Source organism: Plectropomus leopardus, chromosome 19, assembly GCF_008729295.1.
Source record: "Plectropomus leopardus isolate mb chromosome 19, YSFRI_Pleo_2.0, whole genome shotgun sequence".
Lineage (NCBI taxonomy): Eukaryota > Metazoa > Chordata > Actinopteri > Perciformes > Serranidae > Plectropomus > Plectropomus leopardus.
The window spans coordinates 21,447,116-21,735,473 of NC_056481.1; the positions used below are offsets into that span (position 1 = coordinate 21,447,116).

The 288,358-nt window shown below is 38.7% G+C and overlaps 14 protein-coding genes across 18 annotated transcripts; 6 read left to right on the top strand and 8 right to left on the bottom strand.

Annotated features, from left to right (window-relative positions):
- Positions 1–2,150: 2,150 nt before the first annotated feature.
- On the top strand, positions 2,151–4,916 carry LOC121959107 (retinol-binding protein 3-like). The gene has a single exon (XM_042508289.1). It carries the CDS (start codon positions 2,151–2,153, stop codon positions 4,914–4,916), a length of 2,766 nt encoding a protein of 921 aa, XP_042364223.1.
- A 2,181-nt stretch (positions 4,917–7,097) lies between these two features.
- rbp3 (retinol binding protein 3) lies at positions 7,098–11,332 on the top strand. Its single transcript, XM_042508566.1, has 4 exons — positions 7,098–8,310; positions 8,767–8,957; positions 9,229–9,371; positions 10,978–11,332. The coding sequence occupies exons 1-4, from the start codon at positions 7,117–7,119 to the stop codon at positions 11,301–11,303; spliced, it is 1,854 nt and encodes a 617-aa protein (XP_042364500.1). The 5' UTR covers positions 7,098–7,116; the 3' UTR covers positions 11,304–11,332.
- Positions 11,333–15,141: 3,809 nt separating this feature from the next.
- On the top strand, positions 15,142–64,275 carry antxr1c (ANTXR cell adhesion molecule 1c). The gene is given in 20 exon segments (XM_042507652.1): positions 15,142–15,755; positions 31,346–31,417; positions 34,386–34,457; positions 35,301–35,382; positions 35,506–35,536; positions 35,630–35,703; positions 35,801–35,869; positions 36,850–36,930; positions 37,499–37,559; positions 39,105–39,203; positions 39,547–39,616; positions 45,814–45,892; positions 49,894–49,989; positions 50,177–50,215; positions 50,357–50,458; positions 50,555–50,722; positions 53,387–53,467; positions 61,694–61,814; positions 61,817–62,100; positions 62,102–64,275. Coding segments are annotated over 20 exon segments (1,902 nt in total). The 5' UTR covers positions 15,142–15,597; the 3' UTR covers positions 62,165–64,275.
- Positions 64,276–89,972: 25,697 nt separating this feature from the next.
- Positions 89,973–104,322, bottom strand: ubtd1b (ubiquitin domain containing 1b). The gene is made up of 4 exons (XM_042507459.1): positions 103,649–104,322; positions 92,275–92,502; positions 92,024–92,181; positions 89,973–91,508 (listed from the first exon to the last, which is right to left on the bottom strand). Exons 1-4 carry the CDS (start codon positions 103,728–103,730, stop codon positions 91,239–91,241), a joined length of 738 nt encoding a protein of 245 aa, XP_042363393.1. The 5' UTR covers positions 103,731–104,322; the 3' UTR covers positions 89,973–91,238.
- Positions 104,323–105,455: 1,133 nt separating this feature from the next.
- Positions 105,456–127,117, top strand: mms19 (MMS19 homolog, cytosolic iron-sulfur assembly component). Its single transcript, XM_042507458.1, has 31 exons — positions 105,456–105,578; positions 106,069–106,117; positions 106,919–107,019; positions 107,755–107,840; positions 108,030–108,104; positions 108,599–108,668; positions 110,555–110,683; positions 110,815–110,876; positions 112,005–112,091; positions 112,205–112,279; positions 112,437–112,514; positions 113,516–113,654; positions 114,537–114,691; positions 115,358–115,436; positions 116,331–116,456; positions 116,539–116,620; positions 116,804–116,901; positions 117,646–117,807; positions 118,286–118,441; positions 118,934–119,033; positions 119,413–119,515; positions 119,808–119,885; positions 119,978–120,104; positions 120,197–120,303; positions 121,460–121,516; positions 121,649–121,835; positions 122,152–122,234; positions 122,382–122,546; positions 122,650–122,709; positions 123,542–123,642; positions 124,666–127,117. Exons 1-31 carry the CDS (start codon positions 105,464–105,466, stop codon positions 124,694–124,696), a joined length of 3,123 nt encoding a protein of 1,040 aa, XP_042363392.1. The 5' UTR covers positions 105,456–105,463; the 3' UTR covers positions 124,697–127,117.
- A 76-nt stretch (positions 127,118–127,193) lies between these two features.
- Positions 127,194–136,490, bottom strand: zdhhc16b (zinc finger DHHC-type palmitoyltransferase 16b). Of its 2 annotated transcripts, none has more exons than XM_042508474.1 (10): positions 136,383–136,490; positions 133,316–133,619; positions 133,036–133,230; positions 132,193–132,281; positions 132,071–132,099; positions 131,468–131,601; positions 130,127–130,212; positions 129,899–130,022; positions 129,725–129,795; positions 127,194–129,170 (listed from the first exon to the last, which is right to left on the bottom strand). In XM_042508474.1, the coding sequence occupies exons 2-10, from the start codon at positions 133,589–133,591 to the stop codon at positions 129,068–129,070; spliced, it is 1,107 nt and encodes a 368-aa protein (XP_042364408.1). In that variant the 5' UTR covers positions 133,592–133,619; positions 136,383–136,490; the 3' UTR covers positions 127,194–129,067. The 2 variants fall into 2 exon arrangements, with proteins under 2 accessions (XP_042364408.1, XP_042364409.1); XM_042508475.1 differs by having other exon boundaries at positions 133,316–133,624.
- Positions 136,491–136,954: 464 nt separating this feature from the next.
- vps35l (VPS35 endosomal protein sorting factor like) lies at positions 136,955–167,142 on the top strand. Of its 2 annotated transcripts, none has more exons than XM_042508572.1 (30): positions 136,955–137,046; positions 138,339–138,438; positions 139,004–139,186; positions 139,418–139,537; positions 139,648–139,672; positions 140,584–140,663; positions 141,583–141,711; positions 141,815–141,899; positions 141,974–142,030; positions 142,159–142,255; positions 143,552–143,599; positions 143,880–143,973; positions 144,845–145,045; positions 145,180–145,226; positions 146,094–146,205; positions 146,370–146,486; positions 146,573–146,626; positions 147,496–147,576; positions 147,693–147,755; positions 147,851–147,936; positions 148,057–148,137; positions 148,310–148,373; positions 149,657–149,755; positions 149,838–149,915; positions 150,044–150,158; positions 150,688–150,827; positions 151,002–151,167; positions 151,516–151,634; positions 166,448–166,594; positions 166,743–167,142. In XM_042508572.1, exons 1-30 carry the CDS (start codon positions 137,030–137,032, stop codon positions 166,839–166,841), a joined length of 2,904 nt encoding a protein of 967 aa, XP_042364506.1. In that variant the 5' UTR covers positions 136,955–137,029; the 3' UTR covers positions 166,842–167,142. The 2 variants fall into 2 exon arrangements, with proteins under 2 accessions (XP_042364506.1, XP_042364505.1); XM_042508571.1 differs by having other exon boundaries at positions 166,445–166,594; positions 166,743–167,141.
- A 5,519-nt stretch (positions 167,143–172,661) lies between these two features.
- On the bottom strand, positions 172,662–185,000 carry get4 (guided entry of tail-anchored proteins factor 4). The gene is made up of 9 exons (XM_042507899.1): positions 184,832–185,000; positions 183,636–183,714; positions 181,074–181,155; positions 180,162–180,311; positions 178,705–178,843; positions 178,231–178,371; positions 177,821–177,896; positions 176,891–176,963; positions 172,662–175,924 (listed from the first exon to the last, which is right to left on the bottom strand). Exons 1-9 carry the CDS (start codon positions 184,969–184,971, stop codon positions 175,833–175,835), a joined length of 972 nt encoding a protein of 323 aa, XP_042363833.1. The 5' UTR covers positions 184,972–185,000; the 3' UTR covers positions 172,662–175,832.
- A 2,404-nt stretch (positions 185,001–187,404) lies between these two features.
- Positions 187,405–191,240, bottom strand: LOC121959108 (SUN domain-containing protein 3-like). The gene is made up of 9 exons (XM_042508290.1): positions 191,096–191,240; positions 190,213–190,303; positions 189,897–190,102; positions 189,656–189,787; positions 189,431–189,549; positions 189,150–189,323; positions 188,955–189,044; positions 188,558–188,665; positions 187,405–187,497 (listed from the first exon to the last, which is right to left on the bottom strand). Exons 2-9 carry the CDS (start codon positions 190,299–190,301, stop codon positions 187,405–187,407), a joined length of 1,011 nt encoding a protein of 336 aa, XP_042364224.1. The 5' UTR covers positions 190,302–190,303; positions 191,096–191,240.
- A 1,086-nt stretch (positions 191,241–192,326) lies between these two features.
- lrrc18b (leucine rich repeat containing 18b) lies at positions 192,327–193,987 on the bottom strand. Its single transcript, XM_042507271.1, has 2 exons — positions 193,727–193,987; positions 192,327–192,844 (listed from the first exon to the last, which is right to left on the bottom strand). The coding sequence occupies exons 1-2, from the start codon at positions 193,985–193,987 to the stop codon at positions 192,395–192,397; spliced, it is 711 nt and encodes a 236-aa protein (XP_042363205.1). The 3' UTR covers positions 192,327–192,394.
- An 11,599-nt stretch (positions 193,988–205,586) lies between these two features.
- Positions 205,587–227,305, bottom strand: vstm4b (V-set and transmembrane domain containing 4b). The gene is made up of 8 exons (XM_042508386.1): positions 227,059–227,305; positions 223,379–223,786; positions 213,346–213,399; positions 213,032–213,139; positions 212,858–212,891; positions 212,640–212,764; positions 210,575–210,639; positions 205,587–209,544 (listed from the first exon to the last, which is right to left on the bottom strand). The coding sequence occupies exons 1-8, from the start codon at positions 227,237–227,239 to the stop codon at positions 209,419–209,421; spliced, it is 1,101 nt and encodes a 366-aa protein (XP_042364320.1). The 5' UTR covers positions 227,240–227,305; the 3' UTR covers positions 205,587–209,418.
- Positions 227,306–227,446: 141 nt separating this feature from the next.
- Positions 227,447–241,490, bottom strand: LOC121959297 (transmembrane protein 273-like). Of its 3 annotated transcripts, XM_042508546.1 has the most exons (7): positions 241,446–241,471; positions 238,910–239,050; positions 235,858–235,911; positions 233,272–233,379; positions 233,065–233,090; positions 231,882–231,961; positions 227,447–227,621 (listed from the first exon to the last, which is right to left on the bottom strand). In XM_042508546.1, the coding sequence occupies exons 2-6, from the start codon at positions 238,968–238,970 to the stop codon at positions 231,884–231,886; spliced, it is 327 nt and encodes a 108-aa protein (XP_042364480.1). In that variant the 5' UTR covers positions 238,971–239,050; positions 241,446–241,471; the 3' UTR covers positions 227,447–227,621; positions 231,882–231,883. The 3 variants fall into 3 exon arrangements, with proteins under 3 accessions (XP_042364480.1, XP_042364481.1, XP_042364479.1); XM_042508547.1 differs by lacking the exon at positions 227,447–227,621 and having other exon boundaries at positions 231,678–232,012; positions 241,446–241,490; XM_042508545.1 differs by lacking the exon at positions 227,447–227,621 and having other exon boundaries at positions 231,678–231,961; positions 241,446–241,466.
- A 3,582-nt stretch (positions 241,491–245,072) lies between these two features.
- On the top strand, positions 245,073–254,533 carry LOC121959360. Its single transcript, XM_042508635.1, has 3 exons — positions 245,073–245,200; positions 245,283–245,376; positions 246,672–254,533. Exon 3 carries the CDS (start codon positions 246,793–246,795, stop codon positions 252,946–252,948), a length of 6,156 nt encoding a protein of 2,051 aa, XP_042364569.1. The 5' UTR covers positions 245,073–245,200; positions 245,283–245,376; positions 246,672–246,792; the 3' UTR covers positions 252,949–254,533.
- A 1,909-nt stretch (positions 254,534–256,442) lies between these two features.
- On the bottom strand, positions 256,443–261,020 carry LOC121958473 (bone morphogenetic protein 2-like). Its single transcript, XM_042507417.1, has 5 exons — positions 260,717–261,020; positions 260,319–260,458; positions 259,795–259,911; positions 258,360–258,549; positions 256,443–256,852 (listed from the first exon to the last, which is right to left on the bottom strand). Exons 1-5 carry the CDS (start codon positions 261,018–261,020, stop codon positions 256,443–256,445), a joined length of 1,161 nt encoding a protein of 386 aa, XP_042363351.1.
- Between the last annotated feature and the right edge of the window lie 27,338 nt (positions 261,021–288,358).

Sequence of the window (288,358 nt, forward strand, 5' to 3'; positions counted from 1 at the left end):
TATCCATTAAGCCTGATTTAGGCTTGGGTGCACAATACTTTTGAAGAATGCGATCTGACACAATTGATGTATTTAAGACAAAAAGAAAAAAAAAAAGAGGTTGCACTTCTTTCATGTCACGCACCTGGACAATTTTGCTAAGTCGCGGACATTGTCATATTTTGTCTCACTGTGTGACTGAGTATTCACATTCTGGCAGACTTGTCCTCATGGAGATGTCTCACTAAACAGTTTAGTACAAAACAGTTAAGTTAATTAACTCAGGTTAATTAACTCAAGTTAATTAACAGTTATTTGTGTTGTCCTGGTTTTATTAGATTAAATGAGAAAGTATCTCCATCTGTATGATTCTTTCATGTAGGAATAAAGATATGCAGATAGCACTACGTTCATTGGGTGAGATTGCCAAAAGCCTTCAATCGAGTGAACTGGACTGCAAACAGTGGAAAAATCTATGCCAGGTAGGCCTATAATTTCTTGTCCTGCTTTCTTTATTAACATTTATTCTTACAAAGCATAAGTTGAAAATGTCACTCTTAAAATTTTGTTAGGCAGCACTCTTCACAAGTGTTGTGAGCCCAAGCATAAATCAGCCTTTAGCTGTTTCTTGCTGGGCACGTAGAGTATGGGCTTTTGGAACTTCTGCACTAAAAATAGCTGCCTATTATATCTGCATGTCTGGTCTTATGATATTGGAACTGCAGCAAGATAATTAGCTTACAGAGATAACTAGCCTACTGTGTAACTGTTCTTCGACTCTGCCTACTGACATGTAAATTATCCAATGAGATTATTTCTGCCAACAGAGCACTCTTGCCTTCAGAGAATATTTCTACATCTTAAATCCCACCCTCTGTAATTTGATTTTAGGTGGCACATGAGGGCAAAGTAGGCTATGACACAATACAGTGCTCAAAAGTCTTGATTGTTGTCCAGGAGAATGGCAAAGGGGATTGAATTATGCAAGACGTGAGGTGGTATTTAAAGTTAAGACACAAAGATTAGCTGAGCACAGTCTTGGAAGGAGATGAGGGCTGGCTACATAATTCTGAGCTGCAGCATTGACTGGGTCTCACAAGGTCCTTATTTATGTCAGGTTCAAGCTCAACATACGGATTTACACTTCAGCCAATACAGTTTGAATATAAACGGAGGAAAACTTGCCAATTAGGGATTTGCAGTGATCCATAGACACTTTCTTTGTTTCACCATCCACCAAGTGATAAGATATCATTTTAACTTAAAGCAAGAAATACTAAAAAAGAAACGCTGTAAAACAATACGGTCAAAAAATACCAAAGCAGAGCAAAGGAGAATAATCAAATATTTCAGCATTCAGTCCAGATTAAGACTTTCCAATCATCCTTCTGTTCCTGTATCCTGTGTGTGTGTGTGTGTGTGTGTGTGTGTGTGTGTGTGTGTGTGTTTCTACCCAATTCTGATCCTGCATGCATTTTAAGAAGGCTTTGCCACGTGTTTTCAAACTGTGTAATCATGTCACCAGTGGAGCGACCCAGACATGACCCCTAAAGCTACTAACAGCACAAAAATACACAACTATAAGCTTTCATAATAGACAAGAGAGTGAGAGTGAATTACCGTGACAATTTCTGATCAGGCTTTTGCATCAATCACTTTGACCCAAAAACATATTTACCTGCCTCTTAAACCAGTTTTGTATCTAAAAGGAAAGTTGAAGCAGTTACCATTTTTATATGGTAACATATAGCAGATTTAAGAATGATGCAGACTGTAATTCAAGCCTAAATAAGACTACAGAGTAAGTGTAAGTAATAGTGAAATGTGTATAATACATTAAGCCCCTTGTACATAGATGAAGCAGCTGCAAGGGGTCCAATAAAAGTAAGAACCCTACCATGCATTGGATTTGTGAGAGAAGAGATAAGACACCATTTTTCTTTTTTTTTCTTTTTTTTTTACCAATTTTTATCCTATCTGTTATTGTGTGCTGGCTGAAGCACCATAATGCGATTAAAGGTTTATTGAGGACAAAAGCCTCTTATGTGGATGCTGTTGTCCAAAAAAACATGACAGTTACAGTGTTCCCTCCTACAAAAACTATTATCCCTTGACAAGGACAAAGAGAAGACAGAGTTTTCTTTTTATCAGTGATGATGAAGACATTGGCAATGGCGCAACACACACCACTGCTGTTCATGCTTCTGATATGTACTCTATCTGTCAGCACATCGTTCCAACCCGCACTGGTGTTAGAAATGGCCACAATTCTTTTGGAAAACTACTGCTTCCCTGAGAACCTCGTTGGGATGCAGGAAGCCATTGAACAAGCCATCAACAGCGGAGAGATCCTGCAGATTTCCGACCGGAAGACCTTGGCATCTGTGCTCACAGTTGGAGTACAAGGGGCACTGAATGATCCACGGTTGACTGTGTCATACGAGCCCAATTTTGTCCCTGTGATGCCACCAGCGCTGCCATCTCTCCCGATAGAGCAGCTGATCTGGCTGGTGAGAAACTCTGTAAAGCTGGACATACTGGAAAACAACGTTGGATATTTACGGATAGATCGGGTCATTGGGCAGGAGACAACAGCAAAGCTCGGCTCTCTGCTGAGGGACAACATCTGGGACAAAGTTGCTCAGACATCCTCATTAATCTTGGACCTGAGGTATAGCACAGCTGGAGAATTGTCTGGAGTTCCCTTTATAATTTCCTTTTTCTCTGACCCTGAGCCTGTCATTCATATTGATACTGTGTATGACAGGCCCTCGAATTCAACCACGGAGCTGTGGACCATGCCATCGATAATGGGGGAAAGGTATGGCAAGAAGAAAGATGTGATTATTTTGACCAGCAAGCGTACCGTGGGGGCTGCTGAGGCAGTAGCATACACATTAAAAAACCTAAAGAGGGCCATTACAGTTGGGGAAAGGACTGCGGGTGGGTCTTTAAATGTCCAAAAGATTAGGATCCCTCAGTCTGAGTTCTACATAACCGTTCCTGTGGCAAGATCGGTTAGTCCAATCACAGGCCATAGCTGGGAAGTGAGTGGTGTTTCCCCAACAGTCAATACCAACACCAAGGATGCTGTCACAAAAGCCAAGTCCCTTCTGGCTATCAGGAGCGCCATTCCAAAAGTTATGCAGAAGATCTCAGACATAATCAGGAGGTACTATGCTTTCACTGACAGAGTACCCGTTCTTATTCAACATCTGCAATCTACAGATATATTCTCTGTCGTATCTGAGGAGGACCTGGCAGTCAGACTCAACCAGGACCTCCAGACTGTATCAGAAGATCCAAGGCTGGTCATCAGATACATGAAAGACAATGCTGCCATTGTAGAAGAAGACCCTGCACTTGATGATGTTCCAGATGATTTGGAATACTTGAAAGTATTGGTAGATGAAATGATCAAAGTGGAAATTCTTCAACACAATACTGGTTATCTCCGTTTTGACAAATTTGTCAAGTTGTCTGCAGGGTCTAAACTGGAAGAGCTCATGGCTAAAAAGGTATGGGAGCCACTCAAAGACACTAATAACCTGATTATTGATCTACGCTATAATGCTGGTGGATCCTCTACCTCTCTAGCTCTTATACTGTCCTATCTGCAAGACACTTCCCAGAAACGTAACTTTTTCACAATATATGACAAAATTCAGAATACAACAAAAGAATATGACTCCCTGCCCCAAATTATAGGACCATCCTATGGCTCCAAACGTGGGGTTTATGTGTTGACCAGCTACGACACAGCAAGTGCCGGCGAAGAGTTTGCTTACCTGATACAGTCACTCCATCGTGGCACAGTCATTGGGGAAATTACATCTGGTACTTTGATGCACTCAAAGACATTTCAAATAGAGGGGACAGATATTGCCATCACAGTCCCTTTCATAAACTTTTTAGACAACAATGGCGAGTGCTGGCTAGGAGGTGGTGTGGTTCCTGATGCAATTGTACTTGCTGAGGAAGCTGTAGAGCACGTTCATGAGATTGCAGCTTTTCACCAAGGGCTCGAGGTTCTCATAGAGGAAACTGGGGAACTGGTAGAAAAACACTATGCAATCCATGAAGTTGCACTAAAGGTCAGCAAGGTGCTCTCAAGCAAGCGGGCTGAGGGATTGTACTGGCCAGTGGTTGACTTTGAATCTTTGGCATCCCAGTTGTCGGCAGACCTCCAAGAGAGTTCAGGCGATCACCGCCTGCATGTCTTCCACTGTGACGTCGAGCCAGAGTCACTTCATGACGTCCCAAAGATCCCTACTGCTGAAGAAGTGGGATACATAGTTGATGCATTGTTTAAAATTGAGCTTCTCTCAGGTAACATTGGCTATCTAAGGTTTGACATGATGGCAGATATAGAGGTAGTAAAAGCCATTGGGCCTCAGCTGATAAAATTAGTGTGGAGCAAGATAATCAACACAGATGCCCTCATTATTGACATGAGGTACAACACCGGTGGATATTCAACTGCAATTCCCCTCTTGTGCACTTATTTCTTTGATGCTAAACCTTTGCGCCATCTTTACACCGTCTTCGACCGCACCACAAACAATATGACAGAGGTCATGACATTGCCTCAAATCAGAGGTCAACGGTATGGGCCCTCCAAGGATGTCTACATCCTCACCAGCCACATGACGGGGTCAGCCGCGGAAGTTTTTACTCGTTCCATGAAGGACCTGAACAGGGCCACAATCATTGGAGAGCCAACGATTGGAGGGTCTCTATCAAGTGGAACCTATCAGATTGGGGACAGCGTCCTGTACGCTTCCATACCAAACCAAGTTGTGTTAAGTGCAATCACTGGGAAAGTGTGGAGCATTTCAGGGGTTGAGCCTCATGTTATAGCCCAGGCAAGTGATGCTCTTCCTGTGGCACAGAGAATCATAGCAGCAAGGCTGTTACAGAAAGAGCAAGGAAAATAGCTCTCTTCCAAAGAGCAAGGAAAATAGTTCCTCTTGTTGTTTTCTCACTTTTAGTTAAAGGTAAACTGTGCTGGACTTTACTAAAAAAAATCTTTTAAAAACAGCATATAGACTCATACAGAAGTAAACTGTCTTAATCATCATGTGTGACCCACTAGAAGTGAGCGACGACCTGGATTTTAGTGCTTTTTTCTTTAGCCCCTTGATTTTTGGTTAGATGTCTGAAATTATATCCATGGTTTACGCAAGCTAAAGAGACTTTCACATTTTGTTCTGCAACATAAAATATGTTCGTAAATACCCCACGTGTGAACTTTTGAAGCTTGTATGTGTCTTAAGAAAGGCCATTGTAAAGTTGTTTTTTGGCCAAACCTAAGGTTTTTAATTCTAGTGATTTCATTTAGCCTTCAAAAATCATAGAAGTACTGTTCATTTGTGAAAATCATCTTGCTGAACAAAGAAGTATCATAAACATTTGTTTGCCACAGAGCTTGTTTTCTGCAATAGTCCAAAATCCAAAGGAAAAATCCTATATGCCTTTTGTCAAGGGAACCAAGCTGACACTAACTTCCTTGTCAGCATACAGAAAAACATCACCCCTGAGGTACTTTATGTATCATATATCTTTTCCCAAAATTTAACTGGAGAAGAAGTCACCTTGTGTTAAAAAGCTGTCATCCCATGAATTACTTTTTTTTTGTTTTGCTTGAGTGTTTTGATTCAAATATTTCTTTTGTACAGTTTCAGAGGCCTTTTCAAATGAAGAAAGGAAATAATCTTTGTAAATGTTACACTAACAAAGGTAGCTTTAAAACAAAATGTTTGTCCACCACAACTTGTATTTGCTTGATATTTACATGATACCTCCCAGAATCCTAGAATCCCTGACCAGTGAGTTGTTTACCAAAACATTTTTTTTTTATTTATTTATTTTTTAAGGATTTTGGCTGATGCCTTCATCCAGAGAGATTTGCATTGAGTGTGGGTTCAATGTATATCTCATTAAGAGGGACCTAATTTGCTTTGGTTAGGATTAAACCCCAAATCTACTTATCTGTCCTGGTATTAAAAATTGCAAAGAGGATATCATGTCTGATAATCCATAGACATTACAAAAGCCTCATCTCAGTTTAGCCCTTCTATTGTGAATATAACAACTTCTAAATAGTACTTTCTTTTACTAAACTACATTGGACTCTTTTTTTATCTATCAGTACTTTACAATTCTCCACCTGCATATTTTCATTAATATAATGTAAAGTTGCCTTTTTCTCTTCTGTTTTGCTATTTTGTTACCTTTGATTATATTTTAAACGCCATGTGTTTTTTAGGTATATATTTTGTTGACCCATATTTAATGAATTAAATTATTTAATAAGTGTGTTAATGTATGTTGCTGTATTTCAATATGTTATTTCTTTGATAAATTTTTTGGATTGTTTCATTTCTTTGCACTGGGATTTTTTTCTGATGCTGTTTTAGTTTTTTTGTTCCTAGCTACAAAAAGTACCAGCAGAGGGCAGAAGCACCAAACAAACCTAAAATGAATCTTGCTGTTCACTTAACCAACACATCACTAAGGAGACAACCCCCAACAATTTAACTACTGCTATTGAATGTGCACCATTTTTAAGACAATGAAAGAATTCAGTGGTAAATAGTGGCATTGTTTGACTTGATTTCCAGACATTACCAGGAACATTCCTCTGAAAAACATAATGAGTAACACATTTTCTGTTAAATTATATGGCAATCGTGAGTTCTCACATGCATATTTTAATATTTTCTTGTGTTTTCATCTGGCACAAAAGACAAATATCAGTAGCTTCTACTTATAAACACAGACATCATTGTGCTTAATAAGCAAACCCACCAACCTTAATCCCTTTCCCGACATTTGTTGGGTACAAAGCTTGCCTTATTTGACACAGGTAGCTTTAAATAGGTGTTTAAAATACCTTGTTGAAATTAAGACGATTATCTTTGGCAACACCTCCTTGTTACTACACCTACATGGCTGTTATTACCTTACAGAAGCACTAATGCGGTTAAAGGTTTATTGTGGGGCAAATCCTCTTATGAGTGTGTTAACAGAAACCTTGCAGCCAAAACAGTGCCATTTGACAAAGAACCTCCTCGGAGACGGAGGCTTGGCTAAGCAACCTCCTCTTCTCACTTTTTGTCTGACTAAACTGAAAAAATGGCAAAGGTTGTCTTCTTGTTGGCATCTCTACTGGTTTTGGGGAATGTCCTCTTTATCCATGCCTCGTTTGACCCCAACCTCATCATAGATATGGCAAAAATTGTCATGGATAATTACTGCTCACCAGAGAAGCTTAAGGGGATGCAGGAGGCAATTGAAGCAGCCAGCAGCAATACAGAAGTTCTCAATATCCCGGACGCAGAAACGTTGGCAAACGTCCTCAGTGCTGGAGTCCAGACTACAGTCAGTGACCCACGCTTGATGGTTACCTACGAGCCTAACTACGTCCCTGTGGTTCCCCCAAAGATGCCTCCGTTGCCCCCCGAGCAACTCGTTGCTGTCCTCCAGACCTCGATCAAGCTTGACATCCTGGAGGGCAACATTGGCTACCTAAGGATCGATCACATCCTTGGGGAGGAGGTTGCTGACAAGGTTGGCCCTTTGCTCCTAGACCTGGTCTGGAACAAAATCTTGCCAACCTCAGCTCTCATCTTTGACTTGCGCTACACCGGAAGTGGGGACATCACAGGAATCTCTTACATTGTGTCTTACTTCACTCAAGCCGAGCCTCCCATTCACATTGATAGCATATACGACCGTCCCTCAGACACCACCACAGAGATGTTTTCTATGCCCGCACTGCTGGGGGAGAGATATGGCACTACCAAACCCCTCATTATCCTCACCAGCAAAAACACCAAAGGCATTGCTGAGGATGTTGCCTACTGCCTCCAGAACCTGAAGAGGGCCACAATTGTGGGCGAGAAGACCGCCGGAGGCTCTGTCAAACTCGATAAAATCAAGGTAGGCAACACTGACTTCTACGTTACTGTGCCAACTGCAAAGTCCATAAACCCTATCACTGGCACCACCTGGGAGGTTACAGGTGTGACCCCTGATGTGGAGGTCAATGCAGAGGATGCCCTTGCTACCGCCATTAAAATTGTCACCCTCCGCACCCAAGTCCCAGCCATCATTGAGGGATCAGCAACCCTGATTGCTGACAACTATGCCTTTGAAGATATTGGGGCTGCTGTTGCAGAGAAGTTGAAGGGGCTCCTGGCAAATGGCGATTACAACATGGTTGTCTCCAAGGAAAGTCTGGAAGTGAAGCTCTCCACTGACCTGAAGACCCTGTCAGGGGACAAGAGCCTGAAGACGACCAGCAACACCCCAGCCCTGCCACCCATGGTGAGACTCTTTTTCATAAGATTTGGGGGGTTTGGTTGTGAAAGTGTCTTAAAATAGAGCTTTTACTTACTGACAAAGGTTTCAGTTAATGAGTTCTTTACTTGTAGAGACAGAAATGCTCTAGTGTGCAAAACTTTGCTAAAAGTACTGGTGACATTGTTGTGTTGATGTGGGGCAGTTAATCCGTGGAACTGTCAAAATTTATTTTTTCACTTTAAAAGTCCTGTTAACAGAATTTTGCAGTGCACTAGAGCAACATGTTTTGTCGAGAGAGGTTATGATATTATTCTTCTACTTTTTCTACACTAATATACAGCAATTTTAATATATGAATTATGTGAAATATGTATGAAAATCTGCTGAAAACATGGCTTTTTCATTATTTATTTGTTTTAACTGAGACATATTGGCCATGCCTTTATTAAAAATGTTGAGTTCTCGCTTCTTTTCCCACAGAATTATTCTCCAGAGATGTACATTGAGCTGATCAAAGTCTCCTTCCACACTGATATATTTGAGAACAACATTGGCTACTTGCGCTTTGATATGTTCGGAGACTTCGAGGAGGTCAAGGCCATCGCCCAGATTATTGTTGAGCATGTCTGGAACAAAGTTGTCAACACTGACGCCATGATCGTTGATCTCAGGTGAGTAATCCTGCTCAAGGGGCAAGTCAGAGTTTCTGCTCAAAATGCAGTATGTCCATTTTGGGAAACAAAGCACCTGCTTAAGCTGCAAATGCTCATGAGTTCATGACTAAATATAGAATAGTTAGTTTGCAAAAGTTAGTATTGTTTTTGAGAACTTATCTATTTACCTACTGAAGATACATAATTTTAAAAATGGATCATGAACAGATTATTTCAAGTTCACAAAGGATCATTCCTTTCTATATTTACACTGCAACTGTTTTTGCAGGAACAACATTGGTGGTCCAACAACAGCCATCGCAGGCTTCTGCTCTTACTTCTTTGATGCCGACAAGGAGGTTTTGCTGGACAAGCTGTATGACAGACCATCTGGCACCACCACAGAGCTACGGACTCTGCCGGAACTCACTGGTAATCAGAATTTTAAAAAATCCAGTAATTACATTTTAATCTGTGTGTATAGCGCCATAGATACCTGTTAAGGCCCAGACACATCCAACAGACATCACTCCCTACCAACAGATGTCGGTAGTCTGTATTCATCATTAAAAAAAGGACTAAAAGAAACTAAAAGACCAAGAGGGTGGGTTCAAGATGTTAGTAACCCAGTTAGCGTAATAACAAATCAACCTGTCAATTACAGGGATTACAGGGATTTCATTCACCAACAGGCTCTGCTGTCTCTGACATTAATTCAACATGCTCAATCTGCCAAAAAAATACTGCCCCAAAGACTAACTAGTGTTCACACCCTGAGACACACCACAGAAACAACTGGTAACTAACGCTCACACATGGCATGACATTGACCAACAGCCGACCATAGGCTAGATGTGTCAAGGCCCTTAGTTAGTGGCTAGCTAGTACATATATTGTCAAGAGTTGCTGTAGAGAAAAACAGAGCTTAAAGCAATTTACCATTGGACTTACATTTGCAACAAACACAACTCTGAACGAATGCAAATATTGCTCCATATTTACCAGATGTGTAAAATTAGCAAGTGTTTGCTAATGAGTTGGGAGTATACAGTAATTATAAAAGGTGATCAGTGTTATGTTTACATTACTTATGCTGCCCCAGACCAGAAATAATTTTCTGCGCTTTTAAACTGTTTGTGCACTTTTCACAATAAGCTGTAAAGCTCTCGGGATGAAATACATTATTGGTGTTCGAACAAGTAATAGGTCTACGGTATGGGTGTATTAAGAGACCCGGATACAGTGTTGGAGGCAAGACCCTGTTGATTGAAAAGTTAGTCCCTATTGTGCTTGCTCCATGGGCCCAAATAGAGCAAGCACACTGAAGATTTCTGCTGGCTCAGCTGGTTACTTGTGAATCAGCACTTTACTAACTTTTGGATCGAATGGATTATATCCTGACAGTTAAGGGATATGAAGCTCAAAAAATGTATCCACTGATTTACAGATGTTATTATTAGAAATTTATTTGAACATGGGGCATCAAATAAAAATAAAAAATCAAGAAAACAAAAAACAACAAACAGCAACAAAGGATGAGAAAAGTTTAACCAAAATAGTCCATACCCAAATTGAGATGTCTCTGTCCTTTTGTAAGTCTATGAAGGAAAGTATTTTTGGGCTCCATGGCATCACATGATGGTACACAGGAGTTTTAATTCCACTTCTTAAGCCACTATGAAAATTGACTTCAAGGCCTTGCACTGTATCTGGGGGCCTGGTCTAAAGATGTCCTGATTGACCACTTTATTATTCATGGAAGGTTTGGTTAGGAAGAAGGCTTTATTACTCCAGTGCTTATCTGTTTTCTACATTGAAAGAAGATGTGATTTCTACAAAATTGCTTTTAGTGGTGGAATGAACAATGAACAAATGAACAAAATTGCTTATCACCCTTCACCTTTTTCATACCATCACATTTGCCACTTCCTTCCTTCAATTCAACATTGACCCTTTTCACCCCCTACCCATCGTTTCTATACTTTTTCTGCCTCACATTGTTAACGTTGTCCTGTTTTCATCATATCCTATTTCTCAGGCACAAGGTATGGCTCCAAGAAGAGCCTGATCATCCTGACCAGCGGAGCAACTGCCGGCGCTGCAGAGGAGTTCGTTTACATCATGAAGAAGCTCGGCCGTGCTATGATTGTTGGAGAGGCCACAGCCGGGGCTTCCCACCCACCCCAGACCTTCAGAGTTGGTGAGACTGATGTCTTCCTCAGCATCCCCACTGTTCACTCCGACACCGCCGCCGGGGCAGCCTGGGAGCGAGCTGGCATCGCACCTCACATTCCCGTCTCAGCTGACGCCGCCCTCGAGATCGCCAAGGGCATCTTCAACAAACACTTCGCTGGCCAGAAGTAAACTACATCCTGAACAAAGCCAGGGGAGGTTGCAACAGTCACTTTTGCTTTGGCAGCCAAATAGTTTCAAGATTTAAAATCTAGACTTGTTTAAGAAGTAAAGAATGTAGATTAAGTACAAAGTTTAATCTGTACTTCATTATGTCAAAACCTAAGCCTTGTTAGCCTGTTGGTAATGTAGAGCAAAGGTTCGACAGCAGGATTTACTTCTAGTTCTTATTTCTGTTGAGCTTTACTCTGGCTGCTGAAGGTTTTGTGAATGAATGGTGCTGAGAAGCTGATTCTTTTATGAAGTGAAAAATTCAGTGTCAAAGATCAGTTGTAAAATTAAAACAACTTTAAAAATTTACATTTTTGACAATTAATGCTTCCCAGCTATGTTTGCGATTCATACATCCTGTTGAAGGTTTTGGTTTTGACACCTCTGTGAAGTAATCCCTGTTTTGTTCTGCTCAGCAAACCATCACACGAAGTCCTCATTGTGTGATGGGAAATAATACTGTATGTCCATTATGCACACATGGGCCTGTACTTGGGTTGCATCAATTCCAGTGGTGAGACACAATAAAAAAGACAACTGAAATACAAAAGTGTGCGTTGGTCATGTTTTACATGGACAGAGAAAATATGTTTTACAACATTACAACATTACAACATTACAAAAGTCCTTTATTAATGTATCGTGTATCAAATCTGCAGTGAAGTGCATATAGTTCCCTTTTTAATGTGATACAGAAACAAATTATACTGAACAAAATCTTAAATGCAACACTTTTGTTGCATTTATATATGTCTCTCAAATTCTGTGTCAGTGAGCACTTCTCCTTTTCGATATATATTCCATCCCCCTGACAGATGTGTCAGACTACACAGCATCATTAGTACAAAGGTGCGTCTTGGGATGGTCACGATTAAAGGACACTCTAAAATGTCATGATGGATCACACAGCACAGTGACACATGTCCACCTGAGCTGTTGCCCGTAAACTGAATGTTCATTTCGCGTCCATAATGGATCTCCAATGTTGTTTCTGTCAATTTGCCAGTACATCCAAGCAGCCTCAACTGTGTCAGTGACAGTTTAATAGTGACAATTACTCTGAGTTTAAGGGTAATAATATCAAGGACATGTTTGCTGGATGAGTTTTGGAGGTTTTAGTGGTTTAGGTCCTGAGTTATAGAATGATTCTGACCACTTATTTTAAGAACTAGCCATGTGCTCTTAAAATACTTGAAAATGAAAATGAAACAGATACAAGACAAAACCCGTGTTTATATTTGTGCAAGCAGGATGCCAAAAAGAAACTAAACATGTAGTAAACAAAGTGTCTTAATCTTAATCTGAACCAATCAATTCCCAGGTCTTCCAGTATAGTTTTATCAAAATAATGTTGAAATAGAAATATTTTTGTGCCAAATACATACCTCCACTCATCTAAATGTGTCTCTCAATTATTTCTACAATAATTAAAATAAATTAAATAAAATAATCTCATTATTTTTGTAGTGCATCTCTTATCATGTACCCAGATAGGGTACATAGTTTGAGTACATACATATAAGAGAATATAGCTCTATACAACATGTTGTATTTATGTTATGAATTGTATTACAAAAACAATTTGCATTCAGCATTTGGCAATGTTGTGATTTTGGTTGGAAGTGGATGTTAAGATTTATTTTCTCATTTGTAAACTACAGGGATCAGTTGAGGGGTAGTCAGCAACATGTGCTGAGACTTTAAGCAGGGGCCAAAGGGTTAAAGGGGTATATGTGTGGAAGGGGGTGGGTGGCCTAAAGCTTAAAGCTCTGCAACTGGATTAACGTGTGAAGAAGTCAGGCTTTGACTTTTTAGGACTCTGTTTGTCTGCCTGGTTTGTGTGAAAGTGACAGGACAACAAATTAAATTTTGTTGACACTTCTTTGTATAAGTATTATTACCGGCCTACTAAATTTCAATGGAAAAAAAGTAAAGAGGAAACAATGTAAGAGACTCCTGCGTGTGAAAGGATTTTGAATCCTCAGCAGGAATGGCGGACCCCGCCACGAACAATAAATTGCTATCAGCTGTTGTTGCTTGTTTGTAAAAGTATTATAAGCCTATACCACATTTCAGTGAAAAAGGGCAAAAACAAATAATGCAAAAAGCCTCCTGCATCAGAAGCAATTTGAACTGTCAGCAGCAATGGCGGACCCAACCACAAACAATAAATGATTATTGCTTGTTGTTGCTTATTTTTGTAAGTATTACTACAGGTTACAGATTTCAGTGGGGGTTTTTTTTGGGTTTTTTTTAAAAGGCAAGGCAAAAGATATATAACGCAAATAGCCTCCATGCGAATGAAGGCAATTTGAATCCTCAGTGGGAATGACGGACCCCGCAACTAACAATAACTGGCTAATGCCGAGAAAACACTGATCATAAGGGTTTGATTTCACAAATATCTTAAGGATTATAACTTGATACAGCTACATGGTATACATAATAATTTAAGATTTCTATCTATCCCCCCATCTTCCAAACTTTACCCCCACCCCATTCTCACTCTGAAGTCGTCAAACTGCCGCTAGCTAGACAGACATGTAACATTTGGTGGCACTATGATATGCTAGCCAATGTGTCAGTTTATAATGCAGCCGGATGGAATCTGTCACGGCAGTATGATACCCTGATGGATGAAGTCAGTTTGAAACACTGCCAGTAACAATGTAATATAAGGAGCTGAAAAGTCCCTATTGGGTGGATGGGAGTTGAGGTGGATGGGCCCAACAAATCCCAGACTTTCCCCCAAGAGCCTGCTTTTCACTTCCTAATGTCAAACCAAATCATAATTTTTCTCTGTTTTTTTTTATAAACCTAACCATGTGCTTTTGTTGCCTAAACCTAATCATGTGTTATTTCACAAGTAAATAAACATAAATAGTGGTTGTTTTACCAACATTGTAAGTTTATTTTGAAAAATACTGCAGACATGTAAGGAGCAAAAACTGTTCATTTCCTGTTAAAACAGAAGTGTATTTTAAAAAGATATGTAACATATGTATGTAACAGACATAAATTGACATGGCGTCCCTGAACGTCAACAACAGATGCAGGAGGATACCCAGCACGTCATATGTGGATGTGAAAGTCTACTGACCAAATGGTTAGATTTGATGAGTTGGGATAAGACTGTGTTATCGATCACCAGAAAATAACCATATTTCACAGTTTCTGGCTGTGTTAAATAGTGTGTTTTTGGAGATGTTTAAAAACATGCATTTCAAACCTACTTTTGAGGTTCTGTGGGGTTTTGAAGTAGCTACAAAATACAATCATTTAGAGTTGAATGTCCCTCCCTTAAGCCAAATCAAAAAACATAACTCCCCTTCCCCTCTCACAAATAACAAACAGTCCCTAAAACTTCACAGTTTATCAACAGCATGCAACTCACCAATGAACAAAAAAGAAAACAAATTTTGTGTTTGTTGTACCCTGTAAATATATTTTCCACACACTCATTACAGCTTCTGGTTTATGGTGGCATAATTACAGAGGATGTTGCTGTTGCTGTAATTAACTGGCAGCAGCAGCACAGAGAAAGCAAACAAACTTGCAGCGATTAATGAGGACAAAATGCTGCAAAACTACATACATGCACACACTGGTTTTAGGTAGCTATACTGATGAATGAAAATAGGTTTCAGCCTTTAACAGAGACAGTTCTCAGAATTATCACCGCATCCAAAATGCGCCGGTCTGTGAGGGAGGCGCAAAATAGGATCTTGACCCATTTTCACTCTTTCTCTCTCCTCCTCAGTTTGAAATATGAAACCTGGTCCATTTGAGCCAAGTCTGTCCCCCGGGCTCCCAGTTCCTCCAGCGCCAACACTGCTCTGCAGCTTCATTTAGCGTTCACCTACTCGTTTTGACATTTAGACAGGAAACTTTTATCCATATTTTTTCTAAGGACCACCCATTCCATCATTTTGTCTCGTCTTGGTTTGGATTTCTGCAGATTGTTTTTAAAACTTTTTTGTGGATTCTGTCACATCCAAAACTTTGAATCATCCCCATTAAGAGAAAGCATCTCTCCGGTTGGCTTTTTGACCGGGATGCGGGTGGCCATGATTGTTTATTGATCTCAAAGTAAAACGAGACGCGGACGCATCGCCTGCATCCTTTCTTTTGTCTCGGGCGCACCGCTGCCTCTTTAATCACAAACTGTCTGTGGGATGTAAGAAGACGCTCAAACTTTTGGGTTGTTTTTTCATTTTATCAACAAAGGAATTAACTTTTTTTGTAAACCCCGAGGATGGCGAGACTTTTGTTGAACATGCGTCTTGTTCTGGTTTTATTCGGATTATTTTTGCTCTCTTCTCCATCAAGACCTGAGCCGGAGCAGCCGGACGAGGAGGAGGAGGAGGAGAGTTCCTGTCAGGGCGCGTTTGACCTCTATTTTGTGCTTGATAAGTAAGTGGAAACAGCTTGAAATAGTTTTATATCCATAACGACACGAGTACATCACTGAAATACTAGCCTGCAGCAGTTTTCCGTGTGGAGAAGCCTGTAAAACACCAAAAATAAGCCAACATCTGCATCTACTTTTCGTGTTTCTGTTCATTTTATATTGTTTTAGCCAAAGCTGAGCCAAGCTGTAATTGATGGCAAAAAAAGACAATTTATCTCTAAATATAAAGTCAAATATACAAAAGTTTAAGTTTCTAGCATGATTGTTCAAAAAAAGAAGAAAAGTTTAGCTGATAAGCACAGCCGCATCTGTGCGTGCGCGCGTGTGCGTAATGACGCTGGAAAGGAGGCTGACTTGCGGAGTACAGTTTGCTGAATAAGCGAAAAGAGGGGTGACGAATTGGATGCAACACGAGTGATATCGCTCCCTTTTTCTGCAAGTTAAACCCCACGGCCCCTTTCTCCACATCATTTTTTTTTTCATTGTACTGAAAAAGCAAAAAAGATCTCACCAAGTCAAAGAGGCTGTTTTTTTTATTCCCAACCTCATACTAAAGGGATTTTTTTTTTGCTCTTTACTCAGTGACTGCTCACCGTTCACTCTTTCATTTCCACTCTCTGTACGCCCACATAGGAAAAATGTTGTGGTTGTGTGACATCTTAGCGCTGGACTTCAACAGGGGAGAAAATAAAATGTCAGGGGAAAGCAGGGAAAAAACTGTCCTTGAGTGCCTGCTTTTCTTTTAATGGCTTTACTTTGCAGTTTAGTCTATATACTTGCAGTAACTTGTGTTTTCAGGCGTAATTTAATAAAGGAATCAAAAATATCTTTTAAAACTCACAAATTAAAGATGCTGTACCTGTTGAATTTTCTAAACTATACCTTGTTGTTGTATTAATTTAAAAGACTGTAATCAATCAAGCAATCACTCTAAGCCCAGGGGAAAAATTGTGAGCAATAAGGGACCGATCTTTATTTATCAGAGGAGGGGTGGCTGGGATGTGATTTTGTTTTTATTTCTTTTTGAATAGAAAAACTTCAAGAAAAAAAGGAAGAAATGCCAAAGCATTCTTTAAAAAAGAAAACATTACTGGCAAACCTTTTCTTCTGCTGAAAAGTTGTTGTTTTTTTTTTTTTTTTTTAAAAATGGCCAAAATGTATTATAAAAGAATAGTTATACATTTTCAAAATATTAAAAAAAAAAAAAAAAAAAAAAACTTACCAAAAACTTTAAAAACATTTTCTTTAAAAGTAGCTGGCAAATTAATTACAAAATAAAACCATTTAAATTTGTGCTTCAAAAACTATTTGGCATACAGCCCTAACAGTCCATAAGAAACTTTATTGCTGCTCTACTACTATACATTGAGTTTACCTAACCTGGATTTAAAGCAAATTGCTATGTCAGCTTTCTTCCTTGCATTAATGGGGCATTGCCAGGAATGGGGAGGGGAACAGGAAGGGACAGGAAGCAACAACATTTATGGAAAATGTGGTTTTAATTTGGAGAACAAAATGTTGCACGCAGCACCTTTAAAGGCCTGATTTCGTGTGTGTGTTTGGGGGGTGGGAAGCAGTGGATACAGATTAGCATCACTTGTGACTGTATATAATCTCATATGCCACTAACGGCTTCATCTCAAGGGCTCACGTTTTTTACACTGATGACCTCCAGTGAGAATCAGAGCTAGGTGACAGTTTACTTGCCACTGAAATTAATAGCTTTTTTGACTTAATTCCTTTTGATTCTTGAGTAGAGGTGGACACAAAACATGGGACTGCTCCCCAGATGTGGAGGGCTGTGTTTGGCTCGCGCTGTGCGGTAAACACTGACACATGCTGCAAATAAAGCAACGGCTTTTTTTTTTCTTTTCAGTGTCAGATGCTATTGTTAGCTGGTCTGCGTGCTTTGGTGCCCACTCTGGGGCTCACTAACAAGGTTGAGACATTGGTGGTGGACTTCAAATAGGAGGAAGCTCATTAGAGAGCTGCTCCAGCCTCCTCTTGACTTCATCCCTCAGGCCTGAGTGGGTTTTATGAGACTGAACTCTCTGCCCTGGTTGATTTATATGGAAGACATAAAGTGTGTGTGGAGTTGGCTTGAGTATGCAGAAGAGGATACAGAGCACTGATTTGTCCTTCCTTCAACAATGTGAAACACAAATAACTACTTTTCTGTCACTTTGGTTTTTCCATTGGCACTTTTGGTTTTTGCATAGTAAAACCTAGGTCACATTGATTTCCATTACCACTTTAAATGCACAGAGTCGTGCCAGAGATAGACCATTGCCAGAGTCTGATTAAAGCATGCCTGACCGCCTCCTAGCAGGTTGCTGTAACATCATATGTCCTTCGTCATTACTCAGGAACCATTTAGGGTCAATATTCAGTGCAGTATCTTCTTATTAACTGCTGTACGCTTGGCTGCCAACACATGACCAATGCGCAGATGGGAGTTAAAGGGAGTGGTCCTGAGCAGCTTTGTAAAGAGGTGGGTTGGGTTGGTGGATTGGTGGATTGGTGGATTACGTGATTTGTAGGGCGCTAATTTGTAGGATATCATATGAACTATTCTATGTGAATATGTTGTTCAGTGATATGCTTATATATATCTATATGATAGCAATATGCGTCATCCCATTTCCATTTTTCAAGCAATAAGATGCCAAGATAAACCTCAATAACAGTGTGAAAATCCATGATGATAAGTAGCTGGTAATCAACAACCATTGCATGGTGCAGTAGTAATCAGCAGGGTGTTGCTTTTAAACTTTAATTTAATCAAGACAGGGAAGTCATCAGTTATTGGTGTCATTAAACTTTTCCCCCTTTTTTAATTCTTGTGTGTCCCTTGTTATTATTCTATGTCCAGTCATTAATTTTGGTAGTTTCTGCAGGTCTGGGAACACAGTAGAGGTGAAACTTGTCTGATAGGATTGGTAGTGTTAAACTGGACAGAAATTGTACACATGGTAAAGCTGATGGAATTGGAATAGGTCTGTTTGATAAAGAATGAGAAACACACTTTGGGCACTGTGTTGCAGCACCGTATGCTTCACAGTAATGAGGAAAGATAACCGCTGCGTTGGCTCATAAAGTCGACTCCAAAGGCATTTATTGCAGACTTGGGAAGATGATGTCACAGCACGGCCCAAACATGTAGGACAGTGCTGTCTGAGATGGGTGGCTGCAGTCTGAAGGGTAGAGGAGGTGGCTAATGCCTGACTGGTTGCCAGTTTGAATCTGGGACAAATGGAAAATTTGGGTTTTAGTGAGGCACACTATCCTCATTTGCTAAGTGTCCTGCAAAGCTCTATATGAAACCCTAAAGGAAAGTAGAGGTGTGACAATACCCACTTGGTGTCAAAGGGGCAGGGGCAGTTCTCTCTTCTTCTGGAACAAATCTATGTTCCCAGGATCTTTTGTTCCCCAGCTCTGTATTCTCTTTATAAGACACATTAAGGGAACCTGTCAAAGGGTTTTATGTTCTCAGCAATCTCTTTGCCCAAGGCCAAATGTTCACGGTTTCCCTGGGTCAATATGTTAGTCACCCACATACAGCTAATAGCCCTCAGATGTTAAACTCCCTGAAACCTACACCCTCAAATTTATGGTCAAGTTTTCTTGATTTAGACATGGATGTCTCCACATTGGCAGAATGGATTTTTACCATTCAACCTGCATTTGTAACATCCACGTCCCTTCGGGTTTTATTCGCTATTTGAACTGTTAGATAGCCAATACTATACTTGCACAATGTTGTTTTTTAAATAAAGAAACATGCTCAAAACTCTATGAAGGGCTAGACGAGGCCCTGTAGGTACATAGGGATGACCCTGCCATGGTCACACCCTGCCATCCTCAGTTAACAATGTCACATTTACATGCCTGTGTTGTGGTGTGTGGTATATGAGACATATACAGCACCAATTAACTGGTTTATCCACTACTGTAGCCTAAAAAAGTCACACAGAAACTGGAATAAAAGTCTACAGCCATTCTAGTGGCTCTGTGAGGCTACACTCACTCAATACACAATGGTGCAGTTGAGCCCTTCTTAGTGAAAATCCCATTTTTTTATTTTTATTTTTAAACCTACCATTGAACCTTATATTGTCCTTTACTGTATACTTGTGCTCACATGTTAGCAAAATTTAATCCATCTCACTTTAATAATCACATTCCTACTGTTGCACAGGACCACATATATTCTAATCTTTATACACACTTAATGTTTGAATTTTTAAAAAGTCCATTTGGTAAAAATGTCTTGAAAACATTACATGTCAATGTCTGATACCCTGGAAAAGCTAACCATGACACGCTAACATGCTCACAATGACTATGCTAACATGCTGATGTTTTGCAGGTATAATGTTTACCACTGCAACCATTTTTATTTAGTCTGTTAGCATGCTAACACATGCTAATTAGCACCCAAACAAAGTAAGCTCATGTCATAAGTTTTGTAGGTAGGCTATGTGATCATAAAGCATTGCATTGGACAAATTACATTTTGACCTGATGATGATGCTAGAAAGAGAAGTCAGAGGATCACCAAAGTTATTATAATTTATTGTTTGGTGACCATGAAAGTTTATGCAAATTGTAATGGCAGTTAATTTAATGGTTGTCTAGATATTTGTTCAGTATTGGCCAAACAACCATCTGACCTGGAAATCAACATTGCAGTCCCACAAGCCACACACTACCTTGGCATAAAGTGTGCATGCAAGTGGCTGATGATAGTTTTCCCACCAGAACTCCAAAGACATGACGCTCATAGTTAAGGACTTTTGGAAATACAAGTTTTAATGACAGATGGTTGTGTGTCCATTAAACTGTCAACTTCCGAAACCAAAAAGCCTTAAAGAAGCCACTGTGATCATTTCATATATACCCGTAAGCCCCGCACTTAAATTTATGTACCAACAAGGATGTATATTTGCTAATTCAGAGCAGCGGGCCCCAGCTTGCTGTTTTATATGGAACACAGAGCCAGAGGAATGGCTTTGGGTGTATTCAGATGGGAGATAAAGGAATTCACCTCTTGATGAAGACTGAATTTAACCATCTTGTTTGTATTGATTGGGCACAAATGAGAAGTGCACAGTTTTGCTGTTAGTGTTGAATTTATGGATGGATTACAAATGTAAGTAAAGGAATTAGCCTTGTAGTATTTCATTAATACAAATATCACTGAGAGGTCAACAAGCATGCAAACAGACACATGAAGTATTACAAGCAGTCTTTTTCCATCTTTCCTTTTGTGTCAATGTTGGTCTGCTTTTTCGTCATTCTTTTCCACAGGCTCTTTCCATTTATCTTGTTTCCACAAGACTTCCATTACCGCTCCAATCCATGCTCTTCATTGCCCTACTTGGTGTTCCTGCAGTATCATTGTCCAAAGATTTAGAGATACTCTTTTGACAACACTTTAGTGCTGCTGCTATTGATAATAATCTTTCTCTGGTAGGCCCAAGCCAAAACACAGTCATTACTGTCTTGTGTTTATTTTCAGAACACTAATCGTGGCTTCAAACTGTTGTTGTTGTTATTGATGGAGTCACAAGTTGGCGCACTGGTTGGTTTTTCCGCTGACTTGCCAGGATTCAGGCAGCATGACCCAACGCCCAAACTGCAGCTGCAGTCCATAAATATTTTGTGTCTTGCAGTAGAATACGTTCTAGCTGTGGAATGACACTCAGTCTGTGTTTTGTCACTTTTGCACCGTGCTGTTTTGGTGTTTTCAGCAGGAAGAAATGTCTTGTAAAAGGATCTCGTGCTGTGTGAAGTCCTCCAGGGCCAAAAACAAAACAATAGGTTTAAAAGAAAATGAATGACACTTTAACTCCTATCCATAACCCCCTGGTAAACTCTGAATCAGTCTACAGAGGAAAAAAGTATATCACAAAGTAAGAAAAACGAAAAATCTGTATCTTCTGACACACATTTCACATGCCTTTCTGCCACTGAGTTATCCAACAGTTTTTTCCGAACAATTCCTCTCGGTTTTGGAATAGAAGAGCAGCATTAGCTCAGCAATCACGCAGTAAAGACTTTGACTTCTGCAATGGCTGTAAAAGTAGGTTAGTGGTTTTAAACAAACAAATCCTTGTGCCCAGTCAGTTAAATTGGAGCACCATCATTGGCTGCAGGCTGGGGTGGTGTGGGTAGGCCCAGCTGGAATGGCTGACAGCCTCCTTAGTGGAGTTTTTTTCCCCAGTTTTTTCTTCTCCAACACTTTGAACCGTGAGAATGAAGCTGAGAGCTGCTAAGGCTTCTGACCGATGGAGCTTTTTCCCACATGCTGTCATCCCACTACCCTCTGGGAGAGACATGTCTGCTTGGTAGTTAGAAGTGGACTTGGTTGAGAAATTAAAGAAACTTGATATCAAACAGGCTTCAGCTGTGATATCCTTTCTTGGAGTTAAAGGATTGCAGGCATGTTTTCAAGATGGCGGTTTTTACTGTTAAAGACCAATTAATTAATGGCCACGTGGGAGCAGCAGAAGAACACAGTTTTGCCTTAAGTTTATATGAGATGTTTTCACCAAACAGTTGCCCATTGCAGCCAACCACATTCACATGCATAGCTAATTCAAGCTACGGTTATAGCTCTGTTAGGCCACTGGAGCAAAAGTTCTCATGTTACAGCTTAACAGTACACTAAAATATGTTCCTGAAAACATTTGAAAAAGGAAATAATCCAGACAATAGCAGGACCTTGATTCATATTTGATCAGTGCTGCCTAGTTTGACGGTCAGACTAAAGTTCACAAGCAATGACTGACATAATTGACAGCTGCATTAGAGACTCCTCAGCTCTGATTGGTTGTTTTTGTAATTCTTGCAAATGCCCTTAAAAGCATTATGAGAGGGCAGAGGAGCATGATTTCTTTTTTTTTTTACAGATTATCTACCTCATGTACTACTGTCAGGACATGATGACATACCTTAAAAAAATGTATTTGGTCATATTATCAAAAAAATTACCAACTGTACCTTATTACCATGCAACAGTAATGTAACACTTGGCAGTCACTGTGATGGAACATCACACCAGATGTGATGTACAGCTCAAGAATGCGTCACGATTCAGCCAATTGATTTACATACTCTATGAAAATAAATAGAAACCAGAGGGCTGCTGGAATATTAGAATAACATACAAAACTGTACATGCTTTAAAATCACCAGCATAAATGTAAAGTACACATCAACTTACTAGTTCGGTCTTTCTGTTAAACTCCGTACCCTCCTCCAAATGAAATTTACACGCTCCTCAACACACACACTTTCTCTCTCTCTTTCTCTTTGTGTAGTACATACACTTTCTATACATCCAGCATTTGCAAAAGCAGCCAGTCAGCAGAAAAAGGCATTACTTAAATGACTGAAGATGTTTTTTGGTCCTCAGGTCTTCCCGGACCCTTGGGGGACATCTAGCAAAATTCCTGTCTCCTCTTGACCCGGTCTGTTTAGCACCGCTGAACAGTAATGATGCGTATTACCTCCCTTTGTGCCCAAAACTATTTGGGAACACCCAATCACTGCCCTGAATGTTAGATGCAGCAGCAGAGGGAATTAAGTATTTTAGATTTAGTGGCCAGTATAACTTCAAACTGAAGAAAAAGTAGAATCTATGATGAAACTTGGATTTTGGTTCACTTCAAGATTGTTTTTATTAGTTGGTGCCTGGGTGGAGTTGAAGCTGATTGAGCCAGCTGTGAACATCACAGCTGAACGGCTGTCAATTAAGCAAAGCCAAACCTCAAATACATTCCTATGGAAGCCTTAATGTCTTATTAATGAAGTAATTTGGACCACAGAGAGTGGATAGTGGATTAAGATAAATCTGCTCAGACAAGAGCAACATTTTTGTAGGCTGCTTTTGCATTGTTGTAAGGGGCATTTAGTGTTCAATTGACAGACAACAGTGAGTGAGGTGGAGAGAGACGCAACAATGTTCTCCAGTCGTACTTGAACTGCCAGCACTGTGGTTCGTGATTGGTGCCATTTGAACCTCAGGGCCACATGGGCACCCCAGCTTTTTGGATCTATGGTCCCTGTAAAAATAACTTAAGTCAAATAAAATTTCATCAACCACACATTGACTTATGCCACTGTTACACTTTTAGTTCGATTTATTTGGTTAAGACCAAGGCAGGAAAAAATGATGACATGACATTGTTGCAGTGTATGTGAACAGTTTACAAGAACTTTTTAATGTACGTAATGGACTTACAAAGTAGACTAAGTTGCATACAAGCACAGCAATTTTAACAGCTTTTCAATCAGTTAAATATCCCCCTTGCTCATGCATAGAAAACCTGCATAGAAACCTGGAAATCAGTTAATATTTCCCTCAACACAAAATCAATGGATTTTTGAAAAAAAAAAAAAATTCGGTAAAAGGCTGAAAAAGGGTCTGTTGTTGACACAAGCTTAAGAGACTTTCACATTTGGTTCTATGACATAAAATACGTCAGTAAATACCCTACTGTGAATTCTGAAGCTTTTATGTGTCTTAAAAAGGTGGTCGCTGGCAAAATGATACTACAGAATGACATCATGCCAAACTGCGCTGAGTACGCCCTTGTTGCGTTGGCGACGTTATCGTAATGTGGTTTGTTCATAGTCTAACATTAGCGTTGAACTTCTGGCGATTGCATTGAGGTTTCAATCCTGAAAGTGATGTTCATTTGTGGACATTATCTTGCTGAAGAAAACATGTAAGTATCATAACTATATGTTTACCACAGAGCCAATTTTCCAATTTTTCGCAGACAGATTTCACAACCAGCAGATGGATTTATTATGCTGTCCAACTGCACTCCGGTTGGATGCAGAAGTGACATTATTTGACAAGTTTGGCGTGAAAACGGGCTTAAATCACATATCTGCTGTCATAAAAAACTGTGTGTGATATTTTTGCTTTTTATAGTCCAATTGACAGCAGACCAAGACCCATCTTGGTTTGGTTATTTGATCTGCACCTGGGTTCAACTGACAGCTTTCACACCAGCCCAAACAAAGCGTACTAATCTGGCAAACAGACCTAAATCTGTTTTAACCAGACCAAAAGGATTTGGTGTGAAAACAGTCTTAATCGGTTGTTTACACCTTCCTTTGTGTTTGATGGTTTTGGAGCTTCAGGCTGTTTTGTATGCCAGCTGTGTTGGCTGTAGCAGTTGAAGTTTTTATCAGATCATCGGCATGTTTCCTCTGGCAGAGAATGTTTGCGACCGAGCCAACAGATTTTTCCCATTATCTGAAAGTCAGCTGAATGTACTGTAATCTCACCGATAAGGCTCTTTATCTTTCCCTTGCTCTTCCCTTCCTTTTCTTCTATTTTGTTTTTTTTCCTCTCAGCCCTCAGATGGCTTATGGCCATACATATGCTCCTCATCTTGCTCTGTGAATCTGTCAAATCAAGAAAACACTGTCACTCGGCTTTGACAATTTGCTATGACATAACTCCAAACTGCTGTTAGGGCTTGATCACTTTGTCGGCAAATCGTGACGCCCTTACCCCTAGGAAACTTTTATTTTCTGTGTCCAAAACCCCAAACCGCTAAACACGAGAGCTGAACTCAGACCATTAAAATTAGATCAAAGGATTTAGGGGGGAAAAAGTCGCCGCATAAAATTGTTTCATCAAGAATCATAGAACAAAATGGCCCACTTCCTTTCCCAACGCTGTTTGGACAGGTGAGTGAAACTGCAAGCTAGGCCTCGGTCCCACGACTGCAGCCACCTCAGACAATCAAACCGTTCCAAGGCAAACAAGAGCTATTGTGGTTCAGAAATAAAGATAAAGCAGCTGAAAACCAAAGGTGGGAGTCCTCACATTCACCCTGGTGTTAAATAAATACTCAAAAATTATCCCCACACCTCGACATAACTATTAGCTGCAGGGAAGTTTCACCAGACTTTTTTCCCTCCTTCTCTGTTGCTGTAATGGAACAATTTGCAAAAGAAACTGGCTACTGCTGTTCCTTCAGGTCAGAGGCTGTGTGTGTGTGTGTGACTGTTTCTGTTTGCGTTGCACATTTTGTTGAACATCCAAGCTAAACATCTCTCCTCCTCCACCTCAAGCTTTTTATATTTTGGGAGGATTTTGTTGAGCTTGTAAGGTCTTGTCCTCTTTCTGTTCTCAGTCAGCCTTGATGTGGGGGAACGAGCCATGTCATTAGATCAACAATAACACTGAGAAAATGCTTAGTGAGGAGGATTACTTGACCAGCATTTGTATCTGTTCGGACTAGATTAATTATTGTTGATGCTGTTATTGTATTTGCAATAAGGGTCTAGATATTTCATACATGGGTGGCCTCAGGGAACCTAAATCTGAACCTTTAGGTTTGGCAGAAGTGCGATGCCTCAGAAAGGTATTTCTTTTAAGTAGCTCACTGCCTTTTGAGCAATCAGTGTGTTTGCTTTTCTTGGATTTCAAGTTGAAGTTTGAGCTGGCTTTGTTTCAGCTACTGTTTCTCGTGTTGATTCTCAGTGAAATGCTTGTAGTTCTGGAGTGATTGTTACGAGTTTTACCAAAACAGTTCAGTTTCTCCAAAAATAATGGCCAATAGACAATTTTATCTACCTCTTGCAGATATTATATGAGCTATGCAACAGTTAAAAGTATTTTTGTACCCTTTTAAAGAAAGTGCTCAACCCCAAATCCAAAATACAGATTTTCCTCAAACCTTTATTGCTATTTATCAATCTAGAATATTTTGGTTGTTTGTTGTTGTTTTGGTGTGAGCTGCTGAGTGTTGGGGAAATCAGCTAGAGAGATGTCTGCCCTCTCTCCAGGGTAATGTAACTAGATCGCACTTGACTTGTGGTGCTTAAAGCACCAAAAATATATTTGAGAAACTCAACAGCAGAAATTGTAACCTAGTTTTCTTACTGTCGACTGAATGCCAACTGAAATCATGCAAGCAGAAGGAAGCGTGCATCTATTGCGAGCTCACTTGGCACCACTGAGTTAGCTAATATTACAGTAGAGCTACCATTAATGATGCACACTTCCTTCTGGATGGTGCTATGTTTGCTAGGTGTAGGTTGGTAGACAGAAAATAGATCCTCCATGAAACTGCTCACAGCAAGGTCTGTGCATTATCTTGAGCTCCAAAAGAAAGAACAATGAGGAGGCCAATAATGTTTATATCCTATGCTTTCATGAGCCTCTCTACCATGAGTAGATGCACAATTCCTGCTGCACAGTGATACAGTTGGTGGTTGTTGTTCAGTAGAAAGCAAATAATTCCTACTTAACACTGCTCATAAAAAGGTCTGTGGATTATCTTGAGCTCCAAAAAAAGGAGGATGAGGAGGGTGACATTAATGTTTACATTCTGCACTGTTACGAGCCTCTCATCCATGAGTTGATGCAAACTTCTTTGCATGGTGATTCTGATGCCAGGTGTAGCTCTGTAGAGAGAAAATAGTTCCTACATGTAACTGCTCACACCAAGTTCAGTGGATTATCCTTATCTTGAAAATAAGAAGAAAGAGGAAGATGGCATTAATGTTTAAATCTCGTACTGTCACGAGTTTCTTGTTCCTGAGTAGATGCACTTTTTGCACAGCGATATGGTTGGCAGGTGGAGTTCAGTAGAAAGAAAATAGTTCCTACATGAAACTGCTCACAATAAGGTCTGTGTATTATCTTGAGTAACCAGGTCATGATCTCTGAAAAGAGACATTGCTGTTGAGTTTTTTAAAAGTATTGTTGGTGCTTTGAGCACCACAACACGAGTGCCCTCTAGTTCCATTTTATTGGAGAGAAGGCAGAAATCTCTACAGCCCACATATCCAAAACTCTGCAACTCATACCAAAACAAATTAGATTAATAAGCAGCACTACAGGTAAGAGGAAAAATATGTATTTTTGATTTGGGGGTGACCAGTCAAAACTGGGGAGTAGAAGAATACAAACACCTAGTATTCTTCTTGTCATTAGAGACCTATTTGGCAGGATAAAGATACATGAGAGACTGAGGCATGATGGGAAAGTCCCTGGCTGTGTCTAACCCCTTAAGCCTAGCCAAATAGTGACCCCTCCGCTGCCAAACAATAATACAAAAAGACCATAGGGTATAACCCCTGAGACACTTAATTGCAAGGCAAATAGCATTAGTCACAATTCATTACCATTTCAAGTTTGGCCATGAAGCAGGTGCTGTTTTCCAAAGCAACTTGTTAAGATTCTGTCGGTTTCTGTATCTTCAAATATTCCAAATAATTGAACAGAAAATAAACCTTGTTGGTAGTAATCTCATTTACTGAACAAATGTTTTCTCATCATGAAAAGCCCATAAGCCAGAAGTACTTCATTATGTTTATTATGTCTGGCATGCTGGGAAATGATAAAACTCCAAGGTAAGCTAGGATAACAGAGACTGTGTTTAGTCTGGATCCCATAAACTCTCATACATTTCAAACTGGTGATTTCTTGCAGTCAACAATGAAGGTAATAAGAAGCCAGTTCTATATGTTTGGTTTTAATAATAAAGACTCTTTAGTGGAGTGCATGTAATGGAAATTCACCAATACATTGAAGTACAACTAAGGGACTGATCTTTATTTATCAGAGCGGGGGGGCTGGGGGATGATTTATTTTTTTCTTTCTTTCTTTTGTTTATATCCTCCCCAAAGCTACAAATATTTTTTTTCCTTGAGCTTGACTGGTGGAAAATGCATGACACTCCCTCAACCATATATTAGTTGTTAGACATTAAACTTCTGGTGATGAAAGTTGGTTAGTTCATGCAAACAAAGTTTTTTTTATTTATTTTTTTTTTTTGGCAAATTTTAAATGAGACATAGAATAAAAAAAATAGATGAAAGGTCAACATTTTACACTCAGATTTGTTAAGGTTTTTTATTCTGATGTAAGGGGTCATCCAACATAATGTATGCCAGGACTGTTGAAAAATGGATTTGGATTTAAAAATCCAATGATTAGTTCTGTTTTCACAGTTTCCGGTTAAGATAAAAAATTTAATTTTTTAAAGTTTTTAAAAAAGTATGCCTTCCAGACATGTGGCCCACAGGTTTGGAGGGCATATATTCTTCAAAAATAATCAAAAAAAATTGGCAATTTATTTAAAAAAAAAAAAAAAAAAAGTCAAAAATCTTTACAGAGAATCTTTCCCCAAAATCCTTAAAGGAAATAAATGTACAGAAAAATTCAAAGAAAAAAAAAGAAGATTAAAAAGAAACTGCCAACATAAGTACAAAATACAACCATTGAAATATGTATGCCCCTCCCTGATGGTAAAGTAAAAAACACATCAGTCATCACTGCCTACAAATGTATTTGTTATGTCTTCCCCTTTTAACTCATCCATTCCCCCCTCATAAATAAAAAAGTGGACTGCATGTCAATTGGAAACTATCCAATAAATTGAAATCCAGTTAATCCTTGTGGATAAAAATGGTGTTGACCTCCTGTTCCACACTGAGAAATAGCAACACATCAATGCTGGCTCATCCCAGTGTGTCTAATGCCATTACATCAGTTCAGCAGCACCTAGAATAACATCCAGTCACTTTATTTTCAGTAAGCCTTTAAACAGGCCTCTTGTTTGACCACAGTCAATTAGCTCATTTCCCATGTGTCATCTCTCTGGCTCTCTCGTTAGCTAACAGATGACCTGCTGACTGGTCACATCATGCCAGAAGCCCTCTTCCTTAATGAAACGGCTACAAACACACATGCAGACACAGTCCACCCAGAGGAAATGAAGGCAGCTCCATAGGGACTCTTTTCTTTTATAATAGTTCAGTTTTATGGCAGTTTCCCTGGGGAGACCAGGACCTATTTCCTCAGCCTCCAGGGCCTCATTCAGGATACAGCAGGGTCAAACATTACACACCAGACCACGCCAACAGCCTCTTTTATCTCAACAAGCTCCTGATGTATAGTGCAGGCTAATTGATTTAACGGGATGGTTCATGCTCTTCATGACATTTTGGTTTAATTTCCTTCCCTCTGTTGTTTACTAAAGGAGCAAGTTATCTGTTACAAGCTAGACAGAGGAATACAATTCTAACTTTTGATAGTAACTATGGAATAAAAGTAATATTCTTTTCCTTTTCTTTTTACAAATAATATTAGGTGACCAGAAGTCATCAATGACAACCAGCAACATTTCCAGTTTGGTGGTAAATTTTATTAAAATATTCAATGTCATCATCTAATAAATTGAACAACGAGGACAGTTTTGGTTTAATTTGACTATGGTTAGTTTTTAACATTTTTATCACAATAAACTATGGTGCAGGCCAACTGATAAAGTTTGGTATGATACAATACATACTATATTTATGTTTTATTTATTTCTATAGGGAAGTTCTACTTTTATATTGTTTTCCCCATGTTTTTTGAAATATAATGTAAAATTATTAAAGTGTACAAATTATATATATGATATAATATATTTATATATATATATATATATATATATATATAATATACATATATATATATATATATTGGTTGATAAAAGACAGGAAAAATAAGCCTTGGGCTTAATGACTGTGAGAAAATTTATATGTGAAAATAATATTCGTTTCTGAAGGTGTATGCAACTTAAATAAAAATTAGTCATTTACAACTAGTTGTAAATGTAGTTGCAGTAGCAGTCAGCTACAACTACATGCAGGAAGAGACTTAAATTGCTACAGAGAGATGCAAATTAATGCAAAGAAACATAAAATAACTACAAAAATGAGCAAAACAACCCCATATGATAAAAAAAACATGAAATTATCTTTTTTTAAAAATAAAATAAAAAATAAATAACTACACAATTACCACAAAGAGACCAAAAAAAGAAAAAAGATAGCCAACATGATAATTGTAAAGACACACAAAACAAGATTTTTCTTTTTTTTTTTTTTTTTTTTTTATGGAGGTGGTGGGGTCTTTTTTATTTGTGTGCCCAGGGGCCCATTGTCTCGTAATCCACCCATGGATTTGTTGCGCAAGAGCGTGTGAAGCATGTAAAGTGCGCAAGTCTAACAGTCAGTTTAGAGTTAGCAGCCCTGCAGTTAAAAATGGGGACATTTCCAGGGGACAGCTCCAGCCAGGGACAGGCCACCAAAAACAGGGACGTCTGTCCATTCTAAAATAATGGTTACGGATAGTAAAGTTACTGTAACAAGGCTTTTTTTTTTGCCCAGAGGACATTACAGCTTGTTCTTGTTGTGGAGCTAATGATTCTACCCCCTGTCGTTTTTGGCTAACAAAGCTGTAATTATCTTCTTTGACTGCTCTACCATATGGAGGTTAGTGTGTCTGATAGAAAGCTTAAGGCCTGATATTTTGATTGACTTTAGCTTAAGAAATCATATGTAACTCACAGATATGTGGAAATTAGGTTTTTACAATTGCTACCATGACTAAGCTAGCTGCTAGTTTGGATTAAGGAAAAATGTGCTTCACAGCTTTTATGTTAGTTGTATTTTCATTACCACTAAGCTACTTTTGGGATTTTTTTCGCTTACTATAGTTCATATTTTGTTCATACTGAACACAGCTCACATTTTTTATTTTATTTTATTTTTTTCGTCCTAGGTCTGGCAGTGTGAAGAATCACTGGGAAGAAATCTACTACTTTGTGGAGAATTTAGCGGAGAAATTCAAAAGGTAAGACACTTTTTCAGGGTTGTCCTTGGATCCTTGAAAAGCATTGATTTAATTTATCTAAATATAATGCCTTAATTGGTATTAATTACTTATTGGTATTGTCAAATTAATTTTTCAAAAGTCTTAAAAATGCTGAGACGTGGGAGGACATCTAACCCATTTTTATTCTTTATTTTAATTCATTTTATTTATTTATTTATTTATTTTACAATTTACTTACTGATATTGTTGTGTTTGCTGTTCTTTTCCATTATTATTATTAATTTGGTATTGTAAAATTGGTCTTATATTTCATTCTGTGGCATTAAAAACGTATCAAAGAAGTCCTAAATTTAACATGCCTTAAGTTGTAGAAACCCTGTTTATAAACACATGTGTAGACATACATGTCAAAACACAAAAAACTCATCAAATATGCAGGAAAAAAGTTGAATTGCTTAGGTGGACATCTGCAAGTCTCCAGACACTTAACAGCCTTGTTGCCAATGTACTCGACTTCCTGGAGCCCTGAGATGTAGATCCCTTAAGAGAAAAAAAACACACAACAGTCACCTCAGCAAAGTATAATAAAATGTGTACCTTCAGCGACAGTTCGCCATATGTTTAGTCACTTAGTGCGCAGGCTGACGTTTCACTGTCTCTCTAGTAGCTGAACTGATGTATGCAGTCAGCTTGGGTTTTACAGCCTCTGCAGACTTAGGGTTGAAACATGGTCCATTCAAATGACAACGTCTGGCCGAGGTGACACAAACGTGCAACCCTGGTGAATATACTCAACATGTGCTCGAATGTACAGGTGGAGGTAGCAAACATCAGTCCGGAAGGTGCGTTATAGAGCTAAATGGAGCTTTTTCATGACCACAGTAGTAAACAGACATGGTGTCTATGGAGGAACGTGTACTGCTGTAGTTACTGCACAGAAAGAAGACAAAAAAAAAACCAAATGATAGGATGTTTGTCTGAAAAGGTGACAAAGTGTCATAAATGTACGGACGCATATGGAAATGTTCAGCTATAGCTTCATCAAATTGGTCAGCTGTGGTTGTTCTGAGGAGTGGTGAACCAAAACAGAAGGTGTCAGCTGTCTCTTGTTGTTTTATGCTATAGCGCCCCTAGCAGCAATGCTTAGAAGCGGCTTTTTTGCATTATATTTTTCGATTTTGAGGTGACATACTCCTGAACACGACAACCCCTGAAATCAGGGGGATGGATGTTTTCAATAGCATGAGTGATAAAAAATTTCATTTAAAAAACCCAGATAATGAAAAAAATGGCTGCTACAGTTACATGTTCATGATTACAAGTTCAAGTGATAATGCATCCATGCGGGCTAAAGCCAAGGCAGGAGGCATTTATTGTCTGTCCGTTTGTCCTATTCTCATGAACATAATATCTCAAGAACACCTTTAGGGAATTTGTATAAATTTGGCACAAACATCCACTTGGACTCAAAGATGTACTGATTAGAATTTGGCGGTCAAAGGTCAAGGTCACTATGATTTTAAGTACGGCTTATTTTCATTAATGAGATATCTCAAGGAGATCTTAAAATTTCCAAACATTTAGCATCCACATGAACTTAAGAATGAACTGATTAGAATTTGGTGGTTGAAGGTCAAAGGTCAAGGTCACTGTGACCTCACATACATGTTTTTGGTCATAAATCTATATTTTGCTTGAGGGCTGTACCCGAATCAGAATTATGCGAGTGAAATTGGATTTGGCTGTTCAATACACATATTGAACAGAAAGTTTTGTTTCTCGTACACAGATTTATTTGCTTTACGGTGCGGTCGCTGCCACTGCCTGCATGTCCGCAACTGATTGTACTGAGAGTAGCGTGAAAGTAAAGCGCCTTCAATCCGCAGCAAAATCTGGGGACCAAAATTTTGCCAGAAGTACACTTAACAGAAAAAAAATGACTGACTTGAAACAATCTCAGTTGGTTGAGGGTCTCTGACTGATGATTCAAGTCTCCGACTTTCAAGGGGCAATCCTAATTTGCATCCTTTTTAGTTTTTGTAGTACTAGCTACACTGATTCTACATTTTTCAAATATGCAAATTAATCTTCTGCAGTGAACACGAACATATACCTAAACTACCATGTTTTAATCAATTATCTACTTGTATTTACCTATTCTGTAAATATTACAGCAATTGCAAATACACAAACTGCAAGACTTACATCCTATCATGGCTTAAATATGAACCATATTTCAATAGAAATAGAGTACAGCGTAAAATGCTAAATTTCAACAGATGGCTTTCAGCTTGTGGGTGGTTTTGTTTTTTCTGTTCTGCTCAAAGGCCACAACAACACCTGGAGCTTTACGTTTCAGCCACAGCAAAGAACCAACCCTGCCCAAAGTTTCTGTGACAAACAAACTTGTTTCAATCAAGCGCAGATCTGCCTTCACTTACTTTCTCTCAAAACATTTTTTTTTTACTTCAGATAGATGTGTATGTTTACATGTATGTAATTGCTTTCCAAATATAAAAATGTCACCACTAAACAAAAACGAAAACCTTTACCCACATCTGAGGGATCAGTGATGCAGTTAAGTACCAACATTTGAGTCATTGTCACGCACAGAGGGTTCAAATCCTGCACACCGGCATAAATCCATGCTTGGTGTCACTTGGTGTCTTAGTATGTTGCATTCATGAGTTTCGTACACAGCCTGTTGGAGCGACCTCAAAGAGTGAAGTCGTTTGTCCACAATGAGATATTTATTGTCTAAATGAAAGGACTTTGTCTTGCATGAAAGTACAGCACATGATTTTTTTCGAACAGTTATTTTATGTTTCTGAGGAAAACAATATGTTGCTCTTGCAGATTTACTGTATTTGTCACAATGTTTCTGATTAATCCCAGATGTTTGTGGAACTTACATTTTGTGCAAGGTGGGAAATCACCAACCAGCTGCCAAATTCTGTGACAATGCTTTTTTTTATTTCTGTTCCAGTCCCATGCTGAGGATGTCATTCATAACATTCTCCTCCAGAGCATCCACCATCATGAAACTGACGGAAAACAGGTAAATGAAGTTATGACTGATTAACGTAAGCTCTTTATATAATTGATTTACCCCAACGAACCAACCCAAGCTGAATTTGTTATGAATGAATGTTATTCTAGAATGGAATGCTGCTACACAAGAGGAACAATCAGCCGTAAAATAAACTTGCACCAGAGTGAAAGCAGATGCTCTCTGAACTGACAAGAAGTTGAAAAATTGGCCCGTGTGACTGGTGCTTCATAAAACTCAGTGTTATTTTCAGTGTTATGTGAAGACCAGCTTTTCTGAAAATAATAAATGTGCTAAAACGACTAAAAAGACTATAGCCAATGGCCAGTTAGCACATACACTGCATAAGAGGAAATAATTCTCCAAACCAGCAGATTGGAGGTAGTCTGTAATTTCCATCCAAAAATGGAAACCAGAAGACCGTCATGATGCTAGTTAGCCAGGTAGCACATCAGCACCACAGTCAAGGTACAAGAGTTGAAAGAACAAAGCATATTTACCAACAACACAAACCATCAGGAAACATCTCTGCTAAAGAGCTCAATGGCCTTATAGAACAAGTTTGTATTGCTCCTACTTCCACTTTAAGTCGTTTTTTTTGTTTTTGTCATTTTCGTGTCTCTTGTCTCTTGTGCACTGGGCTGAACTGTCAATCACAGTGATTTCATCATTGACGGGCACCAATTTTGAATCTGCTAAGAAAACGTCAACAAATGGTGATAAGGGCCATGGTGCGGGACAAACCGCAGCAACTGAGGCGATACTGACCAACAGCTGAACGTCAGCTTGGTGTGTCAGGGCCCATAGGCGAAAAGTTGCAGTTTGACCAACTCTGCTCTTTATTCTGTGCAGAGTGGAAATCAGAAAGGGGCTGAACTCTCTGAAAAGAGAGATTCCTGGTGGAGATACATTCATGCACCTTGGGTTGCAGAGGGTGAGCATTTGTTGCAAAGCCTTTTTGTGTTATTTTAGAGAATCAAACTTTTTGTACCTTCTTTATCTATTGATTACAATGTAAAACTTTGGTATTTCCTGACCTTGAAATGTCTTCTTAAAGGCAAACGAGCAGATACACCAGGAGAATTTTGGTAAGCATCAAATAATTCATTTGTATAAAAACCTATTTCAGGCTAAGTTATGAATTATATTGAGGTCATAACATTACTGTATGTTTCTCCCAGGCACGGCAAGTGTGATCATTGCACTGACAGATGGAGAGCTGCAGGAACATCAGCTCATCACTGCACAACAAGAGGTAGCAACTCCAACATTCAGTGACTGAAATTGCATACTATTGCTTGCATGCCAGTTTTCTGGAACTTTCTGGGTTTATTGCTTGTGTATTCTTATAGGCAGAGAGAGCCAGGTCTCTTGGAGCTATTGTGTACTGCGTTGGGGTCAAAGACTTCAATGAGACACAGGTAATGTAATAAATCTGTGCCGTCTCTTGCAAATAGACTTACATCCCTTAAGTGTTATATACCTGGTTTGAAATAAAGACAGTACCATACATTAACTGCACCACATGTGCTCAGGAATCCAGACTTGTGGAAATGCTTTTATGTCCATGTTGCATAGTGTGTATTCAGTGGCCCCTATGCAATTTGGCTAACCCATAATTTAAAATTTCCTGAAAACCAAGCCAAGGGACTTTTAACCCCAAGCTCCCTCTTAGGATTCCAACACTAAAAGCTGGACTGGAGAAAGGTCTGTCACTTGAATAATACTCAATATTTAGCTTCAACATGATGATTAGGAGGAAGATTTAGGATCCTGTTTTTAATGTGGAGGATATATGAGAGCATATGGTTGACCTTCAGTAACCACACGGTATCTCCATCAAATTTAGTACGAGCTGCATTTGATTGGTTGTAAATGGGCCATTACCTAATTGTGGAATATGTGATTATTACTGTGAATTGGATTACCTGGTTTTAAACTGTGTGCTTGCAATTCTTCATGGAGACTCACTGTACAGATCTCCCTGTGTACAATTTCCTAAATGATATCACCAGTACGTTTAACGTCAAATTCAGTTTTTATGCCTCTGCAACAGCAATAGCCGTGGCCGCAGGGATTATGTTTTCAGAATGTCTGTCCCATTCTTATGGATGCAATATCTCAAAAACTGTTTGAGGGTAGATAAAGGTCACTGTGACCTTGTCTGATTCATTATTATGAATGTGATATCTCAAAAACAACTTGAAGGAATTTCTTAAAATTTGGCACAAACATGCACTTGGACCCAAGAAAAAAATAATTACACTTTGGTAGTCAAAGGTCACAGTGACAACATCTTTTCGCCATAATAAAATTTCCAACAAATAGAATTGAATAGTATAATAGTTGCCTAACTCTTCTCCTCTTTCTCCTCCATCCACACCTCGATCTCCCTCTATAGCTGGCCACCATTGCAGACACCATCGAGCACGTGTTTCCTGTGCTGGGCGGCTTCCACGCCCTCCGGGGAGTCATTGATTCGGTAAATAAACACCCTCTCTGTGCAGGGGAGCATTCCTGTAGCTGAAGCTCACAAACAGCGGACATCCAAATTCGTGTATTTATCTTGAGTCTGTCCCGCATTAGTACAATTACCTTTTATTACTCCCTTGGGTGTCAGGACTGGCTTTAGAAAGTATGAATGAACAGAATGCCTTGTTCCTCATGAGCGACATAGGCACTGCACTGGTTTGCAAAATGCAGGAGTTCAAAAGTAGATATAAAGCAAACTGTTGCAGTCGAAGATCTAACTCAAACAGCCATAAACACTACTCTTCATATGCGCCAGGTAGAACTGTAAGTCTCTGTGTGCACTGGCCTTATGAAACACATTCACATATTCACAGAGTACCGTACAGGCAGAGTGAGCACACATCAACTTGTGTTTCTCATAAGAGTAGCTAATATTTTCATCAGTTTCCCTGTTATGTTTGCATTTGCAGGGTGAAGTATTCCTTTAAATTTGACAAATGTGCCTGCTTAAAACAGAACATCCGCATATATGAAAGAATAGAATAAATACTTGTCTTTTCTCTTTGTTTCCCCCTCAGATCATCAAGAAGTCCTGCATTGAAATATTGGCAGCTGAGCCCTCCAGTGTGTGTGCAGGAGGTGGGGGCTAAAAACACACACTGCAGTGTGTCTCTCCTAGGTTGTCCACGCTGGTGCCAGATTCCCTTTCATGTCTTAATTTGTGTTGATTTCATTACTAGGAGCCCCGTCTCTCACTTCAGTAATGACAATCCCAGACTGAAAAATGGCCATACATGGGCATTCAGGTCACTTACAGGGAAACTACTGGGACAGGTCCCGCAGTGAGGATAATATTACGGGCTGTCATTAAAAGGCTTGACTGTGAGAGAACGTCAGTGGTGATATTGGCAGCAGCTAGAATGTAAAGTAGACAACATCCTTTTGTGTCCTGCCAAGAAAAAGAGTATGACAGTAAAAGAAAGATTAACTGGATATTAAAAGCCATAAATGAACAGATAAAAGTTGATTAAACACTTTTGGCACAAGCAGAAAGACTTTTACTGCTTCTCACATCTGCGTATCTGTCTATGTATATTTCACTTGAAACATAGTTGTAGTTGCTGACAAATTACAGTTTATAGATTAAAGTCACGTGACTTAGTAATTCATCATTTAATTGGAAGAAGTTTTCACTCTACCAGATTAAATTTTTTGGTCAAATCATAGCTTTTCTTCTTTACTGTACCTCACAGCATAATGGACCAACTGTATCTTTGTGTCTCTTGGTCATTTTTATGCCTCCACGCCAGTGACTGCCAGAGGCATTATGTTTTTGGGCTGTCCATCCTTTCATCCCATTCTAACAAATATGATATCTCAAGAATGCCTTAAAATAACCTCTTCAAATTTGGCACAAACGTTCATTTGGATTTAGAGATGAACACATTATCTTTGGGTGGTTAAAGGTCAAACTTACTAGGACCTCGTCTGTCTCACTCCTGTGAACACAATATGTCAAGAACAACTTGAGGGGATTTTTTTTCACATTTGGCACAAACGTTCCATGGGACTCAACAATGAACTGATAGAATTTGGTGGTCAAAGGTCAAGGTCATTGCATTTGTCTCATTCTTGTGAACACAATATCTCAAAAAGACCTTTTAGACAAAAAAGTATTAAAAACATGTTTGGCTTCCACTGCACATCAACTTATAAATGAAAACTTAAATGCTGAATTCAGTGGCCTCCATGTTTATGTCTGTATGGCAGCGTTCTGCATGATGCCTTTGTTATTGCTCTTTTGCGCATGCAATGAGTTTAGTTTAGGACCATGACCACTTTACAGTGGAATCTTAACCACTTTTAAAGCGTAATAGGAACAGCCAAACAAAAGAAATCTGATGTGACCAGTAAATCCAAATTGAAAACTAAGGCTTGCAGTGTGAACAAAACAGATTGAAGGACTGGGGCCCATATTTCCAGATATCTAATTTGGTTACACAGTTCAACTGTTACTGTCCTCACACAGACAAAACAAATGCATTAATTGAAGCCATTCAGAATTTAGATACTGCCCTTTTAACTGTGCAGTCATTAAAATTAGCATTACGTTAAATACATTCAGTATAAAATGTCATTTTGCTTGCCAGAGTGTAAAAATGTCAATGTGTGTTGTGTAACCAGAGTCTTTCCAAGTGGTGGTGAGAGGAAATGGGTTTCTCCACGCTAGAAACATCAACCAGGTGCTCTGCAGCTTCAAAATCAACGACACGGTTACAGTCAGTGAGTACACATGCACTTGTTTTTTTAGTGTAAAGCCAACAGGATAATAAGGTTAACATCAGTCTCTGTTTGTGTATGTTTCAGTCTTTTTCTCAGTGCATAAACCGGTTTTCCCCTTTGAAAAATGTTGACAGTAATTCAAATGTGCGATATATTGGCACAAAGTATCAGCTTTTGCCAAAAACAATACAGAAATATCTGTATAGTATTAGTCTGCTAAAGCATATACAGATCAAATTTTAACTGTTTCACCTTGACAAGTACCTAATAAGTGTCTCTAATTAACAGAAATACACAGACTGAGGAGTATATGCCTTTATTAAAAGGATGGTTTTCCTCCTAGATGAAAAGCCGGCCGGAGTGGAAGACACGTTCTTACTGTGTCCAGCCCCTGTCATCGATGAAGTTGGGAAGTAGGTGCCTCTTTTTTATGCTTCCACGTGCATCTTTGATCACATTCTGCCTCAAACACACATGTATGCATATATGTGTGTACAACCACAGACCATGAGAAGCCTGCCATACATTAGCTCTTTTTACGATCCCCATCCGTGGCCGCATTCCTCTTTTCTACATCCCAGAGCAGCTTAGCAAAATATAAGGGCTCTGTAGCTGTGCCAGCACATGCAGCGGTAATGCATTTGTCCTGCTTCTGTCCCAAATTAGAACAGAGCAGTGAAAACAACTGGAGATGAATGGTCCTGACCATTACTTAGACACAAAGTAAGTCAAGACAAGAAACTTGCAAATATAAAATGACTGACTTAATGATTTGTTTTGAATTCTGATGGCAACAAAAGAGAGCTGATGTTCTGTCTGGTTTGTTTGTTTTTCATTGAGTCCTTCGTCCAATGTTGGCCAGCAGTTCAGCATGAGTTTATTCATGAAGTTGATGTCCCTTGTTGTGTCTTGTGTTCTAAGAATTATCAGGCAGCTCTGCAGTTTCACTCAGCTCTACAAAGCATTTTAGCATCATTCAGCTCAACAGCAGATGCTGTCTGCTAACATGTCCACCATGAAGCCCTTTTGGACCAAAGATTTGCAACAATACAAGTTGAAACTCGCAACTACTTGCAATGCAACAGCCTTTTATTTTCTGAAACTTGTCAGTTTACAACAACTCGACTAGACAAGAGTGGATCATCTGAATAGAAAACAAGACTCGGATTTCTTGTCTTTTTTACTACAAGAAACAAATGAAAGACTACTTTTTTTAATCTCTGACCTGATCTGGACCTACCAACTTTTTAAGACTAATATAATAATTGTACTTACGGTCTGTAAGATTTACAGGGATTTGGTGGCTTGCAACCAGCTGAAACTTCTTCTGGTTTCTACAGTGTTTATTGTTCAGGAGGTTTTTACCGGGAGCTACATTATTCACAGAGGTCTGCTCTTCTTCAAAAACAAACAGACCTGGGGTTTAATTTATGAAAATGTGCCTAGGATCAAAAGCCAAAAATGGTGTGCACCATGTAAATATTCCGATTTAGAATGAGTCTTCTCACATTTCATTTCTTCAATTCACCACGCACATTCTCCCATCAAGTTAGATTTTATAGATCTCAACTTTAGCATGGGAAGTGGCATATACCTCTTTCAGGGCTCTTTTTGTGCAAATGTAACAATTGATTAGACCCCAGGTGATTAAAACCAGTAAAAACACTGAATAAAGCAGCTTTACGATACCGATCAAGTCTCTCAAATGCTGTTTGGCATGCCGGATACGCACCACTGGTCCAGCACCTGCTAATCTGTGCTCAACATTTTTCTCTGATAATTTAAGATTCGGACGTTGATGAGGTTTTAACTGGGAGCTGAATTATCCACAGGGGTCTACTCCTCTTCCAAACAAACAAAGTCATTCAAAATCGTAAAAACACTGAATAAAGCAGTTTCACACGTGGGCTGCTAACTATGGTGGCTGACGCAAAAATATGAATGTCCCTCTAGAGACAGTGTTTGGTTTGTCCGTTCTGGGCTACTGTAGAAACATGGCGGTGCAACATGGTGATCTCCATAGACAAGGACCCGCTCCCCATGTAGATATAAACAGCTTATTCTAAGGTTACAAAGAACAGAGATTGAAGAAAAAGAGACTGATTGCATTATATTCCATTTCTGCCAATAAATCCACCTAAATCCTACACAGTGGACCTCATTCAAGTAAAGCAGTTTCAAAGATTTTCAAACCACTGTTAAATACAATACAATGTTAAAATGCATGCTTTGCATGATTCTGGGGAGTCCTTGTGAATCTAGGAGCCTGATTTCAGGTCTCAGATCAGATCCTTTTGTGAAACTGTATGATAATTTGTGTTCTAGTCTAAACCCAATGGAGAGCTTCTTTGTTTGCCTGTGAGAAAACACTCAATCTGACCTAAGTCGTAGCACACTGCTGGCTTCAAACTGCGATAAGATGAAGTAAATTTGATTGAAGTAGGTTTTATTTGTTAGTTCAGGATCACTGCAATGCTCTCTGGCTCAGTAAAAGAGAGAGGTGGCGGGGTGGGAAAACTAAGTCAACTGAGGTTGTTTTACTCAAACGTTCACCGCACGACAGTCACACAATTTTCAACCCAAGCAGCGGCCAGAGTCGCTTTTCATCAGCTGGTTGTGCTCTCTTTTTAGAGCTCAACCATGTTCCAACATAAACAATCCACAAACCTCTCTGACCCAAGTCTTTATGGGAAGAAAAGTACAACAGGCCACAGAGGAGAAGGTTCAGTGGACGCTGGTTAAAGACTTTAAACTGCATGGAGAGACAAAGAGGGGAGGAGAGGGCCTTTCAGCCATTATTAGACCATCTTTTTAAAAATGTTCTTGACCTGTCATGGTCATAGCATACTTTTATAATCATGATACAAATTCCTTCCTCTCATTCTCCCATAGAAGTTATAATTTACAGTTATTATTTGCACTGTTAGTGGTGTGGAAAGGAAGAATTTAACTGCTGTGAAGAGAGATTTAAGCAACCTGGACTGATGACTGAAGCTTTAATCGATACCTCGGCAGAAAGGTCGTAAAACTGAGGGTACATCATGTGCTGTTAGCTCCCTTAAATGTCTCTTTAAGCCAGTATAGTTCTTGTATATCTTTTCTAATCTTGCCTTAAACTTTCCGTTCCCTTCCCCCTCTCTTTTCTCTCCACTTCTTGTCTTTACTTTTGCTGCCACGGTGGCTCTTTTGCCCACCCACCTCCTTTTTCTGCCTGTCTGTATCTGCCTTTTATTTATCTCTTGTCAGACAGAAACTCTCTTTCATCCCCTGTCAGTCTTTTGCTCTCTTTCGCTTTCTTTCAACAATCTCCTTGTCCAGTTCTTGCTGATCAAAGCCATGTAGCAGCTAGCTCCGTCTTTCATGTGTGTGGCCATGTGTTTGTGTGCAGCTTGATTCTCGGCAGGGTGGAAAAACCTTCAGAGAGAGGGTCCAATGCCCAGACTACTGAAGTCAGTTTTTGACCAATTTGCAGCCACTATATCATGAAAATTTGACAATTAAGTTGTCACTTTACTCAAAGCTCCATCACTTATCATTGCTGGTCTTCTGGTTCTGGTCTATTTAGTCAGACAGTTTGGGTAAAGAATTTGGTCCCTCTGCCTCTCTAGATGTGGCATCATGGTGTCTAAAGCCATTTTTACGCAGAGATGGCACTAAAGAGTCGCCATGAAGTCCCTTCTTTTTGCCTCCTAGACAGAGTGCTGGCATCGCAAAGGCAAAGGAGGTATGACATTATAACATAAGCGTCAGGGGACAATAACCATCATTTACTGTCTCTGTTATATGACAGCTGATCTTGTCCTCTGCTCTGAGGGTAAGGAGCTCCTAGACCTCATTGTTTTCTCAATTTGTGTATTTACGGCTGCTTTTTTTCTCTTTGAGTTAGCCACAGCTGCTACTAGCTGCTTTTAAATCTCCCATAGTGTGTTGCATGCAAAACTTTACTGCAGACTTAATACAGATGCCAATTCAGCAATGTTACCTCCACTGCCAGTTCAAATGCGAGAGAACTCCGCCCCCCCATTCTGCGATTGTAGCTTTTTTACAAAACAGAGAGGCAGCATAATGGGGCAATATTCCTGCCTTGAACAGGCAGTGTAAAAGGGGCTTATGTGAGGCCAGTTAAACAAAAGAAGAAGAAAAGTTTTGCTTTCAAAGTATTTTAATGTAGATTTGTCTGTTAAACTGGGGAGATCCACACCATCTAATGAGTGTCAGACAAACTCCGGTGTTGTGTCTGCTCTGTCCCTTTCAAGTGTGTGTGTGTGTGTGTGTTTGTGTGTGTGTGTGTACGTGTGTTGTGTGTGTCCATGCTTGGACTGCCTGCCCTGTCTGTTTTACTTCCTCATCTAACAGCTGTCAGACAGGGTGCTGTACAACATACATTTCCTCCACATCCTCAAATTCACACTGGTCAGTTTTTTCTGGCTCCTTCCTTGTTTCTGTTCCACGTTTCTGGGCTCTTTTTTTGACAATATTTTAGTTTCATTAGAACCAAAACCAGCGAGTATTTCCTGTGTAGTCAAATATCTTATTATCATAGTGTTCCATTTTTTGTCCAAAATCTAATGAAGCACATGCCTCCATTACAAAAAACACTTTATTTATATATATTACAGTTTATTTTGCCATAAATTCTCACTAGAGATCCAAATCTGTATTAATCCGCCCCTGAAAATAGTTCCCATGCTGGTCCACAACATGCTAATGTTCGTTTGCCCTTTTTCTCTTGATGAGTTAATGTGTGCTCACCTTTTCTGATTCAGAAGTTCAGAAAGATTTTCAGGAGTCAAAATAATCCCCAGGGTCTCTTGTCAAAACTCTGAATAATGCAGTTTCACATTACAAATCATGCTTATTTCTGCCCTGTTTGGCATCTCACGGCAGGCGGCTCGTCTAACACATGCTAATGTGTGGTCATCTTTTCCTCTGATATGGAAGATCCAGACATTCAGGAGGTTTTTACTGGGATTTGAATTATCTTCTGAGGTCTCTTCCTCGCCAAAACAAAGAGACACAGAGATTGAAACTGGAAAAAACACTGAATAAATCAGATTCACTGTACAAATTAACTCTGGCGTTGGTCATTGTAGTTGAGCCTATTACTATGTTGGCCTACATGAAAAGTTGAAAATGTGAAAACACGGACGGCCATATTTCCAGCCAGTTTTTGATTTGTCCATTTTGTGCTACTGTAGAAACATGACGGTCTCGATGTAGATATAACCAGTACACTCTAAGGTAACACAAACACGACAATTCTTATTTTTAGGTGATTATATAAAAAAGAACTTATTACATTATAATTAATTTTGCCGATATATCCCCCTAAATCCTACACAAATTTGAGTTGTGTTCTTTATCCAGGTACATACGACCATACTGTGCTGGTCTCATGTTGTACCTCCTCATACTTTACCACACAAAGATGCATCAGAAACATGAACGCAAACCACCCCTTCTTTAGTTTCAGTCACTCAGTGCCTAGCTGTTTATTGTCAGTAAGGTCCGTCTGCTGTTCATCATGAACTTCACCCATGACCCAAGCTCTTCTCTCTCTCCACCCTCCTTTTTTTAACCCAGACAGACAGCTCTCTGAGTCAGAGTAAAGACAGGTTTATCGGTCAAATGGCCTGCTTTCCATTTGCCAGATCTCATTCACATCCACCTGGTCCTCAAAGGAATAAAAACAGGGGAATGCGTGCCTTTTATCCACATGTTTTGAAGATTTGAACGAGAACAGGCTCCAAAGAGGCTACTGGAGGTCACATGAAATTCTCAGAATTGTTTTTCCGCACTCAGGGAAGGAGGAAGGGATTCTTTAGACCATCAAGAAAGACTCAGGCAGTTCCAAAAATCTTCGAAGGCTAGGGGAGGAGTTCGCATAAGGTCTGGACTGGAGGATGGGCAAAAGACATGTTTTGACAAAGAGTTTATCCGTTATAGAAGAGAGGACAAGAGGCATCGTTCACATTTCTGAGAGTGAAATTAGCATGGTGTCATGTCTTGGAAAATTACACAACCTGCCCAGAACCATAAAAACAAAATCAGAATGAGCAGGTTGTGTTTTGTTTTTCCATTTCGTTGATGTCTCACCTTGGCTTTTGTGCCTGCTGGGTCTCTGTGGGTCACACAATCACACCTACAGTTTGTTTATTCTGCTTTGGATTTTAGCCACAGTGGAAAACTCAATTACAAGTGAAACAGGGCTTGTAAACAAAAGCCACTCCACTCACCAAGTAGCTAATTTATTGGCCACAGTTTCGTAACATGTTCTCCTGCCAGGTTGGAGATGTTGGCAGCTGAGAGTCAAAACCAATCTGAGTCCAGTAACCTTTGAAGAACTAAATGAACTGGATTATTAGTCTAGACATCTCTTTGTTCTCCTGTGGTTGTTTTCTGTTGGTTCAGACTACATTTTCACTTCTAACAAACGACCTCACAGTTTGCAGTGACGTTACTTGGTGTGAACCCGAGTTCAAGTGACATCATTGTGGTCAAACAAACTGAGCTTACAAAGGAAATTCTCCAGACTAAATAGACTGCTGCTTGTTGTAATGTTAAATCCCAACATGATGATATAGTACTGACTTGTCCTGTTTTGTTTCAGGGTGATTTATCTGCAAGTGAGCATGAACGATGGTCTGTCCTTCATCAGCAGCAACGTGCACATCACCACCACAGAGTGTGTAAGTAGCCACTTCTTGACCCCTGTTAATGCATTTAAAGAAGACCTATTTTTAAGTTCATACTTATTTTGAGTTTCTATTAAAACATGTCTACATGCTTTATAGGTAAAAAAAGACTTTATTTTCTTCATACTGTCTGAGACACTCTGTTTGAGCACCTGTCTCAAGGGTCCAACACACCAAACCGCCATCAAAGAACTAGTGACAACGAAGGCCGACTGTTGCATCGCCTGTGTCCTAGCCAAGAAGTTATACTTGAACAAGCAATAAAGACTACAGCCAACAGCCAACTGGCACATGTATTCTACACCTGCATAAGAGAAAATAACTCTCCATACCAACAGGCAGTAGTTGTCGGTCGTCGTTCAAAAATGCAAAGCAGAAGACTGGCATGATGTAAGCCAGTAAGCCCATTTTGAAAGAACAAAATATATTAGAAACAACACATACCATCAGGAAACATTTCTGCTAAAGAGCTCAATGGCTAAAAAAAATATTTTACCTTATATTACAAGTTTGTTTCCACCTTAGTCCCTCTTGACATCAGCTCTTTGTTCACTTTCCTCACTTCCGTTTCTCTTCTTGTTCACTGAGCTGAGCTAACAATCAGTGATTTATTCACCTACAGCTCCGCTAACACAGATTCAACCTGCTGAATCAACCGAAAAGCTGCCAGCAAGGGCTGACTAGTGCCAATGATATGGGACACACTGCAAAAAAATAGGACGACAGACATTCACCGACGTCTGATGGTCAGCCTAGTGTGTCAGGGCCATAAGCCACAGCACGAGGCCTTATCATCTTCGGACCGATGGGCCAATGGATTCAAAGACTGATATTTCCCTGATATTAGCATGTTGCTACATGTAGCAGTGTATATAATGGAAACACCTACAGCAACACCTGACGTAAGCTTTGAAGTTTCTTCACAACTGGACATGTCCCAGCAGGAATATAGTAAGAAACGTTGGAGAAATTAACAAAATCTACATCAAAGTATACATGTTTCTCTGGCATTAGCATGTAGCTACATGTAGCAGTGTATGAAACATAAACTCCTCCAGTAATGTGCCTGGACCAGATGACCATATATAGAGAAGGTTGTCATGGAAACACAGTATTCAGAGTGATGTGAAACCTTAAGTTTTTGCTCACAGGGATTAGTTTTAAATACGTTTACTCCATTATCTAAAACTTTGGCCACGTTTAGTATGAACATCTGACACTGTAACATGACACATGACAGAAAAGAGGGAATAGCATAATAGACCCCCCCTGACCTGCATTTGTACTGCAGATTATTCATCATTCAAAGTGTGGTTCAGTCAAATTATACAAGTATGAATTAAAACTCTTGGAATTTTCACAAATATTCTCAACAATGTCTGATGCTTAAAACAGATGGAAGTTGTTTTTCACTGCAGTTTCTCTTGGAAAGAGGATATGTATGAATACTGTTTTAATTTGTAGTTAAATAACTTCAAAATCACAATTATAGATTTACTTTTGAGATTTTGTATGTTTTGTAATATGACAAGAGGTTTTCTATTTCTCCTTGTATTGAATGTGGTTTCCACTCTTCTTCCTTCTCCTGTCCTCTCCAACCTCGTCTCTTTTCCTTGAAGCATGTTGTTTTTTATTCTCTGCAGTGAGTTTCCTTCCCCCCTTTATCTCTTTCATCTTCCCTTTCTCAATTTTGTTATTTTCTCCTCTTTTTTTGCGGGAGCCAAACCACAGGGGTTTGTAGTAGCGATCCACCCCAAAAAAACCAGTGAAGCCCCCGTTGTAGGAAACAAAAGGTTAGAGAAGCAGGTTCATGGCCGTGAGGCGGTTCAAGTCTCAGGGTTTTGGTTATGGAAGTGAAAGAGAAGAATCCTGTCCTGAAGCGCCCCTGTGCAAAGCATTTACCTCGCAGTCCTCCCAGGTGTGTGAATGTATACTGCTGAGTCAGCATGAGGCAGGGTGGAGCGTAATTCCCTAAAAACCAAGATTAAACAAGATGCAATTTAAGACAATTCAAAGCAATTTAACAAAATAAAAGTCGTATGTTGGAACATATGGAACGGAGCCACAGTAGATTCCCACCCATCCAAAAAGCAACACGCTCTTTGAAGCTGTTCAGCCTCAGTCCGTGTGACATCATATCCATGAAAACTGTGGATTTAAACAGTTGTGTTGTGGTTCTTGATACACAGAGCTCAATTAGACATACCATTTCAATTAGCTGCTTCTTGCCGCTAAACTAAACCATATAGGCTTAAGTCACCCTAGGATTTAAGGAGGCACGACAAGTTGCTAACTTGTGATGGGTAGGCCCGGAGCAATAAACAACATGCACGCTAAAGTCCATGGATAAATCGGGAATGAAAACAACCCCCTCCCCAAATCCTCCCACAGTTGCACTTTGAGCATTTTAAGCCTTTGTAGTCCACAAAATGAGCCCATATAGCATGAGAAAATACACATTGTATGCGCAAGGGTGACAAGACGCAGATGTGGTCAGTGTTTGCGGTTTGCTAAACCATTCACAAATTGTGTCCGTCAGCTGTTGAAAGTTAAAGAAAACTTGCTGATTAGGAAACTTCTGAGATCAATAATAATTAGGTTCCGGTGACGATGGACCCCACTGCTGAGATGCGATAAATCCCCCATGTCTTTGCCACGAGATAGATAGGGGAAAGTGTAGCCACATGTGATCCTCATCTGTGGTCTGTAATGGGAAACACATTTGGCTCATGGACGCCTGCATGCTTTAAGTGACTGATGGATTTATTCGGGGATCACGAGGCTTACACTAACCACTATCATCGAGAAAAACAAAAACATTAATATTCAGAGTGACAGAACTAACGAAGAAAGTACAACTGGGTGTACAACATCCTCTGTTTCTAATACTGCTGCTTTTTTTTTCAGTTCCAGTGCTACTACCCCCCAGCTTACTCCCAGGACTACTTGCACTACTTCTGGTGCTCATCCTGAAGTTATCATAACTTTTACTTTTTAAAATTTCATTTCCCTCTACTTTGCCAAAGAGCTACAATGATTTAACAATTAGTTGTCAACACATAAATTTATTTGCCATGTAGTGGTTTTTATGACTCTGTGCCAGAATTAGCCCTGGGAAGAAGGCAATATGTTTTTGAGTTGTACGTCCGTCTTTCCTATTCTCATGAACGGAATATCTCAAGAACGCCCAGAGGGAATTTCTTCAAATTTGGCACATTTGGCATGTGAACGTGCCCGCTGCCATTCAGCTTATGATAACAACGTCACTGGTTCTGTTGGACCGCATTATCATCTGACACATCCGTGCGCGTTGCACGTGGACGTGGATGGTGGCTTTTGGCGTCACACTTGTATGCTAAAAGCACTAACAGAGTGGAGCTATTTGGTGAGTGCGGAATGAGAATAGGTTGAGCACACTTTTGGCACAGACGGAGCAGCATAACCTCAGGCACAGTGAAAGTGAAAGTTCATTCTGCGTAGTCTACAAGTTTGCTTTCATTCACCTCTGCAGCAGCTGCTCCTCTTATCCATCGATCTGATCTGATCAACTTTTCAAACTGCTAATGCGTAATAAAGGAAATCATGATGAGTTCTGCCTGTGCTGTGTTCACAGGCCAAGAAAAAAAATTGGAGAGGAGACATAGAATGAAAAAAAGGCTTAAGGGATTTTTACAAGGAATAAAAGTACAAATTTTCTGATTCCAGCTTTGTAAATGTCTTTACTCCTCAATGTCAGTAAACTGAATATCTTTGGGTTATGGACAAAACAAGACTTTTGACGACTTAATCTTGGGCTTTTGGAAACACTGATGGACATTTTCAAGATTTTCTGACATTTTGTAGAAGATACCAATATTCAGTTATTCAAAAAAAATCAACAGATTAATAAAAAATTGAAAATCAATTAGTTGCAGCACTACTACATAGGTGACAGCAGTGTAGGGGTTGTAATATTACTGATGTGTGTGTGTGTGTGTGTGTGTGTTTCTCTCCAGTTTGATGGCACCATTCTCCTGATCACCCTGCTGGTGTTGTTCCTCCTGCTAGCCCTGCTCTTTATGTGGTGGTTCTGGCCTTTGTGCTGCACGGTGGTAAGAATCGCAAACTGCATCCAGGAAGGCGTTGATATTTAAAAGTGCCAATTAAATAACACTTATCCACAGCTTCAAAGGGGTTTGTCTGAACTCCAAGGGGCAAATAAGCACTTTAGGGGTCCCAACATAAAGATTCTCAGAGGAGGTCCTCTGAGATGTGATTAATGTCTCTCATGTTTCACAGGTGATTAAAGAACCACCTCCTCCACCTCCTCCTGAGCCTGTGAGTCAAACACCCACACACATATTTACCCACCAACTCTGTAGGAGAATGTGTGTCTACATAGTACAGTTGATATGTGTATTGGAAAGTATATCAGAAAGGAAAAAATAGTCAGCTTTGGTGTAATTATTTGTGTTTTAGGAGAGTTCAGATGATGAGGACGGTATGCCCAAGAAGAAGTGGCCCACCGTGGATGCCTCATATTACGGAGGAAGAGGAATCGGAGGGATCAAGAGGATGGAGGTGATCATTATTTAATCTACAGTGTCCCCAAAACAGGAAAGTTCTACCTCTGCTTCCATTTCTGTTAAATATTCATGTACTGTCCGCTTTCTGCAGGTGCGCTGGGGAGGAAAGGGCTCGACAGAGGAGGGGGCCAAGCTAGAGAAGCCGAAGAACGCTGTGGTGAAAATGCCAGAGCAGGAGTACGAGCCCTTTGAGCCGAAACCTAAGAAACCTCACAACAAGAAGGCGCCTCAGAGCCGGAAGTGGTACACACCCATTCGGGTAAACACAAGCTCTTTTTACACAGAAATCGCACTACAGAGCCCTTACAAAGTCCCCTCTTTGTGCCGCCCATTCATTATTACATAGAACCAAACAACGCCAGCGCATCATTGGCACTTTTTAAACAATAACATTTCAACAACAACCACTCACTGTCCTTGTTATGTGGTGGCTGATCTCTACCACTGTCTGGAGGGTAAGGAGATCCTGGACCTCGTTGTTTTCCCAAGTTGCAGACATTTTCGGCTGCTGTTCCTCTTTTAGTTAGCCTCTTACTGCTAACAGCTGCTTTTTAAATCTCCTGCAGTGGGTCACACACATAACCCACTGTCAAAATGTCACACCCATCCATTCCATGATCCCGTCATACCAGCTGTCCCTTTTAAACAGATGCTGAATTGGTGCTGTTGCTACCTCCCTTGACAACTTAAGCCTTTGAAAGTTTGTTTGACATCAGTTTTCTTGTGGTGCATTTAGACGCCTTTTGCAAGCATTTAAAACTTTAAAACTTTACAAACTGGTTTAATTTTTTTCTGACTTAATAGTGTGAGAACATGGGAAGAAAAGGCTATGAGCAACTTGACAATAAATATCCCGCGAATTGCAAGGAATTGTGAATGGGGAAGAAGAAAATGACTTGCGCTTTCACATGCAAGTCTTCTTTGTTAAGTCGAGATACGTTTGGTTTGCAGTGCATTTGTGAAAGTGGCTTCTGTTTCCTTCAGGACCAACAGACAATAAATGTCCCATTTATGAAGAGAAACTAAAGAGGAATGCATCCAGTGCATCCTTGCAGCCTTGTGACAAAATGTCTGCTTTTCAGGAACTCAAAAATCCGCCTTGTTTACAGTTTGACCACTGTGCGTTTTTGAACTTTTGCCCAGCGAGTTTCAAATAACTGCGGGTGGCAGAATATTCTCAACCCACAGACGAGCCTGAACTCCCTCAACTGAAGTTAAAACATGAAAAGCACCACGAGAGGAGCTGCAGAGTTTTCACAAGACAGCAGGGAGGAATAAAGCCTGTTCTGGACATATTTATTTATAATTAGCTGCCTAAGCACAAAATCCACCAGCTATCAGTGTGCACACATAAGCCAAAGTAATGTGACAGATTCTCCAGACAGAGAGACATTGTTAGAGTTGGCGTCGGGGCTGTTTGTGCTTTAGCGGTACTCTACATTAGAGCTCTGTTGAGCAACACTAATCTCTCATACAGAAGCACCACAGACTGTTATGTGAACACACTGCTACCTTATAACTTTAAAGGCTGTATTTGGATTATTACACAGACTACACATGGCACTGCACTGATTTGTAGGGAAAGAGAAAGAGAAGAAAAAGAAGACTATAAACTGACTAGTCCCATTCTTCCTCTCAAGTACGTGTCACTGAGGCTCAAGGGGTGGTTGCACAAAACAACTTAAGTTCAGATTTTCATTAAAGTTTGAGTTAAAGTTCCCTCACAATAAAATTTATGGCACAAACCCAACTTTAGTGTTTTCTTCAAGGTTTTCTAAAATGTACAAGTACTTTTTAAAGTTTTTTTCTTATCTCAGTCGAATCCCTTAACTGTTGCACAATAGACCTTAGCAACCAATGTACTTACTTTATGTTAACCGCATCATGACTGAGTTTTTGTCAGTAAAAGAAGAAAATGAAAACATCCCAAAAATAGTGTTCTGCGATTGGAAGATTGCAATGAATACGCTCTTTATTTTACATTATAGATTTGACCACCAACACCACCACCGCTACATACACACACACACACACACACACACACACACACACACATTTGTTTTTCTCTGTTTGCAGTTATATGTGGATCAAATTTACTTTTTGTCATGTGCTTTCTTTAACAGCATTCCTTCAGAAGTTTAACCCCCCCCCCATTCGGTTTTTCCTTGTTTTCTTATCTTTAGTGGGGTTTTTTTACTATTTGTAGGCCAACTTTGTGCAAGTGCAAGCAGACAAAGAGTCTTCATGGAAATTATAGAATTAGGAGCAGTTTGTGGAGTTTGAGTCGCTGGATGGATAATTGATCAGTTGATTTAATCACAGCTGATCTGATAAGACCAATAAATAAGAGGATCATCTGCTACAAAGGCGAGGAATGGAGATTTTTAGACTAGTGCAACGAACCATTAAGTTTTACTTTCACTGCATCTGAAATTCTACACTCAGGTCTTCCTAGAGTATAGTGCAATGAATAAAATAAATAAAAAAGAGATGACAGAAAATTAAAATGTGGCGGCACATGTTTAAATCGTGGTGTACGGGTAACCCTGTATGTTTGCTGAACTGTTTTTCCCTGGCAGATTGTTATTTATGAAAAGGAACCTGCTATATATGTGGCAGCAGAGATTCAGGGGGAATTAAGGTTCATGTGCCTTACGTTAAGGAAACATGGACCATAATTTTGCCAAGTGACTAATCTGCACAGCTCCAACCAGAGAGGAAAGAACTAATCTGAAGAATCAGCTGCTGCAGTGTTTGTTTGGGATTAAAACCTGCAGAGTCTTGTCTTTGAAGGACCACAGACTAAATGTTCGCTGATACAGTAGAAACAGTATTAATAGGATTTGATTGAGTTACGGACTGCGGTGTTAGAGTGTTTAGCTTCCAGCTGTTAAACCTCTCCCTTCTCCTCTGTCATGCACAGGGTAAACTGGATGCTATCTGGGCACTGTTTCGCCGCGGTTATGACCAGGTCTCCCTGATGAGACCCCAGCCCGGGGATCATGTGAGTACCTCAGCAGTATTTCATTTCATCAAATGCTTTTATCCACACCCACTCACATTCACTTCCCCTGCTCCACATTTTTTTGCTTTAACTTCTTTCCTCCTGCAGTGTTTTATACCTGTGTTGACCCACAGCTGTATCGCCCTCTCATCTCTCTGCCTCCTTCCTTTCCGCCTAGAATTAATTTGTTTCTGTCGTATTCAATGTATATGGCTATGAGTTTTTTTTAGTTCACTGGATAACTTAGATTACAAATACACTGATTATTTTTGTCCCCCATGCTTTGCTAAGCCAAACAACACATGCAGTTTACAATGAAAACAGTGGCAGATTTAACACTGACAACAATTTTTTTTGCCTTTACAACAGCAATAGCCATGGCCAGAGGATTTAGCCTAACTCAAGAACACCTTCAGGGAATTTCTTCAAATTTTGCACAAACGTCGCCTTGGTTTAAACAAGGAACCAAGGCAGAATTTAGCTTTTGGTGGTGAAAGATCAAGGTCATTGTGACCTCATCTTTCTTGTTCTTGTGAGCGTCATATCTCAAGAACACCTTGAAGGAAGTCTTTCAAATTTGGCGCAAACGCCAACTTAGACTCAATACTCACTACTCTGAGTGACAGTTTGTCGCCACCTCTCGTACTCCGTAGCTCTGACCTCAAACCCCAATGTGGTCACTTCTGGTTCCAAAAACTCAAGATGGTAAGTTTCAAACTTGAGGCTTCAAAATAGGAGTCCACAAACCAATGGATGATGTCACGGTAGCTACATCTATTATTTTTACAGTCCATGGTAATGACTTGTCAAACACACCCTAAAGCATACCCTTTTTTTCATCTATTTATCTGTTTTTCTGTTTTTCTTTTATGTATTACCGTCGACATTGGACCATAATTTATAAAATTAACATCATGCTGTATTGAATAACAGCTGAAAAAAAGCGATTGAGACCATGAACTCATTAGGAAAATGTCTGTTTCACATAAATTGGACTTCTTTTTGCAACCAATGGAGTCAACCCCAGTTGGCCATTAAAAAGAATGCAAGTTAAAGTATACGAGTTTATGCTACAAAAAATATGTAGTAAAATGTGTCCAAGACCACCTCAACAAGTTGTTTGAGTGACTTGTAGACTTGTATTTAGTGCAGTCCCCTTGTGACTTGGTCACCCAAGACACATTTTACAACCAAGTGTAAACGTCATGATGTTCAAAATTTGCTCCATTTAAAAGTCTTTTAGTGCGACCATAGTCTAAAAATGCTTCGGTCATCTGTACCCATTACTCATCCCGTCCTCCCTTCCTCCATCTGTCTCCCCGTCTCATTCACTGCTGGCGTTCCTGTGCTGGCTAACACCTCGGCTGGCCCGTCTCCATCCCGTCAAGCCAGCTCACACCTGCTTCATATTAGACGCCATAAATCGGATAAAAAGCAGAACCACAGCTCGCACCCAGACACATCCTTGTAGCTCGATAGGAGTGTTTCCTGATGTGTTCGTGTGTGTAAGATGGTAAAAATTCTCTCCTCTTCTTATATCAGGCACATGGTTCAGTTTTAATGAGGGGCACTTTTGTATTAAAAAGCTCCGGATATGAGTTTGGTTAGATTGTGGTGAGGAGATGAGAAAGTTGAGCACAGAAAGCTCTCTGAGGATGTTTCAAATCTCTGAAACTTTCAGCAAAGTCAGTGTAAATGTTTAATGTGTTCGAGGGAATCTTTATCAGTTCCATCTTCTTTAATGTTGATGGGCAGTTTAGTGGGACGTGATTAACCCTTTGAAACCATGAGCGACATCACTTTTCTTGTGCTGATTTCAGACACCTTGTACAAGTATTGAAACCTTTAAACCCTGAGCAAATTAGTGCAATTTTTTTCATAAATATGAGTAAAAAGACAATGAGTAACTTGTTTAGAAATATTCCACAAATTACAATAAATTAGTAGATTTAGAAAATATTTTTTTTAAAAAACATCTAGGACAAAATAAAAAAGCTAGGGAAAAATTACTACTACTGCTACTACAGAATTATTATTATTATTTAAACACTTTTCCAAGTCATTTACTTGTTTGTTTTTTGTTTTACTTTAAGATTTTTTGTTTTGTTTTTTTAAATAATTTTCTTTTTACTTTTTACTAATTTCTTGTTAATTTTTTAAAGATTATTTGTTAGGCTTTTTGCCTTTTTTTAAAGATAGGACAGCTTTAAGCGTGAAAGGGGGGATGACATGCAACCAACTGAGCTACTGGGCACCCCTATTTTTTTGTTAATGTTAGGGTAATTTCTTTCTTTTTTTGTTGTTGTTGCTAATTGCCTTCTTCCAATGTGTTTGACAGAAATCCAGCCAAATTGTTCAAGTTTCAAAGGGTTAATGAGGAATATAAAATCTGTAGTTCTCTGTAGGCTGCTTTGTTAGTCATTCTGGCAATTTGTTTAATTAGCACTAACACTAAAATAATATGGTGAACATGGTCGACATTATACCTGCTAAACATTAGCATGTTAGCATTGTCATTGAAAACAAGTTAGCATGATGAATGTGGAAAATTACACTGACACTTTTTCAAGCTCTCAACAGATACATTTCTCTCGAATTTTGGTCACATAACTTGTTAAAAATCCATGTTAGTGAGCACTCCTCCTTTTCCAAGATAATCCACCCACCTGACAGGTGTGGCTGATTAAGCAGCATCATTAGTACACAGGTGTGCCTTGGTATGGTCACAATAAAAGGCCACTTTAACATGTGCAGTTTGATCACACAACACATTGACCCGGATGCTGACTGCAGGAATGTCCACCAGAGCTGTTGCACTTAAACTGAATGTTTATTTCACTACAATGTCTTTTCCCTAAATTTGGCAAAACACCTGTGTAGTAAGTACACAGTACAGCCTTGCAAGGCTGCTAGCATGGCTGAAGACTCTTAGTCCATTTCTTGACTTCTTCATCCACTCTTTTTCTCTTTCTGCTTTTTCATTCTTCACTGCCCTCCCTCAATCTTTTCTATCCCGACTCTCCTGCTGATCACGCCCCGTCCCAGGCTCTAGTTAAAATCATGCCTTATTAGCAAAAAATTTCCAATGATCTTTTTTAACGGGAATTCCACATTTAAGAGTGTTTTCTTGGCACCACTAACAGGAACAGAGAGATTTGCTCTCAGCTTTCCCAGAGAGAGAAAAAAAAGCAGTCAGCATCAGCTTACGATTACATCTTCACCAAAGCAAACTGGCAGTCAGATAAAAAAAAAAAAGATTTGGGATTTGATTTCCATAGTCAACTAATTTCTCTTACCCAGAGAGGCTTTTAGCGAAGGCTGCATGCGTAATATCTGCATGACGCAATGCTGACTTTCTTAAAGAAATCATGCCTCTCTTTCCACTCAAATAATGTCGTCTCCTCAAGCCATTTGCGGTTTGTAACGAAGCGACAGAAACATCTCCTAAGCCAGCAGGCCGGATCATTTCCAGGTAATGTTTAATTTCATAGAGTGGAAACAAGCGCAGGACACCTCTTGCCTCTCTTTAAGTGTTACCTGCAAAGCTATATGATGTTAAATTTCCTGCCACAGTCCCACCAGTAACAGGGCAAAGGCTCATAATCCAAAACTGGCATACTTTCAGATTAATAGGAACATTCACTCTTTACATGAGGCTGAGTTCAGTCTGGATTCTTCATTGGTCATTCTATTACCATGGTGCGTTTTTCATGGCCATGCCGAGTGCCACAGCAACAGCTGAATGTCACCCTTGAGACTCGGGGCTGGCAACAGCATGAGCCTACAGCATTACTACACCCACAAACTGACCATTTGTATATCAGTTACCAGGCTATTCTTATGCACTCTTTGTACATTTTCCTTTGAAAAGTTATGCGCCAAAATTTGTTCATATCCCAAGTTATGATGAGCCAGTAATTTGTGCATAATCCATGTATTTTGGAAGGCTGTGATCACATGACCAATGCCCTAAAGCACTGATACTCAACTTACAGCCAGTAGGTCAAATCTGGCTCCCGAAATCTGGCCAAGTGGCCTCCCAACCATCTTCATTTAATTCATAATAAAAAATAAAGTGATTCATACTGGGAACTATTTTTGTACTTTTAGTTAAAATAAGGTGCCAGACTGCATAAAACAGAGGTAAATAGAGCTAGTTTATTTTTAAAAAAAAGTTAGCGTAGGATCCCCCGCGCCCCTCTGACAGAGGTCGCAGCTAATGTCCTAAAATCAGAAAAACGTAGTAATGTTTTAGTAAATAGGCATTTGTTTGGGAAGTTCTGCGCCTACAACAGGATAAAAAAGACTTGAATTATACTGCTCAAGTTGTGTGAGTTTGTAAATACTTTTGATATAGTGTTGTTATTCTTAAACGTGGATGCCTTTTACTCCAATTCATTACTAATTTTTGGATTCTTCATTCACTGCGAAGGCATTCAAAAAAACCCAATATTTTCTTCACAAATTTAACATAAAATTGTATGAGTAACTGATATAAAAATCATTATTTTCTGGATGAAATATTTCTCAATGTTGTAATGTAGATAGTTTTTACTAAACCAAAAAAACTGGATCTCCCCCTGTACAGTATACTGCTCTGGCTGACACACTTTTTATTTTTTCCAGCAATGAACTCAACAACCCTCCTCTTGTTTGCTTAGTGTAGGCTCTGTACAGAGCGATACAGAGCAGAGCGCGTGTGCGTGTGTGTGTGTGTGTGTGTGTAGTAGTGTAGTGAGTATCATTATAAAGCTAAGTCTCATGGTTTGGCTTACATTCAGACTCTCAACTTTGTGTTCAGCAGTGATAGATCAGAGTTAAGATCACAAGGATGTTATCTACATTCAAGACAGGAGTAAGGCATTATGAGTGTGTGTGTCACCAAACCACATCCATTTAGCTGACGTCAGAGTGTCCGGAATGAGGTAGAGCTAGCCTCTCTCTCTCTCTCTCATGCACATTAACACAAACATTTAACTGGCTAAAGGACATGAGGTAATACCAGGGCTGTCTCCACCAACCGACCATGTCTCACAAACATTTTGCCCAGGCTGAGGCAATTTTATGACCTTGGTAAGACTGTAGACAGTGGAGGAGGTCAGTGAGAAAGAACGGGAGAGTGTGCCTTTCTTTAATCCAGGAAAATGTTCATGGATTCAAACTGGGCACTAACAGAACAATGTACATGAAGTGAAACTGGGTTTAAAAAAGCTGCTCTTCACACGCGGTTCAACATTTCTCAATTCATTGGTCAATTTTTTCTCTCGGAATCACCTGAATGAGAGAATACAAACGTAAAAACGGCTTTAAAAAAAAAAAAAAAAGAACAGTTTTACCACTGCAAAGGTGGTCTTTTCATAAAACTAGGTGATCTCTGCAGTAGAAAAACACAAATATTGAAATTGGTGCTAAAAGACCATAAAACAGATCAGAGAAAACATTACATATCACAGCTGAACAGTAAGCTAAAGCATGTTACTGAAAACATTTGAAGTGAGAAATAGGCAACTCAGTAACATAATCTTGGTTTATATTTAATCATCCTTGCTTAGTTTTATTGTTTGATTAAAATTTTTTGCTTTCATTTTAAGCAAGTGGGAGTTCAGCTCATTCCCATTTTCAGCCTATCAAATACTATCACTTGGTCAGTGAATTCAGCATCAGACCCTACACAAAGGCACATTTTACAGTAGTATATGTTACAGTAGATATGCTGTGGGTCGGCGACAGCTTGACGCATAATAAGCCCCTTGAGGGAAGGTGGATAGGTCCAACAAACCCTGAACTTTCACCCAGTTTACTTCGGCTATGAATGTTAAGCCAAATCATGATGTTTTTTTTTCCAAAACCTACATATGCATTTTTTGCACAAGATCGTAAACGTAAGGTGTTTTAGCGGCGCAAGTTTATTTTAAAAAGGACTATGCATCTAACAAGCAGAAACTATACATTTTGTGTGAAGAAGGAAGTGTATTTTGGAAGGACACAATGCATTTAACAGGTATAATTTGGCGTCCTGGAACAACAACAACAACAGATTTAGGGGGATTCTTGGCACGTCACAAGCGGTAACAGATGGCGAGTTGGGATGAGAATGTTTTGCAGAGTTTGGGTCTAGTTTAAGAAAGAGAGTAGCAGGTCTGTCTCTTGATCAACACTTAACACTCTTTTTGTCCATAGTGGTAGCATGGTTGGTGGGCACTACGAAAATGGCGAAGTACAACCTGTAATTTTGGAAAACAGCATAAGAGCCAGCGAAACTCCCCTGGATGGTGCAAACGCATCATCTGACAGTAAATCTGATAGCGTTTTGCTAGACAATAAGAAGAGAAATCTTGCATTGGTTATATGGGGGGAAGTTCACCACAGTTCATCTACGCATACTACAAATATTGTTTTGATACAAAACTTGTAAAAAAAAACTGGTAGTATCTCATAACTTTGAAAAGCCAATGGCAACACAGGAGAGTTACTTTCTTACATAATTAAAGGAAAGGTCAACACAATGTACATGTAGCCATCAGCAGCAGCCAGTTAGCTTAGCTTAGTTCAGCACCAGTCACCCAGACCAGCTAATAAAGAAAAAGACTAATTATTCATTAGTTTCTTTATAAATCCTCTGGGATGGAGCCAAAGTGCAGCTCTGGTTTAAAGAATTTCACATTGCCCAAAGAATGTAGTCTCTGCACTTCTCCTCTGTGTGGTTATATCCATGAGGCATGAAAACAGTTTAAAGAATTTGAAAAGATCCTCACCCTGGCTTTTTTTATCGATGTCTAGGAATGCCAGACTGGATAAGTGGTGACAGACCAGAAAGTGGTGGTCGCTGCTGGATTTGTGTCCTTTCGAGTCAACTTTTAGTTATCGCTCACAGCAGCTAATTTATAGTCGGTATGAATGGAATGTGTCCTCTGTGACTGTTTTAAATGAGGAGAGGAGTGTGTGGTGGATGTAGAGCTGTTCAGCGAAATGATAGAGGACAGAAGTGGTTGGCTTGAGTAGAGGGCAAAAGTTTAGAGCAATAGTGAAGAATTGCCTCATTTACATTTGGTTTATCATCATTTTTCAGATTTCTGGTATTGATTTCTCTAGACATTCCAGTGCAAAAAAAGCTTCTTTTTTTTTTTTTTTTTTTTTTTTTTTTTTTTTTTGCTAAAACACAAGGTACAACACTTTCCCTCATTTTCCACTCCGTAAAGCCACAGCCCTGTGGCTCCAATCACTGGTTATTAGCAGATTAACATGACTTCACTCTGCTCCGGCTGCCAACCACATGCAGCAACGGAGCAGGTCAAGTTACCATGGTAACATCGACCTCTGTGAACCCTGGTAAAGCTCGTGGTTAGTGTAATATTTAACAAGCAGCTCAGGAGTGAAATGTGATTTCTGTGGGAACAAATTCATTTGTTTTACAGTCTGATAAGTCGACCTCACGTTGTTAAAATTTTACATCTCCGCTGCTACCTTTTACCCACACACACACACACACACAAAACCTCTAACCCAAATCCTTCCCTATCTTTTTTGCTCTCCATATGGTCCATAATATAAGGGTTTCTTTGGTAAGCGACAGTTCTCGGGACAGAACATTGGATCATTTGTGTGGGGGCGACAAAGCGGGGATTTGACTGTAATCTAGAACACCAGCTGGCCATGCACACACACACACACACACACACAGACACACACACACACACATACAGAGAGCAGTGACTATACTGTGACCATGTGGTCGACTGATGTCACCACCTTCTTAGCCCAGATGTGCTTCAGATAAGACACCTGGGTGTGTTTGTACCTGAAAGTGTGTGTACATTTTTACTCAAGGTTTCAATTATTTTTCACAATCCAACCTACTTTTTTGTCATACATATACAGTATATACCTATATACCTTACTCACTCAGACAGTTATCGTATTATTATTCAAACACCATCACTTTTTAACAAGACTGAGAGTTTGCAGGTTTGTCTGTGAGGCCAAGCTTAGACACAGTGCTGCTAAATACTAATGTCATTTCATGATGAACTGCTCACAGTTACAATAATAATGTACTGAGAACCAAGCAAGCCTGTAGCGTGCTATTGTTTGATAATAGGCATTAAACACAAAGTTGGTGGGCTAACTGACAGATTGATTCATACATTCATTCAAACTTTTAAAATTTAATTGCATATTTGAACTGAAACCTTTTGTGATCACCCATGTCTCTTTCCTTCCCTTCAGGGTCGATGCATCAACTTCCAAAGAGTGAAAGAAGAGTCAGCAGCAGCCAAAGCCCCACCTCGCACCCCGATCCACACACCCTTGCCCCCGCCACCGGACTACCGCCCTGTGACCACCTCTCCGTCTCCCACCGCTGCCAGCCCTCCTGCCAGATCACCCCCATCAGGCCAGGTACCCCTAGGACCGCCACCATCCCGCACACCCCCCGGGCTTCCCTGTGCACCTCCATCGCGCCCCCCACCCACCCTCCGACCCTGAATCACACAGACCCCACCCAATGCACCCCAGCTTTGATATCACAGACTTACCGCTCTGTTGACCAGTTCTTTCAGTTTGAAGGTTGTGGTCCTTGCTGCCAAAGATACTCCTGCTATAATCCAAAGATCAGCAGTAATATCAATCCCAGTTGTTCTGCGTTTCTCTTCTTGTGTGGGACAGAGTGTCAAGTCAAACTGTAAGTTGGCATGCTAAACTTAGGAGGAAAAAGGTTGTTTGTGTGCAGATGAAGAGACGACCCCCCCAACGATGGAAAAAGCAGTTTGACTTGACATTGTGTCCCACACAGGGGGTGAATGTGGTGATGGGGGATAATATTTACTTAGTGTTTGTGAGATCAGGGAGGATTGTTGCTGGACAGCAAAGCATGTAGGGACAGGAAGTCCACAGAAGAATTACGCAATGGATGAAATATCTTTGTTGTCTTTATCCACTACTGAGTTAGGCCATTGTTGTCAAGAGTTAAGGCTAAAAGTAGGTTGTTCATGAAAATCTGAGGTTAAACCTCGGGCAGAACGGATTGGCTTTTTTCTCCATTTCTGTGGTGGTGAATCAGAGAATTTGGGAATTAGATTTCAAAGAAATTTAAATGTTGTCACATTGAGTAAATAAGGTTAAATATATCTGATTGCTTTCAAAAAGTAAATTTCAGACATTGTTAATTGTTCTCAGTGCCAAAGTGATTTTTTCTTAACCTTTTTGTGATTTTTCTTTTATCCAACAACATGCTAACAAATGTCAGCCGTTAAGAAGGACAGTTCAGCCCAAAAACAAAAATACATATTTTTCCTTTTACCTGTAGTGAAGTTCCAAAAAAGAAAGACAGTATTAATGTTTACATACAGTGCTGTCACAAGCTTCTTGTTCATGAGTAGAAGCACGCCTCCTTCTGCGTGGTGATATGGTTGGCGGGTATAGTTTGGTAGCAAGAAAATAGATCGTACATGAAACTGCTTAAACAAGGTCTGTGGATTATCTTAAACTCCAGAAAAGACCAGGAGGGCAGCATTAATGTTTAAATCCTGCACTGGTCTCTTGTCCAATTGTACAGTTGGCTGGTATGGTTTGGCACGAAGAGAATAGTTCTGGCATAAAACTGCTTGCAAAAAGGATTATCTTGAGCTCCAAAAAAAATGGAGAACAAGGAGGACAGCATTAATTATACATCCTGTGCTGTCATAAGCCTCTTGTTCATGAGTAGATGCACGATTCCTTCTGCACAGTGATACGGCTGGCAGGTGTAGTCTGGCAGAAAGAAAAGAGTTCCTACATAAAACTGCTTGCAGGTAAGAGGAGAGTCTCTATTTTTGATTTTGGGGATGAACTGTCCCATTAATACAGAAATGATACAGGTACATGATTTTGTGGTCCAGTTCTTGTACCATTCAGTGACAGGGAAGTGTACAGATGTTTTATGGAGGGTATGTTTTTACAATATGTGTTTGAGATGAGTTTTTGAATGTTGGTTGATATCTTTGAGGCTTTGGATTTTGTCCTTAACCACCTTTTCATGTTTCATTGAATTTAGAATACAACAATATATATATTTTTATGTTATTTTTTGGTATCTGCGCACATATACTGCTGGACAACTACAGTACGTATTCATTTTTGTTAGCATTTGGACATTGAAATTGAATAACTAGAAATCAGGTTAACGTCTCTCCTCACCTCGACTTTGATACAAATATGTGTGTTTTATGTCTACAGTTTTATCATCACCAGTCACATTGCAACTGCAGGGCAGTTCAAAGAGCATCTAATTTATTTTACTCCCCGAGAGAAATAGAGGAGAGTACTTGAATATCGACAAGGTGTCCAACCACCAAGACGGACACTGTGCGCAGAATTTAGAAACACAACAGCTAGCCAGTTCAGAGTCATATAAGGTATACTAGCGTTTTACAACAACTCAGCTGCACTGAGAAACTTTTAAAACTGTGATCCCGTCACAGTTTTATATTTTAAGAAAAATCTGGGTGATTTGAATCTGGGTGTTGTTTATGTGCTTCATAGCAAATCAGAAGGCGCCACTAGCAATGTGTACATGTTAGCATTGACTACATGCTAAATTGAGGGGAGAAATAGCCCCGAAAAATGCACAAAAAAACAGAACTATAAGATTAAGACTTCAGGGTGTAGAAAAGAGGTTGAAAAATGCTGGTATTCCTTCTATATCCAGTGCCTTCTGGAATTTTCTTCTTTTTTATACTTTTATTTTGATGTACGTCATTCAATTACGTTGTGTACCGTTGTGTTAACACTTGCATTCAGTATCACTCTTAGTGCCTCAAAGTTGAGTATGATGACCTATTGGGTAAAGCTGTTTTCATGCACTTTTCCTACATTTTCCTATGAAAAGTAATGCACTAAAATTCATACATATCCCACATATTGATGAGCCACTAATTTGTGTATAAACCACATATTTCAAAGGGCTGCGATCATATGATCAATGTGTTTTCAGGAGTAAAGGAGGAAGCAGTTCAGCCCAGTAGTTTGACAAACTGCTGGACATCATCAGTTTGAAACGCTGCTGATAACAGCACAATAGAAGGAGCTGGAAAGTCCCTATAGGGTGGGTTTGCGGGTTAACAGATGGGTCCAACAAACACCGGACTTTCACCTGGGAGCCTGCTGTTTGCCTCCCATTTGAATGTTGAGCCAAATCATAATGTTTGTTTGTGCATTTTTGTAGGATATAGTAAGAGAAGTATGAGAATATGTTGCTTTACTGTATTGTGGCCTTGACAACCAGAAAAAGACACAAGACACTTGTGATATCGCAATATCCCAAGATCTAAAAGGACATCTAGTCACATATCACAATGTCAATATAATATCAATACATTGCCCAGTCCTATTGCAATCATCAAATTACTTGAGCAGCATTGGTATGATTACCATAAACAAATTAGACCTGGGTAAGACAAAATGGGATAAAAAAAAAAAAGCAAAATATTATTTCTTTGGATTCAGCAGAGTGCATTTCCTTATTTTATCTCTGCTCTGATCAGAACATACAGATATGGCTGCCACTCATTACTGCACAAAATTGCTGAACTTTCAAAGAATTACTGTTAGAGAGACTCAAGAGGCTTTGTTTTTTACAATGTGCTAATCCCCCGCTGTAACACCCAGAAAAGAACATCGGTATAACTGTAGCATTGATTCAGGATCAGTGTTTAGAGGCTGTCAGAGCTCAGTGTCATTCCTAATCAAGATGAGATATGTTAATCAGTGTTTTTTATAAACAGCAGTACTGAAGCAAATATGAAAGACGTATATGATTTTCTATTGTTGGTTGACATGACTTTTTTTAAACAGTATCAATAAAGGTTGACTTCCAAGCTTCTACCAGAGAGTCTGTGTGTGATTTGTGCTTGGACTTGTGTAATACAGGATTCAGTGTCCTGCTGGTCTAATTTCCCTTTCGCAGCTCCACCCCTGTAAGTTTGTACAGTGGATAACTGTACCATTCACAGTTAGCCCTGTATACTACCCACAGACGCATTTTGGCCACCCTCATAAATGCAGAATTATAGTTAAGTCCTATTCAGTGAAGCTTATTCATATGAAACTGTAGCTGCAAGGAGTCTCCTGACTGCCAAAAATAGGCCCTTTTCACAGCAGACATTTTAACTTATGATAGCAAGCGCAGGTGTAATTAATGACATTAATGACTGAGTCTGTTTAATTAGATTCCACTGACCCTGTAAAATGAGGTATTACTACAATCAAAAACACACTGGAAAACCATTGTCAGTAAATACATTTTGTTGCAGCATCTACAAATTCAGGTTCAGACTCTACCATGCAAAACAAAAACAATATGTCAACAACATCCAGAAGCACCGTCAACTGGACTCAAGCTCATCTGACACAGACTGACACAATGTGTGCTGTGGTCTGACGAGTCTACATTTCACATTGCTGTTGGAAATCATGGATGTTGTGTCCTCCTGGCTAAAGAGGAAAAGGACCATCCAGACTGTTACCAGCTCAAAGTTCAAAGCCAGCATCTGTGATAGTATGAGGGTGTGTTAGTGCCCGTGGCATCATGGGTAACTTCCCATCTGTGGAAGCACCATGAAAACCTGTGCTAAACAGTACACAGGTTTTGGAGCAACATATGCTGCCATCCAGATGACGTCTTTTGAGGAATGTCTTTATTTATACCAGTAAGACAGTGAGACACATTCTGCTCGTTTTTTAACAGCTTAGCTTCATAGTAAGAGTGCAGACACTAAACTGGCCTGTCTGCAGTTCAGACCCGTCTCCCACTGAACATGTATGGAGTGTTTTAGAACACAAAATGTGACAACAGAGACCCCGAATGTTTTTGTTTGTAGGGTAAGGGTTTTTTGTTGTTGTTGTTGAAAAAATCTCTAGTAACTCCCCTGTGCACAACCTGCCCAAAAACAAAACACCAGTCAGACAAAATTAGCAACTAGCTGATCAACAGAGAAGACTTGGCAGCTAAAGAGTCAGATATTCTCTCAGGAGTTGGTAGAGACCCAAACAGAGCTAAAAGGGGAGTGAATATTGGACTAAACATTCCTTAACATAACTCCAAATCAATGCTAACATTGCTTCATATCTGCCTAATGTGTAATTAAGCTACACTTTGCTGGCACAACTTTTTTCCAACACCCCCAAGTGGCCAAAAAGAATTAAGGCATTATCACATTTGATAAATTGTACATAAAGTAACCCAAAAACATGTACATTTTGTGACAAAGCAAAAAACAAAATTCTTTGACATGTTAAGGTTAGCCAGTGGTAGAAATTTCCCGCAGTTGTAATGAGTTCCAGTCACTTAACTCCCAGCTCGCCTGTTATGGAAGAGAGAAGCAGAAAAGTGGTCTCGCTTTGGTGGATTTTTCCTCATCCTTTAATCCTGCTGAGGCTTATTTCCTGATGGATGGAATGGTGCTTTCCAGTGAATTTCCCTGAATTCTTCTTTCCTTTTGCTGTGCTGGGTTCGCCATTGGATACCTTCCGGTCACCAGCTTAAGACTGACCTTTCCACCTCTACCTCCCAAATCGACAAGAGGAACAAAATAGACGGTAGGAAATAATGGAACTGTTGGGTCTGAATTCAAGTGTGCTGAAGTGTATCTGAGAAATGACCAATGAATGAACAATCAAGGTGTCAAATTATAACGTAATGTGTATAAAAACAGATTCTCCACTGAGGGAGTATTCAGAATCTGTTTCTCTGGTCTGTAATGAGTTTAATACAGCCCAAGTAGCCATGAGCAGTTCCAGCTGGATAATTACTGTGGAGTCTGCGTTTTTCCCCTCTGCATGCAGAGGAGAGAAGGATGTGGGATGTTGAAAGGGGTGAGCTGAATCAGAAAAATGGAGTAAAGAATGGAGAAAATGAGACAGACGGGCAGTCAGTCCTCCAAACGGAGCTGAACAAACAAAAAGCAAGAATAACAGCAGCTGGGACTCTCCCTCGCAGTCGCATCTTAAGTCAATTGTCCACTTCTCAAAGCCGTCCGTCTCCTTTTCATTCATTATACCCCATTTTTCTGTATGTTAGTCCCACTGTCTTACATGGCTAGCTTTTGCTGCAGTGTTCCAAGCTATCCCACAACTGGGACGTAGCACCAAATTCTGGGGCCTTATGAGTAAGCAGTCTCTGTGGGCCCCTCCACCAATGTCTCTTTCAAGCAATTTTTTAATTTTTATTTTGCAAAGTCAATCTGCTTTCTTGCCCTTACCTTTCTTCGTTGATTTTCATCGTAGATGAATAGATCATTTTTAGTCAGTTAGGCCTACAGTCCCTGCAAAATGACTCATCTTACATTTGGGATATGATTTATTTGGTTGCATACCATTTCAAAGGTCTAGAAGAGCTGCAGGGCTGCATCATTTTTATCCTAATTCAAGTTAGCAGAGTCCTAAACCAGTACTTAGCCATTCGGCCAGAAGAGGCAATCCACTTAGCCTAGGGATGTTAGACACTCGGCCATTGGAAGTAAAGACACTTGGCCAGGGGGAGTTGGCCACTTGGCCAGGAGCAGTTAGCCACTTGACTGGGGAAGTTAGCCACTCAGCCAGGGGAAGATAGTCACTCTGTTGTTGGAAGTTAGATGCTGTATCCAGATCTCTTTATATATCCATGGCTAACACTAGCTCATGTTAGTGAGTTAGCTGGTGCTTCTCAGGCTGTAACTCAGTGTCCTAAAGAGTGAATATTAAGCACAAACATTTGGTATAAAATGTTAGGGATGTGTATATGTAGAAACAATCCAATCTTTTAATAGGCTACAAGCTAAACTTTGAAAACTGAAAGTAGCACATGTTGTTTACAGGTCCTTTTAGCAAACTAAATGGGCACTCTAAACTTTTTTAAACTTGTTTGCTGCCTAATTTATTTGAACAAACAAAAAGTCTAGGTCCACATGATTCTAAGTGGATTATTAAATGGTTCTGCAGCCACATCACAAACAAGCCAGCTCTCTGTTTCTAGTCTGGATCGCAGATATTCAGACAATATTTGTGGGGTGTGAATTCTTCTGTCAACCAACATTGTGGAGCAGGCGAGGCTGAAGTTAGATTTGTGTCGAGCATATCATTATAGAAAACCTCAAAACAATCTACAGACTCATACACGCTGTTCTAATGAGAGGTGGAGGAGTTACTGCTGTGTGATTATGATTGTTACTGCATCATTTATAGTAGCTGACATGTTTACTGCTGCCTGGATTTCTCTCTCTGTAATATTCCTTTCTTTCTGACATTCGCCTTATTTTCTTTTGTGCTCCATCTTTCTTTTTTCCCTCTTGCTCTGTCTTTTCTCTCTCTGTCTCTCTCTCTCTCTCTCTCTCTCTCTCTCTCTCTCTCTCTCCGAGCTGAAGAAAACCGAGGCCCATAGGAATGTGCTGATGGCTGAGTGTTTCATCTTGGTCTCACATTACCGCCCAGACTGAACCTCACTGACCCCCCCTCGCACACACACACACACACACACACACACACACACAGATGCTGGTATTTGTCATTGTGCCTGTATTTTGATGCCCCTGGTTTCCACGGTAACTGGTGTGAGTGCAAACAGCCGGCTGGAAAGATGGAAAGCTGTCCTGTAAGCACAGTGGTGGGGTTTTTTTCTTAGTTTTTTTCTTTTTTACCATATTAACTGTTTCTGATCCTGTATACACTGTTACATGGGGAAAACTTGTAAAGCTTTTTGGACTCTGCTCATTCAGCTGGCTCTGTGTCTCTTTAATCCAATAAAGACCGGTGACAAGGTCGTGTAACAGTGTTTATAGTAGGGCCTCTTGCATCCTATGAAACCATGTAAATTGTCCAATTACTGTGTGATGCTATGCTTTTGGTGAAAACATATTGTACTGATTATATTAAGCCTAATTTGGAGGACAATGTTCCAAAACTGTCCTAATGAGGTTGTTTTTTTGGGGGTTTTTTTTTTTAAATAAATTATGCCTTGCTTAACCAGTTAATGTTTGGATGTTTACAGCATTTAATCTAAGACATCTTGCAATTTTAGGGATGCCAAACATATTGGATATTTGCCTTGGTGCCATCAGCTCATCAGCAAATAATACCTTTTGTCCACCAAAATTAACAAATGTATGCAGGTTTTAAAATACAAGCGATAGACTCCTTTCCCATTGCCAGTAGACCACAGCTGTACCCCCCAACTTTACTTTTGTTATTACTAGATAGGTCAGCACAACACAGAAGACACCACAATAAATAGCAAGATAAAAATAACATTAAAAACACAAAATAAACATCACAACAAAAAATCACTTCTCTCTCTCTCTCTGTGTGTGTGTGTGTGTGTGTGTGTGTGTGTGTGTGTGTGTGTGTCACTGCTGATCCACCCACTCCTTCCTGCCCTGCAGTAACCCCTTCCCTAATTTCCTTCACCTGGCCATCTCCAGCCACTTGCTCACCTGCTCCTCATTTCCCTGATTGCAGTATATATACAGCTCCACCTCCACTCTGATTTTGCCTGATTCTCTATTGTCCGTCCACTTTGCTGCTACCCATGTTCTGATTATTCTCTCTGTTTGATTTGTTGGCCTGGTCTGTCTGCCTGGTTTTGCCTGCATTTTACAACTAACACTTGAGTGATTTGTCCTTTTAGGTTCAAGCTATTTTCTGAGCTGGTAAAGTTTTGATTCAGCAACAGCTGAGACAAAGTAGATGTGATTTTATCCAATCTCCCCCCAACACTCAACATTGGCTAAGTTTACATGCACAAAATATTCTAGTTTTTGCCCTTATTCTGAAAAAGACTACTCTTTTAAGCTGCTTTAATGGTTACTATAATGTATATTCCATTAATATTCCTGTCTACATGCAGCCATGCATACTCTGATTAATGTGCCCTGAAATGTCAATTCTCACGTCAAAATGTAGACAAGTGGACGTGCTGGTGCCACTTGCACTGTTTTGCTCCTCTGCATTCTGAGAGAAGGTTTTTCAATCTGTTGCAGACTTGCAAACACAGCCTCCTTTCATTCCTTCAGTCACCTTCTTGTAAAGGAGTGCAATATTTGCACATTATAAAAAACTGTTCTTATTAAAGTTTTTCTTAAAGTTTAAAGTAGCTGGGTTTATACCTTCAGACCAGAATGTGGGCTTTTCTTTTGGGCATGCAAATTAATGATGTTTAAAAACTCATTTATTCCAGGTTTTAAAACAAACCCCGGACTTTCATGCAGGGGTCTGATGTTTGCTTCTTGTCTAAATGCAATAGAATTTTTCGACATCATACCATGTGCCACCTTCTCCTAATCCCAACCATCCGTGACACAATGTGCGTTTGTTGACGTCCCAGTGTCATCGCACCATGTGCATTTGTTGACCAAAGCAAAGGCGTCCCGGAATGTAAAGAGTGGACACAGAAGGATAATTAAAAATGTAATTTGTAGACGCACAAGTCCACTGCAATGCAGCACCATGTGACGACTTGGGATGAGAACGTGTTGGCTGTATACATGTCCAATAATGCTCCTAAAACCCAAATTAGACATTTATAAATTCAGAAAAGGCCCTAATTCAAAATACCTAAACACAATATGCTTTTTAAATTTAGAATATTGTCATATTCAGAACAAGTAAATACCATACCAAACCATACCTTAACTGCCAAAAGCATTTAAGCACTCCTATAAGTTGACTTTGGAACAGACGTGTATCCTAATGAAATGTCCTTTTGGGATTATAAAGTGATACTTTTGCTGTGTTAAGTTTTGCTGTTGATTTTCCAACATGGCTCCCTAAAGTGTTGAAATAGTAACCTTGAAGCACACTTTCTAGCTGTTCTGAATGATATACTGCTTTAATGAGGCAGTTAATTTAGCTCTCAGGCTCCATGGACTGACTGTCAGAAAGTTGGAGAAATGAAAAATAATATAATCATGCTGACGTGGGGAAACAAATTTAGTTATTGAATATGCACATAATGTCACGTGATTTGTGATTATGGTCAGAGTTTGAGAATTTACACCACCTGGCTGTTAACTCTCAACCAAAACATTTGCTGCTCTTCAGTTATTTTCCAACACTGATGATGTTGTGGACTTTGGAAAACCCCAACGAATTTCACAACTGAAGACTATTACTGACTCACACTGATGCAACAGTGTGTGTGTGTGTGCGTGTGTGTGCATGTGTGTGGTGGATTTATGCAGGGGTTGTTTTGATTTACAACAGTTCACATGAGTTTCTCATTTGTTTTATTTTGAAAATTTTATTTTACTTTCTATATTAGTTTTTATTTTCAAAAATGTTGAGTTTGGTAACAGTTCATCTGTGAGTCTCTGTGGAGTGCCTGACTGTTGTTTGTTTTTGTTTTTTGGATGTATCATTGTACATATTTCAAATGACTAAATTTAAGGTTTATATTCAGTTACATCACTCTTTTTGCATGCAAATGCTCCTCTGAACAGCACAATTTGCAAGTAAGACAGTCGAAAACAAAGATGAAAAAAGAGGAGCATTCCTGCCAGCGACAACACGCAATTATAGACATGTTGTCTGCCGTCTCTGCATGGGTCCAATTAGACTCGATGCCATGCAGTGTGCTCATCTAATGAGAATGCACCAACAGTGTCATTACCAGGCAGAGATATAGACAACAGTTTGGTGGTTGGGTTGTGTGTATGTGCACATGTGCTCAGTGGTGCCAGCAAACATGTTCTGTGTCAACATCAGGGGTTTTTGGCAAACTGAGCAACTTTCTTAGGAATTAATGACATGAATGCTGTATCCAGGTCTCTTGATACCGTCATGGCAGGTCCTATTTCATGGAGTCTGTCATGTTGTTTCTACCAACACATTCATCCCAAGTCATCGCATATTGCAGCTTTGTTAGTGGACTTCCGTGTCTAAAAATTACGTTGTAGGTGTCCTTTTGTGTCTGCTCTTTATGTTCCAGGATGGTGCTAACTTGATCTAAACAAATGCACATGGTGCGATGACGCTGTGGTTATGTTTCGACAACGCAAGCACATGGCAACCAACGCCAGTACGTCAAAAACGCACATAGTGGTATGGATGGTTAGGATTAGGGGAAAGAGGTGCATAGTAAGGTGAAGGAAAAAAGTATCACATTTAGATGGGACACAAACACAGGAGTACCACATCAGAGTCCAGGGTTTGTTGGACCCATCCACCTCCCCACCTGCCCTATATGTCCTTATATTACATCATTATCAGCAGCATTTCAACCTGAAGCTGTCCTAACACCTGTCACATGGACACGGCTTGTGCCATCTGGCCTATAATAACATCGCCAACGGTTATGTCTGGCCGGGTTCTAACCTTGACGCTGTCTGATGGTGGTCCAAAGGCCAGCGAAAGGTGGCTTTTGCGTCACAATCTTACACGAAAGGGCTGTCAAAGCAGCAGCATTTTATAAGTTTGGAATGAGAACAGCCTGGGCAAGAATAATGCTATTGACAAGAAATTGTCAAGAAATTGCCAAGCAGTTGTCAAGTGATGCTAGAACCAGGGAGCAGTGATTACAACAATGAGGAGCACTTTAAACAAGAAAGACTATCGAGGCTGCTCTAAAACAACATATCACTCAATATCACCCAACATCATAGTCTACTTTGCTCTGCTCCAATCTGAAAACCACAGCAAAACCAGTATGTTGGCATGGATATTCACATCAGTGTGGACATAAAATGACATACAGTTCAGGTGGAGGCGTTGGTCTCTTGTGATTGGTTAAGGCAAATCAAGTCCTCCTCCTCCAGGGGAACCAATTATAGTGGATGCAATGTCTGAGTGAAGATGGAAACGGAGTGTAACAAATCAATACTAAGACCCAAACAAAGGAACATGTACCCATTGTAAATCTAAGAAAACAAATAATTACAACCCCCGCACTCATAATCATGTCAGTCTGTGGGTGTCAGCAGAGCAGCAAGCAGTCAAAAAAGGGTTAAAAAAAAAAAGAAAAGAAGTGAGCAGCCACAGTGCCAGCTCTGCTTCGCTCAGCACTGAAAGAAATTACAGTTCTGTGATGTAAACGTGGCACCAGGAGGAGCCCCCCACACCCCCCACCCCACCTACACACACACAAACACACACACACACACATCCCCCTCCTCTCTGCTTCCTCCATCTTCCTGCCAAAGCCAACGCGACCACTCAGGCCCCAGGGGCAACTTGTGTGGCACAAAAACCCCTCCCCACATCCACATCCACCTCCACTTCTTCATTCCTTCCCTCACATGCACTCAGTTAGGCAAAGTCTCACGTATTCAGCTTTCTCCTTACTTACTTATATCTTATCACCAGCTCATGTCATGATCTTTATAGTAACAAGTCTGTAAAAAACTACTTAACTCTCTAAACTGGTTCTCCACAGCACCAAACTGGGAAGACAACACAGTTCTCGTGTTTCAGATGATTAATAACTGAACTCTTTAGTGAAGAAACAGTGACGGTCAGCCAGTTTGACCCAGGCCGGCTGACCGTCACTTAAGTTTGACCCAGACTGTCTCCAGTAGACATTGCTGTACCTTTTATTACCGTGCAACCCCGAGACCAGGAAGTGGGAAGAACAAGAAAGATAAACAGAAAGCCCAGCTTGTTCCAGCACTCCCACACACATTCACACACACACACACATATGGAGCTGCTTCGCAGGGATCAAGAGAAACAAGGATGGACTGATTAAAAGGGAGGTTTTCTAGGGGATTTTAGAAAACAAGCAAGATATGATGATAAAGCGAATGTACATTCAAACCCAAAAAGTTGTTTCTTCAAGGTGTTTCACCTTGCTTCATCCTTACATTGAAAAGGAAGCAACAGTGATGGGTGTTTATTAACAGGTAAAATGAGCCTATACAGACAGTAAACACCAGCAAGATTTGGGCTTGTTTTAGCCTTCTAGTGTGGATTAAGATATTTTGTAAAATTAAGGCTGTGTGGATAGCATTATTTCTTAGTACGGAGGAAAAAAATATCATTTTTTTCCCACAAAATATCTATAGGCAGGGCTACAACCCCATAATTTTTCTGTCCCCATCTTGAATTAAAATAACAAATTGGTTTAGTTTTATGTAACGACGACCCTCTCGTGTTAAGGCTGAAATAATAATGGGTGAGTTCAGGTAAGTTGGAATGGATAAGATAAGTCTTATGAAACATATACAAAAGTGTCCCACTTTACCTGAGGTCATCTGATAAATCTGGGTTAAGAAAAATTTAAAAGACACAGCAATAAATAAATACATACCTTCACCCTTTTCTGACCTCATTCACCCTTAATAATTTGTGTACAGTCCCTTAAGGACTTCTGCAGTTGTACTATACACACCCAAAGAACAGTATCCAGTTTTTAGGGTTTTGGAAAGACCTGCAGACGCCTCTAAGAATAAAGACCCAGGAAACACGAACAGAGACAGAGAGGGCATGACGTGACCAAACTCAGGGACCGGATACAAGTCTCACATTTACATGGTGGGCACATTATCCGACAGAGCAGCCAGGACACCCACAGCGTGAGGGGTTTTAGCTTCACTGGGATCTGATCCAACTAATGTCCCGCTTTCTCTTCCAAATGTGTATATTGCAGGCCTGGTTTGAATTAATCCCCATATCCCATTATCACACTTATTTATTTCTCATAGAGAGTAAATGGAGTAGAACTTTTTGCCTCATGTAATTTCATCTTGCATTTAACCACTGCAATCCAGCATGGATGTAATGAGGAGCTCAAAGTTTATATGATTGTTTCAACCATATTTAAAACATTGTATTTTGGTTGCAACCGTCTCATATGTGTACACAACATTATCCAAAATTATATGCTTTAACAACTTTTTTTGTTTGTGACTAATTCTTAGTAGGAAACAAGCAGTGTTGCCACTGGTTTCAGTGGAACCAATTTCAGTAGTCACCATAAGCAGAGAGAGACAAACAGAAAGGAACAGATCGTTTTGGGTTTGAGTAATATTTGTTTGATATTTGTAGTCTGTGGGAATAAAACCACAGACCAAAGACAAAGTGTAGGTGTGGCATGAATGCATGGAAAATACAGTGAGGCTTACACAGGGAAAATGATATAAAATTACACTTCAGCCTTTACACAGTGAAAATAATGCTATCATCAGGACTGTCATCTCTCAAATACAACAACCCCATAGGTTGTCTGTATTAACATCTTGTTTTGACCCATATTTATGGTTATTGTTAGGCAGCAACCTCTGGTTACGGTAGCAATTATGATGGGAGCAAAGGACGACGTCAGGTAACGTAGTCTAAAGACTAAAGAAGAAGGTCGGGGTGCATGGATGGTCAAATACACACAGGACTTTGACCCAGGAGACCGCTCACCATGTCCAGTGTGAGACCACAGTTCAATGTTGAGTTATTCTGTAAGTAATATCTTGGAAAAAATGGATACGGTCTATAAATTTTAAAAAATTATCAAGACCAATGGGATCTTTGTAACAAATTTGTTGAGTCCATTAAAGTTTGGGTCCACTACTGTGGCCCTGTAAAACCCCTAGGGTTAGGGAGTAGGGGTTAGGGTTAGAACCTCTTTGAGCAATAGCCAGTTAGCCATAGCTTCACATAAAGACTGGAAACAGTGGAAAACAGCTAGCCAGGCTCTGTCTAAAAGTAAAAAAATCCAACTTCCAGCACTTCTTAAAGCTCACTAATTCACGTTATATCTTGTCTATTTAGTCCATGCAAAAAAACAAAGTTTTGAATGTTTGACACATTCGTTTTTTGGGGGGGGTTATGTGTTAGACAGTGACTTCCTGGAGTCCTGTCATCAACAAGACCCTGCTGGTAAGACCCTAAAAACCCACTCATCTGCTGGCTGTAGCTTCATAGACATGACAGTGATATCGATCTCCTCATCAACTCCTGAAAAGAAAGCGAAAAAAATGTATTCCCCAAAATGTCAAACTAAAATAACTAAGCCTTCTGGTGCAACTATCACAACACTGTGTGTCTGACAAACACAAGCTGCTTCGAACTCCATGAGCATGAGTTCTCCCTCAGAGCTGCAGATCACAAACCACAAAAAGAAAAACAGCAGTGCAACCTGATAGGACCAAATCTAGTGACATGAATTGTAATTTTTCCACTATCCTGCCATGTCATGCGGTTTGGATCGAGCATTATGTAGGCCAAGAGCAATTATGCTATATAAACACGTGTGTGTGTGTGTGTGTGTGTGTGTGTCAATCATAATGTAACTGCCTCTCTTCTGATTTATTTGGTGTACTGTGAGGTCTGGTTCACTAACAGGGAGGCCGGGTTGATTTGAGGAACACTTTATCCATGTCATTACACCACAATAATAAACTTTATTTATGTGCCACAATTACAAAGTGCCTCATTATGATAATAAAAGGGCACAGGACAAAATGTTGAAGGAAAAAGTAAACAGATTAATCAATGTTTTTGCTGATTTACTGGAAGGATGTTAATGGTCTTTCTGACTTCACTATTAACACAGCTCTTTGTGTTTATAAAGATGTGAACACCTATTTAGATCACATTTTGGTCCACAATTTAGGACACGTGACTTCAAAGGAGCACAAAACCAATTTGAACCAAACAATTTAGTAAATTCATGGTTTTAGCCGTGGAAGGATTACTGAACAGGCATATCAGGCACAGGCTCAGGGGCCCAAAATAACAGGACTCTCTCTGGTCTTTACCTGAAACATTTTGCTTTAAAAGGGACCACAAAGACAAGGTCTGATAATCTGCCCATACAGCTTTGTACGCAAACTCCGACACCCAACCAAAAGCAACATTTTTGGTAAATTCTTACATTAAGAAGCTTGCTGTTTGGCAGCCCTCTTTGCACTATATTATTGAAGATAGATATTTCTGTGTAAATGAATGTCAGTTCACCGACTTTATGACTGTTCTGGTTCGCTCATCAAAAAGCCTTATAAAGCCATTAAGAGTTGCAATCCATTCTTTGTGAATTCACACCTAGCTTAGTAGAGAGGAGCCTGTTTGACTTCCTCTTCCTGTCAACCATTTCTTTGACCTCCAGGCGACCGCTGCCTCACTTTTTTTCCCCTTATGGGAAAATCTGCCTTTGATAAAGCTCATATCAGCGTCTAATACCCTGCAGAACATGGTAAGATTCTCCTAAGCTACTGTCTGGTCCAGTAAAAGCCCCCAGACTGTCTGCTGATTAGAATGACGCTCCTAAGAAGCCTCCTGATTGGCTGCAGGACAGGGATTGGAAATAAGGAGATGTTTACTTTGGCTCTGGGGGATTTGATCAGTGCGTCTCACCTGCAAGTGTGTGTTCATGTGTGTGTGTGTGTTTGGCTGGCACACTTGGCCAGCTCTGCAGGGGGTTCATGAAGGTCTCAGATGTGGAGCTGGTGTCTTGGCTCTGGCAGATGAAGAGGCTGTCTGGTCAGTGTGTTGATCCTGAACACAGAGTGCAGTTATTTGGGTTTCTGTCTGTGTACATTCAGCACTAGCTCCATCTGCTGCTGTCCAGCATTAGCCATGTAGAACTTGATGTGTGTCAGTGGAGAAATGTCTTCCTGTCACCTTTTATGCCTCTTTAAAATAATATCAAAATTGTTAAAGGTGAAGCATGTGAAGTAAAAGTAAAGTAAAAACCCATATTACAACAAAGTTTCAACTTATTTATAGCTAATGTAACAACTCGTTCTAATCCCAAGTCATCAGATATTGCCACTTTGCAGTGGACTTCCACCTCTACATGTTACGTGCTTAGGTATCTTTTTTGCGTCTGCTGAAGGATACCTCGAGCTTTTTTCTAGAACTGTGCTCTGCATTCAGTTGCTTTTCACAAGTATTGAAACCTTTGAACAAAGAGCAAATTGGTGCAATTTCTTGTTCAGTAATGTCACACAAATTGCAAGAAACTAGCAGATTTTTAAAAAACGTTTTAAAAAAGCTAGGGAAATATGTCAAGGGAAAAAGAAAAAAGCTAGGGGAAAACTATATAATTATCATAATTAAATTTCTAAACTTCTAAACTTTTTCTAAGGTCATTTCTATGTAATCTAATTTTCTGGTATTTTTTTGCAGATTTTCTGATCATTTCTTCTTTTGTCGCTCATTGCCTCCCATGTTTTTGAAAGAAACCAAGCCAATTTGCTCAAGTTTCAAAGAAACACACTTGTGTGATTGTTGACAAACACCTTTAACATGTCACACATGTAACACTCACGCCCCCATACACAGATTCCCGCCATGCTAAGCCTTGGAAGTCTGCCTCGTCTTGTAACATCTTCCATTGGCTCTGCTCCCACTGGGCGCTGTGACGCGGTCTGTCACGCCATAAGGTGACCAGGTTCACAGTTGTAGTTTAGAGTAGAAGGTATTACATGACACACACACACACTATAGTATTATGTGAGGTTTAGGTGAGCAACAGGTGAGCGTTAGGTAAGTGGATGAGAGTCCGGTGAGAGCAGGAGTCTGGGAATTAACTTTTAAGTCACCATAACTAGTCCTAACTCACACACACAAAGCAGACACCCATCGCTGTGCTGAGAGGATTTTACTCCTTCATCTATTCTGGTTCAAGTCCTCTGTTATTCAAAAGTCTGCATGCAAAGTTTGCATAACAATCCCCTGTATTTATCCCACAGAGAGCGTGCACACACTCCTCTTATAAACATCCCAATGACTCAAGAATGACCTCCACTTCCTGTAAATCAGTGCAGATTACCGTAGGTTCATTAACATCAAGGACACATTACACCAAAAGGGAACAGCAGCAATGATGACAGGCTCTATGTGTTTTTTTATGTAGTTAAAACTATCCAAATATATCTGTTTACTGCTAAGAAACAAGGCATATTTGGAAAATGAAGTTCCACAAAACAAAATCATCAGCATGTAAAATATTCTCTCTCTGTCAGTCACAAAGTAATCAAATAAAAATCTAGATTTTACACAGTTTACAGTGGGTCAAAATATTTACTCTGAAGAAAAACTGTGATGAAGGAAAAATAGAAAATATCTGCTGAAGTGATAAAAGCTGGAAAATCACTGGTGATGGAAAAGAGTGAGGGGAAAGCAGGAAATGAGACAAAATTAGAGCTTAAACAGGGCATGGTTACACAAGTAGCTGCAAGAGTGTTTCGTCATTGCAAAATCCTACAGTACCATCAGTTCATAGCTTTGTTGTTGTCTTGTTACTTTCTGGGTTTCTGAAGAGGAAATTATACTAATGAGAAAAGTGTAAGTCAGCACTCCAAGCTGAGGACCATCGAGGTTTCTCAGTATGTTTTCCAAGCCCCAGCTATCTGTTGCAAGCTCTACAAATTTTGCATACACTACCATCTTTTTAAAGTCCATTAAAACCAAGTGGTAGCCTCAAGGCTGAAAAATTAACCCCACGCGGAAGTTCTAAAAACTGCAGTTCCCCCACTGACCACTTGAGGCTGGCTCCAAATAGAGACAGTCCACACTTTCTATTTTTTAGACATTAACTGAATGTTGTTTATTAAGACCTGTTTTGTTAAAGTGAAGTTGATGTTTGCCTGTTGTACAGGCTAAAATGTTACCTCAGGTCTATTAATCCATTTGTCACATAACCTTAAACAATATTTTTTGCATTTTTTGTCTCCTTCCCGCTCAGGAAGATAAGTTAAGATAAGTTGTAATCAATTTGTGTGGCTTTCTTAAAGACTGGCTTTTATTTCACTCCCTCTGATAATTAGCTTTAGCGTTAGCTTTTGTACAATAACGGTCAGTAGAAGTGAAGCCACAGAAGTTGTAATTACAGCCTATATAAGTCGGGAATTTCCAGCTTTGAAGGAAACATAGTGTTTATGTCTAGTGGGGGTGAGGATGCATGAGACCTGGAGGCAACGAGTCCCAACTTTCTCTGGACGTGGTTTTTATTTTACTCTCATTTCTGATTCACCACTTCCTGTGGTGCAGACTTTCCACCATACTGACAAGACAATTTCATTTGACCAAATGTACAGCCGGGTTGTAGCTTTACTTTGTAACTCACTGTGACAAGCTGGGTTTGTTTTGTCTTTTTTGGGAGTTTTTTTTTTTATGCAGCATTAGTAAGGCTTTTTTTTTCTTCATGACTACTGTCCAATTTGTCCAATTTATCAGCATTAGGTCTTCAAGCAACTCATTTCAGTACAGTATGTTACACAACAAGAAAATAAAGACAAACTTGATTATTAACTTGCTGTACCAGTTGGTGATACATTTGAGCACTGTAGTTTAATTTCATCTCCTAAAATTTCATCAGACTTTGCAGTTCATCGGGGAGGATGAGTGTAAAACTTTATGTGTCCACTCAGTGGTTTTGCTGCACAGAGAAAAAAGTCAGAGGGAATTGCACACACACATTATGATGTGGGAGTTTCATAAAACACATTGACTGAGATTCAAAGCTGAATTAACAACCAAGCCTGAAACAATGTAATGTCCAAACCCTCTGAGCTCTGTGCTGTGGCGTCAGGTCATCCTGGGTCTGTCGCTGGGGGGAACAGAGTTTAGAAGAAGGCTAGCTGGGCGAGTGACCACAAACACAGCTCTCCCTGTGAAATTCCACCGTCAATAGGGGCTTTTTCCAGGCCCGGTGCACCACAACCCTCCAGAGATCCTGTGTTTGCAGAGACTGAGACCAAGAAAGAGACACGACTGAAAAGTTCCCTGTACAGACAAGATGATTGTGCAAGATGTGCAGCACGACAGCAACAGTAGGCAATGTTTTCACAGTACAGTATCAGTAAGGGACTGTTCTTTATATATCAGAGAAAGTGGGGAGTCTCTCAAGTCTGACTTCTTTTCTTTTTCTTTTTTTTTTACCCTCCCCAAAGCTTCAAATACTTTTTTCCTTCAGCCTCCCTGGGTGACTTGGGGAAAATGCTAACCCTCCCTTCAACATAAATTAGTTATTAGATTTAGAACTTAATTATTTGTAAGTTAAAAGTTGAAGATGAAATACTGGAGTTGATAAGAGCCATATGTTTATTCTTTTTTCCTCTTGTCATGCATGTTGGTTAGTTCATGCAAACTGTTTAATTTTGGCCAATTTTTAAATGGGACACGTAAAAAGTGAATTTGTTTGATTTGGTTATGGGTTTTTATTTTTCGAATGGAAGCTTTTGTCATTAAACTATTGGAAAACGAATCACCAAGTTTTTATAAAAACAAAAATGCTGAAGAAGAATTAAAAAAAATGCTGAAGAAGAATTCAAAAAAAATGCTGAAAATGTTTAAAGGAAACTAACTCGACAACATTTTTTCAAGAAAAATAAATTGCCAAAAAATTTTTGAGGTAAAAGCAGACCAAAGTTCTTCATGAGACATGTAAAATAAAGTGTTTTTTAATTAAATATTATTATTTTAAGCTCAGATTTGGGGTTTTTTTTGGCTGTGATAAATAATATAATTAAAAAAAAACATGTGCCAAAATGTTTTCTAAAAAATCTGCTTACAAAATACAATCATTTACATTTTAATGGCCCTCGCCAAGCCAAAATAAAAAAAAAAACAAAACACACAAGTCCTTTCCCAGTGCTTCAAACATCATTTTACATGCCTCCTCCTTTTTACACCACCTCTCCCCCTGCATACATAAAGAACAGTCCCTAAGGAAGCCTCTAATGGCTATTTACTATGACAAAATACTAAGTAATTCTGAGCACAGTGGCTCCATTTTCTGCTCCAAACACTCAGCCGATGTCTCACAGCCTTCTCCTGCCTCCCAGACTGGAAATGATGCATTTTACAGTTCTGGTGTGTTTGTTGTAAACAGAAGTAAAATTTGGTAATTAACATAACCACAGACACTCACCACAGCTCGGCAGAAGCTGTAATTCTCTAGGTGGAAAAGAGCGCCGTCCAGAAACTTTAGAGAAAACTCAAGAAAGACAATCCCATTAGGAAAATGTCTTTATTTATCAGATGAATGGAGTGGCTGCAGTGTGACTTTTTTGTTGTTGTTGTTGTTTTTGTTTTTACCGTACCCAGAGGCACCAATACATAACACACACACTAACAAAATTGCACAAAAAAAACTCATAAAAGTTTTAAAATAAAATATAAATCACTTTTCTTTTTTTTTTTCAAAAGAAAACAAAATTTTTAATGAGGCATATAGAATAAAGTGATGAAAGGACAGTTGGAAATTTGCAAATTTAATGATAATTTCTATTTTTTTCCCTAAGTTAAAATACAAACATAAGTCAGTCCCCCGTGCTCAAAAATGATTTGACATGCTTCCCCCATTTGCACCACCCTCTCCTTCCTCATAAAGATTAACAGTCCTTTAGTTAGTTACCATCCCATCCATGCTGTTTGATTAACAAGTGGCTGCTGGGAAATGCAGAGACATTACAGCGATGTGAGGCCTCAGTTGTTGAACCCTGTGCGTGAGTAACACAGCCTCCAGCCCACCTCTATGCCCATAAAGCCACCTTTGAATGCAACTACCATGCCCACACCCTTATTTTGACCGTGTCAAACAGCATTTTGGGAAAATGTAGGAGTCATTTTCTCAGTTCATGTGCTGTATTTCACTTATTAAGTCCTGTCATAAGGATGTAAAAATAAATCCTCTCAAAAAATAACTTATTCTTGGTCCATATTTTCATCGAGTGAGCTGCTTTCAAGGAATACTGTAAATCATGTAAATCATGTCTGAATAAGTCAGAGGCCAAAACAAAAAAGGCTGTGTGTTACTTTACCCTGCCTTCCTTCACTCACTGAATATTTACACAAGAGCAGAGCACCATCTTGTGGTAACAATAAATATCTTTCTTTTTTGTGGAGACACGTGTAACATAAAGTCCAACTGAATCAGATTTCTGCCACTTTAAGGCCAATTTTAAGTTTTTTTAGACACCTTTATTCAGGAAGAAGGAGTAAGGATTATAACAAAATAATGTTTTTTTTCCACACTAAATTTAATTTAACAGTTTTAAAAACATGTTTGAAAATGAAATCAGCACATAGATAAGGGACAAAAAAAAAAGAAAACATTTCTCTTGAGTAAGTGCTCCATGGCTGTTTTTATGTAAAAGCTTTGTTTAACCCTTTGAAACCTGGATGGAGATTGGGTTCTCTTGTGCTGTATTCAGATGTGTTTCGCAAGTATTTAAAAAGTTTAACGCTCTTCAAAAACAAGGAAAACGGGGGGAAAACAACTGCAAGAAATTGGTAAAACGTTACAAAGAAACCCTGAACATTTATGCTGAAAAAAGGAGAGAGTTCCTGTCTCATTCAGCATTCATCTGAGTTGACTGACTGTAATCAAGTGTAATGGGACACACCTGGGCCCAGTGTTCCCAGTACAAATAAGACAGAGCTGCATTGATTAGTGTTTGGCTGCATGGCAGAGGTCCTCGCCACAGCTTTGCTTGTGTCTTTTGTTTCCGTTGTCTTTGTTGCTGCATAACACTTCAGCAGCACATTTTCACTCCTGGCTTGGCTTCTTTTTTGTTATGTTTGTTAAGAAATCACTTTATTTACTAATTTATCTGTGCCTCCCTCTTTTTGTCCCACCTAAGTGCTGGGTTAAGACAAAAGGTACATTTTCTGTTTTACAACTTGAATCCTATAAATAGAAAAAAAAATATTTGACTTAAAAAAAACAAAACAAAACAAATATTGTGTGGGTTCACAAAATCAGGCTCCTATTCACTGTTTATCAAGCACTTCATACCCTGTGACATCACAAGTTTAGACTTCTCTGGCTTCTGGCTTTAAGAGAGTGGCTCATGTTCACAAGTATTGACTGAACTTTCCTAAAATGTGGAAATAACTGAAATTTAAGTTGAGGTGACGTTCCTCTTTAAAAGTAAGGGCATCTGGTGATTTCCTTTGAAGCTTTGGCTTCAACGCAATGCCTAGTGTGGGTTGGGGCCCTCAGGTTGGATACCAGTGATCTAGCACATAAAGCCTTTGAAACCTGAGAAACCTGATTTCAGTCAAAATCATAGGAAGAAGGCAATGAGCAACTTAAAAAATGAGAAGTTGCAAGATATTATCTGAAAATAAGCCACAAAAAAAGTCAAAAAGTTAAAAAAGGTTGTCTGATGAGCAAAAACAAGTAACCAAAGAATTATCAAAAAGCTACCATAAATGTCTATAAACAATTGCAAGATTACAAGAAAATTCTGAAAATAAGCAAATAAAATAGTATAAAATTAGTTTTAAAAAAATCAAGAAAACTATCTAAAAAAAGTAGAAAAACAGATCTGTAAAACAGAAAAATAGATCTGTAAAATCTGTAAAAAAGTTACAAGAATATCATCTGAAAACGGAAAAAAAGCAAAAAATTATGAAAAGAGAAGCAAAAATTCATAAAGTAAAAAGCAAAAACAAACTGGAAAATGACCTTAAAGTGCAAAAAACACTCCCCCTCCACCGCCAGTTAATTTTCAGGCCACCTTTTATTAAGCTTTTGCAATTTGCATGACATTTCTTGCCAAGTTCCTCATTTTGTTTTTACCATGTTTAAGAGGAAAATCAACCCTGTTTCTTTAGAATTCACAGGTTTAAATGCATGTAAAAGGTGCCTGAATGCAGCACAAGATAAGATCCAATTGTTGAAGAGTTAAAGATGAACTGCATATTATTATGGATTTTGTATGCCCTCCCCTTACAACAGAGATTTCCAGCTTTCGTCGTATGGAGTGACACTATACAGAATTGCTAGTGGGAAAGGGACTGGTTTTGGTAACTGGTTCTTCTTTAAGTTTACATCATAATAATATTGTACAGTACAGTTTGAAACAATGGCCATTACTTTTTACTAAAAATGAGTTGAAACTCAGAGCATTGGGCCAGACGAGAACAAACATCCACCAAAGCTCACCTCAGCAAGGACGCTGTAACAAGAGATGCTATCGATAAAGTTGTCAACAGAGCTTTTCCCCACCCTGAGGCTCAATGACACCCCATCCTTCACAGCTGAGACTCGCAGTGCAGATTGCTGAACAGACACTGGGTGACAAAAGTTGTATAGGCATTTTTAATGTTTCGGTATTTACTCCGTGAAAGACAAGAGCCCATGTAAAGACATTACAAAGTGACAGACATAGGAACAGCTGATTATCTGACACATTTACCTGTGGATTGACAATACTCGTAGCTGGTGCTGTATGAAATCTGTATTCAGAAGAACAAACTGATATGAGGTCTATGTCTATTGTATTGCACATACAGAGAAAAAGGCTTGTTCAAGTTTGCGTACAATGATTAAGAAATAGCTGAAAAAGGCATGGAAATAATTTTTTAGAAAGGTGATTGTGATTTGCATCAAGACTGAAACTGGACAGAAAAGACACAAAATGGTGATCTTTTTATAGAAAACAAAACATTTTCTTGATGTGGCTCCACTAGGTTTCATCTGATCTTCTACGTGATCAAACTGCTTGAGCATGTTGCGACAGGAGCGGTGAATAAAAACAAGGCACATAAAAGCTACAGACGGGGAAGAAAATGAAAGAATTATAACATGATAACTATGAGATACATTCACAAAGCAGGTCTTGATTCTTTAACCTGAATTGCCTGAAAATCTATTCTGGGATGTAACCCAGATGTGACACGAACATGACCCAAAGTGACAGACAAGCAAAGAGGCAGAGCTGAGATTTCTCTTTTGGATACAATTCACATGGATTGAATCCCCCTCCTTAAAATTTCTATCAAGTAGTACAATTTCAAAAAGTTGATATTTGTTTATGTCTACACGTCACAAATAAATATAAAATTCAAGTGTCCAATAAGTGTCAAAAAGTCAGCTTGCTAAAGTCAGATAAATTCAGGCACCTAAATCCAAGATCAACTAGAATTACGGCCTCACGGTTGTATGCCCTCGTCATCAATTTACATCTTTGTGAAAACATGGATGCGTCACACTCGTCTTGCCCCCGGCAGCACAGACCATCTCTACAGTTAGCACAGTTTCAAGATTAGCGCTCCCAATTCGTTATCTGACCAAATGTCTCCCTTCTGTTCCTGATTTATGGGGTTGGGTAATAACAAGAAAAGTGTTTTGTTTTTGTTTTTTTTTTTACATTATGGTGTCATAGTGAAGTTGACCTTTGACAGTACCTTGACTTTTAATCTTTGACCACCAAATATAACTATTCAGGTTCTTCTTGACTCCTAGTGGACATTTGTGCCAAATTTGAGAAAAGTCCTTCAAGGCCTTTTTGAGAAACTTGAGAAACCATGTTCACGAGATTGAAACAGATACAAGGTCACAATGACCTTTACCCACTAAATTTTAAGATCTTTGTCAAGTGGATGTTTGTGCCAAATTTGAGAAAAATTCCATTCAAGGTGATCTTGGGACATTGCATTCACACGAATGAGACAGATGCAAGGTCACAGTGACCTTGACCTTTGACCACCAAAGCCTGATAGATTTGTTGTTTAGTCCGAGTGGACGTTTGTGCCAATTTTGGGAAAACGCCTTCAAGGCATTCTAGAGTTATTGTGTTCATGACAATGAAAGAGATGCAGGGTCACAGTGCCTTTTGACCACAAAAATGTTATCATCATCATCATTGAGTCTACGTTGATGTTTGTGCCAAATTTGAAGAAATTCCCTCTGAATGTTCTTGAGATATCAAGTTCATGAGTATAAGATGGATAGACGGAGGGACAACCCGAAAACATAATGCCTCTGGCCATGGCTTACCACCAGCACGGAGGCATAAAGACTGGAACTGGAACATTCAGGCTATTAAACATGATAATGGTAACATTCTGTCAGTCATGTGATCTAAGAAAGAGAAATTCAGATGAGCAACTGGAAATGCTGGACACCTGTTTTTGTTTTTTTTTTGAAGGATGTGTAATCAGGAATTTGTGATCAGAAAAGCTGACAATAGTCAAACATATAAATGTCTCAATTTCACGTTAATTTGAGAGTTCAGTGAAATGTCTTCTGCTGGATATGGTTTCTACATGTCCACACGATCCGTGAGAACAAGAAACCAAAGCTTTTGATATTCACAGCGCTCAGACAAAAATCTGATATGTCACATGTGACGGGGAGAAGACTTAAACTGTGCAATTTGAGCTGCAGTGTGAATGTAGCCACCGTGTGTAAATGTGTTCAGACAGTCAGGCCTTGAGCTGCCAGTGCTGACTCAAGGCAGATTTGTCTGTGGTTGACATGTTTGTGTCCTCTGGCAGCCACTGTGGTCAGTGACAAAGATGGAGGTGCAATTCTCAACAATTATCTTTTCTGGACAACAATGAGCTGTACTTGTATTTACAGGCTAAAGAGCAGGTATTGCTCAGCATCAGAGAAAACAGCTTTTGCAAAGAGTGTTTCTTGATTTATGAGAAGTCAATCTTTATCTTTATTTAATTTCTATTTTTTTGTACTATAAAATCTTACTTACTTAAAATAATTGTGAAAACTGACTGCCTTGAGAAAAGAAAGTAAATACAGCTATTAATCTTAATTTATGTTTAGTTCATTTAGAATTAAATTTACCTAAAATTTCACAGTATATACTTAAATTCGGGAAGTTGCCGCAACTTAAAAAATGACACATGACATTATGTTCTTTGTTAATGATAGCACCTTAACTTGATCATAACAAAGAGGATTTCATCAATGATGAATTTAGGAGATCTGCATGTTCTGTTTTCTTAACATGTTTAAGAAATACAAATATGATTGATTAATTTGCAACCAGTGGAATACAGATATATAGCAGAGTAGGCTAAATTTACTTAAGTTGCTAAAACTTAGAAAGATTGATTTAATTAAACTTGTCATTTTTCAATTGCAAAAACTTCACCATTTCAAGTTATTTAAAACTAAATTTGAAGTAAACTCAACAATTAGAGATAAAGTAAACAAAGTAAGTAACTAGTAGTTATATCTATATATATTTTTCAAGGCAATCAATTTCCTAGATTTTTTAAAGTAAAATCAGCTTGTTCAATTTTACAGTGTAGGAAATGTCCCATCTCAGTGAAGAACTCACGGCTATTTAAAAACAATAAAAGTTGTTGATTTAAATGTTTCTGCTCAAGCAAGCAAACATTTGAGAGTCACAACATTTTTGGAATAGTGTCGCTCCCTTTGCCCGCCAGACAAAACAAAAAGTCTAGTGTCTATAAAGTTGTACAGTGCTATCAGGATGCTGCCAATAGAGAGGCAACAGAAGTGAAATGTTACATTTGTTCTGATATATAATGAAATAAAAAAAAAAGACTGACACTCCAAGTAAAGTAGACTCCAACATGGTGTCTACTTTAAAGGTTGTTGTGTTTAAATCTCTGGACTTTCCCTTTAAGCAATAATTTTGCCAAAACACTAAAATCAATAACTTCCTGCATGAGTTGATAGTACTGCCGGTTCCACTGAGAATCACCTGAAAGTTCTTTGCGTCACTCGGCTCATTGTTTTGATTCACCACTCCATATAGACTCCCAATCGTTCTCATCAATCTACGGCTGAAACCAACCAAAGAAAATCTTGGTCGATTGAAATCGATTGGTCGATGGGGAGAAAAAATCTGCACATTATTCTAGATAGAGCACAGATCGATAAGTCACTCTGCCTGGAAGCATTGTAGGTGGCGCCTTGGCGTTTTTGTTTTTTTTTTTCCTGTCACAGAGCTCTACATTAACACTTACTGACCAACCATCCAACCAGAAGTGTACAGTCCTACACCAATCTCACATATAAAACCATAGACTGTATAAAATAATGGACATAACAGGTGGATAAATAAGACTACAGAATGTTTTCCTGTAGTTCGTTTTAGCCTCGCATTAGCTTTTTACCTCTCGCAAATTACATTAAGGCTTGAAAAATCCAAAGTGTTGTTCATTTGTGGAGATTATCTTGCTGAAGAAAACTTGTATCATAAATGTGTGTTTACCAAAGAGCTTTTTTCTGCAATGATCAAAAATCCAATGGAAAAATCCAATAGGCTTTTTGACAAGGTGAACTAAGGCAACGCAAGTGTCTCCGGGTTGGCCTACAGAAAAACGTCATCCCTGGGCCACTCTATATAGAATAGTGAAGTAATGAGTCCTAAAACGTGGAAGTCCGTTAGTCTTTTAGCAGTCCTGGTTCCCTCGTCTTAAAGTCTATGGGTTTTTTTGGTAAAATGCCTTAAAGGCATTTTAAGGTCTGTGGTTAACACAGGCTAAAGGTATTGAGATGTTTTGTTCTGCAACATAAAACACGTCAATTTTTGCACTTTTAAGGTTTTACTCGTCCTAAAAAAGGCGGTAGCTAACAAATGGCTAAATGGGACTACAGTGTTTGTCGGGGACGTTGGCGTCATCACAGCGGACACAGAAACGCCTTTACAGCTTTACAGGGTCACACTTAAACTTGTAGATTTATCTGTTTATACTATTTTTCGATCGTGTTTACTCGTGTTACTCAACATGGGACCATAATTTACTAACATGAACACAATTCTGTATTGAAGAAGACTAAACTCATTAGAATAATGTTAACTGAGGTCATAAATGAGGTGAGAAAATCATTTTCTCAAACTTTTTGACAATTTGACTTTTTAATACCAGTGGAGTTGCCCCCTGCTGGCCATTAGCAAGAATGCAGGTTTAAAGCACTTCTGCATACGTCCAGTTCTTTTATACAGTCTATGCATGAAATACATAAGCAAACATTTCTGGCAAACAAATTCAAACAAGCCGGTTGCTGGTAAAGAAAGTCAAACATCAAGCAAACAAATGTGACAGATACTTGAAGTTTTTGGACCACATCAAGCATAAAAAGGCAAATGAATACTGGATTTACATTCATCAGGTGCTGAGAAAAAGGGACAACAAGCCCTAAGCAACTGAACTGACTACATCAGGGCTGTGCTGCTGCCCCCTAGTGGTCTGGGGGTCATTAAGTGGTCAATAATGCAGATTTTAGGACCAACATTTTTTGCATGGGAATTTCTCTTTCGCTAATATGATATGATTGACTGCAAAGCTATGACCAGGGAAACAGTCTTGTGCCTGTGAGCTACTGAAATGTATCATACCGGCCACATATTTATTCCTTTTGCCCAAACACACACACACACACACACACACACACACACACACACACTCACACATTAAATGTCATGAAATCATTAAAAAAAAGGCAGCAAGTATAGCTTGGATTGATCTTCCTGAATCTAAAAAAATACAGAAGGCTTTTCCTAGTGGTAAAACTAGCTGGACATTAACCCCTTTTTTTTGTTTCATCTTGTAGAAGGCACACAAACTACCACAAGTATAGTAATTATCTTCAAATGTGCAAAAAAGCTTACATTATTTCCTCAATAAAAGAAAGAAAAAGTTCTGTATCTCCTTCTCTGCCTTCGCCTCCTGTCTCTGTGAAGGAGAAAAAGGAGAGTCCACGGGCGTTCAGAGTAGAAATGTGCTTTAGATCCAACACCTCTGCATTTCCTCCATTGGCACTTAGTTAGCATTGGTGCAGATATAAGGGCAGAGGTGGAGTCTGCGTGTGCAACGGGATGTGCACGTTTTGTATGTGGTTGAAAGGGCTGCACATCAGCATGACGAGTTCTGCTTTACAAGAGAAGACAAGGATGTCCAGAGTTAGTGTGAAGGAACAGACCCCCCAAAAAATACAATGACGTGGTACATGAAAGAAAGCAGCACTTTTGAGTTCCTCCCTCATGTTTTTGCTCCACAATTGTACCTCCACAGTACGATTTCAATACCAGCATAAGTTATCCAGCAATGTGAGGCACCTCTGGTCCTTAACTGTCTCCCCTCCATCTGTCCTCTGTGTCCTTTGTTATTCAGACAATGGCGGGGACGCAGTGTTGGTGGGTGACAGCTTAGAGCCTCGGAGGGCCTGCGGGTTGACGATGACCTGGATGACAAAGTCCTTCTGGATCTTAGTGTCCTGCAGCCGTGTCTTGTCCGTAAGCAGCTTCCCAGAGAAGAACCAGCGCTGGTGGGCGGCGTCGATGTCCTCCTGAGCCTGCAGCTGCTTCTTCAGAAGCCCTATGGTGTCCGCCATGCTGGCACTGAGGCGTAGGTCTGTGCCCGTGGAAAGTCGTACCTACGGTGAACAGAAAATGTGAAAAAAGTTAAAATTGTCTTTTAACAAGACAAACAAGACTTCTTGTAACACCAGCTAGCAGTGTTCCAAGAGGATACAGAGACATCAATTACTGCAAGAAGAGTTTTTTTCCAATGGACTCTTTTTGTGTCCCACCACGTTTTGCTCTGTACTCCAAAAACAGTTGAGCAGGCTTGTTACCTGGTCAAACCTTTGAACGTTACGCTTTCCTGTTATGACTCTTGAAACTCTATTGCCTGACACCCAACAACTATGTCTAGCTAAATACGCACTGCAGCACTCGGCTAAATGAAATGGGCATCGGCATGTTTCTTTTTTGTCAAGCTTGTCCTACCGAGCACCAGTAACCAAGGGTGGTGGGACTTTGGATCAGTCAGCTGGTGGGTTACATTTAATAAAGATGTTAATGTCCATTTTAACAAATATTATACATTTGTTAGAAACGATTAAACAAAGATGAGAAACTCAGCTCCCAATTTTAGCTGTCACAGTACCTTGAGCTGGAATTCCTTCTTGGGCGCGACAGGAGGTTCGGGGCTGTCGCCGGGGTCGTCGTCATTGCGCTCTGAGATGAGGTTGACAGGTGGAGCCAGGCAGTAGACGGGAAGCTGGTAGCGGTTCCCGAGTTCGTCATAACACTCTGCAAGAGTACCTGAAGACAGACGTCGAAGAAAACGGGACAAGTTGTTTAAGTGACTGAATGAGTAAGAATTGGGTAGTTTGGTGATGTGATTCCTGTCCTCACCATGTGGCAGTGTGATACTGGCTCCATCCACTATCGCCTGGGCCAGCTCGTGGTCGTTACACTCCAAGGCTACGGCCGCAGCTTTTAGGGCATCCCAGATCTCCTTACGGCCCTCGAAGGCCGGCGCAGTGTCCCAGAACTCGTCCCGTTTGCTCCGGAGCTGGCCCTCTGTCATCGGATAATCGCTCTTCCACTTGGGACGCTCTTTCTTCAGAGGCTCATTACGTCCTGCAATGGGAAGGAAAAGCAAAGGAGGATCATTATAGATAATGAAAATATGTGTGATTTCTGTTGGTTTAAAATAGTCCGTGTTTACGGGAGACTCTTGGAGAAAAACTGCTTCTTAACGCTCATGTTTAGCCATTTTTTAAAAAAGAATAGGATTTGTTTTTTTGTCACAGTGGCACCTGGTGTAGGTCTTATTCCAGTCTGCATATGACAATCTTTAAACAAAGTTTCCTAATATTTTTGTATTTCTTTCTAGATTAAGTTATCCTGTTTTTTGTTTGTTGATTTTTGTGATCCATTACACTTCAGTATGTAAGTGATAAGAGGCTGAAAATGGGTATACCTTTGGTAAAATTTAAGACAACTCCTCTACCATTTCCTTTCGAACTTGTGGCCATGCAGACTGAACGAGAGAATTGCAGCTGTGAATGCTAGATGTTGAAAAGCTGGCTTAACACTGCAATGATCACTTGAAAGTGTAAAAAAGTGAAGTAGTAGGAATAGTTACAAAAGTAGAAATGGGTTTTATCAGAAAGAACGTCATTGAATAGTTGAATGATACCAATAAAGTACAAATGTGGAATATTTCAAAGCTTTTTAAAAGCTGGCGGCGAACTCAAGTACTGGCTTTAATGAGTAAGAAGCAGTAGGAAAAGCTAGAAAAGGGGGAAATGGGTTTAATTAGTATGAATGTTACTGAAAAGTTGAATGAAACTAATCGTATACCAAAATGACGTGAAATATTTTAATGTCCATTTAAAGCTATCACCAAACTGAATTACTGTGTTTAATAGTTAAATAATATTAAAAAAAAGATTTTTTTAAAAAAAATTGAATATTTCAAGATTTGTTGAGAAGTTTACGCTACACTAAGTTGCTGGCTTAAATGCGTAAGAATGAGGTGACGTAATAGGAGTAGTGCAAAAAATGGAAATCAGTCTAACTGCAAAAATACAATTAAAAAGTTGAATAATACCTATCATTTTTTTTAAATATATGGAACTGAACTGCTTACTTTAAAGGTTGAAAAATACCCATAATGTAATAGAATATGTGGAACTACACTGCTGGCTTCAAAAGTTGAATTATGCCAACGATGTATGAAAGATGTGGAACATTTTGAGGTTTGAGTTGAGTTTCAAGCTGAAAGTATAAAAGAGTTAAACTTTTAAAATGAATTCTGACTGGAGTGGAATCTATGGAAATATGTTTAATGCATTTTCAGTACCACAGATTTAAACTTCCATAATCACGCGTCAATTTGCACCACATAACAAAAAGAACTGACAGACTGATTCATGAATAACAACATGTTTCCATATAACTCATATCCTGTGCTTTCATCCCTCCACATATCTGGTGGCGGAGAGAAACGCTAGCCGTCACCAGAGACAGAGAACATCTCACCCCACCCCTCCACACTATGTCATCGAATCTAAAATTAGGAGGTCATTCAGAGTTTGCAATATGCATGAAGAATGTGTAGCCTATATCTGTCTGGTAACCTTACCTGTGTTTCCCACCATCAATATTAACACAAAGTGCACGAGGCCAGCAGAGCACTTACAGTATATTAGTGGAAGCCTGAGCACAAAGACAGCAAGGGAACTAACATTTCTGATCAGCAGTTTAACATCTGAACATTCACTCGCAATTCTGCAAGCTGTGGCTAACTGACAAATGCAACAGAATTTACTAAAACTGCAATTTTCTGGTGTGAAATTTCTAAATATGGGAAGTACTTTTAATCGTGGGTGTTTTTTAATAGTTGCCAACTGCCAGTCACTTTTATTTATCCTGTCAAAAACCAGTGGTGGAATGTAGCTAAGTACATTTACTCAAGTACTGTGCTTAAGTGTGAATTTGTGGTACTTGTACTTTACTTGAGTCCATTCTTTCCCGCTTTATGCTTCTAGTGCACTACATTTCAGTTGAAAATACTGCACTTTTTAGTTCACTAAATTTGCCCAACAGCTTTACTAGTTACTCTACAAATTGATTTTTGCATTAAAAGTCTAAATTTATCATGACATTGTGTTATAAAGTACAGTTGGAATAATAATTAATAAATTAGGCAATTGACAGAAAATTACATAGCTATTTACTATTTTTGATCAACATTACAGTCATTTTCTAATTTAGTTTGAGTATCTTTTAGGTTTTTTTTTCTTTAAAAAAAGATTTTTTGTGGATTGGATACTTTCAATACTTCAAGTACATGGTTATACTTATTTTTACTTGAGTAATATTTTCAATGCAGGACTTTAACTTTTAAAAGATTATTTTCATAGTGTGGTACTTGTAATTTTACTTAAGTAAATGATCTGAATACTTCATCCACCACTGTCAAATACACCTTTAGTACTCATCAAATTCAGGTCCTAAGCCTCAGCTTACATCTCCAAATGCCTGAGAGGCAGAGATGCCAGTCACTGATGAGTGGACGGATGGAAAATGAAGAGGAGTATGAAGGAGACCGCACACATCCAAGAGGTTGCGTTTCTTTCAAACAAATTATTTATAGTGCAGGCGGCTTAGGAGGAGTAATTTGGAGGACGCGGGGTGGTGTAGGATTAGCACTCAGAGAGGAGCGAATCCCAAGTGAAGCAAAGGGGCTTCCTCACCACCACTCAGCCACAGTGTCAGTGGACACGTGGCGTCAAATGGGGTTTAAAGTGCAATATCTATGCTGATATGCTCCGTATATTGCAACATAAGACACACAAGTAGATGTTCAAACATATGGAAGAGGTGATGACGTTTAGGTTTTTCCAGTATCCAGGGCCAAAACACACAGCAAACTTCACTACAGGTTTTCAAACTTATTTTCTCAACTAGTGGATTAATCATCTGCTCTTTTTGACTATTTTAACAATTATTTTGTTTCTTGTTTGTTTTTAATTCAGAAGTGCTTTTACTTTTATTATTCATTATTTTATCTTTTTTTGTTTTTTACCCGTGTCCATCTTTTATTGGTCTATTTATCTTATTTTATTGTTTTTAGTCCTTTATTTATGTTAATTCATGTGTATTATCATCTTTTAATGGTCTACTTTTAGTATTGTTATTTTGGTATTGTTATTTTATTCAATTTTAATTTTGTTTTATTGGTTCTGATTGAGATCTTTGTATCTTTTATTGGTTTATACTTCTTTTTAATTATTAACTTGTGAGGATTTTTTTGTTTGTTTTAATGGTTTTGATTCACTTTTATAGTTGGTTGCTGGCTTTGCTTACAACATGTGCTATGGTATTAAGTTTTGCTTGCTTGCTGTGCTAAACATCAGAAAAATAGAAATAAAAATGGCCAAGGTCACATCACCAAATACCCAATTGCTTTTTCTATCCAACAATCCAAAATAGAACAATTTTCAGATAACTGTGATATAAAGGCAAGAAAATCAGCAAAGGCTCACATTTGAGAAGTTGGAGCTCGATATGTGGATATTGAGCTTTCTTTCATAAAAATTGACTTAATTCATTTATCACCATAATAGATTTGCTTTCTTTCAAAAAAAACAGGGCTCAAGTTGTAGCCAGGAACAAACTCAGTGACCCCATGGCAAAATGATACTTCCTGTTTACGAAGTGGGTGGTGTGTGTGTGTGTGTGTGAGCGTGGGGAGGGCAATTTTGTCTAAAGTGAACCCACATTATTGTGTGACTTTGAAAAGCCCCAAAATATAAAAATATGTAACTTCTTCTCAAATGGGACGGCTCTGAGGTTTGAGGCATGGATCTATAGATGTTTTCCTGTAGGCCAACGCAGACGTTATGGCAGAAAATAAACTCTGTAGCAATCAGAAATTCATGATACTATCAAGTTTTGTTTAGCGAGATAATATTAACAAATGAACACAACTTTTATGATTTTTTTTTAAGTGTAAATGCAATTGCCAGACTTTAGCATTGCCACCTACACTGTAAAGATGTGTTTCGCATGATGTTCTGTGGCCTCGTTAGCAATCCCCTTACATAAGACACACATAAAAGTTTCAAAATTCACAGTCGGGTATTTATTTATGTATTTTATGAATGTGGAAGTCTCTTTAGCTTGTGATAACCACAGACTTTATTTCAGGTACCAACTGACTTCAAAATAAGGGAACTTGAAGGGCAAAAATGCTAACTCATTTCTACATTTTAGGCCTCATTCCTGCAGATCACTATTTTTCACAATTATAATAACAATATAAATAAATCATCTTTATTCTTGTTGTAGACCGGTTTTATGAGTTTCTACTCAACTATTGATATCATTACTAAAAAGCAAGTACTGTTGTGTTGTTGTTTTTTTCAAATATTTTTTAACAAGTGTTAAAATGTTACCTTTAGAGGTGCCGGTGGATACATTTTGTTACCCATATATATATATATATATATATATATATATGGATATATATATATATATATATATATATATGGACAAAAGTGGTATCGATCTGCTGACTCTTAGTGAAAAATAAACTACGTGCACTTGAGTAAATGTCAAACTCTTCTTTTACAAAACGGTGCACTTGTCCGTTTTGCTGTGCATCCATTAATAAGCTTTTATGCAGTTTGATGAGCCATGATTTAGCACATTTTCCTTTCTCTCTTTACTTACACGTGTCATTATGCTACGCCAATAAATGCCTTGCTACATCACCTTACTTAGGAAACCATTAAAGTTGTCTGAAGAATGTCGTAGTGTTGTGAGCTACCCAGTGATTTCAGCTGGAGTGTTTTGGCGACTCCCATTTCTGAAGAAGACTCAGGCTGGTTATCTCTCAGTGACACATTGAGTCAACATGACATTTTACAAAGGATATTTTCTGGAGAGTCAACTTTAAAGTTTGATTAAAATCACCAGAAGAAGGGGGCGAGCTATGAAACGGAGACAAAACATTCAGAGGAGCTTTATCTTTCTTGCTGTAGGATGTCTGGGAATATTTTAGACTTAAAATAGAAGTTTCTTATTTTAAGAGGTTGACAGATTATCAGTCTGACCAATTATTGGGGCTAATATTTTGTAGATTATCTGAATCTGCATATTTTAATGATTGGCAATAAAATCCATTGATTAAAAAGTGTAAAAAAAAAAATGTCAGCATGGGGGGAACTTTTATTTCGTAAAACCTCGGGGTGCTATTTTTATTTAAAAATATGTACTTAAATTTATTGAAAAAAAAGTTGCATGGAACTTACTTTATATGATGTTGAATGTTTCCCTTTTTATTAAATGTTTGCTAAAGGCATTAAAACAAAGTGTTGTGTTTGAGCTTGTTATATGCCAAATTCTAAATATTGAAAATAAGATTTTCATTTTTATTGTACATGCATATCGGTTCCAAATTTTGGTTATTAGTTTCATTAACTGCTTATAATCTGTATCGTATCATATTGGTTCTGCCATTGTACTTTTACTGTACCTTCTAGAAATCAGGATACAGAGCTAAACTCTCAAAATACTAAATGAAACCACCGGCTAAAAAAAATCCTATTTTAAGAAATAACTGCATGAGCAAGTTTTAGAAATAAAATGTAAAAAGTCATTTTTATGGCTGTAAATGTGGTTTGGTGGACTGTGTGTGAAAAGCAGGTAGGAACAAAAAGGAAGTGTGGCCCTGTTTTATCAAATCTAACTGTAGCACACCAAAACAGAGACATGAAGCAACGCATAACAGACGCATGAAGCAATATCAGGATGTTTTCATCCAGCTGGGCTCATAAAAACAGGTGACACGTGATGAGGCTGAAACATGTTGCACTTCATGAAATACATCATAAACAAATGATCGTACAGACGGCTGTATGTCGGGACACAAACATAACAACACACCCAGACGTGGCTGTTAAAAGGATCACCTGCTTCTGAGGAAAACACATCGTGCTGCTGTGGCCCTGCAGAGACATTTAACAGCCTCTCACATTCCCCCGAAATGAGGCAAAGAATAGATGTGGGGTGTTTTCTGCAGAGAGCCGTGAAGTGGAGCAGATCACCAGTGGACAGAGAGGAAGTGCACCCTTTTAACCAGACTAAGACGGGATCTATGTCTGACTTCCTCCGGACACACATGCACACACAAAAACTCCCACATGCAGTAATCCTTGTAGCTGGTTATCTTATCATCAAACAAGGGGCGCATTTGGCTTTCGGCAGCTACAGATAAAGTCAGCCTCTCTACCTTAACAAAGTCCCGTGTAGCATCTGTAATAATACTTTTGAAAACATTCTCCGCAGACCAGGAATGCATGAAATTTCTGCACAAAATGTTTCACAAACACCCTCTGCAATAACAAATTCAAGGGACTTTTTGGGCCCAATAGAGTGGTGCAGGAAAGAGTCCTAAAACCCACAAATGAGTTAGAAATTCATCACTCCTGGATGCCTCGTCTTGAAGTCCTTGTGATTTTTGATGGGTTTTTGGTAAGGTGCCTGAAATACGGTCTGTCATCAACACAAGTTGACGAGACTTTAATTTTGTTGTTCTACGACCTAAAATACGTAAGAAAATACCCCACTATGAATTTTGAAGCCTTTACATGTCTTAAAAAAAGGCAGTTCCTAACAAGTGGCCAAATGAGAGTACAGAACATCATCACATTAAACATAGCAGCTTTGTTGTGGTGGCGACATGAAGTCACATGACCAGAATTTAATTAGTTTACCCTAACGTTAGCTTTCACTTCTGGCGATTGCAATTGCAATTAAAAATCCAAAAAGTGGCGGTCATTTGAGAGGATATTCTTGTTGTACAAAAAGTATCATAAACGTTTGTTTGCCATAGAGTTCATTTTCTGCAATAATCCAAAATCCAATGGAAAAATCCCACACGCTTTGACGAGGGAACCAGGGCAATGTTAACTTCCGTGTTGGACAGCACATCATTCCTGCAGCACTCTTATTCCATCTAATTTAAGGACTCAATGTGGTATAATTTGAGATATGGATCAAGGTTGATTACTGTTACCACACTGAGAATTTCTGTGGAAACTAACATGCCTTAAAAAAGCTTGACAAAAATTAAAAAGAGTCTATTGTGAAAAAAGACTGGACGAACTTCAGTTTCTGGTGAAGTTGCACGAAGTAAATAAATTCAAGCACTTTCAGTGAGTTTCAATTTATGTTTATTTTCAATAACTTCCAGGACCTTGAAATTTCTTAACCCATAGTGCAAAGTATAAATAAATAAATTAAAGATGCCACATTAGCCTTCAGTTGTACTTGACTTTGTCTTCTCACTTGGCTGTCTGTTTTTATATGGGTGTGTCGAGCAGCGTAGATTCAGTCGTGTCAGAGGAGCCAGTCAATGATGCAGCGGGACATGATGCGACTTGTTTGATCGAAGCCTGCGCGAGTGAGGAGTGTCGTGTGTGTGTGTATGTGGGGGGAGTGTTGATACCAATCAGGGTGGGAAATTACCAGAAGCCAAAGCCAGAGGAATCTTGACTGTAAACTCCAAAAAGTCTATCCATCTGACACTTTAGCAACAAAACAAAAAGAGACAAATTATTTTGAAAGTCATATTCTGCTCTAAAAATCCACATCAGATGTTCATTTTGGAATACAGCCATGTGGCCAAGAGTCAAAAAAAAAGGCTTTGAGAAAAATGCACAAGGCTGGACTTGTTGTTAAAAAAAAGGCTTTCTGATGTAAACTGGAGACAATTCTTGTTGGAAAAAGATTGAAAAACTTTCCATCAGTAAAGTTTGAGGAGACAAAGGGGACAGAGCCTGCATCCAAATGAATAACAGACACTTATATTCTCAAACAGTCACTATGACGGGAACTTCACTGCTGGGAAATGGCCTTAAAGGTCATTTTTCATCCTAAGTGAGTTAATAACTACATAAATCTGCATATCTATACACCCTCTAATAATCACACCATATATCATAGAAACTCAATATCACTGACATTGTTTTCTGGGGTCGAAACTGTGCAGAAATTCAAAACGTCTGCCAATTCAGCGGTGCGGCGCCTGCGTCATTCAGTTTAGTCTGGTTGTAAATATAACATTTACTCTCGCTAAGTGCTGAGGCAGCAATCCAAATTCCATCTGTCACTATCAAAGACAAGTGTAGGGGAACAAAACGTGGCAGGTCGCCAGTGTTTATCTGCAGAGGAATGTTATCTTCCGGGAAGGTGAGCAAGTAATGGACATGAACTCTCTGATGTGAACGCTCGACATATATCAGCAACTTCAAGAATCGATGCAGCCTCTGAGTAACAGCAGCATCCACATTACCAGTGCAGAGGGGTTCACAGGGCGACCATACTACCACTTTTAAGGCAGCAGCTGGCTCAACAAGCTCACCTGAGTGGGATTAAAATGTGAAGCTGGAAATTGCTGGGTGAGAAAATTGCCGGCCTTGTCATAGGTGCAATGTCAGGCGAGTGTAGGTGTAGTGTGGGTGAATTTGGCTGTTATCAGCACTGAGAGTGGGTCTGTGATAGCAGAGTTTGCACATTCTATGTGTAAATAAGAAAAGGACCTTTCTTCATTGTCTATATCTCTTCTCTGTACTCAGTGTGTTACATATAGTAGATGTCAGTCTGCACGCCTCCAGTTTGGAGAAGCAGGCTGGAGTTCTTTAGTGGACAGTTGTCAAAAACAAAACATATTTTAGTCACCTAAAAAAGTCCATACTAAAAAAAAGGCAAAAAAACCCAATATTTGTTTGAGTGTGTGTTATATTGAGTGTATTTTCAGTGATTTACCTTTCTGTCAGACAGCCCGTTCACAAGTCTTCAGCTCCCCGTCTATGCTCTCGTCAAAGCCACGAGACTCCATTAAAAAAACAGCAATTTTAGCTTGCAGAACACAGGAGCTGCTGTGGTACTGCTGCTTTCATCAGTTAATTTTTCTGAGATATTGTGTGATTTTGGTGAATTCAAATTAGGCCTTTTAAGTCACACAATAACACAAACAAAAGAAATCTTTGAAGCAGCCGTAGACCAGAAGCTCCTGCTTTCAGTTACGTTACATTTTTTCCTCAATGGGGTCTGGCTTTGACAACAATGATATAACAGCTCATTTTTCTGTCAGAAAGCACTGTCTGATATTAAGGTGAAACAGTGAAAATACTCTCAATATAGCGCACCGTTAAACTGATACTGAATCTTTTAGGCAGGGCTTTCTATGGATGTCTCAAAATTGTTTTATTGCTGACCCTGTCCACAGAAGTGCATTGCTTAGCTTCTGCATTGGACTGCTTGGACAGTGTGTCAACTGACACCTTCTGTTTCTAATAAACTGACTATAGATAAGTACCTCATACAACCCCGCTTCAAAAAAATCTGAACTTTCTCTTTAACATGTGAGCAGAATCCAGACATACAGGTGAACTGTAATGCATACAGCGAAGACTGTGTCTCTAGTAATCAGATAACTGCTTGTCCAAAATCTCAAAATGCAAACTGGAAGCCGTCAGTGTCCTCCCATTTTACTGCTGTGGAGTTTATTTCAGCAGGCACATCAGCACTTGTGACTGAACAATAAAGACGCTATCTAATCAACCCACATGAGTATAAACACTGGTCCCAGCATGCCGATGTGCAGTTTTATGTAGAGGAGATATGTAACGCAGTGTGAATACAAATGAATCCCTGACCATGGAAAAGGACCACCCAGACTGATGTGCCAAGCAGTTGTTTGTTCTGTTAAGCAGCAGTTGGTTTCCACATAGAAAAACAAAGGTGAGCAAGGAGGTGAAACCCAACCACAAGTGGTCACTTGAGATGCTTCTGAGTCTGATGCAGGAGTGAAATACACCTGGACACAGTGGGTCTCAACCACACTAAGGGCTGTTTTTTTTGCACTTTAGAGACCAAGTGTGTAGGATTTAAAGGGATATGTTGGAAGAAGTGGTACATTGAGTATTTTTTCTTTTGTGTATAATCACCTAAAAAAAACTGCATTATTTTCGTTACCTAAAAATTAGCAATTTATATATACATAAGGAGCAGGTCCTCATCTACAGAGATCACTATGTTTCTATGGTAATCCATAAAGGATGAACCAAGCCCTTTTTCTGAAGCAGTTCACTAGGGACACTATGAAGTCCCTTCTTCATGCCGCCATTCATAGACAGAGCCAAACAAAAGCACCATCATGCCACACCAGTGTGATATTTTAGACAGCATGCTGGCATTGAGGAAGCAAAAGAGGCATTACGGGCATGACTTGTAACACATCAGCCTCTAGTGGGACATATAAAACATGCAACAGTAGCGCTTTATAAACAATAACAATGCCATAATATGTAAAAAACAAATGTTTACCGTCCCTGCTTCATGGCGACTGATCTCATTCTCTGCTACGAGGGTAAGGAGCTCCTGAATCTCATTGTTTTCCAAATTTGCTGACATTTACAGCCACTGTTCTTCTTTGAGTTAGTGGCTACTGCTAATTTTTAAATCTCCTGCGATGGGTTGCACACATAACACATTATCAAAATTTGACAGTTTTGTGACAGTTTGTCAGTTAGCAGCTCCTCTGTAGCAACCAGTGTCAGAACAACTTTTTTTTCTTATTACATGAAACTGCTTCATTCAGTGTTTTTACCAGTTTAAATAACCAGATGTTTGTTTTGAAGAGACAGAGACCTCTGCGGATAATTCTGCTCACAATAAAATAAATCAAAAAATCCTGAACATCCGGATCTTACATTATCAGAGATAAAAGGTGAACACACATTAGCAGGTTTGATTTATAATGTGAAACTCCTTTTTTCAGTATTTGTAGGTAATTAAGCTCCAGCTAAGAACCTCATGAACAGTAAATACTGAAGATATTCTAAGTGGGAGAAGTTTCATCTGGTTGCAATCTGAAATCCTCACCACTAGAAGCCACTAAATCCCCCTAAATCTTACAAACTGGACCTTTAATGTGTTGAATATATATGTAATATGCATGTAATTGACCAGAATTGGACAGTTTTCCAATGTCACCATTTGCAACAGGGGTTACCACACTGAACTGGCAAAAAGATGTAAAAAGCTGCATGATTTCGCAATGCCATCACTAAAAGTACATAAGCGGAGGGTAGAAGTAGTTGTGCTGCAAGAATAACAGTTTTAGAAATGTTATGACTTAGTAAACCACACACACACACACACACACACACACACACACACACACACACACACACAGAAGTCTCACCTCCTCGTCCACCATTCCTGGACGAGCCTCGGCTCTGTGTGTCCTCCCAGCCTTCCCAGTATCTCCCCACACATCCTCCCATGGTTAGAGGGATTGTTTCCACGCGTCGTACTAGCTGAACAGGGGGCCCATCACGGCCGAAGAACTAGGTCCGAAGAGGATGACAAGTCCCAGATCCAATGCTGCAAACCTAGAGATCATCCGTAGCTGCAACGACGGAGCAGATCTAAACCTGGAAGATGCTGGTTTAATGTGCGTTTTCTGTCTTTTATGTGTCTGTTTTGTTTGTGTGTGACACCACAAGATTCAGAGATCGCGACCCGCACGTCCGTTTCAAGAGTCTGCCAAACCAGCAAACATCTACCAAACCGTTCTTATAACCAGAAACATATCTAACTTGCCCGTTAAGTTAGTTGTAAACGTTGAACAGCGCGCACCTTCCTCGCTAACAAGCTAACAGGGCCAACCAGCTAACCAGTAAACACAAACTTCCGCGAGCTCGTGAGCATTTCCCCGCGCGTTGAGTTTCTTCCAAAAAAAAGCAGCGGATAGTCCCCGCAGACCTCGATTTACCACTTCAGTTCTTTGACGTTGTCTCTTCAGATTGATTTTCGTTAAATCCCCTGATCGATACTTCCTCCCCTCTCTGCTGGTAAAAGGTGACTGGCGGCGGAGCTTGCGCCACACAACTTTTTTGCGCTTGCGCGTCAGCACGCAGGCAGGTGTTGGGTTCTCTGACGTCAGGATGAAAGCAGTTATGAATGGACGAGTCTGCAAATAAGGAGATATCACTTTACCTGCAGATATATCATACTAGTGGTAATTCATTCAAATTATTTTAACGGTAAAAAGCCTAAGTAAGGGGTTAGTCGGTGTATCTATCACGATAATTCCACGCTAAGTTGTACTAAGTGTGTGAATTCTGACAGCACGTGAAGCTAACACCAAAATAATGTTTAGTTAGGGACTGTTCTCTATTTATCAGAGAAGGGGTGACTAGGGTGTGCCTTTGTTTTGTTTTTTGTTTAAATTAGTTATTAGTTTTCAAACCATTTGATGTTTTAAAGGTAGAAGTTAAAATCCTGGAATTGAATTAAGCCTTTTTTTTTTACCATTTCTGTGCATGCTGGTTAGTTTGTGCAAAAGGTTTATTTTTATTTTTATTCTAAATGAGACATAGAATAAAGTGATTTTGATAAAATATGACGATATTAAGCCCAGATTTAGTTATGTACCTCCCACATAAAGTGATCAAGAGCTGCAGGAAATTTAAAAATCCATATACAGTTTCTGGTTATGATAAATAGTTGTAATTTTAAAAAAAATGCGTTCCAAACCCATTGGCTCATTGGGTTATGAAGACATGTTTTCTTAAAAAATAGGAAGTAAAATATGGAAATCCACTTTTTAAAGTTGAATTCCCCTCCCCTAAGCAAAACAAACAAACAAAAAAAAAGCAAACACAAAAACAACCCTTCCTCCCTATCCCTTAAAAAATATTCTAAGTGGCTTTATGCACCATCCCCTCCCCACTCATACATAACAAACAGACCGTTGTCATTTAAAAATCCAGAATCGTATCTATCGCAGTGAATTCACAGTGAACACGCACTAATTTCTACAGCACTTAAAGGCATCACCAAAGAGTAATGTTTGGTTTTCATTGTAACATCATAGAAATAATGATAAATCACAAGTGACATAAATATAACGTAGAATTACCTGAATGTGACATGGTATTGTTCGTTAACATCAGCATTACAAAAGTTTTTGGAAAATTATTCACATTTGCGTTTCACAACTAACTTTTCACGCATGCGCAGTCTCCGTTCCAGGGGCACGATGGCTGCGGACAGTACCCTGCTGCTGTCTCTGGTGGAGGAATTTGTCTCGGGACTGCAGGACAGCAAGGCCAAAGATACAGCAAAAGGTACATTAGTCTTTATCACATTTCTAAAACAAGTTGTTGCGAAAAACCCTCCGCTGAAGCTGCTGAGGTGCCGCTTTGAGGATGCGCAACACGGCATGATTGTTAGCTAAGTTAGCGCCACAACATCCTGTGTGGGGTTACAGCCTCATGATGCTAAAACACACCGCCTGTGACACTCGTCTGCTCATTTGGTCACAACAAATACGCACATGGAATGTGTCTTTGGCGTTTAATTGTACTGTCATGCGACGGTAATGTGAATTTTGATGCTAGTCCGGTGTGGTATTCACCGCATGCTGCTTGCTAGCTGCTGTGTTTTGTCTGAATGAGCATCCTGTCAATGAACTCAGGACCTTTGAACTCCTGTAATGTCGCTAGTTACACTGTAGTTAACTACTAGAGATAACTTGGTTATACCGCGGTGTCGTTATGTCTGTTTTCTTATTTTACATTTGCTTTGCTACATTTCACTGAACTTGTCTCTGTTCAGCTATCAAAGATGGACAGTTTACAATACTGCAGCTGGCGGAAGCTCTGGGGTAAGCTATCAACATTTTTGTCTGATATTACTGCAATAAGATAAACAATATAAAAAAGCCTTCACTGTAATATAATTGTTTTTTTCTTTATCTGCTTTAATTTGATTTTAGTATGTGTTAAACTAGGGAGGTATGGATGCAAAAAAATGTTAACCCTTTGAAATGTAAGCAAAGTGGCTAGATTCTTTGAAAAACATGGGGCGAAAAAGAAATGGGCAAAATATTAGCAAAGAAATAGTGAACAGGTTACAAGAAAATCACTTGAAACAAAGCAAACAACAAACCTGTACAACAAACATGAAAATGACCTAGTAGAAGTGCTAATAAAAATGTATTTAGTATATTATTTCTTCAATATTTCTGTAACAATATTTGAAATATAAAATTGCTACAATGATAAATGTAATTCTTAGGACTTTCCCCTATTTTTAAAATATTTTTTAAATAACCCCCCCCCCTTTTTTAAGACTAGCTTTTAGGTAATTTTTTGGCACCTTTTGTTAATTTCTTGTAGCTTGCAAGACATTCCTTACCAAGTTGCTTATTGCCTTTTTCCCCCTACCAATATGGTTAGGTTTGAAGGAGTCAAATAGCTTGTTAGAGCTGATTAAATGTAGCAAAAGAAAACTGATACTGATCCAGGTTTCAAGGGGTTAATACATTTAAGTGTGTTTACCATAAATTGTAAAAATGTACACACTATATTGTGGAGTTATCCATTGCATGGCATAAATTAAACTTGGTGGCTCTTATGTATATATGTAATAGTAATTAGCATTTTCTTTTCCTTCTATGTGACAGACTGAGTCTGACCAGCTCTCAGCCTCACACTCGAGCCAGAGGAGTACAGCTTCTCTCTGAAGTTTTACACGAATGCTATGGAGGTCTTACAGAGAGAGAAGGTATATGTCTTTTCTTATATTATGTATAAATATGTCCCACTCTCTTCTTGTTTGTTGTGTAGGTACTACAAACAATACAGACAAGTTGTTTTGGTGCATATTATCTAGGGGTCAACATATTATTGGCATATTATTGATTAGCAGGGCCGATATTTAGCGGATGATCTGTATCATCGTTTTATTTCAGTGATCGCTGATAAAGTTAATAAATGAAAAAGTATACGTGTTACACTCAACCAGCACCAGAGAAGGCAGTCTGCAATACATGCAAAGAAAGTGTCAGCATGGGAGGATCTTTTGCTTTGTAAAACCTGAAGGAGCTGTATTTATTTATTCATTTATTTTTATTAAAATTTTTCACTGAACTTTATAAAAAAGTTGCAAGGAACTTGCTGTAAAGGATGTGGAAAGTTTCAGTTTTGATTCAACATTTGCTAAAGGCATTTAAACAAAGTTTTGTGTTGGAGTTTGTTGTATTCCAAATTCTGAATTGACAGAAATATCTTCATTTTTTAATTGTAAATGCATATCTGTTCCAAATATCAGTCATCACTTTCATTAAGTACTAGTAATCTGAATCGGCCCTGAAAAACCAATATCGACTGACCTCTAAAAATTTCATCTCAGTGCTTTGTTGGTTGATATAAAGAATATGTTAAAGCAAGCAAATGTATCAAAATAACTGTATATTTGTGTAAAGAGTGATATTTATCTTCCTGTCTCTGTTGTTCCCAGTGGAAGTGCTCCTTGCCTTTTATGAAAACCGCCTAAAGGATCATTACGTCATCATCCCGCCTGTTTTACAGGGGCTCAGAGCGCTGGTGAGTGTCTTCCTCCAGCAGGATGTTTCTGATGTTGTTGTTCCTAAAAATCCATCAAATATTAAATGACTGCCAAGTTTGCAAGACAGTTGCTGCTCGGCAGGCTTAAGAATCATTTTGAGGAGTTCCAGATGTGTTAGTGGAAATAATGGAGTGGAAATTGTGTGCGCCTTACGTTTTTTTTTCCAGACAAAATGTACAGTGCTGCCTCCCGGCTCAGCTGTGTCCATGCTGAGGTCTTTGTTCCAGGATGTTCATGTTCAGGTGAGACTTCACACAGAGTTAAAATAAAATTCTAGCAAGCAACATTTTACGTTAAAATTCACGTCAGGATGTCTGATATTTAAGAAAACATGGAGAGTTTTGAAAGGGGGATTTATACAAGAGTGGATTAAGGTTTAATCTAACAGGTACAAAATTGCACTACAATCGTTTTTTAGTTGAGTTATGTGGATCAAATGCAACCGATCAACAGGAAAATCCTCGGTGAAGTAGCAAACAAGTCTAATATTCATCTGCTGCTTTTTGAAATGCACAACAGCAGTGTATATTTTTCTCTCTTGTATCTCGAGGTATGCAAACACACACACCCATACAATATTTCACCATACTGCTTGGAGTGTGGGATGATGCTGTTCCATGTCTGTGAACCACTTCCTCTTTTATTAAGCATGCTTTCCAAGTAAACTTTCCACTAAACTGTTGTTAAATGTGGGAATTGTGGGTAAAAAAGCTCATAGAGTGTGTTTGTTTTGCAGTCTTTGATGCTGGCAGAGAGAGCCTGCGTCTACAACATGCTCATCAACCTCATGGAGACCAGAGAAGCCGGTAAGAGACGGCACTTTGTTTGGCAGATTAGTAAAGAAATGCACAAACAGCTTCTCACTGTGACTGCGAGAGCTCTGCTGAAAGAAAATGTCTCTGGTGAAGATGTAGGTGATTTCGAACTGTAAGGCGTGAGTTTTGGAAGTCAAAAATCTCAGCAGTTGGCTGACTAATCTGGTTATTGCTGACACTAACTCTCTCCAGAGGAAATAGTACTCACACCTTCTTCTGCTTTGTTTGGCAGCTGGATAATTTGCCTGCAATGCATGTTTTTGCATAGACGTATTGTATAGGAAGCAAATAGAAGGATGACAATGAAGTGTTTGTGCGTGGCTGCCAGAAACACACAAGCATGTAGAATGGCAGTGTGACCTCACCTTCTCAGTAACACTGTTAAGAGTGCTTCAATAATGTTTTTACTGTGTATCCATTTATAAAATAAAACTTGATTTACAAGAAAATTAAATGGGCCGTTCACTGTCTCATACTGGCTCTGTATTGCGTATATTTCCTCTTACCTGTAATGCCATTTATCAATCATGATCGTTTTGGTGTGAGTTGCCGAGTGTTGAAGGCTACGGCCGTAGAGATGCCTGCCTTCTCTACAATAAGTAAATGACACTTGATGTGCTCAAAGTGGCAAAAATTACATTTGAAAAACTACACCCGCTAACCATTTGACTATGCAGAAAAAAGCTCTACTCATAGACGAGAGGCTCACACTCGTGACAGTGTGAGATTCAAACATTAACGGCGTCCTTCCCAGCTGAGCTGTAACATAGAGTTGGGTCGATTTCCGGTTTGTCCTGTCAAATGTACGAGCTTAAACCAGTTTGATTTTATGCAAAGCTGCTGAACTGACATTTGTCATTTTGACACGTTCTGGCAAATTAAAAAGTAGCCTAACTCAGCAACCGGTGCTGACGGTGTCACGGTGCTAAATCTAACTTGTATTGCATTAGTGATCAGAAACATAACAATGGGATGATGATAATGTTATGTTTGGACTAAAGGAGCCACTACTGTCTAAGTGTCTGGTTGTGAGGGGAGCACAGCAATTTGAAGGAGATCAAATTACAGTAGAGGGAGGAGGGGCAGAGCTGCGCATCTCATGTTTGTTTTCATGAAAAGTTCATTTGTTTTTTGGGCTGACGACAGGAGACATGGCAGAGTTAGTCTCTCAAGAAAACTAAATCTGCAACAGCATGATGACATTTTGGATTAGAAGCAGGCAAAACAGGCGTCCTAACAGGCTGCAGAAGACGCGGTGCATCATGTTGAACTGAGCTTTTGTCGGATGGCCTGTTTCTGTTTTTAGGCTACTCGTTGCTCAAAGGAAGATGACAAGAAGGTTACTCACCACTCTTTTAAATAGTAAGGTCTCTGGTCTAATCTGGAGCACAGCTAATACTTACGGGGTTTGTTTACATGATGTGACAAAAGTTCATATCTAACATATTCAGTGTGGCGAGAGAGCTCCGATTTTGCAGTGTGGCAATAGTCTAGTCCAGTCGGTCCAGTCTGGCTCTTAATATTGAACAGGTTTGAAAAATTACAGAGGAGAGGAAAAATATGTATTTTTGATTTTGGGGTGAACTGTCCCTTTAAACCTCTTGGCAGCTGATAAATCCTCTAAGGCCAAATATTTGCTGGTCATAGATTCACTAGTTTTTTTTTCTCAATTTCATCTAATAAAATGAATCATTTGTTGTGATTAAGTTTAGATCAAATTCATCCTAACAACTTGAAACTTGAAATCATGTTTTCAGGAAAAGGTATGTCGTGTAATTTCTCCAACTTGATGTTCTTGTCCCCATTCTCCAAACGTGCTAAATTGCTGTCTTGCAGAACTTAAACAAAATTGTGATTCCTGTTTGACTTTTCCACAGAACTGAAAGGTTTGGGAGCGGACTTTGTGTTTGGTTTTGTCCAATCAATGGATGGAGAGAGGGATCCTCGCAACCTGCTGTTAGCCTTCCAGATTGCCAGAGACATCATCCTCAGAGGTTATGATCTAGGTGAGAATGCATACACGTGCACAAACACACATACAGCATCTCTCTTCACTTTCTTTGTCTTTTTCTCAGTCCATTGCACACTTTAAGTATGACTCTTTCGCCTCCCGTTAATTTCCTGTCTGTCGTCTCAGGTAAATTCACAGAGGAGCTGTTCGAAGTGACGTCCTGCTATTTCCCCATCGACTTCAACCCCGTAAGTCCCTGTTTACTCAGCTGCTTTTGCCTGAGAGCTGACGAAAGCAGACAGAATTGTCATCAACGACTTCCTGTGACCTCAGGCTCACTCTGTACAAAACAACAATACAGTGTCTGCCTCGTCATCTGCTCACTCATATTTCCAGTCTCTACCTCACAGAGGATCACAGCTCTGTGATCCTCTGTTGACTCTCTGCACTTTGCCACAATGCTGCTAATATGATGTTGGGTTTTGTGTGACATAAGGATCGCAACATTGTCTCACCAGGTGATAATGAAACAAACTGTAGTAGCATGGCCTGAAATATGTCAGTAGATGAAACCTGACAAAAAAGCAAAGCTGTAAGTAGTGTATCATCTATACAAATTATGATGCTTAAAGTTCAGGCTGTGTGCATAAATGTATCTCTGGGATTGCATTCCTTTCAACATGGAAATGTCTCGTGGAAAAATCTGAGAAACTCTCTTTGGAAACCCAGAAACACTTCTTTTTACACAGTCAATTTTACATGAATTATCAAACTAATCTTTAAATGTACATCAATGCTTTACTACAATTTAGTTATTTGATAAATACCAACCCGATATATTTTAGACTGATAAGGTAATAGAAAACCTGACAGTTATTGGAATATGGACAGTATACATGTAAAATATAAGTCATTGAATATACATTACCAGTGTTAACATACAGAGGAGTGTTTGGATTGGATCTTGTGTGTCACAACAAGGGCTGCAGTCAACCACAGAAAATCCTTGTTGACTAAAATTCAACAGAAACCCCGAATATGTTTTCAGGGTTTTTTCAAGTACGTCTGTACGTCTGTGACCTTGCGTTCATCTTATTCTTATGAACACAAAATCTCAAGGAGGCCATGAGGGAGTTTGCTTAAGTTTGGCGCAAACATCCACTTGGACTCATTGATGTACCGTTTAGATTTTTGTGCATAAAGGTCACGGTCACTGTGACCTTGTGAATGAGATATCTCAGCTTTTCTAACTGCAGAGCCTCTTGTTTCTGACTGAGTCATTACATCTGTGAACATGTGGAGGTTAATTTTCTTATTTTGTGTGTTATCTCTTCTTGGCTCACCCTCTTCTGTCCGATACACATCACCTACATCAGCCTCCCAGCGACCCACATGGCATCACCAGAGAGGAGCTCATACAGATGCTAAGGGACGTCCTTACTGGGACACCTAAGTTTGCTGAGGTAAGACAATCGATGAACATTTACATTTTGCTTGTTGGTGCAGTGGAGGTCTTGTGACCGTCTTTCTGGGCCTAAAGGGAGTTAATTTGCTGTTTATTGCTTCACTCTTTCAGTTTCTGTTACCTCTCATCATTGAGAAACTGGACTCAGATGTTCAGAGTGCAAAGCTGGACTCGCTGCAGACTCTGGTAAATCTCTATCTTCTAAAATATGCTAGAAGATAGAAGAAATATGGATGATACACAGTTGATTGTCTTTGAAGCAACACAGTCACTCATTACAGCTACAGTGGAGCTGCTCAGGAGCGATGCCTGGTTTCTTATCTCACCACACTTTATTTTTCAGACTGCTTGTGTGTCTCAATATGAACATAAGGATTTGGCGGAATTCCTCGAGGGACTGTGGGCGTCGCTGCGCAGAGAGGTTTGTTTGAGATACAAAAAAAATATTTTACTATTACTATTACTGTTTTACTTGTGATTTTGATTGATTTGATATGTGTATGTGGTGTCTCAGCTTTGTAAGGAAATAATTAAACAATATTGTTGTTTTCTTCATAGGGCTGTCAAGCGATTCATTTTTAAAATCGTAATTAATTTCAATGCGATTAATGCGATTTTTTTTTTGTTTATTGAATGTTTTCTATCCCATTATTTTGCATTTCAAAACAGTCATGAAGTACATGTTGACAGGGCAAAGCAGTTTTTACCAGATTGTCTTGATGAGGAATGAAATTACATTAAAAAACTGCATGAGATTAGCATAAACTAGACATTATTTATTTGGCCCCCTGACTGAGAACACAGCATGACATGGTCGCATCTCTTTCGTCACAGTCGCATCACGATTAACATGTTAACGCTGACAGCCCTAGTTTTTTTGTGAAGATGACATTCTAGGTGCTATGAATAAAAACATTTTTTCACACTGTAGTGTTCACTACATACTACGTTCACATCCACCAAGTTTGGAATATTTTCTTCAGACTGTGCTGTGTTTAGTCTTTTAATTTGTTGTTTTTCCAGTTGTAAACAATACCATGAAGTCACAGTCTTCTTACAATAGAACTGATGGTTAATTCCTCAGAATTGAGCAAGTAATTGATCGCATCTAAAGGAAATTATGCAAAAATCGATGCATTATGGGAATAAAGAAACATATACAGTTTCTCATGTTGTTAAGATCAATAAAAATGAAGCAAAGTCTGGATCAAAGCTGATGTAAAGGATTTTCTTGTGTTGTACAAATTCCTCATCCTCCAGACGCTTGAAAAACATTTGATGAAATTATATAAATTCACCAGAGAAATTTGTTACCATCTAACAGTTTAGTCCAAAGTCAACGCACTGTTAGGTTGATCACCTCTCAGTGAATCTGAAGAACAAACTAATGTAAAATGTTCCCCTCTCGTTGTTTCCCTGCAGGTGTTTCAGACAGCGAGTGAAAAGATCGAGTCTGCCGGCCTGGCTGCTCTCACCGCACTCACTTCCTGTCTGTCTCGCTCAGTCCTCAACTCAGACTCTGAAGACTCACTCAGCACGTTCCTGGATCTTGTTCTCAAAGGTGAAATGTTGTGAAATGCACAAAGATACATTTGGTCCTGGAGTTTCTAAAACTTGTCAAACGAAAATTACAGTCAGTTTTATTAAAACTCCAGTCTGAAAACACAAAAACATCAAACCTTGAAAACACTTGTTGAATAGCTAATTGTGCTGATGCAGGCGGAGTGACTGTAAGGCGGTAAGAGAGGGCGTGCAGATGGAACTGTCAGAACTGTGGTAATGGGAGGGTTTACTGCAGCGGAGCACTGCTCAAATAGATGGGCAGGAAGCTGAACCACAGTGACTGTTCAGGCCTTTAATTTCAAGGAACTGCTCATACAGTGAACACATCATGTTAACAGGGTACAAGACACAATGTTCGCCTCAAATGAGTGGAACTCAGCAACTAATATCACAGACTAGTATTAGTTGATTTCTACGGGCCAATAGAATCATCATTATTTTAATCTGAAATTGTTGAAACTCCAACAGATATATGCAATGCTTTATAAAGTTCTTTTACATCCCCAAAAATTGAAAGATGTATTTTAAGGGTGGAAATGCCAGTGAAACAGCATGAGACACGCAAACTCATTAATGAAACCAGAATATTTCATTGTTTGCTACTCTTAAAGGGATAGTTCAGATTTTTTGTTGTCACATGCTTTACTTTAATGTCAGTCAGGAAACTTAAGCCATCATGTTGTTTCTACAAAGCCAGACTCCTTTGAGAAAAACAGTGATTTTAAATGACTGAATACAGGAGCTGCTGTTTTTTTTTTGTTTTTTTTAAATCTCATTTTTAATAAAAAACTAGCTGATGAAACATGAGAAATATATATAGTATGTGGAACAAGTCATTTGTTCGTGCTCTTGTTTTACTTAAAATGTGATGTTGTTCCAGACTGCAAACATCACCTGTGTGAGCCAGACCTGAAGCTCGTGTGGCCCAGTGCCAAGCTCCTACAGGCCGCCTGCAGCGCCTCCAACAGGGCGAGCCACATCATAACAGCCACGGTCATGCCTTCGCTCGTCGAGCAGTACAACAGCAGAGCACAGGTAAATGAGAAATACTGACTCTTAGGTGAAATTTGGTGTTTTTCACCCATGGACCCCATTTTTCCATGTTTTTGTCTAAGTGATTAATGGCAACACCACTTTTAGAAACTGGTCCAGTATTGAGCGAGAGTGCTGCAGCTGGCAGCTGCCAAACAGACTGCAATATAACTATATGGGGCATATGCGCACTGTCAATTTATTTCCATTAAAAGTGGTTGTTTTTGCCACTGAAAGGCTCAGATTATTATTCTGTAGGTCTGACAATGTATGAAAAAAGATCCCTACAGATATAGACCTTTTCATTAAGGAGTCAGATCCTTTTCTTTTTAACCACAAAGAGCTCCGAACTTATATTACCAAACCCACCTGACTCCATTTAAATATACAGTCAGCATGTTTTAGAAAAAGTTGAATAATTGTCTGAGAAAAACTGGACTTTATAAATACATATAAACATGTTAGCATGACCAAAACCTTACTATCATCAACACCTCAATTGGACCTTGACTGAACTAGGTGTTCTCCGCATGCTCCTAGACGTCACACAGGCCTCCCTCGATGTTAAGGGATAGTTATTGACCATAAAGTCAGAATTTAACATAGTATGTCATGATATCAGTAGCAATTTTTAAAAACCGGAAAACTTGAATCCTTCTCTTTGTGCAGTGTTCCCACAGACGAACATTACTGGAGGTGATGCAGCGATTTATCCAGTCAGTGAAAACCAGCCAGTCGTCAGAGAGCGGTAAGTGCTGTTTATTGCCGTCTCACTTTAGGCCGCTCATGTGTAGGGTTGCAAAGGTATGGTGCGCGCCCTATTTGCAGAAACAGAAGGGGTACGCACCTCTTAGGGGTTGATATTTAAATGTACTTTAGCCAAAAGATCAACATTAGTCTAAGTCGACGCTATATTTAGAGTATTTTCACCACTTTACCTTGTCGTCACACAGCTTTTTTCTTTGGAACTACGTTTCTCATCTGCCGCAAGCCAGCTTTTTGGGGTCAGAAAGTGCTGTTAGCGTCTGTTACACGATCCGACTGAAACCAAATTTCACGTTTCAATACAGAATACACTTAGTGTATATTGTATTGTTTCGATGGTGTTTTATAAAGAGGTGTCAACCCCTTTATACAGCTTTGTAATGATGAGCTGTTGGGTGCACCCTCTCTGTTTCTGTCAGCTACTGTATGAAATACACTGACTATACATAAGTATCTCATACAGCCCCACTTCAAAAATCCACAGCTATCACTCTAATCTATGTCTTTTTTGAATGGCAGTCGGATACAGTCTTTATATCTAAAACTCATGGGCTTTTCAGCTCATCTGTTTCATGACAGGCTTAGACTGTGGTGTTTGTGTTTGAACGTAAACTAAAACCCCCCATGCAATGATAAGAATGAAAAGCATGCTTCTCTTGACATTTAATCATGAGATTTCCAGATGTGCAATGACGTGTATGTTTATGCTGTTAGTTCGTCATTAAGGAACTTCAAAAAGTGATGATGATCTTTTTGTTTTTTTAAATGATTGTAACTGTGTTTAGGTGCTGTTTATGCAGAACCATGGAGCCTAGCTTTCAGGTTTTAACTCATCGGTTTCTGTTTTTTCTGTCTGTGTTTCGTCTCTCCGCATTAGAAGAGGGTGTGCTTTTGGTCTTCCGTCCGTCTCTGTGCAGCGTGGTGTTTTCAGCTTTGACAGAGACTAACGGCAGCCTGCAGATCACAGCCACCTCTGTACTTACCTCACTCGCACAACAACCAGGTGAGATGCAATAACATCTTCACAGCAGAGTCAGATTTGGTCAGGACTTTTTCAGATGTTCTAAATCTGCTGTCCCTCTCAGGCCTGCTGTTGGACTCTGATATCGAGCTGGCTGTAGATCACCTGACCAGATTGCTGCTGACGGAGGAGGACACTCAAGTCAGGTCAGCTAGTGTTCAACATACTTCCACCTGTCTCTCCTCTGTCATCCTTTTATTCATGTGTTCTCACTTCTCTGTTTACCTCAGTTGCCCTGACACTCATACTGAGTAAATATTTGTTGGTCATGCAGTTGAACTAATCAGAAATGATATCTCTTTGTGTCTTTATGCTGTTTCTGCCTTCAGTCTTGCTGTGGTGGAATGTGCTGGAGCTTTAGCATCACTGCACCCAGCAGCCTTTATCGCTAAACTGATCCCAAGACTAAAGACAGAGATCTTTTCTGGTGAGGGAAAAGCACACACAAAAAAAATGAATAAAAACACTACAGATACTAATATTTGGATTTCACAATACTTAAAAAGTACCTCCCATTGGATTTCTCCATGTTGTTTTTCTCGCCAAAAGTGAATTTAGTTTTGACACTAATAAGCAAAAATGTTGTTTTAATTTTGAAGTGAACATAAATCTCTCTACAAACTAATCCAACCACAAAAATTTCAAGACATGAAATAGTTCATTGTGTTTCCAGAGGTCTCTCTTTGTGTGAAAAATGTGACTCAGAGGAAAGTTATTTACTGTACAGCTGCTCTCTTTGTCCCAAATACAAGGTTACTCTTTTGGTGTAATCCTTGTGAAGGTGCACATTGAATTATTTGTTACTAAATTGATATCTATACTTTTTTTTTGCCCCCGCAGCAATGCCGAGGCTTGAGGCATTATGTTTTGGGGTTGTCTGTGCATCAGTCAAATTCTTCTGAACACGACATCTCAAGAAGGCCTTGAGGGAATTTCTTCAAATTTAGCATTACGTCCACTTTGACTCAAGAATGATATATTTGTTTAATTAATACATTTTCAAATTATCTTTTAGGTGTGTTCTTCCTTCGTCTTGAAATTATGTTTTCTTATCTTTGAAAATGACAAAAAAATTTAAAACAATTCATCCTATTTACCATCAAACATAAGGTCAGTGGGCTCATTATTAATATACTCTACAAACCTTTTTCTCTCCATCTCCTCCACTCAGAGCCCATGGTTCAAGACAACAACAGCGTAGCTTCTGACCAGCATTCCCATCATGCACTGCGCCAGCGGTGTTTGTCTGCTCTGGCTGCAGTGTCCACCCAGCCCAGTGTTGTCCAGGAGAGCACCCCTGTCCTCCTGGAGGTCCTCAGCTCAGCACACACAGGTAACCTGTCTGGAAAGATGGATTTTCTTACTTGATTGGTGGAAGTCGGCATTAAAAATAAACCGATCACACAACAGCAACATCACAGTCCATTTCTGACTGAAGAGATTAGAAAACACACGTTAACTAAAGCAGACTTTTTGAGCTGTATGGACCACACAAAGAAAACTCGTCTAGATGAGCTTCATATTATTTCTTTACTCCAAACACAAAAAGATGTTAAACAGGATGAGAGCTATGATACAGTAACAGTACCCTGCAATTTCTGAAATGTGAGTGTCAGTACAGCTAGCTGACATTTCAGATTTCCCATCTGCATTGTGCTTGTGTCAAATGACCTATATCTGTCTTTGCATGCAGTGATATGTGTTTAAAATCACTGGAATTGTCTTGTGGACTGTCTAATGACCTGAAAAAGAATCAAATAAGACGTTTCCTGTGAATATTGTCATTTCTTGTTTTGTTTTGTTTTTTTCAGGCAGTGTTGGTTTCTCAGTGGGGGAGGTGGTGTTGGCATGTCGCAGCCTTCAGAGAATAGCGGAGCAGGTTCAGGACACCGAGGAGACGGGACGATGCTTCCATGATGTCATCATCCCGCGCCTGCTGTCTCTGGCGCTCCAGGCAGCACTGCAGGGTGAGCAGCTCCTCTTTACACCTATTTGAAGAACACAAAAATTAAGAAGATGAATTATTGTAGCTGCAGCCATAAACTCTAAGGAACCCATGCAGAAAATTCATCCTGTCTTGTTTATCATGCGTCTGCATTTGTGTGTGTTTGCGTGTGTGTGTCCCTTTGTGTATAAGGATGTACATGTCTGTGGGTGGGGATCAGGCAGGGTTGTGTGTTCGTTGTGTCTGTGTGTATGTGCATAATAAGTATGTATAAATTTGTGTGAGTGGGGACACAGTGTCTAATGTGATGACTGTATATGACTATGGTGTATATGTGGATGGTACCTTAAACATAATTAGGTCACGAAATTGGATTATTTTGAACAATGATTATGTAACATACTGAAAATGAAATGTATTGTTTTCAAAACCGTGTCCACCCAATAAAAGAAATAATTAAAACAAAGAATTATTGTAGCTGACATTCAAACATTGTGTACTTCCTGTTGTGTAGGTGAGGCGTCACCTGGTCGTGGTAGTCCTCTTCTGGAGGACGTGGTTCTGTCTGCCATCGTGCCTGTCATCAGTACTTCCTGCTCCAGACTGCAGCCAACGTCAGTACAAACTTAGTTTGGGTTTTTTTTCAACGCATTGTGATACCTCTGTATTTCATGTCTTTGTTCAGAGTGATCTTAGTGGTATACTAGCTGATCACCTGCTTTGCTTTTCTAAACACAGTTCATTGTTCTTACACTCATGTTGTAGTTGTGAAACTGTATTCAGATTAGAACAAGTTGCATTTACATGATATTTATTTTAGTTTTTATTTTTAAATTTAAATCAGAAAAAAACTAAGACACTACTAGTTCCTGTCTGTCTCACACCTTGTCCTATCTTGTCAGCCTCTCTGATTTTTTTCTAACAAAGCACTGTTAGAGCATTTTTGTCATGAGCTTTGCTTGGCTTCCTTTCTCTGTCTTTGATGTTTTACAGGTTGGCAGGAGAGACGGCGTCGAGGGCTGTGTCTCTCTTCCTGGAAGGTGACGTTTCATTTTTGCCCGACAACTCGTTCCCTTCACACATCCGGCTGCTCAAGGTTTGTATGTATACGGATGTGTGTATATGAGTGACAGGTATTCTAGGGCTGTTATTTAAACATTCATATTTTGCTTAACATTACAAATTCTTTATCACGGCCTCACTGTGGATTCATTAACAGTTAGATTAAAATTTTTTTTTTAAAAATTCACTGAAGAAGGTGCAACTGTATTGCAGAATTATTACTTGTATTATTTTTATTTTCCAGTAATAATTTAGGGGTTGATTTTCTTCTTTTCTAGATTTGCAGCATTTTTTTAATGTCAGCGATGCATGTTGTGTGTCCTCAGAAGCAGCAGGGGGACTCATGGAGCCAGTCTCAGATGGTTTGTCTGCTCATGGGATGTGTGTGTTCATTACCTCGCAGCGTGAGTCTCAACTTGAACACTTAACTCTGTTTTTAATTGTTAGTTGTTTCTCCAACTGAAGGCGTATTCTGGGTGTGGTGTGTGTCATGCAGGTGGAGGTGCCTCAGATAGATCAGCTGCTGTCAGAGCTGGAGGAGATGAGCTGCACCTGCAGCCACCCGTTCTCATACACCTCGGCTGCAAAGTGCTTTGCTAGTCTGGTTAATAAGAGACCGCAGGGTCAGTTTGCATTTTTACAGTCCTTGTACCAAAAACTGAGAGCCTATTTTTGTCAGCTGAAATCAGTTGTAATGGTTTGCATTCTTCTTCAGGTGATTCTCTGGACAGCCTCATTCAGAGCACCATGAAGAGAGTGTGTGCTGAGATGGACACTGCGTCTTCATCTGTGCGCACTCAGGCCTTCACCCTCATGATCTGGGTAAGAGTCACACAATTGTTTACATCATTATTTCTCTCTGCTAGAATAATTTTGACAAAAATGAAGATATTTGGTATGTGAAGATACACAAAGGTTTAAAGATCCAGCGTGTAGGATTCAGGGATATATTGGCAGAAATAGAATATAACGTACAAGGTAGATTTATGTTTAAAAAAATGAAATTAAAATTTGTCCTAGATCCTGCTACGTCTTTGGAGTTGAAGGATTAGTTGATTAAATTCATCAGCTATAATATAATCTTCATCTGCGGAGATCACCATGTTCATTGTAGAAATTAAAATTGAGAGGAATCATTTTACATGTGATGCTGCCTCTTCACATTCAATTTTGCCAAATATTAAAATTTATTAATGGATCTACTTTGTCATAAACAGTCAGTGCAGCTGTTGTATTTGTGCTTGTGATTGTAATAATTCTAAGCTGACACCCGTGGTCAGCTGTGAAGTGCACCGCAGATGTTAAAATTCACACTTTAAATAGCATTAAATAATTGCAAAACAAAGCGTTGACGGTGTTAAATAATATCTTCTAATACCAATAAATATTGCCAATTACGGCTTTTCATATAGTTTTCACATAGTTATAATGCGTAAAATTGCTGAAGTGAACCTGACTTTATGCACAGTTTGCAGTGGAGACATCGCCATGGCTGTCACACACACTCAGCCTTCTTCTATCACCTCCACCAACACACCTGCACCACATGCACATATTGATGATGTAAATGAGCTGGATCCCAAGTTATCAGAAACAAAAGGTGACCCCCTGCAAGCGGTGACCAGCCGCTCGTCTCCGACATGCCAAACACCATAAGGGAAACACTTATTTGTATGTGAAACTGCTTTTTCGGGTGTTTTCACCAATTTTAATCACCTGTTCTGTTTGTTTTGGAGACTTCTGTGGATAATTCAGCTCCCGGTAAAAACCTGAACAATACTGGAATTCTAACCAGGAGACGTTTCAGCTGGTTGCAAAATGCAATCCTTACTACTAGGCGCCACTGAATTGCTCCTTAAGCCTTATTTCACGTACTTTACTATTAAATGTCGATCAGCAAATCAATTTCACTGATAAATTCAGAATTGGATGTTAATATAAGAAGCAGTGAGTGCAATAAAGTGTCTCATGTTTCCAGGTTGCCAAGGCTCTGCTTCTCCGTTACCACCCTCTGTTCACAACACTGACTGACAAGGTAAAAACAGGAACACACACATGCAACCTTAATAAAGCTTTATTAAATATTCACCTTTTGATTTATAACATTTATTCTTTCCATTTGGAATTTTTAACTTTTAATTTTTCGTCCTGCTGTGTATGTTTGCAGCTCTTCTCTCTGCTCGATGTCACTGATCTGGGTCCGATGGCTGCAGACGGATTTTCGCTGCTGATGAGCGACTCTGCCGACATCCTTAACCGCGGCTGCCACGCTGATGTCCGCATCATGTACCGCCAGCGCTTCTTCAGCGAGAATAAAGCCAAGTTGGTCGAGGGCTTCAACGCTGCGCCGCAAGGTACGAGGTAACAGTACGGTTTAGGTGACTGGTTAATTAGCAAGACCCAAATGGAATATGAACATTATGTTTTACAGTTTTTAGCTGCAATTCTAAAGAGAAATTGCAGGATTCTTGTAGGAAAAAATATTCTCACCTTGGGTTAAATAGATGCTTTATCATGCCAACAAACTCAGTGTGCAATGTTTACAATATGTAAGAACAAATAACTTTCCAGATGACTTGCTGTTTTTGAGGTTTTGGACTTCTTCGCCTGCAAGCAGGTGTTTCTGCTTAAGTATTGCAATAACTTTATTTGTCTGTGTCTCTTCTACAGAGAAGAAGCCCAACTACCTGAAGGCTCTGTCCAACATCGTCAATAAACTGCCCAAGCAGGTTCAAGTCACTGAACTACCAGCGGTGAGTAAGGAGCAAACTGCTGCAGTCAAGTTCATTTTAAAATAATTCTTCAATTACTGAAACCAGTGGCCACCTGCCGCTTAATCAAACAACTTTGAAAATCCAGATAATTATCAGCATAAATGTGAAGCTTTTGTCCCTGTCCAGCTTCTGTTTCTGCTGTTGGAGGCCTTGTCGTGTCCTGACCTTGGCGTCCAGCTGTCCACCCTGTCCTGTCTGGAGCCCGTCCTCATCGACCCCCCACCTGCACTCATCCAGCAGCTGGAGGCTTTGGTCAGCAGGTTGCTGGCCCTCACCTCCAGTCCTGCCATGGTGAGTGAGACTTCACACCTCAGAGTGTTTTCTGTTCTGATCCTGACAGTCAAAATTGTTAATGAGCCAGAGCTCTAACCAGGGTTGTGTTTGTTTCTTGCAGGATGTAAGGATCGTCTCATTGCGGTGCATTCATGCAGTTTCCCGCTTTCCCGAACATGAGGTAAAACTCAGAATTGTTTGTTTTAGATATTTGAGAACCTTGTCACGTTTCCCTAAATTTTGTATTAAGAGTCCTCTTGGCCTACATTTGAGTAAAAATCTGTTTTTAAAAAAAACTTTTTTTTTTACAGAGGGGAATCCAGAATGTTCCTTAAATAATTCTCAATAGAGGGTTCCAGCCGTCATGGAAAACCTGTAAAATCATGGAAATTTTACCTCAGGACTGAAAAAGTCACGGAATTAGTAAAAATCAACATTCAAAAATCAAACATTTTTTGAAAAATCATGCAATTTTTTGTGTGTATTGACATTGTTGCAGAAGTCTTCTTTGGATAATCTTCCATGTAAATTAACATTATGGCAAATTTATTTTCGGTAGTTGGCAATGAAAAGCAGCTCTAATATGTGTGACGTTTTACCATTGTGTACGTTTCTTCATTTACTTCCCGCGATCTTTCTCTACCTTCATGGAAACCAGCAGGCTGAAATTATGTCGAATAGAGTTTGAATCAAAAATGTCTGAAAACCTCCATGCAAGTGGGAAAGACATTTCAGAAGAAATTATTGACTGTGCAAAGTGAGGAAGAATCTAACGTGTTGTGTAGATTATATAATCAGTTTAAAGCTGCTGAAGTTATGATTTTCCCAGGAGAATATTATTATTCAATAGGGCCACCATAGAAAATAGTGCTCTACCTGGCCCATTGAAACACTGCATATTTGTCCTCTATGTTGAAATTATTGCTTTGTATTACTTTTTGTCATGGCAGTGGAAGAAAATCTGCATCAGACTGCTCACTGATGTAATATTTCTTTGTCTTTTACTTTTTCAGGTCATGCCAATTAGGGCCCGGGTGCTGCGAGCTCTGGCCAAGCCGCTGGACGACAAGAAGAGGCTGGTGAGGAGCGAGGCGGTTCGGGCAAGAGGAGAGTGGTAAGAATCAGAAAACATGCTGGAGGGTATTAAAAATACTCAAATGTGAAATTCCAATGTATCCCTTTTGATAGATTTTACCTTCAAGATTTTTATGCCTCCACATCGGCAATAGCCCTTGCTGGAGTCATGATGTTTTTGGTTTGTCCGTCTGTCCATCCAAACCATTTTCGATATGTCAGGAACACCCTGAGGAAATTTCTATACATTTGGCACAAATGTTTAGTTAGACAAAACACTGAAAGCATTAGCTTTTGGTGGTCAGATTTTGCACAAACGTCCAGTTGGACTCACTTGAACTGATTTAATTTAGATTTTCTAATGTCACTGTAACCTTACGTCTGTCTACCTATTGTTCTTGTTATGTCAAGAACACTTAAATGGAATTTCATTAAATTTGGCACAAATGTCCACTTGGACTCAAAACGATGAACTGATTTTATTTTCTAGGTCAAGGTCATTGTGATCTAGTGTCAGTTTCATTCTCATAAATGCAATATGGCAAGAAGGGCTTGAGGGAGTTGTCCACTTAGACTTAACAATGACGTAAATAGAATTTGGTGGTCAAAGGTCACGGTCACTACGACCTTGCATCTGTCTCATTCTGATGAATGCAATATCTCAAAAAGACATTGACGGAATAATCTCATATTTGGCACAAACGTCCACTTGGACACAACAATGATCTGATTATAATGTTCCTGGTGATAACTAACTAAGCTAACTATGACAGAATTTCACACAAATGTCCACGAGGATATTTCATAGCAAATAGGTCAAACTTCAGTGTGACATCGCAATAGTCTGCATAAACACTTCTCTGGCCACGTGCATGCTCCCAAAACACACACGGCTTTCTTCTTTTTCCATAACACGAATTGGCAGATAAACACCCCAAATCTGAAAGTTCTGTTTTGTTATTTTGTCTGTAACACCCTGGTAACTTTAAATGGTCATGTGCAACATTGCTCATTTGTAGTTGGTCTATCACAACAATGTGTGTCTTCCTAATTTTCCTGATAGGTTCCTGTTAGGAAGCCCTGGGGGAAGTTGATCATCCTGCTCAAACACAACCCAAACCTCCCATCCTCCCTGAGCTTGAAAGAATCCAAACGTGGGAAAATCCAGGAGCAGGAACAGCCCTCTCCTCGGTTTGCCTCTCCAGTGCTCCTTCCACTTCTCTTTCAATCTTCCAGCATCCCTCTTTCCTTCTCACTCTCATCTTTTAAACCAGAATCCCTCCATCCTTCACCTTCCCTCCCTTTTTACTGAAATGTTTTTGTTGTAACTTACTTTATCTTTAAACGCACAAAAAAGAGTATATGGACTGACTGTGGAGGGTCGTCTTAAGTTTAATGAATGAAAATAAGCAGTTTGTTTAATATGCAACACAACTCATGTACATCGATGTCTTCTCACTTTGTATTGGAGAAAATGTAGCATCAGATTTCATGGAAGCATCTTGGATGTTAATAATTTGAAACATGATTCTCAAAATGAATTTTAAATCACAATACAATCGCCGCCACACTGGCCCAAAGTTTGATATTGTAGGTTTCGTACATGGTCCTTTCAGCATCTCAAGTAACTATGCACCCCAGAAATCATTACAAAATGATAATGAAGTGAAGGACAGTATTTTTGATGTTAGGTATTAATAAGTAAGTCTTATCAGCTTGTTTTTCTCAGTTAAGCAATAAAACAATCAAAAATTTGGTACATTTTTGTCAAGATTTTAGCAACAGACTCATATAGATGTAAGAAGGTTCTGATATTTGAATTGGCTCTTGTTTAAAGCACTTTGAATGTATCAGCTCCTATATGAAGAGAGAAAACACACATATGTACATTGGATGGAAAAGTCACCGCAGTGTGTATGGGTGATGAATGATCTCAAAAACTGGTTTAACACTTTCTCGCTTTTTTCTTTTCTTCTTTTTTTTTTTTTTTTAACTTTATGACCATTTTGAGAAGTTTGGCTGCTGGAAATCTAAATATGTAGAGTTAACAGCCAGTTGATAGCAGAATTGACTCCAGCAGACACTTACAGTCTTTTATCGTCTCGTATGGATGAATGTGTAACTGAGCAGTGATGTCTTAACAGCTGTGTGGGGTTGTTGAGACCGTGGAGAACGTGCCAAGTGTCCTGCCATTGCTCACAGGATGACAAGTTCATGAGTACTTTTACATGCACAAAATATTCCTTTTTTTCCCCCTTATTCCGAAAAAGACAATATTCCTACTAAGCTGTTTACGTGGCAATATTCCATATAGTCTAAAGGGATGATAACAGATAATCGATGCTCGATTAATCGGTCATTGAGCATTTAATCGAACATGTGAAATTTAATAGATAGGCTATAAAATGCTGTCAAAATGTATGTAATATGTTTCAGTGAGCTTTAATAAAACAAATTTGGTATTGTTTGAAATAAGCAACGTTTTTTTCCCCCAAATAACGATTAATCGATCATTAATTCTACAGAAAAATAGTTTTGGTACCAGGCTGTAAACATGTTAATCTCTGCCTTCAAGTTGTTGTTTTTAAACGTGTGGGTCTATGGGGATGGACTTGCTCTTGGAGCCAGCCTCAAGTGGCCAGTAGAGGAACTGCAGGTTTTGACACTTTCGCATTGGCTTCATTTAGTATGCCCTAACATGTCGTTTATCACACCCTAATGAAAAAAACGTCTTGCTTTTTTGCATCAAAAAATGTTTTATTCAGTTTCCTAAGGGTGGCAGGCTTGTTGGACCTCACAGAGGTCAGTGTTGTGATATTCTGGCATTTCCAAAAAGCAGTTAATATCCAAGTCTTCAGTAATTTTTTTTAGGTTTGTGTCTTCTTTCAACCAGAACTTTTCTTTTGGGCATGTTTCTTTACACCAGCCTGCAAACTGCTGGTGAGTTGGTTTGTATACAGTGTATCCATGACAACACACAGAGCAGATATGAGACATCTGTCACAATCTGCAATAAAAAACCCAATTGAGACGCATAGTCTGAGTGCGCTATAATACATGTCCAAATAATGCTATTACAGTCTGAATAACATCAGCATATCCCACGTCTCAATCTAAAAATACTACATGCTGAAAAAGGCATATCCAAATAAAATACACCGTTAACATGACCCACAATAAATTCAAAATATTGTCATATTAAGGAACAATAATGGAATATCATAGTGCATGTAAATGTACTCAGTGTTTCCCACCTCCACTGACGAGTTGGATTTTAAGATGCATTTTACATAATAAAATACCTATGTTGAGGTTGATATAGGTTAAATTATGATTCTAAGTTATGTAAACAATTTTCTTAACATCTGCCTTGTATTGTTGCTATTATATCATTATTATTGTCGAGTCATCGCAGTAAGGTCGGCTGAGTTTGGACCTCACATCAACTTATGCCAAGGAGACAATATTTAAAATGTCTAACTTAAAATGCCATTAAACATTTGTTTGTAATAATAGAAAAATGCATTTAATGCCATTATTTATTTATATATATATATATATATTATAAATGTCAACACTTCAAACACAAAATATCAAACAGGTGTTTTATTAAAAAAAAGACACAGTGGAGCACAGCTCCTATTGGTTACACATGATATCACAGCTGTATGTCATGTTTCTATGGCAACTACAGATCCAGCCAATCCATCATTAAGTCAAATCTAAAAGGGAATTAAAAATCTGGAATTACATTTCACAGTGCCTGATTCACTCATTTAAAGTGCCTCATTTTAAAGGCTGAACATCCAAACAAGGCACACGGCAATTTCGTGGTCAGTGTCAAAGACAGAAATGTTAAGGAGGATAAAATAAGAACGAGTGCTGTGCAGATGTGTTCTTCTTTACCTAAACTAGGAAATAAATAAATGATTCAAGTCTAAATTTCAAGACTAGCGAATCAAACTTTTGGTTTTTTGCTCATCTTCGGCACCAAAACATTAGTTCACAATTGTTCTCTATCCTGTTTGCACACGCTCCCCAAAACATTACAGTGAAAAATTGCAGGTGTAAACATGCAGAGTAATAAACCTTTAAACACAGATTTTTGAAAATGACAATTATTTAAATAATCACAGTACATTTATAGAAAACATTTGAAATATGTTTCATCTCACCACTTGTTTCCCCTACATTAAGAAACACTTGAATTTGTCCTCAGCCCAAGACACATTACCACAGTTATTATGGACAACATGTACAATCAAAACTAAAGAGCTCTTGAAGAAACAGTCAAAGACATATCCCAAATCTCTGACTCAACTTGAAGTCATGGATCGATACAGCATTAGTTATTAATGTTGCTATGTACTGCACTTTATCGTCAATGAACTGTCAGCACTTTGAAGTTGAAACTTAGAAGATCTGTTTTGTTTTCTTTCTCTGAATGGATCAAATCCTGATAGTGAAACAAGTCATTTTGTGGGGCTTACGATGTTAGAAAAGTTCTTTTGTTTGTTTTTTTGGCTCAGTTGCACCATGTAATATATAGGAAATTGTAAATGCCTGTTTTGACCGATATATCAAATTGGCTTTCGAAGCCCAGCACTGTTCCTGGGGCGAGTCTGTTGTGTTAGCTGTGCCTACCCTCTTTGGTGGACCACCCACTGTGTTACCTTCTCCAGTGAAATACTGTGACTTTTATTAAAATGAAAATCTTCGAGATTACTTTAATTCCGCTAAATTAAAACAATGTGAACAAATAAGACCCTCTGAGAAGCCAAACTGAAAACAGATGTTTACCTCTGTTTCATATTTGAAAGCATTGACATCAAAACTGAAATCAGATTGCAGCCACCAATCAAACTCAAATATTAGTTTACAATGTGCGTGTTGAGGTTGGAAAATGCAACACATAGCACTTTTAATACGCTGTTAACTGTGAGCTCTGGTGCTCTCCAGTGCCTTTTATACTGTCTTATCGCCCATCCATCAATCTTACTATCACTTGTCATTAGAGGCTGTCATGTTGGTGCACAATTTTCAGTCCAAGAGATGCGCAAAAAGAGTTTTTGTCTTTTTGCTAAAGAAAGATTTGGGCTTCACAACAATGCTGGCCAGCAGCATAATTTAAAATTCAAATCAGTAAACAGCGCTGCAGTGGCAGGGTGATGTTGGCTTCTGGCAAGGTCTACAAAAAGACCTATTGATCGAGGTGGACAGGTGGAAATGATAAGACGATGAGACACTAGTGGTTATTTCCATGTGGTTCCCACTTCAAGCAGTGCAAATACAAACGCAGCAAAAAACCTTTGTGTTTTTGTGTTACTACAAAGCTTTTCCTTTGTCACTTGATTGCAGCAGCAGGAGCTTCTTTTCTTTGTCACAGCAGTGTGACACATCAGTCACGTTATTCGCAGTGTAATGCAGGTTTAAGAGTTTTTTGATATGGTTTGGAGTAGAAAGGATCAGATGGCCATCGGGTCTCTTCTGGTGAAGGTGCAGTCCCACATGATGCCGTCCCCGTTGGGAATATGGCTGGAGGGCAAGAGGACCCGCGTGAACCAGTGACTGCAGAACAGAAAAAAAAAAGTCTTAATTGTGACTGGAAACAAGGAAGGACATTTTCATTTTCATGTCTAGTTCAGATGAGTTAGTGACTGCGTTTATTGGTTTGCTCGTTCGTCACAGGAAAAAACTTTCAAATGCAGCTTTAAGTTACTGTCTTTTAGGTTTTCAGAAGTTTTCATTTTCACAATAGCCCTGATGACCTTGACCAGGTCACCGTGACCTTGTGTCTATCTCATTCTCATAAACGCAATATCTAAAGAAGGCATGGAGGAAGTTTCCTCAAATTTGGCACAAAAATCCAGTATTCAAAACCATAATAAAGGGGTGACATTTGGTCAAATTGACGACACTAATCTTGAAACTGCTGATTGTGTGGATCTTCCGTGCCACCGGGGTGATGATGTGTAAGAAGCATCCATGTTTTCAAACAGTGAATGTGTAATGCACTTTCTTTTACCACGTTAACCACAGATTGTTGCCAAATCAACTTTGACTGAGATTTAAATGATCACATTTTTACAGGCACCGTTTAGGAAAATGGGTTGTGAACTCACCTCCTTTTTTCCACACCAAGCAGTAACCTCCAGTTGTTCATCGTACCATGATGGTATGGATTTCTGAACACCTGCATTTGAAACAGAAGAAATATTAAAAGCTGTTTCTGCGCCATTTTCTGATGTTTGATAGCACTCAGTGGTTCAATACTGATTTGTACAGAGTATCTGTACTTTGCCCGTCTCCATGAGTCTTTTGGTCTCTTTTCGGTTGATGTGCCGCTCCACGCTGGTCTCTCCTCTGCTGATGAGTATGCTGTGCCACAGGGTGAGTCCTCCCAGAGCTACTGCCACAGAGCTGCAGGTAGGACACATTACAACCTGAGCTGTCTGCATGATGTCATCAGCCTTTATCTGATGTTTAAACGGGGAACACGCGGTCCGCGGTGAAGGGTTCCTTACCTGGTGAGCACCCACAGGAAGATGACGCTCTTGTGAGCAGTGCTCTCTGTGTAGGTGTCGGTTGGTGGAGGGGTCTGGTAGTACCTCTGAGGGCGACAGGAAACAGTCAGGCCTACATAATTATACTGGTGTCAAATATGGAGGTTTTTTTATTTTAGATCTGATCTGAGGATGTTTTAGCTCTCGCTCCCTGAGGTCATTTTGGCTCAGGATCAAAAGGCTGCTTACGGTATGGGTACGTGCTGGATCCTGTTCCTCGTTAAGTGGTGTTTGGATGGTAGAGAAAGTAAAGTAAAAGTACTAGTACTACACTGTGAAAATACTCTGTTAAACGTAAAAGTCCTGCATTGAAAATGCTACTTAAGTCAAAGTAAATATAATCAGGAAAATGTGTTTTAAGTATTTAAAGTAAAAGTACACACTTCAAAAAATCTAGAACCCCCCCCCCAAAAAAATTAAAGAAAATATTAGAAAACTGAGAAAAAATAATATTTATTAACTTAAATGTTTTATACTTAAATGATTATTAAAACAACTGCTTAAGTACTTGATTAAGAAAAAATAAATAAAGAGCCTCAAACTCAAACTATAAAAAATAAAATGAGTTAAATATTTATTGAAATAATCACCAAAGTACCCAATTCAGAAAAAAAATGAAAAAAAAACACCCCAAAAAACTCAAATCTGTTCAAAATAAATAAAGAAAAAAACAAAAACAGATGACTTAAAAGTAAATCAAAATGGTTGCTGATGAATTTTCGGTCGTCCAGCTATTTGATGATTAATCTACTAATCATTTCAGTTGTACTAGTATAAACTATTGGGAGTTTAACTCATAACAAAACATATTGCATACAATATTTTTTACGTTTTTTGCAAAAATCTTAATTTGTAAAGAAAAAAAGTAATGTAGAAATGTAGTGAAGTAAAAAGTACAATATTTCCATAAATGCAGTACTGATGGGTGGCACGGACTTCCAAACTATCAAAGTAATTGGTATTAAAAGCGTAGGGTTGTTTGTTTACCAGCTGGTGCACATCCGCCTTTGATATCAGGCCTGGATCAGATGTAAACGTGAGCGCAGGGAGCAAAGATCTTTTTCATGTCTCCTGTTTCACTTATCATTTGCCATCTGAGCTCGTCTTCTGTTGTCTTGCTGCCGTCTGGCAGGTGCCACCATACAGAACAATTTATCAGCTTCTCACTTAAACTGAACGCTGTCTTAACCCGTACCAGTAGCATCAGATTTGGCTTTATTAGGTGAAAGTAGCCTAGAGGTCGACCCCCAGATAGTGGTGTTCATTTTTAGTTTAGAGGCGAGATAATTCTCCTGGCCTCACCTCTATAGCGCTGTAGGCATCCAGAAACAAGTCCCTGCTGCTGACGCTGCAGTAGATGCAGCCCAGGGTCATGTAAAGGCAGAAAGAGAAGAAGTAGCGGTGGTTGAAATGGCCCACGCAGTTGTTCAACCAGGCTGGAAGCACGTTCAGGTCCATGTGCACAAAGTGGGAAATTTAAAAATACTTGAAACTATGGCTGCCCCTGGAAAGCTGGAAATTTGAATCATCAGCTGGAGATCCTCAGTAGACTGAGACTGATTCAAATGTTTTTTTTCTTTGTAATGTATTTCTGGGGGTGTTTTGGTCCCCACACTTTGCAGCAGAGTGAGCGCTCTTGACTTTCTTGCTACTCTGTGCAGCTTGTTACTATATGACGTGAATGCTGCTGTCACGCTGATCATCCTATGGAGCCCATTTCAACTTTAAAACTTTTTATGGAAATCAAAACGAATCAGCAAATATTCGTATTAAACTATCAAATCTGATTCGACTAGGATAATTCTGAGTTGGGTACAGCCCTACATGAAACATTTACAAATTAAACGCAGTAAAACATTTTTCTCTTTAAATTTTTCTTTTCTGTTTCGATGTTTGAAAGGATACGACAGTGGTGGTCCATCTTCAAAACACACCTGTAATATAACAGAAACAGTTCAAATTAGATTTAAAAAAGACAAATCTGATGAACTCTGTGTGTGATGCTAATTATTATTTGATTATCCTACATGTTGCAGATGCTGCAGTGGTGCGTCCTGGCCGGTTTTGGAGCGATGCATTTCTTACAGATGGACACTGAGGGAATGTGAATTTTTTCCTAAAAAAACAAAGTTAAGGCCCTTAATGTTGATAACAACTTCTGTAGTCTCATTTAGGCACTTGTTAGCAACTTTCTTTAATAAGATGCATAAAAGCTTCAAAGTTTGTGAGTGGGGTATTCACTGATGTGTTTTATGTCATAGAATAAGCTTGTGTGATAACAACAGACCTTATTTCAGACAACAAACTAAAATCCCAATTAACTTGATAATTGCCTTGATAACTCCTAAAACACACTTCAAACTCGACAGAAACAAATTAAAACTCACCCAAATCATCTTGATTACTCTGGCTAGCAGTCTAATTAGGAAGCAAACTGTTCCAACAATCATCAGCTCGTTTGGTTAAAATAAATCCTTAATTCACCAAGTTAGATGAGAAAAACATGCCGTGATTCCCCACAACCTCTCTGCTTTTGCTCCCCGCCGGCTGTTTACAGTTCTGTAACTTTTCCTTCCACCACTAGATGTCGTCGTGTCTTTCAGCTCAGCTGCCTGTTCCATCGGTAGAGACCAGAGACTGAGCTCTGGTGGTGCGTGCTGTGCACTACTTACATAGAGTTTAACAGAAAGCAGGATATCATGTTGTCACCCAAGCCTACCGGGACTGCTAACTCATTTTAGGTTTTAGGACTCATTCCTGCAGCACTCTATTGTAAGTAAGACGAACACCATGCAGTCAATGCTTTACACACCTTTAGCCATCAAAAACCAACTGTCTAACCATTCCAGCTCTTTCTAGGAGTTTGTTACCTTGGGCGGGTGTCCTGCAGAGGTGGTGGTGGCCTTGTAGTAATGGAAGACCACCATGACGAGAAGCCAATGACCAAAGCAGAGGTGCCAAAGGATCCAGTACACGGGGTAAGTGCTGAGGATTGTGGGTAGGACGAACAGATAGACGATGACTACAACTGAAGTTGTCAGCAGTACGACGAGACAGACAAACACCTGCAAGAGGGAGAGACACGAAGACAGGGTGATGAATAAAGTTTGGGGGATTAGAGAGAAGAGAAGCATGCAGAAAAAGACTCACCACTCCAAACCAGCGCGTCACATTGTCCACAATCCAGTAAACGGGTTCAAACGCACAGTCCAGCAGAGTGTCGGCGTTGGTGAGGGTGTTAGAGTACAGAGATTTGAGCAGCAGCTTGCAATAGCTCCACAGCACCGACAACCTGCCGCTGATCCACGGCTTGGTGGTTCCCCCACTGCCTCGACTTCCTCTCTGCGGGCGGCACAGCCGGCACCAACGCAGCGCCAGTCTCATGGCCCGGGAGAGCTGCCACCTCCAGCTGCTGCCCATACGCATGCCACCGCCACCTGCTCTCCTACACACTCTGCCCTCCAGACACACACAAACGCACAGAAACACACACCAGCAGTTACAAACGAGGGCCGCGTAGAACAGCAGCTCTTCATAGCGGAGCCTGATGGCGTTTTCCATTGTCACAAGATGCAGTACACTAAGGGACCTCCGCTCCTAGAAAGCAACTTGTGTGACATCACCCTCTGTGTGACACATGTCCCTCAAAGCAAACAGGGACGAGCTATCGGGTAATAAGCTACACCCATCAGCCCCTACAAATAAACTTCTCCTGTTAATAATTCACAGCAAATCCAGACCTCCACGCCAAAACCCTCTTACAGAGGAGACGCAGAGAGGTAACTCTATAAGAGGGAAATGCAATGAGATGAATGTCTTAAGAAGGAAATAAAGTAGCCACCTGATCCAGGGCATCATTTCATGAAAGTGAGTATAGGTTACACAGATAAGGCTTGTTCGGGTTCTCCAAGATGGGATGGCATTAATAATGAGAGGGACCTTAAGTGACAGTAACAGTACGGCTTGACAGCAGGCTGCGACTCAACTATCCAGTGACCACTGAAAATACCAAAAAACGCCTCTAAGTGCAATAATTGATCAAGCATAACAACTGTAAATGTGACAGATGATGACACTGATTGGTTTTCCATTCTGCATTTAAACTAGGGGTTGACCAATAATAGTTTTTCAGGGCTGATACAATACGATACGATTATTACTTAGTAATGATACCGATAACCAATATTTGGAACCGATATGCATTTACGATACAAATGGAAACTTTTCTGTCAATATTTAGAATTTGGAATTTAACGAATTTAGGAAAATGTCTTCAGCAGATGTTTGGTCAAAACTGAAACCTTTTTTTTTCTAAAGTCAAGTGAAAATTAAACAAACATACCAAAAAAAGATAAAATAAAAAGAGCTCCCTGAGGTTTTACAAAGTTAAAGTTCCTTCCATGCTAACATTTTCTTTGCACAGTCAATTATTATAATAAATGTATTAATAAATCATGATAAACACATGAATTACTCTGTAACATAAGTTTAATTACCCTACACAATAGTATGGAGGAGAAACTAGTGAAAGAAAGAAAGAAAAAATAAGAAAAGACAAAAAAGTCATATTCAGGGCTACAACCAAATTTCTTAAAAATTATAAATCTGCAGATTACTAGAAGATTAATTCATCGTTTTGTCTATACAGTGTCAAAAATGGTTTTAAAATCCCTATTATGATTCCTCAGAGTCCCAGATGACTTTAAATAACTTTATTTCACTAACCACTCAATAGGGCTGCAAGTAAACATTTATTTTCATTATCGGTTAATCTGGACATTATTTTCTTGATTAATGAATTGTTGTGCAAACAGGCTGCTCTAAATCTGGTCTACGTAGAAAAGAAGATCACTGTCTCACTGTAATGAGCTTGACTTTGCCCTCTCCCTCTGTTGTGTCTCAGTCTCTTATTCCCACAGGCTGCTGGTTCTGCAGATACAGTCTGCTGCAATTTCTTTCATTGATGATTATGTTCCAAAATATGCAAGTATTATTTCAAGTATTAATGAAAAAATGCAATAAAATCTGAAGATAGACTAACTAGATCCATACCAATGTGGTCATTCAGTAAAGTCTGTGGTTGTGGTGATTAGGATATTGTGTACAGCTAAAACAAATAGCCAATTAATAAATCAAGAATGGAAAACAGTACACTGTGCCAGGCTCGCCGATATGGGGATGCGCTGTCTTTTCTTTGCTATATGTCATTGTAAAATAAATATCTTTGGATTTGAGGCAGCTGGCCATTATTTTCTGACACTGTATAGACTTAATTAATATTTGGTCAATAATGGAAAATAATCAGAAGATTAATTGATAAGAAAAACTAATTGCTGCTTCAAGCCCTAAATTTATTATTCAACGTATTCTAAGGGATGGTACTGTATTTATCGGAGTATGGAGGTGACTAGGGTGCCATTTTTTTTTCTTTAAATTTCAAATCATGACCCTTCCTGGAGTTTCAAATATTGTTCCTTTAGCTTCCTTCAGTGACTGGGGGAAAATGCATGACCCTCCACCATAAATAATCATATTTCACGGTGTCTGGCTGTGATAAATAGTGTGATTTAGGGTATTTGTAAAGAAATAATGTCTTTAAAACCTGTGCGCGGCTTTTGGGGTTATAAGATACTTTAAAATATATACAAAATATGATAAAAACCTTGAAAATGTATTTCAAGTGCCTCCACCATTCTGCACCACCACTCTTGGTTCTCATAAATAACGAACAGTCCCTAATGATTTACCCCTTCAAAAATTATTATCCACCCCTGTAGGGTAAATTAGATACTATGTGAAAACACCAACAGTCGCACCAAGAGAACTGTCACACTGTTATACATACAAGTGTTGAATATCTTTGTGTAGTATTTTGGGTGTCAGAGTATCTGTTATTATCATGTAACGTCAGTTCTAATAACAGCACAACGAATATCTTTGTCGAAATGAAGAATCCAATGAACGATTGAGATCAAACTATTTTAAAAATCAAGATTAAGACTGATTACACAGACTGATTGGATAACTCTATACAGAATTGTAAATATCTACTTTAATAGAAGAAACCATTCTTCCGTTTAGCTACAGTATGTCATGCTTTACCGTTTGCTAGCTGCTAGCTGCCTCCAGCTACCTTCATTCCGCCTCGTTAAGAGTCATTTTTTAAAATATATTTAGCACACCAACTCGGACCAAACTTGACATTGACAAACTGTACCTGGTCAGGTGAAGTGGGCGGACAAGCCTGTCGCACTACTATCAGGTCATGGTGAGGTTAAACCGGGTTAAACTGTTAGCCATGTCTCCACTGACTGCAGCAGAACCACAGCGCCGAGCGGCGGAGCTCACAACGATCGTCTATTAAACAGGAGTCTCATACAGCAAGCAAGTGGATGCGTCTTCCGAATGTTCTGGTCACTGGAGAAAAGATGATTTTAATTAAAATTAGCTGTAAGACAAAAGTACAGTTCCAGAAAGGGTAAATGAGCTTGATTGATTTACTCCAAGTAGCCCATGATACAAGAAAAAGTCGGGGAGAGTTCTTCAAAAGAGTTCAGTGCCTAAGTAGGACCTCCTGTTTGGCTCCACATCTTTGATGCAGCTTTCTTAATCGAGCGCAATGTATTCTGGGAAATGAAGTTATATTTTCCTGCAACAGATCATGAAAACGTCTCTTTTTACACGTTGTTGTTGTTACACGTGATAAATTACATAGAGGAACGAATGAAAAAAAAATCAGCCCTTAGGATAATGACCATAAATATCTCCCCAACCGCACATTTGAACCCAAAATAGCGCTTCTCCAAACCATTTGTAAAACTAGGAAATAGAGGAAATAGTGTGTTGTCACATGACTGAAGAAAAATGGCTGTGGTGCAGTGGTGAGAAGCTCCTTTCTCATCTTCAAAAACTGCGTGACTTTAATTTAAAAGGCTGGAATTGTGTATTTGTTGATATCGAGCGAGTTTTGAGAACGTGCATGCTGTGAATACGTGTGTGTCGCGAGCTTAATTGTAGTTTAGCGTCTCGAATGACATGACAGCTTTCCTCTGTAAATTGTCAACATTACAAATCAAATGCAGTATCACCAAATGGTGTTGTGGCTGTGGCCTTCATTTAAATGGACTGTTGGCTATGGTTTGGTTGTATTGGGTGTTTTTTTTTTGCCACCACTTTATCTCTGCATTTAAAATATTAGATCCTAGTGAGGCTTAATGAGTGTTTTCTCAAAGGGGCAGTTTAGATATTTTGAAGTGGAGTTGTATGGGGTTCTAATCCATAGTCAGTGTTTTCTAAACAGTAGATGTCAGACAGCATGCTCCTAGTTTGGAGAAGCAGGTTGAAGTCTGATACAGAAGCACAGCAATGCACTATCGTGGGCTGGGGAAGCTGCAAAACTTATTTAAAGTCTCCTTAAAAAGAGTCCCTAAAAAAGTAAATAGCAATTTAATTGTACACTAGATTGACAGGATTTTCAAAATATACCTTAATGTCAGACATTGGTTTCCAGTGTTGCTTTGTTCAAAGCCTGATTCCACTGAGAAAAACACTGATATAACATCACTGAACACAGGAGCTGCTGGTCTGCCACTGCCTCAATCAGTTAGTTAGTTTGTTATTGTGTGACTTAGATGTTTAAATTTGTTCAATGTGTTTCTCAATGGAGTCTGGTGGCTTTCACTACAGCATATATGGAGAACTGAAGCATTTAATGGCTTTATTGTCGCATCAGGCTGTCTGATTAAAAAAAACAAAACATTGAAAATATTCTCAATATAATGTACACTTGAACTTATATTAATTTTTTTAATGGCAAAAATGCTTTTAAATCTCTCCACAGCAGTAGATTGCTTAGTTTCCGAGAAACTTCATTCTGCTTTTCTAAACTGGGACATGCAGACTGACATCCACTGTATGTAATACACTGACCGTGCATTACCCCATACAACACCACTTAAGAAAATCAGAATTATCCCTTTAAAGTCAGAAGAAGAGCAAATAATAAGCTTTCAAAACAGTTTTAGAATTAGTTAAATGGCTTTACATAAATAAACTGTATGCTCTCTCCAGTGACTGTTCAGACTGTCACTTTAAGCCCACATGGTGATTGGAAGGTTGTCAGTATTAACAGCTGAATCTGGTCTGCTCTTCTGTCCGTCTGTCATGTAATAAGGCGTTCCCGTGGGCGCAACTACGTGGCAGAGCTGCAGAGATGTCATCCCGAGGCTGCTCCGGTTGAGTTTGGAGACTACCATCCCCTCAAACCCATCATGGTAGACCATCTGTTGTTCCCACTGTCTCCCTGCACAAACGCCACTAACAGCTCTGCACACATGCACTCACAAAATGTTGTCATTTCATAATGTGTCATTTATTTAATCATGTTATTTTAAAAGGAATTACAATCAGCTGTTGATGTAGTTAAATGGACAGTTCAACCCAAAATCAAAAATACACATTTTTCCTCTTACCTGCTTTGCTGTTTACCAGTCTCGATAGTTTTGGTGTGAGTTGGTTAGTGTTGGAGATATCGTCCGTAGGGATGTTTGCCTTCTCTCTAATATAATTGAACCAGATGGCACTCGGCTTGTGGTGCTCAAAATGCCAAAAAAATACATTTGAAAAACTTACTCAAGATAATCCACAGACTTTCTTACGAGCAGGTTCATGTAGGAACTATTTTCTTTCTACCGAAGTAAAGTCGCCAACCACATAGAGGGAAGGGTTTATTTTTGATTTGGGGCTGAGCTGTCCCTTTAAAAGCATGATTCAGTTATTTCTTGCATTTCATCAGGTGTCCCTTTAACACCTCTGACTTCCCCTCTCCTCTCCACCCAGGTAACAGACACAAAGACTCGCCGTGGGGCTCGTAAAGGCAGTACTTCCTCATCTTCCTCCTCGTCCTCCTCGGCGCCTCCGGACCCTCTTAGCTCCATGCTTGATGGGACCGACCCCCTCTCCATGTTTGCAGCAGCCTCGGCCAGCGAGGCTCCTGTCATGTCCCACAGCGCCTCCACAGGGGTCAGTAATGTTTCAGAAAGACACATACAGAGAGGAATAATGCTCCAGAAGCTTTTCTACTCAGATTTTTTTTTTTTTTTAATTGCACTGGAAGCTCGTTCAGTGACAGGCTGCTGCTCCCAAAATGCACCACAGACAAACTCAAAAAATACTTCGTCCCCTGAGCCATAAACCTGGGGGGAAGTGAAAATGACAAAACTTGCATGCTAAGGAAAGATGTTGTGCTTCCAGGACCTGGGGAGGAAGAGGAGGGAGAAGGAGGAAGAGGTGGTTGGACCAGACTTTGAGCCCTGGTCGTCAAAACGCGGAGAGATCCTGGCCAGGTTCACCACCACCGAAAAACTCTCAATTGTGAGTCGTAACAGCAGAGATTGAGTTGTGCTGTCACTCTACACTAAAGAAGTTTCTTTAATCAGTCTTTGTAAAGCAGAAATCTTATTTCAGTTTCTTTGTCCTCATAGAATCTTTGCATGGGTTCAGATCGAGGTAAGACCTTTGTTTTTGTTTATTTATTAAAACACTTCATTTATCCGTGCTAAACTTGTTGTTGATATCTTTCAAAAACATGGAAAAAATAGGCATGAGCTATTTGGCAAAACATTTCCCACAAACTGAAAGAAATTAGCAAAAGGTGAAGAAAAAATGACATAAAATTTGCTTTATAAAAGTAAGAGAGAGAATTAGTAAAAAAAAAAAAAAAAGAGAGAAAAAAAGGAGAAATGTCCAGAGAACTTTAATTATAATTATTGTAACTTTATTTTTAAATTTTATTTTTTCCATTTTAATTTGAGCTCTTTTTTTCTAGGTCATTTCCATGTTTTTTTTATTCCCTTTTTTGTGTTTCAGGTAAATTTTATGTTTTTGCTAATTTCTTGCAAATTTGGGGTAATTTCTTGTTAAGTTGCTTATTATCCTTTTCATGTTTTTCAAAGAAATCCGCTGTTGAAGAAATACTTCACCCACAAATGACAATTTGCACATCAACTGCGCTCCTAGTGTTACACTGAATTTGTGAAGGAAACAGTTTTTCTCGCATGTCTCCACTGCAAACAAAGAATCCAAACATGGTGAAAATTCTTGATGAATTGAAGTAAAAGGGATTTGTGTTTAACAACAGCAAAACTATATCAAAACATCTGTTGACAAACCCTCACACAGCCCCGTTTTTACTCAAGTTTTAATCATCCTGTTTACTGCCAGGGGCCGATGCGGACCCTTGATCGCGTCCACGTGACCATAGCTGTCTGTGGACATTCTTTGCGGAAAGTATGTCAGAGTCAAATGATTTTTGTGGGTGAAGTGTTCCTGTAAGTAATCTTACAAAATATCAGTACAGAGTCTGTGTGGGTTTTTATCACAGTGGATAGCTGAAAAGTTTATTGTTGTTGTCGCTTTAGGAAAAGCTCCCAGTCCAGGATCCTCAGCTGTTTCAGAGAAAGTTCGAACTCGTCTGGAGGAACTGGATGATCTGGAGGAGGTATGTTTTTACAGTGTGTCCATATACGTACAGTGTATTTGTATGTCTAAATGGGACTTTTTACTTTCAAATCATCTGCAGTCCCGGTACGGAAAGAATCAAATTGGACACCAAATGCTCTGTTTGTATTTGGTATGCATACACATTCTGTAAATACTTTATTAAAGGTACTTTCATAGCCTCCATTGGTGATTAACCCTCTGAAATCTGTAGTGACATCATTTTTCTTGTGCTGCTTTCAGATGCCTATCACAAGTATTTATTTTAAACCTTGAGCAAATTGGTGTGATTTTTTTTTTTTCATAATATATGGAAAGAAAGACTTGGCAATTTAATAAGACATTTTCTAGAAATTGCAAGATATTAGTGGATTTTAAAAAATTATTTTTAAAAAGCTGGGGGAAAATGTCTTAGAGAAAGATAAAAAAAATTGGGAAAAATTATATTTATAATTATCATACTTGCATATTTGATATTAAGTTACAGATTTGTTATACTTTATAAGCATCTCCCTTTCTTTCTTTCTTTTTATTTATTGTTTTATTTTGTATTGTCTTATATTATATTATATATTTTGTATTTATTGTAATTTTTTATTTTGTGTTTATTTTTTTTTAATTTAAATTCTATTTTTATTATTGTTAGTATTATTATTATTGTTTGACTAATTTTTAGGTAATTTTCTTGTACGTTTTAGTAATTTCTTGCTAAATTTTGGGTTGTTTCTTACTTTCATTGCCTTTCCATAATTTAAAGAAATCAAACCAATTTGCTTGTGCCTCGAAGGATTAAATCAGCTGCAAAATTCATCAATATAACAGCTTTTCATTGACGTAAACCTCATTCTAGCTCGACAGAATGACTCCATATTATATCAGGGATGTGTTTTGGTCTAACTTGTTTGTCTGTGTGTGTGCAGGGTTCCCAGAGAGAGCTGCTGAACCTCTCCCAGCAGGATTACGCCAACCGTATCGAGGAGCTGAACCAGTCCCTGAAGGAGGCCTGGGCCTCGGACCAGAAAGTCAAAGCCCTGAAGATCGTCATCCAGGTAATCCAGCAGCTAAAAACACTCATCCCCAAAATAATGGAGCAAAAAAGTCTATGTTACCTGGGTAAAAAACATGAACACCGAACTTTGGTCTGTGATCCAGTGCTCAAAGCTTCTCTCCGACACCTCGGTGATCCAGTTCTACCCCAGCAAGTTTGTCCTCATCACTGATATCCTCGACACTTTTGGTGCGTAGAGAATCCTCTTTTTTCTTCATTAAAAACACTGCAGGTATTCTGACTGCGGTCTCACTTGTCTGCAGGCCGGCTGGTGTACGATAGAATCTGGACTATGTGTTCAGACCCACGACCCCTACCAGGTAGTGATTGGATTCTGCCATGTACAGTCATATTTCATTCTAGCATTTCACCTTTTTTTTTCTTGCTTCTGAGGTGATGTTGTCTGTGTCCTTTGTTCAATATTCCTTTTGGCTTCTGCCTTCCTCAGAGTCGTTCACCGTCGATGATGTGAATGACACGGCCAAGGAGACGTGCCTTAACTGGTTCTTCAAGATCGCGTCCATCAGAGAGCTTCTGCCCAGATTGTATCCTTTACCACCATCAGCTGGGCTTTATTGCTTAACTCCATTCTCAAGAACGCTTCACAGAAAAAACAAAACCAGTGTTAGGCCTGTTTTGACTCAGACTTACCTCTTTATCGGGCCTTTTGATCCCTCCTTCTGTTGGCTGATTTAATCCTCCCTGCTGGTGATAGCCGTGGAAAGAGGTAATATGTTTGCGGGTTGTCCATCCCTCCTTCCCATTTTTGTGAATGTGTGATATCTCAAAAACGTTTTCTTCAAATTTGGCCCAAACGTCCACTTGTACTCAACAACAAAGTCAGTTGTTGGTGGTCATAGGTCAAATATCAAGGTCTTGGTGATCTTGTCTATCTCATTTTTGTGGGTGTGATACTGAGGGAATTTCTTCAGATTTGGCACAAATGTCCACTTGGACCCAATGATGACCTGATAAGATTTTGGTAGTGAAAGTTCAAGGACAAGGTCACTGCGACCTCACATCTATCTCACTCCTTTGAATGCAATGTTTCAAGAACATCCAGTGGGAGGTTTTGTTTTTGTTTTTTTTTTCAAATTTGGCACAGACGCCTCTTTGGACTCAATAGTGAACTTTTGTTGGTCAGAGATCAAGGTCTCTGTGACCTCACAAAATGTGTTATTGGCCATAACTCAGGAATTCACTTGCTAATTACGCCAAAATTTTACACAAATGTCTAATAGGAAAACGAAGAAATGAGGACATCTAGGCTGTGTGCGAGGTCCAAATGCTATCACTTTTGACCCCAACAAACAAAACGGGGGTCCACAAACCAATGGGTGACTTTTGCGATAGTTACATTCATGATTTTATACAATCTTTGCCAAAAATTTCAAATGTCAGCATCACTGTGACATCATAATGTTCTGCAAAAAAAAACCACTTTCCTGGCCAATACGTAGCCTCATAACTCAGGAACAGAATGAGAGACATTTGGTCAGATACTGAAGTGTTGACACTAATATTGAAACTGTGCTAATTGTATAGATCGTCTGTGCTGCTGGGGGAAGATGTGTGTGGTGCGTCCATGTTTTCACAGACATGGATATAAACTGTAACTGCAACTTGAGTGGTAATCAGAGGCATACAGCCGTGAGGCGGTAATTCTGGTTTACTTTTCCCAATGATAAGTTTGTCAAATGGTTCCATCCACATCCGCTGCATCGGTCTCTTTTTATAAGAAAGGTAACATTTAAAAATGAGTCTATAATGATTTGGGGCTGTCTCCATAAAATCCCTAATGATCACATGTGGAAGTGTGACTCCTTGACCTCTGTGAACAGTTACGTTGAGGCTGCCATTCTCAAGTGCAACCGCTTCCTAAACAAGAGGTTAGTTTGATCCCCTAATGGGCTTTATTAGTCAACTTATTAGATTTTGCACCCCAATTTCTGAATAACACTTTAACATTTTTTTGTCTGTGTGTGTGTGTGTATATATATATATATATATATATAAGATAAATAATTTATCTTCTAATTAAAATGTCTGTTTATGGTTATTTGAAAGATTTGGGATGTATTTGTTTCAACAGACCAATCAAACAGACCTTTTTTGGTTTTTAGACAAATAACACAGCTTGCTTTCTGCACCTCTGTCCACCCTTCACAGCGGTATTCCGGAGACGCTCCCTCGGCTGACAGCCATGATCAGAGGGATCGGAGATCCTCTGGTGGCAGCATACGCAAGAGCTTACCTCTGCAGGGTGAGATTTGCTCAACTCTTCCCATGTTTCTCTCCTGTCTCTTATTTCTGAGCCTTTTCTTATCTATCGGCTCATTTCCGCTGTCAGTTGAGTGGGATGGTAAGTATGGAATCCCATTTATTGGTGAAAATCAGTTAAGCTGTAAATCATTATAATGAGAAACTTTCTCAGAATAAGGATTTGTTTAGCTCAAAATAATGAGTTTTCTCAAACAATGATGCAGTACCTCAAAATACTGAGAACTGCTTTTAAAATAGAGCTTTTTCAAAATAAGGAACTTGATGATGAGAAAATGAAAATGATGAATTATCTCAAAACAATGATTTAGTACTTCAAAATAATAACGTATATCTGAATAGTGAGTAAGTAACTCAAAAATAAGGAGAACTTTTCTCAAAATAATGAATTTTCATAAAATAGGCAGTTCAAATTGATTGCTTGTCATAAAATAGGGAGTCAGTATGTTCAAAATAATGAGATAATTTCTCAAAAATAATGATCTCAGAATTTTCTGTAAGTAATGACATAATGTTGTTTCTAATTATTTTGAGATACCAACTGATTATTTTGAGAAAATTTCCCATTATTTTTCTTTCTAAATGACCTCAAGTATTTGTTATACATGTGAAAATGGGCCTCCATAATAATGAAAAAAAACAAAACATTGCATTTTTTTATTAGTTTGTTTTGAATTTTTTTGCTGTTCTGACAACTGAATTTTCCTCCTGGATGATTTTAAATTGTGTTTGAATGAATCTATTATTTTCTTTCGCTTATTGTTAATGTTAACCAGCTCCAGAGTAACACTGTGAATGGTTAAGAGAAACAAATGGCCTGGGGCCAGAGATAACAGCGCTCTCTCTCCCTCCAGGTGGGCGTTGAAGTCGCCCCTCACCTGAAAGACAGCCTGAATCGCAACTTCTTCGACCTGCTGGGCACCTTCCGGCAGGTCAGCGGGGAGAGCGTCCAGAACCAGCTGGTCCTGCAGAGAGTGGAAGTACCCGAGTACCTGACACTCTACTCACCCGCCATCAACTGGATCCTGCAGTGCATCGCCTACAGAGCTCCAGAGGCACGCAGACACACACCTTTTACCTGAGCTCATTTAGCCTGAATCTTTCAAAGTGAAGATGTTGAATGTTGGCAAAAATAATCAGCTTTCACAAGCACGTGTGTTTTTAATGCTGTTTGTGTTTTTGATTTTAGCCTCTGCTGACGGAGATGATGGAGAGATGCAAGAAATTGGGAAACAAGTGAGTTTAGTAATAATGACGTGGATTGAATTTGTAGGCTTTTTTCTTCTTGGTGAGCGATTACTGGGAGTTTCCATTTTTATCAGGAGAGAAATATTAAGTCTCATTTAATATCATTTCAACCTGTCTTTAAGATATGCATTTGTTTTTCAGATCACTTTAATTGTAAGATGTTCAACAGGACAGCGTAGAAAAAAAATGCCATTCAGTTTTATTTACATAATGGCTGTCTTTTTTTAAAAAACATAGCATGATTTTATGCAATTAAGAACGGAAGATATAGATAATCGAAAAATTAGAATGAGCAAAAAAAAAAAAAAACAAACTAAGATAAATACAAAATACTACAAAAATATTATAGTGTGCTGTAAGAAATGAATAATTATTTTATTTAATAAAAGGCAGCAGAAAACAGAAATGTCTTTAGCCTTGAAAGAATTGAGCGTTGCAGCAGTCCTGCAGTTTTCTGGGAGTTTGTATCAGTATTGTATTAGTCTGGAATCTGGGGACACAAAGCAGGCCTGTCCCAGAAGACTTGAGAGGTCTGGATGGTTCATACTGTAGCAGAAGGTCAGAAATAAACCAAAAATATTATTTAGAAATGAATTCTCTGACAGACAGGAACCCTGGGGAAAGACCTCAGGGCTGGAGTGATGTGATCCACTCTTTTGGTCTCAGTGATGAGTTGAGTCTTGTGAATTTTTTGGATTTTTTTAAATTTTATTTTTCAGAATATGCTGCCTACAAAGAAAACACAATGAAAGTAACAAAAGCTTCACACCACTTTTTTCAGGTGTTCCAGTGGTTACTGGTGGCAAAAAAATATGTCCTTTTTTAAAAGATTTATTGTGTTTCTGTTTCCACTAGTGCTTTGCTGCTAAATTCAGTTATGAGAGCGTTCAGGGCGGAGTTTGTGGCTGCCAGAGCCACCGACTTTATCGGTATGATCAAAGACTGCGACGAGGCCGGCTTCCCAAAGGTCAGAGGACACGAACAGCTGTAATATGGTGATCCAATGAATGTAAATGATTAAAGGAATAATCATAAACTTAATGTTTGGGAAATAGTCCACTGTTGAAGTGAAATTGTTGTCTAAATGTGGCTGAAATATGAATGGAAGCTTGACTGTCATCTCCTCTGCAGCATCTGTTGTTTGGATCTCTGGGTCGCGGTCTGGCCTGTGCCGACCCTCCAGAATCCGAGCGACTGACGATCCTCAATGAAGCCTGGAAGGTCGTAACCAAAGTCCGCAGTCCTCAGGTACTGTCACAATAACGCTGCTTTCACACAGGTGTTTATTCCCATGAAAATATTCACTTATGAGTGTATATGTTGTTGTTTTTTAGGATTACATCAACTGTGCTGAGATCTGGGTTGAGTTCACCTGCCGACACTTCACAGTGAGTAAAGCATGTACCACCTTTTAAATGTTCCTCTTGCTTTTTATGCCTGCACACTGGTGTTAGTTGTGGGTGGAGGCATTATATTTTCGGGCTGTCCATCCGTCTGTCTGTCTCATTCCATTGAACGCATCATCCCAAGGTTGTCTTGAAGAATTTCTTCAAATTTGGCACAGCCGTCCCTTTGGGCTCAGTAGTGAACCGATTAGATTTTAGTGTTCAAAGGTCACTGGGACCTTCCATCCGTCTTATTTTCATGAAAGCAATATGCCAAGAGGGCCCAGTGGGAGCATCATCAAATTTGGCACAAACGTTCACTTGGACTAAACAATGAATTGAAAAGAATTTGGTGGTCAAAGGTCAAGGTCACTGTTACTTTGCATGCATCTCATTCTTGTGAATGCGAAATCTCAAGAACACCTTGAGGGAAGTTCTTTAACTTTGACACAAACATTCACTTGGACTCAACAATGAACTGATAAGAATTTGGTGGTCAAAGTTCAAGTCACTGTGACCTTTTGTCTGTCTAATTTTTGTGAATGCAATATTTCATGAAGGCCATGAGAGAGTATCTTCAAATGTGGCACAAACGTCCATTTGAATTTAAGAATGAAATTATTAGAATTTGTTAGTCAAAGGTCAATGTGACCTTACAAAATATGTTTTTACAAAATTTCATATGAATATCTAATAGGATAAAATTATGACGTGTTCCCCTTTAACCTTTTATATCCAAAAGGTTAAATGTTGACTTTACTATCACATTATAATTTGCAAAAACACTTTTCTGGCAGTAATTCTAGTGATTGTGTGGAATTTGAAGTTCCTATCACTTTTAAAATCACTTTTCTGTTGTATCTTTCTTTCAGAAACGTGAGGTCAACACTGTTTTGGCTGACATCATCAAACACATGACCCCTGACCGGGCGTTTGAGGACGCGTATCCTCAGGTTAGCAGCTCAGCAGCTAACAGGACAATTCACCCTGCTCACTTTAAACTGAGCCGTCATTCCTCCTCCTGCAGACTGCTCTGTGGTGACTCTGTTTCATTTTGTTTTGCATCCAGTTGCAGTCTGTGATCAGGAAGATCCTCACCTACTTCCACGATTTTTCCGTCCTCTTCTCTATGGTGAGAAACCCGCACTTTAAATGGACATGATGGAGCGTTTTCACTCTGAATGCCTGAAATAATCAGTAAGTTCTGACAATTTGTCTTTTCCCAAGGAGCGTTTCCTGCCATTTTTAGACATGTTCCAAAAGGACAGTGTGAGAGTGGAGGTGTGCAGATCCATCATGGAGGTCTTCATAAAGTAAGAGCCACCGCAGAGTTTAATAAATGAGTATTATTTGCTTTGTAACAAAAAAAGCACCAAATGTGTAAGTTCGTGTTTAAAAATGTTGGACTTCTAATTGGTCTCCATGTCCTGCAGGCACCAGGTGGAGCCCACTAGAGATCCCGTCATCCTCAACGCCATGTTGCACATCTGCAAGACCATGCACGACTCTGTCAAGTAGGGTGTTTGTGTGTGTCTGTGTGTTTGTCCTATATACCTGCAAATACTTAGTTGTTGTCTTAGTACTTACTTAGTTGTTTCAGGGGCTCAGGGAAAATCATTTTTGTCATTTTCTGATGTTATTTTCTCTGGTGACAGCCTTCACTCACCTGCCTGCTCTGTGTTGCAGCGCTCTCACTCTTGAGGATGAGAAAAGATCTTTGGCTGTGCTGATCATCGGCTTCATCCGCATGGTGAGATTTCTCTTTTATTTAGTTATTTCATATTTCCTTGTGGTTCTTCATTAGTCCTACTCTTAAAGCTTTCTCACTTCCAAACTTATACTTTTTTTCTAAGGGGTAAGTCATTTCTTTAAAAAGCTCAGCGACATAGTTTTTAGGAGCAATTACTCAATCAGGAGGAAACAGTGTATTTTAGGCAGCAGGGGCAGTAATCACCTTTTTAACATTGGTGCACCATTTTCAATGTATGCCTTCTGTGATCCAACTGTAAAGGGGGCTCTGAGCGTAGCGTCCCACAGGAGATACTTTTAGAAACTTAACAGCAAACTGACATTTTATAGCACCTTCTCCAGCCTACTAGGAAATTATTGTTATTTTTTACATTCTTTACTATGACTTTTCTATGACATTTTCATGTCATTTTTAGAACATACTTTTCTGTAACTTTTGTCATCTTATGATTTTTTACAACATGATATACTTAAACTTTTTTGTCATTTTGACATACTGGACTATGGCTTTTTTGTGACTTACTACACACTGACTATTTTGTCTTCTTTTTGTACATATTGCACTATGACTTTTTATGTCAACAACATACTCTACTATAACTTTTCAATGCTATTTTTATGACATTTTATGTAATTTTTTGACATAACAGATCACTTATTTCTGCTTTTTTTTAAATATAATTATTATATATTATATAGGACTTTTTCATTATCATGACATACTGTACTATGACATTTTGTGACATTGCTATTACATACTAAAGGAGTACTTTTTCTGGCACACTATGACTTTTGAATGAGTCTTTTAAATGACGTTGTTATTACATGCTATACCACTTTACTGACTTTTTGTTACTTATTATTTAAATATTTTTCATGACATACTGTACTATGACTTTTTAATGACTGACAGTGTATTTTGTTTATGCCTCAGTGTTGGGGACTTTTTACAGCTTTACAACATATTTCTTGTGTGTATCTCCATCTACAGGATGATTTATGTGTACTTTGCTAAAATAAACTAAAGTGCCTATGCTCATAACTATGAAGAAACATGTATTTGCTTTTGATCTGTTTTAGTTATCTTTTGGACAACGATGGATCTCTAAAACACACAGAAGTAAACTGCGCAATTCAAATGTCTTTTCACGTCTATTTTTCTGAAAAATTAGATTTTTGACCAGTGCAACAGTTAATTATTTGCTTCTCTATCTGTAAATAAAGAATGAACTATTTTTCTCATCTAACACTTATGTATTCTGTCTCGTACATCGTTGCGTTCAGGTTTCTTTTGGCCGTGACTTTGAGCAGCAGCTAAGCTTCTGTGTGGAGGCCAGAGCCACCTTCTGTAACCTGGAGCAAGTGATGGTGCAGCTCATTCACGTCAGTACAAATCTGTTCAATTTGTGTGCGATATTCATGCACACACACGCACCATCCTCAATTTTGACCTTGGTGTTTCCAGACGGTGAACCAGCTGGCAATGGAGACCAACAGGGTGATGAGAGGCAGTCACTCGCGCAAAACAGCGGCTTTTGTCAGGGTGAGTCAACACATCTGATCACTACAAGCCACCGTACATTCTTACTGGATGAGATTTCAGCATTCCTTGAGAAATACTGATCCCAGCTCCAGGCTATTCAAGAACTGTTTTCTTTTCTTCTCCTTCAGGCATGTGCTGCCTACAGTTTCATCACCATCCCGTCTCTCAGCAGCATCTTCAGTCGTCTCAGCCTCTATTTGCTGTCTGGGCAGGTTGCTTTGGCAAACCAGTGTCTTTCCCAAGGTGAGCAGCTGCTTTCCTTCATATTTAAAACAAGTGAAAATTCAGGGCATGTTCAGGATTTTGTGTTTAAAATTTTAGGTGAGGTTGGAACATTTGGTTTTAGCCAAGGTTGGAGGCATTATGTTTTCAGGTTGTCCAACTATCTGTCAGGCACATTAGTGTGAACACGATATTTAAACAACACTTAGAAAGGAATTTCTTAAATTTTTGCATTCAGCATTCACTTGTAGTTCAGAATAAGCTGATTACATTTTGGCAGTCAAAGGTCAAGGTCACCTTGACCTCATCAGTCTCATTCTTGTGAACAAATTGTACTTCTGGCTTTCAGTGATTCCTAACTTTTTTTTATATATCTTCCTCCTTTCTTACCTTCCCACTTCCTTTCCTCCCTTCCTTGATGAACTCTTCTCTTTCTTTCTTTCCCTTCTATCTAATTTTTTGTTACCATTCATCCTCATTGTTTCATTTTTGCACCCCTCAACCTCTATCTCTTCCCCTCTCTCCTCCATCCTTCTTTCCACTTATACAGCGGATGCTTTCCTAAAGGCAGCGGTCAGTCTTCTCCCTGAGGTTCCTCGCTCCATCAGCGTGGAGGGGAAACTTCGCTCTTCTGAAAGCTTCCTGCTGGACTTCATCAACAACTTCCTAGCTACGCTGCTGGTTGTTCCGGTAACACAATCATTTGGAAAATCATCCAAAGCTGAAACATTTTTGGTTTTTCTCATTCCTATGTTCAGATAGCTCAATTAGGAGTTCACTTGTTAAGAGTCAAAGAAGATGAGGCACCAAAACAAAACGCTAGTCTCCCTAAAACACCCAATGTATGTGTAAATGTGTTTGCAGGACCATCCAGAGCATGGTGTACTCTACTTAGTCCGTGGTCTGCTCAACATGGTCCAGGATTACACCTGGGAGGAAAACAGTGACGCCAAGGTGCGGGTCTATATCAGCGCTCTGCCCCTGTTGGCTGCCATGAGTCAGGAAACCTACCTCTATTCCATTCCCAAAGGTACAGGTGTTTCTGATACACTGCAGTCCTTTACTCAGAAATCTAAATCACTTTCCGTGTTTGTTTTATTTTCTCTTGTAAAGACAGTCAACACCTTTACTTTTGTTTTTCTTTGGGTCCTTATGTTTGGAATACAAATCCAGGATTTTCAAGAATTTCAGACAACAGAAGTCCCTAATTCCCCTCAAGATTAATATCTGTGCACATGTAGATAACCCAGCTTTGGTATCAAAGCACTGCAGCTCTGTTTCTGTTCGACTTTAGGACAAGGGCTCCATTTTGTTGTTGTATTGTTTTGTGCGAGTAGTTTTCCAGCTAAATAGATCTTTTTGATCTTTCTCATCTCAGTGGACTCCAATGAGACACTTTATGGAGGAGACCCCAAGTTTCTATCAGAGATCAACAAGCTGTGTGAAACTCTGATCGGACAGATCCTGGACCACCTGAAGGCCCTCGGTCGGGATGAGGTAGGGCTCACTGCTGTTTTGCAAAAAAAAAAAAAAAAAAAACTGTAAGAAATTAGTCAAATTATTTTACATTGGAAAAACTCATGAAATAGTATTGGTTTACAGTGTCAAAAAAGTAATAGTGTGATATGTTGAAAAAAAAGTTAGAATAGCATGTGTGAAAAACTATTGAATATGCCATAGTATAGTGTGTCAACATAAACTGCCAAAAACGTCCTAGTATACTATGTTGAAAAACTGTGGTTAAAAAGGTCACAGAATAGTATATATGTAAAAAAAAAAAAAAAAGTATAATATGTTGAAAAAGTCCTGTCAGAAAACTTACAGTATAGTATGTCGAAAACATGTTGTCAAAAGAGTGTTGTAAAAATCATCGTAGTATAGAATGTAGAAAAAATGTGTTTAAAAACGTAATAGTATAGCATGTCGAAAAATGTGCTATAAATTCTCACACTATATTATATAGAAAGGAATGCTCAATAAATCATAGTATGCTATGCTAAAATAAGTCAAAGTACACAGTTTTGCAAAAAGGGCTCAAAAAGTCATAGTTGACAAAAAAAGGCCAAAAAGAATCCTAGTGTATTATGTTGAAAAATCTGGTTAAAATTGTCACAGTATGCTACGTTGAAAATATGTTCTCAAAAATGTAATAGCTTTGCATGTTGAAAAATCTGGTTAAAAACATCATATTGAAGTATGTCAAAAACATATCGTCAAAAACATCATAGTACAAGACATTGAAAAAATCTGTTCAAAAATGACAATTAAGTAAGTCAACAAAATACGCTCAAAAATGTCACTCTGAGAGAATGAAACACAGGATAAATATAGCCGCCTTGTTGTTGAGAGTGGCCGACATCTAATGGGACTATGCATGGCAGGGGCATCCTTTCCCTTGAGACAAGCCCAAGCTGACTGCATACCTCCTGGTCTGCTACTTTGGAGCCACTGGCTGCTTTTTTTCTGCTGCCTCTGATGCAGCTTTGATGGCTGAGCGCTGACTCTGGCCTCTGATTCCCAGCTCTACATGCAGTCTGACCCCATTTTGCCCTGGGGCTGACGCTGTTCTTGCCCGACGGACTGCATTTTCAACCTCTTTCCATGTCTGAGAGCTGGTCTCAATGTGATGTTCTGAGGGGTGATTTGGTGGGATGGAATGGTGAGATGTTCATAATGGCTCATAGAGACACACCATGAGATAGCATGTAAAAAAGGGCCAAAAAAATCATAATATAGCATGTTAAAAAAAAAAAAAATCCAAAAAATGCATACTATAGTGTGCCAAAAAAATCTCAAATTTTGACTTGTCCCAAAAATGGCTGAAAACTGGTTGTTATAACCCATAGAGACCATCCATAGCGTAGCACATTGAAAAAGGGCCAAAAACAAGCATTTAGAGGCATGTTACAGTTACAGTCCAAAAACGGCTCCAAAACCCATAAAATAGCATGTTGATAAAATGACGAAACAGGCAAGGCTATAGTATGACAAAAATGTCAAAATTTGGCATGTCCAAAAAAAAGCTAAAAACCACTTAGTAAAGCATAAAGAGGCATTATATAGTGTACAGGGTTCATAAGACATCCAAAAACGGCTCCAAACCCCATAAAATAGCATGTTGAAAAAATGACAAAAAAAGCAAGGCTATAGTATGGCAAAAATGTCAAAATTTGGCATGTCCAAAAAACAGCTAAAAACCACTTAGTAGAGCATAAAGAGGCATTATATAGTGTACAGTGTTCATAAAACATCCAAAAACGGCTCCAAAACCCATAAAAACAGCATGTTGAAAATGACCAAAAAAGCAAGGCTATAGTATGGCAAAAATGTCAAAATTTGGCATGTCCAAAAAACAGCTGAAACCCACTTAGTAGAGCATAAAGAGGCGTTTTATAGTATGCAGTGTTGAAAAAACATCCAAAAACGGCTCCAAAACCCATAAAATAGCATGTTGAAAAAATGACCAAAAAAGCAAGGCTATAGTATGGCAAAAATGTCAAAATTTGGCATGTCCAAAAAACAGCTGAAACCCACTTAGTAGAGCATAAAGAGGCGTTATATAGTATACAGTGTTGAAAAAAACATCCAAAAACGGCTCCAAAACCCATAAAATAGCATGTTGAAAAAATGACGAAAAAGGCAAGGCTATAGTATGGCAAAAATGTCAAAATTTGGCATGTCCCAAAAAACAGCTAAAAACCACTTAGTAGAGCATAAAGAGGCGTTTTATAGTATACAGTGTTGAAAAAAAACATCCAAAAACAGCTCCAAAACCCATAAAATAGCATGTTAAAAAAATGACAAAAAAAGGCAAGGCTATAGTATGGCAAAAATGTCAAAATTTGGCATGTCCAAAAAACAGCTGAAAACCACTTAGTAGAGCATAAAGAGGCATGTCATAGTATGCAGTGTTGAAAAAACATCCAAAAACAGCTCCAAAACCCATAAAATAGCATGTTGAAAAAATGACAAAAAAAGCAAGGCTATAGTATGGCAAAAATGTCAAAATTTGGCATGTCCAAAAAAAAACAGCTGAAACCACTTAGTAGAGCATAAAGAGGCGTTTTATAGTATACAGTGTTGAAAAAACATCCAAAAACAGCTCCAAAACCCATAAAATAGCATGTTGAAAAAATGACCAAAAAGGCAAGGCTATAGTATGGCAAAAATGTCAAAATTTGGCATGTCCAAAAAAACAGCTAAAAACCACTTAGTAGAGCATAAAGAGGCATTTATAGTGTACAGGGTTCAAAAAACATCCAAAAACGGCTCCAAAACCCATAAAATAGCATGTTGAAAAAATGACAAAAAGGCAAGGCTATAGTATGGCAAAAATGTCAAAATTTGGCATGTCCAAAAAAACAGCTGAAAACCCACTTAGTAGAGCATAAAGAGGCGTTTTTATAGTATACAGTGTTGAAAAAAACATCCAAAAACGGCTCCAAAACCCATAAAATAGCATGTTGAAAAAATGACGAAAAAGGCAAGGCTATAGTATGGCAAAAATGTCAAAATTTGGCATGTCCAAAAAACAGCTGAAATCCACTTAGTAGAGCATAAAGAGGCATTTATAGTATACAGTGTTGATAAAACATCCAAAAACGGCTCCAAAACCCATAAAATAGCATGTTGAAAAAATGACAAAAAAAAGGCAAGGCTATAGTATGGCAAAAATGTCAAAATTTGGCATGTCCAAAAAACAGCTAAAAACCACTTAGTAGAGCATAAAGAGGCATTATATAGTATACAGTGTTCAAAAAACATCCAAAAACGCTCCAAAACCCATAAAACAGCATGTTGAAAAAATGACAAAAAAAGCAAGGCTATAGTATGGCAAAAATGTCAAAATTTGGCATGTCCAAAAAACAGCTGAAAACCACTTAGTAGAGCATAAAGAGGCATGTTTTATAGTATGCAGTGTTGAAAAAACATCCAAAAACAGCTCCAAAACCCATAAAATAGCATGTTGAAAAAATGACAAAAAAAGCAAGGCTATAGTATGGCAAAAATGTCAAAATTTGGCATGTCCAAAAAACAGCTGAAAACCCACTTAGTAGAGCATAAAGAGAGCGTTTTATAGTATACAGTGTTGAAAAACATCCAAAAACGGCTCCAAAACCCATAAAATAGCATGTTGAAAAAATGACAAAAAAAAGGCAAGGCTATAGTATGGCAAAAATGTCAAAATTTGGCATGTCCAAAAAACAGCTGAAAACCACTTAGTAGAGCATAAAGAGGCATGTTTATAGTATACAGTGTTGATAAAACATCCAAAAAAACGGCTCCAAAACCCATAAAATAGCATGTTGAAAAAATGACGAAAAAGCAAGGCTATAGTATGGCAAAAATGTCAAAATTTGGCATGTCCAAAAAACAGCTGAAAACCACTTAGTAGAGCATAAAGAGGCGTTTTATAGTATACAGTGTTGAAAAAACATCCAAAAAACAGCTCCAAAACCCATAAAATAGCATGTTGAAAAAATGACAAAAAAAGCAAGGCTATAGTATGGCAAAAATGTCAAAATTTGGCATGTCCAAAAAACAGCTAAAAACCACTTAGTAGAGCATAAAGAGGCATTTGTTATAGTATACAGTGTTGATAAAACATCCAAAAACGGCTCCAAAACCCATAAAATAGCATGTTGAAAAAATGACAAAAAAAGCAAGGCTATAGTATGGCAAAAATGTCAAAATTTGGCATGTCCAAAAAACAGCTGAAAACCACTTAGTAGAGCATAAAGAGGCATTTTATAGTATACAGTGTTGATAAAACATCCAAAAACGGCTCCAAAACCCATAAAATAGCATGTTGAAAAAATGACCAAAAAGGCAAGGCTATAGTATGGCAAAAATGTCAAAATTTGGCATGTCCAAAAAACAGCTGAAAACCACTTAGTAGAGCATAAAGAGGCGTTTTATAGTATGCAGTGTTGAAAAAACATCCAAAAAACGGCTCCAAAACCCATAAAAATAGCATGTTGAAAAAATGACAAAAAGGCAAGGCTATAGTATGGCAAAAATGTCAAAATTTGGCATGTCCAAAAAACAGCTAAAAACCACTTAGTAGAGCATAAAGAGGCGTTTTATAGTATACAGTGTTGAAAAAACATCCAAAAACGGCTCCAAAACCCATAAAATAGCATGTTGAAAAAATGACAAAAAAAGCAAGGCTATAGTATGGCAAAAATGTCAAAATTTGGCATGTCCAAAAAACAGCTGAAAACCACTTAGTAGAGCATAAAGAGGCATGTTATAGTATACAGTGTTGAAAAAACATCCAAAAACAGCTCCAAAACCCATAAAATAGCATGTTGAAAAAATGACAAAAAAAAGGCAAGGCTATAGTATGGCAAAAATGTCAAAATTTGGCATGTCCAAAAAACAGCTGAAAACCCACTTAGTAGAGCATAAAGAGGCGTTTTATAGTATACAGTGTTGAAAAACATCCAAAAAACGGCTCCAAAACCCATAAAATAGCATGTTGAAAAAATGACAAAAAAAGCAAGGCTATAGTATGGCAAAAATGTCAAAATTTGGCATGTCCAAAAAACAGCTGAAAACCACTTAGTAGAGCATAAAGAGGCATGTTATATAGTGTATGCAGTGTTGATAAAACATCCAAAAAACGGCTCCAAAACCCATAAAATAGCATGTTGAAAAATGACAAAAAAAGGCAAGGCTATAGTATGGCAAAAATGTCAAAATTTGGCATGTCCAAAAAACAGCTGAAACCCACTTAGTAGAGCATAAAGAGGCGTTTTATAGTATACAGTGTAAAAAAACATCCAAAAAAACAGCTCCAAAACCCATAAAATAGCATGTTGAAAAAATGACAAAAAAGGCAAGGCTATAGTATGGCAAAAATGTCAAAATTTGGCATGTCCAAAAAACAGCTGAAATCCACTTAGTAGAGCATAAAGAGGCATTTTATAGTATGCAGTGTTGAAAAAAACATCCAAAAACAGCTCCAAAACCCATAAAATAGCATGTTGAAAAAATGACCAAAAAGGCAAGGCTATAGTATGGCAAAAATGTCAAAATTTGGCATGTCCAAAAAAACAGCTAAAAACCACTTAGTAGAGCATAAAGAGGCATTTTATAGTGTACAGTGTTCATAAAACATCCAAAAACGGCTCCAAAACCCATAAAACAGCATGTTGAAAAAATGACCAAAAAAAGCAAGGCTATAGTATGGCAAAAATGTCAAAATTTGGCATGTCCAAAAAACAGCTGAAAACCCACTTAGTAGAGCATAAAGAGGCGTTTTATAGTATACAGTGTTGAAAAACATCCAAAAAACGGCTCCAAAAACCCATAAAATAGCATGTTGAAAAAATGACCAAAAAAAAGGCAAGGCTATAGTATGGCAAAAATGTCAAAATTTGGCATGTCCAAAAAACAGCTAAAAACCACTTAGTAGAGCATAAAGAGGCATTTATATAGTATACAGTGTTGATAAAACATCCAAAAACGGCTCCAAAACCCATAAAACAGCATGTTGAAAAAATGACAAAAAAAAGCAAGGCTATAGTATGGCAAAAATGTCAAAATTTGGCATGTCCAAAAAACAGCTGAAAACCCACTTAGTAGAGCATAAAGAGGCGTTTTATAGTATACAGTGTTGAAAAAACATCCAAAAAACGGCTCCTCCAAAACCCATAAAATAGCATGTTGAAAAAATGACGAAAAAGGCAAGGCTATAGTATGGCAAAAATGTCAAAATTTGGCATGTCCAAAAAACAGCTGAAACCCACTTAGTAGAGCATAAAGAGGCATGTTTTTATAGTATGCAGTGTTGAAAAAACATCCAAAAAACGGCTCCAAAACCCATAAAATAGCATGTTGAAAAAATGACAAAAAAAGCAAGGCTATAGTATGGCTGTTACAAAATGTCAAAATTTGCAACATGTCCAAAAAACAGGTGGGAAAAAATTGTTCCACTTAGTGAAAAGAGCATAAAGAGGCAAATTTTAAAGGGTACAGTGTGGCGGCAAATGACATCCAAAAAGTTGGCTACCAAAAACCCATAAAACAGCATGTTGAAAAAAATGACAAAAAAAAGCAAGCTATAGTATGGCAAAAATGTCAAAATGTTGTGCATGTCAAAAAAACAGCTGAAAAACAACATAAAAGCATTTAATAGTATACAGTGTTGAAAAAACATTTAGAGCCCATCTACCATAAAATAGCATGTTGAAAAAATGACAAAAAAAAGGTTAATGGCAAAAATGTCAAAAGTCCAAAAAACAGCTAGCAAAACAATCATAAGTTTGAAAAAATCAAAAAGGCTATAGTATGGCAAAAATGTCAAAAAAACCCATCAAAACATCAACCATATCAGCACAAAACCGAGGCGAAAGCTCATAAATAAGCACAGCCGCACACTGGCAAAGGTATAGCAGGCTTAAATAGAAAACAGGAAAACAAAATGGAGCAAAAAAGCACTCATTAAAAGGCATGGAAAACCACTGACACCACCTGATTGGCAGGAAGGCGTGTATAGTATGGCAAAAAGTCAAAATTTGGCATGTCCAAAAAACAGAGAAACCACTTAGTAGAGTACGGGAAAGGAATTTAAGACGTGGCAGTGTTGAAAAAACATCCAAAAACGCTGCCTGAATAGTTAAAAGCCATAAAAAATAGCATGTTGAAAAAATGACGAAAAAGGCAAGGCTATAGTATGGCAAAAATGTCAAAATTTGGCATGTCCAAAAAACAGCTGAAAACCACTTAGTAGAGCATAAAGAGGCATTGTTATAGTAGTGTACAGGTTGTTCATAAACATCCAAAAAACGGCCCCAAAACCCATAAAAATAGCATGTTGAAAAAATGAAAAAAAAGCAAGGCTATAGTATGGCAAAAATGTCAAAATTTGGCATGTCCAAAAAAACAGCTGAAAACCACTTAGTAGAGCAAACATAGAAGTGTTTATAGTATACAGTGTTGAAAAAACATCCAAAAACGGCTCCAAAACCCATAAAATAGCATGTTGAAAAAATGACCAAAAAGGCAAGGCTATAGTATGGCAAAAATGTCAAAATTTGGCATGTCCAAAAAACAGCTGAAAACCCACTTAGTAGAGCATAAAGAGGCATTTATAGTATGCAGTGTTGAAAAAACATCCAAAAACAGCCAAAAAACCCATAAAATAGCATGTTGAAAAAATGACAAAAAAAGGCAAGGCTATAGTATGGCAAAAATGTCAAAATTTGACATGTCCAAAAAACAGCTGAAAACCACTTAGTAGAGCATAAAGAAGCATTGTTATAGTATACAGTGTTGAAAAAACATCCAAAAACGGCTCCAAAACCCATAAAATAGCATGTTGAAAAAATGACAAAAAAAGCAAGGCTATAGTATGGCAAAAATGTCAAAATTTGGCATGTCCAAAAAAACAGCTGAAAAACCCACTTAGTAGAGCATAAAGAGAGGCGTTTTATAGTACAGTGTTGAAAAAACATCCAAAAACGGCTCAAAAACCCATAAAATAGCATGTTGAAAAAATGAAAAAAAAAGGCAAGGCTATAGTATGGCAAAAATGTCAAAATTTGACATGTCCAAAAAAACAGCTGAAAACCACTTAGTAGAGCAAAAGAGGCATGTGTTATAGTATGCAGTGTTTAAAAAAACATCCAAAAACGGCTCCAAAACCCATAAAATAGCATGTTGAAAAAATGACAAAAAAAGGCAAGGCTATAGTATGGCAAAAATGTCAAAATTTGGCATGTCCAAAAAAACAGCTGAAACCCACTTAGTAGAGCATAAAGAGGCATTTTATAGTATGCAGTGTTGAAAAAAACATCCAAAAACACAGGCTCCAAAACCCATAAAATAGCATGTTGAAAAAATGACAAAAAAGGCAAGGCTATAGTATGGCAAAAATGTCAAAATTTGGCATGTCCAAAAAAAAAACAGCTGAAAACCACTTAGTAGAGCATAAAGAGGCATTATATAGTATACAGTGTTGATAAAACATCAAAAACGGCCCCAAAACCCATAAAACAGCATGTTGAAAAAATGAAAAAAAAAGCAAGGCTATAGTATGGCAAAAATGTCAAAATTTGGCATGTCCAAAAAACAGCTAAAAACCCACTTAGTAGAGCATAAAGAGGTGTTTTTATATGTATGCAGTGTTGATAAAACATCCAAAAAAAACGGCTCCAAAACCCATAAAATAGCATGTTGAAAAAATGACAAAAAAAAGGCAAGGCTATAGTATGGCAAAAATGTCAAAATTTGGCATGTCCAAAAAAAACAGCTGAAACCCACTTAGTAGAGCATAAAGAGGCGTTTTATAGTATGCAGTGTTGAAAAAACATCCAAAAACAGCTCCAAAACCCATAAAATAGCATGTTGAAAAAAATGACCAAAAAGGCAAGGCTATAGTATGGCAAAAATGTCAAAATTTGGCATGTCCAAAAAACAGCTGAAACCCACTTAGTAGAGCATAAAGAGGCGTTTTTATAGTATGTAGTGTTGAAAAAACATCCAAAAACGGCTCCAAAACCCATAAAATAGCATGTTGAAAAAATGACAAAAAAAGCAAGGCTATAGTATGGCAAAAATGTCAAAATTTGCATGTCCAAAAAAAACAGCTGAAAACCACTTAGTATAGAGCATAAAGAGGCATGTTATAGTATACAGTGTTGAAAAAAACATCCAAAAACGGCTCCAAAACCCATAAAATAGCATGTTGAAAAAATGACCAAAAAAGCAAGGCTATAGTATGGCAAAAATGTCAAAATTTGACATGTCCAAAAAACAGCTGAAAACCACTTAGTTAGCATAAGAGAGGCATTTTATAGTATACAGTGTTGAAAAAACATCCAAAAACGGCCCCAAAACCCATAAAATAGCATGTTGAAAAAAATGACCAAAAAAAGCAAGGCTATAGTATGGCAAAAATGTCAAAATTTGGCATGTCCAAAAAAAAAAGCTAAAAACCACTTAGTAGAGCATAAAGAGGCATTTATATAGTGTACAGGTTCATAAAAACATCCAAAAATGGCCCCAAAACCCATAAAACAGCATGTTGAAAAAATGATGAAAAAAAGCAAGGCTATAGTATGGCAAAAATGTCAAAATTTGGCATGTCCCAAAAAACAGCTGAAACCCACTTAGTAGAGCATAAAGAGGCGTTTTATAGTTTGTAGTGTTGAAAAAACATCCAAAAACGGCTCCAAAACCCATAAAATAGCATGTTGAAAAAATGACGAAAAAGGCAAGGCTATAGTATGGCAAAAATGTCAAAATTTGGCATGTCCAAAAAACAGCTGAAAAACTACACTTAGTAGAGCATAAAGAGGCATGTTTATAGTATACAGTGTTGAAAAAACATCCAAAAACGGCTCCAAAACCCATAAAATAGCATGTTGAAAAAATGAGGAAAAAGGCAAGGCTATAGTATGGCAAAAATGTCAAAATTTGGCATGTCCAAAAAACAGCTGAAAACCACTTAGTAAAGCATAAAGAGGTATGTATAGTATACAGTGTTGAAAAAACTCCAAAAAGGGCTCCAAAACCCATAAAATAGCATGTTGAAAAAATGACAAAAAAAGCAAGGCTATAGTATGGCAAAAATGTCAAAATTTGGCATGTCCAAAAAACAGCTGAAACCCACTTAGTATAGCATAAAGAGGCATTTTATAGTATACAGTGTTGATAAAACATCAAAAAAAATGGCTCCAAAACCTATAAAATAGCATGTTGAAAAAAATGAAAAAAGGCAAGGCTATAGTATGGCAAAAATGTCAAAATTTGCATGTACAAAAAACAGCTGAAACCACTTAGTAGAGCATAAAGAGGTTTTATGTATGCAGTGTTGATAAAACATCCAAAAACGGCTCCAAAACCCATAAAATAGCATGTTGAAAAAAATGACAAAAAGGCAAGGCTATAGTATGGCAAAAATGTCAAAATTTGGCATGTCCAAAAAAAAAAGCTAAAAACCACTTAGTAGAGCATAAAGAGGCATTATATAGTGTACAGGGTTCATAAAAACATCCAAAAATGGCCCCAAAACCCCCATAAAACAGCATGTTGAAAAAATGACAAAAAAAGCAAGGCTATAGTATGGCAAAAATGTCAAAATTTGGCATGTCCAAAAAACAGCTGAAATCCACTTAGTAGAGCATAAAGAGGTGTTTTATAGTATACAGTGTTGATAAAACATCAAAAAATGGCTCCAAAACCCATAAAATAGCATGTTGAAAAAAATGACGAAAAAGGCAAGGCTATAGTATGGCAAAAATGTCAAAATTTGGCATGTCCAAAAAAACAGCTGAAACCCACTTAGTAGAGCATAAAGAGGCGTTTTATAGTTTGTAGTGTTGAAAAAACATCCAAAAAAGCGGCTCCAAAACCCATAAAATAGCATGTTGAAAAAAAATGGAAAAAGGCAAGGCTATAGTATGGCAAAAATGTCAAAATTTGACATGTCCAAAAAACAGCTGAAACCACTTAGTATAAGCATAACAGAAGGCGTGTTATAGTATACAGTGTTTGAAAAAACATCTAAAAACAGCATCAAAACCATATAAAACAGCATGTTGAAAAAATGACCAAAAAGCAAGGCTATAGTATGGCAAAAATGTCAAAATTTGACATGTCCAAAAAAACAGCTGAAAACCACTTACTTTAGCAGAGAGAGGCATTTCATATGTATACAGTGTTGAAAAAACATCCAAAAACAGCCCCAAAACCTATAAAAATAGCATGTTGAAAAAATGACCAAAAAGCAAGGCTATAGTATGGCAAAAATGTCAAAATTTGGCATGTCCAAAAAAAAAAAGCTAAAAACCACTTAGTAGAGCATAAAGAGGCATTATATAGTGTACAGGGTTCATAAGACATCCAAAAATGGCCCCAAAACCCATAAAACAGCATGTTGAAAAAATGACAAAAAAAGCAAGGCTATAGTATGGCAAAAATGTCAAAATTTGGCATGTCCAAAAAACAGCTGAAACCCACTTAGTAGAGCATAAAGAGGCGTTTTATAGTTTGTAGTGTTGAAAAAACATCCAAAAACGGCTCCAAAACCCATAAAATAGCATGTTGAAAAAATGACGAAAAAGGCAAGGCTATAGTATGGCAAAAATGTCAAAATTTGGCATGTCCAAAAAAAACCGCTGAAAACTACTTAATAGAGCATAAAGAGGCATGTTTTATAGTATACAGTGTTGAAAAAACATCCAAAAACAGCTCCAAAACCCATAAAATAGCATGTTGAAAAAATGAGAAAAAAAAGGCAAGGCTATAGTATGGCAAAAATGTCAAAATTTGGCATGTCCAAAAAAAGCTGAAAACCACTCAGTAGAGCAAAAGAGGGTATGTCATAGTATACAGTGTTGAAAAAACTCCAAAAAGGGCCCAAAACCCATAAAATAGGACGTTGAAAAAATGACGAAAAAAGCAAGGCTATAGTATGGCAAAAATGTCAAAATTTGACATGTCCAAAAAAACGGCTGAAATCCACTTAGTATACCATAAAGAGGCATGTTATAGTATACAGTGTTGATAAAAACATCAAAAAATGGCTCCAAAACCCTATAAAAAAATGGTGAAAAAAATGAAAAAAAGCTATAGTATGGCAAAAATGTCAAAATTTGACATGTACAAAAAATAGCTGAAAACCACTTAGTAGAGCATAAAGAGGTGTTTTATGGTATACAGTGTTGAAAAAACATCCAAAAACGGCTCCAAAACCCATAAAATAGCATGTTGAAAAAATGACGAAAAAGGCAAGGCTATAGTATGGCAAAAATGTCAAAATTTGGCATGTCAAAAAAAAAAGCTAAAAAACCACTTAGTAGAGCATAAAGAGGCATTATATAGTGTACAGGGTTCATAAGACATCCAAAAATGGCCCCAAAACCCATAAAACAGCATGTTGAAAAAATTACAAAAAAAGCAAGGCTATATATGGCAAAAATGTCAAAATTTGGCATGTCCAAAAAACAGCTGAAATCCACTTAGTAGAGCATAAAGAGGTGTTTTATAGTATACAGTGTTGATAAAACATCAAAAAATGGCTCCAAAACCCATAAAATAGCATGTTGAAAAAATGACGAAAAAGGCAAGGCTATAGTATGGCAAAAATGTCAAAATTTGGCATGTCCAAAAAACAGCTGAAACCCACTTAGTAGAGCATAAAGAGGCGTTTTTAGTTTGTAGTGTTGAAAAAAACATCCAAAAACGGCTCCAAAACCCATAAAATAGCATGTTGAAAAAATGACGAAAAAGGCAAGGCTATAGTATGGCGAAAATGTCAAAATTTGGCATGTCCAAAAAACAGCTGAAAACTACTTAATAGAGCATAGAGAGGCATGTTATAGTATACAGTGTTGAAAAAACATCCAAACACAGCTCCAAAACCCATAAAATAGCATGTTGAAAAAATGAGGAAAAAAAGGCAAGGCTATAGTATGGCAAAAATGTCAAAATTTGGCATGTCCAAAAAACAGCTGAAACCCACTTAGTAAAGCTTTGAGAGGTATGTCATAGTATACAGTGTTGAAAAACTCCAAAAAGGGCCCAAAACCCATAAAATAGGACGTTGAAAAAATGACGAAAAAAGCAAGGCTATAGTATGGCAAAAATGTCAAAATTTGACATGTCCAAAAAAGAACTGAAAACCACTTAATAGAGCATGAAGAGGCATGTAGTATACAGTGTTGAAAAAAATCCAACAAAAGGCCCCAAATCCATAAAGTAGTATATGTTGAAAAAAATGACAAAAAAGGCAAGGCCATAGTATGGCAAAAATGTCAAAAATTTGGCATAAATAAATACGTAACTATTTATTCATGTTTATTAATTTAGGAGTATAATAAATAAATACGTAACTAAAATAAGTAAATAAATAAGGAAAGGGAGTAAGGGCAGAAAAGGCAGTTATCAGATTTCGAGAATTGTTATTATTTTTCCTGTGATTCAGGAAAGGGGGAAGAAAATGACAGAGAAAAGTAATAATAATGACAATACAACAATAATAATATTAATCATAATAATGCAGAGTAAGAAAATAATACTACTAATAATAAATAATTTTAAAAAGGATTGTGAAAAGAAAAGTTTTTTCCATTGCTGTTTTGACCGAACAGAGGTTATAAAATAATTATAATAATAGTAATAAATATAATGGGGGGTATGGTAACACTGGTTGTTATACCCAACTAAAAAGAAAAAAATAATAATAAAAGTGATTCTTGTTGTGATTGATTCAATGCATTAAACAAAATAAGAACCTTAAGAAAAGGGAAATGAAAAAGAAAATTAAAAAAAAAAAAAAAAAAACAAAGAACAATAATACAGGAAATAAAAATTAAAATTAAAAATTGCAAATCAGTGAATAATTTAATAAATCAGACAGGAGGTAGAGGTAACGGAAAAAATTAAATTAAAAAAATAATAATACCAAGTTTGGCACGTTAGTTACTGGTTGCTCATAAACACGGGTATTGGGTAAGAAGTAATAAGTGAATTAATTATTAAGTCAGGAAAAAAAGAGCAATAACAAAAGAAACTAACAGACAAGTCAAAAATATATAACGTGAAGTTATGTATACAAAGAGTCGGTAACATTCTATGCCATGACATGTCTCAGCATGCTATTTTATGTGGTTTTCAGCTGTTTTTTGGACATGTCATATTTTGACATTTTTCTCCATACTGTCGTACGGCATTTTCCGCGTTTTTTTCAACATGCTATATTATGGTGTTTTTTGCTGTTTTTGCAACATTCTATGCCATGGCGTGTCTCGGCATGGTATTTTATGCTATTTTATATGGTTTTCAGCTGTTTTTTGGACATGTCATATTTTGACATTTTTTGCAGTACAATAGTATGGCTTTTTCTGTTTGTTTGGGTTTTTTTTTGACATGCTAGTGTTTTGGGCCATTTGTGCAACATTCTATGCCATGACATGTCTTGGCATGCTATTTTATTTTACTTTATGTGGTTTTCAGCTGTTTTATGGACATGTTATACTTTGATCTTTTTTTGCCATATTCTAGTATGGCGTTGTCGGTCAGTTTTTCGACATGCTATATTATGATGTTTCGATACATTTTTGGAGAACATATATATAAATATACTTTGACATGTCATAGTATAGTATGTCTTCCAAAAATTGATAAAAACTCCATAGCATAGTCTGAGAAAAAAGTCCAAGTGTGGAAATGTGTGGAAAAAACTGCTCAAAAAGTCACAGAGGAGTATGTTAAAAATTGTATTTTGCTGCACTGAATTTACCTGAGACACTAATTTGTGTTTAAACTAAAATGTCTGTTTTCTTGTTCTCTCGCAGCAGAGTACTCGCCGTCAGGGCGCTCTGGCCTTTTCCCTGTTTGGAGTGCTGCTCGCCCATGGTGACTTGAGGAACAACAAGCTGAGCCAGCTGGCTGTCAACCTGTGGAACCTCAGCCACAAACATGGATACTGTGAGACTCGTGTTTCAGTGAGTTTACACCCACACCTCCAAGGAATTTAACAGCAGCACACTGAATTGTCTGAATGTATGCTGTGCTTGGCTCAGCTTTCAGTAGCATATATTTGAGCAGAAATGATTAGTGTGAACACAGTCTTAGTGACTTTTTGTCTTCCAGGTTCGGACGTTGGAGTATATCAAACACCAGGCTCAACAGGCTGACATGAGCCACTTGTCAGATACGGTCCAGAGGCTGGCACTGCAGTCTCGCACCTGAATGTCAACATAGACCCGGTATTGATTTGTGTAGACTTAGGTACAGAAAACTGTTCATGTGCCAAAATTCCTTTGTTTTCCTTTTTTACTATTTTGAAACCTAAAAAATAGCATATCACAATTAAATATAGCAAACTGTTAAGAAAGTTCTTTCAAGTTTTGTTTGTTGCTTTAATTCTGTGCTGCAATTGGGGGGGTAGATATAGATTAAATAAAGAATTAATAAATAAAGTATGCTACAAAACCGTTTAAAGGAAGAGCTTTTCTTTTCATGTTGTCCAGCCATTTATCTACGAACAAGCCGGTGACATTGAGCCAGTTTTTCCGACGTGCTATGCTGTGACTTTTTGAGCATATTTTTTCGGCATACTCTTGAATGACTCTTTGAGCAGTTTTCTTGTTATATAACGACTTAATATGATTTTTTGGACGACATACTATACTATGACATTTTTATCAATTTTTGGACAACATACTATTCTTTGACATTTTGATCTGTTTTTGGACGACATACTATACTATGACTTTTTTAGGATTTTTTCGAGGACATACTATACTATGACGTTTTTATCCATTTTTCAAACGACATATTCTACTGTCATATTTTGATAATTTTTTGGACAACATACAATACCATGATGTTTTTACAAATTTTTGAAAGACATACTATACTATGACGGTTTGTACTATTTTTGGACAAAATACTACTCTATGACGCTTTGATCTGTTTTTGGACGACATACTATACTATAACGTTTTTATGATTTTTTTGGACGGCAAATACTATGACGTTTAAGATTTTTTGGACGACATACTATACTATGAAGTTTTTATAGTTTTTGGACATCAAAGTATATGATGACAGGTTTATGACTCTTTAAAAACTCATAGAATACCATGTTGTTCAAAGGACTTTTTGGAGGACATACTATACTATGACGTTTTGATGATTTTTTGAACCACATAGAATACTATGACGTTTTTATCTATTTTTGGACGACATACTATACAATGGTGTTTTTGTCCATTTTCAGATATACTATATACTATACTATGATGTTTTGGTCATTTTTTGACAACAGTAACTATGACAGTTTTTTCCTTTTTGAAAGACATACAAAACTATGACACTTCAATTTTTTGACATCAAAGTATACAATATCGGTTTTATGACTCTTTGAACAACATGGTATACATTTTTATGCATTTTTTATGAAATATTCTGCTGTCATATTTTTATCATTTTTTGGACGACATACAGTACTATGATGTATGCATCAATTTTTTAAATTTTTTGACATACTACATGTTAAACTTTGTCGTCAAAAAATAGAGCAAAACATCATACTACACTATGGTGTTTTTATGATTATTTTTGACCACATAAAATACTATAACGTTAATGATTTTTTTAACAACATACTATCCTATGACATTTTTATGATTTTTTTAACCACATACTATACTATGACGATTCTATCCATTTCTGGATGACATACTATATTCGGATATTTTTACAACACTGTTAGGTTTTTATCTATCTTTGGATGACATATTATACAATGGTGTTTTATTAATTTTCAGGTGACATAGCCTACTATACAATGACCTTTTTGTCCATTTTGGGACGACATAGTATACTATGACAGTTTTTTTATTTTTGAAAGACACAATACTATGACACTTTTATCAATATTTGGACATCAAAGTATACAATGACATTTTTAAGACTTTTTGAACGACACGGTATACTATGCATTTTTATCCATTTCTCGACCAAATGCTATACTATGATGTTTTTATGATTTTTTGAAAAACATACTATACTGTGCATTTTTATCAATTTTTGGGCGACATAGTATACTATGATGTTTTTATCAGTTTTTGGACAACATACTATACTTTGATATTTTTTGTCAATTTTTGGATGACATACTTTACTATGACTTTTTTAAAATTATTTTTAAGATTGAAGATTAGAATTATTATTAGCAGTTATTTCGACATGCTATACTATGATTTTTCCCGACATATTGTACTGTGGTTTTTTTCAACAACATAGTCAATAAATTACATCACAACACCTACATTACAGTAAACAATTACTTACCTTGACGAACGAAGATGGTCTTGCCTTTTCTATCTGCTCCCCAGGATCCATAAGCCTCTGAAGATGTGGACGGTCCTCTCTGTTCTTCCAGTCAGCTGGCCAGTCGTCAGTGAGTGCAGCTCAGAAACCTTCAGGTGGAGAAAACATTGACCATCTTAGTAATCCACTCTCAAAATTACACCCCAGCTACATCAAGGGCACACACAAATTTGTTAATAAAATAAAGCACCTGCAGGTACTGACTCACACTCTGCTCTTTAATATAGACACAGACTCACTGAACAACAACAGAGACCCATTTGGGTCTACAGGCAAATATAAATATCCAGATCCATCCAGACCCGAGCTACATGAGATCACGGTAACCAAAAATGAGTTTGAATTCAATAGCTGCTATCTCCAGATGTGAGGATGTGTGATGGAAAGGAAATACTCACTGTCATAAGCAGATATTTACCTGGCTGACTGGTAGGAGACAGCTTCTCATGAAACAAACAAAGCAACCATTCATTTACTTCTGGGGCCTTGACAATATGTTTGGTCTCTGGGTTGTCTTACACAGAATTTGAGACATTCCTCCATGCTATGAATTCTCCCTACCAAAACAACAACAACAACTAAAAACCTGCAAATAACAACACTTGAATTCTTGGACACAGGGGTCTTCTTTTGTGTTTCCAACAACCAAATGAAACAGTTAGCTTCAATAGTAATTTCAAAGACATCGACAGACAGGCCCTTCTATATAAGACCAGTAACCATCTGAAACACACCTACGGGGGTCTGATAAAATCCGAGCTGACCTTGCACAGAAAATGCACGTTCTTGGAACATGTGGAGGAAGCCACCAGCACCCTGTTCAGTGCGTTATGGGTAAGAGGATACTCAAAGCGCTTTCTTAGGATCATCAAAGCGGAGGTCAGTGACACACTTAACCTAAATAAGATTTAATACTCCAGCAGCACATTCATCCAGGCCTTTTCTCATCCCTCTGATTATAATCTATTCACAAAGCTCATAAAACTATGGACAACATTTATAAATATTGTTTATAAATATAACACTGCTAAAAATATTAATAAAAGTCATAGTGCAATCATAGCACAGCGTGTAATGACAGCTGTTTATTAAGGCAACTGGTGGCTGAGTGGATAAAACATATGACACGTAAATGTAAGTAGATCTCTTGCTGCAACGGCCTCAGGTTCAATTCCCACTTTTGTCCCTTTGCTGCATTTCATTCCCTTTCTCTCTCTCTCTTTCTCTGTCTCCACCTTTCATGTAAAAAAAGATATTTTACAGTCTGCCAAAAACTACTCAAAATTGTCAAACCATGGCCCGTCGGGAAAAAAACGTCAGTGTAGCATTTTGAAAACATTGTTCAACAACAACAAATGCTCATGGGAGAGTATGTCAAAATCACTGCAAAAAAAGTCATAGTTCAAGATTTAAAGTGAGCAAAAAAGAAAAAATACTTCTCTCTTGGTGTTATTTCTAGTCTAGTGGGCATCTTTAATACAAAGAGAAACGGACAAAGGGAACAATAAGTAACAGATATGCTGCAAAGTTTTAGCTAGTTAAATATTTTCACACACAGGCTAACCTCTAGCTCACTGGGTAGAGTCTGTGTCTCACGTGCATCAGGCTCCATTAGAGGTCTGGGTTCAAGTCCAGCTTACAGCACTTTCCTGCATGTTGCTCCCCTTCTCTGTCCCACATTTCCTGCCTCTCTCAACCTGTCCTATAAAATAAAGGGAAATTAATCTTTAAAAATTGACAAACATGCTGCAGTAATGCCAAAAATAAAATATTTAACTGTCATAGGGCTTTGTCAGAACTATAAGTTATGCTATAATGTCCACTTGTTAGGTGCAGGTGTCATCCTGCATGTTAAACAACTAAAACTTACACTTACACCTTCAGAGCTGTTCTCTGTATCGCTACATAATCTAATGTAAAAGCTTGACTGCGGTCACATGATTCTGATGACGTGCGACGTTCAGATGGCGGGCAGGAAGTAAACAGCAGCTCTGACAGTGATGGAGGAAAGTCAGACGCTACTACAAAAGATAGTAAGTAGGTTAACCACTCTCAAAGGTCGGGTGAAACGCCTCTAAAAACGTGGATCATCGCGAAAGAGGACAGAGAAGTCAATGCTGCTCTGCGATTTACGGGTTAATGGTGTTTTAGCTTTTGTTTTAAATCATTAACTAGCGCACATCCACAAGTGAACTTTCCTTAATACTTTTTTCCATTTCTCGTTGATAAGGAAATGTCTGCTCTATTGTTGTTCAGTTATAGAGGTACTAACTCCAACAAATCAAAGAAACAAGCTAACTTCAGTGTTACAGAGTAAAGGAACAGTTAACTTTAAGCTAATGTCACATAAACAAAGCCACAAAAAGCAAGTTACTTGTAACGAAGTGGTCACTACACAACGGGCATTATCCGACTCCGCTCCTCCAAACCGCAGACGAAGGGTGGAGAACCTTTTTCCGGCGTTTTTCGGTCAGCTCTTTGCATGTTTCCCCTTTGTGAGCTACAATCTTGGGCACTCGATAAAAAGTGTTGTTGGTGTCTCGGTTAGACCGCTCAGAGCAACAGTAAACAACGCAGACATCAGCATCATGACTGTTTGGTTGCTTCTACAGTAGAAAATCACTTCCTGCCTTCTGTTTGTATTTCGCGCCACAACGTCGCAGGGAAGTGACGTAAGTGGGATGACGTTTTTTTGTAGGCCAACCCGGAAGTCAGCATCGCACAGGTTCCCTCGTCACCCTTATGGGATTTTTGAATGGGATTTTCGATCATCGCCAAAAAAAAAAAAGCTCTGTGACGAACACAAGTTTATGATACTTACAAGTTTTGTTGAGCATGATAATAAATCACAGGGGAACACAACTATTGTGTGTTTTGAAGCGTAAATGAAATCGCTAGACGCAGTAAAACGCTGTAAGTTCTGCACAGAACCGTTCAGCTGTTAGCCTAGCTCACAGACTGTAAATTAAGATTCTGTAGTATCTTGATTCAGTGTAGCACTGGACTGTTTATGTTAAGGACTATAAAATAACACAAGTGTAATCTGACGATTCTTAAAATAACATCTGTACAGATGTGAAGCCCAGACTGTCGGCTGATCTGATCGGAAAGCTGTTGTGATGTTTTAAATATATTGATGTAGTTTGAGGGTGGCAGATGCACTTGCATCCAGCAGCAAACTGATACGATGCTGATTTTCATGTCAATTCATGTGAAATGAAGGTTAAATCATGAACAGAAAGATCGCCTGTAAAAACTTGAAAGATTTACAGTGTCATTAATACAATAACACGTAACTGATAACTGATATAGGGATATGATGAGATTTGAATGAATAGGAATCAAATCTAAATCTCTCCAACTTGATCACAGCTTTTTGTCACCAGCGAGGCGCAGTTCAGCCTGAACTAACCTATTACTTCACCGTTCTGTATTGGATTAATAATGGTTTTAACATGTCCTATCCTTGTATTTGTTAAAAAAGACCCTGCTTTGAGTTTAAATATTAAAATACATTTCTAAACTGTTTGTTGTTTGAAGTACAGGGCTAATATACTGTTTTGCTTAATACATACACATATTTCTTATGTTAAAAATTACAATTTTGCTTTTCTTTCTTAGTACACAATGCACTAACTTTCCACAGAATAAAGAAGTGGACAGGACAATATCTGTTTAGAGACATTCTCAAACTCTTCTCAGTTGTAGTTTATTTACTCAATTAGTGAATCATCGAAAAGGCAAACACTCCCCTTTAGTTCTGAAAGGAAAACAAACGATCGAAAACAAAAGCGTGATGACACAGACAGACAGGTCTTTGGTCACACACCTTTTTAAACTGCCAGATAATAAAAAGGAGAATTCCAACAAAACTGACTTTCAGGTTAACAAAAAAAGGAAGTGAATAATTAACGGTGCGTGATATGAGCATGTTGTTGTTGATCTGACTGATGAAATGTGAGCTGATGCGGAACCTAAAGGTCAGTTTTGCCTTGAATTCCCTTTAGACCTCTGTGATGTAGCAGATAATCCTGTCACCAGAACAAACACAATACTGTTAGAGTTCAGTCTTTTAAACATTTGAAGTTGAAGACGACTGCTGCTGTTAACCCTTTGAGTCTGTATCTTTAACATTAAAGAGCAATGTAGTCGCAGCAGAGTATGTACACTATTTCATCTGTCCCTCTGTAGCACTACCACATTGAGCCAATCCGTCCCGTACATCAAAAAATTGAAACTCATGAAACAAAGATTTATGTAAACAAATGAGTAAAATGTTCAAAATGACCCAATTTACTAGTCAATAAGTTATTAAAACAATTAATTTTCATTGAATTTGAACCTTTCTTCATTATTATCCAAAACCTAAAATCATATTCCCTCAACATGAGTATTACCAAGTTTTGTATTGTTCAGTTAAATATTTCACTGTTCTGATTCATACAATTATTTTATTTCTTATTTAGTATAAGCCATTTTTGTGTTCCATAATTACACAAAGGTAAATTAACATTACTTTATTTTGGAAGACCTAGTATTAAGTTGGAATTTGTCTACACGAGGGAGATATGACCCCTTTTAAGATTATCTGGAGCACAATTAGAGCTTTTTTTTGTCTTTTTTTTTTTTTTTAAATCAAACTGACAAGACCTGGACTGATCGAGTGTCACCACGAGGGTGAAGAGAAGCTGAAGAATCAAATGTGTGAGGAAAGAGAGGTGTCGAGAGGAACGACAGAAGTGTGTTCTCTAAAGGCCGATAACACTGATGAAGAGCAGCTTTTGTTTGACTCACACTTCTGACTGTGCACTGGCCGAACGGACGCAAGAGAATTGATCCACTTGTAAATAAATAAAGAGGAAAATGAAATGGAACAAAAGAATGAGTGAGGAATAGTCAGGTATCCAGCTAGTTTGGATTTTAGCCTTTTGTAACAAGAAAAGCAAAATTCACTCCAACAGAAAGGTTTTCACAGTGTCTCATTTTGCTCCTTCAATAAACTTTACAGACTTTGAACCCCAACTTGGGACTTTTTCAAAGCGACATGTAGAGCCAACGACCTGCTGAACACAGACTTTAAGTGCTTCGAACACCTCATTGCCAGACTGTTTTACGACTCGGCAACTGTTAAAAAAAAAAGAGAAATTGGATTTTTCCACACAGTTGCTCTTGAAGTTGCAAACAGCAGTTCAGCGAGTGCACAGTAAAACATGGAATCTCTACAATGGAGCTAGTTTTATATGTTTGCAGTTATTAATCACTTAAATAGAAATGACCCATGGAGGAGACACTGAGCAGAAAGGGTTTGTTTGGTTGATTTTTAAAGGGATAGTTCAGATTTTTTGAAGCAGTGCTGCATAGGGTACTTGGTGTATTACATACAGTAGATGTCGGTCAGTACACCACCAGCTGGGAGAAACGGGCTGGTTTTGTAAATGAAAGCTAAGGAATGTACTGCTGTGGACAGAGTCAGCAGCAAAATGTGTTTTAGCCACCTAAAAAATCTATTACACTCTTAACCTTTCTGTCAGACAGCTCGCTCCTACGGGGAAGACGTGAATGTCTTCAGTTCCCCGTTTATACTCTCATCAAAACCAGAGACTCCAGCGACAGAAACAGTGATTTAACATGACTGAACACAAGAGCTGCTGGTCTACCACTGCTTTAATCAGTTAGTTAGTGTTATTGTGTGATTTAAGTGAACCTAAATTTAAACTCCAAAGTCCCATAGTAACACAAACAAACAAACTCTTGGAGACAGTGACAGACCAGCAGCTCTTGTGTTCAGTGATCTTAAATCACTGTTTTTCTTAATGGACTCTGGCTGTGAAGACAGTGATATAACAGCTGCACTTCACTGTTAGAAATCCCTGTCTGACATTAAGGTAAAGCAGTGAGAATATTCTCATATAGCGTACACTTAAACTAATATACATTTATCAGTTGAGTCTTTTATTAAGTGGCCAAAATATATTTTGTTGCTGACCCCATCCACAGCAGTACACTGCTTAGTTGCCATGTCGAACTCCAGCCGGTTTCCCAAACTAGGACGCGCTGACTGACATCTGCTGTTTGTAATATGCCATCTATGGGTAAGTACTCCATACATCCCAAATTCAAAGATCTTAAGTATCCCTTTAAGGTGTAAGAGGACCTTTAACAATAACTTAGAAAGAGCTCTGTTGTCTTTGTCCATACTGCTGAAGGACAAAGAGATGAGAAAGTGAGAGATGGTGTTGACTGCATTTAATTTACTACTTAATGAAGAGAGTTTCAACGGAGAAAGCTGCTGAAAAATGCAAACAGCCACACGGTGGCTCTGATGGAGCTCTGTGTGGCAAACAAAACAGTGGAGTAATTGTAGTGAGTTGAGTAAGCCCTCTTCTAACGATGTCATCTACAACGTTATGAAGAGGGTTTTTACTTGCGATGCTATCCTCTCCACTGGGAGACCATCCCCATCTCTTGGGAGCAGGTTTTCACAGGGAGAGGGTAGTTAAAAAATAATAATACACCCTAAACAAAGAGCAAGAGTCCAACACTAACAAAAACAATGATTAAAATAAAATAATATAATAATCTTACAATATTTCAACGCGGGAAGAGTTTGCAATTTGGTGCAGTCAGTCCCGGCAGTGCTGAGAGGGATGTTTTTGGCGGCCTGATACTTGCTCTGATTTTAAGACTGGATGGGTGGGGAGGGGTTTCTGAAACAGCACGCCTCTGAAAACACGGACCACCGCCTCGCCCCACCCACGCTGTGGAGGTGAAGGAGGGAGGCGGCATGGTTGTCCTCGTTTTTTTTTTTTTGTGTTCGTTTGTTCTCTTTGTCCTCGGGCAGGTTCAGTCCAGCTCGATGGGGCTGCTGTCCTCCTGGGCTTCTTCAGCGCCGTCGTCCTCCTCACCCGAACCCATCAGGCTGTTGAGCAGGTTTCCTGCAGGACGCAACACAGCGAGCATCATTCTGTGCTAACAACAGGGAGATGGTTTACAGTACAACATTACTTAATTGAGCAGATTTTCTTTTTCAAAAGGTGTTTGAATATAATTTGTAGCATTTTGAAGAAACTGTTTGACATTTTGGGAAATACACATCTAATGTCTTGCAGAGAGTTTAATGCGAAGACTGATACCACTCACATATCTGTATAAAAAATATATATATGAAGCTTAAAAACTGGACACAAAGGAAAACAGCTAGACTGGCTCTGTTCAAAGGTAGCAACTTCTTTTTAATACGTTAACTACAGAAAATACGTTGAAGTGTGATCAGTGTCTCGTCTCTAAAGCGTGTCGATCAGCTTGCAGCAAGTTTGACCTTCAGTGTGCAGAAATCTCCAATCAGAGCTTCCTGAGAGAAGATCTTATCTTTTCACATTTCAAAACCTCTCTGAGGAGGAAAGATAGGACACCCAGGTGTACTTGTTACAGGGTTCAAGGGTATGAGATTTTCACGATACGATAACAGTCTCGGAAAATGTAACCTTTTCATTGTATTACAGAAATATCACTATAAGCAGTCAGAATGACCGTTAAAGGAAAAGTGAAATTGCCCACGGTGTCCATCCTCTATCTGACACTCAGCAAGAAAGCCAGTGAGCATAATTAAGAAAAATAATTCTTCAATGTCTATAGTTAACCAATACACATGAAACTTAAGAAAATATGCATTCGGCTATCAATGTAGTCAGATTTAATGCGGCACAACTAATCCATACACACTGAGGGCTGAACAGTGTGATTTTCGTAGTGAACAGTGATGTAAAGTTGAGTCTTTTCAGATCACACAGAAAACAAACCTTAACACAAAACTCAGTGACACTAACACAGATGATCAGTGACTTTTGGTGTAAACAATCCGTAACATCAGTTCATATAAACTTAGTCTTGGTTTCACTCACCTAGCAGTCCGCCGTATGATGGAGACTGTTTGGGCGGAACGCCAAAGAAAAGCTGTCCTATTCTGTCAAGATACTGAAAGCAGAAAGGTGTCCAAAAGAAGAGGCAGAGGAGGACAGAGAGACAAAGTTGTGAATAGGACAAGCGTAAAAACATGTCTACATGCACTGAAAGTAGGGGTGTGCTGTATCATACCATATAGAGCACAACAACATGGTCATAATAAAAAAATGTAATACCATGATGATGGCAATATTGAGACTTTTTGACATAATTTCACACAGCAACATCAACCAGGGCTGAAAGCCAAATTGCTACCAGCTCAAAGAGTTACGGTCTAGACCTGTTCTATATAAAAAGTGTCCTTAGATAACTTTTGTTATGATTCGGTCATGTACAAGCATGACTTGACAGTGGAGCACAGCTTATAGTGATCACAGTTACACTGCTCAATCGCCTGCACAGATCAAACAGCTTGAGGGAGAATCATTCTAAACACTCTTTAAATAATTTGCCTATAGTAATTAAATAGTCTGCTTTTTCATTTGGGGTCTTTTCATTCATGAAAACATCTGGAGAAAAAAAATTAAAATGACAGTAATTATATATATATATATATTTTTATTCCCATGATACTTTGCCATGCAGTAACCTGTGTGTTTCCAGTTGGCTCTTTGAAGCTGCTGCTACATGCACATTGCAATCATGACAGGAAAAATACAGTCATTCTCTCATTGAAATGCAGTAAATAGTGAAGCTGCCTCTAATAAATACACAAATGCAAGTGAGACGGCAATCTGCGTCACATCACAACACATTTATGTAAAGTGCAATAGAAATGGTAATAGTGGTGCACTGCAGCTGCAGTCTCATCACTTAAGGCCATTTCATACATGATGCATTGGAAGAAATAACTGAGCATTAACACTCACCTCATTATACATGGGGTCCCTCTTCAGGGAAGGTTGATATTGCTCACATAACACTGTGAAAACTGTTAATTTACCCCTGAACAAACAGAAATATTGTTTCAAATAGTGTACATTGTTACACTTTATCTAGTTTTCAAACACAGACAATTAACTGCTGCAAAGTACTATCTCAGTAGTTGTTTACAAATGTAATATAATAGCCTATCAACATGAAAATATAGCCTAGAATTAGCTTTGTTGTATTTGCTTTGCTAGCTTAAATAGTTTGTTACATGCTCAGGGCAGACAGATGACGGAGTCTTTACAAACATGATTTTATGACAGGTCTCAATAAATTCAATACAATACAAATAAAATACAAATTACTAAATAAATATAGACCTAGTGTTGAGAGTGTAACTCCAACTCACCCTTCCACTGCCAGCAGCAGAAACCAGATAAAGTTTAGTAGAGGCTGGACAAAGGGAGGGCCCTTCTCTATGGACGGGTGTTTCTCTGTGTATGTGCTGAACACCACGGAAGCGCTGTTTTTGTTCTTTAAGCAGAGGAACCTTGAGGGTGGAGGTTCAAAGAAGGAAAGGACAGAAATAGAAAAGGCACACAGGATATAGACAAGAGGGAGACGATGGGAAAGAAAGTGTGCCACAGATTAGAGAGAAAAGGTGGTGCAGAAACAGAGAAATCAAAGGTGCTTTTAATAAAATGCTGACAGACAGAAAAAGGATCTGACTGCAGCCACACGTACTGGAGGAGAAAGCACTGATACCACTTTTCTCTACTGGGCATTCTGAATACTACGCCTTTAATCATACAAATACTTCACTGGCTGATTTTAGCTCTAACATCGTGCCGATATCTAAAACAAATACTGGTATTTCGCTTACTGTAGGACGGCCTGCGCCACAAACATGTCGACCTCACTGCGGAAGCCTCGTGACGCTGAATACTCCACCAGCATCTGTGCACAGCCCTCCCCGTCAGACGAATGCAGGAAGTGGTAACGAGACTCACTGTAGTTTTGCTCTAAAAAGCAAAAAATATTTCAATATTCAATGCTTTAACAGTTAAAAAAAAGAATGTCACAACTGATGAAATGATCTTCTCATAAAACTGTGCTGTCGATGCAGTAGAGACACAAATATTTTTTAAATTGAGGCCACATGACCAGAAAAAACACAGAAAAAGGGGCGTGGCATTTCACCTTTATGATTCCAAACTAAACCCCCCCCCCCAACTGAATCAACGTGCAGAAAGACGTGTGCATCTACCGATAGCTCACCTAGCACCACAAGTAACAGCTCAGCCGAGAACGATGCAATTTATGATTCAGTCTCGTGTATCATGACTCTCTTGTCCATAAGCAGATGCACAGTTATTTCTGCGCAGTGATACGGTTGGTGGCTGTAGTTCAGTTGAAAGAAAATAGTTTCTACATGAAACTGCTCACAGCAAGGTCTGTGAATTACTTAAAGTAACTTTTCAGAAGTATTTTTGGAGCTCTAAAGCACCACAAGTTTTTGTGTTCGCATGCACCAGCCGTGTATGCAGCCTGTTACGATCGCTCCTGGGCAATTCCCCTTGGGGATCAATAAAGTATTTCTGATTCTGATTCTGATCCTGAAGCCAAGTGGGATCTAGTTCCACTGAAGTGGAGAGAAGGCAGACATCTCTGTGGCTGAAATCCTCAACACTCAGCAACTCATAGCAAAACAATCTAGCCTGATAAATAGTATTACAGTGAAGAAGGAAAATTTGTTTTTTTCGATCTAGGGGTAACCTGTCCCTTTTAACTTTTACACAGGGGCAGGGCAATAATATCTAGGGCAACACACACCCATAGCAAACACTGGCTATGATATTCAGACTGAAGAATTTGTCAGTGTATGAAAGCTGGAAAGTGCCAGTCTAGGGAATGAAAATGGAGCTTTTTTGGAGCATAAACATGTGTCAAGCATAAACGTGTCAATGCTGAGAGAGGCGACAGTGGCACGATTGTCATGATGAGGGTTAACATGCATCATCATGCTGCTGGTGTGTGAGCTTACAAAGAAAACAGGTGTGGTTGTTTTGATGCACTCCATATGCTGCCATTGTGTTTTGGATTTGTTGTAGCTGGTTTTATGGTAGCATGTTTATTACTGTGAAATATTGAGGTATTAGGATAAATCGTGATTTTTAAGAGTCTCGAAAACACTTTCAGTCAGTTACCAAACATTTGCTGGTTATAGCCTCTCAACAATCTGTTTTACATCATTAGATTTTAAATATTTATTGTGAAACTTGTGAAAGGCATTTGTTGTTATCTTGTACATTTTAAATATCGAAATGATTAATTGTTTACCTTTCCACAAGGTGACAGCTAGCAGCTGGTGTAGTTTTGGGTGACCCAACTTGCCGGACCCTCCTGTGGACCATTTCAAGGCTCTGGACACAAACGCTACTCTCTCTGGAGAGTTAGGGTCCATCGGGCTGAACAGCTTAGCCAGGCTTTCTGCTCAACACACACACACACACACACACACACACACACACACACACACACACACACACACACACACACACACACACACACACACACAAAACCCAACAACATTAGAGAATGTCCTATGTTTTCTCCTCATGAAAAGACGGACTTATCTAAATGTCATGAAACTGTATTGCTGCAGCATTAATGAAATGTCCCAAACAGATCCAGCAGTTCGGTACAGTAAGTATCATAGACAAACAACAGTGGATCTGCACTATATTATTTATATTTATTTTTAAAGCACAATCCATCACACACTGCAAGATGGGTATGCCAGCAAATGCCTCACTGCATTAAAAGAGTGGTACTTATTGATCAGGACATACTTTTAAGTATATAATAAATGTTTACGTTTTACATTTCAACATTGGCCCTTTTTCCAATGGTAACATTATTCTCGTAAAGCCTTATTATCTTTCATAAAAGGATGAATTATATTGGCTTTTAATTTGCATTCAGAAACAATGGAATAAAATTTGAATTCTTAAGTTTCCTCTTTAGATGTGTTTTGAGGCTGCTGTGAAATGCACTTTAGGCATGTTAAACAATGAACACAGTGACAATGCAAAGGCAAATTTCCCAGCAAGCTGATGGAAACATGACTTTCTCTTTCACACAATGAAAGGACAACAGATACAAAACACATCAAATGTCCAGAAACGATGCCTTTTAAAACAAATATTTTGATTACAGGTAGTCTTTCAAAGGCTGAAGGCCGCCACTCACCTAATGTTTCATCATCAACTTTTGCCTCAGACTTCTCCAGCACCTCCAGTACCAGCATGGACAGGTCTGCTGCACTGTTTTGCTGGAGATGAAAACACAGCAAAGTTTATCTTTAGTTTCATAATTTCAGGGGGATTTGGTGTTTTAAATGAGTACCCTGGGGGCTAGGAGAAAGAGCTTTAACGATCATTATGTCATGAATTTATGACCCAAATGGCATCTAACTGATTCCTGGCTTAACATCCACAATCATAACGTTTTTTTTTTCAATGTGTGTGTGTGTGTGGATGGTTATCTTACAGCTGGAAACGTGATAATGTCCATGCAGCATGCTTTTTTGCTCAGTCTTGTTTCGGTCTCAGACAGGACTCAAGATTTTATTCCAAGACAGGTAAAGACCACAACTACAGCGATATCACTGAAAAAGGGTGATGAATAAAGACTGTCATGTTGATTTAAGCTCCTTAGTGTTTGAATTTGTTTGCTGATGAAATACAATGAAAAAAATCCTACACATAAACATTCACCTCTGCAGCTCTCTTTGATTGTTTCATCAAGAAATTTCTCATGGTGGCTACTAAAAACACACACACACACACACATATATATATATATATATATATATATATATATATATATATATATATATATATATATATATATATATATATATATAAATATATTATATATATATATATATATATACAGTGTGGCAATAAAAGAGGTGAATGACTAGAAATCATTATTTGTTTTCTGAAGGCGTTTTTAAGGAAATGTGGATCTTTCAGATCAATTTGAGGAGTGGTTCACATGTTATACATTTTATTGTTTGTCACTGGGTTGTGATTGTATTGTTATTTTGTTGTTTTTATAGTGATGTAGATGACACACAATTGTACATATATGCTGAACCAAATGATGCGTCAGCTATTAACACCATCACTACCTGTCTGCTGGTAATAAATAAATGGATGAGCAATAACTTCTTAAAGTGAAATAAGGACAAAACTGAAATTCTATTCGTCGGCCCTAAAGCAAAAAGACAAATGCTTTTAAATAATCTGGGGAATTTGACTCCCTGGATTAAATCTGAGGTCACAAGTCTTGGTGTTATCCTCGATTCAGATCTTAAATCCACAATTAACAAGGTGATGAAAACATCTTTTTTCCAACAAAGAAATATAGCTAACGTACGGCTATTTTTGAATCAAAAAGATGCAGAAAAAAACTGATTCATGCCTTTTTCTCAAGCGGACTCCGTTACTGTAACGCACTTTTTACTGGTTTACCAAAAAAATCCACTGAGAGACTTCAGCTGATCCAAAACTCTGCAGCTCGACTGTTATTCAGAACCAAGAGGAGAGAGCACATTAGTGCAGTTTCAGCTGCTCTGCACTGGCATCCTGTATCTTTTTGAATTGATTTTAAGGCCCTTCTCCTTCCATACAAAGCCCTTAATGGGCTAGGACCAAGTTAATTGCTAACTCTCTTGCTCCTCATGTGCCTTCATGAACGCAACCATTATATGCAGCTGGTTTATTAGAGGTTCCAAAAAACAGCCAGAAGAAAACTGGGGATGCAGTGTTTGTCACTATGACCCAATGCTCTGGAACACACTGCCTATAGATATCAAAGAAGCCACCTCACTAAATATTTGTAAAAGAAAACTAAAAACGTATCTCTTCACATTAGCCTTTAACTAACACCGATGTAACGGCTTTGCATTCTGCTTCGCAATTACACACTGCTGCATCTCTTTAAAATGTTGTATTTTTCCTCAATTTTATGCATTTTAAAACACTCTACTTTTAGCCTTATTTTTATCACTAATGTCAATATTTTTTTTTATTTTCCATTTTATGCATCTTGTGCATTAATTTTTATCCTTATTTTATCTTACTTTTTACAAGTATTTTCAAGTTGGTTTTATCCATGTGAAGATGCATTCTATGTATTCTATTATGACCTTATTTTCATGTGGGTTTTTATTATGTCTTTATTTCTTCTGCGTCTCCTTATGTGATGTAATTTTTTTTCTTGTGAAGCACTATGGGCTGCATTTCGTGTATGAAAGATGCTATACAAATAAAGATTATTATTATTATTATTATTATTATTATTATTTATTGCAAGCTGTCATGCAGTGTGGGACTCACACTGGTCAGGCCTTGACTTACCCTAAAAGTCTTGGTCTAGTTTCTGTGTCACTCTCGGTCTTGACATGTTCTCAGTTTAGGTGGTCCTAACTACAACACTTATATACAGTGTGACATGTGACAATCTCATTTCAACATTAACTTTCTGCACACTGTCACACACAAAGATAGACCCAATAAAAAGGTTTTACTCTTTCATGCACTAAAGATGACAAGCTTTTAGACACATCTCTGGTTTTATAATAATGATAAAGTGAATAATGCTGTCCAACAAAGCTACTCTGCAACATAACGTTGTAATTTTTCCCGTGGGTTCATCCATTAACACATACACACCTGACATTTAACACTTGGTGTGGAATATACCAGGCCAGCTAATCTGGCAGAAATGTAGAGCAGCACATACCTGGTTATAGCTGAAGAAGAGTAGAGCGCCATTGTACATCAGCTCCCTGGCCTCAGCATGTTTTGCCTGTGACATGTACCTGATGAAAGACAGGAACATTGGCATTACCACTTATCAAGACAGACACAAGATTTGTTTACGTCACTCAAGACTATGGGGCTGCAAGATAAGATACATGCAGGCTGGTGTGTGCTTCAGATACAAAACAAAGTATCAGTGTGAATACTGCAATGAGAATAACAATTTTCCTCAACACCACAGGCCAGCTGCAGCATTTTTAGACTACCCATCTCGCATGTATGAAAGGATTTCAAGTGTTAACATTGCAATTGTGACGCTGGTCATGAAAAGTGGCAAGAAAAAGACAAAAAGCAAGATGTTAAACGTACTCTGTGCGAAGGAGAACTAGCTTTGACTTGTTTGGATTCACAACACATCACCTTAAATATCAAACTATGCTCCAGGCAGATATACAACCAGTTTTGAATGACAGCTAATTAATTTATTACCCAAAACAGCATCCAGATTTCTCTGCTGCTGTGTCCTCTGGGTTACGAACACCAGAAAGTGTATGAATGATCATTAATGAAATCGACAGACACTGGAAAACACACCAGTACTTATGACGGACGTATTCTAGATTTTGCAAATTTGACCAATGGTGACGTAAACATGACCAGGTCTAAATCACGATTAAATAAATAAACTAGACAGTAGGTAAAGCGATACATAGCCATCGTAACGTTAGCTAGCCCAGATTGCGGCGTTGCTGTATGTGGCTGTCTGGCTAAATGCTAAACAGCTGGACAGCTTTAACACAATTTGGGACAAAACAACAAGCCGCTAACATCAGTAATTTTTGCATATGATGTATTTTCCAATAACGTAAAAACACTGCCTTGTATGAGCGGGCCAATTAACTATGTGTTCGGCTACCATTAGTTGTTTTGCTAAACACGTAGCTAGCTAACTAGCCGTAGTTAGCAGTCCCATTTTGTGATTGTTGATGATTGACAGCACAGCTGTCCATACAGACGGACGTGCTAACACGAGTGGGTGGGTCCTAAGTGGAAGTCACCCAATCACAAACGGACAAGCATATAAGCAAGGTTGACAGCAGAATGATCTGGAACAGGTAGGCCCTAAAGCCAAATGACTATTACAACAGCACCCATTGACGTGAAACGGACTCTTACCTAAAAAATAAAGTCCTGTACATCTGATGTGCTTCATAGTAATCCCCTTTTTCTACACTGGCTCGCAGTTTTCCTTCGACCCGCTGTACGCCTCCACGGTTTCTGGCACTGGAGCACCTCAGAGACTCCTGCTCCGACATCGTGGTTGCACCGCAGCAGCGCTCGAGCCAAGTGTGTTTGACAGTGGGAAACCGGAAAGCTTTAAGCAAAACGGACCCTCTTCGCCTGCCGTAGCCGGCGTGCTGTGGTCAGAGCCGCTGAACATAATATTTAATAAATACTTATTATCAAACAATAATTTCTTGTCTAAATCCGTGACCTTTTTCTCAAAAATGTACGAATTAAATCTAAATATATTATTATGATTTTTAGCTTGTAAATTTACAACTTTAATCTCGTAATATTACTACTTTTTTCTTGTATATTTGCGACTTAAATGTCGTAATATTATGACTTTATTCTTGGACATAAACCATTTGTTTCTCATAATATTGCTACTTTTTTCCCCTCGAAATTGCGACTTTATTCTCCTAATATTATTCATATGATTATATATTATATAAAAAAACGACATTAAAAAAAAATAAAAACAGAGAAGCAATTTATGTTTTAAAATGTATGTTCTTTTTAAAACATCTGGATTCTGAAAAAAATTAATTAAGGGTAAGGGCTTTTTATGTAAATCTTATTTATCTATTATTGTATACGGCTTAATTGCATTTTATGTATTATGCATTTAAAGGCATTCAAATAAGAAACAATCTCATCATTAAACACACTAAACCTAGGGCTTCATATATTTGGCTTATGCTGATAAAACGTTCACAGTATGAGAAATGTTATTAACCAGAAAGCCATCCTTGCTGTTGCCCATGACAACTCCATAAACAATGAGAAAAGTTTTAAGTTGGAAAGTTTTGGAGAAAATCGGTGATGTACATCAAGCCATGAAGCTTAAGTAAACACATATTGGAAAAATAAACAATTTGTGGTGTCAGCATCATCACAGAATACAAAATTATTGGTTTCAGTTCTAAATTATTGTTGTAATTATTTACTGGATAGAATTTGGTTTGGATTTAGTGGGAAACACAGATGCAGCTCGTGAAACCTTGTGACCAGCTGAACACCCAGGAGGTAGCATGGTTAAGGAGAAATTAAAGGACTTGGTGTTAAGTGAAATGTTCACCATCACATGGTTCCATGAGGTTTGTCTGAGAAGTCTCTCCCTAAAGCCATATGTTATTAATTCCATATTATTTTTTGGCTTGAAATGACCTGCATATTGTTAGAAATTGGTAGAGGAAAAAAATGTATATGTATTTTTTAAAGTTAAAGAAAAAATGTCCAGAAAATTATATGTCTCATAATCATAAATCTATATTTAAAATTATTTTACAGAATTAATGTAATTTTTAAGCACTTGTTTGTGTTTTTGCTTTGTTTAGGGTTATTTTGCTTTTCCATTGTGATTTCCTTCCTATGTTATTAAAAGAACATGGGAACATATATATTTAAAATCAAAGAAAAAAACAACATTTTTTTGAGGTCATTTGACTGTAACTGTTTGCAACTTTTTACTAATTTCTTCATAACTACTGGGCCAACACAAGCATCCATATCTACCAACTAGTATCTTTAACCAAATACTGGATACCAGCAAAAAATAAATAAAAAAGTCAGTTAAAAACATTGCTAATCCATCATGTACAATGGTGGATGTCAGCGGATGAGAACAACTCAAAACCAATTCACTATTTGGTAATATGTAGTGTTTAAAATGAGGTGAAAGTGGGATTTTATGCACCAAATTTGTGCCCTTTTTGCGTCTTTTTAATAATGCCATTAAGGATTTTTCAGGATTCAAAAACATTTTAATGAAATGTCAAACATTTAAAAAGGCTACTGTCACAACTCTAGCTATTGAATACATTCATTCTTTTGATTTTGTAATGCACCTCAATAGAGCTGGGGCACCGCCTACAGACTGATTAAAAACAGGAACAGTTGGGGTGCCTGGTGGCTCAGTGGATAGAGCCGCGCCACATTTACAGAGGCTGTGTCCTCGCCGCAGTGGCCTCGATTCAAATCCAACCTCAGCCCTTTGCTGCATGTCTCCCCCTCTCTCTCTCTCTCTCCCTTTCAGAGCACACTGACCTGTTGATAAAAGGCAACAAGAGACCCAAACATTTTTCTTTAAAAACAAGAATGGCACATTGAGCAAAAGACAAATAGATGTTGCAATAAGGAGAAAAACTATAGCTCTTATTTGGGCACATTATGCACCACGATGGATGATTCATTCCCCCATAGAATACAAAGACATACATGCGTTCTGAGACTTAGCTGTGGAGCATAACTTTATGTGTGATACTTTGTACTAACATTAATTCAGGCTGTTGTATTAGTTTGGAATGGCTGCAAATTACAGTCAAGTTAATGTGACTGTACACATTGACTTGACTGCTGGATTAATAAGTGTTGGTGTAGGAAAAAGCCAAAAGGCAGTTTGTCGATATACAACAGTGGCAGATTTTTCTACAGGTAATGTAATCGGGGCACCAAAATTCCCTTTATTTTCTCAACATCAGGCAGATGATGCAACCGCATCTCTGTTTTTCGCCTCCGTAGTCAGACAGTTGGCCTCCGACTCTCTCAGTTAACATCTGAAAGGTACCACAAGAGATTCAGATGTTCTCTTACCAAGTCTGAGCAAACAGGCCCGCAAGACGACAATATTTGTCTTCCAGCTGCACATATCAATAAAATAACAGAGTCTGTACCCACCCGTGTTCTGTTAATGTTTTGTCTTTTGCCTTTTAATAAATAAATTTATATATGGAAAAAATAAATAAATAAATAATGCATGTTTATGAAGCTGTGGTCACTAATAAAGTGTTCATATTTCGTCCATCTCAATTCATATAAAAAAATGGGTGACATAATAGAAAGAACTTTGATTTTAAGGAAAACCTGTTAATTTACTGATTTTAAAAAACAAATTTATATATGTTTGCCAACATTTTAGTGACTTCTTTGTTGGCCAACAGGGGAAAATACACTGCAGCTTAAGAAAACACATGCATATAGATAAAATACAAGTGGATTAAGAAAACACCTTCATCAATTTGAAGACACGTGCAGCATTTTGAGAACACACTGCAAATACCACAACACAACACACGAAGAAAGCGCTGCAAAGCCTAATACACAACACATTAAGAAAACAAAACAGACCCAAACGGAAGTGTGGTGATGCACATATCCGCATGCACTTGTTTTGGACGCTGTTTGTAAATTACATGACTGGAGCCGGATATCGTGGTGCTGTTGGAAAATGAACTAAAATGTATGTGTTTTTTTTTGGTTTTTTTTTTACTGTAGTCAAGCCAGTCTTTCTTTATTTCTGAAAGAAATAAAAAACAATTTGCTCAGGTTTCAAACAGTTAAACAGCTTGTAAAAGGCATCTGAATGCAGCACAATAAAACTGCTGTCGATCCAGGTTTCAAAGGGTAAATGTGTTGTGCAGTGATATTTGCAGCAGATTCTCCAAATGCTGTGGATGTTTCTTCAAATTGATAAAAATGTTTTCTTAGTTTCCTTGTGTTTTGTCAATTTGTACTTTTTTTCTGAAGCTGCAGTGCGGTTGCTCCTGTCGACCACTGTAGACTACAAACTTTATTACACAAATTTAGCCAAATTCAGTTGTTTTGAAATTGACTTACCTTGTACTTGCCGTGGACCCTGAAGCTGTAGAGGCAGGTGTAGTCCCTGTTGCCCCAGTTATCTATAATCTGTAGCTTCACGTATTTAAAGATTCCTTTGTCCGCATTCTGGTAAGAGACAAGACAGGGGAACGAATAGAGAGTTAGGCGTTGTACAAGAGACAAAAATGAAAGGACAGGACATCAGAGATAACGACACCTGGCATATGTGTGGACATTGTATCTGCATGTTTTTCATCTAGTTTTAATCGCAGCTCAACTTCTATTCGTCATATCAGTTAGTTTCACTACTGCAGTTTAACCATTAATATGAAATCAGTAGGTTTTATTCTCAGAACAGTGAACAGTTAAAGTTAAGGCAATGAGAGCTATACTGTCGAACTTTTATCATATTTACAGGAAGTTTGAACGTCTGAAACGCCGCCCCGTCTTCATCGTACATCAGTATCCTCAACAAGGTGCCTTCCTCCTCCTCGGACCTCATCCCCTGGAGAATAAAAGAGACAGAGATGAACTAAACCTTCTTGTGCACTTTGTGAATAACTATGACAAGTATGAAGGACATATCAAGGACAATGGCATAAGAACTTACGTAGACAGAAAACACCCTGGGTGCACTGGCGATGTTACCATTCGGGGACTGGCTTTTGGAGATGTGGCCGAGTGTCACATGACTGATGGAGACAGGGTGGGACAGGGAGATGAAAAGATGCCCTTGGTCGCCGGAAAAGGCCCAGCATCGTCCCGGATGTAATGATGATTGTCCCTGAGGGGAGAAAAAGTAACATTTTAGTCTCCACAGTTGATAGAAAACAACTCTTTCTCCATGTTTTTCATATTAAAGTACAGAAGTCGCAGATGTGTATTTCGTACCTGGATCACTCTTCTCCGGGTTTTGCATGAATGCCACCAGGAGAACACTCTACTCCAAAACATTCCAGTCCCTTGAGGCCAATATGTGTCTGATGATAAAGAATGTACGACTCTGGCGCCTGCATGCAAACAAATCAATGAAACACATAAAGTTAGAAATCAACATTCAAAGACACAATAAAGCTCATGTTATCAGTCATGATGAGATGGCTGAAGATGACTTACCTTGTGATTCTAACGCAAAGTTTGGCATTGCGTCTGCCAGAGGAACAAAAGTGTGCACGTGGTGTCTAAGGAACTCCACCTCTTGCTGGACCGTTCTCAGCTGAGCGTGCATTTGTATGTAGTGTGTGATTCCTGAAAGTTAAAAATATGCTTATTGACCATGAACCTCAAAAACTAAAATAAAAACAACTTTACCAGATTTTACTTGCATACAAGAAGCAGAAAGTCTTAAGTCACATACCAACACCCAGAAGAAACAGGAGCAAGAGATGGCTGATAATCCCAAAAGTTCCTGTCCTCGTGTCCGTCCTGGTGTTGTGCTGGTGAGTGAGGACTGCGGCGGCGTGGGGGCTCATCAGCTCGTCATGGTCAGCCATTGGCTCATCGTAAGCAGCCATGTTTCCATGTTGGTGACCATGGCCATGAGCTTTCCTCCTCCAGAAAATCCTAAAAGACACAACAGATGTTAGAAAAGTCTGATTCATGTGGAGATTTATAAAGTGCTAACCCCATTTATACAAATAAAAGCACAACATGTGCACGTAAACACTATTTACCTGTACAAGATCTCTCTGTAGGACACAGTCGGGGCTCCCTCATCCGTATAGTAACCTGCTTCCTGCAGGCGAATGCTTCTCCTCAGCATGACTGGAGAAAGATAAAAAGACAGAAAACTGTCAGTGACACACATTAACACACTCTTAACGACTTATGGTGTGTATTTTGTGATAAAAACATGAGAATAAATGGCAGCTGAAATACAATTGTCAGCACATATTCATCTGTCTTCCTTCTCCCAATCAGTGAGCCTTCATTTCAAGTTATTTTATCTAAAAAAACAACACAAAGATAAACAAAGCTACAAAGCACATTACTAAGAAGGCTCTGAGATTCAAAAAACAACATTTTACAAAAAAAAAAATCAGAAAACACAACACTTCAGACAACACAACAAGATTTACAAAACATGGCAACATTTCACAAAACACATTTAGAAAACAATTCAACATTTCACAAAACACTACATTTCATAAAACAAAGCAGCAAAACAAAAAACACTGAAACATTTGGTGAGATTCAAACCAAAACAGGTTAGCTCTGAAATGTTGAGATTTGTTAAATATATTTTGTGAAATGTGTTTTTGAAATGTTGTGTTTTAACCCTCAGGGTTAACATACAGTACACTATATAATACTTGAACCACCAAAATAATTTGATAGAAAATATAACTCTTGACATTTGCTGACTGGTTCTACTTGATCTTCAGGGTGTTTTATGCTCTGTTGCTGATTAGCATCAGTATAAGTACATAATGCACAGGGAGTGACTGAGATATTGGCAAATCCAGGCTTTACACAGTCCACTCGAAAATTTTAAGACATGAAGTTTGCAAAAAGTTTTTAAATCAAGTGTGAAGTGTTTAAGTTTAAGTAACTTACCTCTTATTTCTCTGGTGTGTAGAAATCGATCAGATGAAGGTAGAAGGCAAATACAATTATTCTTGATCCTGCTACACTGCTGGAGTTGAAGGTTGATTTGATTCAAATCAGCAGCTGCTATGAAGATTCCATCCGGTTGCTTGGTGATGTTGCTGCTGATGGCATCGTTCAATTCCTGCAGTGCATTTTCTGAATTTACATCAGAGTCTTGTGTCCAAATGACCCCCACAAGGTCAGACTATCCTGTGCAACAGCTTGATCCGGGATGTCAGGTGTTAACCATGTCTCTGTGAAGATGTCAGTGCCACCATATCGTAGAAAAGTCGTGCTTCAGCAGAAGGGGCCATGGTATCGAAAAACACAGACAAATATAACAAAGCTGAAATGTCTGATGAGGTGTTGAGCTTAGAGTCTGCATCATCTCAAAGCAAGGTTCACCATTAAGCGAATGACACCACAGAGACCAGGGAGCTCCCCAAACAGGTCCAGGACAAATTTTTGGAGTACAGATCCGCGTTGGGATAAAAGAAAATATCTCAAGGTTTAACCCTTTGACATCTTGGTCAACATCACGTTTTTTATGTTGCGTTAAGTGACTTTCACAAATATTCAAACCTTTGAACCCTGAGCAAATGAGTTTGATTTCTCAGAAATCTCAGAAAAAAATGTCTCTAAACTCTAATTCTCATAATCATAACTATATATTAAATATATTTGTTGCTTTTGCTTTTTCTTTTTTTGTGCATTTCCATTGTTTTTTCCTCTAATTTTCAGGTAATTTTCTTCCCATGTTATTTCAATAATATGGGAACATATATATTTAAAATCAAAGAAGGGGTCATTTTCTTGTATTTTTGTCTTTTGTTTGTGGTTTTTTTTACTTTAAATTTTTGTGCTTATTTTGAGGTAACAATCTTGCAACTTTGTACTAATTTCTTCATAATTATTGGGCCATTTTTTGTTAAGTTGCCTGTCGTCCACTTTTCATGTTTTTGAAAGAAATCAAGACAATTTTCTCATTTTTCTAACTACAAAACTTGAGTCAAAAACAAAAGCATCCATATCTACCAAGTGTCTTTCACTCAAACACTGGATACCAGCTAAAAAAAAAAAATCAATTAATAACACTGCAAATCCATCATGTTCATGTGGTGGATGTCAGCAGATGCTGTAGAACAGCTCAAAACCACGTCCTTATTTGGTAACATTTAGTATTTAAAGTGAGGTGAAATGAAATAATAATTTAAAATATCCTACATGTCTTTTATGATTAAGTGTTTCTTGCCCTACATCTCCTTGTCAGCCTGACTCATCAGGTCGGGTAGACCCAGTACTTTTGGCTCCTTCCTCCAGCTTCCTCCTCTCAGTCTGGCACTTTTTCAGGCAGCCCTCACACAGGAAGCTCTCTTTGACCAGGTAAAGCCTCTCTGGGATCATGAGCAACTCGTGGCCTGCTGCCTCCTCACTGAGGATGGGGTTCCTGTCCAGGTTGACCCGCTCCAGCTTGCTGAGCCTCGAGAGGCAGCCGGGGACGCGGGTGAATCTGTTGTCAGAGAGGCCGATGTGGTGGAGCTCCTTCAGAGCGGCGATGGAGGAGGGAAGAGCTTCCAGCATGTTGAGACCCAGCTGCAGTGTGTGGAGTTTCTTCAGCAGGCCGAGCTCGCTGGGGAGGCTCCTCAGCCGGTTGTTACACAGGTTCAAAACCAGCAGGCTCTGGAGACGGCCGATAGTCACGGGGAGCTGCTCCAGCTGCAAGAAAATCAAGTACTTTATTCACAGTAAGACATGCAATGAATTACAAATTACAACTTTAAATTGCAAGCATGTCCTGTAGTTGATGAAATACTTTTATTTTTTCTCTTTTTTGTTTCATGCTCTTGTGTTATTTGTTTTTAAACATGGCTTAAAAGGCAATGGCCAAGAGATGTTCCACAAAGTGTAAAACATTAGAAGATGACGAGAAAATTATGTGAAATTTTTAAAGAGAGAGAGAAATTATTGGATAGTTTATTACTAATAGTAAAAAATAAAAAGGGAAAATGGCCAGAAAACTATAATAATAATAATAATTATGATGATGATGACAGTTAAATATTTTCTCTTTTTTTTTCCTAAAGTCCGTTACCAACTGGGTAAACTGGGCATCAGACCCTCAGGTGGCTCGAAGGCTCCAGGATGATCATGTTGCGTTTGCGTTTACTTGATAAATTGCTATATATTTGTTTATTAAACCACAAAAACCTAAATATAAACCGAAAGCGCAGGGGGCTTTAAAATGAACCCAGAATTGCTAGATCATTTTGAGACCCTATATCATACAGGGATCATGAGTTACAATCTAGTTTTAAAATGTTTATCATTTCCGTTTATCTTGTGCTCATATGGCACGTATTTTTATAAGAATATATGTCCGCAAACTAACATACACAGGACACAGAGTGGGAAAAGACAGGTGTTCAATCCAGAACTGCATAAAACACATGGTGGCACTCAAACACTAACATGAAAATGTAAAAAGATATATGATGACTGACTATTAATAGTAAATAGTAAACCTTCATAACAATTGAAAACTACATTTCCTACAATGCCACTCAAGACCTTTTTTGCTCAGTTTTCAGTCATACTCACATAGTTGCTGTGCAGATCCAAAACCTGGATGCTGATGAAATTCTCAATAAAGTCCGGGACCTTTGTGATCAGGTTCCTGCTTAGGTCCAGTTCATCCACCTCACACAACTTCTGGATGCACTTTGGCACCACGGCGACCTCTTTGAAACTGAGATCCAGGCGTCGTTTTCCATCCAGCGTCAACTCCACGCAGTTCTGAGCCTCTTTCAAAGTGATGGTTTTACTCTTATTAGCCTGCTTGCTTTTCTTTCCTTTGGCCATCCTGCTGCAGGGAGACACAGGACAGAGACGGCTCTGTAGTTAACAGTATTCAGTGATGCACTGTGACAGAGGAGTTGACAGTGGAACCGGTCTGTAAGATTATGTTACTCAACAGAGTCCAGCAGCTGAAACAGTAGACAAAGTTGAGTTTTACCTTTCTTCTTAAATATCCAAAACATCAGCACCCATTGTTCCATGACAAAACAAATTAACTAACACTCTGCATGAGCTTTATTCTCATGCAGAGAATAAAGTTAAGCACTATTCCACTGGACTGACTTGCACTGAATGACAATGTGATTCCCGCTGCATCAGAACTAAATAAAAAGACATGAGGAAGTGCTTCATAATAAGAGTTAAAGTCAATGTTCGGGTGTTTTCAACAAATTTCTTTTAAATTATTTAATGATCCAGAAATTCTTTGATTTCTTACCAGCATGTGTGAGTCAGTCTTCTCAGATCCAGCTCACCTGTCACAAGAAAAAAGACAAAAAGGACTCAAAACATGTTCTGCAATTTGAGCATCACATGACCTCTCTATGCACCCAGAGAGAGATAAATATAAACTCGTCAAATTGCTCTAGTTAGTCGAGAAAAGAGCTGACATGATTCTGTCTGTTAGACTTTCTTGGCTGGGCACTGGGTTTGTTTTCTTTAGTTTCCTGGCAACTGCTGTTTGCTCTCCATTGACTGTAAGACTGTGAGCAGCTACAGCAGGACACTTTTGGGTGTCTGTATTTGGAAGACATTTTAAAAGATTACAGTGAATTTTCCTAGGATTACTCTGTTTTAAATAAAAATCACATGATGGTGTTGATTTTGCTCACTGATTGCATGTCCTGTATTTACCAGTGTCTGCAGGTATCATTGCAGAAAGCTAAGGCAAGGAGTTGCTAGGTGTCTAAAAGTAGGATTTGGATTTTGTGCATAAAATTCCAACATAATCCAAAAGACTGATGAAAGCAAAAGTATGCAGTGGGTTTTTTGGTGTCCTGATATCCTGCATAACACGATTCTATCACTCTATTAAACTCAAAATTTTTACAACTTTTCAAATTACATAGACCAGATTTGATTGGGCTAGAGTAGGAGTTAAAGTGCAGTGTTTGTAAATGGCCAAAACTGCACTAAACTGCTCCTATTGGGTTCCTATTGGGTTTAGGGTATAGGAGACTTTTTTTAAAAGTCTGGACAACAAATTTTGGTCATCTGCATCAAATTTAAAGGTGGGGGCTTTTACTCTGAAAGCTGTTGGGGAGGCATTATTGGGTCATTTTGCCATAGCAGACCTCAAGACCCATAAAATATCAAAATCTTGACCAGTTCTGATATGTGTGCAGAGTTTTGCAAATTTTTTGAGCAGCTTTAGGTCCTAAAAAATGCAGTTTATCTGAAAGAATAATAATAATTCCTTAAGTTACAGTATTGTCTTCGCAATGGTTGGTGCTCCGGCCCTAAATATGAGTTCACAGTATACTGACCTGCTTAACTCTGCTGTGTTTGTAAATAGTTTTCAGTCTGACCCCTTTACCAAGCTTTAATATGATACAGCATTCACATGGCTGCATGAATCTCTCTCTCTCTCTCTCTCTCTCTCTCTATCACACACACACACACACACACACACACACACACACACACAGAAAGACTGTCAGCAGTGAGTTTAATGTATCACTTACACTAGTCACCTCAGACATTACTCAGCCATTTAAATTTAGCCTCATGCATGTCATATGATGCACTTGTACTTCATAGGAATAACACAAAGTACCTCCTACCAGCCAGTAGGCGGTGCTCTCTTTGTACAAATCACAGTATCATGGCAGCATACCTTGAAATCAGGAGTTGTACAGTTATTCTTATCATGACAATTTTCCATATTAAACAGGCATTTGAACCAACATTTATTTTTTAGGTATATCACCATCTGAATTCACACTAGAAATATACAGATATCTGTACAGGATACTTAGATTTGCAGCAATGAGGCAGATAACAAGGGACTTGTTAAAACCTAATGCACCTTAAGCTAACAAGTGGAAGATAAATGTGAACAGCATTACAGAAACGGAAAGAATGACCTATAGAATCCGAAAATTGAGAAGTGAGAATATTTGAAATGGTGGAATAAATTGATTACATATGGAAATCATATTTACGCAATATTGATATGATTGATATTGATTTGGCCCTGAAGGTTTCTTAAGGAGCCCTTATTTTGGTTTGTTTGTTTCCTCATTGGTGTATGTAGATATGCAGGTGACTACCTCTTTCTGCCCCCATTTTACACTCTTGACATTTCCTATAATTGGCTTCTCTATTTAATTTTGTACTTTTTACTATTAGCCCAATTATTTCCTCAATATAATATATATATATAAACAGTTTTGAAAGTCAACACAGATGTAAATTCTAAAATAATTAACACCAGCTGAGTGGTCATGTTTACAAAGTTCGTGTTTAAGATTGTTCAGTAGAGACTCCCAGCTGCATAAAACCAGGTCAGCCCACTTTGTGTGATTTTGTTATGTTAGGTAAGCTAAAAAAAATCCAATATACTCTGCATGGCTCTCAAGTTTGCTTAAATTGCAAATTCCAAAAGTAAAAGCAGTACTTGATTAATTGGGAATGCTAACCATGTTTCTCTAAATCAGAGTTTTGGTCGCAGACGTTATTCAAACCTGGTTATTATATGTAAGTCTGCACACACTAACCTAAAATCAGGTCAGTTACATCAAGAAGGGAATATCATGTGCATGTAAACACACTTGAATCATGGCAATAAATATAATCATCCCACAGAAAGGAGAAAATCGCGTTGGGTTAGAGGTTAGATTCCACTCTGTCTGCCGAAGCAGACGTGGCCATGGTATTGTAGACTGCGGAAAACGTAGCCACAAAATGCCATATGTTTTGTAACGTTAAACTGCAGACAAAATCCAAACCCATTTACTTCCTCCTTGTTGAACAGACATGCCCACTTCTTGCTGTGGTTTTTTGTTTTATTCATTTATTTATTTTCAATTCTCCTGAAACAGCAGGCAACAGTTAATACTGTAAGCCTGAGTCATTTCCCTCAGCAGTGTGAAATGCAGGTCAGGAGATATGCATGTCACACTGAAGGAAATGGTGCTGACCTAATTGCGTGAGGTACTGCACACAGCAGTTCAGATTACATTTGATGATTAGAAATGTGAGCAGTGTGTTTGAGTGTTGCTGTGTGTTTATGTGCATGTAGGCCTACATCTAAGCCTTTTAGAGTGCGACAGAGACCCGAAGAAAGGCAAAGAAATAAAAAAAGTATGAAAAGACCTTGATCTTAGCTTAAAAACAAAAACATTCAGCATTTGATTACAGTCAACTCCTAAAATAAAGCCTCCATACATTAACTAGCATGTTGATCATATGTGTACCAGCAGACAACATAAAACATGGTTTAGGCTATAACAACTGTGGCTACCAAATTTAACAACAAAAATGCTAGTTAGTTATGGTTAGCTTTGGTGACTAACAAACTTTAGAACACATGGTAGTTTTTAGTTTTATTAAAAGCAAAATAAGAAATGCTTTTTAGCTGTTAGCTGTAGCTAACAAATTAAACTAAACGATAAATGCTTGTTTGCTAGTGTGCTACTGCAGCTATCAACAGATGCTATCTTGTCAGGGTTGGCTAATGTAGCTAACAAACTAAACAGCATGATGCTAGTTAGCTAAGCTTTGCTACTCAGGCTAAAAAAACTAAACAACAGCTAGGGTTGATCACTGTGGCAAACAAACTAAACAAATGTAATAGTTAGCTGGGTTGGATCTTTTGGCTAACATGGAATACAACAAAAAGGATAGGCTAGGCCTACTCTATTTGTTGGGATTGGCAAGCTAATAAGCTAAAAATGTAAACTTTGAACTGTGATGGGAAAAAGCGGTTTTAAGAGCTGATTAACTTACTTTAGCTATGAATCAATAACATTGTGTTTTGTAAAAAAAAAATTCATTTTTTAAAATTATTAATTAAGGTTTTATTGCAGGCTGATGGTTCTTGTTCACAATTATTATTTTGAAGTATTCCATCTGTAGTTTGAAGAGGGACAGTCCCATTAATATAAAAGCAAACTGATATGACTGCCTCCAAAATTTCATGTAAAATTATTACATATATGGAAACAAACTCTACCATGATAATCAAAGCTAGTCTATGACACATTTCTAAACTATACCATGTCATAAAAAAGAACATAAGTAACAGACCCAGCACTGTCGTACAACACTATGGTTGCATGAACTTGACAGCAAGGATTTCCTTTCTTTTGTTCCCTCACTCATTTCCTTCCTTCCTGTATTCCTCCACAGCACTTTAACAACATTTTGAAACACTTTCCTGCTGGTCACCAACACAGTTTCTTACATAAATATTCAATGTCTCTTGTTGTGTCAATGTATATAACACATTCATAATTAATGTCCTACAAGTTGACATACCAAAGGCAACAAACATGATACTTGATATAAAAGCAATGCTGAATCAGATGAATTAAAAGACAAACACACAGCAAAACATTAATAGTGTTACATGGCATAAGCTACACAGCAGTGAATTGTCATCAACCACTTCTCTGTTTTATTTTTGTGTTAAGCTCTCACTTCCTTTAAAAACTGCTTTGGTGGGACAGTGTGATGAGCACAGGAAAGTAAAATAAGTTTGGAGCTGCAGAGTCACTTCAATGGGACTGCATAATAACTAGACCAACAAATTAGTTCATTCATGAGTCCAAGGGACGTTTGTGCTGAATTTGAAGAAACTCCCTATGGTGTTCTTGAGGTATTGTGTTCACTAGAATGACACGTATGCGAGGTAATAGCGACCTTGAAATATGACCACCAAAATTTAATTTCTAAATTGTTAAGTTCAAGTGGACATTTGTGCCAAATTATAAAAAATTCTCTCAAGGTGTTCTTGAGATACCACATTCACAAGAATGAGACAAAAGCAAGGTGACAATAACCTTGACTTATCACCACAAAAATGTAATCACTTCATAACTGAGTCAAAGGAAACATTTATGCTGAATTTGAAGAAACTTCCTCAAGGTGGTCTTGAAATATCATGTTTACAAAATGAGACAGAGGCAAGGTAACTGTGACCTTGACCTATGAACACCAAAAAGTGGTTGGTTCATCGCTGAGTTCAGGTGGATGTTTGTGCCAAATTTAGAAAATTCCCTCAAGGTGTTTTTAAGATATCGTCTTCACAAGTATAAGAAAGACGAGGTCATAGTGACCTTGACCTTTGACATAGGACCATAAAAATCAAATCAGTTTATCGTTGAGTTTAAGTGGATGCTTGTGCCAAATTTGAAGAAATTTCCTGTGCTTGAATGGGACAAATGTACGGACGGCCAACCCGAAAACAGAATGCCTCCAGCCACAGCTATGGGAGAGGCATAGTAACACACTGCAAAACAGGGGCAGCTCCGAGGTGTGAACACATGGAACTGATGTATATGAACTGTGTGACATAAGAAGATGATGCTTTTACATGCTGAGTAAACCTCTACAGGGTACATAAAGTTTTAAAAGGAATGCATAAATGTTGCCAGAAGGATGCAGCTTTATCCCACTTGGGATCGGACACATGGCTTCAGTTTGTCACAGAGACTTCTTCCTTTCCAGCGTTTTTCTGCATATTTTGTCGTCTTTATGAACTTGTTTAGGCCTTCTGATCCAAAGCAAGAGTAAAGCTGCCTTTTGCGCAGAGATGAGTGATAGCTCGTTGGACATGTTTAAGAAAGCTGGCACCGCAGGGGCAGAGGCATTCATGTGTTTATCTAAGCTTTGAATGGATGTGGCTTTCCTCCCCTCTATGTGACTGTTGTCTTTGCTTCAGAGCTGCAAGTTCAAAGAGCCCCTTTCCTTTTTGTAAATGTTTGCCCTCATTTTATTCAGGAAAGTCTAACACAGACTTGACAGAATATTCACCAAGCACTTCAGAAAGTGTTTTTGGGTGGGTGAGTCAATTAGTCATGTGGTAGTTGTTTGCTTATGATGAATGTAATGACTGGGTCAGGATTAGTTTATTGGCACTGTGTATAAAGAAATGTCTTTGACTGTTTTAGAGCCTAAATTAGAGGACATAAAGTGATCAGTCATTACTTATAAGTGCTCCTTATTGTTTCCACTAACTCACAGGAGGAGATTCATTTAGCAAATCATGTGAACATAAAACCAAAACACATTTCTATAAACTTGAACATAAGCGATAATTTGCATCTGCTATACTTTCATACCCAGAAGATGTGCTGTAAGAATTTGGTCCTACATTTCGGGTGCAAGTTCAAGTTCTTTATTGTCATATGGTCATTACTTCAGTAGTAATTTAAATGCTTGGATGTCACGCTCCTGCAAGCGCTGCTCATACAAATATGCATTTAAAAAAATGTCACTAAAGTAAAATCTTATTAAACTAAAAACATGGAATGATGGAAAAAAGTTATACAATATAAAATATATACTAAAGCATAGTAGGGTTGTAGATACACGAATGAATTAATATGAATTAATGTGGTACATAAAGGTACGTAATGAGAACAGGTTGTAGGAAGGGACACACATGAATATAGTCTATACTGTGATGGATAAATGGCTTATAAACAGGTAGTAGTAAATATGTATACTAAGATGTAAACAGAAAGTAACTTAAGGTATGTACTTAATGTATAGTTACATGGGTTGGGTTTAGGAAAATACCGTAGTGTAGGTTGGGTTTAGAGAAAGTAAAGTTACATGGCTTAGGTTCAGGAGAGTAAAGTAACATTTAGGATTTAGGTTTAGGGACGGAATCATCATTGAGAAACATCAGGTTACGTATTTAAGGTAGAGATATGTAAGTTGGGTTTAGACAAGTGAAGTTGTAAAGCATAGGTTTAGGAAAAGAAACATGGTTGGACATTGCAAAATCATAAACTCAATGTAAAGTTATGTAGGTTAGATTTAGTTAATTAAAGCAACGTGGTTTAGGTTAAGGCAAGTAAAGTTATGTAAGTTAGGTTTAGGCAAGTAAAGTTGTGTAGCTTAGGTTTAAGAAAAGAAACATGCTTGGGCATTGTCACGTTACGTACTTAACGTAAGTTACATACGTAGGTTTAGGTATGCAAGTTACACAGGTTTGGTTAGAAAAGGTAAGTTACATACTAGTTGGTTAGGTTTAGGAGAAGAAACATGGTGACAACATAGTAACCTAAGGTCACTTGGTTTCACATGGTAAACAAACAACGATCTTCTGGACGAAAGTCCTATGTTGTTTGACCCATCCAGTCCCCCAGCCTGCCCTGGATTTTATACTTCGTAATTCTTTCTTTCCATCAGCTCATTTGTCACATCATCGCGGCCTTCCTGATTACATGGGTTATATACAACTTCTGGTGCAGTAAGGGTATTATAGGTGCAGCAGTAGTATAAAGAAAATGCATTCCTTGCATGAGCTGAACCCATGCTATGGCGGGAAGAGGGCCAAATTCTAACCACCACACCACCAGGGATAGATGAAGCTTTTGACACTGTCAGACTTTTGACACAAGTTGTCAATGGTAATCAAAGCTTGAAATAGGCCCTCAATGGATAGTCGGGCCCTGCGATCTTGGATCACTGTTTTGGAATGAAAATCGAAGCTTTCACATTATTTCAAAGACTGACTTGCATTGGGGAATAGTTTATAAACTCAGCATATAGGTGCCTTAAATCATTGTGTTAATGAATTATTAAAGGGTCTAAATAATGAGTAACTTTGGTGATTCGAATCGTTTTGTTCATTTCAATGGATGACAGGTAACAGTATAAAAACAAAGCAAAACCTTTCAACTCCATTGCCAGAGGAAAATCCTAACCTAACTTTATTTGCTTCATCATTTAGATTTGCACCCGTTTACAATCTTGAGAGCCATTGTAGTATGATGTCATAATTTTGGGGAACCCACAGGGGTGAAAGGCAGCCAGCCGGTGAATCTGAGACGGGCTGTTTCACATTAACTCTGCTTGGCCTGCAGTTCCACACTACAGCAGAGAGTGAATCATAGTACTGAGAGGTGACAGTCGCCCTGGACTGCAGACTAATAAATCTTGCAGTGAAATGCCTCATCAGTTACTGCATCTGTCAAACAAATCCAAGTGTAAGACTAATATGAAAAAGCTGTTGGATACAAAACGAGACATGCAGATACCATCATCCTCCACTATTTTTTAACAAAGGTTAACTTTAAAGAGGCAAATCTTCTTTCTTTCCCATTTTCAGAGCTTTTTTCTGTATTATTCAGTCTCACCAGGATTTTGCAGTCACAACAATTAAAGCAAATTCAGCCAGTCTCCATGAATTCTGAATGAGCTTGCAATTTTTTGTTTAATCACTGCAAATTTGACTACATGAAACGGGTTAAATCTTATTTTATTGTACAGCTGCGTGGAGCATACGGATTCACTCAGTCCCTCACTTTGTTTATCATGAGACTGCTGCTGCAGGACTGGAGCCTTGCACGTGGAACAGAGTCCCACACACAATCAGTAACAGGGCTAACTGTTGCATTAGGCTAATACAAGATTGTTTGTTTCCAGCTGACTGCTGTCGTGTGAAATGGCCACAGTTACATTGTGTCACTCGCCAGCGGGAACGTTTATGGTTCTGGTATGGTGCAGTGCATTCTGGCAATTGTAGAATTTTTAACTCTTGAGCAAGAGCAAAAGCTGTCTTTGTTTTCTCTGTTCATGTAGCACCAATTTGAAAAGTATTTTTGTCTTTCTGCTGCAGACACTGACCAATTTAATTAAAAGGCCACATGACAACCAATGCTGGGATGTCAATGTAGCACAAATGGCTAGGATTAGGCAACAAAATCTTAGATGGTTAGGTTTAGGAGAAGGAGACACATAGTAAGGTGTAGAAAAAACCCCATCACATTCAGAAAGTGAACACTGGTCCCCCACATGAAAGTCCAGGTTTGCTAGACCCATCCACCAACCCTTCCACACGCCCTATAGTTGCCCTTGCATTCTTATATTACATTGTTGCCAGCAGCATTTCTACCTGATGCTGTATAGCTGCGTTTAATGCAGACGCAACAGGTTCTGTCTGGCCACATTGTCAAGTGATGCGGCAGGTGCTGTCTGGCCATACATTGGTGTATAATAACACCGTGACCCTCTCAGTCCACCTGGGTTCTTGCTTGATGCTGTCCAGCGATATAACATGGACGCTAAAGGTGGCTTTTGGGGTTGTGATCTTGTGTCAAAAGCACTGCCAAAATAGCAGTATTTTACTAGTTTGGAATAAGAATGGGCTGGCAATACTTTGTTAAGGCAACAGTTTGTTTATAAGGTTAGCCTGTATACTCCATTGTGTTCCTATAGAAACAGATGGAAACTCACTGGGTTCAGGCTGATATCCACGTAGGTCTGGTTGAGGACACTAACTGTTTGGTTTGTGTGGACATGACTTTAGAGCAGTACTATACTTTACAGAACAGAAGGAGGAAGAGGTCACTGCTTTAACATGGACTGACTGTCAAACACTGGACATTGGATCCGAGTTCTTCCAGGACATCCAGTTCTGAGCCTTAAATTTAATTCCTACTTCCTGTGATTTCCACTCGCTGAAGTCTTTCATTATGCGCTTTTCTGCCTGGAGGCCAGTGTACTGCAGCTATGCATTACTGTAACCACACAGGATATGTTTGGTTGTAGACTGTGTGTTTACTATGCATTGTATTTCTATGGACTGAGATGATGGCATGCATGGGACCAAATGAGCATAGACGCACGCAAGAGTTTAACAATAGGTTTTGTTTGGCTGTTTTACTGGTGACATCAGTCGTTTCTTTTTCAGGGAGTGTCTGCAAAAGCCCGGTGTGTCGTGCTCAGTCAGGAAATTAGCATCAGCCCTACGCTTCCGAACCTTTCTACAAATATGGAATTTCTTTTACCTCCTTTTCCCTTTGCTTTCCAACAATTGCACCCACTTAAACAATTTTTATTTACCTTACTGATCATATTTTACTACTATTGAACAACTTCCTTCCAAGTCATCTACTGACCTGTCTTTGTGTCAACTCTCTGTGTTTTCTTTGTGGGTGAGACATTTTTATAAGACCTTTGGGGTTTCTTTTGTCCCACTCACACAGTGAGCTTCCTCTCTCTTTTCCTTTCAAAAATAATTTGGAGGTTGGGAGTAAACTAAACCCAACGTTTAAATCTCCCCCTCTCTCATTACAGCGCCTCCACCACCGCAAGAGCAGCTGACACCCATCCAAGCTACGAATGGCTGCGCCCCTCTCATGTCTCTTCTTTATGTCAACAAGGAGGTAAAAAGTAACCAGAGCAAGGGAATCTGAGCTTTGATCGCAATATAGATATTGCTTTAACTGATGACCAACAGTGGACGCATATTAATATCATGTGAAAGCTTCAACAGGTTTGTTGGACCCCTTAGTGTGGAGTTCTGGGCTCTAAGTGCAAATATGCTTTAATCCAATCCATTAGATTAGTCCAAATATTTTTATTGGCTGAACTAGGACCATACATCTTTCATGGAGTTAATGGGGCATGGTGCAAGCGGGGTCCAAGTCATATAATTTTTAAAAACAACCATACTATATGAGCTTTCTTTGACCAAGAGAGGAGCCAGGGCACTGCTTTTAAAAACTTCAAGAGTTGAGGAGAATCAGCTTTATGTCAATTAAATTAAATTTTCAAAATACAGATTATGTGGGTTAACTTTTTTCCATTATTATGTAATGTTACACGCCCACTTCAGACCCTTAAGTGCGCAATGTGGCCAATTCAATTAACTGTAATACCAAGACACGAAATAAATACCTCAGAGTTGGGCTGGGTGATACAGCTTTAAAAATATGGACAACATTTTTTGGTTATATTGCAATACACAATATATATATTGACATTTTGGTCTCCCTTAAACTTGAGAAGGCTTGTTCCCACTTAGTGTTTTGTGTTTTAAAATAAGTGTACTATATTTGTCTTTTTAGGGAAAAAGACAACCAGAGTATTTGAAGAACAATGGATTGCCAAACACATGTATAATACAGACACAAAAAGCTATGCAGACACAAATGTATAAACTAGATTGTTGTGGAACTACTTAAGATTAATAACTACTCGTTATTAACAAGATCCTCAGTGGCCGCATTGTCATTTTGATTGGAAAGTGTTTTATTTGATGTTTGACATCTGACATTTCAGCACCAACTGTTTATTCTTTTAGACCACTTTTTGTCCAGATAATTTATTTAAATCTAAATTTAATTACCAAGTATCTCTCCTGGTTGAATAGCATGCTAATGTTCAGCAGGTATAATATTTATCAAATTCACCATCTTAGTTTAGCATATTGGCATGATTCGATTTGCTAATGAGCACCACTGCAAAGTACAGCTGAGCACCTGGTAATGTCTTTAGTACTGAACTTTTTTAACAAAAAATTTACCTGATGATAAATATTATTATATGGGAACATTAAAAAGTCAGAAAAGTCAGATAATTCAAATGACAAGTGATACATTTTGACTCGCTGGTGATGCTCAAGGAAAAGTCAGGAGACCACCAAAGTCAAAGAGTTTTATCCAAAGGGGGTTACAAATATATCTATATACTATCATGTGCATCCAGTAGTTGTGGAGATATTTTAGTCAGGACATACAGAACATAAAGCAATGCTGCTACCATTGCTAAAACCCCTTTCGTGCATCATACTACTCACATTCATTTGTATATTTATTTCACTTACTGATACACACTACTGTACAGAGGAAATGTACAAAAAGAACAAGTGAAAAAAAGCAGGAATGTTGATGAACACAGAGGTCAGTGGTGGGCAGGGTGAGGGGAGAGGGAGAGGCACAGTTCACACACATGGTTCTCGTTAGTGGACTCCCATTAAGGACAATGTGGTCTGGAAGAAACTTTACATTTCACAGTCTAAGGGCATTTTTACGACACTTCTGCCCGCCACTGAAAAGTCACTTTCAGTCATTTCATACATGGATAATACATAACAAGCAACTGAAATGTACAAAAGAGAACAACAATGGAAAACCGGAGTGGTGACACATAGACGTCGATAGTGGTTTGAATTAAAATGTATTATATCTGCAAAAGGGGAATAGTGAATGTCAACCACCAGCTTGCTGTAAAAATGGGTTATTAAGTTGAGGTGACAGCTGGAAATCTTTGTCCTATCCAGTTTTGGGATTTTTTGAGTGTTCCCTGCCTGGCAGCCATTTTGTTATCAGCTTCTGTGCAAAAACTGCTGGGGGTTCATCAAATCAGAAAAGATACACCGATGCGACCATCCACAGCGCATTCTTGGAACCTACTTGACTTTCTTGACATTTTTAAACAGATACAAAAAACCTTTTTGTGACTGTAGTCTGATTCTTTCGTTACACTAATTTCATAAGCTATTGGCTAACTAACCCAAGTTTCTACACAGATTCTTAAAAAGTCATTACAAAATCAAATACAACATAGGCCTATAAGTGCACTCGTTAATGTTTTATAGAAAAGTAAAATCTAAATACTTTTTAAATATCTGGTTACCTGATAAGTAGCTGGTTTAGCTTGGCTGAAAGTGTGCAAAACACTTAATTGCCAAAAAAAAAGTGTCAGTATTTACAAGGTACAAGGTACAAATCACAAGGTATAAGGTAAAAGGTAGATTTAACCAATTTAATCAACCAATTTAACCAATCTGTAAATGACAGATGCGTTACACTAACATCTTTTTATGTAGTGGATATGTCGAAAATCTTTACAACAATGCTGTAGTTAGCATGCAACTAGGATTAAGCAAAATAACAAACAAAACTGGTTATGGTTAGAAAAGATATTGTTTTGGCTTATAGTACCTTGTTTGGAGGGCAAAATCCTAGTAGGAAAAGCAGCGATGTCTCTGTAAAAAACAACTGATTTTCAGTGACTCTTAAAATCACAACTGTTTTGTTGTTTGTTGGTCTCCACTTTGGCAGACATCTCACCTAGCTGACACACTGTCCTCCATCCTCCTCCACCACTGAGGACACAGTCATCTTATATTAAATCACTTTACAAATGTTGATATGATATGTATAAAACATACAAATGCAATGTATTTATGGTTTGCTTAAATGTACAATACCAACGTTTTTTTCTGGCAACTAGCAAAACGTAAGACTTGTATTTGTGAGAGGCTCCATCTGCACATATAACTCCACAGAAGATAGTGGGAGTCTTGGGGGAAGGGAGGGATCCGGTGCCTTTGTGTCTGGGTTTCAAGTTCACTGTTTAAAAAACTCTCCTTTGCTTTTCCATGCCTGAATCCAAAAGGATCATTAAATGGAAAAAGAAGCCTAAGCACTTTCACACTCAAATTCATGGAAAGTGAGAAAGCAAGGGGACCGCATCAAGGTATGTGGGAGTACAGCCGATATGGCTTCTTATCTCATCTCAAACAACAAAACTGCCTTAAAATTTGGAGTAAACTAAGACTTTTTGTTGTGGAACAGTCCCAAAACAGGTCTTAGTTTGTCCCTGTTTGTAGTTCAGGTGAATTTGGATTTATAGCATGTGTCTAAGTGAGCCCACAAGGGTGTTTAGCCTATATGTAACTCCACCTTTGCATGCGTGTTTGTGTGTGTGTCGCTAACGGCCTGTTAAGTTGATGTTGGCACCAGATGAAAGGGCATGCACGGTCTCACATACTTGCATGTGAAGGGAGGTCGGGGGGCAAATTGCTACTTTAATATCAACTCTGTGGAGTTGTAGTCCTTACAAACAGCAGTCTGACAAACAGAATCACACTGAACACAGATGCTGTAAGGCAGATAATGCTGGAAACACACAGATCACATTTGAAAATGCATTGGTTCATATCCATAACAGCGGATATCTTAAAGTTACTTTGTCTGTAAATCGGTTTGGACATGGTTTCACCATGATAGTGAGTTTAAACAGCTGGCTTACGAAATGTCAAAGACTTATGGATCTCAGGAACCAGTATGACATGTTGCTGCTTACAGATAGAGCCCTCATCTGATATAATGTACAACAATGCCACCATCTAAAACAATGTGTATCTATGAGTTCAAAGGAATAGTGCAAAATTTGGGGAAATAGCTTAGATGCTAAGACTGATACTTATTTTATGTCTGTACATTAAGCATGGAGCTATTAGCTTAGCTTGGGAAAGTCCCAAACACTGGAGGAAGGTTCAACACCCTGCTGAAAAAAACAGCTTGACCAGCTTAAGATGGTTAAACTGGTTAACCAGCTTGTTTGACCAGCTTAAGGTGTGTTTTGGCATTATTTTTGATGGTTTAGCTGGTCATACCAACTTGTGATGGCCAGTCTAGCTGGTTTATCCATGAATCACCTGTAAAATTGAAACCAAATCATTGTCCTGGAGTATGGAGAAATAAGAGTTTAATAAAGAGTAAGTATGAAAACCAAAGGGCATAAATTAGTTACGTCTACTTTATGCACCTTTTTTCTCCACTACTGTTATGCAAATACTGGGAGTTGATTTGTAGAGATACACAGTCAGTAGCACTAATTCCCCAGACAGGAGTACTTTTCCAACTCCCCTAAGCCTAAAACCTTTTTTTAAAAAAAAAAAAAGAATTTCTAGATGTTTTTTGAATTTTTTGCATTTCCACTATTTTACAACGTGCACAAAGAAAATACACTTGAAAAAGAAGTGGAAAACCCGCCCCATCCAAGTTGAACGGGACATGGGCCAAACTAAAAAAAACAAAAAAATCAAAGCACAAGTCAAATAAATTTTCACTAAAGTTGGTTTCTGTTATTTCAGGTAATTTTTAGCATGCTGCTAATTTTTCTAGTAAGTTTGGTTTTAAGTCGTTTTTTGATGCTATAAAAAGGGGGTTTGACATCATGATTGACAGCTATGTGTGTCAAACATTGCGCTTGCGATCAGTGGCGCTGTTAGTGATTGGTTCAGAAGGGCGTATGGGTGGGAATTCAGTACCATGGGTCCACTTAACAAACCAAACTACGCAGACTTTGGTGCCTGTATCCGGGATTATAGTATCAGGTGATACCATGTTGCAAACGCTTGATGTGAACACTCAGATTAGCCTGCGAGTTCATGTATTCAGCCTCCCTCTGACTTCATGATAGACAAATCTGGTTTAAATCAGCACCAAAGTCTTCCACTGTGTTCCCAGTTTAAGCTACACAGGATTCAAACATGGTGCAAAAGAAAAAAAAATGAAATACTCCAGTATGCATCTTGGTCACATAAAAAAGTAATATCAAAGAACATAAAAAAAATCATATTTACAATTGTGTCATAATTGTGAGACATAATTTTGCCCTTAATACAGACTATAAATAGACAATTCTTTTTACATAAGGCACCGTAACTAGTGGCGTTCTTCTCATAGCTGCTGCTCCCCAAACAGTATCTGAGCGTACACAGTGCCGCTGCACGACGCCTTGGTTTCTGGAATTGGCTTTACCAGATCCAGCTCTGCATAGGTCAGATTCTCCTCCACTATCTTCGGCTGTGGATGGAGGAGAAAGAGGGCAGAGGGAAATAATGATGGCAGAGAGGGAGGTGGCACGGGAGGGAAGTGGTGTCAGTGGTTAGAAAATGAGCTGGGTGGTCGAGAGAGATTTTTATGCAGAACTCATCAATAATCTTAAACTTGAGATTCCTAGTACAAGTACAAAAGAAAGCTAGACTCCAAAGAGTATGCTGTTTTGTAAATGTGTGCAGGTTGTGTGCAGATGTCACCATACAGGATTCTTGGTTTGAGGTTGCCAAAATTCAATTACCTCTTGTGGCATTCTGTGCCATTAAAATGCAGAATCGCTATAGTCACTATATTCCAGTGACAATTTAACCCAAAACCTGGGTTATGAGGTTCATTTTATGACATTTTCTGGTACTTTTGATTACAGACATTCCGGTCTCATGATGGTAGCTCACCATTATATTTGGCACGATAATATCAGTGGTGTATGACTATGAATGCCTTGCTTGGTATGGTCATTTTTAGGCCAAAGGTACCAATGTATTGGCCACAACATATATGCAAACCAATATGTGTGTGAAGAATTATGATTAACCCTTTGAAATAAATTAGCTCGATTTCTTTCAAAAACATGACAACAAGAAAATGAGCAACATAAGAAAAAATGACCCCAAAATTTGCAAGAAATTAGTAAAATGTACAAAATAGATAAGAAAAAACAAACCAAGTGAATGGCCTAAAAAAATGGCTTAAAAATATTTTTTATTCTATAACATATTTTCAAATAATTTTAATAATTTAATAATTTTAATTTTAGTTATTTGGACAATTTCCCCTAGCTTTTTTAAAAACGTAATTTTCTAAATCTACTAATTTCTTGCAATTTGCTGGACTTTTTTGTATAGTTGCTCATTGCTTTTTTCCATATTTTTGCATCAATTTGCTCAGGGTTCAAAGGTTAAAATACTCATGAAAGGCATCTGAATGCAACACTGAGTTGCAACAAAAGTGATGTCAGTCAAGGTTTCAAAGGGTAAAGGCTATGCATAGAACTCACCAACACCACTTTCCTTGGTTGTGGTTTTAAAAGTTTGGGTTTCCGTGTTTTGTCTCCAATGGGAGCTGCAGGGACAAAACAAAAGTCAGCGGTTTTGCAGAGATCTGTTTGGCAAATATAGCTAATGTATATATCTGCGTGTCCAACAAGAACCAGATCTCTTCTTCATAACCGCAAACTTGACATGTCATCTTTTTCACATAGTGGTTTAGACAATTCTGAGTATAATTGAATCATTCAGCTCAGAGTTTAAAACTGCATTAGTCTGTATTTTATACTAACAGTGGATCAAATAACAATGTATAATGTCAGAGAGGTTGCTTCAAGACATGAATCCGCAAATAGTTGTCACCCAACCCTGTACTACCTCTCGGCTTTCAGGCTCATTTATACTCCCGTCATGTACGAAAAGACGTATGTCCGTTTCAAACACTGTAAACGTCCTTGCCCTGATACTTCCATGCGTCCTTTATGTTTACATAGATTCAGTCAATAGATGGTACTAAAGGAGGAATGAAAAGTTTCTCATAACCAATGAGCGAACTGTGGAGGAGGTCATAATAATGTATCTTTTAACAGAGGTAGTGCTGTATACGGTGCTGGTCTGTGAGGCCATTCAAAACATTGTGACATGTAGCCTGATAATTCCTTCCAGTATATTATCAGTTTGCTCCCTTCTGAAATTTTTTAAAAGGTCTTTGTTGTCCCTTATGATCATATGTGCCTTGAACTACGCTACACCGCCCTGATGATCTCTGGTGGTACTGCTCCATTTCGTCCTTAAGCTTTCAGGAAACGTGCATAAATATGAACAAAAATGAATGCAGAGAACGTACAGAAGGCTGCATCTGTCTCCTTACGCCTATCTAACGCTGAGTATAAACATTCATCTTAGAAGAATCATCAACTGTTTGGAAAAGGGCTAGCGCTTCCAAAAAATACCCGGCAGGTTATTTGATGAACTGTAGTCCATCACCATTGGCAAGTCGGGAGAAAAGTGATAACATCTATCTCATTGAGAAAAGCATTCAGTGAGATTCTTTGTCCTTTTTTTAATTAGAAAATACTCTCCAATAATAATAATAATCATAAATGATCCTGTAGCAGCATTTGCGCTCAGTTCTTTATGAGCCAAAAACTTCGCACTCGGTGTCATCACACACACCTGTGTTTGTGTATTTGTTTTGTAGTTAAAATATGTTGCTCTTAACTGATGCCCGTAGTGGTATTAATAAAGTGATTTGAATTTAATTGAACTGAATTGAATAGAGCTGAATTGAAATGACTATTATATGCTACTGAATGCAACCAGAAATTTAGTGGTGTGACAAGACATCAAGACAGCAAATCATGCTGCAGCCACAAGTGATTGGCCAGGCAGGCGAAGGATGTATGTTTATGTAAATTGGTCGCATATAGTCTGCATGCACCGTGACAATTTTAATTTTTTGTCTGATCCTGCAATTCTCGCTTGATCTTTGCCTAATCTCGTGATACTGTAAGAATCTAGCTGCTGTGCCAAATTAACTTTGTTTTGCAAAGTAACATCATTTGCACAGAACAACATTAAATGAGACAAGCCCTAAAATGCTTCAACCCCCAAAACAGCAGTATTTCCTTTTCAAAACATCAGCAATGAGTTAGGAGGAAATTTAAGGATTTGGGAGCTCTACCGCATCATGATGATCACTAAGATGGAACTGAACTCAAAATAACTTACTTTTTTTTTTTCTTTGCTTTCAGTGAAAAAATGATGCATTACATTCCACATGCTATCCCATAGCTCAATAGTTTATATGTGGAAGGGGCGGATGTTGACCTCAAATGCCGGCATATCATCATGTTTGGAAGCCAAGCAGAACAAAGTGAACCATGAGTAAACCTCAGTGTGGACTAATGCTCATGCTCATATGTTTCTGCTCACTGACAAGAATGAGTCACGGGTTTCAGCGATTATTTGCTGCTACAAAAATATTAAACTTGGAGAGATGTACCATAAATGAGATACTATGAGCTACATACGATAAAACTGTAGGAGTGAATGCAGCCAGAGACTCATATTTACCTTTTGCTGGTATCTCTGGTGGTATTTCCTCTTGGTAGTCTCTGCTCCTTTTCTTCCTGTACCTCCTCTCCTTCTTAGGCAGAGCAGGAGACACACTGACCACACTGGTGACTGTTTCTCCTGAGCTGGATAAAGATCAAATAACCAGAGATTTAGTACAACTCAGACTTTTGAATGTTTGTAAGCTTTTTTGTCTATGTGTTGCCCTAAAATCTTACCTGTTCTGAGGGCTTTTGACCAAGTGGTAATTATCTGTAAAGACATAACACAGAAACTTAATAACTGGTGTGGAGACAATTTAATTTAACTGCAAACTTGAGAAGAAACAAGAGCAGTTGAAGAGAGAAAAGGTGGAGAAAATAACAGAAACAGGATATGATGTTGCTGCTAACCTTTTAACCTCTGCTTCCTCTGTATGTACTGACAGGTTACCGTCACCGTGAACATGCACATGCACAGCAAACCCACTGAGCAGATCAGCACTGCACACAGGTACACATCTGAAACACAAAAAACATGTACACACACATAATGCCTATTGCTTTACACAAAAATATGCAGGAAAAAAAGAAGTGCATGTTTTACAGAGCTATTTCAGGCACTGCACTATATCCTTTGGGTTGGGATATTTTTGCCTGCCAAGGACGATACACTGCCAGTCCACCACAAACACACACACACACACACTAAAATTATGACGACTTACCTTCAAACAAGCTCCACAGGCTTTCTTTGGCCTTGGTGGCCGGTAGGACGTGTACTACATGGAGAAACAGCAAGAGAGAGGAGAAGCATGTAAAGTCCGTAGTCATCACTGTGGCCTCCCTGCCGCCAGATTACACGCTGGCTGTAGTTTAAATAAAGCTAATTGTAGGAAGACAACAAGCTGAGGTCGGCCTCCTCCCTGCCTGATCCTGTCTCTGAATCACTGTCCAGAGGGCTCAACCTTAACCTTTGCTGGGAGAATTAATGCAAACAGTTGGTTTAGAGTTTTGAATCATAGTAAACCTTTACCTCACATCCACCCATGCTCCAACGCAAACCCTGCCACCTTCATAACAAAGTGTAGTGGTAAAGCCACGCAGCCTGTGCCCATTGTGTCCAAAATGGCTGCATGTTCCACATCAGACTTGTCATTTTAATTTTTTGGGACATCAACATGAATATCAAAATGTTGCAAGGAACTGATCTAGCCCGTTCTCATTCTGAAGTTGTCCATTACCACTGCTTTGGCGGAAGATCCTGACACCAAAGGCCACCTTTTGAGTCTGCATGATACGCCACTGGATGGCATCAGCTGAGAACGCGGATGAACAGAACTGTTCATGATATTATAGTAGGCCACCAGACAGCTGGATGGCACCTGCCGTGGCAGCATGACACTGCTAAACGACGTCAGGATTTTGGATTTTATTTCATAGACACAGTAACAAGAGAGATCAGGAAACACAATAAAAGAGAGGTATGGCACGCAGCAAAGTTCTATTGCTAGGAATCTAAACATAGATGTTGCATGTAAGTGTTGGCTTTAACCATTAGGCTAGCAGGAGGATGCAAAATTGTGTTTCCTAGGATAAGAAAGGCATGAGCAGCCCTACCCTCATCTGCCTGAGGGACTTTGGTCTGTATTTTTTTTTCAAGTTGGTGCAAAAATTCACAATGCCAGACAAAATGTAAAGAAACATTTGCTCCCTTGTTTCTCTCTACTGGAGATACCTCTCTTGCTGTCACCACTCTCTCCCCCTGTCATTGGTACTGCGGCAACATGAAGGGTCTGAGCTGTCCTCCCTCCTTGTCTTCACACTGTCTCTCTCTGTCTCTGTGTGGTCTACATCCTTTATTAAATCCTCCTCGTCATCATTATCCATCTGAATATTACTGTCTGACCTGTTGAAAATCTGCTAACTGAGTTATGAAGTAATACTGTGCATCCTGTTCCTTTGTCTTACTGTTAGGTTTTGCCACATTTCCTTCTCTGTTTTTTGTTAAAATTACTCTCTCTGGCATCTTAAAAGATGCAAAAAAAATGCAGAAATTCAAACCTTTTCTGAAAACTTTAATGATGGACAAAAGTTTCAGTGTCGGTGTGCAAATGTGACTGACATACTGTGAGGTTGAATATATTTTTAAAGGCGTGACAATTTTGGTCAGTACAGACGTGGTGTGTAATGACTTGATTGGCTTACCCTGACATTCTTACACTAACCAGAAAAAATCTCCCTTCTCTTGCCTAGACCTAACCAATCCAACTTACGAAGGCATCAAGTGCTAGTCAGTCAGAGGCAGAGTAAGACAGGCCATTGCTTCGCTATCTTAGGAAACACAAATTCTTTCAGGGAAGGTGTTGTCAAAATGCTCAAGTCCAAGGAAAGTCACTGGTCATTGGAGTACAAGTCTACATCAAGTTGCAAGTCTCTTTTGGTTTTGGTAAGTCAAGTCTAGAGACATAAATTTGTGACTCATGTCCAAGCAGTGACTTGAGTTCAAACCTCTGCTAAACTCTGACTGGACAGTTAATGGCTGAGGGAAGGATTGAGCCAAAACTCAGTTAAGATAAAACTATAAAATGCACAAAACAATGCAAAAAAAGAGATGCTCATTAAAATAAATGTGACAAAGTCTGTTCGGAGCCACCACATGCCAGCATAGAGGAGATAACTGCTACACCCCCAAAATCAAATATAAGCACCGATGGGGAATCAAAGGCATTTGAATGCAGCCTTAATCTGTGTAATGACAATCCCCGCTATGCACTGCTCGTGTCCAAAATGTCTGAGAAAATATGTTTCCCATACTCAACTTGAAATCTTGCCCCACGTTCTCACTCATTTCTCCACCCCACCTGACCACAGTAGTCTTAACACTGCTGTACTCTTGCTGAGCTGGTGGTAGGAAGCTTGTGAAGTAACACCCACTAGGGCATCTTGAAATACCCCAAACCGCCAGCAGCTGACGACAGGCAGGCTCGCCACGCCGACTGGAGACTTTCCCATAGCCAGACTGGCTGTGCTGCATGCTGACGGACTGACTAGCTAGAGGCATGCTTCAGATTATCTCAAAGCGTGGATCCTCCCTGCATGCACTGAGCCTGCATTTGATTTTGACTTGATATTTTCAATCAGTTCCTTTTGGCATTGGATTTCTGTACCAGTATTTTTGGAGTTCCAGTATGATCCTTCTGTGCTGTTAACGGGAACATAGTTATCAGTTGTTTTAAACCCAGGTGCTTGACATTTCCACCTTGCTGGAATAGTTTCCTTAACCCTTTTTTCTAGACGGTTGGTTGAAAGGCTTTTATGGAGCCAGTAGTCCTCAGGCTGTTCTCTGATGGGAAGATACCTTTGGATTCAGTCCCCATCTGTGAAAGCACTAACCCTACACTGACCATATGTGACCTACATTCAGCTGTTTGGACGCACCAACCTTAATCACATTTAAAGTCAAGGTAGAAAAAAAAGAGCTCAAGATTTGGTTGTGGATTATTAGATTTTTTTTGGCTAAATATTGACTTTGGAAATATGAGAAGGCTGGCTGTTTTAAATAGTTTAGGACTGTGCAAAATCAAAGCCTGCTTTTAATCTAAGTTTAAACCAAACATGGTGAAAACACAGAATATCAGAATCAGCCACCTTATCAACTTGACGCTTTGGCTTTTCAGACTTTTAAAAAACATTGCCCCCAATGAAAAAATAGAGAGCAAAATTAGATGGGGGGGGGGATTAAACAACATAATAATCTCAACACGTCGCCTGTTTTGCTGTCCAGGCAGAAACTGACAGAAAATTTAAGTCATACATAGTCAACAGCCATAGTTTCAACAGCTCATAATTTTGAAGCCACAATAGCTGCACTGGACCAATAGCCCCTTTGCCTGTCAGCCACCAAATCAACTCAGTTAATCACTGAGTCAAAGTGGAAGTTTGTGCCAAATTTAAAGAAATCCCCTCAGAGAGAATGGGATGAGAATGGGACAGATGGATGGATGGATGGATGGATGGACAATTCGAAAAAATAATGTCTCTGTCCAAAGCTTTCGTCAGCACAGAGGCATAAAAACATGCATTACACCGCATTTTTCAAATCTATGCCAGACATTCACCCAAACAAATACGTGTGTCGTCATCAGACCTTGCTACTTTGGACAAAGCTACCCTGATATTGTGACTCTAACCCTGACCAATCTCACTCCTCATGCCTAAACATAACCAACCCAGCAAAGAAAGGTAACAAGTAACCAATCAGAGGCAACGAAGAGAGAGCCATGCCTTTGCCATATTAAAAAAGTTCAGATGACGTCATTTTGCATAGGAATTGGCCTTGTACTTCTGTTTGGAGAGTATGTGGTTTATTTTCAGAGAAACGACCCTTCAGAGCAATACATGTTTGTTCTTGGGATACCAGGCTGTCAGACAAATGGGCTTTCAGTCCAGTGAAGGACCGGGTCTCACCAGTGATTTTTCAAATCAATTCAGTTGTATTTCACATAGTCCTAATATGAATTGTTTCCCAATTTTATTCAATATTAACTCAGTTTGGAATATTACAGTTACAGTAGCGCTTTTGTTTGGATGTGAAAAAGATTCTCAGAGAAGCTATAAGCTATACAAGGAACCCTCTAACTTAATGCATTATAAAAAATATAAATGTTTACAGTTGCTTTTCATTTGATATTTATACACCGCAGCAGTCAACAACATAAAGTGAAATACAAACAAATATGAGTATTCATAAATACATCCAAAATAACATGCCACGAGGTTTGGCAAAAGGCATTCCTGCACAGTGAAAAGATGCAAAGCAACAGAAATATTGATGTATTCTGCATGAAAACTTTTTAACTAAAGTAATTTGGGTATCATGCCTTTGTAATAAACACCAATATTGATTCGTAACTGTGATTTAACTACAGTTTTTTTCTCAGAAACTAACTCATTGAAATTATTTATTTTGTAATTTAATTCTATCAAACATTACTACCCAACACTGTCAATACTGTAACGCTTCCTTTTCCCTATTACCATCATTGTTCATGAAAATCTTGTAAATTGTAGATGATAGTATCAGTGGTAGAACTACTGCAAATACCGACAGTTTTGTTGCAGTTTCTGGTTGAAATATAATTTCAAACACACTTTCTCCCACCTCTTTGAGATGGCAACTGATTTAAGTGAAAGACCCACCCTTCCTTCACAGTAATTTATTTGCAACGTAAATCTCGATAAGATCTATGACGGTTATGTGGTGTTTTTGCCTCTGGTTCTGTGTCACTCTGTCAGTGCGGCAGCTGTGCATGTTGGAATAATCAGATATGGAATAAATCTGGTGTGCTGTACACCATAAAACTGACTTTTATCCTCATCTAGAAAATGGCTTCTTTTTAAAGCAACTTTTGAATGGATGAAGACAGCATGGAACTACAGTGGAAACATTCACACAAACTACTTTTTGTTCATCAGAGCTGCATTCACTTGCTGACTGTGTTTCAGATTTGTGGTTCTTTTTGTGCCCCAACAAACCCAACACTGTAAACATCAATACACAGACAGCGGGAAGAATGGTCCTCTGTGTCTTCACCATCCACTGAGTCAGTCACTGCTCTAATTTACTGTATTATAAATGACTGGAGATGAATGGAGGCACACAGTAATGATGTGTATCTTAAGGCTTTAAATAATTCACCCTTTAACTTCCTGTTGTGCATCCGTTCTTCTAAGACAAGAGAGTACATTTGCTCTCTGTATTCCAATTATGGGACAAACATAGTTCTATTTTGTTGGCTTTAAAAACAAAACTACAGACATGTTTTTGACCCCAGAGCTACGATAGTTCTGTTTTTTTTTCTTGTGCCAAACAATACCCAGAGTTCCCTTTTCTTGCTATACTTAAACCAAAGCCACATCCGTGTGCCGTGCATCCTCCCAGAAGCACCCTTAACTTCACCCACATGTGCCATAGAAGGAGTTCAGTTTGTTTATGCCAAGAGGAGGCTGCGTCTACACTAACAAACCCTCTGACCTCTCTGGATGTGTTTATTATAGCAGCAGTAAGTAGGGTAATGGGACTTTTGTGTGATTGTGGAAACACCTGGTCACCTAATGTTGTCTGACCGCAGGAATTCTATCACTTTGACGTCACACACTTGTGCACATAAAGTCTCGTCATCTGCTGTTTCTCAAGCGAAGTGGGGTCCAGGAGCAATGGTCCCGGAGGGGTTTTAACCCCTCAGATGTGTAACTGATGTTTATCATAGCTGTCAACTGTTGGGGTGGATACTGTGAGGGGATACCAAAGCCTGCTGGGACACTGGGCAGAAATAGTGCAGTTTTCCAGTGTTTTTGGAACTTTGGCCTCCCATGACAATTACTCAGATGCTGTTTAGTGCGCTTCAGAGTGTTTGGTCAATATTCATCATTCAAATGGTGACAAAATTGAATGTTTTCCTTTTGCGTTTACATTGTTTCCCCTGCAATTTTATAACAGAGTGCATGACAAACTGGGTGTATAAAGTTTGAAAGTAGGAGCCATATACCATGCAGGAAAGGTCTAATAAAGGATGCTATTTAGCTGCATTATGGAAAATGCAGGAACCAGCATTTCTTGGAGCTAAACTGACCCTAAAAACTTAAAATCAGAATATCCTAAATTTGTATCTGACAAGTCCCCCAACTTTATGGAAGTTGTTGACTGTCACTGGCCTATTGGCAATTAAGATGACACTTGGCTATGGCAGTGGCTAATGTTTTTCTAATGTGTCACATTAATATTGTGACAATCAGTAATGCACAATCAGTGCATTGTAACCACATTGATAGAGTACAATATTAACAGGGTAAATTTTATCTGGACTTTACGTCCTCAACTAAACAAAAATGTATTGTGATTGCTGCTCCAAGAAGACACCACTGACCAAAGTTATATTACATTTCGTACCATTTAAAATAAAAATTTCCAGATTAGAGTCACTCTGAATTAGTAATAACTTACTGATAAGTAATAACTTTTATTACTGGATTATAATTAGGTCAGATAAAACTTGAAGTCAGATTTTCAGAAATCAGATTGGGATTTCTATTAGGACCTAATGTTAATTTTAAATATTTGCTTTTCCATGTAATTTCAAAGTAAAGGGTTTTACAGATATTAATGTCCAGTATATGTCACGGATATTGTCAAAATATGTGCATATAGGGGAAATACAGCTTTTGTTCAAACTTGATGGTATAAACAGCACACTAGGCCAGTAAATATCCAAATTACAAGAGGCTACAAACAAGGGAGGTATTTTGAGCTTCTGCTGTATCATGAAAAACTAAATAATGTTGTGTTATTTTCTATATATATTGCCATTCACGCCATGGTTGCTGTATTCATTTAAAAATGTCGCCGTAGGCTTTTTTATTAATATCTCTGAAACCACAATGGACCGGCGCTTCCTTGGATGAAAATAACTCTCCACATCCTCAACCACAAAAGGTTGAGAGCCAGACACGAGCCGGCTGCCCGCTCGACTGTCACTGCAGACAAACATTAGAACTTTACCTTCCTCAGCACAACTATCTCTTGTTCCAATTCTGCTGAGTCTCTCTAGACTCTGTCTGTTCTACTTTTGGGAGGGAAACTCCATGTCAGGGCCAATGTCAACAGCTCTCGGTAGGGACTGTGTGTCTGCCCGGGGCCCAGACTTGGCCACGGACACCCTGAAAGTCGCGCTTCCATGGAAAATGTGGTGAGCAACGTCTAACGTTGTTGAACACCGACAGTACTACAGCAATGAGCTTAAATAATGTGAAATGTCTTTAGATTGTCTCAAGGATCAGTAATGCACCCAAATAAACAACTCAAAGCTGCAATTTCATATAAATGCCCCTCCAACTGCTTTCTGCTGATGTTTTCTGTAACGCAACAACGACTGCACCTACAGCCAACTCATGAAGGTTTCTGCTTTAGAATTTGCTGCTCTAAATGTTTGGAGTCTCTTTCTCTGTCTCTGGCAAAAAAGTGAATCCCTAAATCTGGATAAGCGTTAGCATCACCATTCACAAAAACCCAAACTTAATTAACAAAAGGAAACACAGACAAGGACATCCTAGTTCTGCTCCTATTGACTGACAAATGTAAACACAGGACAAAGCAATTAACTGTTCACTTAACCACTCTACTAAAAAGTAATTTGGTGATGGGAAGAGTGACTGATTTCACAGTATTGTTTCTTTTGAGTTGATACATGTATGGTAAGGGTTCAGGTATCAAATTGCTCAAATTTTGATAATTTTTACAAAATATGGTGTAAATTAACTGCTTTGCAGTTAATTTTAGCTTTATTAGCTAGGTAACTATAGCTGATGAAATCTGCTAGCAACAATTTTCATTTCAGCAGGACAATTGATGCTTACGACTGGAAATGTGTACTTCTGTTTAATATTGAGGACCCATTGTTTACAAAATGACTTGCAAAATTTTTGTGGTAAACCTGCCTACAATATACACATTAGATACATATTATATATCGTTGCAAACTATTTTGCAAGGACAAAAGCCTGAGAGACGCACAGGAAAAAAAATCACAAAGCTTTCAAAGTGTGTTTCTGTCTTTATGAAAGTGATGGATTTCAGGGCTGTATCTGGTACCAGCGAATTTGTCATCTATTCCACTGTGTGAATGTCTCATGTGCCACTGAAACCTCACACTCTCTCTGCTCTTTCTCCAAGACCATCTACTCAGTCAAAGCCGCTGCAATGGTGGATCCTTTTTATCTCCAGACTCGCTCCTAACCAATAACATTTCCCCTCCCAAATCAAAAGCAGGACAGTGCTTTTACTCATGAACCCACTGCACTGGCTCCTCAGCCAGATGGATTACATCACCCAGTTGTGGTCAGAGAAAATGCTACTGGAGATGTAGAACTGCTCCCTGAGGACAAAAGCTTTTCTGCTAACTTCAGTGTATTGTTATCACATTTTGGGTGTATTTGGGGATCCTGTTAAGGTCTACAAGCCTATGAACATCAAGCTATTCACTTTAAACTGCAATTTTTGAGGCATTTCACAGAAAAAGCTGCACAAAGAGTTGTTACGCTGCCTCCCTCTACTTCAGGTCCAGTCAGATAAATGTGTTCGCACAAACTATTTAAAAGCGGTCATAGTTGTCTGCTGCTGGCCGTAAGGGATCTCTGCAGACAAACTTGACCTCTGTGTAAAACTTTTTTTGCGGTCGCACTATTATCAAAACAGCATTTGACATTGCCTCTGTTGTGGTTGCAGACGTAGCTGTCATGTCTCCGCCCTGCACCATCAAAAGCAGTGATGTCATTCTGTGAGAAACTGGGCTACAGCTACTGGTTTCTTCTTCCAAGTGTTATGTGAGGGAGCCTTGCGCCAGAGGTTCCCCACCTCGTTTGGCTCTCAGGACCCCAATTTTAGTTCTAACTGCACTTATTAAAGACATTTCGCTGCCACTGGATACTTTTCAAATGACGGACAGGAATTGTAATGAACTAAAATCACAGCTCTGTGATTTAGAGTCCTTAACTCACCATGTCTGAAATCCTAATGCATAATGGGCAACTGTTCATGAGATCACAATTCCAGGGTTGGAAAACAAGCTGCTAATAGTTATATAGATACATAAATTCCAGAGTAGAATCTAAAAAAATAGAGCATTGTGTTTGCTGCAGCAATTGACAGTTGACTGCAGTTAATGACTACACTGAAAATAGGAATATTGAATTTAAAATGTGGTTTATCAAACTTACATTTACATTTTTTATTGAACTTCTTATAGTTAAGTTATTTTTGGTATTATGTATGACTCCTGATGTTGCAAATCTGGTAAAGCTATGAATTGGCTTCATTCTAATCTGAAAAATAGATATTTAAATGTTTGTATCCTTGTAAGCTCCCCCTCTGTTTGGAGTTCCTCAGGGATCTGTCCTTGGACCAATCCTCTTTTCACTGTACATGCTTCTTCTTGATGATTTGTTTACTTTCAAGACATCTTGTCACTGTCATGCTGATAATACACAGATTTATATCTCTGCCAAACCCAATAACTTGCAACAACTGTCCCCTCTCCATGATTGCTAAGCCAGTGATTGGTATATCTAAATTTCCTCTCCTTAAACCCTGACCAAACATGAATTCTTTTAATTGGTCCTGATAACTTTACTTCTGTGGTTGATAAGTTCATTGGTCCATTTCATTTAAATATCAAACCTATTGTGAAGAATCTTTCAGTTTATGTCTTTTCATTTATGGTTAGGAAAATATTGCGGATGTTGCCACAAACGCGGCCAAAAAGGCCATAACCAAAGCCGTTGTTTGTTGGTATCAACATGTGATGCTCTGGGAGTGAGACCAGGCTGGAATACGTCATGCACATTAGGAGCACCCACGTCTGAGCCACCCTTTCCTTGCTAAGTCATTCGGCAAAATATGAGTGTTTGGAACATACTGATCATATACAGTATATGGACAGTGGGAAAATGTTTTTTCTAAAAGACTGTCTGACATAAAACTTATCATTGGGACAAATCCAAGGTGACCATAACCCCTGCTCTCTGTGAAGAAGCAAACTACAAACTCTTCAAAGCCACCTGTCGTGCCTAAGTCTTTCATCTGAAACGTCTTTGGGTGGAGCATCCCTTTAAGAACTCTACAAGCAGTATTTTTACCAACTTCAATGTTGACTTTGGTATTCAAAAGTGGAAAAGCATGGGATAAAAAAAAAGAATAAGTCTTACCTCTGAGCTCAGTGGCGGCGGTGCTGTTTGACGAAGCCTTCCAGCGATCCTGGTGCTTTTTAAACTCCTGCACCCGACACATGTAGAGCCCACGGTCCCCCTCGGACACGTTCAAGATTACCAGGTCAAATATCTTCCCCTGCTTCACCACTGTCAGCTTCAGTTTGGGCCACGGGAAACTCTTGGTGTAGTTGCCATAAAAACGGGCCTTCCTCATGTTGACGCGGGCGATGAGGAGTTCATCCTCTGGCCGATCAGTGCCCTCTGGCAGGAAGGTCCATTTCACCACTGGCAAAGCAGCGTTGCGGCGCCGCTGGGACACGACGCAGGAGAGTGTGATGTTTTGACCCTCCTGGGCCACGGTAAAGGGGGATGGGATGATGGTGACGTTAATGGCCAAACACAAATCTGGAAAAGATTTATGTGAGTTATTTTAGAGCTATTTGGAGCAGTGTGTGGTATCAAGATGTCTGGATTTGTCTGGATGACTGATGTTCTCTATTATTTATCACATTTCTGATTATATCCAACCCTTTCATAATCTGAAAAAGATGTCAGAGAAATTCAAGCAGGTTATGTGAAAAACATGTGAGGTCATGCTCGTCTCGTGTTTGACTGCATGTTCGTTACAGCAACCCTTTGATTCTGACAGAGTTGAGGCATCTCTTAAATACATTCAGCTGTTTCCTGTCTTTCCATTGTTTTGCCCATTGCACAGATGGTTTGCTAGGTTGTGAAAAACGTCACGTAAAATGAAGTGCTGAAACTAGTAACGAATCCTTTTTCTTTAATGTTAGCAGCCACATGTAGACCAGTATCATTAGCTAATTTTAATTAAATCAATTGCCTGGAAAAATACTAAATAAATCTTTTCTCACTTCATTTTGGTCCCCTTTCCAGATGTGAAAATGTTTGATGATGATAGTACTGACTACATCTTTAACTTTCACACTCCCTGCTACACGATGGCCCAAAATTTGTTGTTTGCCAACCAAAAAAAGATGAAAAGGCTGTTTTACTATTGTTAATGCTGTGTGGAATCAAGAAGACAGAAGATGGTAAACCAGAAGAGCTGGGTCAATTTCAAAACAAACAAATTTAATGCCAATCCACTGAACCGACATTTGTAATTATGACACGTTCTAGCAAATTAAAAAGTTGCCTAAATCCGCAACATTTACTGATTCCTTCCCCGTGCTAAATCCAACTTCTATTGCATTAGTAATAGGCAATATGACAGCGTGATGAACATAATATTATGTTTGTAAAAATGATTCACAGAGACAATAGTGTCTGACAGGTCGAGCCCAGCATAGCAACATGAAGGGAATCAAGTTTAAGCAGAGGTGGGAGGGACAGAGCTGCGCATGCCATGTTTGTTTACTACAAAGTTTATGTTTTGAGGTTTGATGAGAGGAGAGAATACCAAGTTAGTCTCAACATAACTGCACCAACATTTTGGATTTGAAGCCAAAGAAAGCAGTGTCAAAAAACAACATCCATGTCAGCTGGCTTGAGAGAGTTTGCTAGGGAGCTGCTAAGGTATATGATCATGGCTAATGACACGCTAGGCTAAGTGGGAGTGGCTACTTTGTCCTTTCTAGTAAATATCTTAAGGATGCACAGATTTTTTGCTGATATCCAATATGCCAAAATAGTGTATAACAACTCATTTGGCCAATAAATGATACCAATACAGATATATCCGTTTTTTTTCCGCAACTAATTTTAGTGATCACCAAGACACACACAAAACATATCAGTTTATCAGACTGGCATGTAATCCGCATCCTGGCTGATTCTGATATTTCATGTTAGAGCCAATATCGGCTGATACTGATGATGCGCTGATATTACTGTGCATCTCTTTTCTTAATATAAAACGTATTTTCTGTTTAAAAAGTAACGTTATAAAGGGGGGCTACTCATCCATCTTTTATGTTGTTACTGCTGCATATCCAGTCTGATCTCCAGCGCACAGCCGATATTTATGTGGTTTGTTTACATGACGTGACGGATGGATTGATCGTGGACAGGGAATTTAGATGTTACGCAATGCTACGTAATAATAGTTGGATGCTTGTTTGCTGTTGGGGCACGGTGTCAATGTTTCACTCAGGAGCAAATGCTGAGTCAAGGGCATACAATTCGGTGTACCAGTCCAATCTGGCTCTCAATGAAAAATTTGACACCGGTCCAACCCTCGTCAGTAGCATATTCATTTAGCTTATTACTGTAAGACTTGACAGTTGGTAAGTTCTGAAAGGTTTTAAATTTGAGTATTTGGAATTTTAAGTTGACTTAAAATGTTAACTGATAAACCTAAACTCATAAAAACCAAAATATTTAGAGATTTAATCAGCTGATTTGATTAAACTTCATTAAAATTTTACAGAGTACGACACTGAGATACCAGAATTATAAAACTCCTATAATGCTATAGGAGTTTTTATAGCAAACAGATCAATCATTCTTGACACTGGAAACAGTAGTTAACCGAAAAATTTCAACTCAAGGTCCACTTACTCGCTTGCTCTGGAGCTTTCGATTGTCGATTATTTTCATTATCTCAGACTTGTCAACTACTTGTTGTTCTAGAACGAAATTGTTATTGTGATTGTTTAATGTTTTAGCCAACATGGACAGAAAGTCCTAAAGGTGCTCAGAATAAGTCAAGGATAGATCATCTTATTAGCCGAACACCATATCTTCATGTAGTTCAGATCTGTTCAAAATATTCAGTGTGGTGTCAAATTGTTGTCACATGTGAGGGGAAATTTAAATTGAAGGTTGTTCATGAGAATTCATGGAACAATAAACAAGATTGTAAGCAAATGATTCTACTGAAATTTTACTTAAAACACAATTCTGACTAACTGACTTGAAATAAAGGTTTGTTACACTAATAATAGCTGTGCGTCACACCTGTAATCCCAACAGTTCACATCTCTAATGGAATAGTTGTTGCTCAACAGCCTCCTTCCCATCATGCTGACAGCAGTGTTGTTTTTGGCACGTGACGACATGCGTTGGACGAATATTGAGGAACGAAATTTACTGCTGCATGACAATATATCACACATCTGTTTTTCCGACTTTGCACAATTTCATACTTCACACTTTCCATGACACACAGGCATTTCTGCTGTCTCACAACTCAGATGCTTTCAGCTAATTAAAATCCATGCCACTTTTTTGTCTTTTATTTATTTTTGAGTGACAGAACAAAACAAGGAAAATATATAGCTAGAGAGGCTTAAAAGCGTTGTTTTGGTGATGCATGTTGACTTTGAACTCTGAAACTGTTTAATTAAATAATCTGTTTTGACAGAAATCCCTATAAATTAATGTAAAAGCTCTGTTTTACTTTGAAAACCACCAATTTTCACTTTGTATTTCCCTTTCATCTCTGTAAACACATGCAACTTTTATAAACTTGTTATTTTCCAGCCAACACACCCTGCAATCTAAGTTGGAACTAAATTCATTTCTGTGGAAGCAGGACAGTATATGAAAAAGTTTTAGCGAACAGAACTTCTTATCTACTCAAACTACTTTTCTCCATCTCCCCAACATCCCCTCTCTCAGATGTTTTCTGCAAAGCTTCTCTGAGTAACAGTGGAAAACATTTTGTCTACACCACATCCACTTTGGTATGAAGCAAAATAAACTGTTCCTACCTCCAAGCAGTGCTCGAGTCAGGAGAGCGAAGACCACAGAGGAGATCTTCATTTTCCACGGCTGCAGCCTCCATAAACTCCCAGTTAAATGCCTCTGAAGAAAAGAAGCCCCAAGTTGCCTCCTCCTCTTCTTCTTCTTCTCTTTTTTTCCTCCCCAGCCCAGGAGTGTAATATGAAACATTGGACTCTCTGTTTCTACACAGAACCTCCCTCTGCCCCTCCCCCATCATGACAGTGAAAACACATTTGGCACATGCACATGCACACGCACACAGAACGCCAGAAACAGACAGGTGTGCATGTGTGAGGACACACACATGCACACACTCACACACCTCTGCTTCTGGCGAGTGAGTGGGAAATGTAATTTCCTGTGCAGGACGGAGGGGAGGGGAGGGCTGTGTTGTTGAGATTGACGCCGAGCAAATCACACTTCCAGCTGTGGAGGACAGCGGGCGCAGACCAACGTCTTTTATTTTGGAACACACACATCTGCTGACACAGGGGAAGGAGGAGGGTGCTGGTGGGCGCAGTCTGTGTTTGTGTGTGGGCATCTTTGCGGCCTGCGAAATGATGGAGAAGAACATTTTATGAGGATTCATTCTGCATTTAATGTTACTAAATTATCCCACAAGTGTTAAACTGGTGTGGTTGCTCATCCTGCCTTCAAAATTGGTCCTAAAACCCCATATTAGTGAAATCGTTGTGTGTGTGTGTGTGTGTGTGTGTGTGTGTGTGTGTGTGTGAATCTATCTCTCATCATCTCTTGTCCCATGTAACGGGATCCCACAGTGAATCTTTGTACAGCTCTGGGTTTTTGGGACACTCTACAGGCTTTTATCAAACCTCAGAGAGCAGTGCTGTGAGGATCTGGGACACTTTTGATATACAGATAATAAAGGGGGCAGGCTGCAGGGGCCTCTTACGTGCTTCTAGTCTGGCGTCAGAAGTCCCCACTTTACCAAAGCTCTTAAACCTTCAGCGGTCCGTGCAAAATGTGGCGTCGTGTTCACCAAATTACGGCTCAAAACACTGTGTAAGAGCCCTTGCTTATGCATTTTATCTTCAACCCTTTGAAACCTGCACAAATTGGCTTGATTTCTCCTTCAGTTTATCAGGAAATTGCCATGTTCCTCATTGCCTTTTCCCCCCCAAGTATTTAAAAGAAACCAGACCTATTTGTTCCTTTTCAAAGGTTAAGTGCTTGTGAAAGGTACTTAAATGCTGCATAAGAAAACGACTGATCCAGGTTTCAAAGGGTTAATGAAGTACATCAGAAAAAATAGAAATTTGCAGTAGAAATCTGGTTTCTCTCAACATGCTAGTCCACAGCGCTGGAGTCTTCTAGTGTAAGAGAAACTTTGCAACAAGCTAAAAACTAAACATTCAGCATTTCATACCTGCATGAAGCTGTTATATTTAAGATCGTACATATCAAGCAGACACAGAACAACATTAATCTTCATCTAGAGTTGCGTCTCTTGTAACCTGATGAGTGCAAAGGCCCAGACACACCAAACTGACACTAAAGAAATAGTGGTGACTAAAGCCTAATGTTGTGTCGCTATTGCCTGTGTCCTGGCCAAAAAGTTGTGGTTGAACACACTATAAAGACTACTAACTAACGGCTAACTAGCGTGTGTCTTCTGCGCATGTAAGAAAATAGCGCTCCATACCAGCAGGCGGCAGTCGTCAGTTTTTAGCATTCAAAAGTTAAAACCGCAAGACTGATCAAAATAGTTTCAAGATACTTATTCGCCAGTTAGCACATTAACACAATATTAAAGGAACAAAGCTTATTTACCTTACGCCAAAGAACAATAACACAAACCAGTATAAACCCTTTCTGCTGACGAGCTCATTAGATCAAAAAAAATCTTACCTTATATAACAAGTTGGTTTTGATTTTCCGCCATCTTGATTTTAGTCATTTCTTTGCTTTCTTTAGATCCGTTTCTCTTCACTTGCGCTGAGTTAAACTGACAATTAGAGTACTTTCTCTCACCGACTGGCCATGGGTCCAACGCCAAATTGTCATGCTAAATCGTCCATAAAATAGCCAACAATGGCTGACTCATACCAACTATAGGTGTCACAACGTAAAAAATATAAAACCAAAACACTGACCTAACCGATGCTACAATCGGAGAAACTGCAGAGTTGGGTAATAATTCTTTGTAGCTTCATCATCAAGCGACAGGTTTTACATTCCACATTCTCATTTGATCCATTGTTATGATAAAAACATTGATGCTTGCAGCTTCAACAGTTCCTTCTGAGGATGGAGCCACAGTGTAACATTAGCTTAGTAATCAGGCTGCAGTAAACAGGACTTCTACAGCTGCAGCTCTGTCTCTATGAATTGTGCAATACAGAACAGTTATGAATAAATAGGTGAAGAAAGGACTACATCTGTTAGTTATTATTCGGTGTTTGCATATAGGATATAAGAGAAGGTTTTTTTTCTTTTATAGATTCTTTTTCATCCATCTGTGGGCTGCAGTCAGTCTCAAAAACTTGGCAGTGGACTCAAAGTCCTAATTAGGATGATATAGATCATATGGTAGAGTTGAAACAGTGCCAAAACAAGATATCTATGGCCTCAGTAGCAGAGGTGCTTGCAATAGCGTACTTGTGCAATGAGTTACATTTATATTAAACTGATATTTATACAGTTTGTGATGGTTTTCAAAGGTTGAACCTTGGCTTCAAAGCCAAAATAGACAATAAAAGTGAAATCACAAACAACCTCTATTCTGTGACAACTGGACAAACTCCATCTGCTGATGAAGATCATGTGGTGATTGAAAACTCCAGAACAGCTACTAAATTGACCTTAATAATGACAGTAATTTTGGTTTCGCAACAGCTAAAATCATGTTTGCCTTTTAATAAATCCCTTTGGATCACAAAAACATCTTTAAAGTGACTTTTTTTGGAAACAAAAACTGTTTTGGCTTCACCAGTAAAGTTAGCAGTACATTTCAAAATGTTAGCAAAAAATGTAATCTAAAATTTGGAAGCAGTCTTGGTCTACAGTTGATCAGTTGCTGTGCACTTCACCTCATATTTTGTTGGGAAAACTTGGAGGACAATATGTTTTTGAAGTGTAGTGATTCTAAGTTTGTTGCCCGATATCAGACAGTTTCCATCTTGGGCATTGCGTCTGCTCTTACTGATTCCCGTGGGGGAGAGGGATTCAACTTCCCCCCAACCAGTCACTAAAGACCCATGTATCCGTCTATATCTAATGTCAATTTAAGTTCACATTGATGCATAACTTTGCCAGCATTTGCCTGGGATTTTTGAGGGGAGCGGATCGAAGTGAAAATAAACTACGATGTCGGGGGTGATATTAAGAAGACATGTCGATTTAAAACAGCCTCAATAGCAATGTGTACCTTGTCTACAGCAGTCAGCATTGTTGTAATTACTATTCATCAGTTCCAGCACATTGTTTGAAAAAAGCATTGCAAGCATTTGTCCAACTCAAACATGGTAAACATCACTGTCCACATACTTCCATGCATCCTTTATGTTGGCATAAGTAAAGCCAATAGATGGAACTGGAGGATGGAGTCTTTGGAGTCTTTAAGTTTTTAAGCAGAAACAAACGAGGCGACAGTGGAGGACATCGTAATAATTTGTTCTGTTCTGCCATTTTTAAAAATCTCTTTGTTGTTTCCTACAGATAAATCTAGCTTGAACAATGCTACACTGGCCCCCGTGATATACCGTACTGGTGTTACTGCTCTGTTTTGTCTGTATCCTTAAGCTTTCAGAAAACATGCACAAATATGGACAAAATGGACGCAGAGTACGGACAGAAGGCTCCACCCGAGCCTGTATCTGACTTTGACCATGAATAAGCCCTTAGTCCCACTCAGTCAGTTTGAGCTCGATGGAATGGGCTTATTCCAAGTTCTGGATGCAGACAAAAGTTTGCACTCGTCTATACTGTATAATATCTTCCTTTTGAGTGCATTACAAACAGTGATTTTAAGAGTTTTTCTTCCTTTCTTTCTTTTCAAACTTTGCTGTTGTCTGATGCTTTGTGCTTGTCTGGATTACTGTTTCCTGCTAGATGGCATGCCCACAGTGCCAGTGCTATTAAACTATTTCTTTGAAAGATCCTGCAGGTGTGAAAATGTTACAAAATAAATCAAGAGCTGGGATTAATGTACAGTAATTCTTGTTTTGATGCTGACGAGAATGTTGCTTCATAAAGGGCCACTGGGACACATTATCAATATCCAGATGTGATTAATTATGTCATCAATTAAACCTCTGGTGTGAAGGAGAGTAATCAAAGTACCAAGATGTGTTAACAAGGCTGATCTGGTGCTCAGATTTGAAACTGGTATTCAGTTGGTTTAAGGCTGTTTGTTTTTTCTTCTTAGAGGCAACATCTCCCCCTTGTGGAGAATGTATGAATGCATGAAATGCTTAGTAGTCCAGAAGATTTCTGCTGAGTGCTGCCAAATAATCCAGTATGTGTGTCAGTGGGGCAGTTGGATTTTCACGAGGTAGAGTGAAACAATACATATATACACACAAATATTCAGGCTCTTAAATGGCTGAAACCTTAAATGCTAACTCTACAGCCAAATCAAAATGCATTACAAAGTCTCTTCAGACATTTATTATGAAAACCATAATAGTAATGATGTTATAGCCAAAAAATGAAATGAGGTAAAACAGATTGATGTTTTTGTGACAAAACGTGAGGCAAACGTGACAAAACAGCAGGCCGCCTGGTTGACCTTTCACCAAGATACCACTTTTGTGGGGGTCACATCATCCTGCAAATCACTCAGCCTGACCTTCACCACTGCATGTCACTGGACACCACCGCCATGGGCTGTTCTGATTGGCTGGTTTTTCTCAGATGGAGCATGTGAAGCTGTGGTTGAGAGTTCAAAAGTTATGGGAACCTATAGCTTTTGATAGAAACCTTTAATAGACAAAACACAAGATTCTTAGAAATGTGATTTTTTTGTATAATATTACAAAGTATTTGTCTGTCTACTTTGTCTGTCTTCACTCGACAATAATTCATGATTAATGCAAAAATTACGGAAGAGTATTTAGACCAAGCATATGGGGAAAAAATAGTGGAGGAAGATATTAAAAAAATGAAATGCTAAGAATAAAGCCTTAAAAAACTTTCAGTATTAGTTCCATACACAATAAATAAATAAATCAAAAGAGGAAGATTATTAAATTTATTCTAAACATTTTGACATCGTTTTCAACATTTTGACTTCATCTCATTTGATGTTTTGTCTTTATTCTCCACATTTCAGCTTTATTCTTGATGTTTTGTCTTTATTCTCCACATTTCACTTCATTCCTGATGTTCTGTCTTTACTCTTAACATTTCAACTTTATTCTCAAAATGCAAAAAATAAATAAAACATCTCCCTCCTCTGATTTATGTTTTCTTTTGCATGACACTTATACATGACACAAAATTCAACTTTGTTGTTGACATTGCCACCTTATTGTAGACATTTAAACTTTATTTTCAACATCTGAACTTCATCCTCATCTCGACTGAATTCTTAAAATGCAAAAAAACAAAACAAAACAAAACAATCTTCTCATCTGATTTATCATGTGTTATGCTTGAAACTAATACTGCAAGTTTGATTTTATTGTCAATGTTTGAACTTTATTCTCATCAATTAGACTTTATTCTTAACAATTAGACTTTATTCTCAAAATGATATACGGAAATCAAAACCAAAACCTGCCTCCTCTGATTAATTTCCTGGCATTTACACTGAAAGTTTCACTTTATTCTTAACACTTTGACTCTATCTTCGTAAGGCAAAATATTTAAATAAATCTTCCTCTTCTCATTTTTAACCCTATGCCTGGGCCTTACATTCTTCCATTGAAACAAAAACCAAAAGGGATTATTAAATTAAATATGTTTTGATTGTGTAGTAATTAGTATGTCTGTACTTTAATTATGATCAGTCTTTCAGGTTAACATCTTACCTGTGAAGGTCTCTTCATATTACCACCTGTAGAGAAAAAACTGTTTGAAATATAAGTACACCATTATGTTCATGTACAATAGCATACCAGAAATTTAGGACAATCTAAAAAGACAGAAGTGAAAGGAAGAAACAAGTTGTTAAATCATAAAGTTCACCGATTATAACAGTGAAATTCTGTAAAATGATCTCTTGGCCCAAACCTTACCTGTGTCGTTGTTACGGACATGTTTTCTGATGATGCATATCATGACAATAATGAATATGGCAGCTAAGAACATGCCGATCCCACCTCCAATCAAAACATACTTGATGTCTGGAAGGAAAAAAAAAAACAGCGGGCATCATCCACCCATGAACAAACAAGATGCAACACCTGTGACAAAACATAACATCAGTTGGGGAAATGCTAGTTCAAGTTCGGACCTTCTGACATGCCAAACAGCATTAAAGAGGGGGAAAAAGGAGAGGATGTTTGATTTCACAACTTGTTTACTCTGTGGAGGAAAAAGGTCTCAGTCATGGTGTCAAGCTCCTTTCCGAAAATTTATTGCGTCATCAGTGTTTGCAATTTGAATCCGGAACGTCTAGGAATCACTGTGGGGGCTACAGCTGGTTAGTGTGAGCCAACACTCTTGTGAGAGACTTCTCCCAAAAAGGGAATCGTCAAATTTCTGCTTAATTATTCACTACAAAAAAAACAAAGTGTTTGGAGGTTGTCCAGCTGTTGGCAACTGAGGCCAAGTTCAACAGCAAACATTAAAATAACCGACAATGTCACAGTATGACATTATAGAGCAGTTAATAACTCACATTAAAATAGTTTTGATATAAGAACCGATATCAAGATTAAATGATGAAAATAACTCAAATACCAGCCTATGACGACCATGAACCTCTTCTGTCATTTTGTAATCTTTTATTTTTGATGCAGCCTATTGTATTATCTAAAATGTAAAATATAATTTAAAAAACCCAATATCTAATTGTGACTCCCCATTACTGGTTGAGACCAGTTCAATTATGAAAAAAGGAATTACTGTTATTTTCACAAAAGTAAATAAAAATAAGCAAAAAATAGCATAACTGATTTCATTTTCTGCTTTCCCCTCCTTTTAATTATCGAATGACCACTAACATGTTGCAAGCCCTATGGTGTTTTTCCCGAGGTTGCAAAGGACTGATGTACTTAACGTTAATAATAAATGAAAACTCAGGTTAAATAATGAAAGGTCGGATTTAGTCAAGTCAATTGGTAGAAATTATACATATTTATACCTATGTTTACATTAGTTTATAATCACCTGAACATAAGATTCATTGTGTTTTTCTTAACTTAAAAGGTGTTTATTTTTACATATGGAGCAGGTCCTTGTCTTAGTATATAGCCATGTTGTCCTACATTAGAGTGCCCCAGTAATGAGTCCTAAAACCTGGAAATGAATCAGCATTTCTGCACCTCCGCTTCCTTCATATCAAAGTCAATGGGTTTTTTGAAAGGGGTTTTTGGACTGATATAAGGTCTGTGGTTAACACGTTTTGTTCTATGTACATCAGCAAATACCCCCTGTAAACTTTGAAGCTTATATGGGTCTTAAACAAGATGGCTGCTAACAAGTTTCTAAATGAGACTGCATAACGACATTGCAAAGAGTCACACCAAACACAGCTTTAAGGCCTCATACGACATGACTATATTGCAGTTCATTTATAGACTAGTGTTACTTCTGGTGATTACATTTAGGCTTCAAAAATCTTTAAAACAGTGTTCATTTGTGAAGATTATCTTGCTGAACAACACATGTAAGTATCATTAATGTTTATCTGTCGCAGAGCTTATTTTCTGCAATAATCCAATGCAATGGAAAAATCCCATAGGTTTTTTGACAACAGAACCACGGCAAAGCTAACTTCCGTGTCAGCCTACAGAAAAACGTTATCCCTGGAGAACTATTGCCCAGAACACACAAACCAAGCACCGTCTCTAGATAGGGCAATGCATTTCCGTATCAGCCACATCCAACTGTAATCCCAGCTTGTTAAAAAATATCTCCACTTGATCAGTACCGGTCAGGTCTACAAGTGACATGCTAGGTATCCTCCGTCTATTGCTGACATTCTGGGACACCTTGTTAGTGCACCTGTTAAATGTATTGTGTCTCTTCAAAATAAGCTTTTGTTTTTATAGGAAATGTACAGTTTCTGCCTAAAACCCCTCATTTTTAAGTTTATTTCCTTATGCAGCAAAAGCACGTGGTTAGTTTTCAGAAAAAAAAACCCATCAGCTCAACAGTAATAAATGAAACAAACAGCATGCTCCCAGGTGAAAGTCCAGGGCTTGTTGGACCCATCAACTGCTTCTATAGGAACTTTCCAGTTCCTTATATTACATTGTTACAGGCAGTGTATCATGCTGCTGTGACAGGTGGCTTTTGGCGTTGGTGTCTGACGCTGCAAACACTGACCAAGCGACAGTATTTGAAGAATTCAGGATGAGAATGAGCCATCAGCCACTGTAGTTCTGCTACACGCAACCTACAACTTCACTGCTAGGTGACACACTGGACCTTTAAATGTCATTTTGTAATTTAGCCAAACTGACCCTTTAAAGGTTTTGCTCTAAAAAATAAAAACTACACAGAATTTAATAATTGATTTTTTAACAGGAGCTTCTTTAGAAGATGACACTCTATTATATGGGTTCTATGTTGTTGGTGTTACAACAAAGCATACACTTACTGACTCATTGGAAATTATCTCAAAATTTTTGTATGTTTGTTACTTGTTGACTCACCCAGCTGTTCTGTAGAGTCTGCTCCATCTGCTCTCACACTCCTCAGCAGACAACCTGAAACACATTGTTTTCACTGAATTATTTTCAGGTCACAAAAACAGGAAGGAGTTAACGTCACAGTGCTGCTGATATCAGATAATATATTGGGCGTTCTGCACACTTGTACAATACTCAGGGATCATAACATCAGGCTTTCATGCACCTGCAGTATTGTGGAGTACTTTTTAACATTGTCTTGGCAGTAGCACGGTGAATGCCTTGCTCAAGGAGATGTTGGCAGTGGTCATTTTTCCTAGCCTCAGGTTCTCACCACTGAAGATATGAGCCGTCCTTAACAGGACGCGGTTAGAGAGGTTAACCTCTGAACTCTGGCTCCTGCCTGAGATAACATACAGTAAATACCTAAATTATTTCAAATACATTCTCAATATGAAGGAAATACATAAAAAAGGCTTGGAGGAACACACACTCACAGGTAAACACATACAGTTCACATATTTTATTTTATTATTTATTATTTAAGACCCGGCTGGACATGTGGCTGCTCGTCAGCACTATCACTATTTTTTTTCTCTTTGTATTAATTTTATGTCTCTCTGTGGTTGTTTTGCCCCTTGTTGTAGTCATTGTAAGTCTCTTTGTAGCTTTTTTGCACATATTTGTAGTTGTTTGCATCTCTTTGTAGCTGTTTTATAGGTCTTTGTAATTATTTTGTGTCTCTTCCTGGTAGTCGTTTGTGTCTCTTTGAGTGACGTTTTGCAGGTGGAGGCCACAGGGACCTCTGTCATTTTGAGCCTCTGCCCTTTAGGTCCATTCAGTAATCCATTCATACGTGCAATGTTTGCAACCTGAATTATGCAAAAACCCATCCACAGGGCATTGAAATATGTTCCCAATTAAATTAAGTCTAAAGCATTTATTTCACTATGAAAATTAAGGTAAACATTTAGATTACTGGCCAAATTGTCTACTAAGGAGTGAAAAATACTTAATGTGTCAGCTTATAGTGATCAAATGTGGCAATTGAAAGGTTTAAGTTGATTCTTGGTTCATGTTATTTTCCTCGGCTTGGTGCACACTAGCTCCATGTGATCATACACAGACCTCAACACAATTTAGCAGTTTTGGTGAGATTTTAGATAGCTGACATGCCAGGGAAATTTAAGTAGTAGACATCAAACTTTATGCCTAAATACCCTTGAGCCAGGCACTTAGCTGTTTGTGTTCAGATGCCAAAGGCCAGAGGAGCGATACTGTGGGTGGTGAGGCATGGCTGTAACTGAGAGTGGAGCAGGGTGTTGCTGAAACAGAGCATACAAGCTCAGCAAGCGGCTATCTTACATTTTAAAACCCTCAGTCGCATTCCTCTGGCAGCTCTACGACCTGGACTGTTGTTACTAAGTGAGATCATAAACACAAGTAAATCCAGCTTCAGCAGAAATCATTATTTCTTGTGGAGGCAGAAACATGCATTTTCCTTCAAGGAAAGCATAAGAACAGGTTAAGTACCTTCCTGAAGATCATAAACTGGAGTTCAAAGTTGGCTGTTGTAGGGTTTGAACTTGTGACTAGTCATGGGGCAATCTATGTGTTATGTATCAGTCTATGGTAATTTCATCTTAATGTGCCCTGAGTGTTGGGAGAGATAAGGTTTCCAGTGACCACAGAGCGACCTCTTACATAATATGTCCAGCAGCCAGACCACAGCCGGTCTGACAGCTCTCTGCAACTTCCAACTCGCAACCCAAGTCAGGACACAAATACAAGTCTCACGGAGAGACACTAAAACAACATTTACTACAAATAATGTTACATTAACATTGTTGTACTTTGGTAAAAAGCCTTAAATTGTCAAACTTAATGGACTGATTTGTTACGTTTTCATGAACCCTACCTTCCTTCAAAAGCAGAGTAGCAATGCCTTCATATTTTGTCGTGGTTACTGCCTAAAAATAGATCAGATAACCTAGCCTGCACTCTATGGCTCCAAATATAAGGGGAAAAGGCTGTATTTAAAAAAAAAAACTTTACTTAGTAGAAGAAAATAAACATTATTTTTATTTAAAACTAGCATAATTTAACGGGACAGTTTACCCAATCAAAAATACATATTTTTTTCTCTTACTTGTACTACTCTTTATTAGGCTAAATCGTTTTGGTGTGAGTACTGATTGTTAGAAGTATCAGCCCTAGAGTTGTCTGCCTTTTCTCCAATATAATGGAACTGGATATTAATATTGTCTCAATGGATTTTATTTTCCATCTTATGTTATGTATTCTGTGTATTCTATTTTTCTTCTTTTTTTATCTTACTTTTACCAGTACTATCGAGTGAATTTTATCCATGTGAAGATGCATTCTATGTTTTCTTTTCTGATTTTATTTTTATGTGTGGGTTATGTCTATATGTGTTCCATGTCTTCTCATGTGAAGCACTTGCTGCATGTAATTTTTTTGTTATGATGCACGTTGGGCTGCATTTCTTGTATGGAAGGTGCTATACATATCAATTTTGTTATTATTATTAGATGGCACTCGGCTTGTGGTCCACAAAGAGACAAAAGATCATGACAGGATGGGGAACACAGAAGTCTTGGCTTTCTACAACAAAGATACATAATGCTCTAGTTATTATGGTTCTCTTATTAGATCAAGATATATACAAGATTATGCAAACAGCAATCTCTCATGCCCATTATGACAGAGAATATAGACATCTTAGCTTTCTGCTGCAAAAGGAATGAATGCTCTAGCTATTATGGTTATTTTTTTTAGATCTATTAAAACAGAATCATACAAACAACAGCCTAAAGGGTTAGTATTGTGACTTGAACATTTCTTATAAAACACTTTATATCTATGAACAAGCAGAACATAGACACCGGCTACCTATAAAAAAAATAAAATAACAACAAATAATTCAAGAGGTTTTTGAGTAATGACATCAAAACCAAATAATGTTACAATTGCCCCCATTCTCCCCTAGTTACTGTCTTTTGGCTTCATATGGCAGTTCATCTTATTACTTAAAAGAAATATCCACAGTACTCACCAGTCATGAGGACAGTCCTGATGACAGCTGGCAAGCTCACACACATCTGCAAGGCGCTCATCTCTCGTGGTGTTTCTGGGTAGTGTGTTAACGTCTTGAAGTACTGTGAGTCTTTTCTCACACATAGTGACAAGCGGTTTCCTGAGTGTGTGGGTTTTAAAGCTTTGCTGATCAAAAGATTATGTGTTCATCTGATTTTGGTTGAATGTCCTATATGCTGCTGTATTGTGAATTTTTGAGAACTGCACAAACTTTTCAAAAACCTTTGGATGAAGCAAACTCTTTAACTTCATTCTAATCACAGCATGATTGTAAGAAAAAAAACTTGTTGAAAACACATGAAAAAACTCTGTATAGTGTATAGTAGGATACTGCATTGTTGTGTTAGACCTGTTTTTCATCATATCTGTGTCCCGGATTTTTTGGTGATGCACTTGAGTCATCCTTAACATAACTCCTCCTCAGCTCTATAATATGGAGAATAAGCCATCGCAAAGCTATAGACGCTTGTTAGCAGCTAACTCAGTAGCACAAAGCACACATGTCCTCTGAGCGCAAAAGGTGAGCCGCTGTGCAGCTACTGACTCTTGTTAGCAGCTAAACAAGTAGCACAGAACATACACACCACATACCAAACAAAAGAGCTGCTGCGCTAAGACAGACTCTCTGTCAGCAGCTAATAGCAGCCAACGTAAGTACGAAGCACACACCAAAGCAGACAGGCTAGGTAGCTGATTTGAGCTAAAATGACTGAAAAATACATTAGTGACCGATATTCTGTGTTTTTATGATTGTGGTATTTATCAGACTTGTTTATTCTTGTATTTATTAGACTGAAAGAACTCAGAGAGCTCGCAGAATGTAGCAAAATCACCACTCACACACACCACTAAACATATGCTAACACAATGTTACAATCTAACGTTAGTAGTAACCAGTCTCAGCTACTTTAGCGGACGTGCCCCCAGCGTGCTAAATTTTTCATGATTTTGGAGCCTAACTTTTTTAGACTTTACAATTTTTTTATCATTCAATTTGTTTCTGTGAGTAAACAGACAAGGCTGTTCTCAGAAACTGTTTGCATGTTTTTCTACGAAAAGTAATGCACCCAGATTCATACATAACGCATCTAGTCTTCCGACGACTCAAAGCACTTTCACACTACATGCCAAGTTCATGTGTTCACACACTGCTGGCTGGGGCTACCATACATGGTGCCACCTGCTACTCAGTAACCAATCACACACACACTCACACACTAATGGAACAGCCATGGGAGCAATTTGGGGTTCAGTATCTTGCCCAAAGATACTTTGACATGTTGACTGGAGGAGCCATAGACTGTACCGCCGATCTTTCCATTAGTGGAAGACCTGCTCTACCTCTTAGCCTCAGCTGCCAGAAGGCTGCAATCATGTGACCAATACCGGGAGTAAACACGGACGCTGTCCTGAGCAGTTTTGGGGTGGTGGATGGACGCGCATGAAACCTTGTGAACTTTGAGTCATTTGAAGGTGTGTCCTCACCATGTTTCTTTTCTCTAAATCTAACCTCCGCAACTTGATATTAATTACGCAACTGTACGTTAAGGGCACAACGTCATTTGTGGGCCGCTAATTCGTAAGATATCATTCAAACTAATCTATGAAGGTACATTGGACAGACTTATTATACATTGCTCCCCAGGCTTTTTGTATGTTTTATATTTTCAATCATAGCACTTCAAAAATCAAAGCTATTTTAATTCATGCCTTTTAAGTCTTCTCTATTCTTTCATGTATTTTCAGCTTGCACCTGCTGACTAAGAATCTTCATTCAGTGGTTGGCACTGATACATGTTGACAGATTGCTCGATGTAGGTTACTGATGTCTGAATGGAAAGATTTGTGGGCCAGATGTTGCAGCCATGATGCTCCTCAGATTTATTACTGGCAATAAAATATCACAGGTCAAGGTCTCGTTTGTCAGCCATGTGTAGCATCTTAACTCTTCATTCGATGGTGATGTAACTGCATTTTAAGCACATTATTGCCCCCTTTTTTAAGCCGCCTGCTGTATCAACCCTCAGTCTATTAGTTATGCAGTCCTGTCATCACTCCCTTCACACAGGGCGAATGACGGCTGGCTGTGTGAGAAAGTTATGTATGTTAAAGCTGCAGGCTGAAGGCTACTTCGATTTTTATTACTATGAAATTTGAAAAATACATTTCTTCCAAACAAATTAAAACATATCATCTTTGAATATAACGTAACATCCGTATTTCACACATTACAGCGACCTATTTGAAACTTTCATTTCATCATATACAGGAAATGACAAGTCATTGCAAAATTAGCTTTTGCTGTCATGCGGAAAAGTCATACAGGTGCTCTGAAACAAAGCTATCTCTGCATCACCTTTGTTCTGACGATACTGCCCACAATTCAGAATGCATCAACATAAAAAGCCTCCTATGTATATATTTCAATTCTCTGACACTAGATCTTAATATCCTCTGTATGTGATCATCCTCCAGCTGTTCTAGAGTTACCATACCTGGCTTAGTAGCCTGTCAGTCCTAAAGGCCAGTTATCCCTCTGCTGGACCGTCCCAGTTCTCAGTGGGCATGCAGGGGCATGATGAGCCAGCCTGCCTGCTGGCTCCCTGTGGTTTCATGGCCAACCAGAGCACATGTTAGTGTCAGTCATATTGGCACAAACAAAGACTGAGTCCTGACCCTACTGCATTGGACTTCATTCTTTGGTGTCCGTTATGCAACTCATCTTTCTGTCTGCTAGCTTTCTCTTTTAAAGCTATTTGCTGTTGTCTTTGTATAACAGGTGTGTATGATCCAAAGCAATCAAGTCTTTTAAGAATACTATATATTATTAATTAAGCTCCACATAGTTTATATTCCATGTACATGTTCCTGTGAATGTATTTTCTATGCTGTAAACTGTTAGCTGTAAACATTAGCATGCATTAGCTAGCATGAAAGTCACTGGTCAGAGCTGTTTTAGCTCACTTACTGTTGAGCCTAAATTATGAACCCTTAGACTTCTTCTATTGGACTCATTTGTCAGAGTGCCTCCATGCACAAACAAATGCTTTGGCATAAAATGACATATACTGTATTTACCACCTGCTGAAATACAAAATAAGACATTACAGTTACTCAAGCAGTTAGCCAACAGTTTGGAGGTATTTGCTGACTACAGACAGCTAGCTTAGCCCAGGTGACTTTTTGCATGCAGGCTTACCAGTTGCTACCTCGCTAGCTAAGAATAAACAACAGATAAATAAAACAACTTACTGGAAGGGCGTGTTCATCCTCTTTTGGTGGAGGCCAAGCAAAAACCCCCAGGGCTGAAAAGGAAGCCAATGTAGAAATGCCAAAAACAGTTCCTCAAATGTCCACTCGCTTGCTGGCTCCAAAACAGAGTCAATCCCCATAGACCCCAATGTTAAAATGCCCAACTTTACAGAAGAAATAAACATGTTTGCAGCCTGGTAGAAAAACAGTTTGGTCACTGCAGCTAATTTCAACATTTATAAGAATTGTATGGGGGATGAATTTTTATATAACTCATCTGTTCATCTCTGATTTTATTAAGGCAAAAAGTTATATATATTTAAAGGCGGTCCCACTTTGAGTGACAGGCATCAGAATGATCTTATCTTAATAGGTATTTACTGATGAACAACTACATTAAGCCAAAGTGAGTCAGCACTCAGCAGCAGTTGTACCAGTTGCTAGGTCGCTAAGAAGAAATAGCATATAAATAAAACTTACCAAAAGGTGTAATCATCCTCTTTTGGTGGAGAATAGCCACATGCACCCCGCTTCATCCCTGCAGTAAGTTAACACATCCAGGATCAGTTGCTCCACAACTCCTGCATGGTACGACAGACAGCAAACAAACAAAAACCTTGAAATTTCACAGCCTGGGAATGATTCCTGAATTAATTATTGAATTTTAAAATGTAGGCTAATTTGCACCTTATTCACAAAAAATATGAAATTAACTTTTTATGATAAAGCGACCAGATTAAAAAAAAAAAAGAAAAAAAGACAACCAAGGACATTCCTAGTTTGGCGGTCAATATCATTAAAATATTAAATGTAATTGTCTATAAAACAAAAATGTCTTTTGACAATGGCAAGTCTCTCTGTAATAAACTATGGTGCAGCTCAACTGATAAACTAATTCAGTTAGGGTATATATATATTCACACACATACATATATATATATATCATATTCTATTGGAAAATTTTTTTTTTAATATGTCTTTATCCTATATATCTCTATCACTTTTTCTGTGTGTGCAGCATGGAGGACACTATGACTACATCCAGGAGGAGACAGGAAAAAATGACTACAAAGAGATGCAAATAAACTACAAATACACACAAATTAACTGCAAAAAAGGTAAAACAATCTAAGTGACAACAACAGGCAACAGAACACAAAATTATCTATAAGAGACAACAGAACAACAGACAAAATATCCAAAGATACAAAACCACAAAAAGATGCATCATGACCATAAAGAGATTAATATTAATAATACAATTTTAAAAAAAGGAACCACAAAGTCTCTGTGTCTCTGCTCTGCTCTGTGTAGCAGTGCTGGTGGGGTCAAATGTACATGTCTATGTCCAGGGGCTCGTTGTCTCATAATCAGCCTGTGGACATGTGGTGTGAGAGTGTGTGAGAAGTGTCAATTGCGTGAATCTTGGGGAGTAACTGTAGCTGGCACAAGCACTGGGACTAATTTACTGTTGGAGGGTTGCAGACAGAAAGAGATAGGTGAATAAATGGCTAGAGGAGGAGGTTTAACGTGAGAGGGGAAGAAGAGGGCAGGGCAGGCCCATGTCAGGCCTTATTCTGGGCAAGACATGAGTACAGACAGTAAAAGGGAAATGCCCTTACATATAGCATCTCTGCTCACAACATGATATCCCCGCATTTCTCTGCAAGTAAGTTGACCTCCCCAAAACAATGCGGGGACTTTTGCTGGACGAAAATAAAAACACCACATTATCTTTAAGCGTAATCATTATAATCGTCATCATACTATATATATTCAATAGAGCTGGGGCAGTTTTAAGTTACGTTTTTAATTTTATTCATGCACTTTGACTGAGACATGGTGCAACTTCACAGGTTTTGCCCAATAATCAAAAATGTATCTAATGAATAGACCCTTTTGTGCAGAACATTTAAGCACCTCCAGCAGTGAACATGTGCAAGGTTTGACTGATTTGCTGAAGTGCAGAAGGTGCAGTCTGCAGAGAGGCAGGCTGTTACCTTTTGAAATACAACATGACAGAAATAGACCAGCTTAAATATGGCACCTTGATGGAGCAGAGCCACGCACTGTTGATGCTGGAGCCATTTAGCTGTTGCTGGGGAAGTTGTGGTTTTGTGATTTGAAAACTCATTTTCTGCCCAATACTCTACTGAAACAAATGCAATACATGATGGTGATGCTACAGGCAGTATGCATATTGTTCTCTCTCTCAAGCAAAATTGAGCCACACAGTATTACTCAAGCCCTCCACTTTCTCCATTTAGGGAATGCACAGGGTCAAAATTCACATGTGACCTCACTCATTGACTTCCTCTGACTCACGAACAAGTCAACAAAAAGTGCCCCTCCTGTTCGACTTAATCTCACAGCAACAACAGCTGCATTGGTCCTAAAACTAGACTACCCAGTCATACTGTTTCATGTCCACAACACGGCCTTGTAAACAGAGGCTGAACAACAAGAACCAGCCCAGGGACGCCATATCAGTCAGCAGACATTCAGACACCTCCGATCTCCACCTCAGGGACTGTCACGCTAATTTGGAGTTGTGTGATGCAATAGGCTATATCAGACAGTTTTGTCTCCCTGGATGACATGGACAGAAAGAGTCACAAGCTACATGTTATTTTGAGTACAGCCCACCTGTCTGTGTTGTCTCCACTGAGACTCAGGTATTGATATTTCATCTTCATTGACATCTTTTCAAAGGTACCTAACAGCAAAGAGAGGGTCCACGAGGGAGCCTATCAACCCTCACTGCTTCCTTACAAAAATAACCAATGACAGTGTCCATTTCACCCCACTACCCTGCCTTGCCCTGCCACTCGACACCCACTGCTTATTCCAATGTGAGCGAGCTAGCCACGTCCTGTGTTGCTGCTCAGTTTGGCCACACCGACTTGTGCGTCTATTTTGGTACCCTCTGAGCTCGCTATCGGGACCCCTGGCCACACCAGTGTATTTGAACATGGATCTGAGGGCTTGACTCACTTTGGTGAGTTTTCTTTTTGTTTCTTTAAGAGAAAGAGATGGTTTATTGTGAATAACAACGTCTAACTATAATTTATTATCGGCAGGTTATTCTGAACTGGATTCTACATTGAGGATTTGTGTTTGATGCCATAGTCTGGATTGGACGGTTACAGTCAGCATGGAAGATCCATCTTGAAGGTGAGGGAGCAGTGTGATTATATGGATGTTTACAAGGACATGAAAAAATACAGCAACAAACAAAATATAAGATTTAAAAAGTTTTAGATTCTGGCTAACTATTAATGACCAAAAAAGTCCAACAGCGCAAAGCCCCCTGGATATTACTGCGATACAATCATAAAAGTCATACAATTTAAACTCATATTAAGATATCTTTGAGAAAATTATAAAATTCCAGTGGTTGCACCCGCATACAGTATAGTTAACTTAGCTATCGTTCCGTTGGTATAAATACACAAGCAGATGCTGGGAAAGTACCGTGGTTGCTAACTGATCTCTGGTTATGAAAGCTGGTAGACTGTTGGCAGGCAAAGTCTCCTGGAAAGCCAAAACATTTTGTAAGTCAGGCTCAAGATACAGTAAAGTCATGAAGTTCTAGTAATGTTACCTGGCGTGTTAGGTTCTAATAATAATAATAATTTGTCTTGTTGGCTGTTGCAAATGTACCAACCTAACATAAATTACTTGATAACTGTGACTGCATTAAAACTACACACTTTTAATGAACAAACACAATAACTGAACCATTGAATGTCTGTGTTTATATTTGTCTCAACCTCATCTGCTTATAAGGAGAGTCATGGTTATGCAGATAGTTGAAGAGCTGAGTTATATGCCAATGGCTATGCTCCCAGGTCAGGAAATATAAATGGGTTAATGAGCTATTCTAGGACCTCACCCAGATAGCTAAAGTAAGCTACAGTAGAGCAGCTGCTGCTGAGGCGCTCTGTGATGCTTTACTTGCATTTCCTGCGCTCTGTGGTGTTAACCTGCAGGCACGAATATTGCTCTGGAGCTTACCAGAGGAACTGTCTACATCTCAACACATTCAAAGTGATTGGATTTGAAAAGGACCAATGTGAAGCATATCTTTCCTTTATACAACACACACCAATTTAAATGTTCATCTTTGCTAATAACATCCCTATAAATGGACTAGGAGCTTCTCTCATAGTTACCAACAGTATGCTTAGTGCTCACAGCTAAAGGCACCATTAAGTGCTTAAAATAGCCAAGCGCATGGCTTGAAGTGTTTGTCTGCTGCCTGCATAGTGACAGCATGGCTGAAGCTGGCACATGTCAGGTACATAAAGGTCATCACTGCAACTACTGAGTTCAAAACCTTTTATAGTAATCATCAAACTACATTTTTGTGAGTTTTTGAACTGCACAAATGCTGGTATGATAACAGTGGACAATGTGTGAGTAGATTTTTAACACTGACATTGATTTCCCTGTCTCCTTTTCGGAAGATTACACATCCCACCACTTCCCTGATGTCAACCTGAGCTGGATTATAACTGAGGGATCTACAAGAGCTGTAGAGGAGGCAAGACAGGTGATGCACAAGACAGAGAGAAGCTTCTCAACATCATGAGTTGTGTGGATAAGCGACACATGAGCCACCGGATGGGGAGCATGCTCCACCATCGTTTCCCCAATGGCTTCTCTGACTTGTTCATGGACGAGACTGATCGTGAGGTTAGCACCCTCACCGATCGGGCCTTTCGAAGTCTCTGCGTCGGAGATGACGCGGTTTACAATGATGAGTTCTTGTATGGATATTCACCTTTCAGTTGCCACAAACCTTTGGCAGGGGAGCCTCTTAAAAAGACTCACAAGGACTCTAAAAAGCAAGGGCAAAACAAAAATGACAAAAATTATGCCCAACCTTGGAAACAGCAGCAACAGAAGAATATATCAAACATGTCGTCTTTCCTCAAAGCATTCAGTGCCACGGAGAAAAGCTGTGAGGGAATGTTGATCAAAAATGGAGGTATGACGGACTCTAACGGGGAATCATGGGATAAGTCTGCACTCCGCAGCATCCAAAGAGAGCTATCGGAGTTCTCCTCGGATTATCACGCCAATCTCACAGACGGACATTACAAGAACCATCATAGGCATCACTCTGGTAATGGTTCGTCAAACAAAACAGGCAAAGATGCTGCCCTTCCCTCAGGAAAATCAAAGAGCAAAAATGGGAAATCTACAGTGAAACTAAGGAAACTTAACATCAAAAACTTTTTCCTCCACAGTGAGTTTAGCCCTTTCCAAACATGGAGAGACTTTAACCAGTTCCCCTTTGGCCAGGAGGACAACTCTATTCTCCCCACAGATAATATCCCTAAATGGTATGACTTGCCCTTTTACAAGGAGCTGACAGAGGCACACAGAAAAGAGACTCTGCATACAGAGGAGGTGCAGTCATGCCAGAAAGCAGCAGTTGAGCCCACTCCTCCCACTGCTCCTAAACCCATCCCTCCCCCTCCACCGCCGAAGGTCCTGCCAAAGCCCTCAGCTACTCCGGCTGAAAAGAGGTGCTCATCAGATGTAGGGGAAGGGAATGCTGCCCCCTGGAGACGCAACAGGTCCAGGGCAAAAAGTGTGATTCCAGTTAATCAGTCTGGGATACCACCTCAGGAAAACAGTTTAAAACCAGTGGATGAAAGTCTTTGGCTGGTCAAAAAGGAGGCGAGATCAGTGGAGGTGAAAGCAGTTGAGGAAGTCAGCTCCGTGGCATCAACTCCCTTCAGTATCTGCCAGCTGATGACTCCACTTATCCCCTCCAGACAACCGACAGAAACATCAGAAATCCTCCAATCCGTCCTCTCGCCCTCTTCTCTCGACCTTCCACTGAGGCCACATTCTGAGGCCAAACTGACCCCTGAGCCTCCAGTCAAGCGGGACAGTTACAAATCACTCGCCTCTAGCATCCTCTTCAACCTCAAGGACAACAGGAAAAGGGTGAAAAGCCGCTATAGTCCTCCTAAATTCAAAACGTTAGAAGTACCTGAATGTGGCACTCAATCTCCACAATCAGATATAAAATATCCACAAGCTGGATCTGAGGGCTATGCGTCTGGCTTAAGTACTCCTGCCATTTCAAAAGATGAGCAGACAGTCTGCAGTCCTGTTTTGGAATCAGTCAGTACCCCAACTGTCGTTCTGACTAAGCAGGACACTGATAGACCTCTTTCGGATGATTATTTGTTGTCAAATCTACTGCAAACCAAAAGGGAGGTTGGTGAGGAGAATCTTATCCCCCCCCTTATACACTCGAAAAAGACCAGGAGTCCCAAAGCTAAAAAGCAAAACTACCCTTCTCTGAATTTGTACAAGAAGGCCAGCCCTGTTGATAGTGATATGAAATATCTCCAAGTCCCTCTGAGCACCAATGCTCCAATAGACCAACCAAATGAGCTTTTACCCCTCGTGCTAAACACAGACCTCTCTCTGACAAACACAGGGCTTTCACTGTATACTCTGAATGTCAACAAAGATCATTCACCCATAATTTCACCCCATGCATCTGAGAAAGAGTGGCTGTCATCAAATGAAGGGAAAATGGCACCACATGTATCAGACAAAACAAAAAGACCTGACATTAAAGAAAAAGACTTAAGCTCTAAGGAAAAAGATACTAATGGCCAAACCATGAGTACAATGGAAGTCATCAGAGCAGCAAAGGAAGCAATTAATGCAGCCAAAAATAAAGCTCTATCAGCAGCTCAGTCAGATAGCATCAACAAGCCAGACACAGAGGAACTGAGAGGGAAAGAGATAGATAAGAAGGCCTTTTCAAAAGAAATGTTTTGCAGCAAGAGTGAAAGTTCAGTACATGCAAACAATGTTTTATCTCCAAGTAGAAATGAGGCAACACCGCTTAGCAAAAAGGGTAATGTCAAGAAAGAGCCCCCGCCAGTTCCAAAGAGAAATTTTGCCAAATCTGATATCCAACCCTCTCTTCTTGAAAAACAACAAACACAACCTGTTGACAAGCTAACTAATGGTGATTCGGCAGATGCTAAATTAGACTTACCTCCAGACGAAAATGACCAGAAACAGGGTAAACTCAAACATATATTCTCAGCTAGACAGAACAATTACATAAAATGTCAGAGATTCGCAGTGACGCATGACGACCGAGGAGAGGAGTTTGAGGAAGGCAAGCTGAAAGTGAACACAAGAACGGAAGCGGATGAGGGGACAATGTCACCCAGAGAAATGAGAGATAGTGAACATATAATCAATGATTTGCATGCTTTGAAAGCACTACAGAGAGTGAAGCTTGGCGATCGTGTTCTCGAGAATGCAAAGAAAAAATTAGGAATTAACATAGATGAGGAGGCCAGGGTGAAGAATGATTTGATCTCAAGGGAGTTAAGGAATATTAAGAAAGGTATGTTGTCTATGAGAGGGAACACGATGGCTAAGAGAGACCTATTTGCACAAAAAGAGAAGGATCAGAGCAAACAGGAGACTTTCACAAAGATAGACAGCAATGTTATAGTAAACAAAGCACTTCTAAATGACAATTATGACAAAGCCAAAATGGCACTTGAAGAGATCATTTCAGACAGGCAGAAGAGGAAGAATAAATCAACAGAGCAGGACGCAAATCCAGTATATGAAGAAAATGCAGAAGAAATTTATGTAACAATGGTAGAGCAACACAAAAAAGCCACTAAAGACTCTCTGACAGAGGCCAAGGAAAAACAAAATGACAACACTCCTACACTAAAAGAGAGAGACTTAAAAGAGAGGTTAGGTGATCTAAGAGACCACAATCACATGAGGCAGATCCTGTCGCAAACTGAACCTAGACTTGTTGAGATGCATAGATCAGGTGGTAGGTTCCCGCTAGCTGTCATGGACAAAATGGATGATCCTGAATCACAAGAGGTGAGACATATAGTGAGACAGATATCTGAAGAGAGCACAGAGAGTCTGGTTAACCAAAATGAAGGCAAAAAGGGAGACGTTCCTCCTGTTCCTCCTAGGAGCAAAAAGGGAGGGAGTAGAAGAGATGGAAGTGTTACTACGGACACTGACAGTCTGAAAGATGGAGTTGAGGAGGATATCTTTGTCAAAGATGTAAAATATGAAAATGGTGAGGTGAAAGAGATGAGGATGACAGGCTCAGGAACACAAGAAGTAGATAGTGACCTGTCCACAAGAGAATTTGGTCAAAGTGAAACCAATCCTGAAGAGAGGTGGAATTTGGTAAATAATACAAATACAGCATCATGTGAGTCTAATTTACCTCAGAAATACCCCCAATATGAAAATATATTGTGTTTATCACCAGAGGCTAGAGGAAATGAGAATAAGGTAAACAACTTGCATGCAGATTTAAGCCCCACAATGGAAGCCACATTTGAAAATGTCAGGGCACAGAAAACATGCAAGGTGAAGCGGAGAGCTCCTTTAAAACCGGACTATTTGAACACACCAGATGACAATATAGCTAACAATTTAATGGCAGAAGAACCTGACAAAATAAATCGAGCTAGTGTGGAAATAAATTTAGATGCAGAGGCTCTCAGTGAAAGCCCCCGGGATATAATATCACCATTACTACTTGTAAATGGTGTTAGCATCAATCAGAGCCCTCCTGATCAAGCCAGCTTGTCCTCAAAGTCATCCTACTTCTCTGCAGAGAGTGCGTTACACAGAAACCCAGAGACCGAAGCAAATGTTTACCACTCTCTGGAGAACTTGATTGGAGAGGTGGAGGATGTTGATGAGATGATGCGGAATATTTCACGAAACACAAAACATGATTCGGACAGGACGGAGGTGGATTATTACTCTTTCAGTGATCATGAAAGCGAGCCGGAGATTTTAAAGTCTCCTCTAAAAGAGACACAATGCAAGACCAACCAAGAAACAGACAATACCAACACAGTTCAAAAAGTAACTCATGACGAAAATAATCAGACACCAATGTCACCCTCCAACATTTTCTTGCCAGCTGCAGCGATCCCTGCCTTATTTAAGGTCAAAGACAACACATTCAGTAATAAGTTGAAGTTGAAGCCTGTACAACCGTGGTCACCAAGAGGGAGTATTAGTGGTTCAGAGAAGGGAGAGGAGGTACATCAAGTAAAGGAGAACTCAGAGCTCCCTTTAGCTAATGAACCAGCCACAAGAGTTATAACACCAATTCCAGATGAAATCTTCAAACCTAAAGATATTCCATCAAACAGTTCACCTCCCCCACCTCTGTCAACTCCAAATCTGCAAAGTGAAAAGAAACCACAAACTGGATGCTTCCTCACTGTCCCACAGGAGGACGACAGATTGTCAGGGGTGAGTCCGTCATCTGAAGGAGTGGAGAGCTTAACAACCAGCACAGCTGACACAGCAGATGAGATGGGAGTGAGTGCTATAGTGACAAAAGTTCCCAGCGAATGGTCAGGGTCCACCTGCAGTGGTAATGACAGCCAAACAGGGCTGCCTAAACCTCCAGTCGTCCTACCCAAATCTGAAAAGGCTGTTCTCAAAGCCATGAAGCTGACAAATAGAAGGATGAAGAAGGAAGAGGCCCAGAAGCCATCCCACAAAACATCACAAAGCAGCAGCAAACATAAAGGGGATAGACACAAGAGTGACAAATCAGAGCACAAAAACAGCAGCAGAAGTAGCAAGAGCAGCGAGAGAAATCACAGAGAGAAGAGTGAAGATGGTCGTCATCACAGTCAAAGCCACAAACACAGTGATGACCACAGTGAGCAACTACCCTCTGAAAGAAGAGACCACAGCAAGGAAAAACAGCACCGCGACAAAACCGACGTGCGCCACAAGACTCGGAGACAGAGTCATGATTCAGTGGGAAGCAACACCCAGAACAGTGAAGCTCTACCTGGTGTTGCAACAGAAAGGCAAGGACGCACCAGCAACAGACACAATCGAGAGAAGCCAGAGCAAAGACACTACAGTAGCGATAGAGTCATCAGTAACGTACCTGTGTACAAAGCTCAGCTAAGCGAGAGACCCATGTCGGACAAACCATTCCACCGAACACAAAGCATTGATAGGTACCTAGGAGATAAAGAGGAGCGTAGGCTCAGTATGGACACATCAATCAATGAGAAGCTTGATCCAAGATCGCAGCGTATAGAAAAATCCATCATGGACGAGCTTCAGCAGAGAGGCAGAGCCAGAGACAAGGCAAGCAAAGCCAACCCAATCAGAAGGAGTCACAGTATTGATGCATACCCTAACCCTAACCCTAACCCCAACACTTCAACCCTGTCCCGCCAGTCAAGCCACAACAGCCAGCTTTCTCGACAGTCTAGCATAGAACACGCCATTGTCACGCAGTCCTTTCCTATGACCCAACGGAAGCTCCTCCAGGATCCAGACTCCGGGCAGTATTTCTTTGTAGATATGCCCATACAAGTCAAGACGAAAACCTTCTTTGATCCTGAAACAGGAAGTTATGTGCAGCTGCCAGTCCAGCCGCCAGAGGGTGCCGTTCCTCAGGCATCCCCCTTGGAGGTTTTGACCCCACCTCTAGTTGTTTACCACGGCTTTGTCCCAGTGCCTCTGTCTCCCATGGCTCAGAAAGCTACCATCCCAGCCCCTCATTTGGAACCAGAGGGGTTCGGGCAGAGAAACGTAGAAAGGTTGAGGCAGATGCACTGTACAGAGGGGCATCCATATTTAGAGCCCGTCTATGGTCAACACGACCACATGTTAGGGGAGTTTCTAGGAACTGAGGAGCTGGACTGTCCGAGCTGATAGACCATGAGGTTTGAAAAGAAACACCTACCCTCTGTTTACACTGTTTTGCCAAAAGTGTTTCAGGGTAGACGTCTTTTCAACCTTAACATCTTTGTATTGCTTTACTTACCTTAAAGGGTAACGTCAGTTTTTCTCAACATGGATTCTATTTTTCCATATTTTTGTGTATAGCTGATTAAAGTAAACAGTCATTTTTGAAACTGGCCCAGTATTGAGTGAGAGAGCTGCAGGTGGCAATAGTGAAACACGCTACACTGTAAGCATTGTGGGCAATTATGCAAAGGATCTCTACAAAGATATTTTTGAGACCATTTTGTTAAGAAGTAAAAAACATTTTGTTTAACCAGAAACACTGCCAAAGTTGTTACTGCCAAAGCCAAGACCCCATTTTAATAAACTAGTTCTGTTATCATAAAACAAACCACTGTACCACCCTGACGCAACAATTTCAAACTCTGATTTGGTATTAAAAAAAAACTTTATTTACGTAGTTAAGTGTGACACTAAAATGACGACTTTGTGTTTAGTGGGTTTGATAATGGTAATTTTGGGGCTCTTTCTATTTAAACAAAAAGAATCTTACTCTTAAACATATAGGTCAACCTCTGTAGGGATCCTTTCCATACATTGTCAGACTCAATATAATAATCTGAGCCTGTCAGTGGCAAAAAACAAACAAAACAAAACAAAAACAGCCCTTAGTGGTTGCATTGCAGCTTTTTGCAGCTGCAGCCCTTTACTCCAAGCCTGGACCAATTTCAAAAGTTGTTGTTCCAATTAGTTAGTTAGACACACAAAAATGGGGGAATATGCTCCAGGTTGAAAAATTACAACATTACCCTTTAACTTTCATGAGACACAGAAGCTACTGAGGCCTCAACAGGTTTTGTGATGAGTTCGACTCAAGTGTAAACTGACAAAAGATAGTGAGTTTGTTAATTGTTGTTGAATGCTGTTGTTTGAATGTGAGTTGAAGGATTTGTATAAGATAACGTGCAATTTTTTTTTTTAGAAAGACGAGAGACATGGGCGATCCATGTACATAATGTATTTAAGTTTAAACAGAGGGTAAGCTTGAATGTAAATGTGAAATATTTATTGTAAATGCTGAGAGTTTGTTATATACAGTGGTGTTGGGGTCTCCACTGCTTTTCAGGTATTGTGGCTTTTTGTTTTATTTTATTACCTGCCTTTGTGGCATTGAGATTATTTTTCACATGACAGTTTGCAGTCACTTAGAGATACTTGAAACAAACAGAATTCACTCAAAAAAAATAGTAATTTGTTTGTTATTGATTGGAACTGATCTTGCCTACACACCTGAACATATAAAACATAATGCATGCTAAAGTTGAAATTGCCGTTGCACCTGTTTAATGTGTTTGATACAAAACAAATTTATACTATCTAAAAGCTTGAACTGGCAATGTTGCAATGAATGTTTTTTAATACGCAGAGGACATGAAGGAGAATTTTTTTGTTTTGCAAGTTTGTTGCATTGGCAATTTTTCTAAACTAGAGTAAAGCAGGGCTGAATTGTGTCTGTGATCCATTCCAATAAAAAAATAACTGTTGCCACAGACTTAATTGTCTTTGTGTTATTCATGTCATTCTTTAGCTGAACTGTATAAACAAATTATATTTAAAAACTGCTAAATATGACAATTAAAGCTATGATCAGTGATTAAATTACAAATCAATTACAGAGAAAAGTAACATGAATTTTGTTGTGCTCAATGCCCCAAAATTGGGGGAAAAGGTGGAAGGTCAAAGGAATAATTACTTAAAAAGTTGCTGTGGGGAGATTATTAGATAACATTAAAAAAAGGAAAAATCAGAAAACTTTATGTAATTATATAGACAAATATATAAACATTTTATTTTTAGTGCTTTTCTAAAGGCTGTTTTCTTGTTTCTCCATTATTTCTACTTTTCTTTCTTGTTCTGCTTATTTTTTTTATTATCTCTTAACTTTTTTGCTATTTTTTGTTAGGTTGCTCATTGCCTTTTTCCTATGCAGTTTATTCAGGTTTCAAAGGATCAGTAAAAATAAAAATGACAATCTGATCGCGGGACCTCACCTTCGACCATATGCAGCTTGATGCACCCCTGAAGATACAGCAGAAATACAGCAATGGAGCAGGTTTGCAGTCCTCAACCCGAACACAATCTTGCCATCTGCTGGTCAGTTACTGTAATGACAGGAGTGGAGTAGATGAGTAAGTAAATAACAGTCTGTGATTTGCCAATCTGCGCAACAATATAAATACGAATTAAGACAAAATGCAAAAACCATGGAGGATTCTTTCTTTCTGAAAAATACTCATGTATTATTGATCCATCACTAAGGACAAAAGCTCTTCTCCACTGGGGGCCATGGAGGTGAATTATGTAGAATTGTATGTCACTGTTTGGAATTTTGCCTCTATTTGTTTTTGTTTTTACTCCAGAGCTGTGTCTCTTGCACACCTGCTCACCAACTTTTTGTAAAGCCCTGACCCCACCTGAGTGCTGTGGAGGTGCACGCCCATAAATGTCCCAAACACAGAACAAAAAAAGAAAATAGAGTCAGAGGGAAGAGTGTCTGTAGAAAAAATACACACTGTCAGTAGGTCATAGGTGATGATTGAGAGGGATTAACTCTGTATGAACCTAGAAAACCTGTATAGAATATTTTTAAAGACATTTTAACTCTGGAATTCAGGTCTTTTGCAATCCAAGGACTTAAGTACACAAAGGATCACTGATTAACAGCTAAGGAATAGTTGTTTTATTTCTCAAAATTATACAATATTTAAACATGTGCATGAAAATACAGCTTCTTAATAAACTCAAACAAACCATCATCTCCTCATCCAACCCGTTCTCAGTCTAAACTCATCAAATATAGCTCCTTGGTCAGTGATTTCAGCATCAGACACCGACGCCCAAAACCACCATTCGAGGAAGTATGATCCACCAGTGGACGGCATCAGTTTGAAACCTGTCAATAACGACAAAACAAAAGAAGATGGAAGTACCCATAGGGCAACGAGGGGTGGGTGTGGGGTGGATGGGTCCAACAAACCTCGGACTTTCACCCAACAGTCCGCTGTTAACTTCCTAAGTGAATGTTTAGCCACACCATGATGATTTTTCGAAACTTAACCAAGTGCTTTTGTTGCACAACAAAATAAAAGTATACAAGGTGTTTTATGCAAGTTTATTTTGAAAAAGACTGTATGCATCTAACAAGCAGAAACTGTACATTTCCTGTGAAAAACGTAAGAGTATTTTGAAAAGACACAATGCATTTAAGGGGCGTTAGTTGACATATCTTCTCGGAACATCAATAACAAACGCAAGAGGACACCTGCCGCTTCATATGTTGGCGTCATTTGATGACGTGAACAACACTGACCAAGAGGCGATATGTGACGAGTTGGGATGAGAGTATGTTACCCCATCCCTTAGTGTCTCAGTGTTAAATAGTGCATGAGACACACAGCCAGTCAGTGACAGCCGCAGCTCAACGCCACCATGTCGTCATACTGCTTCAAAACCACGTTCTCCTCATCATCAAAATACAACAAACTGATGGACTGGAGTCTGTCAGGGACACAGCAGGGCGCTCCCACTTCATCACCAGAGAGCTTGAGAGCGTGCATGATGGAGCGTACAGTGGCGTGGTTGGTCGCCCTAAGGCTTCCCCCAAGTGGGAACGGGCAGGAGCCTTTACAGTGGTAGGCGTTGTATCCCCGGGGAGAGATGATCCAGCCGGACCAGCCGATCTCCTCAAAGTCGACGAAGAGGGGTACCCGCTGACAAGACTGAGAGCGGCCATGGGAGAGGGAACCTGGAGATGCACGTCTTCTCCTGCTTCGGTGCTCATGGAGTTCTGATGCTGCAGGTTGAACTTGTCCTGTGAAAGAAGGAAGGCGATCATATTGGGTTAGAATGGCAAAATATATAAAAAGTACTGCATTTTGTTATCTGTGATATTCATACTGTAACACAGATAGATGAATTGGCTAAATTCAGACAAAATGTCAACTGTAAAAAAAAAATAACACTATATAAGAGGGATAGTTCAGACTGTTTGAAGTGGAGTTGTATGTGGTACTTATCCATAGTTTTATCAACAATAAATGTCAGCCAGCACGCCCTCAGTTTGGAGAAGCAGACTAGAGTCTTACGCAGAGGCAAAGCAATGTAGCGCTTTTGATAGGGGTCAGCAACAAATCAAATTCTAGCCACCTTAAAAAACTTATATCAATTCAAGAGTACGCTATTTGAGAGTATTTTCACTGCTTTACCTTACAGACAGAGAGACTATTCAGACTCCATTGACAAAAACAGTAATGTTAGCTTGCTGAAAACAGGAGCTGCTGGTCTACTGCTGCTTCAATCAGTTAGTTATTTTGTGTTATTGGGTGACTTTGGTGAATCTGAACTGAAGCTTTTTAACACTAAATTCACACAATGACACAAAAAAACTTACTGATCCAAGGCAGCAGCAGATCATCAGCTGCTCTGTTCAGTGTTGTTAAATCACTGATTTTTTTCCGTGGGGTCTGGCTTTGAATAGAGCAATATCACAGCATCATTTTCCCACAGGAAACCAAAGTCATTAAGACATTAAGGTAAAGCAGGGAAAATATAAATATGAATATAATACTCAGCTCGCTTCTCCAAACTGGTGGTGTGTTGACTGACATCTATTGTGTGTAATATACTGTCTATAAATAAGTACCCCATACAACCTCACTTCAAAAAACTCTGAACTGTGCCTTTTAGTCCCCGTATTTTTAAGCAGTATATAAGCATCAATAACACATTATAATGTAGCATAGGCAGGCTTGTTAAGCTAAAGCTAAAAAGCTACTCAAGTTTAGTCACAATGCGGGTGTACTGAGTTTATTTACAACAGCAGACTCTAATTGGTTGATTCATAATTAACGTCATTGCTGCTCTAGCAAACTAGCAGGAGCTATCTGGCTAAAGTTGGTAGCTGTTCTTGAGCTTGCTAGCTTAAGAGAGAACGTGATTGGCTGTGAGGTGAGATCTCAGTGACAACACTGTCACGAGAAGTGACATTGTGAAAGTTATAAAAGTTAAATGTTTTATTAGAAAAAAATGGCATTATGAGATAATAATCATTCATTATGTAACAGCATGATGTTAAAATAATAATTTGAATTTCAATCATTTCTTTAGTTATTTCAATTTATTCAATTTCAATAATGTTCATTATATACTTTATTTAAATTATTTTTATTTCATAGTGTATTTTTTTTTTTAATTCTATCTAATATCCATCATTCTGGGATTCGATATAAAATGAATGTGCTACTGAAATGCAGAGTAAATCACTCTCTCATGCTTTTGCTCAGTACATTCCATCCTATGTAAGCCACCCATCACCTTACCCAGGTATGACTGGTTCGATGCTCCTGTCCTCCCGTCATCTGAGAATATGACCAGGTAGGCGTTTGTGTTTGTCTGCTCTCCATTCTGCGTCGATGAGGACACCACAGAGTCCATCCAGTTTCCAGAGGGAAGTGTGGTCACCACGAGGATGCCGTTATTCTCCTGGCTGTTGCGGATCCACTTTGACACCTGACATTCATTCATTAAACACAGTGGAAATACTTCAGAAACGTCTCATTATCAGCACAAATGAGATACCGTTCTGGTCAAACACAGGTGTAAATACATGTATACATAAAGTCCTAGAAATAAACAGAAAGTCCTCTTATCCCTGTAACATTCCAATCAACTGTTTGGTAGGGCACATTTTCTTACATCTTAATGAAAATGTGTTTAACTTCACTCAACCCAATTGAGCTATCGCTACCATTTGGTTTAGGTATGCAATGCAAAAAAAAAATCCACTAGAGGTCACTGTGTCTTTAAAAAGTCTGTCTTTTCCGGCACCTCCTATGGAAGTCAGTCTCCAGACGTGAGGGCTCTGTGTGGTGGCATTTTCAAAATTAGGTATATTTTTTCAACGTTTTACAGATTCAGAAATGTAACTTAACATATCGAATAAAAATAAAAACATGCTCAAACAAAGGGTTGATTTGGCCTTTTATGGTAAACATAGCGACACTAAAATAATGAATGAACATTTTTTATTAAACACAAAAAAGGATTAATATTCACTGTTGTCAAAATAATATATCTAACTTTATTCTATTATATATTTGATGAAAGAAACGACATTAGTGTGATTTTTTAGCATTTCTGTTTATATATATATATATTTTCAGAAAAATCCCAGAAATGGTAAGAAACTGATTTCTATTTATTTATTTATTTTTGAATTTGATGTATTAATCATGCCTTTTAATCATCTTTTGTTCTTTCACAAATGTCCCATGTTCTTTTATGTTCAGCACTTTGTGTTGCAGTTTATGCATGAATTGTGCTATATCAATAAGGCTATTATTATTATTATTATTATAATTACTGTAAGGGTACATATCTTGGATAAATACATGAAAACAATGCTAGTTCTGGTAATAATAATAATTCCATGGTCACAAATGTATAAATTTTGGTATGCTAACATATTTCAAGCAAATTTGAAATCATTTTTAATTTGGATTTTTTTTTCTTTCCGTTTTACCATTACTATGAGTGGCAATCTCAACTGTTTAGTTGAGGCCTGTAATCAAAAAAATATAGGGTTTGTTAAGAAAATAAACCTTGATTTTTGTTATTATAGCCCTATGGGTTTAAAAATGCAACCAAAAAAAAAAGATTGTTTTTTTCTAATTGAGAACTTAAAGGGTTATTATAAAACCAACAAACAAAAAAATCTCTAAAAATAATACAACAAATTAAAGGGTAGAGTGTTACCATTTGAGTGACATTGAAGACTTCCCATCCCTGTGTATAAAGGGGTACCAGTCTGGAGGTGATGAGGTTTCCTCTCCAGGGCTTCACTCGGCTGTCCAGCACCTCATACAGATCCACCTACAGTCACAACACAGTAGTTAACGAAATTGTGTCCATAAAAGACTATTTTCTTGTCAAGATATAAATTTAATATTTACATATTTACATTGCCATAAATTGTGATTGTTTTTGCAAATTATTTCTACATGAAAAAAAAAATCAAAATCGGTGATTTCTAATAATCATTATATTTATTGCTGCAAAATGTATCTGGTGCAGTAAAAAAAGCTATTTATTTTATTAATTTAGACAGCTACCAAAAGTGGATATTGCTATAAAATTGCCACGCAAAATATCATAATACAATGCTGTTTTGACTTTTTGATCTGTTTTTTCCTACAGTTCTCTGATGATGTTTACTTACTCAAGATTTAAATATCTACAAAAAAATAAAGTTTACATATCATCATCAAAAGTCATTTTACCTTATAGAAATGGGGCCCGAATGATTTTCCAAGGTAAAATTTCTGTTTCTTTCTAAACCAGCGGAACTCTGCTTTGATCATTTTCTCCTCTTTGCCAAAAGAGGACAGGTTGAAGAAGTGAAATCTCTCTCCAGCATGACCTGCAGGGTGGAAAAACATCAAACACAACTTTGTTGAAACGTTTAGATAATGTTTTGAAAAATACATTGCACAAGTTTTTTAAAAGTAGCTGTTTAACAAAGACTTAAACTGCGCGTAATCGTGCGTAAAAGTTTGGATAACAATTACGCACTGTAAATGATAAAGTTTTTGCTGCTGAATGGCTTCCTTTTATTCCAAGTACATTCTTACAAAAAAGATTTTTTAAAAAAAACTTAGCGCATGTCAGTTTTTCTCACCTTTATCCTCGAAACTCCGCACTATGTTTCCTTCCAGAATCTCCTTCTGACTTTTTGGGCGCCCGTCAGAAACCGTCACGGCGTTAAACAGATCCAACATAAACTGCGGCGCCTTCTTGTGAGGAGCGACCGGCGGACCTCGAGGTAAGTCCTTCAGATGGGACAACGCGTCAAGCTTTTCGCTCGCCGTGCTCAGCGCGTCGTGCCGCCCCTGTGTCCCCCTGTCCAGCGGGATGGCCAGCGGTGTGACGCATCTCAGCTGGAGCGCGAGGACGAGCCAGAGGCGCAGAGGTCCTGTTGTCATTTTTAGCGCGAGACGACTGAGCTCTGCACCTGAGGGACGGCAAGTGATAAGGGAGACCCCCGCTGCCTCTGATGATGACAGGCTGTCCCTGTATTCAGCTAAGACCCGGAGATGATTGGGCCGTGATTGATGATGGCGGACAAACAAAGGAAAGGTGAAAATGACCCGAGAGTCAGCCATAAAGATAAAAAATGGCTAATTCTGCTTAATCTGTAAATCCAGTTTATAGAAGGTCAAAAGCCATCTGTTTTATTTGACCCTTTTAACCAAATATAATCAGGAAGCACAGATATGTTTGACATTTGCAGGATTTTCTAAGTAATAAATAATGCAGAATGTCAAAAGATCGTTTTGAAAAAGTGATAAATCCTTCTGATGGCCAGTGGCGGATCTTCGAGGCAATGAGTAAGGAAGAAAATGAAAAGGCAAAAGCCATCCATGGAACATGACAAAAACAAGAAGATGACATTTGCAAATTTGCACCTACCATATTTATTATTGTTGTTTAGCTAAGGTATTTAGTGGTGTTGATCTGATCTCTCATTATATTATGTTACTGTTTGTAATAAATACAATAATATAAAAGCTAATAATAATAATAATACTTGTATTAATCATATATTTTGCAATTGTATTTGTGTTATTATTTATAATTCTCCATTATAATTTTATTATTTATGCTTTTATTTTATTTAACTCTTAATCCCCACTTTGTCCTAAAACAAAATTATTAATATATAAGACATACCCATCTTAACTTATACTCCGCTCCGCCAATCACCTCATAAGTCTGCCTGAATAACAGCTAGGGATACTAATATAGAACGACACTGTTCCTCCCCTACTGTGTATAGCCAATATGTACCCCAAACAACAACTCGCGCCCGACAGTTGTCCTCCACGCCCACCACATATTTACGCAGCATCTACACAGTAACACCCACTCTCCAAAATCCCAGGAGCTCACGTGTTTCCTCTCACTAGCTATTATAAACCCGCGTCCTCGGAAATGTTATACCCTCCCCTCTGTTACAGTTCTGTGTCCACTCCCCACCACCACTCCACTTCCTCGCACCACTGTCTACCCTACATATACCGCTAGCGCGCGCGCGGGGGGGGGGGGGGGGGGGGGCCCCGCGGGGGGGGGGGCTGTGTCCGGGGGGGGGGGGGGGGGGGGGGGGGGGGGGGGGGGCGGGGGGCGGGGGGGGGGGGGGGGGGGGGGGGCGCCCACACGCTAGCAGACCTTTTTTTTACAATTTATTGAACTATTACTATTTTTTTATTTTTTCCCCTCAGTTTCATTTATTTAGTTATTCTCTTAGACTGTGGAAATAGCCCGTTTGACTTCATAGAAACCCATTAATCTGTTAATATGGATACATTATTGAATTAATGAAAAAAAGGGAATGACAAGAAAAGTAAACAACGATTAATACAAACACGTAGCGATAATATGGGATAAAATAAATATATAAAAGATTAAACCTAATTATGGCGAGGGAACAGAACATGTTATTCCACTGGTGCATTACAGTTGCTTTAGATCAGGGGCCAGTTATCGAGCCAACCAAATAAAGTTCCCCCATGATGATGTTTTGTCGCCGGCGCTCCCGTCATGTGTTTCTCGGCACAGCTGTCCGTTATCAGTACGAGGCCAGTTGCAAGAGAGCAAACGAACGAGAGGAGCCGTGACGCAAATGAACCGCGTTTTCAAAAGCTGCTTGTTAATGCGCACATTTCCACAAAAAAACGGTCACCGTGTCCGTTTGGACAGTGACTCAGAGCTGACACCGAAATCGGCGTGACACGTTTATTCCTCCGTTAAGATGAATCCGAGATGATCTCTAATCAATCAGGTCAAACAAAGGGGATCAAATTCCCAAGACCATCATGCTGATCAATACCCTCACTTTCCCCGCAATTGTTAATCAAACTATTGGCGATCACACGGGGATGATGATCCCCTCTTTTAGGAGCCATTACTCATGTTTAAGGCCCTCAGAGTGAATTGATCTCTCTTGTATCACTTAGCAGCCACACTGTCAGATAAGCCTCAGGATGGATAATAGCTATAAACACTGTAAACAACAAGATACCAGGATCCAGTGATGATTGGATTTGCTAAAAACAGCATTTCTATCTGCATTTATTGTTAAAAAAATAACACTTTTAGCTTTGTTATCAGTGGAGAAGTTATTTTGTGTGATTACTCAAATGTTAAAGTTAGAAAAACACTGTTTGAGGTGAAAATGAGATGCTGAGGAAGCAATTACTTAAAGGTGTTGTGCGCTTTTTTTCCTTTTTTCTAAAAGTATGGTTGTATAATTACTAATTAATTACCTACAGTAGAAGTCAGTCAGCACGCTCCCAGATTGGAGAAGAGGCTGGAGTCAACATGGAAGCTAAGTAATGTACTGCTGTGGATGGGGTCCAGCAACAACACGTATTTAGCCATCTACAAAAAGTCCCACCAGTGGTCTAACACTGCCTCCAGGAAGATAAGTTAGGTTGTGTTATTGTTTGACTTTGAATCTGAACTAACTCTTTTTAATACCAAAGTCACACAATAACACATACTAAGTGATGAAGCCAGCAGCTGACCAGCAGCTCCTGTGTTTAGTAATGTTAAATCACTGTTTTCTCAGTTGAGTTTGGCTTTTGAGAGAGTGATATCAGAGCTTCATTTTCCCGTTAGAAATCACTGTCTGACATTAAGGTAAAGCGTGAACATACTCTCAGCGTACACTTCAAGTGATATTGATTTTTATAGATGGGACTTTTTTAAGTGGCTAAAATGCATTTTTTGCTGACTATATCCACAGCAGTACATTGCTTAGTTTCCATGTTAGACTGCAGCCTGCTTTTCCAAAACGGGAGCGCGCCGACTGATATCTATTGTATGTAATACACTGTTTATGGATAAGAAGCCCGTGCAGCCCCACCTCAAAAAATGCAAACTATCCCTTTAAGGTGCAGTGGAGCACAGCAGTGAAGCTGAATGACTTACATGTTAGCCGTGTGTCCTCCTGTCATGTGTGTGATTGCCTTCACGTGTACTGTATGTGTGTTTGCGTGTGACATCAGGCACGAGAACGTATATGAGACAGCTGGTGGGTGTGGGATGTCCTCAAATGTTTACACTGACCATGTGCTAATCACAGATAGACCTAAAGGGAAGCCCTCTGACGTAGACGTGAGCATCACCAAACAGCTAAGGACAGACGAAGGTGTCCTGTGCACGTGGCTGCGTTTGCAGATATACAGGGACCTTTGCGACAGAGCTGAGAATCATAGACAGGAGTTTTTTGTTACAGATTTTTTTTGAGAAACATTTAGCAGGATATTGATTTTAGGCTGAATGAATAGTTTGGCATTTTGGCTAATTTTTTTATTTGCTTTCTTAGATGAGACAATTGACACCACTCATGACACCATTTGATTAGTTAAATGTGAGGCTACAGCCAGAAGAAAGTTAATTTATCATGAAGATTGGTAGCAACTAACCTGATTTTGACTGAAGATTGAAGAAATTAAAACTCAAAATGACAAGTTGTGGTTTTTACAGGGGGTCACATCTTAGACTGGAGCAGTGACTTCCAGCCTTGCGATGAGGACGAGCCTTCATGAAGTAAAAACCTAACCCTGTAAAACCTCAATTAAATCCACTTCAGCCTGAATCTGGAATGTGGTTAAGGATTTACTTTTTCCTTACACAGACACTGATTATCTGCAGATAAATGTTAAAAAAGGCTCACAAATCTTTAAGCGTTTTTCACAGCCAACATTTTGACTTATGGTCCAGAAAGCACAGGTGTTACTGACACCATTAATGATAACTCTGCTCTATTCCCTGTGTCTTCACAGGGGGTCAGGGACCCCTAGGGGGTCCTCAGAGTTACTGCAGGGTGGTTGCAAGATTATTGTTTGGAATTTTTTTCCTTTTCAAAAATTAAAATATGTCTGAAAATATACAATTAATAAATTCAACATATTCTATCTTTTCCTAAAGCTTATCTTTGTGAAAGTGGGGTTTCTTCCAAGCAGCAGCCTCTAAAGCTGAAAAATGAAGCCAACGTCCTTTAATGTCCACTTGAGGCTGGCTCCAAAACAGAGTTCATCCCCATTAAAAGTCCGACTTTACAGCAGAAATAAACAATGATTTCCTCCTTCAGCTACCTGAAAAGTAAATCCTGGTTATGACTGAAGCCTGAGGCTAATGTGGCCCTCTGCCTGACTACCTTTATCAGCCCAGTTTAATATGCAGTGCAATTTTATACAATACATGTAGTAATACTGCTTCATCTTACACTCTCTAAGCAGTTAAATGCAAGACTGCCATCATTAACACCTGTTATAACTGTACTCTTTCTATTGCGACATGTCTGATGTCTTCTATTAAAAAGTCCCCTCTGTCTTCCACACTGATGTCACCAACACACAGGCCTACCCTTTGCCAATTCTTTAGCAGACTCAGGAGTAATGTACGGAGGTCTTGTGCGTCATCTTTTTGCTCATTTTATCTCAGGTTTCACTTGCTCCCGTATGGATGCAGTTCTCTCATATGAACAGCAGATGGGGCTGTTGACTCAGGCATGGGGAAAACAAGAGGCACTGGATCCTCAGTTTCACTAATCATAAGTATGATCATATTTCAGGAGACACTTTAATGTGCATTTATTTCAATATAGTGTAGGCATCTCATGGTTTTAAAATAATATTGCTGTCAGTCCTCCTATAAGAGAACCTAATGAATACATTTTTTTAAAAACATTTTATTGATTTGATATATAAGACCCTATGGCAAATACGTTAAACGTGCTTTTCCCAGGAGCCCCCAGGGGCCTGTTAATTAAAATTCATAATGTTTATCAGATAAAATGGGTAAACGAGGCAAATCTAATGGCAGCGGCCCCACACAGTTCAGGTGTACAGAGGGGTGTTTCTGAGTTTGAGGGCATGATTTTATTTTTTATACCCTCTGGCACTTTCTACATTCGAAGTAAAATCAATTGATTCATTTTCATTTTAAATGAGAGACTGGTCGAAGGCCAGATTTGGCCCACGGGTCGTAAGGTTGAGATCCCTGCCCCATGGCAACTTGAACAAAGCGTGGATAAACTCTACCAAGGTGCGTCTTAAAAGTGACAAAAAGGTTTAACATGAAAAGGACCCCAAAGTGATGCTACGCTAACTCGAAAATAACATCATTAAAAGAAAAAGAAAGGATTTGAATGGCTAGTTATTAACATGTAAACATATTTGATGCATATTTACTGTATAGTTGAAGATTTGTCTTCCAAAATTCATTCTCTTTTAGTTTGGCTCTGTATTTATGATAGTAAATGGTGATTCAGTATTGTTGCCTGAGAACTGACACAAAGCATGTTGGCGAGGAATCCTTCAGATTTCATGGATGTTGCTTTAGCTTTAGCATGCTGTTGTCTACTCTTTCACCCAGCGCCGCCTGGCTCCACATCTGACGAGTGTGTCCATGTGTTAATGACTTCACCTTGTGTTAAATACCTCGACTGAGGCAATTAGAGACACATGGAAGGCATTTGCTACAAGTGCTGGCCACTGCTACAGCTCTGTTTGAATGAATAATGAAGAGGAATACAATCACAGCCAAAGTGGAAACATATGACAGGGGTGTCGAAGTCAGCCACAATGTAACGTGATGTTTCAAAAAAAAATGCATCTCTATTGGCTCTGACCACAAACAAGTGGGGTCAGCAGGCCTGTTCAGTGCTGTTGCTGAGGTTACAGGGGCAATACTGTAACTGATATTTTCACTGATAGATGATGAGCTTTAATTGTAATTGCACAGTATTCTACTTCGTTTTCTAAGGGAACAGTTTGACATTGTGAGAAATACACTTATTTGTATTTTTGAGTTGGATAAGTAAAGATATATGGCACTGTCATGCCTGTGTGCTAATAAGGAGGCTACAGACAGCAGATGGTTAATGTAACACGGCATATAGACTGTAAGCAAGTAAACAGTCTGGCTCTGCCCAAAAGTAACAAAAGTCCACCTACAAGCATCTCTAACACCAGCACACTCCCATCCAAACTCGTCAAATATTGCCGCTTGATCGGTATCATTCAGGTCTACAAATGACCAACATGTTCTCATCCCAAATTGGAACTTTTTGCTGCTTTGCAGTAGACGTCAGCGTCTACATATGACACGTTATGTATCCTTCTGCACCTGCTTTTGACATTTCGGGACGCTGCTACTTGTGATGTCAGAACAAGCAATAATAGCACACGGCAACCAACGCTGAGATGTCAATAAGAACACACGCTGGCACGGATGACTAAGATTAGGCAAAAGAGGAACATGGGAAGGTGTAGAAAGAAAACATCACATTCAGATGGCAATCGAACTCCGAACTCATGCACAAATGTCCGGGGTTTGTTGGACAAATCCACTGTCCAACACTACCTGCCCTAAGGGGACCTCTGTGATCCTGATCTTGTGTTTTTACTGACAGCATTTCAACCTGACACCGTTCGGCAACGCATCATGCAGACGCAACAGGCTCAGTCCGGCCACTTTCTTAACTGATGCCACCAGTGTGTGTATCATGTCCCTGCAGCGTACAATAACTCCGCAAACAGTTCTGTACGGGCATGTTCTCAGCTGACGCCATCCAGCGGTGTATCACACAGACACAAAAAGTGTTTTTTGGTGTCAGGATCTTATGGCAAAATCATCACAAAAAGTGGCGGTATTTGACAACTTTGGAATGAGATGAGGCTGGGCAAACACATGTAACCTGGATATGGACATATGTTTTAGGGCCTAATTAGATCTGGTGACCTGAAGGATAGTAAACATGTTATCATATTAACATGTGTTCATCTGTGAAACAAATTCAGCACATTACAGTCACTAGTATGCTACTTATAACCCCAAACAGCTGAGAAAAAAAACATAAATCTTGAAAACGGAATAAAATTTCCTTTAAAACGTCAATATGCTGTAAGACGGGTCATTTCTTTGCCTGCTCTTTTATCCTTCACATTTTCCTTCCCCTCTATGACTCCCTCTAAGGTCAATCTAGACATACCTCCTCCTAAAGCTCTGCTTTATAAAAACGTCAAAATATAGTTTAAGTACATTTTGCCGTAAGGCGAGCTGAAAATGAGAGTATTTAGAGAACGACGCACCGTAGAAAGTCTAATGAGAGAAATGACAGACATCAATAGGGGATGACAGAAAAGACAGACTGAGACAGAGAAAAAAGACAGAGCGAGACATAGAAAAGTGAAGATTTAGACTGAATCAGCCAGGTTTCTGTAAGCCTCCACTGCCATACTTGAGACAGGAGTATTACAGTAATACTCACTGGAGCCATTAGGATGACTAGAGGATATCCTCCTCAGCTCCAATAGAACTGATGAGAGGAGGAGTGTATGTGCTGGTCAGGTACAGACTAGAGGACTTCCTGCTTCATCTTTCCATAAATGAAGAATTGGCCCGCCTCTACATATATCATTTTCATGATGGAAGAATGCCTAAAAGTTCTTGTGTGGAAAAGTGTAGTTTGTGTGCTCGTAGCGTATGTGTGCATGACTACCATGTATGAACGCAAAGGCATCTGTAGACACCAAAATAATTATTGTTAATTAAGAAAACAATGGATAAAAAGAAAGAAATGGGCTACACTGATGTTTTAAATTGGTATTTTCAACCAAAAACAAAGAACAAATTCCATTTAATTACATTTTTTCTTTCAATTTCAGTGAACTGACACTTTAAAGTTAAGCCATGTCCCTCCCCTTCTGGCGGACAACTATGGGACCATATTTCAGAAAAAAAATTTTAAAAAGAAAGAAGTGCAGTAGCTAACGGCGACAAAAGCTTGCTTGCAGATCTTCAAAAGAGAAAACTGATATTACTCTCATGTCTATATAGGGATGATTAGCCAAACTTACAACATACAGACTAAAGGTAAGGGGAAACAGCTAGCTTGGACCAGCAGGTCCAGCAGAGTTAAAGAGTAAAAGTAACCCTAGATTTGCAAAACTCTCACCAGCTACTTCAAAATATTCTTGTAATGCTGTTTCGTGGTATAAGAATGCTGTGGTTAAGGTCTGGCTAGTGGAAAAATGTAAGTTTGTTTATTAGGATAAAAAACCCCTGAGATATGCCATCTTGAATTCAAGAGGGGGCAACATTTTTCACAATCACTGCAAAACAACAGAGAAATAGTGGAATAAGTAAATAGATAAAAAAAAATAATAGAAATACAGTTATAGATACGACAATGTATACATGCACAGCCAACAAAAACGGACAACTCGCAAACAAAAGACAGAGAAAAAAGCACTGACTGATGAAAAACTGAAAACATTACAACCAAAGGGGGGCAATAATAGATAAATATTGGAGTGTGGGAATTTGGGTTACAATGATTACTTGAAACATGGAACAAGTAATCTTGCAGGATTTTTATATCCTTAAAATTGGTAAATACCTAGCATTTATTGGTGAGTTTTATTACCGATTTTGTGTGTCTCACTCACTGCGGGATTCCACTGCTTTCATTCCCATCATTAGGAGTTTAAAAAGAGGGATTTGGTAAGTTATTAAGAAATAAAATATTATTTTAAGATATAAAAAAGCAACATAAGAAAAAAGGCTATTCATAAAATCCTTCTTTCCATGACTGCATTTTTAAGACTTTTAAAATTGATTTAAGACCTTTTAATACCAATTAAGGTCTTATTTTTAGATGAATGAATTCAATGCATTTTAAGACTTTTTAAAGATCCACAGAAACTCTGCAATAATTTCAAACTACAGGATGTGTTAGCAATGTCATTATTGCACAAAAATAAAATGCAGACAAATTGAACCTCACTTCCTTCTCGTTCCCTCTTCAACAATTTGTCTGAATTCAATCTTTCGTCTCATTCAAATCACAGCTAATGGAGAAACAGAAAGGACATTTCGTCTTGCCTCGAGCTCCAGAGTTAGTGGTATTGTATGTGGCTGTAGACCAGTTATAGTTTTTATTTTTTTTTAAACTCTACATCCCGTTTCCCCCTCTGCTCCGCGTGGCGACCTCACCTTTCTGTCATTAAGTGAGCCAGACGCTACTTCATCAAGCAAATTGTTGCGGTTTAGATGATATTCCTGATCGCTGAAACATACTTGTTTCCCTCATTGCTGTGTGTTCATTTGTCTAATATTTGCGGTAGAAATTGCCTTATAACATTCACCTGTTCCCAATTATGCTGTTTGTTATCACGGTCGGCCACCTGCATGGTCTGTGAATGCGTGCGTGTAAAACATTCATATTTGATTGCATAAGTGCGTCTACCTTGTTCTGACCGTATGTGCACATGCTTGTTAAGGTGGTAGTCCTGGAGCTCTTTATGTTTAGTATTTAGTCTGTATTTTTGTTGCTAAGCTCTCATTGCTGAAGCTTTTTCACTGTGAGACAGTTTGTTTTTCAGTAGGCTTCGCTCACATTTGCTCCTCTTTCTCTGTTTACAAACTGGACATGTAACACTTCCTGTTTGTCAGAGGATTTCCCCCCCAAAAAAACAAAACTTGAATGTTGACAGCAAATAATCCAGTGCCAGCGTGTTCAGCCACTTTGGTGCCAGTGATGAAGGAACACAGGCCAAGACTGAGTAAACTGGTGGCAGGAGGATGAAAGGAGGGAGCGAGGGAGTAGTTTAAAGGCAGAATGAAGTGGTTACAGCCTGGCCGGAGCATCACTGTCCAAAAAATTTTAATTTCAAGCAATCACAACAGATTTTATGCTCAGAGCCAGAGAGAAATAAATCACAACTGTGCCAATGACATGCTTGGTCTGCAAGTGTTTACTCAACATTATGAACAAAAAGTTAAGCAAACAAATGAAAAAGTGACAGTAGAATGGTGAGCATGTGATTGGGGTTAGACTTTTTAGGTGATATCAAATCACTTTTTTTCTCAGTGGAGTCTGGCTTTGAAGAGAGAGATATAATGGTATTATTTTCCCTTTGGAAATCCCCGTCTGACATTAAGGTAAAGCAGTGAAAATACTCTCAATATGGCATACACTTAAATTAATAATGATTTTTTTAGACTTTTTAGGGGTACAATTATTAGCCTAGTTTGAGCTAAAGGAATGAGGCGTGGTAGAGGAAAAATGGATACCAATAACAGGTTGGACCGTTTTTTATGGCGAAAAGAGCAGCCATAGTAAGTTCCATAGTTTAACAACTATAACCTTTTGAAACCAGAGCGAATTGGCTTGATTTCTTCCAGAAAAGGGGGAGTAGGCAACGAGCAACTTAAGAAGACATGGCCAGAAAAATTGGCAAAATTTAGTGAAAAAAAAAATCAATAATATTACCTCAAAATAAGCCAAAAACGAAGTAAAAAAACCCCAAAACAAACAATGACCCAAAAAAGTGCTTAAAATAAAAAAAAACATACATACATATCTATTTCTTCTGTCACATAATTTTAAATAGAAAATTATGATAAATATTTTTCTGGACATTTTCCCTATTTTTTCGATAATTCTCCTTCCTTGTTTTTCAAAACAATTTATTTTGGTAATTTCAAGTTTTAACACTTTTTACTAATTTCTTGAAAGGCGTCTGAATGCACGCAAAAAAACTGATGTTGATCCAGGTTTCAGAGAGTTAATATTTTTTAAAATGTAATAAATTGGTGCATTTTTGAGTCCTAAAACCTGGAAATGAGTTTAATTGAAAATATGTTAACAATCAGTTAACTATCAGTTCCCCATACATGCCCCCATCAAAGCCACCAGACTCCACGGACAAAAACAGTAATTTTAGCGCACTGAACATGGTAGCTGCTATTCTACTGCAGCTTCGATTAGTTAGTTATTTTGTGTTATTGTGTAACTTTGGTGAATGTGAACTAACCCTTTTAAACACCAAAGTCACACTACAAGACAAACAAGCACAGTAATTGAGGCAGCGGTAAACCAGCAGTTCCTGTGTTCAATGATATCAAATCACTTTTTTTCTCTGTGGAGTCTGGCTTTGAAGAGAGAGATATAATGGTATTATTTTCCCTTTGGAAATCCCCGTCTGACATTAAGGTAAAGCAGTGAAAATACTCTCAATATGGCATACACTTAAATTAATAATGATTTTTTTAGGTGGGACTTTGTTAGGTGACTAAAACACGCTATGTGGCAACTGACAATTATTGTGGGTAATATACTGTCTATGGATACAATCCCACACAAAAACTCAAGCTATCCCTTTAAATGGCATTAGTATTAGATTTACATTTATAAAGCAGCCAGAAACATGACCTTAAATGACTGCTAATTTTGCTCCACATCTGCTAAACTTGTAAATAGGCAATATCTGAATGCTGTTGTTCTCAGCTATTCCCCCATGTGACCAAACAATGAATGAAAGCAACTTAAAACTGACCAGTCATCATTTTCACATAAAGAAGTGAACCAGAGAAATGGAGAAATGGGGTGTGTTGAAGGGATGGTTAGCAGGAGGGAAATTTAAGAGCATCTCTCTCTCTCTCTCTCTCTCTGTCTCTCTTTTTCATTATGTGCCAACATCCTTTGGCTCCTGCAGCTCGACTGATGTAGATTAAGGTGGACTGGCCAAATAGACTGAAGTAGCCCAGTTGTTGTAGCTATGGCTCCAGTGGCTCCGGGGATCCAGGCACGTGGAGCAGCAAATGTTTGTTAATTCCATATGTGCTGCACCAAGCTGTGCTTATACTTCCATATTATGTGTGTGCATGTGAGTTAAGTTTCCAGATGAAGCAGGGGTTTATGTTATTTAAATTGGCTCATACATCATACTACCGGCCCATTATTTCTGAGGTCTGCTATCTGAACCACACATCTCCCCCTCTGTTTTTGTGTTCTTTATTTGCATAAACTGGTCACCAGTTTAAAAAAAAGTTGATCACAAATGGTGCGAGGGAAAGCTGGAGCGCTGCCTATCTGCTTCAATTTGTTCTTTCCATTTTCTTTACCGCAATGCTGCAGTATCTGAGATTTCAGTTAGAAGGAAAACACGGGAAAAAAGTTACTCTGAGTCTGTCTTTCAGCAGCCGAGCTGCAGACCAAAAGATGACCACACTGGACCAAACCCTCGGAGAGTACACTCTCAGTCAGTATATGTGGAGTGCTGGTATAAACTTCCCACGGACCTGACAAGGAGCTTGACATGCCATAGCAGAAAAAGCACACGTTTAATTAGTTATTTAATGATGGCTGCAGTCCATATAGGTGTTCTAGATCCCAGGACTCAGCTGTTGTATATGCAATCATGGCTTACAGAGACACTTTCGCCCTCAAGGCCTGCTTTGATATTACACACACTCCTATCGCTCTGCGCACAAAATGTAATTTTCAAGCTGTAATTTTCAATAGTATACATTAATATTATTTTCTACTTTAATTGAGTTAATTGTTTTAACCAACATCAGTCCTAATCATAAATATCAAACATTTATTACTTTTCAAAACTTTAACTTTAACGTTTAAATGTCATGATGCCACTATGTTTTTAGATGAAGACCCTCCCTCAAATTTTCAATATAGTACATGGTAAGCACATTTTTTTTCACAGCCTGGGATGATTAGCAGTAACATTGATCATAAAAGTGCACCTAGTGGAAATAGCATGTATTTTCACCATATGCCAAATACAGTCTAAAAAAAAAGGAAAAAAAAGGGCATCATCCGGTGGAAAACAGTAAAAATTACAAATTCCAAGGCCAGAGTGACACCCACAAATAATGTAATTTGTGATTTTATGCTTTGATGGCTGTGGGATCAAAAATTGCAGTTTGAATGGGCATTTTTTGCACTTAACAGTATGTATATAACAATTTTGTTTACACTGTGTATTTCAGACTTATTGTACGAGCTGAACTGGAAATTCCATGATTGAGCAAAAATACACAATCATGCCAAAATGTATGCCATATGCACAAACAAAACCAAAATCCTAAAAAAAGAAGAATGAAAGACAAGTAAAATGAGTCAAACAGTCCCTGAGGGTTAGAATAGTTGGGGCTGAGCTACTACATTAAACACTTTATGTCTGTCTTTGAAAAGAGGTAAAACTGTAGAATATCACATCTCTTTTTATCGGAAAAGTTGGATGTGTTGCTCCTCAGCCTGGGCTGACAAAGTCGTTAACAGATCGTCCCTAAGCAAAAGATCGATGTTAATACTCTTTGTGTGTCGTCTTGAGTAAAAGTTTCAAGTCTATGCATAAATGTAATACATAAAATCTTGATTGCAGAGGATAAAGAAACCCTAGATGCTGATTTGTGGTCAGTTTTCCTGCTCTCTCGCTGATGGTCTAGGATTGGGATTTGGGATAGGGGAACCCGATCCAGGCCTGTTGCTTCTGTCTGAGAGGAGAGCGGCATATGGAACGCATCCACCACATACATTCATTTTTCATCATCACCCTCCTCTCCTTTCTCCATTGTTGTACTGAGCGCCTAATGGGACTCTGGTTGACTGGTGGGCCGTTTATACGCCAGATGCTCTGCACTCTTTCATGCTCAGGACTCTGGGAATGGCTCTTGTCTTCTAAAGTGTCTTTAAACGACACGACGCCTCAGCATTAAGAGGTAACAACTTTCAATAACCAGAAATCTTGTAAGGTGATGTCGGTTAACTGGCTCATAAAGTCCTGTACTTAGCCCTGCAGTAGATGTGTATGTGGGCCAAAAAGCACAAGAATTTTTCTTTTCTGTTTCAGGTATTCCTAAAAAAAATGTTTTGGGATTTTTTTATCCATGTATTTTTCTTTAGGAAAGTAAAATTTATCATTATCTATGTTTTTTCATTTTCGAAACCTACGCAAGTTGGCTCAATTTCTGTTAAAAACATGGGAAGAGGGCAATGAACAATTAAAGACATCACCCCACCAAAATTATTATGAAAGACGAATAACAAAGAAACAAAAAAACTAAAAAGAAAATAAGATAAAAAATAAAACAAGTTAATTACCTGGAAAGGGGCATATACAATTTTACATTTTAAATACGGAATTATGATAATTAAACATTACAATTTTTTTTTATTTTTCCCTAGACTTCTTAACATGTTGCTCATTGCTTTTTTCCCAACTTTTTTTTTTGCACCTATACAAGAAAAGTGATGGCCCTCTAGGTTTCAAAGGCTTAATAAACTTTCAGTTGTGTCTAAAATAACCTGTATGCATTTCCTATGGATATGTATAGGAATCATTCATCATTTTAAGTTCTTCCTCTTAAGTATGTACACTACTAAGATGTTATTTTATGCAGCAAGATAACTTTACATTTGATAATTATCTATTCTTTATATCAAAAAGAAAAGTTCTTTTGAATACAATTCAAACAAAAAACATTCATAGCTGTTTGACAAAACATTTGCTGTCATATAACAAAGAATGATGGTCTTTGGATTGAGAACGCAAACAGCATCAAAAGAAGAGAATGTCAGGTAGAAAAATGACTAAAGCAATTATGCAAAATGCGACATACAACAAGTTTGTGATGATCAAAGCCAGAAACAGGAAGTTTGTCTAAAAATGCAAATACATTGAAACCTACACTCTGCATAGCAGTATTTACTGCAAGTTTAAGTTAAAGAATAAAAAGTACAATTTGTGGATTCAAAGCCTTAAAGAATAGGCAGAAAAAAAAATCTTTATGGGGATACATGTAGTTTATTAGTTAATTTTTCCAAAATGCACTGTGAAGGAGTCAGCCAGTTAAATGTTTAAAGGAAAGAACACATGAAACTAAATATTTCTTTTATGTAAGTTTTCCTCTCCTCAGATAAAGGCTTAAAAAAGAGAGAAAAAGAAAGATCACGGCCAAGGCTCTTTACCTCTTTGGCTTTTCGCTTCAGGCAGATTGTGGTTTTGTTGCAAAGCCTCCATGAACAATCTGAGACAGGCCTCATTTATAAATAAGTGCCTCGATTGCATGGAATTAGTAGATACTGTGTGTGTGTGTGTGTGTGTGTGTGTGTAGTAGACACCCATAGTTGGACGGATTTATAAAGTGTTTATATAAAGTGTGAGTGGGACAGCCGAAGCCAAATGTAGCAAAGAATCTTGAGTTTCAACCCAAATGCTTGTTTGAGGAGAAGCTGATAACAGTTCGGTTTGACTGCAATTACATTTAATTAATGACCAAAAACTCTTTTGCCACAGCCAACCCCAGTTTTTATAGAAACACACACATGCACATGCGTAGACATACATGAGTTAGGGTGAGGTGTGAGGCCTGGCCGAGGAACAGCTACTGCTATTTGACTTCTTCTATAATGGATAATTACATTGTAGGAATGTTTATCACTGCTCAGATTGCGGAGCGGTGTAGATTAAGTTCCCCCTCTGTTAAAATTGTAATGAGTGACGATCATTGAGCTTATTTAAACAAGAGAAACTTCTAATAAGGTCTGTGTGAAAGTTTAATCTTTACAATTTCTTTACTGACAAACAGTGACTAAAAAATGACCTTGGGTGCTTAAATTGATGTTTTTAGACAGCCAAATTACAAAAGGGCTAGAAAATCAACAAAGAACACAATGTCTTATTCCCCCTTGATTTGCTGTTTCATAAAAATAACATGACTGATTACATTATAAGGGCCTAATTCACAATCAAGAAATCGTAAATTGTGACAGTGATTTAGACCAAAAGGGAACAACCACAGCTGAGCGTCGAAGTTATGTTAAATGTGTGTATAGTTTGCTAATTCTTAGGGAGGGGGCCCCGTGATGCGATATTGTCACGATATTGAAGTCATGACACGATATTATTGTGGTTTTACATGATTTGCAATATGCTAAGTATTGCAATAACATATATTGCGATTATTACCTTTTTTCAGCTGCAAACTATGTCCCCAATTGAAAACTTTAAGATCTTTTATTCTAATAAGATAAAGTTTTCAGTCTGTTCATCTCACTTCAGTCATTTTTACTGCAGAAAAAAAATCTAGTGAACTGAAACAGCAAATTGATTTTATTATTCTAGAAGGTTACCAAAAGTTTAATCTCCATTTGTGATATTACTTATTTATACAAAAAAAATAATGATTGTGTCCTTATATAGATACAATATTGCTTCAGTAAATTCTTCTTCTTATGTGTGTCTTAGTAATGACTGGCGGCATAAAGGAGGGTTTTTTCTTTGGCTCATATAACTGCTGTCAACAGACAATGAACAAAGTGAGACAGCAAACTCTTAAGTATGGAAGCGCATGATCTTGCGCCGGGCGACATGATTAACATATTGCGTCTTTGTGTTAATTGTGACTTTAAGTTGAAAATTTTCAACTTGAGCGAGAAATTGGTGCGATGACATGTCGCCTATCAACACTGAGATCTATTTGAGATTGTCCTAATGTTACAAAGATTCAGAAATGACGGACAACAATGTCATTATCTGTCGGCACCCATAGCTCTACCACTCAACGCCAGGGCTGTACAGGGCAGAACCAAAAAGGGCTTGATGGGCTCTGAGATTAGTAAATGAAGCCCTCACATTACATGGTAAGTTCTGAAAATATATCTGTGACTTGTGTAAGCTATTTTGTTAAGTTGCTTCTTAGCAAAATGTAATTCAAGTTGGTCTTTTATTGCAGAAAATAAACAATGGATTGAGTGAGCCGGCAATACGCTGTAGTGACAGTAAGAAAAAATAATAGTGTTACCATCTTGGCTCACACTGCCTCAAAGCGTGGAGCCTCTGTGTTTATTTCTAGTTATCGGTTATACTTTACTGCAAAAAAGTTAGCCATTAGCTGTCTCCCCCAGTTAGTTAGCTTACAAAACTGTTGGCACAGCTGGCAAGGGTGAATATTCACAAATTGCAAAATGCTCAAAAAAACTCTCCAGACACCGTCTATGCACAAGTAACATGATAAGATAGATATGTTTGGATATTGAGATCAAAGGGTGTTTCCTTTGTAATGACAACTGAATGGGAGATAAGTATTACATTTGATTTAAATGAAAGAACCCAAGCAAATGAAATAGCAAAGAAAAGTACCTGCCAAAGTATTATTTAGACCGCCCATCTACGTTTAAAGTAACTTTGTAATTACAGCTGGATAAGTCAAGTATTCAGAGGGAATTTGATGCCTTATTGAGTTCTACCCCTGATTTAGTTTTAATTTACGTTGTATTTCATTCCTACTGTGTTCCGTGTCAATAAAATAAGAACCTGGAAAGCCAAGCTGTTAACTGTATTGACTGACGTTAAATATCAGTATCTGGTTGCTGTGTTTGATTGCACACTGGTGAAAGTGGTTGCAGCAGAAACCAAAAATTGGAAACCTGAAAATAAGTCTGAGACACAAAAAGAGCAGCACCCAATGAGAGCGCATGGGAAACCAGGGTTGGGGTGAGGGTGCAGATTCATATACACATAGAATAATATTATTAATGTGAACGAATAATGGGTCCTCAGCTTCATGGGAAATGAAAAGGGGATAAAGTGACACAATAAGAAGCATCAAAGATACAAAATAACTTGTTCTCACTCTTGGGTTGTCAAACGCTGACACTTTGTTACACCTTTCTCTACTCTAAGACAACACACAAGGAACCCTTTAGCATCTGTAGGAGACGCACCGGGCTTTCAACTAGCTCCAATCTAAATCCACCCACAGTCATAACAGACACTCAGAGCATTTGACATGGCATGAAGTGTAAGAAAGTCCTCATGGGAGGAGGTTGGGGTTGATGGATTAGTCAAACAAACATAGGACTTTCACCCTGGAGCCTGTTGTTCTTGCCCCATGTGAAAACCAAAAGTCAATGTCATTTTAATCCAAACCACAATGTTTTCTGAAACCTAACCACGTAGTTTTATTGCCTAAACCTGTAGTAGTGTTGGTACTGAGACTTGTCTCCTGTCAATGTGGGAGTTTTAAAAAGACACTGTAGCATGTAACAAGTGGAAACTGTACATTTCCTGTCAGCATGGTAATTTATTTTGAAATAACACTGTTGGATGTAACTAGAAGAAACTCTATATTTCCTGTTAACATGGAAGTTTATTTTGAAAAGACACTTGTAGCTAGAGGGGTACCTAGAGGGTCTAGTTCGAAACGTAGGGCCACTGACTGTGTGAAAATGTGTTGAATATATACACAAACCATCCAGCTGGTGGAGAGCAGGTGGAGGTGAGATGGTGTTCATATATCTGACAACTCTGCACAACACTGAGGTGAATTCAGTCTTTTCTTTGATGCATACATTATATATGTCTAAGGAAGAATGTGTCACATATGTACCTGAAAACTATTGTAGTCTGCCACCCAGTGACCTCACACGGTTCTCTCAATATATCTTAATTTTTTACTCCAGATTTGGATTTCTTTCAGTGGAATAATGTAAAGTTTGTTGTTGGGACCAAAATGTCTTGTAGTCTGAGGAACAGAACATCTCAGAGATCCTGTAAATCTTGTAGTCTGCACATGGCTTTAATCTAACCTAATGATGATCGTTATGACTAATGGTTAGGGAGTGGTGGCGTTGATAGATTCCAGTCAAGAGAGCATTTAGTTTAACTCAGCCTCAGCTCATTACAACCTCTGTATATCAACATATGCCTCTTTATATCAAACTAAGTACTGAGTTGTTTGCTAAATGATTTATCTGCCACTGTGTCCATCATCAACTCGTTATGACAATGATAAATATGAGTAGAGGCTCTTATGGCCACAAACCATATTACATTACTGCTTTCTTTTTTCTCATTTAATGGCAGGTTTCTGAATCATGTATGCTAATGTATGGAGTCCCCCAGGGTGGCTACCTAGGACCTTTGCATAAAAAAAAAACAACAATTTTTAATTGTCATCATATCTTATAATTTCATGTGTCTTACTCATTACATAGCTTATGCATTGATGACACTTTTTAATGACAAATTATGTGAATAGGTGTCACCCACTGGTGCATCAGAATAACAAACAACTGATATATAATGAGTAAAAAATGACAGCAGTTACAGTAGAGGTTTTATTCATACTTTTGAAATCATAGGAAAATATAAAGGCTGCTTTTCTTTATATTCATCAGTGATATGCTAGTTGTTTTAGAAGTCAGTTTAACATGTGATACCACTGTGTATACATCATCAACCAATGTTAATTTAAATAATACACTGAAGATTTATAAATGTATGAGTTGACTTTTTAACAACAGCCTTATGTAACGTTGTCACTGGCTGCAATATGGAGACACTGGACATAACAATTGTTTATCATTAACAGTAGCAGTATCCTGCATATGAGATGTTTAAGGTACATCAGTGAATTGTGGAATCTACTGATAGTCTGCAATTGCGGTGTTTAGGGGAAATCTGTAATGGGTAGCTACTGAAAATAACCGTGTTTACACTTATGTTACCTCCTACTAAATTGTGAACTTTTCTCAACGCTGTGTCTTTCTATACTTTATGTAATGAATTAATCAAATTTTCTCAAAAAGAGTGAGAAATTATTTTTCTTCAGTTATATTTGCAGCAGAAAGCACTTCACAAGATTTTTATGCAAGTCAAATAAGTTATTTTCTGATAAAATGCTTTCTGTCATGTAAAAGCACATCTTATCATATCACCTCATTTTGTGTCTTTGTGAGCAGTTCTGTTGAAATCTCAAAACACAATGATTTCAGTCAAACTGAAGCATTACTGTCCATGTAACCGCAGCTATTGTTAACAATATGTATTTTATTTAAATATGGATCGTAGGTGTTTTCATGGCATCAGCTATGGGGATCTTTTTAAATAATAGCTACTCTGCTGCAGCCTGTTCCTGCCAAATCTGTTGCATTTAAGTCATGAGCCTGGAGTCAACACTATCAGCCGGTTAAATACTGAGGTCAAGTCACTTATCAGAAAAGATAAAATATTCAGTAGAGGCTTGGCTGGCAGCACATCAGAAAAAATGGAATAATGGTGTGCTGATTCGCAATTAGTTATTTTAAATATAATGTTTCTTCAAATAAGAGCACACACCATATTTCTCACCAGCTGAAGATGGTGAAGTAAAGACTGCTACGATTTATATTTGTGGTTCATCTGTGTTTAATTTGACTACAAAATAGCATATGGATTTATTAACTATTGAGCAACCAAGCTGTAGTCCCAGATGTTTGACTCCCACCAGGACATTTTAAAATGGAAATAATCTCATCAAGACAATTTCATCCTCAAACTAAAAATGAAACGTCTGTTCAAGTTCCATCAAATCATGTTGATACTTTTCTGAAAAATCTTGCTGACAACCCAGCAAAGCAGATGTCAGAAAATGTAACCTGCTTTCACAGTTTCACATGCAAAAACAGAAACAAACTGACACGTACACAGAAGAGGTACCACCAAATCAAAGCTAAAAAGACCCAAAAAAGACAGTTTGATTTCATTACCGAGTGCTTCCCGCTGCCATCTTGCTCTCTTTGCATCTCGAGAGCAACTCGTTCTGAGCCCAGGGGGCAGGAGAATCTCCTCTCATGACTGAAAAATGGATTTAAGATGGAATGACTGTGTTTTTGATTTCTCCATGGGAGTCTGAGGTTCAAGGGAGGATAAACATATCTCCTTTGATGATGGAGAGACACAGTGAGAGACAGAGGTAGGGACATGGTGAGGGAGACATATGCAGTGTAGAGTGTTGTCCGTGTGACGGATATCTGTTGAATTTCTTTCCCTAAAAGTACTGTCTATAACTGATGCCAAAGAGGATACTGAACTAAACTGAAAGAACGACAGACACAGACGCTGACTTCTGTGTTACATCATTGTTTTATCGATTTAACAGACCTCACTGAAGTCTGATGACTGCTGAATTGGCTGGGAAAGATGTGGATAGTTTTTCAATGGAAATAAAGTTTTTTAACGCAATGATACTGTCAAGACATGAGCTGATATTAAGAGTGGCCTAAATGGTTTTTATTTAGTTTTATGCTCTATAAATCTTTTTGATAAAATTCAGTCACAAAAGAAATAGAAACCAAGACATTGTGGTTTATAATAAGCAGCAAGTCTAGAGTAAAGACAGCATTACTAATCATCAAAGCTGCAGGGTTCACACACCCTTCAATGATGAACAAAACCTAATAGTGTCTTCAGACCAAAAGCGATGCAAACGTTTTGCTCGGCAAGACTGCAAACAAAGTTTGCACCAGGTGGCCCATGAACTCACATGGGCCTTCTTTTCCTCCACATGGACCTGAGGAGAAATTTCTTGCAAGCTTTGTGGCTCTGTCCATAACAGTCATGTTACGTCTAATTAAAGATGTAAGAAGCATGAAGCATTCATGTAATGCACAACTATGCCTGAATAACAAAAATCCACCACGTGGAGTTACTGTACATCAGTCTTTTTCAACATACTGCCTGCCAGCCCAATTTGGTTCTGATAGGGTGCCAGGTGGCCCCACAACCAATTACTAATTCACAATGAAAATAAAGTGATTTACACTGGGAATTGTCTTTGTATTTTTAGCAGAAGTGTGTTTAGTATAAGGTGCCAGAGTGCATAAAACAGCATCAAAATAGAGCTCATTAATCAAAATAAGTGCCAGTAGAGGATCCCTAACAACCCCCGACAGAGGTCCTTGCTAAGCCCCCAATGTCCTAAAACCCTAGAAATGTCCTAAAATAAGAGAAAACGTCTTGAAATACCAGAAAATGTCCGAAAATTCTAGAAATGTTCTAAATTCCCCCAAACTGTAGGAATGTCTTAAAATCTTAACAACATCCTAAAAACTGAGAGATTTCCTAAAATCCTAGAAACGTCTTGAAATCTAAGAAATGTCCCACAAGTGTAGAAATATCCAAAAATCCCAGAAACGTCCTAATATCTGAGAAATGTCCCAATAGGCTAAAAACATCCTAAAATCCTAAAAATGTCCTAAAATCCGAGAACTGTTTTAAAAATTCAACATGTATGGGGCTGCTGCAACTGCCTCCTGATATTTTGCAAAAGTGCAAGCAAAGCAAGTTGAGGAATGACTGTATGAATAAAAGGACAAATGGTTGTAAGGTATCATTAGAGGTGAAGCAAAGGAGAGGGATGAGAAAGAGAATGAAATATCTCAAATCTGTGCGAGCCAAAATAAACTAAAGACAAAACCTTCTAAATGGACTCTGAGTGTGCTATCCTGCAGAGGTGATAACAATTAGAAAATAGTGTTATATTTTAAAGTAGACTCCTTTTTTCATTATGTTCTTTATACTTTTTAGCTTCCAAAACTTAAATAACTTTACTTTATTAACTGTAGGGTTCATTGGGGTCATCTGTGTGTTGCTGTAGCTGGTCCAAGACAAACAGAGGAGACTGGGGCCCTGCAGCGTGGACGTCAAGTAGCAGGACAGCACTCTTGTTATTTTAACGTCTACCTCTCTCCTGTTTATGGCTCTACTTCTGTATTTATGGTTCGGAATCCTGCTTGTGTTGGTTCTTCGGAGTGCTGCTCGATCCAGTGATACACAACGGTTGCAGCTTCTGTTATTTGTTCCCAAAATTCAGCCTGAAGCCAGTTTTCATCGCTACGCCTGTGTGTTCTCGCAGATTTCCTACTTTTGCCCAGTCCTGCCAAATCAGTGGGATTTTTGGGATCTGAGTCCAAAAAATTCTGCATCCAGCTACACCAGTCAGCCAAGTGTATGCAAGTCACTTATGGTTTGCAATCATACTGTGAAATACATTATTTAAGACACATAAACATGAACATTTACACTCAATCACATATGCATAAAAGAGGTAGACCTTTAAGCCTTCATTCTGCCTTTTTCCCTAATGACACTGACTCACTGCGAGAAAGAGTGGTGATTGGTGAGAAACAGATGAGATGGTTTTGTTGGATGTCTGTTAGTTGTCTGAGCCTCTCTCCAGCTTGCTTAAATGATGTCTTTACAACCATTCGGGCCAACACTAAAAACTTGTGGGATCAGAAACAAACAGTCCAATCTGACAGATCACAGTTTTGGTGGTCTCCTACGGTTACATTTTTGAGGAGGATTAACTGAAGCTCAGTCTGAGAGTGCAGTAAGGTCTTTTTTTTTCAAATAGGTATTTGCACTAAACTAAATCCAGTCCCCCTTTTCCACCAAAATTAATGCGTGTGCAGGATTTTTTTTTTTTTAACGCGGAAAAACCCTTTAAGATCTGGAGCAACATCACTTTTCTTGTGCTGCTTTTACACGCCTTTCTCAAGAAATTGGTAGATTGAGAAAATTATTTTTAAAAAGCTAGGGAAAAAACGCTCTTAGCCATGGTTGTTATTTTTGTTCCTAACAGTATGACACCATTATGTGAACAGTGGAATATTGCCATTATCTCAGTATGAATTTTTCTTATCATATTAAAAATTATACCTGTATTATCCTCAAACATATGATATGGGCAACCACAACCACACACCGGTGTGTCATACTGCCTGCTGCAAAAGGTGCCATCCAGCCACTTTATGAACTGACTAAGCAGCAGTATTTTATGACTTGGGAATGAGAACGAGAACAGGCTGGCTGTATACATGCTCCTAAAACCCAAATAATACAGACATATTGCACATGTCTAAAACATAAAAATGCCAAAACTGGTCCAAAAAGTCCTGCTGTGAAAAATCCAAATAGAATATGCTGTTTACATGATGCGTATCAAATTCAGAAACTTGTCATATTCGGGATAATAGTGGAATATTAGTGTTCATGTAAACGTAGTCACTGCATATGATAAAAAAAAAACCAAGAACTTACTGATTGAGGCTTTAAACACCATAACAGCACATTTTCAACAAATCTCTCAAACCTACTGAGATCACTTGATAATAATCATACAGAGTAAGAGCAAAGAGAAAATAATCTGTCAAATATAACCAGCTGATTTTAGCTTTCATCATACAATGTGGGAAATGAGAGGAACAGTAACTGTGTGTGTGTGTGTGCGCGCGCGAGCGTGCCTGTGTGTCGGAGGCTTGGGGAGGATTCGTTCCCCTTAAAACAACCAACATTTGATTTTCATCCATAGGTTCAAAATGCCAGGATTTATCCAAATGATATCGAGTTACGCTGTTGGCTTTGACATCCAAGCTTGGCTGCAGTACAGAGTGCCTGCCCACCGCTTATTCTCCTCTCCGTTAAAAGGCAAAAAGTGCCAAGAACAATATAAACAAACTGCACAAGCTTCTTGAATTCATTTTTAAAATCACGTAGCTCAGGAACAGTTCCAGAGCATGTGCGCTCTTTTCTTCCCATCAAAACTGCCCCAAATTCACACAGTTTCATGTATTAGTCAGAAGTTATAATCATTATCAGACTGATCATTGTCTGATTGCACTTTACTGTTGCAATATCAGTCTTTACTTCAACGTTAGTCTTATCCAACATGAGCTAAAAGAAATGAAAAATCTGCAAATGAGGTGTATAAACAGGGTGTGCACAATTACTAATGTTGAGTTCACACTGGAATTACCGTAAATATATGCTTCAAGCCAGCCGGGAAAAATGTTCTTGTCAGCTTTTTGGTGAGAAATCTAAACACAGCATGAAGGAATGATTATGTCCACTTTGCATACATCACAGAGGCGAGTCAAAATAGATGAATAAAATTCTCCAGTTTCAGCTGAGGTTGACTCTGAAATACTCAATATAGCATTAAAACTATTTACCCTGCAGTTGAAATTAGCTGTAGTAATCACTGACTTGATTTATAATGATATGACGTAGCTTTTTTTAAACAAGAAACAGCACAAACTTCGGCATGTGGTCCATTAACCCTTTGAAACCCGGATCAACATCACTTTCTTGTGCTGTATTCAGATGCCTTTCACAAGTATTTAAACCTTTGAACTCTGAAAAAAATTCTCTCTTTTAAAAACATGGGGAAAAAGGCAAGTACCAGTTTGGCAAGAAATGCCCCACAAACTGCAAGAAATTAGTAGAATTAGAAATATATATTTTTAAAAAGTGAGGGGAAAATTTCTGGAGATCTTTATTTCTAATTACCATAATCATATATTTAAAAATATTTTACAAAATTATTAGATTTTTTATTTTTTTCCTGTTGTTGTTTTTGTGTTTTTAAACTTTCCAATTTGTTTTTTGCTTGATTGCTTGGGTTTGGACTCTTTTATGCAAACTTTCAGGTAATTTTCTTTTTCTTTTTTTTCATGTTTTATTAATTCTTTGCTAATTTCTGGGTCATTTCTTTCTAAGTTGCTCATTTCCTTCTTGCCATATTTTCTGAAAGAAGTTCAGCCAGTTTGCTTAGGTTTCAAAGGGCACTGGGGGCCTCCCTTCTTTAATTTCAATTGTGAGGTACATTTCGTTGAAAAATCTTTTTTGTTATTGTTGTAAATAATCGTATTAATAAATAAATAATATTCTATTATAGAAAAGTATGATGACTAATGAGAAGGTGCTGCCTACTGTCTTTGTGTATCAAAGGGTTTACTTTCTCTGCCAATTGGCATTACATTGGGATTTTCCTGGTGGGCGCCGATTGGTTGATATCACCCACCGTAAATAACTGGATTTGAGCTGAAAAATTTGATACCCAAGAAATGCTGCCAGATGATTTTTCTGCCCAATTAGGTGGCTTTAAGATTGATTATGTTGGTAACTGGCTAATATATGAATATTTGTAGTAATATTCTACATATTCCTGAATTTGGGTACATTTTATGCACCCAAAAGTATAAGCCTGTCATCCACTAGTGGTTTCCAGGGACCTCCGTTCTGCTGAGACTGCTGCCGTCTCTTGGCAAAGTTGGTGGTGCAGAGCTTCAGAGAGCAGAGCATTGGGACAATAACACTGCTGTATCACCGACAGAAAGATAATAAGATCCAAAACACAAGATTCACTCTCAGTGGTTTCTGACATGAGAAATACCTTCCAAATACTATGATTATAAACAAATACTATGATTATAAACTAGAGACTGCCAAAAATATACAGAACTTTAAACCCAACAAGTGGAAAAGTCACTGTCACAGTCGCTCTGTATCACCATCTGTATGAAATAATGTAAACAGTCACTGTTGGTAATACAGAGCATGATATGGTCTAATCACATCTTGCATTGCAGAGTTGATATCAACAGGTGAAATCCCACGCTTAACTATAATCAAAACCTACGCAGTGGGACTCTCACTAACCCCTTCAACTCCTCTCTGATTCATGTTTCTATCATATCTTGTTCCCTCTGTTTCTCTTTTCTGGCGTCTCTTGTCTTCTGTCAGTGTGAAATTCCCTGAAGGTTTGGCAGAATTCATGAAATGTCTCCCATCAGACATCTGCTCTGGCTTTCCTCTGCATTTACATCTGGCAGAAGATTTGAGCATTGTTGTTGTTGCTTTGTTCCAACTACTGGGAGAGAAAACTCAAGCAGTTTTTCTGATTGTCCTCATCCACAACAATTCACAATGAGTGTTAACAGCACAAAACACTTTGCAGTTCCCTGAGGTTCTGCTGTACCAGTGTCTTTTTTCATCTCCTCAGAGTACAAATCTTATGAACTATGTTTTCATTTTCAAAGGCAATATGAGATATCAAAATAGTTTGAGAGAAAAGTTTATATGTTTTTAATCAAATGGCAGTAATGGTTGTATGCGTCCGTGCACTTACAGTTTACATCTATCTCTGTAAAAACATACTAATTCAGTATCTGACAAATGTCTCTCCGAGTTATGACGTTGAATAATGGACAGAAAAGTATTTTTGCAGAACATTTTGATGTCACAGTTGACCATTGACCTCTTGGATATAAAATATCACCTCATCATTATATCGTATCAGACATTTGTGTGGATTTTAGCATAAACATTCTTGGGCAAAGACATGTTTTCTAAGGTCACAGTGACCTTTGAATGCCAAATTCTAATGAGTTCATTGTTAAGATTACGTGGATGTTTGTGTCAATTTTTTAAAACATTTTCTAAAGGTGCTCTTCAGATATGGCATTCACAAGAACGGGCCATGGGGCCGCTGTGGCTATCCCTGGCACAGAGGCATAAAAAAAAGAGTGTAAAAGATACTACTACAGAGTCTCATAATATTAATATTAGAGTGAATCAGTGGAAGGACATGTTGGAGATGGATTTGATTCAGAGATGAAAAGTTGCTTCATATTGACAAGTGTCAAGTATAACATTTTTCCCCAGAATAGCAGTGGAAAACATGAATTATTTATAATCTGATGTGGCTTCATGTTGGCAGTCATGAACCCCAAATAAGCAAAATGTTGTATGTTTTAATGACAGATGAAGGTTGTGAGTAATGACTGTTCATGCTACTGAAAATTTGAACCTCAAAACGACTGTTTCCAACTGTCTTCCAC

Coding starts and splice junctions, on each gene's coding strand:
- LOC121959108 (XM_042508290.1), bottom strand. CDS start 190,301: ATGCTGAGGAGAAGCATTCGCCTGCAGGAAGCAGGTTACTATACGGAT. Junction 190,103..190,212: donor TACAGAGAGATCTTGTACAG/GTAAATAGTGTT, acceptor TGTGTCTTTTAG/GATTTTCTGGAGGAGGAAAG. Junction 189,788..189,896: donor CCTGTTTCTTCTGGGTGTTG/GTATGTGACTTA, acceptor TTTAACTTTCAG/GAATCACACACTACATACAA.
- LOC121959297 (XM_042508546.1), bottom strand. CDS start 238,970: ATGAGCGCCTTGCAGATGTGTGTGAGCTTGCCAGCTGTCATCAGGACT. Junction 233,091..233,271: donor TGTCCGTAACAACGACACAG/GTAAGGTTTGGG, acceptor TTTTCTCTACAG/GTGGTAATATGAAGAGACCT. Junction 231,962..233,064: donor ATATGAAGAGACCTTCACAG/GTAAGATGTTAA, acceptor TCTCAACCACAG/CTTCACATGCTCCATCTGAG.
- vstm4b (XM_042508386.1), bottom strand. CDS start 227,239: ATGTTTCATATTACACTCCTGGGCTGGGGAGGAAAAAAAGAGAAGAAG. Junction 213,140..213,345: donor CCTGTGGAGCTTGTTTGAAG/GTAAGTCGTCAT, acceptor TTTGTGTTTCAG/ATGTGTACCTGTGTGCAGTG. Junction 209,545..210,574: donor AACCAAGGAAAGTGGTGTTG/GTGAGTTCTATG, acceptor CTCCATCCACAG/CCGAAGATAGTGGAGGAGAA.
- zdhhc16b (XM_042508474.1), bottom strand. CDS start 133,591: ATGCGTATGGGCAGCAGCTGGAGGTGGCAGCTCTCCCGGGCCATGAGA. Junction 130,023..130,126: donor TTCCTGTGGGTGCTCACCAG/GTAAGGAACCCT, acceptor TCCTACCTGCAG/CTCTGTGGCAGTAGCTCTGG. Junction 129,171..129,724: donor CTTGGTGTGGAAAAAAGGAG/GTGAGTTCACAA, acceptor TCTGTTCTGCAG/TCACTGGTTCACGCGGGTCC.
- LOC121958473 (XM_042507417.1), bottom strand. CDS start 261,020: ATGACAACAGGACCTCTGCGCCTCTGGCTCGTCCTCGCGCTCCAGCTG. Junction 260,459..260,716: donor GCGGAGTTTCGAGGATAAAG/GTGAGAAAAACT, acceptor TCCACCCTGCAG/GTCATGCTGGAGAGAGATTT. Junction 259,912..260,318: donor TCGGGCCCCATTTCTATAAG/GTAAAATGACTT, acceptor TTGTGACTGTAG/GTGGATCTGTATGAGGTGCT.
- LOC121959360 (XM_042508635.1), top strand. CDS start 246,793: ATGAGTTGTGTGGATAAGCGACACATGAGCCACCGGATGGGGAGCATG.
- get4 (XM_042507899.1), bottom strand. CDS start 184,971: ATGTCGGAGCAGGAGTCTCTGAGGTGCTCCAGTGCCAGAAACCGTGGA. Junction 181,156..183,635: donor TCTTCTTCAGCTATAACCAG/GTATGTGCTGCT, acceptor TTTCATCTCCAG/CAAAACAGTGCAGCAGACCT. Junction 177,897..178,230: donor CTGCTGCTGGCAGTGGAAGG/GTGAGTTGGAGT, acceptor CTGTTTGTTCAG/GGGTAAATTAACAGTTTTCA.
- ubtd1b (XM_042507459.1), bottom strand. CDS start 103,730: ATGGGAGGATGTGTGGGGAGATACTGGGAAGGCTGGGAGGACACACAG. Junction 92,503..103,648: donor CAGGAATGGTGGACGAGGAG/GTGAGACTTCTG, acceptor TTCCCATTGCAG/GACGTAATGAGCCTCTGAAG. Junction 91,509..92,023: donor AGAAGGAATTCCAGCTCAAG/GTACTGTGACAG, acceptor TGTTCACCGTAG/GTACGACTTTCCACGGGCAC.
- vps35l (XM_042508571.1), top strand. Junction 138,439..139,003: donor ATCCCCTCAAACCCATCATG/GTAGACCATCTG, acceptor CTCTCCACCCAG/GTAACAGACACAAAGACTCG. Junction 141,900..141,973: donor TGATATCCTCGACACTTTTG/GTGCGTAGAGAA, acceptor ACTTGTCTGCAG/GCCGGCTGGTGTACGATAGA.
- rbp3 (XM_042508566.1), top strand. CDS start 7,117: ATGGCAAAGGTTGTCTTCTTGTTGGCATCTCTACTGGTTTTGGGGAAT. Junction 8,958..9,228: donor GCCATGATCGTTGATCTCAG/GTGAGTAATCCT, acceptor CTGTTTTTGCAG/GAACAACATTGGTGGTCCAA. Junction 9,372..10,977: donor GACTCTGCCGGAACTCACTG/GTAATCAGAATT, acceptor CCTATTTCTCAG/GCACAAGGTATGGCTCCAAG.
- LOC121959107 (XM_042508289.1), top strand. CDS start 2,151: ATGGCGCAACACACACCACTGCTGTTCATGCTTCTGATATGTACTCTA.
- lrrc18b (XM_042507271.1), bottom strand. CDS start 193,987: ATGGCCAAAGGAAAGAAAAGCAAGCAGGCTAATAAGAGTAAAACCATC. Junction 192,845..193,726: donor TGGATCTGCACAGCAACTAT/GTGAGTATGACT, acceptor ATTTTCTTGCAG/CTGGAGCAGCTCCCCGTGAC.
- mms19 (XM_042507458.1), top strand. CDS start 105,464: ATGCGCAGTCTCCGTTCCAGGGGCACGATGGCTGCGGACAGTACCCTG. Junction 112,092..112,204: donor GGACACCTAAGTTTGCTGAG/GTAAGACAATCG, acceptor TCACTCTTTCAG/TTTCTGTTACCTCTCATCAT. Junction 122,547..122,649: donor TCACCTCCAGTCCTGCCATG/GTGAGTGAGACT, acceptor TGTTTCTTGCAG/GATGTAAGGATCGTCTCATT.